The sequence below is a fragment of the Dendrobates tinctorius genome, unplaced genomic scaffold, assembly GCF_039654945.1.
Source record: "Dendrobates tinctorius isolate UK_male_01 unplaced genomic scaffold, ASM3965494v1 ptg000245l, whole genome shotgun sequence".
In the NCBI taxonomy this organism is placed as follows: Eukaryota; Metazoa; Chordata; class Amphibia; order Anura; family Dendrobatidae; genus Dendrobates; species Dendrobates tinctorius.
The window spans coordinates 5,207,978-5,459,411 of record NW_027361912.1 but is presented as its reverse complement, the minus strand read 5'-3'; the positions used below and the strand labels follow the sequence as shown (position 1 = coordinate 5,459,411).

The 251,434-nt window shown below is 45.6% G+C and overlaps 2 protein-coding genes across 3 annotated transcripts; both read left to right on the top strand.

The window, feature by feature from the left end:
- The first annotated feature begins 4,351 nt into the window (after positions 1-4,351).
- BNIP3L (BCL2 interacting protein 3 like) lies at positions 4,352-36,986 on the top strand. The gene is made up of 6 exons (XM_073557142.1): positions 4,352-4,506; positions 15,231-15,411; positions 20,287-20,353; positions 29,536-29,639; positions 30,430-30,579; positions 33,288-36,986. The coding sequence occupies exons 1-6, from the start codon at positions 4,395-4,397 to the stop codon at positions 33,334-33,336; spliced, it is 663 nt and encodes a 220-aa protein (XP_073413243.1). The 5' UTR covers positions 4,352-4,394; the 3' UTR covers positions 33,337-36,986.
- A 48,528-nt stretch (positions 36,987-85,514) lies between these two features.
- On the top strand, positions 85,515-201,393 carry DPYSL2 (dihydropyrimidinase like 2). Of its 2 annotated transcripts, none has more exons than XM_073557138.1 (14): positions 85,515-86,417; positions 135,591-135,679; positions 136,149-136,333; positions 141,114-141,278; positions 152,267-152,328; positions 157,893-157,973; positions 164,017-164,085; positions 165,694-165,814; positions 167,152-167,308; positions 179,467-179,608; positions 196,864-197,034; positions 197,115-197,294; positions 199,797-199,962; positions 201,219-201,393. In XM_073557138.1, exons 1-14 carry the CDS (start codon positions 86,124-86,126, stop codon positions 201,308-201,310), a joined length of 1,974 nt encoding a protein of 657 aa, XP_073413239.1. In that variant the 5' UTR covers positions 85,515-86,123; the 3' UTR covers positions 201,311-201,393. The 2 variants fall into 2 exon arrangements, with proteins under 2 accessions (XP_073413239.1, XP_073413240.1); XM_073557139.1 differs by lacking the exon at positions 85,515-86,417 and adding an exon at positions 119,362-119,558.
- The last annotated feature ends 50,041 nt before the right edge of the window (positions 201,394-251,434 follow it).

The window sequence follows — 251,434 nt, the reverse complement described above, 5'->3', positions numbered from 1 at the left end:
CCTCAAGAGCAGGGGCGGCTTATTTTGCTTTAATTATTGTATTGTTAATATTGTTACTTATGACTTGTGTTTTTGAAACTGTTAAACTGTAAAGCACTGCGGAATATTATTGTTGGCGCTATATAAATAAAGATTATTATTATTATTATTATTAACAGAAAGGAGAAAAAAATAAAAATGTATTCCCCTCTGCAGCCACTATTACACCGGTGTCCAGCTCAACATGAAATAGTTGGTGAAAGGTCCTCTGTAATACAGACTGTGATATGAGAAAAAGTAAAAAAAAAAACAACATACATTTAACACAAAAAACTGATGTAAATAATAAGTAATTTTCTGATGACATTTCCTTTATGTAAAACCAGTGCTCCCACCATAGACACTTTGGCAGATCCACAAGATCCATCTACTTTTGCGTTGGCTGCTCTCTCTATATGAGTCTATGGTGGGTCCCCAGGAGGACACGGTGGGTCTACCAGTCCATGATGACTCACTGTGGAGGTCACTTTGGGTCTGCCAGTCGATGGTAGCTTCCCGTGGAGGACATGGTGGGTCTACCAGTCTATGATGGGTCCACGGGGAGGACTCGGTGGGTCTAAGAGTCTATGGTGGGTCCCATGGGAGGACACAGTGAGTCTATCAGTCTATGTTGGATCCCTGGGGAGGTCATAGTGGGTATAACTGTCTTTGGTGGGTCTCCAGGAAGGGCGCAGTGAGTATAACATACAGGACATGGTGGGTGTAACGATCTTTGGTGGGTCTTTGGGGAAAGCACAGTGGGTTTAACAGTCTATGAAGGTCCCCAGGAAGGGCACAGTGGGTGTAACAGTTTATGGTGTGTCACCGGGGAGGGCACAGTGGGTGTAAGAGTCTATGGTGGGTCCCAGAGTTCACTGTGGGTGTAACGGTCTATGGTGAGTCCCCAGGGAGGGCACGGCTGGTGTAACAGTCTATGATGGGCCTCCGGGGAGGACATAGCTTTTTAAAGTCTATTTGAAATGTTGTTCACCTCTTTCTTTCTCATGTTCATCATTGTGAGCAGAGTTTGAGGTTTTCACATGTTTTCTGCTCATTTATTAATTCAGACATTTAAAAAAGTAGTAGACTGTTTGTGTTAATGTTCCCCTTTCTCAAGTTGATTTTACATATGCCTGAAATACTTGTTGGAAATTTTGCGACATTTTAGCAGAACATGCTACTTTTTGCTCTAAAAAGACAAAAAGTTTAAAGACAAAAACAAAGTCTTTTTTTTTATGTGCACGACATTCATGAACCACTTGTGCCATTTTGAAGAATTTGCAAGAGAAAAAAAATTACAAACAACTCCCCACAAATGATGGCTCAGGCCCTAAGCAATGAAATCTTGGGCTGTCCATAACAAATGGTTGGGTTGCAGTTGTGTGCCTGCACCATTCGCCATCACCCAATCCATGCGCTGATGGGTTGCCATTCAAGATGAGAGGATCAGGCAAAATTCAAATTCCCCTGGTTTTTCCTGAGATACTCAATTTGCGTATAGGTTATTCTCTGTGAACTCCCCTTATTATGCTCTGGGGTGTCTAATAAATGTAATATTTTAAAAAAATAAATACCTCGTTCCACTGACCCTCCACTCACCTCTCCGGGCCCCTCCACTACTTACCACCACCCGTCCGATCCTCGCATCTCCTAATCCCATGGAATCTTCGGTCTTCTCTCACTGACTTCCAACTGTTCTGGCGCCTGAGAGGATTCTGCACCACCCACGTCGTGATGCCATCGCCCCCACTAAGTGCCTGCGTAGAAGCCACCAGGAAGTCTGGCACCGTGCAAGAGGGTCAAAGATTCCATTATGAGGGTCGGGCAAACAGAAAATGAGGTGAGGAATGGAGAGGGCGGAGAGGTGAGTACAGGGGTGGACATACTGCATGTGCAGATGGTGCAGCTGCACCGATGCACAGAGTTGGAGGGGGGCCCCTGCAGAATGGCTAATAATGAGGGCAATTTGGCCTGTTTCTCCGGTCCCTGGCCAGATTGCCCTCATGTGCGGCAGGCAGGAAGGATCCCTGCAGCTGTGCTGCCTACGGGAAAAAATGGCAGCGGAGCTGCAAGGATCCATCCTCTACTTCCTGCCCGCGCTTTCTGTCTGACAAAGCCACGCATCTGGATGACGTCAGCATTCAGCGCGCGCCTGTGTCAGATAGAAAGCTGCCGTCGATGATGATGTTGTGTCTGAGGGGGACCGTGTGGAGAGGTGAGTGATGCTGTGTATGTGCGGGGAACGTGCAGAGGTGAGTGGTGCTGTGTGTGTGTAGGTGGTGGAGAGGGTAATGATGGTGATGGTGGAGAAGGCAATGATGGCATTGGGGGAGAAAGCAATGATGGAGGTGGTGGAAAGGGCAATGAAGGTGTTGGTGGGGGAGAAAACAATGACAGAGGTGGTGGAGAGGACAATGATGGGAGTGGTTGGGGAGAGGGTAATGATGGAGGTGGTGGAGAGGAAATCATCGAGATGGAGGAGAGGGCAATGATGGGGGTGTTGGGGGAGAACAATGATTGGGGTGGTGGATCATTTCCATGATTAAAAAAACATCCAGTATCGTTGTGTCCGTAAAAGTCCGATCTATGAAAATAAAAAAATTATTGAACCCAAACTGTAATTGACATTTTTCGGTCCTCACCCATCCCCCTCCAAAAAAAATGCAATGAAAAGTCATCAATACAGCATCTGTACTGCAAAATGGCACAGTTCCATCCACAAGACAAAAATGTGTCCCCGGAGCTCAGAGAAAGGTGACACAAGCCAAATATGTTTTTATGCAAAGTTCTGAAATTTTTATAGCCATTAACCCCTTCACGACCGATGATGTATACTTACATCATTGGCCATGTCCCCCCGCCTTTAATGCGGGCTCCAACGCTAAACCAGCATCTTTCCCCGCACTTGATGGCCTATTTAATCAGCCACCAAATGCCTCCAACAGCCGCGAGTGGATCCCAGATCCACCTAAGGCTGTAATCCAGTTAAATCCCGCTGTGAATCACTGACGGGAAGTGTGTCACAAGGGGCACTGGTCGTTTGACAGCCGGGGGTCTGCAGAAGAATCCCGTGCTTGTTACCATGGTCCTCCTGTGAACTCCGGCGTGTTAGGAGATGGTGATTTTCGCTCTACACAGCAATGCTGATGACCTGCTATGTGTAGCACAGGTGTTTGGAGGATCACAGCTTCAAGACTCCTAAGCAAACTATTAAACACAGGAAAAAGTTAAAAAAATCAAGTTGAAATCACTCCCCCCTTTTGCCCCAATATAAATAAAACAATTACAAGAAATGCAAAATACACATATTTGGTATCGCTGCGTTGAGAAACGCCCGATCTAATAAAATATATAGTAAACGGCATAACAAGAAATATAATCCAAACACCAAAATTACATTTTTTTGGCTGCTACTAAATTGCAATAAAATGCAATAAGAGGCGATCAAAAGATCTGATCTCCCCTAAAACAGTATCGATAAAAACGTCAGCTCAGGGCGCAAAACATAAGCCCGCACCCGACCCGAGATCACGAAAAATGGAGACGCTGCGGGTCTCGGGAAATGGCGACAAACGCAAAAACTGGCTTTTATACAAATTTTGGAGGTTTTTTCACCACTTAAATAAAAAAAGAACTTCTACATGTTTGGTATCTGCAAACTCTCACTGACCTGGGGAATGGGATTGCCAGCTCAGTTTTATCAGATAGCGAACATGGTAAATAAAAAAAAAATAAAATATAAATAAAAAAGCCAAAAAATAATTGTGGAATTGCAATTTTTTTTTTTTTTTTGCAATTTCACCGCACTTGGAATTTTTTTTCCTGTTTTGGTAAAATCAATGGTGTCGTTCAAAAGTACAACTCGTCCCGCAAAGAACGAGCCCTCACACGGCCATATCGACGGAAAAATATAACAGTTATGGCTCCGGGAAGAAGGGGAGGGAGAAATAACAACGCAAAACCGAAAAAAGCACAAAAATTAAAAGTTTAAAAATTGCTATATTTTCCAAATTTTCACCAAATTTCCGTTTTTTTCATAAATAAACGCGTTATATCGAATAAATGTTACCACTAACATGAAGTACAATATGTCACGAGAAAATAATGTCAGAATCACCGGGATCCATGGGAGCGTTCCAGAGTTATGACCTCATAAAGGGACAGCGGTCAGAATTGTAAAAATTGGCTCCGACACTAAGGGGTTAAAAACAGAAGCTGCAGTTTAAAAAGTAAACAAAAATAACCGTTATAGAACGCGGCTGCACACGTGACCACACAGCGGCTGCCACGTCAAGTCAGTGCCAACATAGAGTTAATGGTTTGTTAGTCATGTGATCGTTTTAGCCCCGCCTCCTTTCCTCAGGTGACGAGGCGGGATGACGTCAGACAAGGTGTGGCTACGCAGTGCGGCGGCGCCTTCTCCCGAACAGACCGAAGCTGTCGCCGTCATGTCCGACAACAACAACGGGGAAGCTCCCGCGCTGCACGGTGAGTGGCGTCCGGTCACGCCTCCCCCTTCCCCGTAGCCGGTCGCGGGATTCAGTGCTGAGGGGGAATCGAGGCGGAAACAGAAATCCAGTCCCCAGCTTGGCCTCTCTGTGCGGTAGAAACAAGGCTGAGAGACAAACATCGAAAGCGACCAATCAGGAACGAGCACAGTGACTAGTGGGCGGGGCTTAGGGACCGACTGATTGGAGTTGGCCAATCACGAGTCAGGGGGCGTGTATTGGTGGGCGGGGCCGTGCCTAGCCATTGTTGTTGTCTGGCCGCCAGGTCATGTGACATGTTCTCGATGTTCTGCGCCTGCTGGGAGTTGTAGTACCACTGTTACAGGGACACCAGCTGCGGCGCTCAGACTCTGTGTACGGAATCTCCTCCTGAAGAGACTGGACGACCGAGTCCAGAGCAGCCCCAGTGGCCAGTGTGAGAACTGCAGGATTAACCATTTCTATTTTTTTTTTTTAAAAAAGAAAAGCGAAATGTTATATAAAACCCAATGGAAGGAAAAGGGATTTGTGAGAGTTCTTCTTTAAAATAAATTAAAATCCCTGAATCCCCCCTCGTGTTTGCAGCTGTGAAGCCGCTCTGTACATAACTGATGTGCGTATTATTTATACCTGCTACCGTTATGGCTGCGGATGACCCTTATAGAATGTCAGACACTTGTTTACATGGTTTTATAAAAGATAATTGATCAACCGCATAATAATCCCAGCCCCGGTCATGGAGGTGCTGGGCCGATCAGGGAGATGCTGGGCCGGTCGTGGAGGTGCTGGGCCGGTCGTGGAGGTGCTGGGCCGGTCGTGGAGGTGCTGGGCCGATCAGGGAGGTGCTGGGCCGATCAGGGAGGTGCTGGGCCGGTCGTGGAGGTGCCGGGCCTGTCATGGAGGTGCTGGGCCGGCGCGTTTCACACCGTGAGCAGAGATGGGAGAATCCGAGCAGTGAAGTTCCACGTCCGCACAGGACACCTGCTGTTCAGGCACAGACACCGGACACGGACTTCACCAGGAAATCCGTGTTACTGATCGGGTTCAGGTGTGCAGATGGCAGCGCGGCAAACATCGCCTCTCATCAGCGGTAAAGTCATCCCCGCAAGTCTGAGAACCACGGTTCAAATGAGAGCGTGAGCGCTCAGCTGTGATCAGGGTATAAAGCTTACCCCCAGTCACTGGCGTCAGCTGATCGGACTACAGCTCCCATCATCCAACACATGCTGCCACTAATAGTGAGAGCAGGAGCGGCGCATGGGAGTATTTATTACAGATCCTGTGCTGTAAATCAATAAAAAACGGCATGGGGTCCCCTGTATTATGATAACCAGCCAGACAAAGCTGGGAGCTGCAACCCTCAGCTGTCAGCTTCAGCAAGGCTGGTTATCCAGAATAGAGCCCCCCATCCCCCCCCCCATTTGACAGCTGCAGGCTGCTATTTTTAGGCTGGGGGGAACAATATCCATGGCCTCTTACCAGCCTGAGAATACCAGCCCCCAGCTGTGAGCTTTAGCAAGGCTGGTTGTCAAAAATGGGGGGCCCCACGCCAGGGTTTTTTTTTTTAAATTTATTTACAGCGCAGGTGTCGGCTGATGGGATCAGTAGTGCCTTCAGCTGACATCAGAGACTGGAGATGAACACTATACCTCCGATCACAGCCGCGGTTCCCACGTTGTCTTTTGACAGAGCGGGACCGCGGCTCTCTCACCAGCAGTGATGATTTTACCGCCAATCAGAAGCAGTGTTTGCCGCTCATTCATGCATATGATACCGTGGCAAACACTGGATGTTCGGGCCTCTAATTCAAGGGAATGGGGTCTGGGTACTGTTCTGGTACCCAAACCCGAACTTTTTGTAATTGTTTGGCCAGACCCGAACATCCAGGGGTCTGCCCATCTGTAATCGTCAGGTCTTTAATCAGTGCAGTCTGTAGTGAGCAGTAGGTTGGTGTTATGTAGAGCGTCCTGTCAGGAACACCTGATCAGAAGAAGAGTAAAGGCCCCGTTACACTTAGCGATGCACCAGGGATCCCGACCACGATATGACGCAGTCAGGATCGCTGGTGCATCGCTAAATGGTCGCTAGTGAGCTGCCACACAGGCAGATCTCACCAGCGACGTAGCAGCGGTCGGCGGTCGCACTTTGTTCCGACGCGGCAAGGGTGTCCGTCTTCCGCCTGCGTCCATGGCTCGCTCGTTGGCGCCAGCAGGAAGCCGCCAACGGGAAATGGACCAGGCTGATCTCGCGCGATCAGCGATAGCCAGCGGGGGAGCCGGTCGGAGGTAAGTATCACATGTAGCGATATCGCTGCTGCGTCACAAAATCCGTGATGCTTTAGCGATATTGCTAGCGGTATCGCTATGTGTAAAGCCCCCTTAAGAGTTAACGCTAAAAACACTACAGGTTAATTACTTTACTTTTCTTAAAGGGAACCTGTCACCCCCCCCCCCAGGGTGTTTTTCAGTAAAACAGCCCCCTTCAGCAGCACTAAGGCTGCATTCTGTGATGGTGGCTCATATGTTTATTTTCCCTAGGAGCGCTGAAATAAAGACTTTTATAAATTGCCCGCCATACCTCCATTGCGTCATGGAGGTATGTTTTCTCCCCGCCTCGCAGCCGTCCATCATCCCTTTTTTTGTTTCCGTGCTCCGCCTCCTCTGTTCCTCGTTACGTGACCAGCACCTGCGCTCTGCAAACAGTTCTCGAGCATGCGCAGTGCACGCTGCCTGGGAACTGACATCAGGCTATCGCGCCTGCGTGTTGCGGAGGCCCCAGATTCCGCCCCGCAGTGTGAATCCATCATAACACACAGCGGTTCAGGATCTGGTGCCTCCACAACACGCAGGCGCGATAGCCTGATGTCAGTTCCCGGTCAGCGCGCACTGCGCATGCTCGAGAACTGTTGGCACAGCGCAGGCGCTGGGCATGTAACAGCAACACAGAAGGCGGCGCGCAGATGCAACAGGAGGAAGATGGACGTCTGGGAGGCGGCTGATACAGGGGGAGACACCATACCTCTGGGACTCAATACAGTGCGCAATTTATAAAAGTCTTTATTTCAGTGTTACTATGGATCAGAAACAGAAGAGCCACCTTCACACAGTGCAGCCTTAGTGCTGCTGAAGGTGGCTGTTTTACTGAAAAACACCCTGGGGGGGGGTGACAGGTTCCCTTTAAGATTCATCCTAGAAACAATCTCCTCTGGCGCCTCACTGTGGTCTATACTGACTGGTCATGTGACCGGCTGGTGATCACACATAAACAGGATGCGTCATATGGCATGAATGTGTGATGTCATGTGTTATATCAGCACTGACAGATCTCATGCGGCAGCTGTCATGTGTCATCGGCACAAAGCACAGGAATGCAGTACTTATTCAATGAAGAATTTTCCTTTAGCCTCATACACCCCCCTCCCCTCGGTATATAACATTGACCACTACCCACTATCTGGTGTATAAAATCCAGCCCCTTGCCCCCCCCTCCTGTGTATAGCATCTGGCCCCTCGCCCCCCCCCTCCTGTGTATAACATCTGGCCCCTCGCCCCCCCTCCTGTGTATAACAACTGGCCCCTCGCCCCCCCCCTCCTGTGTATAGCTTCCAACCCCTCGCCCCCCCCTTCTGTGTATAGCATCTGGCCCCTTGCCCCCTTCTGTGTATAGCATCCGGCCCCTCGCCCTCCCTCCTGTGTATAACATCTGGCCCCTCGCCCTCCCTCCTGTGTATAACATCTGGCCCCTCGCCCCCCTCCTGTGTATAACATCTGGCCCCTCGCCCCCCTCCTGTGTACAGCTTCCGGCCCCTCGCCCCCCCCTCCTGTGTATAGCTTCCGGCCCCTCGCCCCCCCTCCTGTGTATAGCTTCCAACCCCTCGCCCCCCCCTCCTGTGTATAGCATCTGGCCCCTCGCCCTCCCCCCTCCTGTGTATAGCATGCGACCCCTCGCCCCCCCCTCCTGTGTATAGCATCTGGCCCCTCGCCGCCCCTCCTGTGTATAGCATGCGGCCCCTCGCCCCCCCCTCCTGTGTATAACATCTGGCCCCTCGCCCACCCTCCTGTGTATAACATCTGGCCCCTCGGCCCCCCTCCTCTGTATAGCTTCCAACCCCTCGCCCCCCCCTTCTGTGTATAACATCCGGCCCCTTGCCCCCCCTTCTGTGTATAACATCTGGCCCCTCGTCCCCCCCTTCTGTGTATAACATCCGGCCCCTCGCCCCCCCCTTCTGTGTATAACATCCGGCCCCTCGCCCCCCCTTCTGTGTATAACATCCGGCCCCTCGCCCCCCCTTCTGTGTATAACATCCGGCCCCTCGCCCCCCCTTCTGTGTATAACATCCGGCCCCTCGCCCCCCTCCTGTGTATAGCATCTGGCCCCTCACGCCCCCTCCTGTGTATAGCTTCCAGCCCCTCGCCCCCCCCCTGTGTATAGCTTCCAACCCCTCGCCCCCCCTTCTGTGTATAATATCCGGCCCCCCCTTCTGTGTATAACATCTGGCCCCTCGCCCCCCCTCCTGTGTATAACATCTGGCCCCTTGCCCCCCCTCCTGTGTACAGCTTCCGGCTCCTCGCCCCCCCTCCTGTGTATAGCTTCCAGCCCCTCGCCCCCCCTCCTCTGTATAGCTTCCAACCCCTCGCCCCCCCTCCTGTGTATAGCTTCCAGCCCCTCGCCCCCCCTCCTGTGTATAGCTTCCAACCCCTCGCCCCCCCTTCTGTGTATAATATCCGGTCCCTCGCCCCCCCCCCTTCTGTGTATAACATCTGGCCCCTCGCCCCCCCTCCTGTGTATAACATCTGGCCCCTCGCCCCCCTCCTGTGTATAACATCTGGCCCCTTGCCCCCCCTCGTGTGTACAGCTTCCGGCTCCTCGCCCCCCCTCCTGTGTATAGCTTCCAGCCCCTCGCCCCCCCTCCTGTGTATAGCTTCCAACCCCTCGCCCCCCCTCCTGTGTATAGCTTCCAGCCCCTCGCCCCCCCTCCTGTGTATAGCTTCCAACCCCTCGCCCCCCCCTTCTGTGTATAATATCCGGTCCCTCACCCCCCCTCCCGTGTATAACATCTGGCCCCTCGCCCACCCTCCTGTGTATAACATCTGGCCCCTTGCCCCCCCTCCTGTGTACAGCTTCCGGCTCCTCGCCCCCCCTCCTGTGTATAGCTTCCAGCCCCTCGCCCCTCCTGTGTATAACATCCGGCCCCTCGCCCCCCCCTCCTGTGTATAGCTTCCAGCCCCTCGCCCCCCCCCTCCTGTGTATAGCTTCCGGCCCCTTGCCCCCCCTCCTGTGTACAGCTTCTGGCCCCTCGCCCCCCTCCTGTGTATAACATCTGGCCCCTCGCCCCCCCTCCTGTGTACAGCTTCCGGCCCCTCGCCCCCCCTCCTGTGTATAACATCTGGCCCCTTGCCCCCCCTCCTGTGTACAGCTTCCGGCCCCTTGCCCCCCCTCCTGTGTACAGCTTCCGGCCCCTCGCCCCCCTCCTGTGTATAACATCTGGCCCCTCGCCCCCCCTCCTGTGTACAGCTTCCGGCCCCTCGCCCCCCCTCCTGTGTATAACATCTGGCCCCTCGCCCCCCCTCCTGTGTACAGCTTCCAGCCCCTCGCCCCCCCTTCCTGTGTATAACATCCAGCCCCTCGCCCCCCCTCCTGTGTATAGCTTCCAACCCCTCGCCCCCCCCTTCTGTGTATAACATCCGGCCCCTCGCCTCCCCCTCCTGTGTATAACATCCGGTCCTCGCCCCCCCTCCTGTTTATAACATCTGGCCCCTCGCCCCCCCTCCTGTGTATAACATCTGGCCCCTCCCTCCTGTGTATAACATCTGGCCCCTCACGCCCCCTCCTGTGTATAGCATTCTGCCTCTCGCTCCCCCCCCAGCGCCTTTCTCCTCTCTCCCTGTCGGAAATATGTGGAGGGATAGCGGTCTTCTGAGCCAGTGTTTGGCGGGCAGTTATCTTGCCGGTCATTTCCTCCACCCATCCTGCCGTATAGATAGGTGATCCTTTTTTTGCTCCTTAGAATTGTCTCGGCTTTTGTAGCTGCTGCCTGGCATTGGGTACAATATTGGGATTTCTCAGCTCCATGCATGCTCCCTATATTTGGCTTCCATGCTCGCTCTATGAGTCCCATGGAGATGTCTCTGTGAGACGCCAGCAGGTGTAGTCGTGGGCTGACATGGTGGGCTGCAGTTGCTGCCGCATTTCATGTTGATCCTGCAGGTCAGTGTTGTGCCTGTCGCTCATTTTGCTCCATTGTGTCTGACAACAATGACCCCCGTGTCTCTATCGAGGACCCTCCGTGCCGAGTGGCAGCATATAGTGTCCAGCTCTGGGAAAGGTTTTGAGAGGATTATCAGGATTTCTGGGTGAATGTGGCAGAAACCCCGGCGTGCGTGCAGAACTGCACAGTGTCGGAGCTGTGTGCCGCTCTGCCCACACCCCGAGGTCTCCGCCGGCCGCTCTCGCCCCCTCCTCTCACAGCAGAGGAATGGCTGTCTGGGAGTATTTCAGGACAGAGACTTAAAGGGAAAAGCAGGGCAGATTATATGCAAACTGCGCCTGGGTAGAGAGGATGGCGAGTCCCCCGGCGCCCCCGCGGGGGTCTGAGCCCGGCCATTAGAAAGCATTTTCAGCATCAAATGTGTGAGAGGTTGAATCAGAGATCATTGGAAATAGGATTATTCAGAAACAGTCGGTCTATAAATATATATTTAATGGTTGTCCTTATAACGACTGGTAATCATTCATTTTATTCTCATTAATGTACACTCTGCACCCCATCTTGACTGAAAAAAACAAATGTAGAAATGTTTGCAAATTTATTAAAAAAGAAAAACTGAAATATCACATGGTCACAAGTATTCAGACCCCTTAGCAGCTGAGACACTCATATTTAAGTCACATGCTGTCCATTTCCTTGTGATCCTCCTTGGGATGGTTCTACCCCTTCATTGGAGTCCAGCTGTGTTTAATTAAACTGATAGGAGTCGATTTGTAAAGGCGCACACCTGTCTATATAAGACCTCACAGCTCACAGTGCATGTCAGACCAAATGAGAATCATGAGGTCAAAGGAACTGGCCAAGGAGCTCAGAGACAGAAGTGTGGCAAGGCACAGATCTGGCCAAGGTTACAAAAGAATTTCTGCAGTACCCAAGGTTCCTAAGAGCACAGTGGCCTCCATAATCCTTAAATGGAAGAAGTTTGGGACCACCAGAAGTCTTCCTAGACCTGGCAGTCCAGCCAAACTGAGCAATTGTGGGAGAAAAGCCTTGGTGAGAGAGGTAAAGAGGAACCTCAAGATCACTGTGGCTGAGCTCCACAGATGCAGTAGGGAGATGGAAGAAAGTACCACAAAGTCAACTATCACTGCAGCCCTCCACCAGTCAGGCCTTTATGGCAGAGTGACCCGACGGAAGCCTCTCCTCAGTGCCAGACATATGAAAGCCCGCATAGAGTTTGCTAAAAATCACATGAAGGACTCCCAGACTATGAGAAATAAGATTCTCTGGTCTGATGAGACGAAGATAGAACTTATTGGTGATAATTCTAAGCGGTATGTGTGGAGAAAACAAGGCACTGCTCATCATCTGCCCAATACAATCCCAACAGTGAAACATGGTGGTGGCAACATCATGCTATGGGGGTGTTTTTCAGCTGCAGGGACAGGACGACTGGTTGCAATTGAAGGAAACATCAATGCGGCCAAGTACAGAGATATGCTGGATGAAAACCTCTTCCAGAGTGCTCTGGACCTCAGACTTGGCCGAAGGTTCACCTTCCAACTTAACAATGACCTAAACACACAGCTAAAATAACAAAGGAGTGGCTTCAGAACAACTCTGTGACCATTCTTGACTGGCCAAGCCAGAGCCCTGACCTAAACCCAATTGAGCATCTCTGGAGAGACCTGAAAATGGCTGTCCACCAACGTTCACCATCCAACCTGACGGAACTGGAGAGGATCTGCCAGGAAGAATGGCAGAGGATCCCCAAATCCAGGTGTGAAAAACTTGTTGCATCATTCCCAAGAAGAATACAAACCAAAAAGGGTATAATAACTCGTTGGATACCAAACCTGTAAGCAACATATTGCGGTAATATAGGCACCCTAAAGGACACTCCTGAATTCAATCATGATAACCAAAGGACCATATAGGAGCAAAGCGTCCATAATAATATAAAAATATACAATTTTATTAACATATATCATATAAAAATACAAGTATTACAATACCGGATCAGGTAGTGATGGCCAAGGTCACTTAATATAAATGTGCAAAATGCTACAGTGCTGCAACAGATCATGGACATATACACAGGGTTTGTATAGAAATCCTTGTTAGCATCGTACTATCCATCAAAGGTGAATAAGGAAGACTATTTCGTAATTTAAGCAAAGTGCTTACCCATAGTCTGTCAGCCTGGACCCGAGCCCGCCGCCACCGACGCGCGTTTCGCTTTGCTTTATCAAGGTGCGGTACTAGCTCTAAAGGGGGCTTCTACTCAATACTGAGCAAAGGGGCTGAATACTTATGACCACGCGATATTTCAGTTTTTCTTTTTTAATACGTTTGCTAAAATTTCCACATTTCTGTTTTTTTCAGTCAAGATGGGGTGCAGAGTGTACATTAATGAGAAAAAAATGAACTTTTTTGAATTTACCAAATGGCTGCAATGAAACAGAGTGAACAATTTAAAGGGGCCTGAATACTTTCCGCACCCACTGTATAATGGGGTCTTCATCATGGTGTCCCACAATCTACAGCACGTGCCAGTGTTTCTGTATGAAATCTCCCGCCCCCCCTTGCGGAGCGCGCCGCTCCTGTGCCTTTTGGCTTCCGTCTTGCCGGGGTGCGGTGCCCTCCTGATGATTGACAGTTCTGGTCCTGACTGTGGGCTCTGTAGAGTGCAGCATCCAGGGGTCCGGCCGGCTCTTTAGTGGCGCTGTGTAGCTGGCCGCTCCTGTGCCTTTTGGCTTCCGTCTTGCCGGGGTGCGGTGCCCTCCTGATGATTGACAGTTCTGGTCCTGACTGTGGGCTCTGTAGAGTGCAGCATCCAGGGGTCCGGCCGGCTCTTTAGTGGCGCTGTGTAGCTGGCCGCTCCTGTGCCTTTTGGCTTCCGTCTTGCCGGGGTGCGGTGCCCTCCTGATGATTGACAGTTCTGGTCCTGACTGTGGGCTCTGTAGAGTGCAGCATCCAGGGGTCCGGCCGGCTCTTTAGTGGCGCTGTGTAGCTGGCCGCTCCTGTGCCTTTTGGCTTCCGTCTTGCCGGGGTGCGGTGCCCTCCTGATGATTGACAGTTCTGGTCCTGACTGTGGGCTCTGTAGAGTGCAGCATCCAGGGGTCCGGCCGGCTCTTTAGTGGCGCTGTGTAGCTGGCCGCTCCTGTGCCTTTTGGCTTCCGTCTTGCCGGGGTGCGGTGCCCTCCTGATGATTGACAGTTCTGGTCCTGACTGTGGGCTCTGTAGAGTGCAGCATCCAGGGGTCCGGCCGGCTCTATAGTGGCGCTGTGTCGCTGGCCGCTCCTTGCCTAGGAGGGAGTTTTTAATAAGAAGTAAATTGCAAACTTGCTTGTTTTTTCAATACTTACCATTAGTGCGCGTGAGACAACCCCTTTAACAGCACAAGGCACCATCGCTGCCATCTTTAGAGTTGCACCTTAAAGGGATGGCCTCCTTTGGAGGACTTTTAGTTACTTACATGCAGGTATTTTGAGCTGAATATCATTTTTGTTATTCAGTTTCATAAAAAATGTTCACGCTTTTCTTGTACCGGCTTTTTGTTTTCTTGCACATTCAACCATTTTGCTGTCTGTGGTCTAAGATGAGAAAAATGAGCTCAGAAAAAGACAGATAAGAGGTAGAAACTCTCCCATCAAACCGTGAACACGAGCTCCCTGACGGAATCACAGTTAACTCCTTCTGCAGCCAATGACTCGCTTCTTACTCGGCGGTGGCAGCCGGTGTATGAGGAGGGAGGAAGGGTCTGGTGGTCTCCCACCTCCTAGACCTTGTGCTCTTTCCATTCCACGTAGATGCGCCATTAAAGTGCGCGCAGTTCAGTCTGGTTTGTGGGAAACTACAACTTCCAACATGCGGAATTTGGGAGTTGTAGTTTCACAATAGCTAGAGAGATGCTGGTTGGAGACCCCTGTCGGTCCCTGCCTATGTGCTTTACATGGATGAGCCCCCTGTAGTGCCACCGTACAGGAAATGTGTGGCCCCCATCCCCCGCACAATGCAGGTTTATCTTGGGGCTTGTTCACACTGCGTCTTGTTTCCAGCAGTCGGAAACATCTGTTTTTCCTTCAGAAGGGGCTGGAGGAAACTCTCTCCTGAGATTTGCACCCCGTGGTCTGTAGCTCCGTAGTGTGATGTCAGGACCCCTGTGGTCGTACAGTGGCGGCTCAGGAGAAGTCGCCGCTCAGGAGTGCAGGAAAGTTGAGTGGTGACATTGCAGTCGTAGTCTGTACATTCTATTCTTGTGAAGGGTTAATGCCGCACGCTCGTTACATGATGTAATTAATTGCCGGTTTCCTTGGCTCTGTCATCCATTGTGGCACACGTGAGGCCGGGCTTGTACCAGACGTGTCTCAGCTCCCGTCGCTGGGCTCGGGTGTCACATAATCCGGGTGCAGCCGCTCGGGAGGGTTATCTGCGGCCCCGTCCGCCTGCGCTGCCTGATAAGACGCTTGCTGCCCTCATCATGGCCGACCAGACGAGTCCGTGTCTCCTCACAGGTTCCTGGGTGGAACTGCAGATGAACGGCAACGGGAACAACATGGACAGCAACCGGAACGGAGGCCTGGAGCACGTGCCCTCCTCATCCTCCATCCACAACGGCGACATGGAGAAGATCCTACTGGACGCGCAGCACGAGTCCGGACAGAGCAGCTCCCGGAGCAGCTCGCAGTGTGAGAGGTGAGCGGTCCGCGCCCTGCTGCCCCTCAGTACCCGGCTTCATGGGCCAACACATCCTCCTCCTCCTTTACTCTTCTACCCCTGACCTATGGGGAGGACCCCGATCTATACTTATCGAATGTTCCACCCCTGTTTTATCACCTTTGGTTTTTTCTCTTGTCCCATTAGGGAATACCCCCATCCATACTTGGGGGGGGGGGGGGGGGGGTGGTACGGGTCCATTTATGAACATCATACCCCTGCTTTTTATGGAAGCCCCCCTACTTCAGTGTTCATCTATGCTCTTCCAATGCCTTATTAGGGAAGACCCCCCCATCTATACTTTAGGGGTTCTACCCCTGTCTTAATAAAAAAGACCCACATTCATATGTAAATCAGGGTTGTTACTTTAGGAAAGACCCTCTTTAATACTTCAGGTGTCACCCATGTGTTGTTGGGAAAACCCTCCATTTACAACTGGAGTTCATTTGTGTTTTTTCCTTCACCCATTAGGGAATACCCCCATCCATACCTGGGGGCTCACTTCTGAATGTTCCCACCCCCGATCACATCAGCCCCATTTATCTAGGTTCACCTATGTTCTACCCATGACCCCTCCATCTATACTTAAGGGGGTGGGGTTCACTTATCTAGCGCTCTACCACTGTCTTACAGGTTGGGGGGGGTCACCATTTGATCGTCTAATCAGTTTCGTGGCCTTAAACGTGTTGTACCAACCAAGGTTTACAGTTAATGTCACCAAGAGCGAAACTGCCAAACCTCCTGACAAAGGGACTTCATCCCGAGCGTGGCGATAGTGTTAAAACTTAATACAACCTCTCCATTTTTAAATCATTTTTTTCATAGAATATTTCATTTGTGTATATAGAATATGTAGTATGTACAATATGTATGTAGAGTGTGTGTATACAATATGTATGTAGTGTGTGTGTATAGATATATGTATAGTGTATATACAAAATGTATGTATTGTGTATATACAGTATGTATGTAGTGTGTGTGTGTGTGTGTGTGTGTGTGTGTATACAATATGTATGTAGTGTGTGTGTGTGTGTGTGTGTGTGTGTGTGTATACAGTATGTATGTAGTGTGTGTGTGTGTGTGTGTGTATGCAATGTGTGCAGGGCCGGCGTCAGCACCCGGGCAAGTGCCGGGGCCCTGGCGAGATGGGAGGGCCCACTCACGCTGTCTGGGATACCCGCCGGCCGCCGCCACGCCCCCCATGTACTAACCCCATCCTGCGCCCTCCGCGAGGGACCCACGCAGTGACGCAGCCCCTTACAGCCAGCAATGATCATCACTTCCTTCGGCTGTAATCTTGTGTGCGGTGCCAGCACAGGACCTGTGATGAGGTCACAGGAGGGGAGGAGTCGGGTCACATGATCAGGGTGGCTGCAGGACCCTGCAGTGCTGGTCGCTTTTCATTATGGTGCTGGTCTGGATGGATGAGGTAACGTTTATGTGTGAGACAGTGGGGTCAGGGAGGGGTTTTACAAGGTGGATGTAGCAGAGCCGTGCGTGTACTTGTGTGGGTTCAGAAGGAGGGGTTTAGCAAGGTGGATGTAGCAGAGCCGCGTGTGTACTTTGTGTGGGGTCAGGGAGGGGTTTAACAAGGTGGATGTAGCAGAGCCGTGTGTGTACTTTGTGTGGGGTCAGGAGGGGTTTACAAGGTGGATGTAGCAGAGCCGTGTGTGTACTTGTATGGGGTCAGGGAGGGGTTTAACAAGGTGGATGTAGCAGAGCCGTGTGTGTACTTTGTGTGGGGTCAGGAGGGGTTTACAAGGTGGATGTAGCAGAGCCGTGTGTGTACTTGTGTGGGGTCAGGAGGGGTTTAACAAGGTGGATGTAGCAGAGCCGTGTGTGTACTTGTGTGGGGTCAGGGAGGGGTTTAACAAGGTGGATGTACCAGAGCCGTGTGTGTACTTGTGTGGGGTCAGGAGGGGTTTACAAGGTGGATGTAGCAGAGCCGTGTGTGTACTTGTGTGGGGTAAGGGAGGGGTTTTACAAGGTGGATGTAGCAGAGCCGTGTGTGTACTTGTGTGGGGTCAGGGAGGGGTTTAACAAGGAGGATGTAGCAGAGCCGTGTGTGTTCTTGGGTGGGGTCAGGAGGGGTTTACAAGTTGTACGGAGCAGAGCCGTGTGTGTACGAGGTGTACGGAGCAGAGCCGTGTGTGTACGAGGTGTACGGAGCGAAGCCGTGTGTGTGTACGAGGTGTATGGAGCAGAGCCGCGTGTGTACGAGATGTACGGAACGGAGCCCTGTGTGTACGGAGCTGAGCCGTGTGTTTATGGAGCAGAGCAGAGCCGGGGGTGTACGGAGTGAAGCTGCGTGTGTACAAGGTGTACGGAGCGGAGCCGTGTGTGTACGAGGCATACAAAGCGGAGCCGTGCGTGTACGAGGTGTATGGTGGGGAGCATTTATACCTCCCGAGTCCCAACTGTCCCGGATCCAGCGAGACAGTCCCGATTTTGAGAGAGAGACTGCCCCAGCTGGGAGCTTACTTTCCCCGCGGGACACAGGAATATACACAGCGGAGCCCCAAGGAGCAATTTAAAACTTGCACGTAACGTTCTACCGGAAGTGACGTGCTGGAAGCTGACCAGAAATTAGGTCATTTCAGTAGGAGATTGTGACGGAACCATGGAGGCACTTCAGGGAATGCTTCAGATCCATCACTGTGTCCTCCTCTGACAGCGGACAGCGAGATCGCCTTGGAATCGGGGATGTCGGCCATGTGAGCGGATCATGATATGTCCTGCACCAGGAGGCTCAGGTGGGCACTACAATGGGAGCTGGGCTGCTATAGTATCTTTATAGAATTTTTCTTTCTCTGTTTCTTTCTCTCTGTTCTTTCTCTCTAATCTTTTTTTTTCTCTCTCTCTGTTCTTTCGCTCTCTGTTCTCTTTCTTTCTTTCTGTCTCTGTTCTTTCTCTCTCTGTTCTCTCTTTCCCCTCTTCCTCTCTGTTCTTTCCCCTTTCTTTTTCTCTCTAACTCTGTTTTCTTTCCCCTCCTTCTTTTTCTCTCTCTCCCTGTTCTTTTTTTCTGTCAACTCTTTTTCTCTCTCCGTTCTTTCTTTCCCCTTTTTTCTCTCCCTCTCTGTTCTTTATTCCCCTCTTTCTTTCTTTCTTTCTTTCTTTCTTTCTTTCTTTCTTTCTTTCTTTCTTTCTTTCTTTCTTTCTTTCTTTCTTTCTTTCTTTTTCTTTCTTTCTTTCTTTCTTTTTCTTTCTCTGTTCTTTTTTTCTGTCCACTCTTTCTCTTTGTTCTTTTTCTTTCTTTCTTCTTTCTCTCTGTTCTTTCTTTCCCCTCTTTCTTTCTCTTTCTCTCTGTTCTTTTCTTTCTCTCTCTGTTCTTCCTTTCTTTCTCTCTGTTCTTTATTTTCTTTCTTTCTTTCTCTGTTCGTTCTTTCTATGTTCGTTCTTTCTTTCTCTCTCTGTATCTTTCTCTGTTCTTCCTTCCATTCTCTCTTTCTTTCTCTGTTCTTTATTTCCCCTCTCTTCTTTCTTTCATGCGTACACTACTAATCAGTAGCCTCCATCACATGAACGTGTTTTGCCACAGAGCGAGTGTCCGTGTGATCCACACAGAGAGAAGTCCGTTTTTGGCCGTCACCACGGATGTCACACGGCATGAGTCGTGGTATGTGTTAAGGGGGGGCCAACTGAGACTTTTTCGCCCGGGGCCCTCAAAAACCTGGAGCCGACCCTGAATGTGTGTGTGTGTGTATACAATATGTGTGTGTGTATACAGTATGTATGTAGTGTGTGTGTCTGTATAGTATGTAGTATGTGTATACAGTGTGTGTGTGTGTGTATATATATCTAGATCTATGAAAAATACGATAAACAATTTATATAATTATTATTTGTTTCTTTACAGGATATTTTGTCTTTGTATTTATATCTACTGAGTAAAAATATAATCTCGGCACTTTTGGTTTTTGCTCCCATTTGTCATGAGCTGAACTCCAAGCTCTCAGACTCCCTCTGTGGACACACAAGGCCTTTTTCTCTCAAATATTGTTCCCAATATTGTTGCTGCTGCGCGCCTCTTCAGTGTCTGTGCGAAGTTGCTGGATATTGGCAGGAACTTGGACACGCTGTCATATACACTGATCCAGCGCATGCTGGATGGGTGACCTGTGTGGTGACTGTGCGGCCATGTAAGAACTCCACACAACCACTGACGAGGAGCGACGATCCACAGGCCACAATCAGCAGCCGGTTCACCTCTGAGGAGATGTGCGGCACTGATGGTGGTCACACCAGATACTGACTGGAATTCTGACACCCCCCCCGGACTCTCTCAATACTGTAAAACTGCACATTGTAGAGTGGCCTTTTATTGTGGCCACCCTGAGGCTCACCTGTGTAATAATCATGTGTATAATCAGCATCTGGATCTGTCACACCGGTGAGGAGGCCGGATTATGTCAGCAGAGGAGAAGATCTCGCTAACACAGATTCAAACGCATTTGGGAACAATATTTGAGAGAAAAACGTCTTTTGTGTCCATAGACTCGTGTCCATAGACTCGTGTCCATAGACTCGTGTCCATAGACTCGTGTCCATAGACTCGTGTCCATAGACTCGTGTCCATAGACTCGTGTCCATAGACTCGTGTCTTAGACGTGTCTTAGATCTTTGATTTCAACTCATGAAAAATGGTAGAAAACCCAAAATGTTTGAAGAGCCATCTCTTCTCCTGCCTCCTGCCCAGAGTAGACCTCTCCATTACTTGAGAGATTTCCAGACTCCCGTTCCATTTTTCGGTCCCTTTACCTCCCGTTACCTTATCCCCCCCCCATGTCACCTAAGATCCCCCGCTCTGGGATGCGATTACTTACTGTATGCTTGTCTTCGTCTCTTCCCCTGCAGCCCGTCGCCTGAAGAAGGGCAGATCACCTTCGATGTGGAGATGCACACGAGTAAAGACAGCTTCCAGGTAATGATCGTACATGTGTCCCTGAGAAGCCGCGTCCGTTCCTGGGTCTCGCACTCATTGCATGTAGCATACGGAGAGGGAGCGTCCAAGTTCTTGTCACCTTCAGCTCCAGCGATGTTGAGGACTTCAGCCAATCAGTGGCATTAATGGGCTGCACTTCTCATATTTCCATTGGACATCCAAGGTCCGTCTGTAGGAAGTGTGAGCGAAGCTGCCCATCAGCGACCACCGATTGGCTGCAGTGCTCCTGTGGTTGGGGAGACCCGGCTCAGACATTGCTGGAATGGCGCCAGTGCAGGAGGTGAGGATCGGGTTTTTTATTTTTATTTTACACTGGGTAACATAGTATTTATGAAGGGGTCGGCCATTACTTTAACACCCTCAGATGCCGCTGTCCCTACCGACCGCAGCATGCAGTTAAATATAGTAGGAGGCTTCCTCTGCCCCCAACGTGGTCACAGAGTGCTGAGAGGGGATCATGGCTGCTGGAGGCCTAATGAAGATCTCAGAGTTTAGTTTGCGGTCATTGTAACCCTATAAAAGTGGAGAAACTGCTCGGACAGCGCACCGCAATCCAGAAGTCTTCTACAGCCCTTCTAACATTATCTAATCTCCTAGTGGAAACCCCAAAAATGTCACCTTTCAAAGTTTATTAAAAGGTGTAATTAAAGATCACAATTTACCACAAAGTTGGCGGAAAGATAAAGTTTTGGCTTTTCTTAGGCAGGAATAGGGAAAAAAAAGCATAAAGCGATGAACAAGGCAATCTGGCTGAGGCGGGAGGGGGTTAATAGTTGTCACTTTGTGTTTTATGAACTTTTTATGGTTATAATTATAACTTTTTTATTACTGCAGCATATACGGTAATTGCTTCCAGATCTGCTGCTCACATTTATAATGGCTGATGTTCACCCTGATTTTCTGCATTCAGTGAAATAGGTCAGGAGTGCCAGATATTGCTGCCGTTTGGCAACTATTATGGCTGCCATTGCTGACCTGTCACAGTAAAGTCCTGAAAGCCAAATTTAACTGTGGACATGGGGGGGTATGTATCCTTACATAACTGGGTGGTCTCGCAGTCCCTGCAGGAGCCAGAAGTTCTAGCTTGTACCACATTTGATAGGTACTGGACATGCTGTTCACCCCCCCCCCCAACTAGGCCCGCCATGTGCATGGAACCCCCCACCACGACGAGGCCTGCCATGTGCCCCTCTGACGAGACCCGCCATATACATGAAACCCCCCCTGATGAGCCCCGCCATGTGCATGAAACCCCCCCTGATGAGCCCCGCCATGTGCATGAACCCCCCTGATGAGGCCCGCCATGTGCATGAAACCCCCTCCCTGACGAGGCCCGCCATGTGCATGAAATCCCCCCCCCCCCGACAAGGCCCACCATGTTCATGGAACCCTGCTGACAAGGCCCGCCATGTGCATGAACCCCCCCCCCGATGAGGCCTGCCATGTGTATGGAACCCCCCCGATGAGGCCCGCCATGTGTATGGAACCCCTCAGACGAGGCCCGACATGCTGTGACCCAGATGCCTAGATACCAGAACTCACTCACATTCCTACTCTTCCCTTTTTTCCTGCTTCCAACACGTCAGGATCTGACTTTTCCCTTTCGGCCTAATTTATTGCTCCCCTGAGAGGCGCCATCATCACCAGATTATCATTGTTCTCCACTTTACCTGTGGGTGGTTTTATTCTTAGGGCTGACCTGTGCACATGGAGCTAGTAAAGGTGAGTTTATAAGTTTGGGCTTGGAGGACGCGGTGACGTCACAGGCGAGCGATCTGATGATGGATTTCCACATCTAAGCCCTTTCCTGGCCCATAAAGTACAGTCATCGAAGCAACGCTGGAAAGGGGTAATTATATGGGTGCATCCAAATATCTGCTGACTCAGTGCGGAGGCTGGAAGAACCTGCTGGGTGACATTCGCTCACCCCTGGTTTCCTGGGGCTGAATATAATGTGGCTGTGTCTCACTGGTGTAAAGGGGCCTTTACACATAGTGATATCGCTAAAACGTCACCGATTTGGTGACGCAGCAGCGATATCGCTATGTGTGATACCTCCGACTGGCTCCCCCGCTGTCTGTCGCTTATCGTGCGAGATCGTGCAGTTCCATTTCTCGACGGGCGCTTCCTGCTGGCGCCGATGAGCGACGCATGGACGTGGGCAGGAGGACGTCAGGATCGCCGCGTCTGACAGGTAAGTAACGACCGCTGCTGCATCGCTGTGAGATCTGCCTGAGTGGCAGCTCACTAGCGACCACTTGGCGATGCACCAGCGATCCTGACCAGGTCGTATCGTTGTCGGGATCGCTGGTGCATCACTAAATGTAAAGGGGCCTTAATGGTGCACGAGATCAGCCTGATTAGGGGTGCACTTTATCCCCACATCCAACTGGTAACACCTGGATGCCTTTTTTTTTCCCCATAAATTCCCAGGAGGAATAACGGAGGAACAAGACAACATAAAGTCCTAAGTAAAGATCCAGAGCAGAACTTCATGGGAAAAACTTGTCATTCACTAAAATGGACTTTTCAGGGGTCAGTAAGGTTTTCTCTAATCTAGGAACGTAGGACGTGTCGCACCGCCACCGGGATCAGGCCTTTAACAGCAGCGACTAGAGCTTGCTCCAATCACTGCTGTTTTAACCATTTAAATGGCGCGATTGCTGGCGCTTGCACGTGTTTATGGGTTGTCATTGCAGCCAGGAAACTGCTGAAGGTTCCAATTATTTCCCCAATGTCCATGCGGAAAAAAAAGTCTTGGGGAAAAAAAAAGCGAAGGCACAAAAAGGAAAATTGGCCATGACGGGAAAGGGTTAAAATCTTAGATTGTCCTCTCTAAGCCGCCAGTCCTCTCTCACACACCGAATGGAGGAGCTGCAGATATTGGGACCGCTGAGACCACTGTATACAGTGATGACCTGGGAAAACAACCCCCCCCCCCCCCCCCCCCCCGTATATCTCAACTTCCTATATGTTCAATATGAAACCATGGGAAAAAAATCTAATAGATCAATAGTGAAATGTCCAGTACAATAATAACTATAGTGTCTTAAAGAATAGTGACCCCAGAGTTTTCTAATATACACTGACGAGCAAAAGGGTAACAATGGTTTGACCTTCTGACATTCAGGCTCCACATCTCACCATCCACTACTGCCTTACGATACGATACACTTTATTGATCCCGAGGGAAATTATGGTATCACAGCAGCGTTACAAGCAAAACATTACTAACAGCATTAATACATTACATTACACACAGCATTACATAGAGTAATTACTAGACACAGATCCTGCGCATGACTGACAACAATACGTAACAAACAAAGGTACACCGGTCTCTGATCCTTTACATTAGTGCGCCGGCCCTAGGTCATAGCCATCTTTCACCCTTAGTGAATTGTCATACATCCCCATAGCAGTAGGCACAAACGATTTCCTGAATTTCTCCTTCTTGCACCTTATTAGGATTAGACGGCTGCTGAATGTGCTCTTCTGATTCAAGAACTGCCCGTATAATGGCTGTGTATTATTGTTCATTATAGCCCTGCCCTTCTTCTGAATCCTATCCTCCACTACCTCCTTAAAAGAGTCAAGATGGAGGCCAACAGCCGCACTTGCCTTCTTGATAAGTTTGTTGAGCTTAGTGGCGTCAGCTACTCGCACACTACTGCCCCAGCAAATGATAGCAGAAAAGATGGCGCTTGCTACCACGGACTGGTAGAACATTTCCAGCATTTTACTGCACACATTGAACGACCTGAGCTTCCGCAGAAAGTACAGTCTGCTCATTCCCTTCTTGTGAACCTTCTCTGTATCACACCTCCAATCAAGTTTGCTGTCAAGGTGAACCCCCAAATATTTGTAGGTCTCAACCATCTCATAGTAACATAGTTAGTAAGGCCGATAAAAGACATTAGTCCATCCAGTTCAGCCTATAAAATTCTGTCAGAATAAATCCCCAGATCTACGTCCTTCTAAAGAACCTAACAATAACTGTAAGATACAATATCGTTACGCTCCAGTAAGACATCCAGGCCTCTCTTGAACCCTTCGACTGAGTTCGCCATCACCACCTCCTCAGGCAGGGAATTCCAGATTCTCACTGCCCTAACTGTAAAGAAGCCTCTTCTATGTTGGTGGAAAAACCTTCTCTCCTCCAGACGCAGAGAATGCCCCCTTGTGACTGTCACCTTCCTTGGTATAAACAGATCCTCGGAGAGATATTTGTATTGTCCCCTTATATACTTATACATGGTCGCCCCTCGGTCGTCTTTTTTCTAGAATAAATAATCCTAATTTTGCCAATCTCTCTGGGCATTGTAGTTCCCCCATCCCCTTTATTAATTTTGTTGCCCTCCTTTGTACCCGCTCTAGTTCCATTATATCCTTCCTGAGCACCGGTGCCCAAAACTGTACACAGTCCTCCATGTGCGGTCTAACCAGAGATTTGTACAGAGGCAGTATAATGCTCTCATCATGTGTATCCAGACCTCTTTTAATGCACCCCATGATCCTGTTTGCCTTGGCAGCCGCTGCCTGGCACTGGCTGCTCCAGATAAGTTTATCATTAACTAGGATCCCCAAGTCCTTCTCCATGTCAGATTTACCCAGTGGTTTACCGTTCAGTGTGTAATGGTGATATTGATTCCTTCTTCCCATGTGTATAACCTTACATTTATCATTGTTAAACTGCATCTGCCACCTCCTGGCCAGCAATAGTGATCGGTAAGTGCTCCTCCTTTCTCCTTCTATAACTCACCACCATCTCCTTGGTTTTCTTTACATTTAGTTCTAGGCAGTTAGTCCGGCACCAATCTACAAAGTCAGAAACCACCCTTCTATATTCCTCCTCACCCTGGTCCCCCACAATTCCCCCTACAATCACTGAGTCATCTGAGAATTTTTGGAGGTGACAGAGATCGGATTTATACTGAAAGTCAGCTGTATACAATGTGAAGAGGAAGGGCGACAGCTCTGTACCCTGAGGGGCTCCCACACTGTCCGTACACTGCCAGATACCACCTCCCCCATCCTTACAAACTGCGGCCTGTCCGTCAGGTAGGCGCTTATCCAGTTCACCATCCCCTCATCCACTGCCATATCAGTCAACTTATTTCGTAGTAAGAGCGACTGTAAGGTATTGAAAGCACTAGAGAAGACAAAGAACATGGCGAACTGCAGTTCCATCATTGTCCAAGAATGAATGTATTGTAAGTAGCAGAGACACTGCAGCATCATCCACCCCCAATCTCTGCTGATACGCAAACTGCAGGGGGTCGGTGTAGGCCCTCACCCTCAGGCACAAGTAGGTAAGTACTATTCTCTCCAGCGACTTCATAGCATGCGATGTTAAGGCCACTGGAAAGGTGATCTTGGGAACCGGCACCAGGCAGGTAGTCTTCCACAGCACTGGTATTCTCTGGGATTGTAGGCTCCTGTTAAACAGGAGCTGAAAGACATTGCATAGTTGGTTTGCACACACTTTTAGGACACGTGGACTGAGGCCATCAGGCCAGCTGCTTTGCCAATGACTAGTTTACGAAACTGTTTCCTCTCATCGCTTGGGGAGACAGTGAAAGCAGACAGTTCATCACCCAAAGTCAATGCTGCCGATCGTTCCTCAGCTCCATCCCTCATTCCTGATGACGCAGCTCATGTGTTGGTAAATTTGTTGAAGAACTCATTCATTTCATTAGCCATGGGCAAATCCACTTCCCCATGGTCCGGCCTAGCTCCATATCTCACCATCCACTACTGCCTTGATTGTGAGGCTCCATATCTCACCATCCACTACTGCCTTGATTGTGAGACTACCATCATTTTATAGACAATCATCTTGGCTATCTCATACATAAAGTTGACTTGTAACTATTTAGCATATGATTAGTTATGCAGATTTTCGTCATGTCACTGTTTTGCTCCTGGTAGTAGAAAACGATTTCTCAAGAAAATAGACACAGCATCATCCAGCTCATCAATAGCGGTGTCATGGCAAAGAAAATTGCCAAACTGCATCCTGTGAGCGCCATGAGAGTTGGAAGAATATGAGATGAAATCAGTCCATTCAGAAGCCAAAAGGTGGACAGCCAGGCAAAATATCGGACTCAACAAGTCGGCTCACTCCAAGGTCTATCGGCTCTGGAGCAACAAACCTGGCAGTGGAGGAGGCTCATATGCTTCATAACAGTGAGACCACAGAAGTCGATGCAAGCAACGTGCGGCACACCTTACACAAGTCTGGAATGGTGGCCCAGTATAAGGTGAAGAAGCCTTAACTTCAGTATAGTCATAAGAAGTGTCGACTCGAGTTTGCAGAAATGTGGAAGATTGGAAAGGGTGATTTGGAGCGATGACACGAAAGTCAATAGACTAGGATCTGATGGGTGAAATTGGGTCTGGAATAAACAAGGGGGAAAAAGGAGCTAACGGATTGAGAAACGGAAGGAACTTTCAAGTTTGGTGGAGGAGGCCTGATGATATGCGGTTGTTTCACAGCCAAAGCCATTGGTTATTTTTCCAGGATCGATGGTGGTCTCGGTGCTAGGTATGAGTGTCCTACAAGATGAGTTACTTCGTACACTCCAGTACTATGGGTATAAAAAGGATGACAGTGTTCCAGCAGGACAACATCCCGAAGGCAATGAAGTAGAGGTGCTGGAAAGGCCCTCACAGTCCCCAGACCTCAACCCAATCGAACACTTGTGGGTGGAGTTGAAGAAAAATCTGTATACATACCCAAGTGAGGTGACCAGTATGTACCAATTATGGGAACGTGTAGAAGAGACCAGGGATCAGATTTTGATCAAAACCTGATCAAAAGCAGCCCAGAAGGATTCAGGCAGTGTGGAAAGCCAAAGGAGGATTTACAAAATACTGACCAAATAATATAAATGAACATATTGAGATCTGTAGGAGCAAAACAGTAACAATGCAGTGACATGAGAAGAATCTGCATAACTAATCATATGCTAAATAGCTGCAAGTCACAATTATGTATGAGATATCCAAGATGATGGTCTATAAAACGATGGTAGAGTCACGATCAAGGCAGTAGTGGATGGTGAGATGTGGAGTCTGAAAGTCAGAAGTTCAAAACCTTTTACTCATCGGTGTATGATTTTGTTTTATTTTTCTATATGGAACTTCAGGTGACCAAAAACGGCCATTATTATTATATATTTTATAGTTATATTATTGTTATTATTGTTAGTACTGATTTTATAATTATATATTTTTCATTATTTATGTAATTATTATTATTATTATGTTTGTGTGTGACAAATGGGAGATGGAGGGGATACTTTAATGGTTTTGTTGCCCTGGACATTTACTTTCTTACCTCTCCACAGGAAGGTTATTACTTGTAGATCTGTGGGGGATCCGACCTCTGGCAGCCGCTCTGATTGTCAGCACAATGCTCTTTTCTCCCTGTTAGAATGGCGTCGGCGTGCAAATACTCGAGCGCTGCGCCATTCATTCTCTATGGGGCCAGGTTCGTCTGAATGGAGCGGCAATCCGACATCTGACCTGGCGCGCCATCTTGTAACGGAGATAATAGTTTCCTGTTCAACCAAACCGTGCAATTCCCCGCAAAGGGACCCCCACAGATAAGCCAGCGATCACCTATCCTATGAATATTGGGACCCCTCGTTAATCCAGCAGCTGCTGTCTGATTGCTTAGATGCCGCCGTATCTAAGCAGTTAGAATACGGTGATCAGAGCTGGCTCCAATCTCGACAGTTGCAGGCGGCACTCGGCTGTATCACACAGCTGGCACCCGCCATGTATAGGGCAGGCTCGGCTGAGGGCACCAGGGCTTATGGAGGGCCGTGTGTACCCAGCTACACCTGGATCCATGGCCTTAACGACAGACCTGAGACCCCGCCACATACACCATGTTAGCTGGTACGTATTATTAGCCCATAATCCACTTCTCTCAGGATGATAGAATCATAGAATCGTAGAGTTGGAAGGGACCTCCTGGGCCTTCTGGTCCAACCCCCTGCTCAAAGCAGGATTCGCTAAAGCATCCCAGACAGATGTCTGTCCAGCCTCTGTTTGAAGACTTCCATTGAAGGAGAACTCACCACTTCTCGTGGCAGCCTGTTCCACTCATTGATCACTCTGTCAAAAAGTTTTTTCTAATATCTAATCTATGTCTCCTCCCATTCAGTTTCATCCCATTGCTTCTAGTCTTTCCTTGTGCAAATGAGAATAAAGTTGATCCTTCTACAATGTGACAGCCCTTTAGATATTTGTAGACAGCTATTAAGTCTCCTCTCAGTCTTCTCTTCTGCAAGCTAAACATTCCCAAATCCTGCAACCTTTCCTCATAAGACAGGGTTTGCAGACCGGTCACCATTCTGGTGGCTCTTTTCTGAACTTGCTCCAGTTTGTTGATGTCTTTTTTAAAATGTAGTGCCCAAAACTGGACACAATATTCCAGATGAGGTCTGACCAAAGAGGAGTAGAGGGGGATAATGACTTCACGTGATCTAGACTGTATGCTTCTGTTAATACATCCTAGAATTGCATTTGCCTTTTTTGCTGCTGCATCACACTGTTGACTCATATTCAGTCTGTGATCTATTAGTATACCCAAGTCTTTTTCACATGTGCTGTTGCTTAGCCCTATTCCTCCCATTCTGTATATGCTTTTTTCATTTTTATGGCCCAGATGTAGTACTTTTGCATTTTTCCCTTTTAAAAACCATTCTGTTAGTTGCTGCCCACTGCTCCAGTTTATTTATATCTTTTTGAATCCTCTCTCTCTCTCTTCTCTAGTATTAGCTATCCCTCCTAGCTTTGTGTCATCAGCAAATTTAATCAGTTTACCCTCAATTCCTTCATCTAAATCATTGATAAAGATGTTGAACAATACAGGGCCCAGGACAGAGCCCTGTGGTACCCCACTTGAGACATTCTTCCAACTGGATGTGCAGCCATTTACGACCACTCTTTGGGTCCGATCACTAAGCCAGTTATGAATCCACCTAACAGTTGCCTTGTCCATTCCATACTTAGTCATTTTTTTCAATAAGGATTGTATGAGATACTTTGTCAAATGCTTGGCTGAGGCGGCATAATAATCCTGGCATTACTATGTGCCGGACTCTGACCATCGTCACCTTTATTTTTTTATTTTTTTTTTCTTTCAGTCCGAAGAGGAAGATGGAGAATCTGAGAAAGAAGAAGAAGTGTTAAAGAAGAGCGCAGATTGGGTATCCGACTGGTCGAGTAGACCCGAAAACATCCCCCCAAAGTAAGCTGCCCGGCCGTCACGTGTACGCATGCTCGCAGCCACATTGTGGTGTACATATTTGGCGGTACTGTACCGACCTTACGTTGCCATACGGTGCTGGATTCTGGAGATATTCACTCTTAGAAGCATGGTGGCACATGGGAACAAGCTGCAGGGACCATATGTGCCACCATATGGCCGTAGGGTCTGGTCACATCTCACTTGTGTCCTGTGAATGGGCCGGGGCCTGCTCCAACTGTATCCATAGTACCCCATAAATGTAGGAACGGCTGGTACGTCTCTATATAGCTTTTGTTTAAAGAAGTTATCTAGCTGGTGGAAAATATCTGTAGAAGGACTCGGCCCTCAGTAGTAATCGCCCACGCCGGTCCCCGCAGCTCTCATTCTGGCGTGTAAGCGGTCCCTCCTGGTCCCATCTTTACACACTGAAAATGGTCAGAAATGGCAATTCTCGGCCTCAGCGGTGACTCGGTTCAGCCTGTGATATTTTGGCTGGATCCGTTGGAGCGGCAGTGGTTCGGTTAGAATAACGGCTTGTATATAGGGAGCTGAATACACTCTCGTACCCTACTGCGGGAAATCCAAAATCAAAGCAACAACGGAGGAACAAAAGTCTCTGCCATTGCCCTGCAAACCACAGGCGGACACTTACAGGAGACGATACCATAGAGCAGCAGATCCAGGCTGTCATGTAATCGGTTGTTCAATACCACCATTGTCCTAGGCCTTGTCCTGACCTCTTTGGTGATATACATACATTTATTTTTGTGTTTTGTTTTTTTTTTACCAGGGAGTTTCATTTCCGACACCCCAAGAGGTCCGTGTCTCTGAGTATGAGAAAGACAGGAGCCATGAAGAAAGGAGGAATTTTCTCTGCAGAATTCCTGAAAGTTTTCATCCCTTCTCTTTTCATCTCCCACGTCCTGGCCCTGGGGCTTGGGTATGTCTGATCGCTGGAAATGTTTTTACTGTATGATCTGCTTATTGAATACTGCATACGCCATGTTACTGCTGAGATGGTCTCTCCCATGGATATAGTAAGTGCTGGTGCTCTCGACTCCACTAGGTATATAGTTGGTGCTGGAGCTCTGATGGTCTCTCCTATGGTTGTAGATAATGCTGGCAGTCTTATGGTCTCTCTTCTGGATGTTTTTCGTGGCGGCGCTTTTATGGTCTCTCCCATGGATGTCATTAATGCTTGCACTCTGGTCTCTCCTACGATTGTAGTTAGTGCTGGTGCTCTGATGGTCTTCACTATGGATGAATTTAGTGCTGAAGCTTTGATGTTCTCCACTATGGATAGTTAAGGCACTCTGATGGTCTCACCTATGAATGTAAATAGTGCTGGAGCACTGATGGTGTCTACTATGGAAGTAGCTAGAGCTTGTCCTCTGATAATCTAATCTGTGGATGTAGTTAGTGCTGATGCTTTGACGGTCTCTACTATAAATAGTTAGTGCTAGCACTCTGATGGTCTCCCTATGAATATAGTTGGTGCTGGCGCTTTGATGGTCTCTCCTATGGATGTAGTTAGTGTTGGTGCTCTGATGGTCTTAACTTTGATTATAGGTAGTCTGATAGTCTCTTATGGATGTAGTTAGTGCTGGAGCGGTGATGGTCTCTCCTATGGATGTAGTTAGTGCTGGAACTCTGATGGTCTTTCTTTATGGATGTAGTTAGTGCTGGCGCTCTATGTATGTCGATAGTACCAGTGCTCAGGTGCAAGAGAACTGTGTCTTGAGTGCCCGATACAGGCACCATGCTCCTAATAATATGATTCTACCACGCAGTGGTGTTTTGGCATTGCTTTGCATTCGGGTTCTGGTTGGCTCTGTACCAATCTTCCCCTTACTAAATCTCCTCTATTACTTCTTTATGGAGAGCATTTCCCTGAAGACGCCTTACTAGTTTGCTCTCCCAAAGGACGTTTTAATAGGCAGTTCAAAAGAATGTTTTTTTACTGTTCTCATTCCGATTATGAACTAAATTATTCTGTTTTATTCTCCGTGGAGACAGAAAGCAAATTTTTACTTTGATTGTATGTAGATTTTCTGAAAAGTAAGAGTTCTCCTTTAAGATTATTCTTATGCCAAATGAATTTAATAAAAATGATTTTACTTCCCACATAAATATATTTAAAAAATTATAGAAATTTTGCAACATTCACACTGGCCACTAGGCCTAGTAATAGATTCACTCTGCCTTCTCTGTACGTAGGACTTTTCAGCAGTCTCATTGTGATCACAGACTGGATTACAATGACAGATCTATAAATACCCCTACATATATTTTAGATAACACAGAATCTACCACTCACAATAGGTGATGTCACAGCTCACCTCCTCCTCCTGTACAATGATTGATAACACCTCTATAAAAAGTAGATAACACAGGATCCACCATTCACACTAGGTGGTCACAGCTCACCTCCTCCACCTGTACAATGACTGATAACAACTCTATATACAGTAGATAACACAGGATCCACCATTCACATTAGGTGATATCACAGCTCACCTCCTACTGTACAATGACTGATAACACCACTATATACAGTAGATAACCTATTGTGAATGGTAGATCCTGTGTTATCTACTTTATACAGAGATGATATCAGAAGCAGTAGATGAGCTATGACATCACCTATAGTGAATGGTGGATCCTGTGTTATGTCACAGCTCACCTCCTCCTGATATCGCCTCTATATACAGTAGATAACACAGGATCCACCATTCACAATAGGTGGTCACAGCTCACCTTCTCCTCCTATACAATGACTGATAACACCTCTATATACAGTAGATAACACAGGATTCACCATTCACACTAGGTGGTCACAGCTCACCTTCTCCTCCTATACAATGACTGATAACACCTCTATATACAGTAGATAACACACGATTCACCATTCACAATAGGTGATGTCAGACCTCACTTCCTCCTCCTCATGTACAATAACTGATGACACCTCCTATATACAATAGATAACCTATTGTGAATGGTGGATCCTGTGTTATCTACTGTATACAGAGATGATATCAGAAGCGGTAAGCGAGTTATGATATCACCTATAGTGATTGGTGGATCCTGTGTTATGTCACAGCTCACCTCCTCCTGATATCGCCTCTATATACAGTAGATAACACAGGATCCACCATTCACAATAGGTTAACTACTGTATATAGGAGGCGTCATCAGTCATGGTACAGGAGGAGGTGAGCTTTGACTTGACCTATTTTGAATGGTGGATCCTGTGTTATCTACTGTATATAGAGGTGTTATCAGGAGGAGGAGGTGAGCTGTGACATAACGCAGGATCCACCATTCACAATAGGTGATGTCACAGCTCACCTCCTCCTCCGGTACAATTACTGATAGCACCTCTATACAAAGTAGATAAGACAGAATTCACAATAGGAATCTAACATTACCCTAGTGGTCAGTGTGAAAAGTGCAAGATTTCTTCTTTTTTATTTTATATAGAAAATATTTGTTTTGTTTTTTTCCGTATCAAATACATTTAATATAAAATCCTAAGTTAAAGGGAATGGGTCATCGGAACGAGACCTATGGGATAATCCCTCTGCATGCCAGTATAAGAGGGGCTGACTTTGCCGGGTGTCCGCTCATGTATTTTTGTCATTGCAGCATCTATATTGGGAAAAGACTGACCCTCCCATCCGCCAGTTCTTATTGACGGAGCATGATCCGGAATCGACCCCCTCGACCCAGTGAAGGTGTGTTCCTGTCACATTTGTGCATTTTGGACTTTGCACCATGTTAAGCATAACTCAAAGCACCCTCTTCTCGTCACCCATCTTACAAACCTGGGAGCCCTTTACTTACAACCTTTCGGGGGGATTTTCGGAGCAGTGGTCTCTTAATGTGAAGACCCCAAATCAACAGCTTGAGATCCCTCTCCCCCCATACTTGGAGAAGAAGCGTCTGACTGGCTCACGACAGACGTTTTTTCTTTGTGGACCATCCATGAAAGTGATAAAACCTTACAGTGGGCCCCAGTGCAAACATCAAGAGCCCCAGATATTTGAATTGATCACTCTTTTTTAGCCTTCTGGTGAGAGCACCCAAAAAAAAAAACCCTCACCAAGCAACAGGAGAGGTGTCCACCCATCTGTCCTCCCAGAAGCCAAACAACCCCCCAGCGTTCCGTCTCCAATTCTGTTTGGATTGCATGACTTCACTCACCTTAAGAAATGGTGAATTTGGGGAATTTAGGATTTGTCCTTTTCCGATCTCAACTCAGAACTACCACAGAATAGCACTTACACAAAATGGGGACTTAAGACTTTGGATAGAAACATTCAAATTTTTTGGGGAAAAGTTGATGTAAATTAAGCAGCCTGCTTGACTCCAAGTAGAAGGAGATCTTAAAATGAACTTTCCGGATGATCATCTCATAGATACACTGCTCTCTCTGGAGACGAAACACGCATATATACGAGTATTTAGTCTGTGACCAGGTTCGGTGGTTAGTATTTCTACGATCTAAAAACTTTCTACTGCTCTGCCCCCTATTAGTACAGTCATATCCCAGCCATGGCCCTTCGTAAAGTCATCAGTCTCACCACTGTAGCTTGTTGTGACCTGATTCTTCCCTCCTCCGGGACAGTGAATTTTTTTCTTACTCTTCTCCCTGTTTTTTATGTCTTTGTTGTTTTTCTCTTTTATCACGTAAAATGTGAATTATTACTGCTTTGGAGATATTGCTGATCCTGCGCGAATCGTATCCGTGACCCCGAATTTTGCGTCGTAGCTCCATACATGATCGCAAGATGATGTGGACATCTGTGGTGGACTGAAAGAAGGAAGACGAGATCCACAGCTGCGACAGCACGAGTCCGTCTTGTGACGTGAAGTAATCATAGGGTGGAGGACCATTGACTGCGTATTATTACAAGGCGAGCGCCGAAGCCTTCATGTCACGGATTGTACTTACTAAGGTCATTTCTGTAATACAGTGATATATGCAAGTGAAGACAAGTGGCCAATGTAGCAAATACAGGAGATGCGCCTCTGTAGCGGAGCACCGGGTCTTCTGTAAACGTTAGATGAGCGGATATCGGCCCTTTCTCCTGCGGCCCAGATGCCTTGGTTGGCAGAAGTGCTGATAATCAACGTCTAGGTTGATCGGACAAGTACATTTGTCCTGTCCAATGTTATCCAAGGCCCTTAGGGGCAGGATCCATCTGTTACACAGGTTCCCTTTAAACTGTTGTATCTGTATGATGTCCTGTCTAGACAGAAGCGGGGAAACAGTTTTTCTCATAACCCCATGATGGCCACCAATGCGCCTTTTTACTGTGGTCCTTAAGCAGCCATAGTCCATGGAGGATAAGCCCATGCCAATCTAAAGCAGGGGCTCAAGTGTCTAATCATAACCAATCCTTAAAGGGGGTTGTCCAGGATTAGAAACACATAAAAGATTGCCATTTCCACCCCTAACAATGGGTTGTGACTTAGAAGTGAATGGAGCTGAGTTGCAATACCACACATGACCCATGGTCAGTGGTGGCGCTGTTTCTGAAGGAAAGCAGCCATGTTTTTTCCTATCCCTTTAGTATCTGAGATCTGGAGCGTGACAGCAGCATGACACCATCAGGGACTAACGGACCTCTGTAGCCGGCCCTTGGTACTTAAGAAGGACCCCCCAAGGCTGTGTGTACTGTGAGTCTGCTATTAGGATATAATGTGTTGGTGTAAGGAGTTTAATAATACATTATAATCGTAATCCCTTACTAGGATTAAAAAAAACCTATAATAAAAAAGTCAGAAAAAAATGGAAAAAAAAAAATTAAGGACAATTTAATATAAAATATATTTTTTGATGAATCGGACGAAAACTTCTGGAAACCTCAAACTCATAAAATAGACTTCAAAAAGGGTGCAAAATAGAAAAAAAGGTGCAAATGACAAAAAACGGCAAAAACGAAACGCAATCATGAACGGAGCACCTTTAGAGGCCGATTTCATTAAGTTGGCGTTTTTGAGTAAGATGCGCCTAATTCATTAAGAGGCAAATGCCACTTAATCGTGCTCATCCTACAACCGACAAGATATGTTACTCCAGTCGGGGACTGGAGTAGATTTATGGCAAAATTTATGCTATACGAAAGGGGAGTTAATTTTTGGAAGAATTTGCTGGGAGGTCTTCTCTGTGCCTCGTCCCGCTCTTGTTTCACCTACTTTGTTGGGGCTGACCAGGACTGGTGTAAAAATCAGGATAAGTCGTAAAAATTTTGTGACATTTTAAGAAAACTGGTCTGAGCATCGGGCACCTAATATTTTATTCAGTGCAGTGCATGAAAATCTTGAAAGGGTAAAAAAAAATGTTTTTTCAATATTCACATTGAAAAATCAAAAATAAGATATTTAAATGGACCTCCCCCAAAAATGCCAAAAATCTAAACATACCCTCCATACAGTCACCAAAATAACAATTTAGTGCTTCATTAAGGCCCAAACAAACCTTAATTGGTGGTCGCCTTTATTTGGGGTTAGAAGAAGCGAGTTTCCCCCTTAGAGTCAGAGCTACAGAGCAGTGTCATGTGACTCATCTGGGGTTTCCTCATTGGACAAAAGGACTTGTGGAGGGGGAGGAGCATATACAGGAAGTGATTTTCCTGCCCCCTAATGAGCACTGCAGCAATTGTATTATTAGGGCGTCATACAGATGTAATTCATGTAGCGAGGGCTGTACAGTGGTCCCAGCGTCCTTCTTAACCTACATGGCAACCTGAAGACACCCGGGCCTAAAATTCTGTAAATTACATTAAAGCGTAACCCTCTTTTTCACTGTACTGGGTGTGCCCCGGCGCCCGCCCGGTGCCCAGGTCTACCATCCAGTGTTATATTTATATATACATAGATGCACACGTGTTTACAGGACAGACGGAAATGATAATGGCTGCCGCGAGTGTGCGCTCTGCAGTCAGCAGAGCCTTGGAGTGCTGTGTTTACCCCCCTCCACCTCCAATACCCCGTAATCAGGGGGCGACCGAGAGATGGTAGCGATCTGGTTTTTATATCTTCATCTAACAGAATGGCAAATTTTAGAAGTTAAATCCGAACAGCTGATGCTTACGACCTGCAGGGGGCGGCCATGTAGGAGGCCGCACTTACATGAATGAGAAGGCTTTCTGTCCACTCTGGACTCAGCGCTTCGGTGATGTCACTGACTCCTCCCACAAGATGGCCGCCTCCTCGGCGCGTGATTATCTCGTGTTTTCTCTCTAGGCGAATACTACAGAGTTCAATCTTTTAATAGTTTCCAGGGAAATGCCTAAATTGTAGCTGTACTCATTTTGTACCATTAAAGCTCTCACTATATCCTTGTGTCTGCGTCTCGTTATTTATTGCTAAAGAATAATATCCATTTTTGGGGGGGCGATAAGACACCCATGCCCACTTATCCTTTTAGAGCCATCGCTTGGGATCCTCCCGTATGTGTATGTGAGAGTGGCTCCTTGTTTGGAGGATTGTACGACACAATGATCGTTCTGTAGATTGGGCCATACGCAATACCGTATCTCTCCTGTAGTGGCCACTGCTGGAGAAATGTGCCGTTACCTCCAGCCATCCCCAATCGTGTGCGATCAGCTGCTCGATCAGACAGTTGGAGAGGACAAAACCTATAAAATTATTCTAGGTTTAGTTTTAACCCCTTCATGACCCAGCCTATTTTGACCTTAATGACCTGGCCATTTTTTGCAATTCTGACCAATGTCCCTTTATGAGGTAATAACTCAGAAACGCTTCAACGCATCTTAGCGATTCCGAGATTGTTTTTTCGTGACATATTGGGCTTCATGTTAGTGGTAAATTTAGTTCGATAATTTTTGTGTTTATTTGTGAAAAAAATGGAAATTTGGCGAAAATTTTGAAAATTTTGCAATTTTCAAATTTTGAATTTTTATTCTGTTAAACCAGAGAGTTATGTGACACAAAATAGTTAATAAATAACATTTCCCACATGTCTACTTTACATCAGCACAGTTTTGGAAACAACATTTTTTTTCGTTAGGAAGTTATAAGGGTTAAAAGTTGACCAGCGATTTCTCATTTTTACAACCAAATTTACAAAACCATTTTTTTAGGGACCACCTCACATTTGAAGTCACTTTGAGGGGTCTATAGGATAGAAAATACCCAAAAGTGACACCATTCTAAAAACTGCACCCCTCAAGCTACTCAAAGCTACATTCAAGAAGATTATCAACCCTTCAAGTGCTTCACAGGAGCTAAAGCAACATGGAATGAAAAAATGGACATTTTAATTTTTCCAACCAAAATTTTCTTTTAGCATCAGTTTTTTCATTTTCACATGGGTAACAGGATAAAATGTATCCTAGTATTTGTTGGGCAATTTCTCCTGAGTACACCGATACCTCATATGTGGTCATAAACCACTGTTTGGGTGCACGGCAGGGCTCAGAAGGCAAGGAGCGCCATTTGACTTTTTGAATGGAAAATATGCTTGAATAATTAGCGGTTGCCGTGTCGCGTTTGGAGAGCCCCTGTGTGCCTAAACATTGGAGCTCTGTTTGGGAGCACGGGAGAGCTCAGAAGGGAAGGAGCGCGATTTTGGAATGCAGACTTTGATGGAATGCTCTGCGGGCGTCATGTTGCGTTTGCAGAGCCCCTGTGTGCCTAAACAGTAGAAACCCCCACATGTGACCCCATTTTGGAAACTAGAACCCCCATGGAACTTATCTAGATGTGCACTTTGAACCCCCAAGTGCTCCACAGAAGTTTATAAATGCAGAGCCATGAAAATAAAAAAATATTTTTTTTCCCTCAAAAATGATTTTTTTAGCCCGCTATTTTTTATTTTCCCAAGGGTAACAAAAAAATTAGACCCCCAAAGTTGTGCAATTTTTCCTGAGTACGCTGATACCCCATAAGTGGGGGTACACCACTGTTTGGGCACACGTCGGGGCTCGAAATGGAGGGAGCACCGTTTGACTTTTTGAACGCAAAATTGGCTGGAATAAATGGTGGCTCCATGTCGCGTTTGGAGACCCCGTGATGTGCCTAAACAGTGGAAACCCCTCAATTCTATCTCCAACCCTAACACACCCCTAATCCCAACCCTAATCATAACCCTAACCACAACCCTAATCCCAACACACCCCTAACGAAATCCCAACTCTAAGCCTAACCACAAGCCTAACCGTAATCCCAACCCCAACCCAACCCTAATCCCAATTACAACCCTAACCCTAATCCCATCCCTAAGTCCAACCCTAACCCTAAGTCCAACCCTAACCCTAAGTCCAACCCTAACCCTAAGTCCAACCCTAGCCCTAATGGAAAAATAAAAAAAAAATATATTTTTTATTTTATTATTTGTCCCTACCTATGGGGGTGATAAGGGGGGCGGTGATTTACTTTTTTTTTTTTTATTTTGATCACTATGAAAGTTTATCATAGTGATCAAAATAAATGAATGAATCTGCAGCGTTGCAGATTCGATTCGGCGCACTGCGCATGCGCCCGCCATCTTCCAAGATGGCGGCGCCCATGACGCTGGACGGCGGGACACCGGGACGGATAGCGGGAGGTCAGAGGCACAAAGGAGGGTGAGAGGGAGTGATCGGAGGGTGAGAGGGGATGATCGGAGGGCGGGGGGGCAGATTATGACGGCGGCTGCCGATCGGTGCCGTCAGACGGTGGCGGCAGCCAATCGGTGCCGTCAGTCGGTGTGGGGGGGGGTCGGGTCTCGGTGTCCAGCCATGTCCGATGCTATTTCAGCATCGACCATGGCTGGATTGTAATATTTCACCAATTTTCATTGGTGAAATATTACAATCGCTCTGATTGGCAGTTTCACTTTTAACAGCCAATCAGAGCGATTGTAGGCACGTGGGGGCTAAGCCATGCCCCCAGGTGTTAACTCTGAAGGGTCCTTTGTGTGCGGGTCGGGTGACCTTTCAGTGACCCCGGTCACCCGACCCGCAGGGGGCAATCAATTCATGACGCCACATAGGCGTCATGGGTCGTATTGTCACGACTTTTCATGACGCCTACGTGGCGTCAAAGGTCGTGAAGGGGTTAAAGGGAACCTGTCACTAGGCATTTGCTTTCCCATCTGAGAGCATCATGACGTAGGGTCAAAGACCCTGATTCCGGTGATGTCCCTTACTGGGCTACTTGCTGCAGTTTTGATAAAATTGCTGTTTTATCTGCTGCAGATCTATCAGTTCTCCCAATGCTGAACGGTGTATAACCTTGCCCACACAACTGATTGACTTCTTCCTGCCTATGCACAGTGAACACAGAAAGTGGCCAGTCAGGGGTGGGGGTTATACAGAGCTCATGAATATTGAACATAAGGAGAAGCAAAAGGAGCATGCGATCACATACCTGTATGAAAATATCAAATTTTATTAAATACTGGTGGCAGGTTTACTAGTCCTCTAGAGATCATCTCCTGCTGATAAAACGGATATTATCAAAATTACAGCAATCGGTCCAGTAAATGACATCACTGGAATCAAGGTCTCTACATTACGCTGCTGTCAGATTAGGTGGCAAAACCCTGCTGATTCCTTTTTAAGAGTTTTTTTTTTCCATTGGGGAAACTGTTGGCACTTATGTATTCGTTATACTTTGAGTTCAGCACCGGAGCTTTAGCGGTCATTACCGGGATCAGCCGAGTCTGTGTATGGGGGTCTCCAACTGCCCCCCCGACAGAGGATGGTTGGGGAGAGGAGGATCCAACCAGATTGACTTCCAATCCTTGATTCTTTTCTTCTCCAGATAAGTCAGAGGCAGATGATTCCAGCACATCTTTTTTAGAGAACACAGGAACGCCAGGCATTCCTTTAGTATGGGATTGTCGGGGGGAGGTAGCTCTTGGCCGAACCATCATTCGACAGCTATCAAATGTGTATGGGAGACTTTTGGCTATGCCATCACTATCTTAAAGGGATTTTCCCATTTCGGAAACCACCTTCCCACCGTCTGCAGTTTGTTTTTAAAAAAAAACAAAACCTGACTTTACTCACCCTCCCCAGATCCAGCACTGAGTCTCCATCACTGCCCCCAGTATCTGTGTTTGGCTGCAGCGCTGATGTCACTTTGACAGCTCAGCGGATCTGCCTGAGTTGATGTCATTGGCATCGGAGACTCTGTGCTGGACGTGGGGAGGTCGAGTAAAGAACAGGGAGTTGTTGTTGCTCTCCTCCTGGTCCTTACTCCTCCTTTGTTCTTTCTGCTCCTCCTTCTTACTCTTTCTCCTTGTTCCACCTTTCCCCTACTTCTCCTTCCTCCTCCTCTTTCTCCTTCTTCTTCCTGCTCTTTATTTTATTTATTTTACTCATTTATATTTTTATAGCGCCATCATATTCCGCAGCGCTTTACAATTTGCACACATTATCGTCACTGTCCCCGATGGGGCTCACAGTCTAAATTCCCTATTAGTATGTCTTTGGAATGTGGGAGGAAACTGGAGAACCCAGAGGAAACCCACACAAACAGGGAGAACATTTCTCCTTCCTCCTACTCCTTCTTCAACCTTTCTCCCTCCTCCATCTTCCACCTTCCTTCTCCTTCCTTCTCCTTCCTCCTTCTCCCTCCACCTTCTCCCTCCTCCTTCCACCTTATTCCTCCTCCTTCCACCTTATTCCTCCTCCTTCCACCTTATTCCTCCTCCTTCCACCTCTTCCTCCTCCTTTTTGCACCTTCCTTCTGCATTAGGAGGGCACCCTCAGAATGTCACTGTCAGCACTTCTTTTACTGTGACCTGAGCGCGTCTTATGCAGAGTGAAAATGTACCGTAAATGTGTTATTTCTTCAGGCTAAAAATCTATCATTTGGCCCCGTTCACACATTCAGTTTTATACATCAGTATCTGTAAGCCAAAACCATGAGAGGAACCATCAGAAGAAAAGTATAATAGAAACACGTCACCACTTCTGGATTTATCACCCACTCCTGGTTTTGTATTAAAAAACTGCGGTCAAATGCTGACCAAATACTGACCGTGTGAACGTAGTGTAGACATTCTGCCAGTTTTTATGTTTTTTATTTGACATTACTTCCAGAATTTGGCCACAAGAGGGCGCATCAATGCCTTGCAGTGAGTATACAATAACCTCCATGGCTCATAGTTGCCAGATTTTCCCTTGTAGAAGTATCCGGGCCGAGAAGAGAAAATCTGCTCCTCGTGTTTGATATCCTCGATATGTTTTTCATGCCATTATAATAAAGAGCATGAATATTCTGAACAGTCCATGTCTCTTAAAGGGGTTCACCTGCAATGAGCTGATCACAGGGCAGCGTCTCCTTACTGGGACCACCTGCAACCTACAGTATGGTAGAGCCCGGCAGTAAGTGTTCATATTTTTCTTGCAGCGCCACCACAGGGAATAAAAGGCATTACACCATGCTTATTGCAATGGGTAGTTCATATAATACATGTGATGCTCTCTGCCCCGGATTATTGAGGGGGGTCCTCAGCACTACACCCCTCTGGTATGGTAAATGGGGTTTTCTATGCCGATTTCAGAGAGCCAGCGACCCTCCCTTCCCTGCCTTCCTCTTTCTACCCATTCTGCCGGCCGAGTGCTTACACTGTGTCTCATCCCCCTTACACAGCGGAGCCCACCAAGAGCCATGGCCGGGTTTAGTCACTGCATCTGGGTTTGCTGATGGCTTCACCACGATCCGCAGTCTGCTGAGTATAATTTTTCCTTTTATTCATTTTAAGCAGGATCATGGGGGGATTATTACTATTTGGGGGGCACTGAAGGCATTTTTTGGCCCTTAGGGCACAGCATTACTACTTCAGCCACTTGTGAGAATATTAATGATAAAGGGGGCAATTAAGGGGCATTATTACGTCATAAGGAGCATTATTTAGGAACGCTGCCCATATGGTATTTGCTTTCAGGGGCGCTGCTAGCGTAGCGCAATTTTTTTGGGGGGGTAATTCTAGCCATGACACCAATATTTCTGACGTATGGTGGGTAGTGCCCTTCTGCTACGCTATAGGTAATGGGGACACATACGGCAGCAGCGGCTCAGTATTGGAGTATCAGCAGGATGAGGAGTTTGTGCAGGTTGTGGATAGATATAGACGGTGCAGGAAATGTGAGACGTCAGATGTGTCTGTTGTAATCTCTGCAGATGAGTCCTGGCTGGAGAAGTCGTCATGTCGGTCTGGGCCAGATGGAAAAGATACGGGAAAAGTGAATGATTCCATCAGAAAGAACGTCAGCTGTAAGCCATTCTCTAAACATGGTCCTAGTCCAGACCGGCCACGGCTCGTGACCCGAACCCAACTGCTTAATATGTGTCTATGAGGCTGCTGAGGTCGAGTCGGAAGACATCCACGGCCTTTTCTCGGACCATGATTGATGGACGTCTGAATTCTGCCTTAAACTAAACCGTTGACCGTCTAGCTTTCCATCCATGTTGGCTGTGGTTCCACACCAAGACTGAGGCGCTCGCAGGAGACGTCTAGTTTCCATGACAACCATAAAATCACTTGTGAAACGTTCCGGCGCACTTCCAGATTTCTTGCCGAAGGACACTGAATCGGGAATTTTTTAGAAAATGCAGATCTAATTGTAAGGTTAACATTCCTCCCCCATAGCGAGGTGATTTAAGAGAGGCGGCCATGACAATGGTGTTACTGATCTTGGAAGATGTGTCGTGAAATGTGCGTTTACGGGTAGATGTATGGGTATATGAGGTGCAGGAAAAGCATGGAGAAGTGTAGGTGCGGTAGTATCAGAGCTGAACTTATATGTCAGGTGTTGTACCCCCATATGGTGTGCAGTTATACAGCATACATATAAACACGCCATACAGTGCTTCATCAGAAGCGCTATACAGTGTGATCCCCAAATAACTAAGAACTGAACACTGCCAAACTGTGCTCATGTTAATACCGCCATGCTGGACTTAGATAAAATAACGTAATAAAAGTGTCATACTAAAACCATCCTCAGTAATACTATTATATAGTTATTAACGCTTGCTGTGGTTACAAACCTTGCATACGAAAACTACCGGAAGTGCCGTTTGCTCGGGAGGAGCAGCTGAGGCTCCGCGTGTGACTGCATAGGTTGTACATCCATTGGAGCATCGCTAAGACAAGAGTGAAGTGCACAAAAAACTGCCTGAAGATCACATCAGAAGCCAATCATGAGGGTTACTAAGATATATGTGCATTATAGCGGTATGACACACTGGCAGAGAGGGGTGGTACTATTAGAGTTGGTCATCATGATGCTGACTTTGGGTGAAGGCCACATGGATCAACGGCCATCAATCAGTTAACCGTGACGCCACATAGATACACAATTTACCCGCAAAATCGTTCTGTGGATTGGTGAGGATTTGGCTATGCGTGACCACTAGTGATGAGCATGTTCAAAAAAATATGTTCGAGTCCCCGTGCCTGTATGTCTTGCGGGTGTTCAACAGCCGCAACACATACATGGTAGGCCCATTTGTTAGGCAATCCCTGCACGTGTTGCGACTGTCAAAAAGTCACGAGACATACAGGCACGGGAAGTCATACATATTATTCGAGCACGCCGAAGACACTTGGTTAGCACCCGAGCATGGAGGATAACACCTTATCCCAGCACGCTCGCTCATCACTAGTGGTTTCTGGACCACGTGAACTATTAGAGACTTTTTTATACGGGTTACTTTCCAACCATATAACCAGGATTATTTTAGGTATGGTCCTATTTTGTGGTCACTGTGTAGTGGTAGTAAATGCGCACCGTGTGGTGGTATTATCTTAGCCATTGTATAATATCCTTGCAGTCTATTGTGGTATTTTCGTAGACATGATCTGGCACCGTTCATTTAGTGTGCTATATGTATGTTGCTGGTAATGGGATCGTGTCGGTTATTTGGAAAAGTTGGCAACTGTATGGATATTTTTGTTCGTGGTGCTGTACGAGGAGGGTGCCACCACACAAGGCTTACCTTGTTACTGTGCCGGTATTGTGTGGCCCACAGGACTCTACTTTGTTCTTTTAGTTTTCATGGTCATGTACATTGTCAGACTAGTGTAAGGCATCATAGAAACGATGCATGGCGCATATGCCGATGCATTACCAGATCAACTGCTGACCCATCATCTAATACTCTGTAGAGGCTGGACAGACATCTGTCTGGGATGATTTAGCGAATCCTGCTTTGAGCAGGGGGTTGGACCAGATGGCCGAGGAGGTCCCTTCCAACTCTACCATTCTATGAGATACACCCCAACCCTCTGGGAGACTCCCTGGAAAAATAAGGTAGACCTTCATGACTCCTTCATGAGTTGGCAAATCTCCCAGACGCCCTTGTGGTTTCTTGGTAAGGGTTCATTTAGATTAATTTCGAGATCAGACAGTAATACACGGACTGGCCAGCGGCTCTCCAGACCTGATTGTGACAGCTTCATGTATGCAGTGCGGTGGCCGGTCCGAGCACTAAAGTTTGATCTCGGTCTGATCTATACCTCCATCTGACTGCGCCTGAAGAAGGTCTTCTACGTATGGCACCATCACACCCTCGGCCGGGAGGGAGGATAGGTGGGGGAGTGACATGTAATGAAAAGGAGCATGGCCTAAATATACCAAGGGGACAGGAATATATAGGGAAATCGAGCTTAGCCTTTAAAAGGGAAATTTTACCAAGGGGGATAATTTCTATATATGTGACGGTTACTATGCATATCAGGGCAGACGATGATCGGATTTCGTTTTCCTTCATGTCTTTTCTTCCGACTTGCCAAGGATCCATAATGCATTTCTCCTGGCATAGAATTTAAAAATCTGCCTTTAATATCACCACTCTACAATTAAAACCCAACCAAATATTTCCCAACATTGCAGCCTGTGACCACATCTCACATCGCGCTGATGTAGAGTATCCGGAATCAATTAGCCTCGTAGAGCTCCAAACTCAGGGGACCACAGGCAGGAAAACAGCACTAGCTCCCAGCCGACTCTCCGCCCCAGACCATATCCCGCCAATGATGGAGAGCACGAAGCCTGAGGTCTGAAGACGACACAATGGCTTCGCCTCGTATATGTGGTGTCATGTGATGCACAACTTACACATGTTGTATCAGAAATACATGGAAACGAATAACTGGAGCGTAAGTTTACAGTCAGTGTTCGACCACTTGGACCACCAACCTGTCCCGAGAACAGGGCTCTGAGATGCCCCGTCCAAAGGAGCAGAGGTCACCAGTGATGAGCGATCGTGCTGGGATAAGGTGTTATCTGAGAATGTTTGGGTGCTTGGAAAATAATGTTTGAGTCCCCGCGGCTGCATGTTAGGCAATCCCTGCATGTGTTTCGACTGTCAAACTGCCGTGAGACAAGCAGTTGCAGGGACTCCCATATTTTTCAAGCATGCTGAAGACACTCTGTTAGCTCCCGAACATGGTTGAATAACACCTTATCCATGCTCGCACGCTCCTTACTAGTGGTCACACATGCCCAACACCGCTCCATTCATTTTTGTAGGACTCCAACAGTCATGTAGAGAATGAATGGACCTATGTGCGACCATTCTGACTGGGCATTTCAGGGTATGTGGGGGCCCCAGTGGTCGAACCTCCACTGATAAGTGAAAACGTATCAGTTTCAGCCTAAATTCCCATTATGTGCGTTCTCACCGGGTTGATGGTGCTCTCCGATTCAGTTCCTCTCACACTGCGTAATGCTTCCAATATGGCAATCTGTAGATTTTCCGGCCATTGTCCTCAGCTCCCTTCTACTCGTCACCATCACTTTCCAACCCTCTTTGGCTCTCGTCGCCTGACACACCTTCACTCTTCAGGTTTTAACCGTTACTCTCACCCTACACTCTACCACAGATGTGGAACCACATTTTTTCCTCTTGGGTGGATTTCTGTGGTCCGGCACCAGGGAGAACCTGTCAAATCAAAACGTTTGACTGGGGCGAGCCGCCAATTTCACTCTAAGAAAATGTCACGTTCCGTTTGGGTGCACCCTGTCGCGGTTTGGATGGCTTTTACACTTTTTTGATCAAAATAGTGTTAACCCTCTGTCAGGCACAGCTCAATTAGTTTAATTTCTCTCTCCTCTCCAAATTATCAGAAAATCTCCCCCTTCCCAGTTATTTCTAGTCTTTACCTGCTCTTTGAAACCTGATCTCACAGAGTTAAGGCCGACCTTCTGGATCTTCTGGAGAGCAGATCTGACCTTGGAGGCGTCTCAGTCCCACTGTTCCTGAACTCGTCTCACATTTGAAGGTTAGTATTTTCTCTTTTTATTCATTACAAATATTTATTTGGCTTCTTTTCTGAATGAATAATGCAAACGTTGTGGAAATAAGTAGGGTTTTCTTAGAAAAAGGAAGGTGGCCTCAAAGGCACATTGCGCCCTAACACGTGCTCTCTCTAGCGCTTCAGATTATCTGCTGAAATGACCAGTATAATGTATGAATTATCTAACCCCCTTCATGTTAAATAAATGAAGAATCTGCTGTTAAATGATGTTGAGGGAGACCCCACACTGAAGATTTAGGGGAAGATGAGGTGGAAGAATGTAAAAGTGATTCAGGAACAGAGCAGGATGGTGAGGAGCCTGATACAGATGAACGACATACAGAGAACACCTATTATTTGGGCAAAGATAAAAAGGCCAAGTGGAGCAAGAAGATGACCAAGAGCAAATATCATCAGGAGTCACACAACATTCTCACTCACCTTCCTGGAGTTATCGGAAGCGCTAAGAATGCTAAAACTGAACGTTGTATAGTATAATACACTCCCCATAGTCCTCCATATAGTATAATGCACACCCCATAGTCATCCATATAGTATAATGCACACCCCATAGTCATCCATATAGTATAATGCACACCCCATAGTCATCCATATAGTATAATGCACACCCCATAGTCATCCATATAGTATAATGTGCAAAATAGTCCTTCATATAGTATAATGCACACCCCATAGTCATCCATATAGTATAATGTGCAACATAGTCCTTCATATAGTATAATGCACACGCCATAGTCATCCATATGATACAATGGACACCCTGTAGTTCTCCATATAGTATAATGTGCAAAATAGTCCTCCATATAGTAAAATACACTCCCTATAGTCCTCCATATAGTGTAATGTACAACATAGTTCCCCATATAGTATAATACACTCCCCATAGTTCTCCATATAGTAAAATGCTATGTTCACAAATTGCATTTTTGCAGCATAACCAGCTTTCTTGACAGTAAAAAGCTGGTTTTGCTTAGTTTTTCTGCTGTTTTTTTTGCTGCATTTTTTGTGCGCATTTTGCTCCGTCTTTGTCATGCTACATTTTTCTCTTGTGCATGCTGATAAAGTTTAGTGACAAAAAAATATTCTGCTTCATAAGTTTTTGGCACAAAAAAAAGCAGCAAACCCTGATATCTGCATTTTTCTGCACTTTTTTGTGCGAAACACTGAAAGAAGTGACATGCTGTGTGCATGAGATTTCTGAAATCTTAGAATTTGCTGGTACTTTAAAAAGCAGGTAAAAAGTTGCATAAAAACACAGCAAAAACGCCACATGTGAACATAGCCTAATGCACTCCCCATGGTCCTCCATATAATATAATGCTCCCATAGTCCTCCATATAGTACAATGCATTCCCCATAGTATAATGCACCCCACAGGCTTTCATATAGCATAATGCATTCCCCATAGTCTTCCATACAAAATAGTGTATTCATCATAGTCCTTCATACAGTATAATGCACCCCCCATAGTCCTATACAGAATAAGCAGCCCCATTTAGTATATACGGTATAATACACAGCCAGTCCTTGATAGAGTATAATGCAGCCCCCATATAGTACATATAGTATAATGCACTCTTCATAGTCCTCAACGGAGTACAATGCTGCCCCATAGAGTATAAAGCGGCCCCCATATAATATAATGCAGCCCCCATACAGTACAATGCAGCCTCCATACAGTACAATGCAGCCCCATATTGCTCCAGTCACCACAATGTAATTACTGATAAAAAAAAATACAATCCTCACCTCAGCAGCGTGACACGTGATCATGCTCTCCTCCATCATTGCTTTTAACGGCATCAGCATCTATGAGGCTGATACAGTTGGATGCGGGGGGGTGAATGGCACTGTGCCCCCCTGACTCACGGGCCCCATAGCGGTTGCATGGCATAGGTTGTGTGGCACGTCACTGGCTGTGGGGGCTCTAGACAAATGCCTAGTTTGCCTGCCTCTTACAACGGCCCTGCTTCTAGTGATTACTAGTTGCTTTTAGCGTATATTGTGTTTTTTCATATAGTTGACAGAAGCCCATCACACGCGTGGGCATTAGGTGCGTCTTTATGCAGCTTTAACTATAAGGACACTCGGGTAGCGCTAGTGAATAACCTCCAGTTGTTTTTGTTTTGTATTGCCACATCTGACCTCGTGGTGTGGGAACCTTCGTCTGAACAAAACTTCCACTGCTAAATTGTAGTCCCCTCCCCTTAACGAACACGCACTCGCCTCTTTCTTGTCAGTCATTCACCATCAACTTTACCATTTCCCAATTAACCCTTTCCGCAGCCTACGCGTGAATCCGTGCCGACATCACGTAAAAGTGGGAGCGTGAAGAAGCAAAACGCAGAGCGAAACGCGCCGTCATGCCCAAAGTAAGAACAAAACAGGTTATAAAGCAAACATTTCACTCTTGGTCGACAATAGATTTGCTCCGTGCCTTTTTTTATTTTTTTTTCTGCCCAATCCCCTTACAACTGTACACCAACATGCAGGGCCGGCCCAAGAGATTACGGCGCCCTAGACGAAACTATTTTGTTGCGCCCCTACTATTCTTGGCAGTAGATGAAAACTTGGGATATAAATTTAGGAGCAAAATAAACCACAACAACGATTAATTAACTCTCTCCTAACTCTTTAATCTTCTGAGAAGTTGTATAGGACAAATATATACAAAGTAATCAATAACACGTGCCACGTGCCACGCCAGAGAGGCAACGGGAGATTAGGGAGGTTAATAAGTGGCTCAGGAATTGGTGTAGGAAGGAGGGGTTTGGGTTCCTGCAGAACTGGGCCGACTTCTCAGTTGGCTACAGGTTCTACGCTAGGGATGGGTTGCACCTCAATGGGGAGGGTGCCGCTGTGCTGGGGGAGAAAATGGCTAGAAGGTTGGAGGAGTGTTTAAACTAGGGACGGGGAGAGGGTATTCCCTTTATAGGAGGGGAAGACAGTGCAGATAGAGACCTGGGCACAAATAATGACATTGGGGGTGGGGGTGGCATGGGGGTGGGGTTAGAACAGTTAATAATTTAAGAAAGAATAGAGGTACAGAGAGATACATAAAGTGCATGTATACTAATGCCAGAAGCCTCGCCAACAAGATGGATGAATTGGAGTTAATGTTGTTGGAGCATAATTCTGCCATGGTGGGGATATCTGAGACATGGCTGGATGAGAGCCATGACTGGGCAGTTAATTTACAGGGCTATAGTCTGTTCAGAAATGACCGTACAAATAAGCGAGGGGGAGGCGTGTGTTTATATGTAAAATCATCCTTAACCCCTTCCTGACATCCGACGTACTATCCCGTCCACGGTACCCGGGCCCGTATGACCGTGGACGGGATAGTACGTCTACCACGATCAGTGGCGCCCACGTGGTGAGCGCCGCTGATCGCGGCCGGGTGTCAGCTGATTATCACAGCTGACACCCGGCACTATGTGTCAGGGGCGGTCACGGACCGCCCCCGACATGTTAACCCCTTGCACACCGCGATCAAACATGATCGCGGTGTACCGGGAGTTAAAGGGAAGCATCGGCAGGGAGGGGGCTCCCTCCATGCTTCCCTGAGCCCCCCACGGCAGCGCAATGTGCAGCGCTGCTGCGGGGGGCTCCTGTCCTCCAGGCCCCCGAATCCAAGATGGCGACGGGGGCCTTCGGGGACCTGAGGAAGCTGGCTTCCTCAGTGCCTGCAAAGCGCAGGCAAGAGGAAGTCTGCTTCAATGCCTGTGACAGATTGCTGATCTGTCACAGTGATCTGTGATGTGACAGATCAGCGATCTGTCACAGGACAGTGATGTCCCACCTGGGACTATGTAATAAAGCAAAAAAAAAATTAAAAAAAAATGTAAAAATAAATTTAAAAAAATCGCCAAATAAATTAGTAAAAAAAAAAAAAAATATTCCCCAATAAATTCATTTTTTGAAAATTATAAAAAAAAAAAACCAATAAAAGTACACATATTAGGTATCGCCGCGTCCGTAATGACCCGCCCTATAAAACTGTCCCATTAGTTAACCCTTTTAGCGAACCCCTTAAAAAATAAAAATAAAAAACGAAGCAAAAAATAATGATTTATTATCATACCGCCAAACAAAAAGTGTAATAACGCGCGATCAAAAAGACGCATATAAATATCCATGGTACCGCTGAAAACGTCATCTTGTCCCGCAAAAAACGAGCCGCCACACAGCATCATCAGCGAAAAAATAAAAAAGTTATAGCTCACAGAATAAAGCGATGCAAAAATAATTATTTTTTATATAAAATAGTTTTCATTGCATAAAACCGACAAAAACATAAAAAAACGACCTAAATGAGGTATCGCTGTAACCGTACTGACCCGAAGAATAAAACCGCCTTATCAATTTTACCGCACGCGGAACGGTGTAAACGCACCCCCCAAAAGAAATTCATGAAACGCTGGTTTTTGTTCATTCTGCGTCCCAAAAATAGGAATAAAAAGCGATCAAAAAATGTCACGTGCCCGAAAATGGTACCAATAAAAACGTCAACTCGTCCCGCAAAAAATAAGACCTCACATGACTCGGTGGGTCAAAATACGGAAAAATTATAGCTCTCAAAATGTGGTGATGCAAAAACTATTTTTACAATAAAAAGCGTCTTTTAGCGTGTGACAGCCGCCAAAAATAAAAACCGCCATAAATAGTAAATCAACCCCCCGTTATCACCCCCTTAGTTAGGGAAAAATAATAAAACTAAAAAAAAGTATTTATCTCCATTTTCCCGTTAGGGTAAGGCTGTGTGCACACGCTGCGGATTAGGTGCGGATTCATCCGCGCGGATTTTGTAAAATCCGCAGGTGAAACCGCAGGTCAAAAGACCTGCGGTTTTACCTGCAGATTGCTCTGCGGTTTTGTCCTGCGGTTTTTCATCTCCTCAATAGAGGAGATGGCAAACCGCAGGAGAATCCGCAGAAAGAATTGACATGTCAATTCTTTCTGCGGATTGAAAACCGCAGATAATCCGCGCGGAAAATTCCGCACCGTCTGCACTGCGGTTTTTGATTCCCATAGGGAATCATGGTACTGGGGTCCGCAGCAGCCAAAACCGCTGCGGAACCGCAGCAAAATCCGCAGCGTGTGCACACAGCCTTAGGGTTAGGGCTAGGGTTAGGGCTAGGGTTAGGGCTAGGGTTAGGGTTAGGGCTAGGGCTAGGGTTAGGGCTCAGATTAGGGTTAGGGGTGTGTTGGGGTTAGGGTTGGAGTTATAATTGGGGGTTTCCACTGTTTGGGCACATCAGGGGCTCTCCAAATGCAACATGGCGTCTGATCTCAATTCCAGCCAATTCTGAGTTGAAAAAGTCAAATGGTGCGCCTTCCCTTCCAAGCTCTGCCATGCGCCCAAACAGTGTTTTACCCCCACATGTAGGGTATCAGCCTACTCAGGACAAATTGCAAAACAATTTTTGGGGTCCAATTTCTCCTGTTACCCTTAGGAAAATAAAAAATTGGGGGCAAAAATATCATTTTTGTGGAAAAAAATTATTTTTTTATTTTCACGTCCGAGTGTTATAAACTTCTGTGAAGCACTTGGGGGTTCAAAGTGCTCACCACACATCTAGATAAGTTCCGTGGGGGGTCTAGTGTCCAAAATGGGGTCACTTGTGGGGAGTTTCAATAGTTTAGGTACATCAGGGGCTCTCCAGACGCACATGACACCCGCAGACCATTCCATCAAAGTCTGCATTCCAAAACGTCACTGCTTCCCTTCCGAGCCCCGACGTGTGTCCATACAGTAGTTTTCTCCCACATATGGGGTGTCAGCGTACTCAGGCCAAATTGGACAACAACTTTTGGGGTCCAATTTCTCCTGTTACCCTTGGGAAAATGAAAAAATTGCGAACTAATTGATCATGTTTCTGGAAAAAATACGATTTTTTTATTTTCATGCCCTGGCATTATAAACTTCTGTGAAGACCTTGGGGGTTCAAAGTGCTCACCTCACATCTAGATAAGTTCCTTAGTGGGTCTAGTTTTCAAAATGGGGTCATTTGTGGGGGGTTTCCACTGTTTAGGTACATTAGGGGCTCTCCAAAGGCAACATGACACCCGCAGACCATTCCATCAAAGTCTGCATACCAAAACGTCACTACTTCCCTTCCGAGCCCTGACGTGTGCCCATACAGTAGTTTTCACCCACATATGGGGTATCAGCATACTCAGGACAAATTGGACAACAACTTTTGGGGTTCAATTTCTCCTGGTACCCTTGGGAAAATAAAAAAATGGTGACTAAAAGATCACGTTTGTGGAAAAAATACGAATTTTTTATTTTCACGCCCGAGCGTTATAAACTTCTGTGAAGCACTGGGGGGGTCAAAGTGCTCACCACACATCTAGATAAGTTCCTTGGGGGGTCTAGTTTACAAAATGGTGTCATTTGTGGGGGGTTTCCACTGTTTAGGTACATCAGGAGTTTTCCAAACGCGACATGGTGTCCGATCTCAATTCCAGCCAAAAACGTCAAATGGCGCTGCTTCCCTTCCGAGCTCTGCCATGCGCCCAAATAGTGGTTTACCCCCACATGTGGGGTATCAGCGTACTCAGAACAAATTGCACAATAACTTTTGCAGTCCTGTTACCCTTGGAAAAATAAGAATTGAGGGTGAAAAGATCATTTTTGTGGAAAAAATATGATTTTTTAACTGTATGGCTTTATGTTATAAACTTCTGTGAAGCCCATGGGGGTTCAAAGTTCTCACCACACATCTAGATAAGTTCCTTAGGGGGTCTAGTTTCCAAAATGGTGTCATTTGTGGGGGATTTCCACTGTTTTGGTACATCAGGGGTTTTCCAAATGCGACATGGTGTCCGATCTCAATTCCAGCCAAAAACGTCAAATGGCGCTGCTTCCCTTCCGAGCTCTGCCATGCGCCCAAATAGTGGTTTACCCCCACATGTGGGGTATCAGCGTACTCAGGACAAATTGCACAATAACTTTTAGGGTCCTGTTACCCTTGGAAAAATAAGAATTGAGGGTGAAAAGATCATTTTTGTGGAAAAAATATGATTTTTTAATTGTATGGCTGTATGTTATAAACTTCTGTGAAGCCCATGGGGGTTCAAAGTTCTCACCACACATCTAGATAAGTTCCTTAGGGGGTCTAGTTTCCAAAATGGTGTCATTTGTGGGGGGTTTCCACTGTTTTGGTACATCAGGGGTTTTCCAAACGCGACATGGTGTCCGATCTCAATTCCAGCCAAAAACGTCAAATGGCATTGCTTCCCTTCCGAGCTCTGCCATGCGCCCAAATAGTGGTTTACCCCCACATGTGGGGTATCAGCGTACTCAGGACAAATTGCACAATAACTTTTAGGGTCCTGTTACCCTTGGGAAAATAAAAATTGGGGTGAAAAGCAGGGCTGTGGAGTCGGAGTCGTGGAGTCGGAGTCGGTGCTCATTTTGGTGGAGTCGGAGTCGGAGTTGGAGTCGGTATAAAATGGACCGACTCCGACTCCTAAAATATATAATAAATTGGGTACAGTAATTCAATGCAGGATGTGCTGAATATTTTTTCATAGGAGTTTGGGAAAGTTATGAAATGTCCTATAAATGGCTGTTCTATTCCTGATCTAAGGCTACATTCACACACAGCGTTTTTCCTGTGTTTTTTGAGGATACGTTTTTCAGCTGCAAAAGCTGATCATCTTTTTAAAAAACCGCATCACCTGAAAGGTTTTTGAGCTCATAGATAATGTTTTCAATAGCAAAAGCAGATTAGAAATCTGCTCTATCTATATATCCATTTATCCATATCTGTCTATCCATATCGTATCTGTACCAAAAAGAATGAAAACCGGGTAGTACACCAATATATATTCTGTTCTATCTAAATATCTTGATTATTGGATCATAAAAATGATTAAATGTCTGAGGTTCACATTGTACTACAATAAATTTTTCACTTAAATATAAGCAATATGTGTGGGAGTCGGAGTCGGAGTCGTGGAGTCGGAGTTGGAGTCGGACTCGGTGTAAGGGAAATTGAGGAGTCGGAGTCGCAGGTTTGGCTTACCGACTCCACAGCCCTGGTGAAAAGATCATTTTTGTGGAAAAAATATGATTTTTTAATTGTACCGCTGTACGTTATAAACTTCTGTAAAGCCCTTGTGGGTTCAAAGTTCTCACCACATATCTAGATAAGTTCCTTGGGGGGTCTAGTTTCCAAAATGGGGTCACTTGTAGGGGGTTTCCACTGTTTAGGTACATCAGGGACTCTCCAAACGTGACATGGCGTCCGATCTGAATTCCAGCCAATTTTGCATTGAAAAAGTCAAACGGCGCTCCTTCCATTCTGAGCTCTGCCATGCGCCGAAACAGTCGTTCCCCCCCACAAATCAGGTATCAGCGTACTCAGGACAAATTGCACAATAACTTTTGCAGTCTAATTTCTCCTGTTACCCTTGGTAAAATAAAAAAAATTGAACCTGAAGTATTTTTTTTGTGAAAAAAAGTTAGATGTTCATTTCTTTTTAAATATTCAAAAAAATTCCTGTGACGCACCTAATGGGTTAATAAACTTCTTGAATGTGGTTTTGAGCACCTTAAGGGGTTCAGTTTTTAGAATGGTGTCACTTTTGGGTATTTTCTATCATATAGACCCCCTCAAAGTGGCTTCAAATGTGATGTGGTCCTAAAAATAAAATGGTGTTGTAAAAATGAGAAATCGCTGGTCAACTTTTAACCCTTATAACTTCCTAACAAAAAAAAATTTTGGTTACAAAATTGTGCTGATGTAAAGTAAACATGTGGGAAATGTTGCTTATCAAGTTTTTTGTGTGCCGTATCTCTGTGATTTAAGGGCATAAAAATTCAAAGTTGGAAAATTGCGAAATTTTCAAAATTTTTGCCAAATTTCCATTTTTTTCACAAATAAACGCAAGTTATTTGAATGAAATTTTACCACTAACATGAAGTACAATATGTCACGAGAAAACAATGTCAGAATCACTGGGATCAATGGAAGTGTTCCAGAGTTATGACCTCATAAAGGTACAGTGGTCAGAATTGTAAAAATTGGCCCGGTCATGAACGTGCAAACCACCCTTGGGGGTGAAGGGGTTAAAACCCATCCTGCGTGATAATATATATGAATCTAATGAAAATGTAGAGTCCCTGTGGGTAGAGATAAGGGGAGGGGGGAAAAATAATAAATTACTGATAGGGGTTTGTTATAAATCTCCAAAAATAATGGAAGCTACAGAGAATATCCTCATAAAGCAAATAGATGAAGCAGCGACTCAAGGAGAAGTCATTATTATGGGGGACTTCAACTACCCTAAAATACATTGGGGAACCGAAACCTGCAGTTCCAGCAAAGGTAATAGGTTTCTGACAACGATGAGAGACAATTACCTTTCACAACTGGTTCAGGACCCAACAAGAGGGGGGGCACTGCTAGACCTAATATTAACCAACAGGCCAGACCGCATATCAAATGTAAGGGTTGAGGGTCACTTGGGTAATAGTGATCACAAATTAATAAGTTTTCATGTATCCTTTAATAAGATGTGTAGTAGAGGGGTTACAAGGACACTAAACTTCAGGAAAGCAAATTTCCAACGGATGAGAGATGATCTTGGTGGAATTAACTGGGACGATATCCTGAGACATAAAAATACACAAAGAAAATGGGAGACGTTTATTAGCGTCCTGAATAGGACCTGTGCACAATATATACCGTATGGGAATAAACATGCGAGAAATAGGAGGAAACCACTATGGCTAAATAGAGCTGTAAGGGGCGCAATAAGAGATAAAAATAAAGCATTTAGAAAATTAAAGCAAGTAGGTAGTGATGAGGCATTAAATAAATACAGAAGATTAAATAAATTCTGTAAAAAGCAAATCAAGACAGCAAAGATTGAGACAGAGAGACTCATTGCCAGAGAAAGTAAAAATAATCCCAAAATATTCTTTAACTACGTAAATAGTAAGAAACTAAAAAATGATAGTGTTGGTCCCCTTAAAAATAGTCTGGGTGAAATGGTGGATGAGGATGAGGAAAAAGCCAATATGCTAAATGACTTTTTTTCAACAGTATTTACACAAGAAAATCCCATGACGGATAACATGATCAGGGATAAAAATTCTCCATTAAATGTCACCTGCTTAACCCAGCAGGAAGTACGGCGGCGTCTACAAATCACTAAAATTGACAAATCCCCGGGCCCGGATGGGATACACCCCCAAGTACTGCAGGAATTAAGCACAGTCATAGATAGACCATTATTTTTAATCTTTAAAGATTCCATAATAGCAGGGTCTGTACCACAGGACTGGCGTATAGCAAATGTGGTGCCAATATTCAAAAAGGGGACAAAAACTGAACTTGGAAATTATAGGCCAGTAAGTTTAACCTCAACTGTGGGTAAAATCCTGGAGGGTTTTCTAAGAGATACTATACTGGAGTATCTGAAGAAGAATAACCTCATGACCCAATATCAACATGGGTTTACAAGGGACCGTTCCTGTCAGACTAATCTGATAAGCTTTTATGAAGAGGTAAGTTCCGGACTGGACCAAGGGAATGCAGTGGACGTGGTGTACATGGACTTTTCAAAAGCTTTTGATACGGTGCCACACAAAAGGTTGATACATAAAATGAGAACAATGGGGATAGGGCAAAATATGTGTAGGTGGGTTAAGAGCTGGCTCAGGGATAGGAAACAAAGGGTGGTTATTAATGGAGCACACTCGGACTGGGTCACGGTTAGCAGTGGGGTACCACAGGGGTCAGTTTTGGGCCCGCTTCTTTTTAACATTTATTAATGACCTTGTAGGGGGCATAGAGAGTAGAATTTCAATATTTGCAGATGACACTAAACTCTGCAGGGTAATTAATACAGAGGAGGACAATTTTATATTACAGGAGGATTTATGTAAACTAGAAGCTTGGGCTGATAAATGGCAAATGAGCTTTAATGGGGATAAATGTAAGGTCATGCACTTGGGTAGAACGAACAAGTTGTATAATTATGTGCTTAATTGTAAAACACTGGGCAAAACAGTCACTGAAAAAGACCTGGGTGTATGGGTGGACGACAAACTCACATTTAGTGGCCAGAGTCAAGCAGCTGCTGCAAAGGCAAATAAAATAATGGGATGCATTAAAAGAGGCATAGATGCTCATGAGGAGAACATAATTTTACCTCTATATGTCACTAGTGCGACCACACTTAGAATACTGTTTAAAGTTCTGGTCTCCGGTGTATAAGAAAGGCATAGCTGAACTGGAGCGGGTGCAGAGAAGAGCGACCAAGGTTATTAGGGAACTAGGGGGTCTGCAATACCAAGACAGGTTATTACACTTGGGGTTATTTAGTTTGGAGAATCGAAGGCTTAGGGGTGATCTTATTACAATGTATAAATATATGTGGGGACAATACAAAGACCTTTCTAATGATCTTTTTACTCTTAGACCTGTGACGGGGACAAGGGGGCATCCTCTACGTCTGGAGGAAAGGAGGTTTAAGCATACTCACAGACGCGGATTCTTTACTGTAAGAGCAGTGGGACTATGGAACTCTCTGCCATATGATGTTGTAATGAGTGATTCACTACTAAAATTTAAGAAGGGACTGGATGCCTTTCTTGAAAAGTATAATATTACAGGGTATATACACTAGTTTCCTTAATATTGCGTTGATCCAGGGAGCTAGTCTGATTGCCGTATGTGGAGTCGGGAAGGAATTTTTTTCCCCAATGTGAAGCTTACTGTTGCCACATGGGTTTTTTTTGCCTTTCTCTGGATCAACATGTTAGGGCAAGTTAGGATAGGATATGGGTTGAACTAGATGGACTTAAAGTCTCCCTTCAACCTTAATAACTATGTTACTATGTTACAAAACAAAAACGACCATAGGTAATTAAAATTTTTGTTTCCTTGCCTTTTTTTTTAAAAGGATGACACTAAGTCACCGAGATTAATTTGTTTAGCAGCTTCAGATTCTATCGAAATTGTTGCCAACCCAACCAACCTCTCTTGCGTCATGTTTGACCTTAAGTATGTACGCTTTTCTTTCCATCCCTAAAACTTTTTGCCTTTTGAAAAGATTTTTTATAATTTTTTCTATTTTTTCTCTGGCGCCCCCTTTAGGTCGGCGCCCTAGGCCCTAGTTCGCCTATACGTTCGGGCCGGCCCTGCCAACATGGATCCAACCGATTAGGCCCTCCAAAGGTCCAGCTGAAGACGGCCTTGTTTTACTTGTTGTAGGGTGAATCCCTACGAGATATATTCACAAACAATGTATGATGTGACTTGTGCTCACAATGGTCACTTAGTGGAATATTTTCCTCTGTGCTCGGGGTCCTCCTTGTATAAGGCATCCTGTCTGATGGAGTGACGGTCCATCATTGCAGGGTAATACTCTCCGCCTGGTACTGAGCACGGTGTAATATACCCTGATCCATGCCACGTATTGTGCACGACAGCCGAGCCCTGTTATTGGCGGATGCTCGGTGGTCTGACAGCAGATGTCCCTACGTCTGGGCCATTAAAGCGTTTAGCAGCTTTCTTCCTGCTCTGCACTTATGCTAATGTCGGAGGGGGCATCTGCTATAGATCTCCTGTCCCCCCTGTGCGTGCCTGGGAAAGCTCCTATGGAATTAGGTTACAATACAATGAGGCAGTGACAGCTTTGTGAGGTCACACCCCATTATCCCATGTGTTTATTGGCATTACCCTGCACTTTCCAGACATTTTTTTTTCAATGGTAGCTCCTTGGATTATCAGGATGCCTCACACAGCTGAAGACCTCCACGCGTGGGGGCTGCATCGTGTAGGGAAAATATTGCGCAGCTGCACACCGGCCCTGGGGACAAAGGGGACCTGCTGGCCGGAGGGGTGACGTGAAGCTTTCGGGTCCAAATGACATGGCTCTCACTTACCATGTGCCATTTATAATACCGCAAAAAGGAAAAAATGAGGAGCAAGAACTGTACCAATAATGGCAGCAGGTAACATGACAAATACGATTTTATTAGGGCTCAAATACAAAGAGCAAATAAACAATAAAGGCACCAACTTAAACCATGAATGGTGACCAAAATCACCCCCCCCCCCTATTTCCTTTAAGCAAAGACCTCCCCTGCCCAACACAAAAATTAGGCACCAGACAGCATAAAGTGCAATTATGTAGTGTAACAAAGAATACGCATATAGTATAGCTAATAATATGCCAAAAACAGGAATGATATAAAATCCAACATCCGGGAATAAAGTGTTTTGGTACAAGAAATAAATCAAATTTCCTAGAGATTTATAGGCCTTTTTTGTCCCCACATGTATCACCACACATGGCTTCATCAGGGGTAACTGGTATTTTTGCTCCAATGTCTTAAAGGGAATCCGTCAACAGGTTTTTGCTACCCCATTTGAGAACAGCATGATGTGGTTGCAGTGACCCCCGACTGCAGTGATGTGTCAGTTACTGGGCCGCTTGCTGCAGTTTTGATAAAATCGCTGTTTAACCCCTTCACCCCCAAGGGTGGTTTGCACGTTCATGACGGGGCCAATTTTTACAATTATGACCACTGTACCTTTATGAGGTCATAACTCTGGAACGCTTCCATGGATCCTGGTGATTCTGACATTGTTTTCTCGTGACATATTGTACTTCATGTTAGTGGTTAAATTTCATTCAAATAACTTCAAATAACTTGCGTTTATTTGTGAGAAAAACGGAAATTTGGCGAAAATTTTGAAAATTTCACAATTTTCCAACTTTGAATTTTTATGCCCTTAAATCACAGAGATATGGCACCCAAAAAACTTGATAACTAACATTTCCCACATGTTTACTTTACATCAGCACAATTTTGGAACCAAAATTTTTTTTTGTTAGGAAGTTATAAGGGTTAAAAGTTGACCAGCGATTTCTCATTTTTACAACACCATTTTATTTTTATGGACCACATCACATTTGAAGCCACTTTGAGGGGTCTATATGATAGAAAATACCCAAAAGTGACACCATTCTAAAAACTGCACCCCTTAAGGCGCTCAAAACCACATTCAAGAAGTTTATTAACCCTTTAGGTGCATCACAGGAATTTTTTTGAATATTTAAAAAAAAATGAACATCTAACTTTTTTTCACAAAAAAAATACTTCAGGTTCAATTTTTCTTATTTTACCAAGGGTAACAGGAGAAATTGGACTGCAAAAGTTATTGCGCAATTTGTCCTGAGTACGCTGATACCTGATATGTGGGGGGAACGACTGTTTCGGCGCATGGCAGAGCTCAGAATGGAAGGAGCGCCGTTTGACTTTTTCAATGCAAAATTGTCTGGAATTCAGATCGGACGCCATGTCACGTTTGGAGAGTCCCTGATGTACCTAAACAGTGGAAACCCCCTACAAGTGACCCCATTTTGGAAACTAGACCCCCCAAGGAACTTATCTAGATATGTGGTGAGAACTTTGAACCCACAAGGGCTTTACAGAAGTTTATAACGTACAGCGGTACAATTAAAAAATCATTTTTTCCACAAAAATGATCTTTTCACCCCAATTTTTATATTCCCAAGGGTAACAGGACCCTAAAAGTTATTGTGCAATTTGTCCTGAGTACGCTGATACCCCACATGTGGGGGTAAACCACTATTTGGGCGCATGGCAGAGCTCGGAAGGGAAGCAGCGCCATTTGACGTTTTTGGCTGGAATTGAGATCGGACACCATGTCGCGATTGGAAAACCCCTGATGTACCAAAACAGTGGAAACCTTCCACAAATGACACCATTTTGGAAACTAGACCCCCCAAGGAACTTATCTAGATGTGTGGTGAGAACTTTGAACCCCCCAGTGCTTCACAGAAGTTTATAACGCCCTGGCGTGAAAATAAAAAATTTGTATTTTTTCCACAAACATGATCTTTTAGTCACCATTTTTTTATTTTCCCAAGGGTACCAGGAGAAATTGGACCCCAAAATTTGTTGTCCAATTTGTCCTGAGTATGCTGATACCCCATATGTGGGAGAAAACTACTGTATGGGCACACGTCGGGGCTCGGAAGGGAAGAAGTGACATTTTAGAATGCAGACTTTGATGGAATGGTCTGCGGGTGTCATGTTGCCTTTGGAGAGCCCCTAATGTACCTAAACAGTGGAAACCCCCCACAAATGACCCCATTTTGAAAATTAGACCCCCTAAGGAACTTATCTAGATGTGAGGTGAGCACTTTGAACCCCCAAGGGCTTCACAGAAGTTTATAATGCCCAGGCATGAAAATAAAAAAATCGTATTTTTTCCACAAACATGATCAATTAGTCCCCAATTTTTTTATTTTCCCAAGGGTAACAGGAGAAATTGAACCCCAAAAGTTGTTGTCCAATTTGTCTTGAGTACGCTGACGCCCCATATGTGGGAGAAAACTACTGTATGGACACACGTCAGGGCTCGGAAGGGAAGTAGTGACATTTTGGAATGCACACTTTGAGGGAATGTTCTGCGGGTGTCATGATGCCTTTGGAGAGCCCCTAATGTACCTAAACAGTGGAAACCCCCCACAAATGACCCCATTTTGGAAACGAGACCCCCTAAGGAACTTATCTAGATGTGTGGTGAGCACTTTGAACCCCCAAGGGCTTCACAGAAGTTTATAATGCCCGGGCATGAAAATAAAAAAATCGTATTTTTTCCACAAACATGATCAATTAGTCCCCAATTTTTTTATTTTCCCAAGGGTAACAGGAGAAATTGAACACCAAAAGTTGTTGTCCAATTTGTCATGAGTACGCTGACACCCCATATGTGGGAGAAAACTACTGTATGGGCACATGTCAGGGCTCGGAAGGGAAGTAGTGACGTTTTGGAATGCAGACTTTGATGGACTGGTCTGCGGGTGTCAAGTGCGTTTGGAGAGCCCCTGATGTACCTAAACTATTGAAACTCCCCACAAGTGACCCCATTTTGGACACTAGACCCCCCACGGAACTTATCTAGATGTGTGGTGAGCACTTTGAACCCCCAAGTGCTTCACAGAAGTTTATAACGCTCGGACGTGAAAATAAAAAAATCATTTTTTTCCACAAAAATGATATTTTTGCCCCCAATTTTTTATTTTCCTAAGGGTAACAGGAGAAATTGGACCCCAAAAGTTGTTTTGCAATTTGTCCTGAGTAGGCTGATACCCTATATGTGGGGGTAAACCACTGTTTGGGCGCATGGCAGAGCTTGGAAGGGAAGGAGCACCATTTGACTTTTTCAACTCAGAATTGGCTGGAATTGAAATCAGACGCCATGTTGCATTTGGAGAGCCCCTGATGTGCCCAAACAGTGGAAACCCCCAATTCTAACTCCAACCCTAACCCCAACACACCCCTAACCCTAATCTGAGCCCTAACCCTAGCCCTAACCCTAGCCCTAACCCTAGCCCTAACCTTAGCCCTAACCCTAATGGGAAAATGGAAATACATACATTTTTTTTATTTTATTATTTTTCCCTAACTAAGGGGGTGATAACGGGGGGTTTGATTTACTATTTATGGCAGTTTTTATGTTTGGCGGCTGTCGCACGCTAAAAGACGCTTTTTATTGTAAAAATAGTTTTTGCATCACCACATATTGAGAGCTATAATTTTTCCGTATTTTGACCCACCGACTCATGTGCGGTCTTATTTTTTGCGGGACGAGTTGATGTTTTTATTGGTACCATTTCCGGGCACGTGACATTTTTTGATCGCTTTTTATTCCGATTTTTGGGACGCAGAATGAACAAAAACCAGCGTTTCATGAATTTCTTTTGGGGGGGGTGCGTTTACACCGTTCCGCGTGCGGTAAAATTGATAAAGCGGTTTTATTCTTCGGGTCAGTATGGTTACAGTGATACCTCATTTAGGTCGTTTTTTATATTTTGTCGGGTTTATGCAATGAAAACAATTTTATATAAAAAATTATTTTTGCATCGCTTTATTCTGCGAGCTATAACTTTTTTATTTTTTGCGGATGATGCTGTATGGCAGCTCGTTTTTTTGCGGGACAAGATGACGTTTTCAGCGGTACCATGGATATTTATATGCGTCTTTTTGATCGCGCGTTATTACACTTTTTGTTTGGCGGTATGATAATAAATCATTATTTTTTGCTTCGTTTTTTATTTTTTAAGGGGTTCGCTAAAGGGGTTAACTAATGGGACCGTTTTATAGGGCGGGTCGTTACGGACGCGGCGATACCTAATATGTGTACTTTTATTGTTTTGTTTTTGTTTTATTTCAAAAAATGGATTTATTGGGGAATATTTTTTTTTTTTTTGTAATTTATTTGGCGATTTTTTTAAAATTATTTTAACACTTTTTTTTTAATTTTTTTTTTACTTTATTACATAGTCCCAGGTGGGACATCACTGTCCTGTGACAGATCGCTGATCTGTCACATCACAGATCACTGTGAGAGATCAGCGATCTGTCACAGGCAGTGCACAAGGCTTCCTCATGCCTGCGCTTTGCAGGCACTGAGGAAGCCAGCTTCCTGCAGGCCCCCGTCGCCATCTTGGATTCGGGGGCCTGCAGGAAAGGAGCCCCCGACAGCAGCGCTGCACATTGCGCTGCGGTGGGGGGCTCAGGGAAGCACGGAGGGAGCCCCCTCCCTGCCGATGCTTCCCTTTAACCCTCGGCACACCGCGATCATGTTTGATCACGGTGTGCAAGGGGTTAACGTGTCGGGGGCGGTCCGTGACCGCCCCTGACACATTGTGCCGGGTGTCAGCTGTGATAATCAGCTGACACCCGGCCGCAATCAGCGGCGCTCACCACGTGGGCGCCGCTGATCGCGGTAGACGTACTATCCCGTCCATGGGCATAGGGGCCCGGGTCCCATGGACGGGATAGTACGTCGGATGTCAGGAAGTGGTTAATCTGCTGCAGATCTCGCAGTTCTCTGAATGCTGACCTGTGTATAACCCCACCCACACCTCTGATTGGCAGCTTTCAGTGTACACTGTGCATAGACCAAAAGCAGCCAATAAGTGTTGGGGGCGGGGTTTTACAGAGCTCAAGGATATGGAGGACTGTAATCAAAGCTACAACAAGCAACCCAGTAAGTGATACATCACTAGAATCAGGGCTTCTATTTCTATTTTATACTGCTCTTAAACTATGTAATAAAACCTGATGACAGATTCCCTTTAACCAGTTCAAGATTAGGTCATTTTTCCCCATTCCTGAACTGGCACATTTTTATTTTTTTACATGTTTGTTGTTTAACCCCTTCATGACCAAGCCTATTTTGACCTTAATGACCAGGCCATTTTTTGCAATTCTGACCAGTGTCCCTTTATGAGGTAATAACTCTGGAACGCTTCAACACATCCCAGCAATTCTGAGAATGTTTTTTCGTGACATATTGGGCTTCATGTTAGAGGTAAATTTAGGTTGATAATTTTTGTGTTTATTTGTGCAAATAATGGAAATTTGGCAAAAATTTCACAATTTTCAAATTTTGAATTTTTATTCTGTTAAACCAGAGAGTTATGTGACACAAAATAGTTAATAATAACATTTCCCACATGTCTACTTTACATCAGCACAATTTTGGAAACAACATTTTTTTTTTGTTAGGGAGTTAATAAGGGTTAAAAGTTGACCAGCGATTTCTCATTTTTACAACAAAATTTACAAAACCATTTTTTTTAGGGACCACCTCACATTTGAAGTCACTTTGAGGGGTCTATATGGCAGAAAATACCCAAAAGTGACACCATTCTAAAAACTGCACCCCTCAAGCTACTCAAAACTACATTCAAGAAGATTATTAACCCTTCAGATGTTTCACAGGAACTAAAGCAACGTGGAAGGAAAAAATGGACGTTTTAATTTTTCCAACAAAAATTTTCTTTTAGCATTAATTTTTTCATTTTCACGCAGGTAACAGGATAAAATTGATCATAAAATTTGTTGGGCAATTTCTCCTGAGTGCACCGATACCTCATATGTGGTCATAAACCACTGTTTGGGCGCACGGCAGGGCTCAGAAGGGAAGGAGCGCCATTTGACTTTGTGACGTAAAATATGCTGGAATATTTAGCGGTTGCCATGTCGCGTTTGGAGAGCCCCTGTGTGCCTAAACATTGGAGCTCCCCCACAAGTGACCCAATTTTGGAAACTAGACCCCCCAAGGAACTTATCTAGATGCATAATGAGCAATTTGAACCCCCAGGTGCTTCACAAATTGATCCGTTAAAAAAAAGTACTTTTTTTCTCAAAAATTTTCTTTTAGCCTCAGTTTTTTCATTTTCACATGGGCAACAGGATAAAATGGATCCTAAAATTTGTTGGGCAATTTCTCCTGAGTGCACCGATACCTCATATGTGGTCATAAACCACTGTTTGGGCGCACGGCAGGGCCCGGAAGGGAAGGAGCGCCATTTGACTTTTTGAATGGAAAATTAGCTCCAATCGTTAGCAGACACCATGTCGTTGTTTGGAGAGCCCCTGTGTGCCTGAACATTGGAGCTCCCCCACAAGTGACCCCATTTTGGAAACTAGACCCCCTAAGGAGCTTATCTAGATGTGTGGTGAGCACGTTGAACCCCCAAGTGCTTCACAGAAGTTTATAACGCAGAACCGTGAAAATAAAAAATATTTTTTTCCCTCAAAAAATGATTTTTAGCCCACTATTTTTCATTTTCACAAGGGAAATAAGACAAATTGGACCCCAAAAGTTGTTGTCCAGTTTGCCCTGAGTACGCTGGTACCCCATAAGTGGGGGGACCACTGTTTGGGCACACGTTGGGGGTCGGAAGGGAAGTAGTGACGTTTTGAAATGTCGACTTGATGGAATGGTCTGCGGGCGTCATGTTACGTTTGCAGAGCCCCTGATGTGCCTAAACAGTAGAAACCCCCCACAAGTGACCCCATTTTGGAAACTAGACCCCCTAAGGAGCTTATCTAGATGTGAGGTGAGCACTTTGAACCCCCAAGTGCTTCACAGAAGTTTATAACGCAGAACTGTGAAAATAAAAAATATTTTTTTCCCTCATAAAATGATTTTTAGCCCTCTATTTTTTTTCCACAAGGGTAATAATACCTGAACATTGGAAACCCCCCACAAGTGAGCCCATTTTTGAAACTAGACCACCCAAGGAACTAACCTAGATGTGTGGTGAGCACGTTGAACCCCCAAGTGCTTCACAGAAGTTTATAACGCAGAGCCGTGAAAATAAAAAATATTTTTTTCTCCACAAAAATTATTTTTTTAGCCCCTAATTTTTAATTTTCCCAATGGTAACAGGAGGCATTAGACCCCCAAAGTTCTTGTGCAATTTTTCCTGAGTACACTGATACCCATATGTGGGGGTAAACCACTGTTTGGGCACACGTCGGGGCTCGGAATGGAGGCAGCACCGTTTGACTTTTTGAACGCAAAATTGGCTGGAATAAATGGTGGTGCCATGTAATACCAACTCTAACCCTAATCACAAACCTAAACCTAGTCCCAACCCCAACCCACCCCTAACCTAACCCTAAACCTAGCCCTATCCCTTGCCCTAACCCTAACCCTAGCCCTATTTCTAACCCTAATTGAAAAATAAAAATATTTTATTATTTGTCCCTATGGGGGGTGATAAGGGGGGCGGTGATTTACTTTTTTTTTATTTTGATCACTGTGAGCGTTTATCACAGTGATCAAAATAAAAAAATGAATCTGCCGCCGGGAAATGCCGGCGGGCGCACTGCGCATGCGCCCGCCATTTTCCAAGATGGCGGCGCCCATGGACCGGGACGGCCGGACGGCGAGACATCGGGATGGCCAGGGGGGGTTAGTGAGTATCATGGGGGGATCGGAAGGGGGAGGGGGGCAGATTGTGACAGCGGCGGCCTTATTTTGCCCCACCCCCATAAGGTCATTTCAACATTTTAAATACTTTTTTAATCTGATTTCCACTGGTACTGGTATATTAGCCCCAGTTACAGGGAAAATTCAGCCTCCTTTCTGTATAGCAGAGATTAATGGGTCTCCTAGGACCCAGCTGCTCCTGCTCCCTCCCTACAACCGGCAATGACATGATCACTGGGTCTACAGAAGGAAGCACTCTTTCAACCCCACTCAGCACTGTGTATATACTGATTGGGAAGGCAGAGATGGTAATAAACCCTCTCTGCCTTCTTTATTTGGAATCCAGCTGTGTCTGACTGCTGACTCCCTGCTCCTGCGTGATCTTTCTTAGCTGCTAAACTATACTGTGACATTTTAGAAAGTTACTGCACAGCAGAATACGTAACGCCCAGAAAAAAACATACTATCTGTATGAACAAGGTTTTAGTGTGTTGCATTCAGTAATGCTGACCAGCATGTCTCTCAACTAGAACCCTGCCGCTAAGTTCAAACAGATGATATGTATTTCAATTATTGTGATATTTCAGAAATAGTAACAACACTACCACGAACCCCTAAGCAAGCGACCTTCAGTCAGGTCCAGAAATATTTGAACAGTGACACACATTTTGCCATTTTAGCTGTTTACCAAAACATAAGACTCTCAGCTTTAATTTGAGGGTTTTCACATCCTAATTGGAGTAAGGGTTTAGGAATTACACGTCTTTAATATGTAGCTTACTATTTCTCAAGGGACAAAAGCTATTTGGACAATTATCTCAAAAGCTCTTTAATGGGCTGCATGGGCTTTTCCCTTGTTAATCCATCACCAATTAAGCAGGTAGAGGGTCTGGAGCGGATTCCAGATGTGGCATTTGCATTTGGACACTGTTGTTGTGAACCCACAACATGTTATCAAAGGAACTCTCAATGGAAGTAAAACAGACCATCATTAGACTGAAAAAAAAGAAGAAATCAAGAGAAAAGAAGAGAAAGCAGAAATGTTAGGAGTGGCCAAATCAACAGTTTTGTACATTATGCAAAATGAAGAGCGCTGGTGAGCTTGGGAACTCAAAAAGTCCACAGAAGACAACAGTGGTGGAGAAAAACCTCTTTACAACATCCACCCAAGTGAAGAACACTCTCCAGGAAGTAGGTGTTTCAGGATCTGAGTCTACCATAAAGAGAAGACTTCATGAGAGTAAATGCAGAGGGTTCACCACAAGGTGTAAACCATTAGTCAACCTTAAAAATAGGGTAGATTAGACTTTGCCAAAAAAAAATAGAGAAGACAGCACAGTTTTGGAAAAGCATTCACAGGACAGATGAAACGAAGATCAACCTTTCCTAGAACGATAGGAAGAAGAAATTATGGAGAAGGCTTGGAATGGGTCATGATCACAAGCACAGCACATCCTCTGTTACACATGGTGGAGACAGTATGATGTGTTGTGATTTCATTCTCTGGTTCACCAGTTGTGAGTTCTCCTTCCAGACTCCCTCTGGTGGTAACAGGAGGTAGTGAGGCTGATTTGATCAGTGGAGATCTGCTGCCTGAGAATGAGGATGACAATTGGACCTCAGGAGTCTCAGATTGGATTTAAGACAGCCGACACCCTAATCAGTTGCTGGTGATTCCTTCTGGCTTGTCGGCTTTTGGTTTTCAGCTCTGTTCCAGTCATCTAAAGCTAAGTTTTTCTGCTAATGTTCACACTTGATTTTGTTGGTCTGTTCAGTTTTTTGCTGTGGTCAGCCAGCCCCGGCTGGGGGCTGTGCTGAATTTCCACTCTTATTTATCAGTATTTTGCCAATTTGCTTTTTGTCCCTTACTAGTTTGGTCTCTTTTTGCTCTGTCTCAGAATATTTCAGAGTGCTGATATAGTGGGAGAAGTCTAGTGACTTCAGGGTTAATTTTGCTATCAGAAGTATTGGACATTATTTTTGTAGGGTTTTTTGCAGGTTGCAGACAGTGTCTTTCCTTTCCTTTCCTCTCTAGTTAGTTTGGGCCCCATCGTTTGCTCAGCCTATTTTCCTGCCTGTGTTTGTGCCTTCATCTTGTTTCACCGCCAATACATGTGTGGGGGCTATCTATTCCTTTGGAGTCTGTTCTGGGACAGTTGGTTTCCCCCTTTTCATGCTTCAGGCTTATTTAGACCTCCGGCTGTGATGAAGCGTCTAGGAACATCATAGGTACGCTCCACGGCTGCTGCTAGTTGTGTGGTAGGATCAGGGATCTGCAATCTGCATAGCTACCAACCTCTCTGGTTTTCTGTGACTTAGCTTGTTTTGCTTTTTTCTCCTCTGTGACCCATTCATAACAGTGATGGCATGGGTATGCGTGTTTTTTGACGATGTGACTGAAGACAGAAGGTTGCTAAACAATCGGGTTTGGAGTTTATCTCTGATCCCGGCAATTACAGCAATGTGCTGCGTAATACGGTTCCTGGTTTTCTGTGACTTAGTTTGTTTTGCTTTTTTCTCTCCTCGGTGACCCATTCATAGCAGAATCACCAGCCATACCGCAGATTCTAGGGTACTCAAAAGCAGGAAAAAGTTATTAAAAAAAAGGGTCAGAATTTTTTTTTTATATATTTTTTTCCTCTTTTTTCTCTGGGGCCGTAGGAGGATTTTTTTTTTTCTTTTTCCTAATGGAGATTAAGCAATTGTCTGATCGTGTGGAGCAGATGGCTGCTGAAGTGCAGGGAATTTCCACCTACCTCATTCAGTCACATGCTGCTGAACCTAAGATCCCTACTCCTGATGTGTTTTCTGGGGATCGGTCTAAATTTCTGAATTTTAAGAATAATTGTAAATTATTTCTGGCCTTGAAGCCTAACTCATCGGGGAGCTCTTGCTGCGCGGCGAACCTCAGGATTGGGCTTTTTCTCTGACACCTGAAAATCCTATTCTGACTAATGTGGATTCATTTTTTCAAGCCTTGGGGTTGTTGTATGATGAACCTAATGCTGTTGATCAACCAGGGTCAGGATTCTGCAGAGTTATGCTGTCAAAAATTCCAAAAGTGGGCGGTCCTTACTACATGGAATGATAGTGTATTGGCAGCTCTCTTTCGGAAGGGTTTATCAGAGACCGTAAAAGATGTTATGGTGGGATTTCCTGTTCCCTCTGGTCTGGATGGTTCTATGTCATTAGCCATTCAAGTTGATCGGCGTTTACGTGAACGTAAGACTACACGGGAGGCGCTGCCACCTTTTGAACAAACGTCTGAAGCTATGCAATGTGATGGGGTTTTGTCTAGGGCGCAACGTCGGGAGTTTAGAAGGCGTAATAAGCTGTGTTTTTTCTGTGGAGAAGCCTCTCATATTATTTCTGTCTGCCCAAAACGAAAAACGTTTTGCCCACACATTTGCTGTGGGCAGTATACAACCTAAGTTTCTTTTGGCAATTACTCTGATCTGCTCCTTATCCACGTTTTCCACGAAGACTTTTGTGGATTCAGGAGCAGCTCTGAATCTGATGGATTTGGACTTTGCTGAACGTTGTGGTTTTTCCATGACGCCTCTGCGGACGCCTGTTCCTTTGAGGGGTATTGATGCCACTCCGTTGGCGGAGGATAAACCTCAGTTTTGGACCCAGGTGACAATGCGAGTTGCCCCAGACCACCAAGAAAATTGTAAATTTTTGGTGCTGCATAATTTGCATGATACTATTGTTCTGGGTTTTCCTTGGTTGCAAACTCATAATCCAGTTTTGGATTGGAATCTGGGTCTGTGGTGAGTTGGAGTTGTCAGTTTGTTCTTAGGGACGTTCCTGTTTTCTCCACCTCTCCTCAGTCTCATGATATTCCTGATTATCTAGCCAATTTTTCTGATGTATTTAGTGAGAGCAAGTCTGCGTCTTTGCCTCCTCATAGGAGTTATGACTGTGCAATTGAGTTGATGCCTGGGTGTAAATTTCCCAAGGGTCGGCTTTTCAACTTATCAGTACCCGAACATGATGCTATGCGGTCCTATATTAAGGAGTCATTGGAGAAGGGTCATATTAGACCATCCTTGTCACCTTTAGGTGCTGTTTTTTTTGTGGCAAAGAAAGATGGTTCATTAAGACCGTGTATTGATTATCGTTCCCTTAACAAGATGACGGTTAAATATCAGTACCCGTTACCTCTGATGTCTGATTTATTCTCCAGAGTTAAGAGTGCTTGCTGGTTTACCAAGCTGGACCTCAGGGGGGCATATAATCTTATCCGCATCAAGCACGGGGATGAATGGAAGACGGCGTTTAATACTCCAGAGGGACATTTTGAGTACCTGGTGATGCCTTTTGGGCTCACTAATGCCCCTTCTGTCTTCCATTCCTTTATGAATGATATTTTTTTCGTGACTTTGTGGATAAGTTTTTGATCATCTATCTGGATGATATTTTGATCTTTTCTAGTGATTGGGATTCTCATGTGGAACATGTCCAGACTGTGTTCCGGATTTTGAGGGAGAATTCCCTGTTTGTTAAGGGATCGAAATGCCTCTTTGGTGTACAGAGGATTTCATTTTTGGGATTTATCTTGTCTCCATCGACTATTGAAATGGACCCGGCCAAGGTACAGGCCATTTATGATTGGTTCAGCCTACTTCTTTGAAGGCCCTCCAGAAGTTTTTGGGTTTTGCTAATTTCTATCGTAAATTTATAGGTAATTTTTCTGGTATTGTCAAACCACTGACTGATCTGACCAAGAAGGGCGCTGATGTGCTGAATTGGTCTCCTGAGGCTATCTCAGCATTTCAGGAGCTTAAGCAAAGATTTACTTCAACTCCAGTTTTACGGCAACCTGATGTCTCACTTCCATTTCAGGTGGAGGTAGATGCTTCTGAGATTGGTGCAGGAGCTGTTTTGTCCCAAAAAGACCCTGTGACTTCTAAGATGAATCCCTGTGCCTTCTTTTCTCGAAAGTTCTCCCCATCTGAACGCAACTATGACATGGGGAATCGGGAATTGTTGGCCTTGAAATGGGCATTTGAGGAGTGGAGACATTGGTTGGAGGGAGCTAGACATCAAGTTGTGGTCCTCACTGATCACAAGAATTTGATTTATCTGGAGTCGGCCAAATGCTTGAATCCTAGACAGGCTAGTTGGGCCTTGTTTTTCACGCGTTTTAATTTTGTGGTCTTTTTTCTTCCGGGCACTAAGAATGTTAAGGCAGACGCCCTTTCTAGGAGTTTCTTTGCCGATTCTCTTAGTGTGACCGAGCCTACTACCATCCTAGGTGAGGGGGTAGTTCTTTCTGCCATTTTGCCCGATTTGAGACGCGCCCTGGAGGAATTTCAGGAGGATAAACCTGAGCGTTGCCCTATGGGAAAATTGTATGTTCCTGACCAGTGGAGAAAGAGAGTGATGTCTGAAATTCATTGCTCCGCATTGGCTGGTCATCCAGGTATTTTTGGTACCAGAGATTTGGTGAGTCGGTCCTTTTGGTGGCCTGCCTTATCTCGTGATGTCAGGAATTTTGTACAGTCCTGTGGGTCTTGTTCTCGGTCTAAACCCTGTTCTCGTTCTAGTGGGTTGCTGATGCCCTTGCCGGTGCACAAGAGGCCATTGACCCATATCTCAATGGATTTTATTTCTGATCTTCCTGTCTCTGAGAATGACTGTTATCTGGGTGATTTGTGATAGATTTTCGAAGATGGTCCATCTTGTACCACTCCCAAAGTTGCCATCTTCCGCTGAGTTGGTGCCCTTGTTTTTACAACAGGTGGTTCGGTTACAAGGGATTCCTGAGAACATTGTGTCCGACAGAGGAGTCCAGTTTGTTTCCAGATTCTGGAAAGCCTTTTGTTCCAATCTGGGAATTCAGTTATCCTTCTATGCGTTTCATCCCCAGACCAATGGACAGACTGAGAGAACAAACCAGACCTTGGAGTCTTATTTGAGATGTTTTATATCTGCTGATCAGGATGATTGGGTCTTATTTTTGCCCTTGGCCGAATTCGCACCGAACAATAGAGCTAGTTCTGCCACTTTGATGTCACCCTTTTTCTGTAATTTTGGGTTTCATCCTCGATTCTTTTCAGGGCAAGTGGAATCTTCGTCCTGCCCAGGTGTGGACACTGTGGTTAAGAGAATGCAGCAGATATGGGACCAAGTGGTGGATAAGTTGTCACTCTCTCAGGAAAAGGCCCAGCGATTTTCCAACCGGCATAGGACCATTGGTCCCCGGTTTAAAGTGGGTGATATGGTTTGGTTGTCGTCTAAGAATATTCCTATGAAGGTTGCATCTCCTAAATTTAAGCCAAGATTTATTGGTGCTTATAAGATTTTGGAAATTCTTAATCCTGTTTCGTTTCGATTGGCTCTTCCAGTTACGTTCAAGATCCATAACGTATTTCACAAATCTCTGTTGAAGAGGTTTGTTGAGCCAGTGGTTCCTATGGCAGCACCTCCTGACCCTGTGTTGGTTGAAGGCAATGTGGAATATGAGGTAGAGAAAAGATTGGATTCTCGTTTGGTTAGATGGAGACTCCAGTATTTGGTCAAATGGAAGGGTTATAGTCAGGAGGATAATTCTTGGGTCTCTGCCTCCGATATTCATGCCAATAGATTGGTTCGTGCTTTTCACCGGGCCCATCCTGATCGGCCTGGTGGCGTGGATGAGGGTTCGGTGACCCCTCCTCAAGGGGGGTACTGTTGTGAGTTCATTCTCTGGTTCACCAGTTGTGAGTTCTCCTTCTAGACTCCTTCTGGTGGTAACAGGAGGTAGTGAGGCTGATTTGATCGGTGGAAATCTGCCACCTAAGAATGAGGATGACGATTGGACCTCAGGAGTCTCAGATTGGATTTAAGACAGCCGACGCCCTATTCAGTTGCTGGTGATTCCTTCTGGCTTGTCAGCTCTTGGTTTTCAGCTCTGTTCCAGTCATCTAAAGCTATGTTTTTCTGCTAATGTTCACACTTGATTTTATTGGTCTATTCAGTTTTTTGGTGTGGTCAGCCAGCCCCGGCTGTCGGCTGTGCTGAATTTCCACTCTTATTTATCAGTATTTTGCCAATTTGCTTTTTGTCCCTTACTAGTTTGGTCTCTTTTTGCTCTGTCTCAGAATATTTCAGAGTGCCGATATAGTGGGAGAAGTCTAGTGACTTCAGGGTTAATTTTGCTATCAGAAGAGTTAGACATTATTTTGTAGGGTTTTTTGCAGGTTGCAGACAATGTCTTTCCTTTCCTCTCTAGTTAGTTTGGGCCCCATCGTTTGCCCAGCCTATTTTCCTGCCTGTGTTTGTGCCTTCATCTTGTTTCACCGTCAATACATGTGTGGGGGCTGTCTTTCCTTTGGGGTCTGCTCTGGGGCAGTTAGTTTTCCCCTTTTCTTGCTTCAGCCTTATTTAGTCCTCCGGCTGTGACGAAGCGTCTAGGAACATCGTAGGTACGCTCCACGGCTGCTGCTAGTTGTGTGGTAGGATCAGGGATCTGCAATCTGCATAGCTACCAACCTCTCTGGTTTTCTGTGACTTAGCTTGTTTTGCATTTTTCTCCTCTGTGACCCATTCATAACAGTGATGGCATGGGTATGCGTGTTTTTTGACGATGTGACTGAAGACAGAAGGTTGCTAAACAATCGGGTTTGGAGTTTATCTCTGATCCCGGCAATTACAGCAATGTGCTGCGTAATACGGTTCCTGCAACATCTCCAGTTATAGTTTCCGCAACGTAATAGTACATCACAGGGTGGGAAAGATTTAAGGGCTTCCCGTCAGGATACAATGTGAAGTGTAATAGATTGATTTTAGTAAAATCTCTGAGATTCCACATACAGCTGAGCTGATGTTTATTGTCTCAGGGGAATACAGAATCCAATATTCATTAGCCATAAGAGGAGGGGAAAGTGGCGTCAGGGTGAGTCAAAATGCTGAGCAATGATGGCTCTGACAGCTGCATGACCCACCATATATATGGCCATCACTGATCTATGTCAGTAATACAAGTGAAAACTAAAAGATGAGTTTAATTAAGAGTGTATAGCTCATAGGGGAAGACCATGATGTAATTCCTATGGTTGCATGTCCTCCTTTAGTTGATGATAACCCCCTATGCTACTGGGTGTCAAAAACCTATGCATGACTCCATAATTCATAGAAACTGCAATCTTATGTCTCACCCAAGAGATGGATCTTTGAACTTTGAAGTCCTTGGTCTGGATGAGCAGTTTTTCTGAAGCACAGACAAGTGATGCTGGTGCAGTGACAATAGATGTAGCAAAGTTGGAGTCCTTGAAGAAGCAGAGCAGACACCTTGATGTAACAGAGTTGACACAGTGATGTCAAGTCATGCAGTGAGCCGAGCTTGTAATAATAGCAGCCCAATGTAGTGGAATTGGAACAACGATGTAGCAGAGTTGACTCATTGAATAGAAACCATTGTAGCAGAGTTGAGTTTCAATGCACAGGAGCTTCAATAGCAATGTATTAGAGCTTGATTCAGCAAAGGGGAATCATTGTAGCAGATGTGTCTTGGCGCTGAATGTTCAATATAGCAGGGCTGGCATGGTGATATAGCAGAGTTGACTTAACAAAGGAACTGGCTGTCACGAGGGTGTCACATCCACCTGGAAGACCTGGAGTTAGACGGTCACTTCGGTAATGAATCGCTGGTCTTTTTTTAGAGATGGTGTGATTTGTGTCCCTTATTAAATGTATCTAGTTTCCTCTGGTGCTGAAGAGCTTAACAACCCTTTCTATGCTGGTCAGAAACATGCAGCTCCATTACAGTTGCTTCTGATCTGGTCATTACCTCTTCCTGTAAAAACTGGCCAGACCTTCTTGTCCCTGCCTGTGAAAGATTTGTTTTCCTGTGCTGTGTGCTAAAGCTAAGTGGTTGGAGTAGACTTGTTGTAGAAGTGTTCTTTGGTTTGCTTTAGTACGTGTGTGTTTATCTCCTAGTTCCTGTTCCCATTTAGTTTATTCCTCCCTGTCCCTATCTTCCTCTCTTTTATTGGTTGGTGCTTTTGTATGATAGAGGTTTTGTGTTATCCCTGTTTTGTCTTTGCGTTTTGTTTACCTTACATTTCTGTCCCCATGCCTCATGGGGTGGAGGAGGGGACAGATGAGGGTTTAACAGGAACATAGTAAGGTCGGAGACTTGGGCCTCTTTACCTTCAAGAGTTGCCCCGGGACAGGGATAGTTAGGGTTCCAGTTTGTTTGAGGCCCCCCTTCCTTACTGAAGACCGCAGATGTAATGGTGATGTAACAGACTGGGCTCAAGGACTGAGGTAGTAGTACTGAAACAATGGAACAGCAAAGCTGAGGCATAGGGAAGGTTCCTAGCACCAAGTAGCAGCAAGATGTCAACTATCTGAATACTCAGGCAGTGTCCCACTGCTTGAGCCGGCTATGTGGCCCAGGAAGTTGACAAAACAAAGGGCAAAGCGATCTGGAAGTTGAGGACGAAGGATCCAGTGCCCGGTGCTGGAGCTAGGAGAGGTGTATAATGCTTAAAACAAGGGGTAAGGATATTGTTCCAAAGGTGATGAACAGTGTAAGGAGAGTGAAACATACCAAGCTCTTTCATCCTGCGTTGTAAAGCTATTTGGACAAGTATCCACAGAAGTCAATGTGACTTATTCACTCGAAAAAGAATGTTGTGTTCAGATACCATATAATAAAGAAAACAATGTTGTGGCAAGTGGATCTGATTTGGAAACTATATGTCATGTCCCATGCCTTGGGAATCATACAGTATTGTATTGATGTTGTTATAATGCTGTGCACTCAGGTTTGCCTGTAGAAGTTTGTCCTGTCTCCCTCCCTATAGTCAAGCTCTGATGTGTATAACCTCTCCCGTCTTCCCTAGTTAGTGTTTGTCAGCCATCTGTCTAGGTTCATCTCTGTACGTCTCTGGATCAGAATTGTCTTATTTACCTACTGCAGCAACAATTCAGCCTGAGAATAACCCTCTTCTGCAATCTTCATAAGTTGAGGTGACACTATCTGACAAAGTTTTTGGTGTGAGTACTGGTACATAGAGACATTCATAGAAATGCTAAGGAGCCCCACACTTGCAGCTTAGTTATGGAGTCAGAATAGTATGTGCTTGGCACTGTCATCTTCTATGGATTTTACTACTTAGAGAAATTTTGGCCTATCCAGACCTATCTTTACAGACACTATAGGGGTGATTACCCAATATTCCCAAATTCTGTATGAAAAATTTGCCAATCAAGTCAGTGATATCCTTGCTCTAATATGGCAGATCTGCTATGTAAATCACATAATAATGCAGATACCCATTCTTCTCGTTCTTCCACTGCCCATTTCCCTGGTAGCCCTGGGGCACTGCCAGTCGAGGACATGTCTAGACCGTGTTGCCCATTGACTTAAGATGTGCATATCAGATTGGCTGGTGGGAAAGGGTGGCTCATGAGGAAGAATTGTTGGTGACAGGATTGCCCGTCATTTGCTGCATCCTAGAAGAAGATTCAGACTCGGCCACTTTTTCAATAGCAAAAGACAAAAATGGGCAAATGTCAAATGAAATTAGAATCTAGCACAATGAATCACCCGGAGTTTGTGTATCAGCTGTTGCATTTATCCCCGTAGTCTCCTTGATCTGCCCTTTTACAAAGGCGTGAAAAATGGTGCTTTATGTGTGCTGGGTCCTGAGAGCAATACACACAGAGGCGCAGCTTGAAGCATTGGGTCCCCAATGTAAATATATAGCAGATGTGAAATATAGCGTTCTGCTGTAATGTGGCTTGCAAATGCAACAGTCTATCTCATACATACACTCACTAGGGCCGACTCCATAAGAAGCCAAGTAATAGGTTTTTGGACTGTGAAACTGGAGTACCTGGACAAAACTCACATGAATATAAGGAGAGCATACAGACGCCATGCAAATGTTACCAGAAATCAGTGCTATAAGTTTGATTTTATCATCGACCAGGCATTGACCCATTTGCCAGTAGTTTTGGTTACTCACATTGAATAGGAGCTATAGTTATATAAAATTTGCCAATTGTAAGCAGGATGCTGAGGATACACATATGCAGGTGTGAGGCACAGGAGGGGCTGCGGAACCCTGCACGTGCAGCTGCATGCATGTTACAGGCAGTTTGCAAACTCAACCCCACAAGATGCTTTTTTTTCTCCATTAATTTTCCAAAATAAGGATTCATCATCACTTTAAATCTTGAACCTCAAACATTAATTCTTGGATCTCTACCTAAATTTTTTTTTTTTTTCAGAGGGTGCGTATTTTGGCAAATTGGAGAATAGTTTGACCTGAGCCTGTGTTGTCTCTGTCCAACTGCTGATAATGCTCTTGTCTTTCTTGTGCTTTGCCGTTTTGCTTCTGTGCAGGTGTTTTCACTTCCTCATTTGGTTTGTCCTATCCCATCTTTATACTCTCCTGGCACATACCGTCTTTGCTGGCTATATTTCAGGACTGATGGAGTTTGGAGAGCCAGCCCCTCATTTAGGGATTATCTTGCCTGGTTAATCTCAGTTGCTTTTCCTATAGTTTGTGTGTCTTCCTCCCCAGTACCCTTTCCTTCTTTTACGTTTGGGGTCTGGGAGGTTTCCCACGTATTCTATTTGTTGGGTGTTTTTTCTTCTTTCCTTCCATCTTGCCTGTGTGTACACATTCTTAGGCCTGCGCCTTTTCCTCAGAACCTTGTGTATTTCACCTTATAGTTATTATTGTTTTAGTGTTGCACATTGTTTATAGATAGGGTGCAGTTAAGGATATTCAAGGTAAATCGACGTTGAGTGGGGACACCATCGCACATTCTTAGGGTGCCAACCTCTGTGGTTGGGCAGGGACACATCATTGTCAGATGATTTGTGACTTTCCTAGTCTGAACAGGGACCTGTTGGGCTCAGGTGTTTGTCTCTCCTGGTTTGTATGTTACCCATGTGAGTTTGTTTATACAGTCATAACACTTAAAGAAAAAAAATAGAATGAAGAATAGTGTGTCATGGTCCTAGTTGGTAGCATGGATTCCTACTCAGGGATGGCTGAAGGATGCAGGAATACACAGATGTCACATGAAGAACGTTACTCCCATAGAAGCAACGAGCTTGACAGTTACACTTACATGAAGTAATGGGATTAAGTGAAGACAGGCAAAACAGCTGGCACTTGCGACAATCTTCTGGCAATTCCTTCAGCAGCACCTCCATCACTCTGCAGTAGTCTGTGTATCACTATCTAAGCAACTCAACTCACGCGCTCTGTATTAATCACAATCCCACTCATGGTCACCTTTGGATAGCAGCAATATCCAGCAGTAGGGTGTCCAACATGGGTTGAAACCAGAACGAACCCCATAATCCCCCATATTTTTTAACCTCTAACCTCCATTTATTATGCTTTGGGATCTAGAGACACCTCCGCATAATAACGGCAATTGGGGCACTTTCGATTTGGACCGTATTTCTTCATGCCAAATTGAATTTACCATCAGATTTGAGAAAATCTGCCCAAAATAAATTTTGGAAGGGTTGCACATCTCTAGGTGTATATTACTGTCACGCTGTGATGGTCTTCGGTTAGGAAAATGGGTGTCAAACTGTCCCTGGAACTGGGACCCTAACTACTCCTGTCCAGGTGGTACTATTAAAGGCAGAGAGGTCTGAGTGTCCAGCCTTACTATGCTCCTGTTTAAACCCTGATCTGTATCCTCACCCAACCCATGAGGCACATGACTGAAATGTAAGGTAAACAAGATACAAAGACAAAACAGGGATAACAGAAAATCTCTATCATACAAAAGGACTCACCAACAATAGGGAGGAGGATAGGGACAGGGAGGAATAAGCTAAATGGGAACAGGGACCAGGAGATGAACACACACGTACTACAGATTCCACAGAACACTACTACAACTCTACTACAGCCAGTTAGCTTTAGCACACAGCACAGGAAGACAAATCTTTCACAGGCAGGGACAAGCAGGTATGCCTATTTATATTGGAAGAGGTAATGGCCAGATCAGAAGCAGCTGAAATGGAGCTACATGTTTCTGATGAGCATAGAAAGGGTAGTTAACCTCTTCAGCACCAGGGTAAACTAAATCCATTTAATATAGGACACAAATCACACCATCTCTAAATAAGACCTGCAATTCATTACCCGCCGTGAATAACTCCAGGTGTTCCAGGGGGATGTAACACCCTCGTGACAATTGCTCACTATCGGGGGGTGATACTGCACAGCACAATATAGCATGACATTGCAGGCTAGGTGTATAGCACTAATATAATCAGAAGGTATTTCCATTGCAAAGGGTTCAGCGATATCCCACAGAAACCATAAACGATCTGACAGCCCAGAACTTACCAGTGGGGTCAATATCATTTTTTTTTTTTAAAAGGGAGGATTATTTTTCTATTCTCACACAAGCTCCTGGGATATAAGCAGAATCATGGAACAGACTAAACCTTGGGCGTACAGCAAGACGCTCCCTGTCTCTTACATGGAGTTTTCCTGTGAACAAAGCAAAACTCAGTTTACCATGGCAACTATGAATATCAACCGTACAGATCCCACTGCAGAGAAACCCATAATGTCAGCTAAGGAGACCAAAGATATTGGAAAGTCGAACAAGACATGGTCATGTATAAAGCTGTCTTATGTCACAAACTGTTATATGGCCGCAAGCCCTAGACATCCTCTGGGTCAAAGGAATCAAAGTTAGGTCACGATGGAAGCCTATATTTTACAGAAGGTGTTATAGATCGGAGTTTGTGACCATAATACTTCTCGCTTGAGGCATGGCACAAACCACTCCGTTTAAAAGATTCCATGATGAACCCTAACCTTCTCCCTTTAACCTCTGTACCTCTGTCTTCTCTTCTGCAGGGTTACGTCCACTGAGTGGCTGCTGGCCGGTGTAGCGAGCGGAGCAGAGAGTAGAGCTGTCAAGCCCGGTCAAAACCAGAGAGGGCTGATGTAGGACAAAATAAGAAGACAGGGAAGTGGTAAGGAGGATGCCAAGATTAGTAGGAGGACAAAAGTTATAGATAGGCAAGACGTCAGTAACAGGAGTATCAAGCAGAATCAGGGAAGAGATCCAGGAGGATAAACCAGGTAAGTATAACTTATAACTGGCAGCTAGAGATAGACAGGCTAGGGTTTTAAATACTGAAGAGCCCTGCCCATGGCTCCCAATAGAGAGCGAATTACAATCTGAAAACTAGCTCTCCGAAGCAAAACACAGGTGAAATGGAGAGGGACAACTAATCTCAGCCATCCTAAAGTGTACTGAAATACACTGACGTCACCCAGCGGCATCCACAGTGTCAGTGTGGTGCCGGCTAGCGATAAAGGCACTGACAGGAGTGTGTTCTACTGCGATGACCCTTAGAACAATGGGGGTATTGCTGTTTTTGCAATCACCCATCCCACTAAAAAAAACTATGCATTTACGGTGTCACAAAAATTATTTCACGGTAAAAATGGCAGAATTTGTGCCTCTCAAATAAATTACAATTATACGTCCCCCAAAAATGTGGCGAGCGAACAATACAACTCATCCTGCGTTAACCAGGCGCTCATACAGCAAATCGAGGGGGAAACAAGTTACGGATCTTGGAATGCGACAATAAAAACAAAAAAAACTCGGTTTACTTCCAAGACCCAAAAGGATATTCCATCAGTTTTAAAAGTTTTTCTGAAAGGGCCCAAGGAGAGGGGTAATAAAAAAAAAAATTCTACTTCCTGGACTTGCTCTACACTTCTGTATTCACTGTTTTCCCTGCTGCCATGGACAGGGGTCATCGTGTGACTGCTGCAGCTTTTATAATCTGTCCAGGCCGGATGCGACTACAAAATGTGAAGGCTGCTGTCGATCAGCAGCTACTGATTGGCTACAGCGGTCCCGTAATGTTCCAGACAGATGTTGATGCCAGTAAGCCCGATGGTGGGACACACCAGAGAGTATGGAGGAGTGTCCGAAGCCAGGAAATGAGAATAGTTTCATTTTTTTAAATTAATAACCCCATCTTGGGCCCACGCAGAAAAAACTTTTACAGTAGGAGAAAACCCACTTAAACCCTTGAAGGACCAAGGCACGAATCAGCATGAAATCATGAATCAGATGCTGGCTGCAGGGAGTTTCAGAGAAAACATAACTTAAAGATCCCTATGATCTGCTCTAATTGATTGACAGGTTTCTCCCGATGTATAACTTACTGAAGTTAACATGGGCGCTACAGAGTCCAATATAAACCTATGACTCTCCTCCACAGAGCTCTCCACAGTTCTGCACCACCCTCCATCTCCTCCCTCGTCTATCGACCTACCCATGCCCTACGCTCCACAACTGATCTAACACCATCATCCTCAGTAATGTGAACTTCCCACTCCCTTCTCCAATACTTCTCTTGTGCTGCATCACTTCTATGGAATGCACTACCCAGGACAATTAGGTCAATTCAAAATACCCCCAGTTTTAAGGATGGCCTAAAAACACATTTCTTTAGACTCCCCAATTCCCGTTTTGCCCTTTCCTCTAAATCTGGACCTTCGTAGCGTCTGTTCTCACCCTCCATGCACTTAATAGCCCTCTGTGTCTGTACACATACTGGTTGGTGACTGGTTAATGCAGCATTACGTGAACACCTTATTTATTACATTGATGGCTGGACCTTACAATGCAAGCACTTTTTACCATTTACCTATCATGTCGCCCCTATTTCCTCATAGACTGTAACTTGTGAGCAGGAATCTCACTTCTTTTTGTATCTGTCAGTAATGTTTTTACTCTATAACATCTTTATTGTCTGTACAAGTCCCCTCTGTAATGTAAAGTGCCGCGGAATATGTTGGCGCTATAGAAATAAAAATGATTATATGGGCGAGACCGGTCAATCACTTAAACTCTATGCCAGTGTTTCAGAGAAAGACACACCTGGCGGCATTATTGGTTCGGGCAGCATCAGGGTAGGACTGAGGCAGGGACCCCGAAGAATCCTCCGGTGGGTCCCGTCCCAGCTCCTGCCTCCTTCTTTAGTCCCTGCCTTGCGAAGTGTGCACCGAGCGGTGCACACTCTATTCTCTCGCCGGCAGCAGTGAATAAGCTATGCAAATGATGTGGACGGTGGAGCCGCTCGGCAGCTCTTTCACCTCACCTGCTTCCTGCCCGGCGCCTCTTGTCTGAGACAGCCCAGCTGGATGACGTCATCATCCAGCGCGCTGTCTCAGAAAGCTGCCGGCGAAGAAGAGGCTGCCGGGATGTGCTGCTGCTGCGGGGAGGTGAGCAGTGCTGTGTCTGTGTGCCGGCGTGTGTGTATGTGGTGCGGTGCTTTGTGCGTGAGAGAGTGATGCGGTGCTGTGTTTGTGAGAGAGAGGGGTGGTGGGGAAGGACAATGATATTGGTGTGGGGGAGGCAATGATGGAGGTGATGGAAAATGATGGTGGTGGGGGAGGCAATGATGGAGGTGATGAAATGGGCAATGATGGTGGTGGTGGAGAGGCAATGATGGAGGTGATGGACAATGGTGGTGGGGGAGGCAATGATGGAGGTGATAAAATGGACAATGATGGTGGTGGGGGAAGGAGGCAATGATTGAGGTGGTGGAATGGGCAGTGAAGGGGTGGTGGGAGAGAAGGCAATGATGGAGGTGGTGATGAGGACAATGATGGAGGTTGAGATGGGCTGCATTATACTTTGAAGGGGCTACTCTGTGGGGGGGACTGCATTATTCTCAGGGGACTACATTATATTCTGGGGGCTACATCATACTATATGAGGGGGCTGCATTATATTCTATGGTGGGGCTGCATTATTCTCTCAGGGGACTACATTATATTCTGGTGGGCTACATCATACTATATGAGGGGGCTACAGTATACTCTATGGGGGGGCTGCATTATATTCTATGTTGGGGCTGCATTAATCTCTCAGGGGACTACATTATATTCTGGGGGCCTACATCATACTATATGAGGGGGGCAGTATTATGCCCTATGAGGGGGCTACAGTATACTTTATGGGGGGCTGCATTACATTCTGTGGTGGGGCTGCATTATACCCTATGAGGGTGCTACATTATATTCTATGGTGGGGACTGCATTATACCTTATGAGGGGGTTGCATTATATTTTGTGGGATGCTGCATTATATTCTATGAGAGGGGTCTGCATTATATTTTATGGGAGGGGGCTACATTTTATGAGGGGGTCTAAATTATATTTTTTGAGGGAGGTTACATTATATTCTATGAGGGGGCTACATTATATTCTATGAGGGGGCTACCCCTCTATGATTCTAGCCCGACCCCTGCTACATAATTGAAACATGTACTACCTTATATTATACCCTGATATTAGCGTGTTTTACCACACACTTGGTGGTCTTGTATTTATTTCTTTGTAGCTACATAGTGGGCCCCAAAAATGATTTTCTCTGGTGGGCCCAAGGTGCTCCAGTCCGACGCTGGGCAGCATGAATGCAGTGACTGATATTAGAAGACCTAAGGTGGGTGCATGTATTGGAGGACTGGCACCCAAAACGGAGGAAGCAGGTGCTGCTTTATTGTCTTTTAAGTAGATAGATACATGATAAATAGATATGGGATAGATGGATAGATAGATAGATAATTGATTCATGGATATGAGCAGGCCATAGATCATGCGCCTACAGAGGACTGGCAGGGTGGCACACATGGCCCAGCAGTGGGTGCTCTCCTCTGACAGGCCGCACACATTTCTGGAGGGCAGGGCTGGGTGGTGCTGAAAGGACAGCGCCCAGGAGAAGGCTCCTGCCGGCAGCTGAGCGCACTGACAGCCGGTCCACTCCATGTGCCTTCTTGCTTCTATTGTTCCTTACCTAGGCGATCGCGCACACAGACCCTACAAGCCGGGAAGGACCCCCCAACCATCTGATCAGATCAGTGCATTCCAGCTGCTGCCACCACAGTCCTCCCATCAGCACTGCAGCATGGGGACCCCCAGGAGTGGCCCATTGTCCCCCAGCAGCCATCAGATGCCGGTGTGAGGCTTCTCCCAGTAACTTGTAGGGTCTGCGCTTGTTAATCCATCAGCCTGGTCTCATCCCTTCCGGATGTGCAGCTTTCTGCAGCAGCACCCCCCCACCCTCCACCCCCTCTCTCCCGTCCCTCCCTGCTCCTTAATTCTGCTAAGTTGAGGAACAGGCTGTGCACTTGGGAGCTGAGGAGGATCCATCCCAGCAGATTCTCCAGCTGAACTCTCCAGTGGACTCAGCATGGTGTGAGCTGGACTCATTTCTTTTGTTTCCTCCTAACCTGCAGTGCCTTCTCCTCCCACCAACATCACAGTCCTCCTCCTGCAGACTCATTATTTTTTTTCACCCATTTTTTTAAATCTTTATTTGTCTGAAATAATTGGTCCACCATCCCTAGGGTGGAAGGGGGCAAGTAAGTTCAGGATGGCAGACAGGAGGCAACAAGGTGGCCGGCAGAATGATGGGGAGGAGGTACCAGCCTTCTTCAAGAACATGGGATCTGGAAGTCCCAAGCCAAGGCAGAAATTCTGTGGGATGTTCTGCCCTGTGGAAGGTTCCTCTGAGAACAAGACCATTAATTTTGACTCTTTATCTTCTTGTCGGGGGTCTGGGAAAGTCATTGACCAGCAGAAGGATGTGACACCTTCAGACGTAGGGCGGAAGATTGAGATCAAGTGTTCTTATGGCAAAGAAGCTCTTCAATACCTCAATGACAAGGTGGGTGATGTCTTTGATGACCTATGTCAATACAGCAGAGAAGGGCGTCAATCAAGCCGCCGTTAGGGCAGGGCATTAACCCTTCTCTTGCTGCAGCCATTAGAAAGTGGGAGTTTCCTCTGTTTAAAGTTGATCGCTTGTCATCATGTGATTTAGGAAGAGGGGCGTCAGTGCCCCCTGTGTGGCCCATACTGTACCCCAGTATTAGTGATATTCAATGCCTCCCTATTGCAATGCTGTTTTCTCCATGGACCCAGCAGTATTGATAAGGCCGTCCATGTGGACTCCACCCTATAGGTGGGCTCAGATTTTCTGCAGATCTGCTGGTGGCAAGCAACATATGCCATAGTGAATGCCACTATAGAGCCATCGGAACGTATGATATTCATGGTCAACCCCCAGAGCGTAATATACATATAAACCATACAATATCATTCAGGAATCCAATGACTGGGCCTCTGTGTGCGGAGACCTCCAAGAAAGTTTTTTTAAAAATGGTGGGAAGTACTGACTAATGTGCTATAACATGACTCATCCATTTATAAAGAGAAGTCACATTTCAGCATGGTATTTATTATTTACATTATTATTTTTTTATTATGTATTTTAACTATTACATTTATCTACATGTTTATTTTTTACATAGATTAATAGCATATTTTATGGATTTTTATTTATTTCTATACATTTTATTATATGTTTAGTGTACTAATTCCACATTTTTTTACATCTTTTAAGTATTTATTTACCTACATTCTAATTTACATATTATCTAAATTTGCATATCTATAATTATTTTCACATTTGTTTTATTTACTTGCTTATTTATTATAATTTTAGTTTTGTTTGCTATTTATCCATTTTTTGATCTTTTTTTACGCCTTTTTAGTTACCTACTTTCTAATTTATATAATTATTTATTTATTTTTCTTATTTATTATTTCCTTGTATTTATTTTCTTGCACTTATTATATTTTTATTTTTTGTTACTATTTATCCATTTATTTATATTTTTTACTTATCTTTTATTATGTTTTTACCTACTTTCAAATTTAACAATTTATTATGTTTACTTTGGAGTACTCTTTACATATTTATATTTGCTTATTTCTAATTTACATATTTATTATATTATTTATTTATATATCTATCTTTTTTACATATCTATTATCACATTTTTTTATTTATTTACTTATTATATTTTTAGTTTTGGTTACTATTTATTTTTTTAGTTATTTTTTCATATTTTTATTTGTTTTCTTTATTTAAATATATTTAACAATGTATTATTTAGTTAGATTTTTATTCATTGTATTACATATTTATTGATTTACATATTTTATTTATTTTTCCTTTTTAATTGACATGTTTATGTAAACTGGAAGCAGGTTCCAGGCATTAGTCAAGCTCTTCCTACTAATGATGATCATACATCTTCACAAGTATAGAACACCCCGTCTAATTGGGACATTCATTTTCTCTTTATCCTGAAGAGAATGCCAGAACTGCAGTTAGGACTGACACATGCAGAGAATTACAATAGTCTAAGGCAGGAGCTAATGTCTTTTGTACAGAGCTCAGATTTATAGGTAAGTAGCTGAAGAGCCTGGCGCTGCCCGGTCATAGTAATTAACTGTGGTTAGTTCTAACAAATTATAATGATTATATCTATATATAAAGCTGAGTGTAGAGCCCCGCCCACTCCGCATAGCCACATTCACTATAATATCCCACATCATCCTATCAGCCAGAGCTACCGGACTACTACCCCTAATATCCCACATCATCCCGTCAGCCAGAGCCACCGGACTACTACCCCTAATATGCCACATCATCCCGTCAGCCAGAGCCACCGGACTACTACCCCTAATATCCCACATCATCCCGTCAGCCAGAGCCACCGGACTACTACCCCTAATATCCCACATCATCCCATCAGCCAGAGCCACCGGACTACTACCCCTAATATCCCACATCATCCCGTCAGCCAGAGCCACCGGACTACTACCCCTAATATCCCACATCATCCCGTCAGCCAGAGCCACCGGACTACTACCCCTAATATCCCACATCATCCCGTCAGCCAGAGCCACCGGACTACTACCCCTAATATCCCACATCATCCCGTCAGCCAGAGCCACCGGACTACTATCCCTAATATTCCACATCATCTCATCAGCCAGAGCTGCCGGACTACTACCCCTAATATCCCACATCATCCCGTCAGCCAGAGCCACCGGACTACTACCCCTAATATTCCACATCATCCCGTCAGCCAGAGCCACCGGACTACTACCCCTAATATCCCACATCATCCCGTCAGCCAGAGCCACCGGACTACTACCCCTAATATTCCACATCATCCCGTCAGCCAGAGCCACCGGACTACTACCCCTAATATCCCACATCATCCCGTCAGCCAGAGCCACCGGACTACTACCCCTAATATCCCACATCATCCCGTCAGCCAGAGCTACCGGACTACTACCCCTAGTATCCCACATCATCCCGTCAGCCAGAGCTACCGTACTACTACCCCTAATATCCCACATCATCCCGTCAGCCAGAGCCACCGGACTACTACCCCTAATATCTCACATCATCCCATCAGCCAGAGCCACCGGACTACTACCCCTAATATCCCACATCATCCCGTCAGCCAGAGCCACCGGACTACTACCCCTAATATCCCACATCATCCCGTCAGCCAGAGCTACCGTACTACTACCCCTAATATCCCACATCATCCCGTCAGCCAGAGCTACCGGACTACTACCCCTAATATTCCACATCATCTCATCAGCCAGAGCCACCGGACTACAACCCCTAATATCCCACATCATCCCGTCAGCCAGAGCTACCGTACTACTACCCCTAATATCCCACATCATCCCGTCAGCCAGAGCTACCGGACTACTACCCCTAATATCCCACATCATCCCGTCAGCCAGAGCCACCGGACTACTACCCCTAATATTCCACATCATCTCATCAGCCAGAGCTACCGGACTACTACCCCTAGTATCCCACATCATCCCATCAGCCAGAGCTACCGTACTACTACCCCTAATATCCCACATCATTCCGTCAGCCAGAGCCACCGGACTACTACCCCTAATATCCCACATCATCCCGTCAGCCAGAGCCACCGGACTACTACCCCTAATATTCCACATCATCTCATCAGCCAGAGCTACCGGACTACAACCCCTAATATCCCACATCATCCTGTCAGCCAGAGCCACCGGACTACTACCCCTAATATTCCACATCATCCCGTCAGCCAGAGCTACCGGACTACTACCCCTAATATCCCACATCATCCCGTCAGAGCCACCGGACTACTACCACTAATATTCCACATCATCCCGTCAGCCAGAGCCACCAGACTACTACCCCTAATATCCCACATCATCCCGTCAGTCAGAGCTACCGGACTACTACCCCTAATATCCCACATCATCCTGTCAAAGCCACAGGACTACTACCCCTGATATCCCACATCATCCCGTCAGGCAGAGCTACCGGACTACTACCCCTAATATCCCACATCATCCTGTCAAAGCCACAGGACTACTACCCCTAATATCCCACATCATCCTGTCAAAGCCACCGGACTACTACCCCTAATATCCCACATCATCCTGTCAGCCAGAGCCACCGGACTACTACCCCTAATATCCCACATCATCCCGTCAGCCAGAGCCGCCGGACTACTACCACTAATATCCCACATCCCGTCAGCCAGAGTCACCGGACTACTACCCCTAATATCCCACATCATCCCATCAGCCAGAGCCGCCGGACTACTACCCATAATATTCCACATCATCCCGTCAGCCACATCTACTGGACAACAGTCACGATGCAGGCTGGATCTGACAAGTTAAATGGACAAAGTGAACTTTTTTTCCTTTGGCTTGGTGCCAAAGTGGGTTGATTGCCCCCGGTGGCCATTAGAATTATTACACGTGGTGTTGTTCATTCTAAGTTGCCCTGGTGGTGGTGAGCGGTAGTGGACTTTAGTTTCTTTGGTTTAATGTGCACTTAATTACAAATCAGGTGTTAGGCTCTATAAAAGGGAGCCAGGTGTGTTCAATGACTGTTGGTGATATTGTGTGTTAATTTGGCAAGGAAGCCTGGGTGAGGAAGGAGCTGAACATGAGTCCTGTGCAGCCCAGCCTGAGGGGACGAGTGGCAGCTAGGTGGTCTGCAAGAAGGGCTGGCATGGCGTGGTGGAGTCACAGTTTATGGTGTTGGCAGGAAGTGTTTGCATGGCTTGGTGGAGTGACGTCTATGGAGAGAGTTGCACTCAGCATGCGGGACTTGGTTGCTGAGAGCTGGACTCAAGCATGCTTGACTTCTTGGGCAGGAGCTGAACTCATCTTTGGGACTCTGTTACTGGACAGCTGCAACTGGTGGTGGACTGTGCTCCAAGGCTGCACTATGGTGAAGGATCCAGTTATGGTGATCGATCCGGGTGGAGAAGATGCACGCAGGTGGTGGGCTCTGTTGCTAGGAGCGTACGCAACAGAGCAAAGTGGTGTTTCCCCTGTTTTGTTATCTTTCCTCATGTGTGTTTAGTGCAGTGGTGGGATTAGCTTCCGCACCGACCAATTCTCTAGTGAGGGTTTAGGTCAGGACGAGCTAGGGTTTTTAGGTTCCTGTTGTGCGCCCGGAGCGGAACCGGCATAGGGAACGTTAGGAGTGCAGGGACACTGGCTCAGGGGAGTGCAGGAGGTCTCCACTTCCCAATTCCCTATCGCAGGGCCCACCATTGTTAATGTTTCCCAAGTTTCCCTTATTGTTTAAATTCGCCTTACTGGAGGCGGGGTTTCCAGACTTGTATATACGTGTAATGTCTAAATTCGCCAGTTGGAGGCGGTGTATCCAGCTGCACGTCCTATTATTTAAATTCACCCCACTGGAGGCGCTGTATCCAGGGTCACGTGTCATATGGTTTCGCCTTGCGGCGGTACTCGCTGCGTCCAGACACACGTGACCGTGACAACAACTACCCCTAACATCCCACATCGTCCCGTCAGCCAGAGCTACCAGACTACTACCCATAATATCCCACATCGTCCCGTCAGCCAGAGCCATCGCATTACTACCCCTAATATCCCACATCATCCCGTCAGAGCCACCGGACTACTACCCCTAATATCCCACATCATCCTGTCAAAGCCACCGGACTACTACCCCTAATATCCCACATCATCCCGTCACAGCCGCCGGACAACTACCCCTAATATTCCACATCATCCCGTCAGCCAGAGCCACCGGACTACTACCCCTAATATCCCACATCATCCCGTCACAGCCGCCGGACAACTACCCCTAATATTCCACATCATCCCGTCAGCCAGAGCCACCGGACTACTACCCCTAATATCCCACATCGTCCCGTCAGCCTGGGGTCAGAACCAGAGCGCTGAGTGGAACGGTGCTAACTTCCATACTGGGGATCCCTTTAAGAGAGGCCAGGTGCCAGAACCAGAGCGCAGAGTGGATTTGCCCTGACTTCCATACCGGGGATCCCTTTGAAAGAGACTGGGATCAGAATTAGAGCGCTGAGTGGATATGCAGTGACTTGCATACCAATGATCCCTTTAATAGAACCCTGGGGTCAGAATCAGAGCATTGGGGGCTTTGCCCTAACTTCCATATTGGAGATACCTTTAAGAGAGGCCTGGGGTCAGTACCAAAGCGCAGAGTGGCTTTGCCCTCACTTCTATACCAACGATCCCTTTAAGAGACCCTGGGGTCAGAACCACAGATCTGAGTGTAACGGTCCTAACTTCCACACCAGGGATCCCTTTAAGAGAGGCCTGGGGTCAAAACCAAATCCCTGGATGGATTTTCTCTGACTTCCATACCAATGAACCCTTTAAGAGGGAAGATGTGCCTATGGGATGGAGGATGTGTGATGTGTATATGGTCATGGGAGGGGGGATTCATTTCTGTCATGTGCTCTCTGCTCCTTTCTGAGGGGCAGACAATGGCTGGGAGCTTATGTTCCCGGGGATGCTAGATTTCTCCCACCATGTCAGTGTCTGCTGAGGTGTTGTCAAGTGGGAAAACTTGCTCATAGCAACCAATCACAGCTCAGCTACTTTTAACCAGCTCTGGTGAAATGAGAGATGCTTAGTGATTGGTTGCAATGAAAACTGTTGCTCATAGCAACCAATCACAGCTCAGCTTCTTTTGAACTGCTCTGGTAAAATGAAAGATGCTTCGTGATTGGTTGGTGATACACACACATACATTCACTTTTATATATAGAGATTTACTTTCTGCACAGATCTGGATGACAGTGCATATATGGGGCAGTGTGGTAGCTGCCATTGGTTGTACTCCTGCATCTGTTACATTGCTGAGTAGAATGTTTAGAACCTTCAGACATTAGCACAGATCAGGACTTCCAAATCACTGTACAGCTATCCCAGTGCACATAACAATGCTGGTACGAACAGAGCCTAAAGCTGCCCATAAAGTTTCCATAGCTGTTAGCTCAATGCTCAACCTTCTCATACATATGGATGTTCTGCTCAGCTGAGCGTGCATGCATTTTGAATGGGGAGGGTGGAGTATGTTGCTGTCGGACACCTCTAAAATTCAACATGCAATTCATTCTTTATTGGGAATGTTTACAGGCCCCGTACACAGGTCAATCAGCTAGTCCTACTGGGATCAGCGGGTTCGCGCCCAACTTGGCTTAAGTGTGAAGACAGCTAGGCAGACTGTGGTAGACTTTAGAGATCATCAATTTGATTTGTGCTGCCTCAGTCCATTGTACAGTCTGGTCCTCCATGGCAGTCGGTCTTCACTTCTTGCACTCAGCCTCTTTGGCCAAATTCCTAATGTTAATATATACTTACCTTGTAATGTCTTCACATCCTGTTCTGTCCAGATGTGTCCGGATCCCAGAATTCCAAGCGGCGGAAGTTCACCGACCGCCATATTGGGACACCCAAGTGATGGGTGTCTCAATATGGAAACTGCTGGTGGTACCAACTTCTTGTGTGGTACCACCAGCGGAACACCGTCACACCACATACACACTGTATATGCCGTACGCACCACACACACAGTGTATATGCCGTACGCTCCACACACACCACACACTGTATACGCCGTACACACCATACACACTGTATACGCCATACGCACCACACACACACACAAACACACTGTATATGCTGTACGCAGCCTCTTGTGGGGTACCACAAGCAGAATACCGTCGCAAACACGCCACCGCCGGGATCAACCGAATGATTCACTGACCGCAGCCATTTTAAAAATTGTCTGTGTCTGACCGTGTACGGAGAATACCACAGCTCCTGGGCAGGGGAGGAAGCAAAAGACAATACTGACATTACAGCAGGAGATCACAGAGGATACATTTTGTGAGGTCAAATATTTCACTGACTGTTTATAAACACTATTTTACCTCACAAAATGTATCCTCTGTGATCTCCTGCTGTAATGTCAGTATTGTCTTTTGCTTCCTCCCCTACCCAGGAGCTGTGGTATGTTCTGTACATGGTCAGACACAGACAATTTTTAAAATGAACTTTTGTTCGTGGGAAAACCCCTTTAAAAAGCAAATATCAACGCCAACCCAGTGGAATTTTAAATTCTATGATTCCCTCGGCAATGCCATCACATCGGCGCCAACTTAAAAGTGGCACCACTGTCATGCTACTGCGAAACCTCAATACCAACAAAGGTCTCAGCAATGGAACTCGGCTGATTGTCACTGCCTTACATAGACAAATAACAGATGATAGATACATAGATAGATGATAGATCAATATATAAAACATATAGATAGAAACAGAGATAGATAGATAGATAGATAGATAGATATAGACATAGATTATAGAATAAAATGTGTTTTTTTGTCCCTTCGTGGATACAATGTAAATTAGGCTAGTTTCACACTTGCTTTTTTTTGCAGCGCGTTTTTCCCGCAAAAAAACGCATTGAAAAAACGCATACATAAGCATACAACTGCTGCGTTTTTTTCAAGCATTTTTATGAGCATGCATGAAAAAAACGCAGCGTTTTTATGCGTTTGTATGCGTTTTTAGCGCGTTTTTACCGCGTTTGCGTTTTTTTCCAACATTTTTAGGTGGCCCCTCACACTACCCAAACCATGACTTTACTAACCCTAACCCTGACCCTAACCCTAACCCTGACCCTAACCCTGACCCTAACCCTTAACCAAATCATACTTAACCCTAACCCAAACCCTAAACCCTAACTAACCCTAACCCTAACCCTAACCCTGACCCTAACCCTGACCCTAACCCTAACCCTTAACAAAACCATACTTAACCCTAACCCTGACCCTAACCCTAACCCTAATCCTGACCCTAACCCTGACCCTAACCCTGACCCTAACCCTTAACAAAACCATACTTAACCCTAATCCTGACCCTAACCCTGACCCTAATCCTTAACAAAACCATACTTGACCCTAACCCTAACCCTGACCCTAACCCTGACCCTAACCCTAACCCTGACCCTAACCCTTAACAAAACCATACTTAACCCTAATCCTGACCCTAACCCTGACCCTAATCCTTAACAAAACCATACTTAACCCTAACCCTGACCCTAACCCTAACCCTGACCCTAACCCTAACCCTGACCCTAACCCTAACCCTGACCCTAACCCTTAACAAAACCATACTTAACCCTAATCCTGACCCTAACCCTGACCCTAACCCTTAACCAAACCATACTAAACCCTAACCCTGACCCAAAACCCAACCCTAACCCTGACCCTAACCCTAAACCCCCTTAACTAACCCTAACTCTAACTCAAACCCCTAAATTCCATGGTTAAAAAAAAAAAACGCATATGCAAAAAAACGCTTACATGAGCATGCCAGTGCGCACATATGCGCATCCATAGGCTATAATGGCCATTTTTAGCGCAAAACGTGCGCATATGTGCGCATGCGCTTTTTTGCAGGGCCAAAAAATGCAACATGATGCGTCTGGAAAATCCAATCGCACACCCCAAAAAAACGCAGCGCATGAAAATCGCATACATGCGCTTACAAGCGCGCAGGTATGCGCACCCATGTTAAACATAGGGGAAAAAACGCATGCGCAGGTTAGCGTTTTTTTCCAGCGCTAAAAAACGCAAATGTGAAACCAGCCTTAAAGGGAATCTGTCACCCCATTTTTGCTGTATGAGCTGTGGCCACCGCCATCAGGGGCTTATCTACAGCATTCTGTAATGCTGTAGATAAGCCCCTGATGTAACCTGAAAGATAAGAAAAACAAGTTAGATTATACTCACCCCAGGGATCTGGTCCGGTCCGATGGGTGTCACGGTCTGGACCTCTCAGACCTTTCCCGGCGCCTGCGTACTGCAGTACTCTGCTCTGCCCTCAACAGGGCAGATATAGTACACCTGCACAGGAGCCGAGGGAGAAGCAAGGAGGAGGACGGCATCTCTAGAAGATGGGAGGCGCCGGACGGGACCACGACACCCACCACCCCCGCCCCAGTATAATCTAACTTGTTTTTCTCATCTTTCAGGTTACATCGGGGGCTTATCTACAGCATTACAGAATGCTGTAGATAAGCCCCTGATGGTCGCAGCTTATAGGCCGAAAATGGGGTGACAGATTCGCTTTAAAGCACCTTTGTCAAATTTTTCCATGTTAATAAAATGTTACCTTTACCTACTTTGCTTTCATTTTCACACAGGGGGAGGGGTGAGGGCACATTGGAAAGAGGACACACAAATGAGAGAACACATGAGGGAAGAAGACAGCACAGTGGTGGAGAGAGAGCATACAAGGGGGAGAGCACATGCAGTAGACAGGTCAAAGAAGAGAGCACAGATAGGAGAAGTCAGCACATGGGGAAAGAGAGAGTGGGTAGGTGGGTGAGCACATGGGGGAGAGATTCTCAACGCTGCAAAGCCTGCCCCCATCATGACATTACCGCCCTCCCGATGAGATAGCATCGCCCCTCCATCTAGTACCTAATAAGTGTCAGCTATCCTGGTAATGCCGCATATTCTACTTTGCTCTCTCAGTTCTGTCCAAACATTTGGCTATGCTACATCTAGTGCTTCCTGTTTTGCTCATTCTTCTGCAGTTCTGCATATCTGGCTGTACTGGTCCTAGTTGTTCCATGTGCTATCCAGCAAGTCCAATTCCCCTCTATCATCACCACTGGATTGAATCATAGAATCGTAGAGTTGGAGGGGACCTCCTGGGCCATCTGGTCCAACCCCCTGCTCAAAGCAGGATTTGCTAAATCTTCCATGTCTGTCCAGCCTCTGTTTGAAGACTTCTATTGAAGGAGAACTCACCACTTCTCGTGACAGCTTGTTCCACTCATTGATCACTCTGTCAAAAAGCTTTTTCTAATATCTAATCTGTGTCTCCTCCCATTCAGTTTCATCCCATTGCTTCAAGTCTTTCCTTGTGCAAATGAGAATAAAGATGATCCTTCTACAATGTGACAGCCCTTTAGATATTTGTAGACAGCTATTAAGTCTCCTGTCAGTCTTCTCTTTTGCAAGCTAAACATTCCCAAATGCTGCAACCTTTCCTCATAAGACAGGGTTTGCAGACCGGTCACCATTCTGGTCGCTCTTTTCTGAACTTGCTTCAGTTTGTTGATGTCTTTTTTAAAATGTGGCACCCAAAACTGGACACAATATTCCAGATGAGATCTGACCAAAGAGGAGTAGAGGGAAATAATGACTTCACGTGATCTAGACTGTATTCTTCTGTTTATACATCCTAGAATTGCATTTGCCTTTTTTGCTGCTGCATCACGCTGTTGACTCATATTCAGTCTGTGATCTATTAGTATACCCAAGTCTTTTTCACATGTGCTGTTGCTTAGCCCTATTCCTCCCATTCTGTATATGCTTTTTTCATTTTTATTGCCCAGATGTAGTACTTTGCATTTTTCCCTGTTAAAAACCATTCTGTTAGTTGCTGCCCACTGCTCCAGTTTATTTATATCTTTTTGAATCCTCTCTCTCTCTTCTCTTGTATTAGCTATCCCTCCTAGCTTTGTGTCATCAGCAAATTTAATCAGTGTACCCTCAATTCCTTCATCTAAAGCCCCCGTCACACACAGCGATCTCGCTAGCGAGATCGCTGCTGAGTCACAAGAGTTTAACTTTTACCAGCGACCTGCCCCCCTACCGGGTATTGCTGATCGTCCTGGAATGGCCAGGACATTTTTTTGATTGCTAGCTGGCGCTGGTAACTAAGGTAGACGTGTACCTTGGCTACCAGCGCGCTGGTGCAGGGAGCTAGTAACCAAGGTACACATTGGGTTTCTAAGTGCCGCGCGCCGCTTAGAAACCCGATGTGTACCTTGGTTACTAGCTCCCTGCACCAGCGTGCTGGTATCTAAGGTACACAGTGGGCAACTAAGCGACGTGCATCGCTTGTTACCCGCGTGTCGCTGGTGCAGCTGCCTGTTTGGCAGCTCACCAGCGATCATGTAGCGACACACCAGTGATCCTGACAAGGTCATATCGTTGTCGGGATCGCTGGTGCGTCGCCATGTGTGACGGGGCCCTTAATCGTTGATAAAGATGTTGAACAATACAGGGCCCAGGACAGAGCCCTGTGATACCCCACTTGAGACATTCTTCCAACTGGATGAGCAGCCATTTACGACCACTCTTTGGGTCCGATCACTAAGCCAGTTATGAATCCACCTAACAGTTGCCTTGTCCATTCCATACTTAGCCATTTTTTCAATAAGGATTGTATGAGATACTTTGTCAAATGCTTTGCTGAAGTCAAGATATACTATATCTACAGCATTTCCCTGATCCACCCAATCAGTGATTCTGTCATAGAAGGAAATTAAGTTAGTCTGACATGACTTATTAGTTACAAACCCATGCTGACTCTGTTTAATCACTTCATTCTTATCCAGGTACTGACATACATGTTGTTTAATAATTTGTTCAAAGATCTTTCCTGGTATAGAAGTCAGACTCACCGGCCTATAGTTGCCTGGGTCCACCTTCTTCCCCTTTTTGAAGATAGGAACAACATTTGCTCTTCTCCAATGTTCTGGGACTTCTCCTGTTCTCCAAGAATTTTCAAAGATTATGGAGAGGGGTTCAAAAATTTCTTCTGCTATCTCCTTCAGTACTCTGGGGTGTAATTCATCTGGACCTGGAGATTTGAATTCATTTAGGTTAGCTAAGTGTTTCCTCACTATATTTCTGTTTATAGATATCCTGGATTCTTCTATTCCCTTAATAGGACAGTGAAGAACAGATGATGTTACATTTCCTTTCTGAGAGAAAACAGATGCAAAATAGGAATTTAAAAGTTCGGCCTTCTCAGCATCCTGTCTTACCATTTCATCATTTTCATCCTGTAAAAATCCTATAGCATCTTTGACTTTTCTTTTACTTTTGACATATCCCCAAAATCCTTTATTATTGCTTTTGACGTCTCTTGCAAGCCTCAATTCATTGTCAGCTTTAGATAATCTGATTTGTGCCCTGCAGGTTCTGCCGACAGCATTATATTCTTCATTAGATATGCCTCCCTCTTTCTATTTTATAAACATTTCTTTCTTCCTTTTTAGCATGTGCTTAAGTTCTGTGTTCATCCATTATGGTTTCCTTAAATGCTTCCTATTCTTCTGCTGCTCATTCTGACCTACAGCTTTGAGAATCCACCTCAACAGGTGAGCCCCTAACAGGGCGACTCAGTTGTCACACGTGACTGGGCCTAACTTGACTTCATGATGTTGTGCCGCCTAGAAAGCACCAGATGTGCCTTACATGCCTGGACAAAGGTTCCAGGCGCAGAAATGAAATGAAGACCAGCTGCCATGGAGGACTAGATTGTAGGCTGGACCAGGGCAGCGCAAATGGAATTGCTCCTCTCTAGTGGACTGATCTAATTAACAATCATATCTCAGAGTAAGGAAATTGGCCATAGGTAAGTAACCAAGTGTTTACTTTGCTTGTCCATGTTTTTACCTGGTGAAATTAGTTGGAACATTTTGGACTGTATCAACCAGGCTGTTACCAACATCTCTAAAGCCATGATACCCTGTAGCCCCAATACCAGGGGTCTTAAACTCAGCCAGGGAAATGGGCCCACAAACAAAAGTGTTGAGTAGCAATACAGGTTTACAATTAGCCCCTTATAGTAATTCTGGTCCCCAGCCTGTAATAAAGTCCCAAAACATGTAATATTGCCAGTGTCCTGTAATAATGTCCCTCATCCTGTAATAATGTCATTCACTGTGTATAGTAATGCCCCCTGTCCTGTAATAATGTCCCTCAGCTTGTAATAATGTCCTCCATCCTGTAATAATGTAGCCAATTGTGTAATAATGTCCCTCTTCCTTGAAATAATATCCCTCACTGTGTAATAATGTCCCCATCCTGTAATAATGTCCCTCAGCCTGTAATAATGTCCCTCAACTTGTAATAATGTCCCCATCCTGTAATAATGTCTCCTGTCCTGTAATAATGTCCCTCAACTTGTAATAATGTCCCCACCCTGTAATAATGTCTCCTGTCCTGTAATAATGTCCCTCAACTTGTAATAATGTCCCCATCCTGTAATAATGTCTCCTGTCCTGTAATAATGTCCCTCAACTTGTAATAATGTCCCCATCCTGTAATAATGTCTCCTGTCCTGTAATAATGTCCCTCAACTTGTAATAATGTCCCCATCCTGTAATAATGTCTCCTGTCCTGTAATAATGTCCCTCAACTTGTAATAATGTCCCCATCCTGTAATAATGTCCCTCAGCCTGTAATAATGTCCCTCAACTTGTAATAATGTCCCCATCCTGTAATAATGTCTCCTGTCCTGTAATAATGTCCCTCAACTTGTAATAATGTCCCCATCCTGTAATAATGTCTCCTGTCCTGTAATAATGTCCCTCAACTTGTAATAATGTCCCCATCCTGTAATAATGTCTCCTGTCCTGTAATAATGTCCCTCAACTTGTAATAATGTCCCCACCCTGTAATAATGTCTCCTGTCCTGTAATAATGTCCCTCAACTTGTAATAATGTCCCCATCCTGTAATAATGTCTCCTGTCCTGTAATAATGTCCCTCAACTTGTAATAATGTCCCCATCCTGTAATAATGTCTCCTGTCCTGTAATAATGTCCCTCAACTTGTAATAATGTCCCCATCCTGTAATAATGTCCCTCAGCCTGTAATAATGTCCCTCAACTTGTAATAATGTCCCCATCCTGTAATAATGTCTCCTGTCCTGTAATAATGTCCCTCAACTTGTAATAATGTCCCCATCCTGTAATAATGTCCCTCAGCCTGTAATAATGTCCCCATCCTGTAATAATGTCTCCTGTCCATGCCATAACACACTTCTACAATCATGCGTTTGGTAGGTCTGTTATTAAAAAAAAAAACAAAAAAAAAAAACAGGTCACTCACTCATACCTGACTGTCATCCCATTTATTGAAAAAAAAAAAAAAATCAGACAGCTTTTACCTTCAAATTATCTGCTAATCCTGAAGGTTCACAAACTTTTTCCACTCATTCCCATACATGTGATAATGGATCTTTTCCTTTAATAAAAAAAATGTAAAAATGTCAAAGTCCAATATTTTTGACCAATTTGTTAATTTTATTCTTATTTACTTTTAGGACTTGGGCGAAAATCTGATTTACGTCGTGTGTGCAGAAATATGGAACATGCTGAAGGGTCACTATGTGCATCTCTTCAGCTCATATGTTCCACATTTAGTAATTCCTGGACATTGTGGTTATCCATCGCAGGATCTCCCCAGTGATTACTGATTCTAGTAAACGGGATGTAATAGATCATAATAACGTCCATAATCCTATTGTGCTTGTCTTGCAATCACTAATGACTGAGGAGTAGCCTCTATTACATCACTGGTAATTGGGTCTGGGTTCACTAATGGGTATATAGATTATACTGGATCAGCGGATTCCTAATATTTTGGAGCTATATGATCGACCTGTCAGAAGACACAAAGGACAATGTCTTATGACAATTTGTCTCTGTAGTGTTATATGCAGAATATAGGCTGCTGTACACGATGTATCAGTGGGACTCTACTTATCGGTGGTCCGGTATGGACGGTTGTACACTGCTCTGACTCATCATATGTAAAAGATGCTGAAAAGCATCGGCAGTTTCAGAGAAGGAAGCTAATGATCTGAGACAGATAGCCAGCCCCCTTCATCATCACAATTCTTTAACTGCAAACATATCATGACATCGTAGTAGTATTTAGAATTAAACCATATTAGTAAATTCTAAGAAATTTGCATGTCAAGTAAATAACCAGTCTCTCTCCCCACATGGTCTACACTCGCCCCATATTAACTACACTCGCCCCATAAGAACTACACTCGCTCCACATGGACTACACTCACTCCACATGGACTACACTCACTCCACATGGACTACACTCGCCCCCCATGGTCTACACTCGCTCCCCCATGGTCTACACTCGCCCCCCATGGACTACACTCCCCCCCATGGACTACACTCCCCCCCCCCCCATGGTCTACACTCGCTCCACATGGACTACACTCACCCCCCCATGGTCTACACTCGCTCCACATGGACTACACTCACTCCACATGGACTACACTCGCCGCCCCATGGTCTACACTCGCTCCACATGGACTACACTCACCCCCCCATGGTCTACAATCGCTCCACATGGACTACACTCGTCCCCTATGGTCTATACTCGCTCCACATGGACTACACTCGCCCCCCCCATGGTCTACACTCGCTCCACATGGTCTACACACGCTCCACATGGACTACACTCGCTCCACATGGTCTACACTCGCCCCCCCATGGTCTACACTCGCCCCCCCTATGGTCTACACTCGCTCCCCGTGATCTACACTCGCCCCCCCACATTTTCTACGTTCGCCCCACATTGTCTACATTTACATTTACCCTTTATGGTCCATTCAACCCCTCCGTGGTCTACACTCAACCTTTATTGTCTATACTCACTCTACATTTATCTATACTAACCATTCCTGGTCTATATTCACCTTATATCATGTACACTCATGATCTATATTTACCTTCCGAGACCAAAAGATTTACCCTCCATGGTGTATACTCCCCCTAAATGGTCTACACTCACTCTCCATGGTCTCCATCCACCCTTTACTGTCTAAACTTACCCTCCAAGATCTATATTCACTCTCCATGGTCTGCACTCACCTGCCGTAATCTATACTCACCCTCCATAGACTATACTTTCCCTCCAAGATCTACATTCATCTTACATGGTCAACACTCACTCTTCATGGTCTATATTCATCCTCTATGGTCTACACTCATCTTCCGTAACTTATAGTCACCCTTTAAAACCTACATTCATCCTTTATATTGTATCCTATATGGGCTACACTTACCCTCCAGTCTACACTCATCTGCCATAATCTATACTCACTCCCCAGGGTCTACACTCACCTGCCGTAACGTATACTCACCCACCAAAATCTACACTCAAGAATGTTCTACAAGGATGATCCTGTAGAAGCTGCGGTGTTCTTGGTCCTTGTCTTCTCTTCTCCAGCTTCTTTTTCTTGTAGCTGTTTCTCCGGGTCCATATTAATACCTTTCTTGACTTTCTAATGAATCGTAGCGGATGACTTTAAAGAAAAACCTGATGTGAATGTCAATGGATTTGTAAAGATGACCTCCTTGAGGGCATCTTACCCTTAGCTGTTCTTTCTGGTTGCCAATATCTGCTGCTATCCCAGCATTTACTACTGCCAAACCAGTAATAGTTCTATCTGGTGCCAAAGATGACAGGCTCCAATACAGCAATGGAATACAGTGTTAAAGCTTGCAAATTACCATAAGAGGTCTTTTATAGATCCTCTTTACATGACCCATTGCTAGGAGCTTTCATCATGCAGCATGCTGCATGTTTAAATGAACGCATCATTCACTCAGAAAAACTGCTATAATCTGTCTTAGGCCGGCTTCACATTAGCGTTTGAGTCCACAGCGTGGTGCTGCGGACTGTTTTTTCCTTTAGCCCCGCCTACTTCCGCATAAGTCCTGCGTACCCATCTTTAACATTGGGTACACAGGGACATGCGTTGTATGCGGATGCATCTGCGTGCGTTGTTTTGATGTGCCAGCTGACCGCAAGAAAATGCAACATGTTGCGCTTTCTTGCGGTCGGCAGGCAAGTGTGACCAACTTTTTACTATTGAGGCTGCCTATGCGGCATCAAGAGTAAAAAGATATGTTAAAAATAATTTAAAAAAAAATAAAAAATCGTGATATTCTTACCTTCTGGCGGCCCCCACAGCGTTCCCGATCCTCGCAATGCTCCTGGCAACTCCAGTTCCCAGCGATGCCTTGCGACATTGACCCTGGATGACGCAGCATCACGCGAGACCGCTACATCATCAAGTCATTGTCGCAAAGGCATCACCTTGACCGGAAGATGTCGGCAGCGTGGTGAGAGGTGGGAAGGCCTCTGAGGGCCAACAAAAGGTGAGAATATCACAATTTTTTATTGGAATTCTTTTTTTAACAGGGATATGGTACCCAGAGCCTGAAGGAGAGTCTCGTCTCCTCCAGACCCTGGGTACCATCCGCATATGATCCGCTTACTTTGCGCATGTTGGGCACAGCCATATACGGAAAGTAAGCGGATCAATGCATTCCTATGAGTGCGGAATTGCTGCGATTCTGCACAAAGAATGAGCATGCTGTGTATTTTTCCACGATGCGATTCTGCCGTGGAAAAATACGCAGCCTTAGCACAGCATTGCGGAATGCCATTGAATACAATGGGTTGCGTTATGTGTTTTCACAGCATTTTAGCGGCGAAAAAACGCGGGAAAACCGCATACAATCCGCAACATGTGCACATAGCCTTAAGTACCAGACCAGGGGAAGAGTCTTGAGGAGATCATTTGCATATTCCCAGTGCCTTCTGGGATAAGTGAAGAGTCTCCGCGAGCTCAACGATCACTGGGTTTTGGCCGTTGCAGCTGAAAAGAGGAAATCGGAAGACCAGGGGAAGAGTCTTGAGGAGATCATTTGCATATTCCCAGTGCCTTCTGGGATAAGTGAAGAGTCTCCGCGAGCTCAACGATCACTGGGTTTTGGCCGTTGCAGCTGAAAAGAGGAAATCGGAAGACCAGGGGAAGAGTCTTGAGGAGATCATTTGCATATTCCCAGTGCCTTCTGGGATAAGTGAAGAGTCTCCGCGAGCTCAACGATCACTGGGTTTTGGCCGTTGCAGCTGAAAAGAGGAAATCGGAAGACCAGGGGAAGAGTCTTGAGGAGATCATTTGCATATTCCCAGTGCCTTCTGGGATAAGTGAAGAGTCTCCGCGAGCTCAACGATCACTGGGTTTTGGCCGTTGCAGCTGAAAAGAGGAAATCGGAAGACCAGGGGAAGAGTCTTGAGGAGATCATTTGCATATTCCCAGTGCCTTCTGGGATAAGTGAAGAGTCTCCGCGAGCTCAACGATCACTGGGTTTTGGCCGTTGCAGCTGAAAAGAGGAAATCGGAAGACCAGGGGAAGAGTCTTGAGGAGATCATTTGCATATTCCCAGTGCCTTCTGGGATAAGTGAAGAGTCTTGGGCTCATCTTTCATCGTTTTTAAGAAATCTCAAGATGGAAGAGGCCAGGAGCCATTTGGTGAGCTGCATTTCTTGCTACATGTTCACAGACTTACCAGTGGAAAAGCCAAACTTCACATGCCACAAATGCAAGCTTGTGTCCCTGTTGGAGGAAAAGTTGCAAAATCTCGAAGAGAGGTTAGCTACGTTGAAGATCATTAAGGAAGGTGAAGAGTTCTTGGACAGAGCAGAATTATCTCTTCATGTTACAGAAAGAGAAGAAATTCGAAGTGCACCTGAAGAAACAGAGGAATGGAGACATGTGACCCAGAGAAGCAGGAGGATCAGGAGGCAGTCAGCACCCATACTGCTCAGAAACCAGTACCAGGCTCTCACGCAGGAAAACAATGAAGAAATACATCAGGATAAGACTTTGCCAACAAGCAGCAACCTTGTACGCCTTCAGAGTCCTCCTGGATGGAGAAAGAAAAATGTTGTGAAGAAGAAACGGAGAGTGGTGGTCATGGGGGATTCCCTGTTGAGAGGAACTGAGGCCGCTATCTGCAGACCGGATATAACTTCAAGAGAAATGTGTTGTCTTCCAGGTGCAAAAATTAAAGATGTGTCTGACAGGATATCAGGACTCTTCAGACCTACAGATGACTACCCATTCCTGCTACTACATGTGGGGACAAATGACACTGCAAGAAACGACCTGGAAACCATCTGCAGAGACTTTGAAGACTTAGGCAAGAAAGTGAAAGAGCTGGGAGCGCAGGTGGTCTTCTCTTCCATCCTCCCAGTGGATGGCCATGGAACAAGGAGGTGGAATAAGATTCTGCAGGTGAACAACTGGCTACGTCGATGGTGCCGTCAGCAACGATTTGGATTCCTGGATCACGGAGTGAACTACTTATACGATGGACTACTTGCTAGAGATGGGGTGCACCTTACGAAGACTGGTAAGCATGTATTTGGAAGTCGCCTTGCTACACTTGTAAGGAGAGCTTTAAACTAGAACAACATGGGAAGGGAAGCAAAAGACCAGAAAAAGCAAAACACCTGACAAATGCTATTGAGAACTCTGCTATTAGAAGTGGAAAGGAAGAACAAAGACGAAAGAATCTAATTAATAAAAATATTGGAGAAAGAGAAACCAATCACAAACTAAAATGTTTCTATACTAATGCACAAAGCATGGGCAACAAACAAGGAGAATTGGAACTACTAACACAGGAAAAGAAATATGATGTCATTGGAATCACTGAAACTTGGTGGGACAATACACATGATTGGAATACAAGACTAGAAGGATACAACTTATTTGCAAGAAACAGACTTGATAAACGAGGAGGGGGTGTCGCATTGTATGTTAGAAACGCGTATATCTGCACAGAGATTGAAGCTTCAGAGACTGGGAGTTCTGTGGAAACTGTTTGGGTAAGAATACAAGGACAGAACAATGGAAAGGACACCATTGTAGGCATTTACTACAGGCCGCCTGTGCAAGCTGAAGCTATGGATGAACTCTTTATGCATCAAATGGCCAAGTTCTCCAAAAAATATGACATAGTTGTCATGGGAGATTTCAACTATCCAGACATTTGTTGGGAATCTCTCTCAGGCAAAACTAACAGGTCAAGGAAATTCTTATCCTCTCTTGCTGACAACTTTATCTTCCAAAAGGTAAGGGAGAAAACAAGGGGAACTGCTACCTTGGATCTAATCCTTATAAACAGGGAGGAAATGGTTGAGGAGGTAAAAGTGGCTGGGACCCTAGGAGGTAGCGACCATGCTATTTTAGAATTTTGGATAACTAGAGGCGGAAGACCTGTGAAGACTCAGACGTCAAGGTTAGATTTCAGAAAGGCAGATTTTAAGGGATTCAGAAAGAGAATTGGAGGGATCCAATGGCTGGATATCCTTAAAGACAAAAATGTCCAGGAAGGATGGGAAATCTTGAAAAATGAAATTCTCAAAGCACAGTTGTTAACAATTCCGAAAAGAGGGAAGAATAGGAAGCAGTTAAGGAAACCAGGATGGATGAACACAGAACTTAAGCACATGCTAAAAAGGAAGAAAAAAATGTTTATAAAATGGAAAGAGGGAGGCATATCTAAAGAAGAATATAATGCTGTCTGCAGAACCTGCAGGGCACAAATCAGATTAGCTAAAGCTGAAAATGAATTGAGGCTTGCAAGAGATGTCAAAAGCAATAATAAAGGATTTTGGGGATATGTCAAAAGTAAAAGAAAAGTCAAAGATGCTATAGGATTTTTACAGGATGAAAATGATGAAATGGTAAGACAGGATGTTGAGAAGGCTGAACTTTTAAATTCCTATTTTGCATCTGTTTTCTCTCAGAAAGGAAATGTAACACCAACTGTTATTCACTGTCCTATTAAGGGAATAGAAGAATCCAGGATATCTATAAACAGAAAGATAGTGAGGAAACACTTAGCTAGCCTAAATGAATTCAAGTCTCCAGGTCCAGATGAATTACACCCCAGAGTGCTGAAGGAGATAGCAGAAGAAATTTTTGAACCCCTCTCTATAATCTTTGAAAATTCTTGGAGAACAGGAGAAGTGCCAGAAGACTGGAGAAGAGCAAATGTTGTTCCTATCTTCAAAAAGGGGAAGAAGGTGGACCCAGGTAACTATAGGCCAGTGAGTCTGACTTCTATACCAGGAAAGATCTTTGAACAAATTATTAAACAACATGTATGTCAATACCTGGATAAGAATGAAGTGATTAAACAGAGTCAGCATGGGTTTGTAACTAATAAGTCATGTCAGACTAACTTAATTTCCTTCTATGACGGTATCACTGATTGGGTGGATCAAGGAAATGCTGTAGATATAGTATATCTTGACTTCAGCAAAGCATTTGACAAAGTCTCTCATACAATCCTTATTGAAAAAATGATTAAGTATGGAATGGACAAGGCAACTGTTAGTTGGATTCATAACTGGCTTAGTGATCGGACCCAAAGAGTGGTCGTAAATGGCTGCACATCCAGTTGGAAGAATGTCTCAAGTGGGGTACCACAGGGCTCTGTCCTGGGCCCTGTATTGTTCAACATCTTTATCAACGATTTAGATGAAGGAATTGAGGGTAAACTGATTAAATTTGCTGATGACACAAAGCTAGGAGGGATAGCTAATACTAGAGAAGAGAGAGAGAGGATTCAAAAAGATTTAAATAAACTGGAGAAGTGGGCAGCAACTAACAGAATGGTTTTTAACAGGGAGAAATGCAAAGTACTACATCTGGGCAATAAAAATGGAAAAAGCATATATAGAATGGGAGGAATAGGGCTAAGTGACAGCACATGTGAAAAAGACTTGGGTATACTAATAGATCACAGACTGAATATGAGTCAACAGTGTGATGCAGCAGCAAAAAAGGCAAATGCAATTCTAGGATGTATTAACAGAAGCATACAGTCTAGATCACGTGAAGTCATTATTTCCCTCTACTCCTCTTTGGTCAGACCTCATCTGGAATATTGTGTCCAGTTTTGGGCACCACATTTTAAAAAAGACATCAACAAACTGGAGCAAGTTCAGAAAAGAGCGACCAGAATGGTGACCGGTCTGCAAACCCTGTCTTATGAGGAAAGGTTGCAGGATTTGGGAATGTTTAGTTTGCAAAAGAGAAGACTGAGAGGAGACTTAATAGCTGTCTACAAATATCTAAAGGGCTGTCACATTGTAGAAGGATCAACTTTATTCTCATTTGCACAAGGAAAGACTAGAAGCAATGGGATGAAACTGAATGGGAGGAGACACAGATTAGATATTAGAAAAAACTTTTTGACAGTTAGAGTGATCAATGAGTGGAACAGGCTGCCACGAGAAGTGGTGAGTTCTCCTTCAATGGAAGTCTTCAAACAGAGGCTGGACAGACATCTGACTGGGATGATTTAGCGAATCCTGCTTTGAGCAGGGGGTTGGACCAGATGGCCCAGGAGGTCCCTTCCAACTCTACGATTCTATGATTCTATGATTCTAAGTACCCATTAAACACTGGATTACACTAATTTTACCCCTGATCACTGCTTTACATTGCAAATTTACCACCTGAGTCCTGGGTCAAACGGTTCATTCTCCCCTGAACAATGGATTATATTGTCATTTTTCTCCACCCTCCAGAGGATAACATTGTAATTTTTCCTTATAAGCACTGGGTTCCACTGTAATTACAACATCATTTTCCCCAGTAATAGGTTGCAGTGTAATGTTACTCCCTGAACACTGGGTTGCACTGTAATTGTCCCACCGAGTGCTGAAATACACTATTATGTTACCTCCTGGATTATACAGATTTTTTTACCCCCTGATCAGTTTATTACATTGTAATTGTATTTCTACCAATTGAATTACACTTTAAATTACCCCCTGTGAAGCATAGTGGAGACATGATTCCATGTCAATCAGCTGTATACTATTGGGCCTGGAATTATAAAAAAAAATCCTTCAGCACGTGCTGTGGTAACATAACACCTGGCCCGATCAAACAAAAGATTCACACCCTCCTAACTAGCTGGTATGCAATCTTCTACAGGAAGACCCCCTGTGGATAAAAGCAGAGCGACCTGAGTCCTTTGTTCAGCCAGCTAGGATTTCATGCAGGAGTTATGGACATATTATACGTCCTAGCGGTACATCGTATATACGTCAGAGATCCCCAGACCAGGGCAAGCGCCTGTCCGGGTCTTGAGTGATTCTAACATGCACGGGAAGGGAGATACATAGAACAGCCACTATCAGATAGGTAGCAAAATTGTGTTTAGTCTCTGAGTAGCAGGTACCCATTCAGATCCGATGGCTCCAGAACTGCCCAGAAAAGAGGTATGATCTTTTCATAGGTTTTGGGAGATTTATCTCCAAACCTACAGGGGAGGAGATTTAGGTCCAGCCCACGTTGACAGGGAGGGGTCTGTGTAAAACCATGCTAAGTTGACCTTATGTGTCCCTAGGAGGTGTGGAACGTCACGTTGGTACAAGTGGGGAGACCTTACCACGTGATCCTGCTGACGTAATATTGACGACCCCTGAGCACTGAATTAAACTGTAATTTTACCCTACCCCCTCAACACTGGATTGCAAAAGTAATTTTACCCTCTGAATTCTTGATTAAATTCAATTTATTACTCCCTGAGCACTGGATTACGCTATTTCTTTGCCTCAACTCCCAAGCAGTGGTTTTCACTGTAGCACTGTGTTACTCAATGATTTTACCCTGAGCACTGGATTACCGTATATTGTACTTTCCCAAACACTAGATTACCTCCTGAGCAACATCTTAACCTGTTTAATTTTACCCCCCGAGAACAGAACCGAGTTACACTCTAATCTTACCCCAAACACTGGACTTCACTGTACATTTACCCCCTTACCACTGGATAACATTCTAATTTTCCCTTTGAGCACTGGACTGAACTGTAATTTATACCCCCTGAACATTGGGTTAAACTAAAATTTTACCCCCTGTGCACTTACAATGCAATTTTACCCCAATCCACAAGCACTGGGTTATACTGTAGTTTTACACCATTAGTACTGTACTACACTTGAAAAACATCATCCAAGGCAGTTGGCATGGGCGCGGTACTGGGATCCTTAAAGATGGGACTCAGGATGACCGCTTCAGCAGAGAAACATGGAAAGAATTCGGAATCCGTGATGAAGGAGGCAACTTGAGTTTATAGAAGACCTCGTTGATCCGCATCAGCACTCCGAAAGGACAGAGAAAACGAGGACCAAACTTGTAAGAGGGAACCTTCAGCCAGTCGTACTGGGATCAGAGCCATACCTTCTCGCCGAGGCGGCAGCACAGAGGATCCAGGCGCCTTTTTGTCTGCATGTCTCTTCATACGGGAGGAGGATGCTACTAAAGTAGCTTTGGTGTCCTCCCTCAACTTTACAAAATCCTTGGAGAGAACATCTGCATCAGGGACATCAGAAGGAACCGTCACTGGGAGGGGAACCTTGGGTTGCCGACCGAACACAATATAGAAAGGAGAAATCTCCCAAGGCTTCACCAACATGATTGTTGTACGAGAACTCAGCCAAGGGAAGTAATTTCATCCAGTTATTGTGGTGGGCATTGACAAAGTTTCGCAAGTAGTTGCCCAGGACCTGGTTGACATGCTCCACTTGCCCATTGGACTGAGGGTGATAGGCCGAGGAGAAATCCAAGACGATATCCAGATGTTTACAGAGAGCTCACCAGAATCTGGAAGAGAACTGCAAACCTCGATCGGACAATGTGACCTGGAAATCTGTGCAGGCGGAAAATATGTTTGATAAAGCTGTCAACGAGGTAAAATGCGCCATTTAGAAGAAGCGATCCACAACGACCCAGATGACGGTACAACCTTCGGATACTGGCAAATCTGTAATGAAGTCCATTGCTATGTGCTGCCAAGGACGACATTCCACAGCAGGAGAGAACCAGTAGGAAGTCATCTGGGGATTTTAGTGCGGGCACAAATCGGACAGGCAGCCACATAAGTATAGATCTCCCTCCTTGTGGATGGCCACCAGTAGTAGCAAGAAATCAATTGTAGTGTCTTTTGTCCCGAGTGACCAGCCACCTTGGACGAGTGCCCCCATGCCAAAACCCGCTCCTTCTCGGATTCAGCCACAAGGGTTTTCCCTGGGGGAACTCATGACAGGCTGACTGGAGCGACAGTAACCATCTTAGATGGTTCGATGATAAATTGAGGATCCTCCTCTTCGTCCCCGGACAGAAATGAGTGAGAGAGGACATCAGCTCTGACATTCTTGTCACCAGACTAGAAATGCAATAAAAAGTTTGTCATGCCGCTCTCACCACATTTTCCCGGGGCCGGGACTCAGCGCCTGACGTCACCACTTCCGATGCTGCGGCCGGTCCGGGGGTCCCGTCGGGTGTGCACACGCACCTCTCGCACTTAATTCCATGGCTGCACAGCTTTGTTAAGCGCGCAAGCGCTCTCCTCTTTGCCCTGACTGCAGCAGCGCCATCTCTATGGTCCTGGAGGATCTGACCTGGAAGTCCCAGCACTCATGCCCTATATCAGGCTGCCTCTTCTTGTAGAAGGCGCCTGATTATTGTTGTGCTTCCTTGCTAGGCCTGTTACGTCCCTGCTTGGCCGCCCTCTGTACTCAGGTCCCCTGCCTTGTGCTCTGTCGTGCTTCTTAGCACACGTTCTGCTTCTGCTCTGTCGTGCTCCTTAGCACACGTTCTGCTTCTGCCTTGTGCTCTGTCCTGCTTCTTAGCACACACTCTGATTCTGCCTTTTGCTCTGCCGTGCTGCTTAGCATACGCTCTGCTTTACCTTGTACTCAGGTGTGCTTCCCAGCACGTGCTCTACCTTGCCTCTTACCTGGGCGTACTTCAGTGCACGCTATATGCACTCCTGTACCCAGCGTGCCCCGGTGTACTCGCCTTGCACTATTCAGTACCTAGCATGCCCCCATGTACTTGCCCTGTACTGTCCTGAACCCTGCATACCCCCGTGTACACGCCCTGTACTATCCTATACCCAGCATGCCCCTGTGTCCACGCTTTGCATACCTCTGTAGCCTGCGTGTTCTCTCCTGCACTTTACCCCCCTGGGTCTGCCCCTGACACTCCCTGTATAAGGGATGGCCCTCACTAGGTCAGCTCGCCCTGGGTGCATTGGTATCACGACCCAGAGGGTCCATTCCAGGAGTCGTCACAAAGTTAAAGCGGGAAAAAAACAAAGACCACCTGGTTTGGTGTGGATTTAGTCTCTGGGCGGACTGGAGGTACGCCAGGTTCTTATGGCCAGTGTAGATGACCACTGGATAGACTGCGCCCTCCAGCAGGTATTGCCACTCCTTCAAAGCCATCTTAATGGCAAGTAACTCCTGGTCACCAATGGAGTAGTTACGCTCTGAATCGGAGAAGACCTTAGAGAAGAAACCGCAGGTCACGCGGTGACCCGAGGAGGATTTCTGAGTGAGCACAGCTCCAGCTCCTAACGGTGATACGTCCACCTCTAGGAAGAACTTCTTCAGCCTCTGAGGACCAGTTCTTTGGATTGGCTCCTTTTCGTGTCATAGCAGAGATGGGAGCGGTCAGAGTGGAGAAGTGAGGAATGAATTGTCGATAATAGTTAGAAAAGCCAAGGAATCTCTGTATTGCTTTAACTCCAACAGGCAGCAGCCATTTAAGGATGGAAGAGACTTTCTCAGTGTCCATCCTGAGTCTGGTATTTGAGATAATGTAACCCAAGAAGGGCATGGTGGACTGTTCAAAAACGCACTTCTCATACTTAGAATAGACTCGATTCTCCCTAAGATGCTGAAGAACCTGCCAAACTGCAGGTCCCGGGAAGATATAATTGACAAACTCTTTAAAAACTGCCGCTGCATTACTGAGACCGAAGGGCATCACTTGGTATTCATAATGTCTGTCCCTGGTGTTGAAAGTCATCTTCCATTCGTCTCCCGGGCGAATGCGGATTAGATTGTATGCCCGTCTTAAATCTAATTTGTTGAAGATCCTGGCACCTCTTAATCGGTCAAAAACTCAAGGATCAGTGGGCTAGGGTATTTATTTTTCACAGTGATCTGGTTGAGACCCCGATAATTTATACAGGGTCGGAATGTTCCGTCTTTCTTTCTAACAAAGAAAAACCCGGCCCCGGCAGGGGAGGAGTACTTCTGAATGAATCCCCTGGCCAAATTCTCCTGACTGTAATCCGACATAGCTTGAGTTTCAGCTGGGGACAGAGAGTAAATTCGGCCTCTAGGAGGTGTAGATCCTGGAATCAAGTCGATAGGGCAATCATACGGCCTGTGGAGCAGCAAAGTCTATGCTTCCTTTTTGTCAAATACATTGGCAAAGGACCAATAGGCAGATGCCAAACCGGGTAGCGATGCTGGAGAAGAAGGGGCCTTAGCCACACGTACTGGAGCCAGACACTTCCCATGACAGTAATGTCCCCAGTGGAGCACCTCTCCAGTTCTCCAGTCCGAACCAGATTCGTGCTGTCATAGCCATGGTAGGCCTAAGAGAAAGGCATGAGACATGTGAGAAAGAAGATAGAAGACTATCCTCTCCGTATGGCGCATCCCAATATGGAAATCAATCGGCTCAGTAGCCAGACGAACTGTCTTCCAAAGAGTTCTCCCATCAACGGATGTTACTGCCAGAGGGTTTTGGAGCAGACAAACTGGGATTTGGATCTGATCCACTACAGCCTAAAGGATAAAATTTCCTGCTTCCCTGGAATACAAATATGCAGACTCGATAAACTAAGATTAACCGGTTGCCACGGCCACAGTAAGGGTCAGGGGTAGAGGGATGTCTTTTCCATCTAGGGAGGCCTTTCCTACCGACCCTAGGTGCTGGAGTTTGTCCGGCTTCACTGGACAGGCTCGAATGGAGTGACCCATGACTGGCAAGGGCAAAGAGGTCGACCTGCATGGGTTTAGGTGAGACCTCGACAGGAGAGGGCGAGGGAAAAAGCAGCCTTTGAAAAGACAGAGCCAGGCGCCGTGATCCTCTTTCATGTGCCACCTCACAGGCACGCTCTCGGAAACGAAGTCTATACAGATGGCGAGGGAGATCAGGTCGTGGAGGGTAGTTGGTAGGTCTCGACCGGCTAGCTCATCCTTAATGTCTCCGGAAAGCCCCTCCTAGAATATCACCACCAAAGCTTCGTTATTCCATCCGAGTTTGGACGCCAGAGTGCGGAAGCGTACCACATATTGTCCCATAGATTAATTGGACTGACGTATACGGAGAAGAGCTGAAGCTGAAGAGGTGGTTCACCCGGGTTCATCGAATAGTTTGCGAGAAGCCTCCAAGAATGCAGGCAAATTGGAGATGATCAGGACCTCTCTCTCCCATAATGGGTTCAACCACGCCAGGGCCTCGCCTCCCAGACATAATGAATGCCACCTTTGTTCGGTCTGACGGGAAGTGGTGTGGAAAGTTTAAAATGTAGCCAGCACAGTGATGAACCTGCGGGAGAGCTTCGGATTGTCATCAAAGTGTGGTGGAGCTGTGAGTCGGGGGCCTGGATCTTGAACTAAGCAGACAGTCTGAGAAGATACGGCTGCTTCAACATTCGGGAACTCTGGAAAGATGTTTGGCCTCCAACTTGGTAGTCAGGGACTGAAGTTGCAAGGACATCTCCTCCTGCACATCTTTCTGTCGGCATAGCTCTTTGTACATGGTCCGAACAGGCAGGATCCGGGTCCATGGCCTGAGCAAACTGTAACAGACATGGTTTGTGGAACCACTGTGCTACGGACAGCCTGGAGGGGCGTGACTAAGCAATCACCTGACTGTTCACTAGAGCCTCTGATGATGTTAGACTTGGCTCCCGATGAACGCCAGGTGCCACTCCAGGACAGACCAACGGACACGCAGCAGCTGGACACAGAGGACAGACTGGATGGAGCAGCAAGCAGAGTTTGCATCAGAGAGCAGCAGGCAGGATCTGCACCAGAGCGCAGCAGGCAGGATCTGCATCGGAGCGCAGCAGGCAGGATCTGCATCGGAGCGCAGCAGGCAGGATCTGCATCGGAGCGCAGCAGGCAGGATCTGCATCGAAGCGCAGCAGGCAGGATCTGCATCGAAGCGCAGCAGGCAGGATCTGCATCGAAGCGCAGCAGGCAGGATCTGCAGCGGAGCGCAGCAGGCAGGATCTGCAGCGGAGCGCAGCAGGCAGGATCTGCAGCGGAGCGCAGCAGGCAGGATCTGCACCGGAGCGCAGCAGGCAGGATCTGCATTTTAAACTCACATTCCAGCAACGCTGGATTACACTGTTCTATTACAGCCCATCACTGGACCAATCTGTGAGATCATTACCCAGCAACACTGGATCACACTGCTAAACCATAGCCCATCACTGGATCAAACTAAGATCAGAGCCCAACAGCACTGGATTACATTTTTTTGATCAGAGACTAGATCAGACCGTAGGATCAAAGACCAGCAGTACTGGATCACAGTGCTATACTACAGCCCATCACTGGATCAAACTGAGAGCAGAGCTCAGCAACACTGGATCACCCTGTTATATCAGACCAAAATGTAGGATTAAAGCCCATTAGCACTAGGTCACACTTCAAAACCACAGTCCACCACTGGATCAGATCATGAACGCCTAGCCCAGCAACACTGGATCACATTGTTAAGCCACTGTCCATCACTGGATCAGACAGTAAGACCAGAGACCAAACGCACTGAATAACACAATTAAATCAGAAACCATTACTGCGTTAAAATGCAGGATTAGAGGGAGGCCAGGAGCACTGGAAGACATTGTTATACTAAAGCCAATCACTGGATCACAATGCAATATCAAACACCATCAGCACTGGATAACTCTGTAGAGAGACCAGTATTGAATTAACAGTAATCACATAGCCCAGTATCAGTGGACTGCACTGTAATATCATCACCCAGTACTGCAACACATAGTGATATCAGAGGCTAGTGCCTAATTGTCACTGGGTGGTATTCTGCTCTCACTGCACCTCTCATTCTGGCACTGGGTGGTATTCTGCTCTCACTGCACCTCTCATTCCGGCACTGGGTGATATTCTGCTCTCACTGCACCTCACAGTCCGGCACTGGGCGGTATTCTGCTCTCACTGCACCTCACAGTCCGGCACTGGGTGATATTCTGCTCTCACTGCACCTCACAGTCCGGCACTGGGTGATATTCTGCTCTCAAGGCACCTTACAGTCCGGCACTGGCTGCTCTCACTGCACCTTACAGTCCGGCACTGGCTGCTCTCACTGCACCTTACAGTCCGGCACTGGCTGCTCTCACTGCACCTTACAGTCTGGCACTGGCTGCTCTCACTGCACCTCACAGTCCGGCACCGGGTGGTATGCTGCTCTCACTGCACCTCACAGTCCGGCACTGGGTGGTATTCTGCTCTCACTGCACCTCACAGTCCGGCACTGGGCGGTATTCTGCTCTCACAGTCCGGCACTGGGCGGTATTCTGCTCTCACTGCACCTCACAGTCCGGCACTGGGTGGTATTCTGCTCTCACTGCACCTCACAGTCCGGCACTGGGTGGTATTCTGCTCTCACTGCACCTCACAGTCCGGCACTGGGTGGTATTCTGCTCTCACTGCACCTCACAGTCCGGCACTGGGTGATATTCTGCTCTCACTGCACCTCACAGTCCGGCACTGGGTGGTATTCTGCTCTCACTGCACCTCACAGTCCGGCACTGGGTGATATTCTGCTCTCACTGCACCTCACAGTCCGGCACTGGGTGATATTCTGCTCTCACTGCACCTCACAGTCCGGCACTGGGTGGTATTCTGCTCTCACTGCACCTCACAGTCCGGCACTGGGTGGTATTCTGCTCTCACTGCACCTCACAGTCCGGCACTGGGCGGTATTCTGCTCTCACTGCACCTCACAGTCCGGCACTGGGCGGTATTCTGCTCTCACTGCACCTCACAGTCCGGCACCGGGTGGTATTCTGCTCTCACTGCACCTCACAGTCCGGCACTGGGCGGTATTCTGCTCTCACAGTCCGGCACTGGGTGGTATTCTGCTCTCACAGTCCGGCACCGGGTGATATTCTGCTCTCACTGCACCTCACAGTCCGGCACTGGGTGATATTCTGCTCTCACTGCACCTCACAGTCCGGCACTGGGTGGTATTCTGCTCTCACTGCACCTCACAGTCCGGCACCGGGTAATATTCTGCTCTCACTGCACCTCACAGTCCGGCACTGGGTGATATTCTGCTCTCACTGCAGCTCACAGTCCGGCACTGGGCGGTATTCTGCTCTCACTGCACCTCACAGTCCGGCACTGGGTGATATTCTGCTCTCACTGCACCTCACAGTCCGGCACTGGGTGGTATTCTGCTCTCACTGCACCTCACAGTCCGGCACTGGGTGATATTCTGCTCTCACTGCACCTCACAGTCCGGCACCGGGTGATATTCTGCTCTCACTGCACCTCACAGTCCGGCACTGGGTGGTATTCTGCTCTCACTGCACCTCACAGTCCGGCACCGGGTGATATTCTGCTCTCACTGCAGCTCACAGTCCGGCACTGGGCGGTATTCTGCTCTCACTGCACCTCACAGTCCGGCACTGGGTGATATTCTGCTCTCACTGCACCTCACAGTCCGGCACTGGGTGGTATTCTGCTCTCACTGCACCTCACAGTCCGGCACCGGGTGATATTCTGCTCTCACTGCACCTCACAGTCCGGCACTGGGTGATATTCTGCTCTCACTGCACCTCACAGTCCGGCACCGGGTGGTATTCTGCTCTCACTGCACCTCACAGTCCGGCACCGGGTGATATTCTGCTCTCACTGCACCTCACAGTCCGGCACTGGGCGATATTCTGCTCTCACTGCAGCTCACAGTCCGGCACTGGGCGGTATTCTGCTCTCACTGCACCTCACAGTCCGGCACTGGGTGGTATTCTGCTCTCACTGCACCTCACAGTCCGGCACCGGGTGATATTCTGCTCTCACTGCACCTCACAGTCCGGCACTGGGTGATATTCTGCTCTCACTGCACCTCACAGTCCGGCACTGGGTGATATTCTGCTCTCACTGCACCTCACAGTCCGGCACTGGGTGATATTCTGCTCTCACTGCACCTCACAGTCCGGCACCGGGTGATATTCTGCTCTCACTGCACCTCACAGTCCGGCACTGGGTGATATTCTGCTCTCACTGCACCTCACAGTCCGGCACTGGGTGATATTCTGCTCTCACTGCACCTCACAGTCCGGCACCGGGTGATATTCTGCTCTCACTGCACCTCACAGTCCGGCACTGGGTGATATTCTGCTCTCACTGCACCTCACAGTCCGGCACCGGGTGATATTCTGCTCTCACTGCACCTCACAGTCCGGCACCGGGTGATATTCTGCTCTCACTGCACCTCACAGTCCGGCACTGGGCGGTATTCTGCTCTCACAGTCCGGCACTGGGCGGTATTCTGCTCTCACAGTCCGGCACTGGGCGGTATTCTGCTCTCACAGTCCGGCACTGGGCGGTATTCTGCTCTCACAGTCCGGCACTGGGTGGTATTCTGCTCTCACAGTCCGGCACTGGGCGGTATTCTGCTCTCACAGTCCGGCACTGGGTGGTATTCTGCTCTCACAGTCCGGCACCGGGTGATATTCTGCTCTCACTGCACCTCACAGTCCGGCACTGGATGCAGCGCATCCCTCTCATCCCCTCTGCATTGCAGTGGTGCATCCTCCGTCGCGGCTCCGCCCATTATCCGAGCTCCTCATTTGCATAGCGGCAACTGCCTCAGCCAATCGGAAAGTCTGTAATCTGTTGCCTCGGATGAGCACAGGGAGTGGCGCGGCGCATGCGTAGTGGCGCTCGCTGCAAGTCCTTTATTGCAGCCCGGGTGTCGGGAGATCGGGGGCAGCGCAGCCTCATCCGCCGCCTCCTCCGTCCGCAGCTCCGTGTCCGTCACCCCCGCCCTGCTCCGAGGGCACCGCCGCCAACATGTCCTACCAGGGCAAGAAGAACATTCCCCGCATCACGGTGAGTGCACGGCACAGATTGGCGGCGGGATGCAGCACCAGGCTGTCTGCACACACGTCTGCCGGGGATGCCAGGCTGGAGGCTGCGCGGTGGGCAGGAGCTGATGTCACTGCAGGCTGTGTGATCGGAGAATGGGGGGAGTAATGTCACTACAGGGGCCAGAGGATGGGGGGAGTAGTGTCACTACAGGGGCCGGAGGATGGGGGGAGTAGTGTCACTACAGGGGCCGGAGGATGGGGGGAGTAGTGTCACTACAGGGGACGGAGGATGGGGGGAGTAGTGTCACTACAGGGGCCAGAGGATGGTGGGAGTAGTGTCACTACAGGGGCCGGAGGATGGTGGGAGCAGTGTCACTACAGGGGCCAGAGGATGGGGGGAGTAGTATCACTACAGGGGCCGGAGGATGGGGGGAGTAGTGTCACTACAGGGGCCGGAGGATGGTGGGAGTAGTGTCTCTACAGGGGCCGGAGGATGGGGGGAGTAGTGTCACTACAGGGGCCGGAGGATGGGGGGAGTAGTGTCTCTACAGGGGCCGGAGGATGGGGGGAGTAGTGTCACTACAGGGGCCGGAGGATGGGGGGAGTAGTGTCACTACAGGGGCCGGAGGATGGGGGGAGTAGTGTCACTACAGGGGCCGGAGGATGGGGGTGGGAGTAGTGTCACTACAGGGGCCGGAGGATGGTGGGAGTAGTGTCTCTACAGGGGCCGGAGGATGGGGGGAGTAGTGTCACTACAGGGGCCAGAGGATGGTGGGAGTAGTGTCACTACAGGGGCCGGAGGATGGTGGGAGTAGTGTCTCTACAGGGGCCGGAGGATGGTGGGAGTAGTGTCTCTACAGGGGCCGGAGGATGGGGGTGGGAGTAGTGTCACTACAGGGGCCGGAGGATGGGGGTGGGAGTAGTGTCACTACAGGGGCCGGAGGATGGGGGTGGGAGTAGTGTCACTACAGGGGCCGGAGGATGGGGGTGGGAGTAGTGTCACTACAGGGGCCGGAGGATGGGGGTGGGAGTAGTGTCACTACAGGGGCCGGAGGATGGGGGGGGGGGGTAGTGTCACTACAGGGGCCAGAGGATGGGGGGGGGGGAGTAGTGTCACTACAGGGGCCAGAGGATGGGGGGGGGGAGTAGTGTCACTACAGGGGCCAGAGGATGGGGGGACTAGTGTCACTACAGGGCTGTATACACTGGTCAGAGGATGGGAGTAGTAGAGTCACTACAGGCTGTGTGCAATGATCAGAGGATGGGGGGAGTAGTGTCACTACAGGGCTGTATACAGTGATCGGAGGATGGGAGTAGTGTCACTACAGGGCTGTATATACTGGTCAGAGGATGGGTGTAGTAGTGTCACTACAAGGGTCAGAGAATGGGAGTAGTAGTGTCATTACAGGGGCCTGGTACAGTGACCAGAGGATGGGAGTAACTGTCACTACAGGGCTGTGTGCACTGATCGGAGGATGGGAGTAGTAGAGGTGTCACTACAGTGATGTGTGCACTGATCGAAGGATGGGAGTAGTGTCACTACAGGGGTCAGGATGGGAGTAGTAGTGTCAATACAGGGCTGTATACACTGATGGGAGGATGGGGGAGTAGTGTCAGTACAGGGGTCAGAGGATGGGAGTAGTAGTGTCACTACACGGCTATGTGCACTGATTGGAGGATGGGAGTAGTAGTGCCACTACAGGGGTCAGAGGATGGGTGTAGTAGTGTCACTACAAGGGTCAGAGGATGGGAGTAGTAGTGTCATTACTGGGGCCTGGTACAGTGACCAGAGGATGGGTGTAGAAGTGTCACTACTGGGACTGTATATAATAATCACATTGTGTCAGCTGTATATACAGTATATCGGCTGTCGGGTGGTGTAGGCTGTATATCGACTGTCGGATGGGGCCGGCTGCATATGCAGTATATAGGCTGTTAGATGAGGCCGGTTGTATACACTGTATATTGGTTGTCGGATGGGGCCAGCTGTATACTCAGTATATCGGCTGTCGGATGGGGCCAGCTGTATACTCAGTATATCGGCTGTCTGATGGGGTCGGCTATATTACAGTATCGGCTGTCTGATGGGGCCAGCTGTATACACTGTATATAGGCTGTCGGATGGGGCCGGCTGTATACACGGTATATAGGCTGTCGGATGGGGCCGGCTGTATACACGGTATATCGGCTGTCGGATGGGGCCGGCTGTATACACGGTATATCGGCTGTCGGATGGGGCCGGCTGTATACACGGTATATCGGCTGTCGGATGGGGCCGGCTGTATACACGGTATATCGGCTGTCGGATGGGGCCGGCTGTATACACGGTATATCGGCTGTCGGATGGGGCCGGCTGTATACATGGTATATCGGCTGTCGGATGGGGCCGGCTGTATACATGGTATATCGGCTGTCGGATGGGGCCGGCTGTATACATGGTATATCGGCTGTCGGATGGGGCCGGCTGTATACATGGTATATCGGCTGTCGGATGGGGCCGGCTGTATACATGGTATATCGGCTGTCGGATGGGGCCGGCTGTATACATGGTATATCGGCTGTCGGATGGGGCCGGCTGTATACATGGTATATCGGCTGTCGGATGGGGCCGGCTGTATACATGGTATATCGGCTGTCGGATGGGGCCGGCTGTATACACGGTATATCGGCTGTCGGATGGGGCCGGCTGTATACACGGTATATCGGCTGTCGGATGGGGCCGGCTGTATACACGGTATATCGGCTGTCGGATGGGGCCGGCTGTATACACGGTATATCGGCTGTCGGATGGGGCCGGCTGTATACACGGTATATCGGCTGTCGGATGGGGCCGGCTGTATACACGGTATATCGGCTGTCGGATGGGGCCGGCTGTATACACGGTATATCGGCTGTCGGATGGGGCCGGCTGTATACACGGTATATCGGCCGTCGGATGGGGCCGGCTGTATACACGGTGTATCGGTTGTCGGATTGGGCCGACTGTATATACGGTATATCGGCTGTCTGGTGGTGTAGGCTGTATACACGGTATGTTGGATGGGGCCGGCTGTATACACGGTGTATCGGCTGTCGGATGGGGCCGGCTGTATACACGGTATATCGGCTGTCGGATGGGGCCGGCTGTATACACGGTGTATCGGTTGTCGGATGGGGCCGGCTGTATACACGGTGTATCGGTTGTCGGATGGGGCCGGCTGTATACACGGTGTATCGGTTGTCGGATTGGGCCGGCTGTATACACGGTGTATCGGTTGTCGGATTGGGCCGACTGTATACACGGTATATCGGCTGTCGGATGGGGCCGGCTGTATACACAGTATGTTGGATGGGGCCGGCTGTATATACGGTATATCGGCTGTCTGGTGGTGTAGGCTGTATACACGGTATGTTGGATGGGGCCGGCTGTATACACGGTGTATCGGCTGTCTGATGGGGCCGGCTGTATACACGGTGTATCGGCTGTCGGATGGGGCCGGCTGTATACACGGTGTATCGGTTGTCGGATGGGGCCGGCTGTATACACGGTATGTTGGATGGGGCCGGCTGTGTATACAGTATATCGGCTGTCTGGTGGTGTAGGCTGTATACACGGTATATCGGCTGCCGGATGGGGCCGGCTGTATATACGGTATATCGGCTGTCTGGTGGTGTAGGCTGTATACACGGTATGTTGGATGGGGCCGGCTGTATACACGGTGTATCGGCTGTCTGATGGGGCCGGCTGTATACACGGTGTATCGGCTGTCGGATGGGGCCGGCTGTATACACGGTGTATCGGTTGTCGGATGGGGCCGGCTGTATACACGGTATGTTGGATGGGGCCGGCTGTGTATACAGTATATCGGCTGTCTGGTGGTGTAGGCTGTATACACGGTATATCGGCTGCCGGATGGGGCCGGCTGTATATACGGTATATCGGCTGTCTGGTGGTGTAGGCTGTATACACGGTATGTTGGATGGGGCCGGCTGTATACACGGTATATCGGTTGTCGGATGGGGCCGGCTGTATACACGGTATATCGGCTGTCGGATGGGGCCGGCTGTATACACGGTATAACGGTTGTCGGATGGGGCCGGCTGTATACAAGGTGTATCGGCTGTCGGATGGGGCCGGCTGTATACACGGTGTATCGGCTGTCTGATGGGGCCGGCTGTATACACGGTGTATCGGCTGTCGGATGGGGCCGGCTGTATACACGGTGTATCGGCTGTCGGATGGGGCCGGCTGTATACACGGGATGTTGGATGGGGCCGGCTGTGTATACAGTATATCGGGTGTCCGGTGGTGTAGGCTGTATACACGGTATATCGGCTGCCGGATGGGGCCGGCTGTATATACGGTATATCGGCTGTCTGGTGGTGTAGGCTGTATACACGGTATGCCGGATGGGGCCGGCTGTATACACGGTGTATCGGCTGTCGGATGGGGCCGGCTGTATACACGGTGTATCGGCTGTCGGATGGGGCCGGCTGTATACACGGTATATCGGTTGTCGGATGGGGCCGGCTGTATACACGGTATATCGGCTGTCGGATGGGGCCGGCTGTATACACGGTATATCGGTTGTCGGATGGGGCCGGCTGTATACACGGTATATCGGTTGTTGGATGGGGCCGGCTGTGTATACACGGTATATCGGTTGTTGGATGGGGCCGGCTGTGTATACACGGTATATCGGTTGTTGGATGGGGCCGGCTGTGTATACACGGTATATCGGTTGTTGGATGGGGCCGGCTGTGTACACGGTATATCGGTTGTTGGATGGGGCCGGCTGTATACACGGTATATCGGTTGTTGGATGGGGCCGGCTGTGTATACACGGTATATCGGCTGTCGGATGGGGCCGGCTGTATACACGGTATATCGGTTGTCGGATGGGGCCGGCTGTGTATACACGGTATATCGGTTGTTGGATGGGGCCGGCTGTGTATACACGGTATATCGGTTGTTGGATGGGGCCGGCTGTGTATACAGTATATCGGCTGTCCGGTGGTGTAGGCTGTATACACGGTATATCGGCTGCCGGATGGGGCCGGCTGTATACACGGTATATCGGTTGTTAGGACAGTGGCGGCTTTATATACAGGTTGTAGGGAGCAGTTTTTGGTAATCTGTCGCTGCTGATGCTGCCAGTTGCTGGTAATGGCAGGAGGTTGAAGAGGGGATAGGAATTGGGAAGCGTCCCTGCTGCTGAGGTTACATAACATGGCTGGGTCTGTTATGGTGCCAGCTGTGTCCAGAGTATTTTCCAGGGCGTGTGGCAATGTACTTAGTACAGGACAGATTTGCATTTGTCTTTTGTTATGCAATGGAGTGTAGTAATAATAGTCTGATGTAAAGGTGCTGGGTATGGCTAGTAATAAACAGAGGGGGCTACTGTGACCCATATATAGGCGGCGGGTCTCCCTGCTCTCACACCCTTATACCATTATCTATCTATCTTCATCCGTTGACTCTCCTGCCTATTCTTAGGTACTCCCTCATCTATTGCCATCACACTGGCACCAGTGCCCCCTCCTACGTGTCCCGGTGTACCACCCTGCTGTCTCATTGTGTGCTTTTGTATGTGGATTAGGCCAGGGGTAGGGGGAGGAGTGGCACTCAGACCCCCTGTCACATCCCAGGTTGGGGGGGGACGACCAGCAGCTCTCCGTTGGCACAATACATTGGTGGGGTCTTGTTTCCATGGTAACCGCTGCCATCTGATGGGTGACGCCGTGCATTAATGCGTGCCGCTCTTCTTCACTGGAGCAATCTGGAGCATGTAATTTATGTGGAAACGCCCAGCGCCGGGACGGTTAACACCATTATCAGGGCAGGAGATGGGAAGAAAAGATCTGACATCACTGCTGGGGCTCAGGGGGCTTCTATCTGACAGGCGGCTCTGAATGACATGTGTCCGGATGATGGCATTGTGCAGCGGTGCTGCGTACGCCGGGCGGACTGAGGCGCTCCATACATCATCTCTTGTGCTAGAAATCAGCGGATAATTCTGTGAGGTCATGGATGAAAAAAGGGAGAAGAAAAAGATTACTGGAGGTCTTGGCGTATATCCACACCATGTTTTTTAGTAAGCACCGTCGTGTGAACCTGCCCTTATGGCGCCCATACACATTATATATAGTTCACAACACCGATCTGACATGTTGGATTTTTCGCAGCATGAAATAGGTGCTTTTTTATGATTTTTACTTGCTTTTTTGGTGCTGATTTTTTACGACACAAATAAGCAAGGTGTGCATGAAACTTAAAGGGGGTATTCCCATCTTCAGAATTCCTTCCCAATCTATAGCAGGTGTAGTAATAATAATAAATATTAGCAAATGCCTACAATTAGAAATGTAGTTTAGTTTTCCTGATTAGCTACATCTTTCCTTATGTGTAGGTATTGCAGGACCTTAAGTATCCATGGTTATGACCACTGATATAGTGACAGCTAATTGCTAGTAGTCGTAACCATGGATACCTAAGGTCCTGCAATTCCTGTACATGAGGAAAGAGACATAGCAAATCAGAAGAACTATTCTACATTTCTAATTGGAGGTATTTGCTAATATTATCACACCTACTACATATTGTGATAGGATCTTGGAAATGGATCTTATTCACTTTGACGATGTCAGGAAACCGTTCAGATTTTTGAGCAAATTTGCGTAGAAAAAAAAAAACCGCAACAAATCTGCAACGTTTTTGCACAGGCGTCTACTGGCTAGTGGATGACCTAAGTGTTAGCCGGTCGCTGCTGACTTATTCCTCACAGAATATGGATTTTGTGGCGATGTTCACATCTGTGACCTGTCAGTTTCTGATTTTTGACACAGGTTCCTCCCCCCCAAATCTGTGGTGAATCCGTATCAAAATCTGCAGTAAAATCCTCTGCAAATCCCCCACAATGTAACGGGGGGGGTTTCCCAGTGGATTTGGCGAGACGCCGTGTAGACGTAGCCTGTGATATAGTTCAGGCTTTTGGTGCGGATTTTTACAGCCTGCGGCATTCCGGCTCTCGTAGACCTGCAACGGGTCATAACAGTCTGACATTCCGTGCAGGCCAGAAAATGCTGTGCGTTGTAGTTTCAAAACAGTTGGTGATATATGGCGGTCTCCAAGTTTATTTTCCCCAAATAATGTCATTATCTTGACTGGTATTGCATCGTTAGGTAAATTCAGCAAAAAAAAATGGCGCATACATAGGACAGAACAATAAACATTTTTGGTTACGGAAAGTGTATGTTTTGCCAGCAATTCTATGTTTTCAGCGGCTGAATGAAAATAGGAATGTTTCCATTCACAGACAGCAAGCAGGGATCTGATGTGAGTGAAAACGTACCGGGCCTCATTTATCAAAACGGTCTCTGTTACCCATAGCAACCAATCGGAACTCTGCTCTCATTTTGTAATCTGCTCTAGTAAAATGGAAGCAGAGTTGCGATTGGTTGCGACAGGCAACAAGGATGGCGTCAGGAGACCCACAATTAGGACACATTCACACGTTCAGTATTTGGTCAGTTTTTTTTACCTCGGTATTTCTAAGAAAAAACCTGGAGTGGGTGATAAATCCAGAAGTGGTGACGTGTTTCTATTCTAATTTTCCTCTGATTGCTCCTCTCCTGGTTTTGGCTTACAAATACTGAGGTAAAATACTCACCAAACACTGAATGTGTGAACGTGGCCTTAATCTGGATATGGCAAATCTATCTGCGGACCATGAAATATGGCCGTCTGAACACCGACCTATGGGGATGGTGCTGTAGAAGAGCTTACAAGGATGTGACCCCGCTTTATGGTGGGCTGTGATAGAACAATACTTTTTTAGGTAAACCAAATGGATCACCGTGGGGATTTTATCAGTAAGAGCTTAAAGGGGACAAGTACCATTCAGGACCCTCGGCGAGGTGCGTGGACGGTTGTCACTCATGTGCATTGCTTTTTTTGCATTCACTTATATGTAACCTACAGGAACAGCCAAGTTGCACCCAGGGCTTAAAGGGATTGTCCTCTTTTCTAAAATTTTGGTCTCTGGTAGCAGTTTGTTAAAGGAAGAAAAGTCCTAAATCGGCCTTCACTCGTCCTCCCTGGGTCCAGCGCTGAGTCTCCGCCAGTGCTCCCTGTGTCCGGTCACGGCTGCGGCGCTGATATCAGGGCAGTGAGCAATCGGCAAGCTCGACGGCTCTGACCGGGATGGTTTTTCTACATGGAGAGAGACAATATTTGTGACCTATCCTAAGTATACGTCCTCAATCTCCAAATGGTGGACAACCCCTTTAAGTGCACCCTGATTGCCTTCATATCAACAGAATGAAAAAAATGCTGATTTTCTAAGGTTATTTGTGCCCCAATTTTTAAAGATGCCTCCCTTACCCCCGGTGGAATATAAAATAGAGCCCCCCTCCATCTTCACGCTCATATCCATTAATTAGGTCTTGGGGCCACATCCAGAACCTACATGTGCTGCTGCCGGTATAAGCGTTTTACCTTCACATGAATATTTCTTTTTCCCGTGGGTTTTCCGTCCTCCGAGAAGTTCCACAGCGCCAGTTGCTATAGTTATAGATGTTACCGGCAGACGCTTGTCCTAATAAAGGTTCTAAAAACTAACGAGAGAGCCTCAAAGGTTAAAAAAAAAAAAAAAAATCTGCACCGTTGGTCGGGTACTTGATATTGGCCACATATTCGGAGGACAATGTGAAAGAGCAGAGATTCAGTGTAAAGCATCGAAGTGGCTTAGAGGGGGGCACCCCCTTATAACATTGAAATGCCCTTTTTTACATAGGCTGATGTTTATAACACAAATATTATCTCCATATTAGCATGTTAAACTACCACATCATGGAATAACAGCTGCAGAGCATAACAAATAAATAATATTTGTTATTAGTTTGAAAATGTTAGATGATGATTTATGATAAAACCAATAAGATGTTCTTCTCAGGGGTCGTGTTTAATTCCCGCCATATGCCATGATGACCAACCCTGATCTCTGCAGGTATTGTGTAGAGTACAGAGTGATTACAAACACCTCCAGCTTGCACGTCACAGCAGTCAGCCCTGTGAGAGGAGAGCTGCATAGGTGTTTGTAAAGGCACTCAGATCAGCTCTACTCTCCCCCTTTGTCATGGTAGTATCTGACGTGTCCCTTCAGCGCCCTCCCTACAAACCATGGTCACCACGCGGTTTCTCCTCACGTCAGGCCAGCTCGCTGAGTTTTGCCTCATGCCGTGCTTCTGCACTGCTGCAACACCATGTTGCTTCCATTTAGCCTTAAGAGGATGTGGCCGGTTTCTGAGTGAATTTAATCCTGCTGTGTCCTGCAGAGATTAGGGTCCCAGGCCTATCCCATGCCAGCAGGCTCTATATTAGGAAACTCCTCCCACCACTTCTGGTCAAATTTTGGTTCCTAGTCAGTTTGCCTGCCAGTGAGTTGTTTGTGCATGTGTGTTTTTCTGTCTCCTGTTATTGACCCAGCTTGCCTATCTATCCTGTCTGACCTTGGCTACATTTTCTGATCCTTTGCTGCCTGCCCTGACCTCTGACCACCTGACCTCATCTTTGTCTTTCCCCATCTATACTTTGAATTCGTGCCTCTGACTCTCCGATCAGCTGCTGTAGTCCAAGGACTGACCTACAGTGGTACCTGGTGTCTACTTGCAGCCCAGCCAATCCTCAACACCAGAGGCTCTAGTGAAGGCCCAGTAGACACCTAGCCATGCCCCTCCAGGATAAGCCCTGCTTGTGGAGCAGTGTATCCACATCCACCAGCGTAACACCCCCCGCCCCACACTGTTATTGACCCAGCTTGCCTATCCATCCTGTCTAACCTTGGCTACATTTTCTGATCCTTTGCTGCCTGCTCTGACCACCTGATCTCATCTTTGTCTTTGCCCATCTATACTTTGAATTTGTGCCTCTGACCCTCCGATCAGCTGCTGTAGTCCAAGGACTGACCTGCAGTGGTACCTGGTGTCTACTGGCAGCCCAGCCAATCCTCAACACCAGAGGCTCTAGTGAAGGCCCAGCAGCCATGCCCCACCAGGATAAGCCCTGCCTGTGGAGCAGTGTGTCCACATCCACCAGCGTAACACCCCCCCCCCACCACCACTAATTGCCCTGGGGTGAAAGCTGGAGCTGTTTGTAATGACACTCAATTTGCTGTACTCTACACAGTAGCTGCAGAGATCTTGGGTGTTTATCGTTACATCTCATAGGAGAAAACATTTTCTTCTGACCTTCTGGGGGGGCGTGTTCTTTTTTTCCCCTGTACCTGATGCCTCCTGCTAATGATTGATTAACCTCATACAGGAGAAAAGTACACGCCCCCATAGATGAATCTCTATTAGTGCCCTGTCGGGGCTTATCATAAGTTATAAACTAAGCTTTACACCTGTTAAATTCTTTTTTTTTTTTTTTTTTTTTTTCTTTTCATTATAATTTTTTTTTGCGAATTACATTACTGTCACTGAGTTCTTTTAGATTCTTTAAAGGAGTTCTCCAATTTAGGCTCCGTTCACGTGCAGCGTTTTTTGCTGCTTTTTCCTGCAAATTAAAATCTGCTTTTTGTAGTGCCAGCGACAGCTATGAGATTTCAGAAATATTATGAAGCGCATGCTTATTTTTTTATTTCATGACTTAACTTGAGGACTAGAGCGTTATTGAAATCTGGAACATGTTAATCCTTTCAGTGTTTTTTTTTTTCTTCATAGAAGGCTACGAAAAAGTGCAAAAATGCTGTAAAAAAAAAAAAAAAAAAAAAAAAAGGTGCAGCAAAAATGCTGAAAGAACATAGCCTTAAAATAAAAAAAAATTAATTCCGCTTATTTGTAAAAGATATTTTTCTGTTTAACAAAGAACTTTCCGCTTCATATCAGCTTCCACCGGGTCAAAACAATAACCTCCCCCTCCCCAGGTCCAGTGCTAGGTCTGCGTGTAGTGCTTATCTAATGCTCGGGAGGCTTGTCTGCTTTAACAGGGAGCCTAGGAGTTCTCCCCTTGCAGGATGTTTGGCAAGTATCTGGTATGCCTGCCCTTGTATATTAGTCGCAGATATTTGGCAATCAGTATTAATAACATACACTAGGAGGGGATTTAGGTTCCATAATCGGGTGTGACATTTGGTGTAAGACTAAGGTTGTCTTTGTCAGCTAACAAGTGTTACTTTCTGATGACGCCTGACATGTGATTGTCGTCTCCTGGCAGTGCCAGCCTCATCAGCATGGCATACCCGGCCCGTAGAGAGCAGCGCTGAGGTCTGGTGGAGACGTTGTGCTCCTGGATTCTTCTGTTTGTATATTGGTTTCTGCTGGTTACCAGACATGGGGTTTGTATCCTACATGTGACTCACATTCAGACCGGAGGGCTGGGTGAGAGTGGTCTCCTCTGCGTGCCTGGCTCCACTTCTACAGGAAGCCCACACCCTGGCATCTATGGGGCTGTCTCCCCCCGCGGTGGCCGTGTGGTTACTCTGACGGAAGAATGGGCTCTGTCTCTGGATACGATGTGTCACCCTACACATGGCACAGCATCATGTCATGTGCTGAGCCATACTCTGTTACATCTCATCCAAGAGCTATCTATCTATCTATTCTTTAAATTGTTCCAGAAAATGAAGAAATACTCCAATTCCCCATGTTTTGTTATACGCATGTATATTTCCTTTGGGTGTATTGGAACAACACAAAATAAACTGAGGGAAAAAGGCAAATTAGACATAATTTCACATAAAACCCCAAAAATGTGCAGGACAAAATTGTTGGCACCCTCAACTTAATTTGGACTCTCCACCGTGTTTGTTTCCATCCATTTCTAGGTGCTTCTTGAAGTATGTTTAGGGTCATTGTTCTGCTGGAACACACATGACCTAGGACTCAAACCCAGCTTTCTGACACTCGGTGCTACATTGCGACCCAAAATTCATGGTAATGTTCAGATTTCATGATGCATTGCACACAGTTATGGCACTGCCATAAGCAGTAAAACAACCCCAAAACATCTTTGAACCTCCACCATATTTGACTGTAGGTACTGTGTTCTTTTTTTTTTTTTTGAAGGCTGCATTCTATTTTTGGAAAGCAATAGAATAATGTGCTTTAGCAAACAACTCTGTCTTGTCTCATCTGTCCACAAGACGCTTTCCCTGAAGGATTTTGGCTTGCATACATTTTGGCAAACTGCAGTCTAACTTTTTTTATATCCGTGTCAGCAGTGGGATGCTCTTGAGTCTGCTGCCTTGGTGTTTCCTTTAATTCAATTGTCGACGGATAGTTCGAGCGCGGACACTGTTGCTCCCTAAGGCTAGATTCACGTTGCGTTAGGGCATCCGTTTAACGGATCCGTTAAACGGATGCGCTAACGCTGATGTCATTTTTTACTTCTTTAGTGACCTAGCGCGAACGGTATGCGCTAACGCATGGTAGCGCTCCGGTACCATGCGCTACCATGCGTTAGCTCATACAGTTCTATGCACAGCAAACGGGTCCGTTCACTGTGCGTTACTGCCAACGCACCCAAAAACGCTGCAAGCAGCGTTCAAGGGTGCATCATGAATTAACGCATACTTGCTAACGCATGCCGATTTTGGCATGCGTTAGGATGCGTTAGTATCATTGCGGGCAATGGCGGCGTTAACGGATCCGTTAAATAACATTAGTGCTGCTATGTAACGGATCCGTCAGCGCATTGCCCCCTAACGCAATGTGAACCCAGCCGCAGCCTGCAGGACAGCTTGAGTTTCTTCAGAACCTCGTTGGGGCTGCTTATGCACCATTTGGACTATTCTGTTTTGCAACCTTTCATCAAGTTTTTTCTGCCATCCAGGGAGCTACAGTGCCATGGGTTGTATACTTCTTGATTGTGTTGCGCAGCATGCACAAAGCAACTCCAAGATCTCTGGAGATGGACTTGTAACCATGAAATTGTTGATATTGTTTCAACAGTTTTGTTTCTAAAGTCCTCAGCCAGTTCTCTTCTCCTCTAGCTGTTCTCCATGCTTAGTGTGGCCCACACAGACACACAGTGCAATGGTTGAGTCAACTTCTCCCCTTTTTATCTGGTTTCATGTGTGATTTTCATACTGTCCACACCTGTTACTTGCCACAGGTGAGTTTGAACGAGCATCACATGCTTGTAACAAGGTTATTTACCCACATTGTTAAAAGGTGGCAACAATTTTATCCAGCTCATTTTTGGTGTTTTGTGTGAAATGATGTCAAGTTTTCCTTTTTTCTCTGTTTCTTTGCGTTCTTCTAATACGCAGAAAGGAAATAAACATGTTGTGACAGAGTCACTGATGAAGTGATGGAGGGGAGATACGTGTCACTGCGCATGATGGCGTCAGTGATGTAAAACCAGAATAGTTTCCTCCAACACACTGTGTTGGGTCAGTTTATTGGGCTGGTTTTAGTGGACCTCCATAGAGCGGAAGGGAGGGGGTCCACCGTATCTCCACATGCAGAGTCCTGACAGTACCTGAGTGATATCAGGATCATGTGATCAGTCACATGATGGAGAGTCACATGGTCTGGGCTTTAAATAGCTAAACTCCAGGGTTAATCTGGGCTGTTGAGGGCCTGAAGAGGAAGGCTCAAGGAGAGTGTTTGTGCACATAGTTCTTGTGCAAGGACATTGTTAACCCTGAGTGGGCTGACCCCCCACTAGTGCAATGACTGCACGTAGTGCTGCTGTTTTGTTTTGCTGTTTTGCGCAGAGGGCTGTGTGTTCTTTACCACACCTTGGTTAATGCGGTACTAATAAACCAAGTGCATCCTTATAGGCGAAGTGTTCTATTGATTACCTCCGTGAGCAGTCGAGTGAGCCGATCTGCCACAATGTGTACCGCAAAACATTTGTAATTGCAATAATTTTCAGGGAGGGAAAACTTCATTAAAATGGATCAATTTCTGGGTTGCCAACACTTTCGGCATCCATCTATCTTACAGTGTCAACTGATTGGACAGTCTCGAACTAGGTAGATACACACAACTGGTAACACCCAGTTTTCAGTTTATTCATATATTTCCAGGCGGTATTTGTATAGGATTCGCACAATGTAGAATTGAAAAAAAATGCTTTAGAGTTTTTTTTTTTTTTTTTTCTTTTAAGGAGGTCAAAAGTAGCCAATTTTTGCTTTATTGTTATTCCCTCTGCTCCCCCGAGTATTCATTTTTTTTTTTTTTTCTTCTTTAAATCCTCCATACTGTTCTAGAGATTTGACCCTTTTATGTAAGAAGGCGTGGCTCACAGGAACCTCAGGGGCGGGTCTCTAAGGCTGCGCTGCATAATTACCGCATGCCACGCCCTCCTTAGTAAATACTGTAAAAATCAGAACAAAATAAAGAGAACAATATGTCTGGTGCCGTATGACGGATATATAATAATAATAATCTTTATTTTTATATAGCGCTAACATATTCCGCAGCACTTTACAGTTTGCACACATTTTCATCACTGTCCCCGGTGGGGCTCACAATCTAAATTCCCTATCAGTATGTCTTTGGAGTGTGGGAGGAAACCGGAGTACCCGGAGGAAACCCACGCAAACACGGGGAGAACATACAAACTCCTTGCAGATGTTGTCCTTGGTGGGATTTGAACCCAGGACTCCAGCGCTGCAAAGCTGCAGCGCTAACCACTGAGCCACCGTGCTGCCCTATATATAAACACCCACCCCCTCTGTAATCAAGGGAGCAGCGTTTTTCCAGCCGCCTTTTTTTTTTTTTTGTAGAGATTTCCCATGGTTTTTGAGAAGTATTTTTATTATTATTTTCCATTTCTTGTTTTTTTTTTTTTGTTTTTTCATTCATTGCATAATTGCATAGTTTTTGCTTTTAAAAAAAAAAAAAAAAAAAGCAAATCACTCGAAAGGATGTCTGGGCATCTATCGAGCTTTCCCTTTTACCCTTGTATTGGAAAATGGAGCATCTTCCAAGCAAAAAAAACCCTCAGAAGAATGGATCGGTCACTTCTTACTACCGCTAGACATTTTTAGAAACCTAAAGTGGTTAAAAGACTCAAAAGCCTGAGCATGTGCACAGCGAGCCACTTCTTACATAGGAAAGGGTCTGTTCATTTCTTCAAGAGTTTTCTTACGCGGAATCCGCCCCAAAAGACGTAATTTGCACATACCCTATTGACAACAGGCAGTCATCAAATTCTGCGTAGTCCGATCCTATCTTACAGTCATACTTTTTTCCCTACGTCTCCTTTTTTTTTCTGATCACCTTCAAAATGTACGTTATCCTCAAAGGAAGTTGGACTGCACAGTCAGACTACACAAGGTTTGTTTGTAGTCTGTTACCATGGAGATGCAGAGAAAGAGGACTTAAATTCTACTGCCACCTATAAGAAGTAGCAATTCTGAAAGTCAACATCGACCCTTTAACGAGCCTTTGCCAGATGACTTGGGATAAAAGCCGAGCCAGAATCTCAATTTGCAGACGCATGATTTGGCTGTATGAGAGACTGGGGTTTAAGAGGTAACGTCTTCACTTGTGGAGAGTGACATACAGGTGTAAGGAGACTTATAGGCCATTCAGTGCTACTCTGGGGAAATTAAATATGCACATTGCCTCTTAAGAGAGGAAGAAGACTTGAATTCTAGTGCCACCTATAACAAGTAGCAATCCTGAAAGTCAACATCAACCATTTAACGAGCCTTGCCATATGACTTGGGATAATAGCCAAGCCAGAATCTCTTATTTGCAGACATGTGTTTTGGGGTTTTTACCCCCTCTCAGTGCAAAGCATGATATAAAATTTTGCTGTATGAGGGCCTCTGACTGGGGTCTGAGGGGTAACGTGTCTCCTTGAGGAGAGTGACATGCCAGTGTAAGGAGACTTTTAGGCCATGCCAAGCTGCTTTAGGAAATTAAATATGCAAATTTTCTCTTCAAGTGGAGATTCTGGTTTGACTGTTATCCTAAGACATGACAAGTCTCGTTACAGGGTCTACATTGACATGTTCCTGTAAGCAAAGTAATACAAAATGCCTTGGAGTCCATAACATTTCTCTAAAATCTATCGGTTGCATCGATTTGACTCTTCCTTTGTCTTTGCTTTCAGAGCGACCGACTCCTTATAAAAGGCGGTAAAATCGTCAACGATGACCAGTCATTCCATGCCGACATTTACATGGAGGATGGGCTCATTAAGTAAGTAATAAAATTCTAGAAGTAAAAATTTTTTTTACTTTTTTTTTTTTTTTTTTCTTTTTGCTGGACCTGCCTCACCGGATTTTGCTTTGTCAGGGGCTTCAGGTCTGCGATCTCCTTATTGGTGGAGGTAAATCCCTGAAAAAAAAAAACCCCCACAAACCTTTATACCTATGGTTTCCAAGAATGTTAAGTAGAAAGAAGAGGGACGAGTGGCCTCCAGGTATTTCTGGCACCTCGTATACCTACATGGTCCATTCTTTTTTTTTTTTTTTTTTTTTTTTTTTTCTTCTCTCCTAAGAGTGGATGACTGACCGGGTGGGCCAATGTCCTTATGCCTCTATTCTTCCATATTTAGCAATGAGGAACAGCCCCTGAGATCTTATTCAGCTGGTACCCCACCAAGATATAGATATGACCATAGGTAGATGGCATCGGATGAGATTTTTCTTACGACTTTCTCTTACAGGCAGATTGGTGAAAATTTAATTGTGCCTGGTGGTGTGAAGACCATTGAGGCTCATGGCAGGATGGTCATACCTGGGGGCATTGATGTCCACACCTGCTTCCAAAAACCATGCAATGGAATGGTGTCTGCTGATGACTTCTTCCAAGGGACCAAAGCATCTTTGGCTGGTGGCACCACCATGATCAGTAAGTGGGAATATCTGACTTATCCATTCTCTTAACCGCTTTTCCTTCCAGAACGATTTGCCCGAAGAATAGTAGAATAACAAATGAAATCGCCTTCACTCCTAAAATGTGAGAGCGCGTATTCTATCTGATTATGGTAAGAGGGTGATAACAAGAAGAAAGGTTCCTGAAGTTGCTGGAAGCTGATCAAGGGAAGAGGTGATAGTAACTGGCTGTAATCTATCTTCCTCATCCCTTAGATCCTCTCTATACTGCGCCTCAAATATTGCGCCCAGAGCTTCCATCCTGGTATCTCTTGAAAGTAAAGGTTCTAAGCCTTAGATCGGTTGTCCACTATTTGGACAACCCCTTCTTAAACCCTATGGTTCCCCCCCAGTAAAATAATAAGACTTATACTCACCTCTGGTGTCGGCGCATTTTCAGCAGTATCGGCACTGGCTCTTCCACTGTCACGAAAGCCTTGCGACCAGTCAGCTGTGGTTTGACCTCGCTCCTCTTTTAGACAAATCAGACAAATGGAAGAAGTGAGAGCTGTGACTGTCTTCTCACTTCCTCCATATGTCAGTTACATCCGAAGGAGTGAAGATTGAATCCAGAGCTGATTGACCGAAGGGATCCCCGGGAGAGCCAGTGCCGCCACTGCTGAAACGGGTCCGGAGGTGAGTATAGGGTTTATTATTTTACTAGGGAGGTGACATAAGGATTTGTCCGGGTAGTGAAAAGCGCCTTCCAAGATCTTATTTCTGATCTATATATACCAGTCCTGGTAAAAAAAAAAAAAAATGTAAAAATTTGGGGGCAGTGGAATGTAAAACTTTGGACACCCCCTGATAAAAAAAAAAATTACTAATTAAATTATCTCTTACATTTTAGGCGAAAAAAGTATATCTATTTTGTTCTTTTATGTTTTAAAAATGGAAAATGGGCCGATGCAAAAAAAATTGGGCACCCTGCATGGTTAGTACCTAGTAGCCCCCTTTTGAAGTATCACAGCTTGTAAACGGTTTTGTATCCAGACAAGAGTCTTTCAATTCTTGTTTGAGGGATTTTCATTCATTCTTCCTTGGAAAATTCTTCCAGTTCTGTGAGATTCCTGGGTCGTCTTCCATCCTCTGCTATTCTGAAGTCTAGCCACTTATTTTCAATGATGGTTCAGATCAGGGGACTGTGAGGGCCATTGTAAAACCTTCAGCTTGCTCCTTTTGAGGTCGTTTATTGTGGATGTCGATGTGTGTTTGGCATCATTATCCATTTGTAAAAGCCATCCTCTTCAGCTTTTTACAGATGATGTTATGTTTGCATCAAGAATTTGCTGACATTTCATTGAATCCATTCTTCCCTCTACCATTAAAATGTTCCCCATGCCATTGCCTGCAACACAACCCCAAAGCATGATTGATTCACCCTCATGCCTAATAGTTGGTGAGATGTTCTTTTCCTGAAATTCTGTGCCTTTTTTTTCTCCACACATACTGTTGATCATTGTGGCCAAAGAGTTCTATTTTAACCTCATCAGTCCACAGGACTTGTTTTATAAATTCATCAGACTTGTTTAGATGATCTTCTGCCCGACGCCGAATTTTATGGTGAGGACGCAGGAGAGGTTTTCTTCTGATGACTCTTCCGTGAAGGCCATATTTGTGCAGGTGTCTCTGAACAGTAGAACAATGTACCACAACTCCAGAGTCTGCTAAAACTTTCTGAAGGTCTTTTGCAGTCCAGCGGGGGTTCTGATTTGCCTCTCTAGCAATCCTATTAGCAGCTCTCACTGAAATTTTGCTTGGTCTTCCAGACCTTATCTTGACCTCCACTGTTTCTGTTTCCTGACATTTCTTAATTACATTTCAAACGGAGGAAAGGGCTACTTGAAACCTCTTTGCCATCTTCTTATAGCCTTCTCCTGCTTTGTGGGTCTCCACCATTTTCATTTTCAGAGCACTAGTCAGCTGCTTAGAAGAACCCATGGCTGCAGTTTTTTGGCACAAGGTTAGAGGAGGCCGGGTTTTTGTAAAGCTGGAAAATTTGCATCATCTGGCCTTTCCGAACGATGATGGTGAACAAGCCATAACCCTAACAGGCTAATTAAGGTCTAAATCCTTAGTCAAAGTTATCTGAGCACACAAATCTCCAAGGGTGACCAAACTTTTGCATCCGCCCATTTTCCTTTTTGTAATCTTTAAAATATAAGAGATGAAAATACATACTTCACATGAACGTTATCAGCATTGAACAGACTTGGACCCGAAGTTTTGTATTGAAACATCTATTAAATGTGTGCAAATGCTGTTGTGAAGGGAAGGGGAGCTGTAACATCTCCTATTGTGATTGTGGATCTGCCTATAGAGATCTTATATGTAATTCTGCCTGTGATGATAATGAGAATACTGAAAATTCTTCCTGAAACTGCAGGAAGAATTGAGTCTAAAAAGCCCCAGTGGCCAATGTAAAAATTGCCATATTACAAATTTTGGTTTTAACCCATTAACGAAAAATGGCGTACATGTACGGTGCTTGTCGGTGGAGGGAGGATAAATGGGGAGGGCTCAGGAGCTGGACTCAACCCATTTCTGAGACATGATGGCCGTGTTATTCAGCCATCATCTGCCCCTAACAGCCTCGTGTAAAGCTGATCTCCACCCGCGGCTGTTGACCTGTTGAATGCCGTTGTAATTCTCTGACAGCGACATTTACAGCGTGCATCTTGTGAGGTGCGCTGTTCTACTTACATATCTGTGCCACTGATTTCATTGCGGGGTGCCATGACAGGCGGGGGTCTTCTGAAGACCCCTATTCCTTTCATGATGGTAGTCCTGGCTGATGTTCATAGGAGACTGTGATTTGGTATTGCTGTATATTGTACAGGTGATGAGATAATCTCAAGTTCTCCTAAGGGGACTACAAAATACAGTAAAAAGTGAGGAAAAAAGGTTTTAAAAATTCTAAAAAAATTAAAATAAAAAAAATTAAAAGCATAAAAATTTGGATCTGCCCATTTAAAACAAAGATCTTAAAGAATTAGATAAATGAATGTGTTATCCCTGCGTCCATAAAAGTCTCATCTATCAAAATATAAAATGAATGAACCTGATCGGTAAATGCTGTAAAGACAAAAAAAAGGAATTGAAATGCCAAAATTTCAGTTTTTTGTTAACTGTAGTTCTTAAAAAACAAACAAACACTAGATCCACCTCCCAAAATAGTATCCGTAAAAAAAAAATCAGATCTCACACAGCTCCAGCAACTGCAAAATGAAAATGTACGGGTCTCGGACAATTGTGACACAAGCAAGTTGTTATTATTTATTTTAATATAAATTAATATAAATTCCTTTTTTTTCACAATTCAAGTTAGGAATTGTAATCATACTGACCTGGGGAACCATATTTCCAGGTCATTTTCACTGCACAATGAATTTCAGGGCTGAGAGCTCATCTCCCTGAGATCTTGGTGGCGAGATCTCCATCTGCGCATGCGCCGCCCCGGTGGCCATTTTCCCGGAGTCCACCTCACAGGAAACCATGGAACTGCGGGGGACTCTGGCCTTTCACAAAATGTTGGCAGAGCCCCCCGCAGTACCGGAGACCCCTGCAGCAGCAGCAGCAGCACCACTGGACACCCCCTCATCCCAACCTGCGGCTTGCAGCAACGGTACCGGTAAGGTATATGCGCATTAGAAGACGCACACCCTTTTCACCCCAAATTTTGGGGAAAGAAAGTGCGTCTTATAATCCGAAAAATACCGTAGATAAATGTGGAATTGCATACATATATTGCAATTTTGTCTCACTTGGAATTTTTCTCCCATTTTCCAGTACATTATATAGTAATATGAATTTTATCATTCAAACGTACAACTTGTCAAAGTTTCCAGTGTGATTTTACAGCAATTTACATACATTTATAAAAAATTTTTTTTGTTGATGTTCCTATTTAAACAAATGCACAAAACGCTGCCGTGACACATCGGAGCATTCTGGGTATGTTGGCAAAGTGTAGATTCACCAAAAACCCCCAAATGATCACTCCACTTTAAAGGGAACGTATGATAAGAAAATTGCCAATTGCTTAACCCCTTAACGACCGATCACATACGTTTTCGTCACATGTCGCTGAAGCCTGTATGGAACTCGCTCCGACTACTGCTATTAACCATTTAGTTGTTTCACGGAGTAAATTTTCTTTATTACTGAATCGTATCAGCTAAGTGGTAAAGTTAAAAACATGTCAAGATGGCGACATTTACACAGTCTATGGCTCGGAGGTCAGAGACCAACCCGACTGTCGACATGTTTCTGGTGTTTTCACCCTTATTTGTGATGATCAACCATTTAGTTGCTGTTCATGTGATTGTGGGAAGTTTATAGGTCACCATGGCAGTCGGAAGCTGGCAAATTGTGAAGCTCACCCAGAGGCTGAAACATGTATATGCGTTATAGTATCGCAGTATACTATGTTACTGCACTATATAGTATAAACGATTGAACAATCGCAGGTTCAAGTCCACTAAGGGGAGTAAAAAGGGATCAAAATAAATACATTTCAAAAAGATTTAAAAAAAAAAAAATAAATAAATACGGTCAATGGAAAAATTAAAAAATATATATAAGCTTAATTTACCCCATTTTCCCTCATTCAAAAATGAAGAAATACTAAATATGTTTGGTTTATTTTTGTGCAAATTTTTGCATTTTAATGTCTGAAAAAGTCCAATTTGTATGTTTAATAGTGGGAACAAAACCCAAAAAACAATTGCTCAGCCTTATTTCTGTCCCTCCAACAGTCGACCATGTGGTGCCGGAGCCGGGGACCAGTCTGATCAGCGCTTTTGAGCAGTGGCGAGAGTGGGCAGACAGCAAAACTTGTTGTGACTACTCCTTGCACGTGGACATCACAGAGTGGCACAAGGGTGTCCAGGAAGAAATGGAGGCGCTGGTGAAAGATCATGGTAAGTCCTGATATGTACACTAGGTCCTTATGTAAAAAGGTACCAGAGAGATGGATGCCACCAACGCTGTGCCCTTATATACAGCATGTGTCATTTGTGGGGCCGTAAGCAGTGCAGGGCACCAGTGAGTCCGGCTTTCTCACTCCTGGCAGAGATGGCAGTGCCCATATAGTATATGGATGACTGTATATCACTACGGTGACATAACTGTTGACTGTCTGCTAATATGTGGGCGCATCGTTGGTCACTATTAGTGTACAACTGGGCCTACTAAATGGGCACTGTTGGATGTAAAGCTACTATTGGAAATGCAGTTACTGTGAGGCCTGTAGTTGATATGAGGCTGCCATATTGTCGCTGAAGAGGTTACTATAAATCTACTGTGACTCTGTGGTGTCAGGACTACTACAAAGGCACTGCTGCTGAGATCGGCACTGTTGGTGATGTGACTACTATAAGGGCACAGCTAATGACATGGATGAAGATACAATAAAAATCACTATTGATGACTAATATTGAAGGGGATGCTACTAAACAGGCACTATTGGGAGGTAGTGCCAGTATTGGGGCACTGTTGGAGATAGCAATGCTATTGGGGAACTGTTGGAGGTGCTGCTACTATTGGGGCACTGTTGGAGATGGTATAAGTATTGGGGCACTGTTGCAGGTAGTACTACTATTGTGGCACTGTTGGAGGTAGCACTATTATTTGGGCACTGTTGGAGGTAGCACTATTATTGGGGCACTGTTGGAGGTAGCACTATTACTGGGGCACTGTTGGAGGTAGCACTATTACTGGGGCACTGTTGGAGGCAGCACTATTACTGGGGCACTGTTGGAGGTAGCACTATTATTGGGGCACTGTTGGAGGTAGCACTATTACTGGGGCACTATTACTGGGGCACTGTTGGAGGTAGCACTATCACTGGTGCACTGTTGGAGGTAGCACTATTACTGGGGCACTGTTGGAGGTAGCACTATTACTGGGGCACTGTTGGAGGTAGCACTATTACTGGGGCACTGTTGGAGGTAGCACTATTACTGGGGCACTGTTGGAGGCAGCACTATTACTGGGGCACTGTTGGAGGTAGCACTATTACTGGGGCACTGTTGGAGGTAGCACTATTACTGGGGCATTGTTGGAGGTAGCACTATTATTGGGGCACTGTTGGAGGTAGCACTATTATTGGGGCACTGTTGGAGGTAGCACTATTATTGGGGCACTGTTGGAGGTAGCACTATTATTGGAGCACTGTTGGAGGTAGCACTATTATTGCGGCACTGTTGGAGGTAGCACTATTACTGGGGCACTGTTGGAGGTAGCACTATCACTGGTGCACTGTTGGAGGTAGCACTATTACTGGGGCACTGTTGGAGGTAGCACTATTATTGGGGCACTGTTGGATGTAGCACTATTATTGGGGCACTTGTTGGAGGTAGCACTATTATTGGGGCACTGTTGGAGGTAGCACTATTATTGGGGCACTGTTGGAGGTAGCACTATTACTGGTGCACTGTTGGAGGTAGCACTATTATTGGGGCACTGTTGGAGGTAGCCCTATTATTGGGGCACTGTTGGAGGTAGCCCTATTATTGGGGCACTGTTGGAGGTAGCCCTATTATTGGGGAACTGTTGGAGGTAGCACTGTTATTGGGGCACTGTTGGAGGTAGCACTGTTACTGGGGCACTGTTGGAGGTAGCACTGTTACTGGGGCACTGTTGGAGGTAGCACTGTTACTGGGGCACTGTTGGAGGTAGCTCTATTATTGGGGCACTGTTGGAGGTAGCACTATTATTGGGGCACTGTTGGAGGTAGCACTATTACTGGGGCACTGTTGGAGGTAGCACTATTACTGGGGCACTGTTGGAGGTAGCACTATTACTGGGGCACTGTTGGAGGTAGCACTATTACTGGGGCACTGTTGGAGGTAGCACTATCACTGGGGCACTGTTGGAGGTAGCACTATCACTGGGGCACTGTTGGAGGTAGCACTATTACTGGGGCACTGTTGGAGGTAGCACTATTACTGGGGCACTGTTGGAGGTAGCACTATCACTGGGGCACTGTTGGAGGTAGCCCTATTATTGGGGCACTGTTGGAGGTAGCCCTATTTTCTCCTTCGTCTCATTGGGGGACACAGAGACTGTGGGTGTGTGCTTCTGCCGTCTGGAGGCTGACACTAAGTATACAAAAAAAGAGTTAGCTCCTCCTCCGCCGCATACACCCTCGCCCCCAGACCGGGCGTAACTCAGTTTTTTGCTTAGTGTCTGATGGAGGCACACGCAGTCTGGAGCTCCAGACTAGGTTTTTTTTTTTTTTCTTTTTTCCCTCTATGAAGATAAGACAGGGGCGACGGATCCTATAGAGAGGATCCGATCTCCCCAAATCATCAACGGGCGACCACGTGTGAGTAACCCTCCACGTGTTTCTCTCCCGCACCGAGGGACACATCTGGGACTTTTCCCCAGACAACTATTTTTCTTTTTTATTTTGAAAGAGGCGGCAACGCATCCTGATAAGAGGATTGCGGTTTCCCCATCGTCCCCAACGGGCGAGCACGTGTGAGCGATCCTCCACGTTGTTCTCTCCTGCAATGTGAAAATGCCCCTACCACCCCTAGGTAGTGAGTCCAGGGGTGGAGTTGGAGGCGCAGGTAAGCCGGGGATTGAAGCGGAGAGCGGAGAGCGGTACAGTAGCCTCCCCCTCCCTGCCCAGGGATGGGGTTGAGAAGCACCTCCGTGGAGCCCCCTCGGCGGCCCGGCTCACCTTTGGTTGATCAGGCCGGGACCAGGTAGTCCGTCTCTCACCCGGCGCTGCCCCCGGTGGGTAAGCAGGAGATCCGTGAGCGCGCGCCCGCCCGCCGACTTGCGGAGAGCGGCGGGCGCGCACAGTGACCGGGGAGCTCCCGCCCCCTCCCTCCAACGCCGCACGTGGAGTGCGGCCAGAGTCCCGCGGGCGGCCACGGTCCCCGCTGTATGGGGAGGTCCGGAGTCCGCGCGCCCGCCCGCCGACTTCCGGGGATGGCCGGAAGCCCCGCCCACTAACTTCCGGGGGCGGAGAGCGGCGGGCGCGCACAGTGACCGGGGAGCTCCCGCCCCCTCCCTCCAACGCCCCACGTGGAGGGCGGCCAGAGAACCGCAGGCGGCCACGGTCCCCGCGGTATGGGGAGGTCCGGAGTCCGCGCGCCCGCCGGCTTCCGGGGATAGCCGGAAGCCCCGCCCACTAACTTCCGGGGGCGGAGAGCGGCGGGCGCGCACAGTTACCGGGGACCTCCCGCCCCCCTCCTTGCATTTCCTGCGAAGTGGGGCCGGAAGCCGCCCCCTATCTCCTGGAGTGCGAGTGCCCCGGCGGGTAACGCTGCACGGAAGAGACGCAAAGTTGGGCCATTACCGGTGGGTAAGTGCATCCCCGTTGCGAGTGCCGCACTAGTAGTCAAGGAAGGGGTTATCCTCCTCCTCCTACCCTACATTGCAATATGTCTGGCAAAGGGAAAGCTCACTCTTTCCTATACGCTGTTTGCGTTTCCTGTGGGGTCAGGCTGCCTAAAGCACAGCCGGGTAAATTTTGTGAAGCCTGCGAGTCGGAGCGAGCCCAGGAGCCCCCCATTGTTGCAGAGCCCAGAGGTCAGGACCCTCCAGAATGGGCGGTGTCTTTATCAAACTCTATGATATCCCTTACAAAGGCAATTGAGTCTCTCCAAGGCCCAGGTAGGGACAAGGATGGTGGTCTGCCAGCGGAAGACAGCTCGTCCACGTCTCAGGACCCTCCGACCTGTAGAGGCCGCTCCAGCACCAGACAAGCTCATAGCAAAAGAGCTCGTTCCCCGTCGGCCGGACCCTCTGGGGCTTCGGTGGCGGGTATTAGGGTATCTCGTTCCCCGTCGCCGAGCTCAGGAAGCGAGCAGGATGAGGGCGAGGAAGAGGAGGAGGCCTGGAATCCAGAAAGCCTCGGATACCAAGACTCGGTGGACAGCCTCATTGAGGCAGTCAACCAGACTTTAGAGATCGAGGATGATGTGTCCACGGCCTCAGGTCACAAGGTCTCCTTCAAAAAGACCAGGCGACCGCATAGAAGGTTTGCCACGCATCCTGAGTTCGAGGAGCTAGTTCAGAAACATAGGGAACACCCGGATAAGCGTTTTGCAATGCTAAAAGCGCTGCAAGCTAAGTATCCGTTTCCTCCTGAACTCCATAAGGGATGGGTGGAGTCGCCAGTAGTGGACCCACCGGTATCTCGTTTAGCGTCAAGATCGCTATTGTCGATACCCAGCGGTTCTTCTATCAAGGACCCAACTGATCGCCTTATTGAGGGGCTTGCCCGCTCGGTGTATGAGGCAGCGGGGTCGGCCCTTGCCCCCTCCTTTGCGGCTACTTGGGTGGCTAAGGCCATGGTTTCGTGGGCGGACGTTCTGCAGAATGCCCTCCAAGACAGAGACCTGCCTGCGGAGGTCTTGGAGGTGACAAATCAGATCTTAGGGGCAAGTGATTTTCTCGTCAGCGCCTCTCTGGACGCGGCCGAGTGTTCTGCGGTGGCAGCAGCAAATGCGATCGCCATTAGGCGAGCATTATGGCTGAGATTGTGGAAGGCGGATTCTATCTCCAAAAAGTCCTTGACCTCATTGCCGTTTCAGGGCAATCGGTTGTTCGGTGAGAAGCTTGATAAGCTTATCTCAGAAGCCACAGGGGGGAGGAGTAGTTTCCTCCCGCAGCAGAGGACTTGGCCAACATTCAGGCAGACACAGAGGCGTTTTCGGCCTTTTCGTAACCCCTGGAGGGGGTCTTCGGCCAGAGCATCCACCTCCGCAAATGATGGTCAGATTAGGGAAAGGCAAATCTCTTACAGAGCCAATCCGCTGGGTAGAGGCCGAGGCCGTTTGCCCAGAACAAGGGGGGCCAGATCCCAAAAGCCTCCAGCAAAATGACTCGAGGCGCTTAGTACCTTCGGACGACAGAGTGGGCGGACGCCTACTAAAGTTCAGCCACGTTTGGGTCGCAGTGGCACGCGACGCTTGGGTGGCAGAATTGATATCGTCCGGGTACAAGATAGAGTTTCTCGGGCTCCCGCCACGGCGATTCTTCCGTTCCCGGCTCTCCGGAACAGAGTCGCAGGCGAAGAGTTTGTTACAGGCCATAATGACGCTACAGCGCAACGGGGTCATTGTCCCAGTACCGAAAAGCGAAGAGACACAAGGTTTTTACTCCAACCTGTTTTCGGTCCCCAAAAAGGACGGGACAGTAAGGCCAGTATTGGATCTAAAAATCCTAAACAAATTCATCAGGGTCAGGCGGTTCCGGATGGAATCCCTCCGTTCGGTCATTGCAGCCATGGATCCAGGGGAGTTCCTGGCCTCGATCGATGTGCAGGATGCATATCTGCACATTCCGATTTTTCCTCCACACCAGAGGTTCCTGCGTTTTGCGATCGGAGGGCGACATTTTCAATTTGTTGCTCTGCCCTTCGGTCTGGCCACTGCTCCCAGAGTCTTTACGAAGATAATGGCGGTGGTTATGGCCATCCTGCATGCTCGGGGCATAACGGTACTACCTTACCTGGACGACCTTTTGGTAAAGGGGCCGTCCTTTCAGGCGTGCCAGGAGAATGTCAGTATCACGCTGGATACCCTGGCGCGTCTAGGCTGGTTGATCAATCGGAACAAATCGTCCTTGGTTCCAGCCCAGAGAATTGTATTCCTAGGCATGGTTTTCAACACCTCCCAGGGGCTGGTGATTCCCCCTCAGGACAAAGCGCGAAAGATCAAACAGGGGGTACGGAACCTTCTTCAGCCAGGCTCCAGATCCATCCGGTACGGCATGAGTGTGTTGGGCAGAATGGGGCGGCGATGGAGGCAATCCCGTTTGCCCAGTTCCATCTCCGTCCGCTTCAGCATGCGCTCTTGTCAGCATGGGACAGAAGGTTGCTATCCCTCAGTCATCGGTGCAATTTGTCTCCGCTGGTCCGACAATCACTCCGGTGGTGGACTCGCGACTCGTCTCTTGTCCAGGGGAAACCCTTTCCCCCGGAACAGTGGTTGGTGGTGACGACCGATGCAAGCCTGCAAGGTTGGGGAGCAGTTGTCCAGAGTCACACAGCCCAGGGGCGGTGGTCCATTCAGGAGATAATTCTCCCGATCAACATTCTGGAGATACGGGCAATACGATTGGCCCTGCAACATTTTCAGTGTTTCCTGAGACACCGGCCGGTGCGCATTCAGTCGGACAATGCTACAGCAGTAGCATATGTCAACCATCAGGGGGGCACGCGCAGCCAAACAGCCATGCGCGAGGTTGGACTGGTACTGCGTTGGGCCGAAAAGAACCACGTGGTAATTTCAGCGGTGCACATTCCGGGAGTCGAAAACTGGGCGGCAGATTTTCTCAGCCGACAGGGGGTCGCGGCAGGGGAATGGTCCCTGCACCCCGAGGTTTTTCAACAGATCTGCCAACGGTGGGGGACACCAGACGTGGACCTTATGGCATCCAGAGAGAACGCCAAAGTGCAAAGGTTCGTCGCTCGATCCCTCGACCCGCAGGCGATCGCAGCAGACGCTCTGGTGCTTCCATGGAGCCAGTTTCGTCTCCCATACTTGTTCCCCCCGCTACCTCTGCTTCCAAGGGTCATCAGAAAGTTAAGGAGAGAGAAGGTTCCAGCAATTCTGCTAGCGCCAGACTGGCCTCGGAGGGCCTGGTATGCAGATCTGGTTCAGCTAGTGGTGGACGTACCCTGGCGTCTACCAGATCGACCGGACTTACTGTCCCAGGGGCCGATCTGCCATCCGAACTTAGGGGCCCTGTGTTTGACGGCGTGGCCATTGAATCTTGGCTGTTAACACAGGCAGGATTCAGGCGCGATGTGGTGGCCACGATGGTGAGTGCCCGAAAACCTTCCTCGGCGAAGGTATATCATCGGACTTGGGAAGTTTTTTTCCGTTGGTGTAGGGATCGCGGAGTGGCTCCTCTGGTTTTTTCAACCCCCAACGTACTGGCTTTTTTGCAGGCAGGGCTGGACGCAGGGCTGGCTCCGAGTTCGCTCAGGACGCAAATCTCGGCCCTGTCGGTCCTTTTTCAACGAAAGGTCGCTTCGGTCTGGCAGGTTAAGACGTTTATGCAGGGGGTCGCACATTTAGTACCCCCCTATAAGGCGCCGACGGAATCATGGGACCTGAACTTGGTGCTCAGAGCCCTTCAGGAGCCCCCCTTCGAACCCTTGCAAGAAGTCTCCTTACCTTACCTGTCCAGAAAAGTCGTTTTTCTGGTAGCTATTACGTCTATTAGGCGGGTTTCGGAATTGGCGGCTTTATCTTGTAAACCGCCGTTCTTGACTTTTTATAAGGATAAGGTAGTTTTAAGGCCAGCTCCCCCCTTCTTGCCGAAGGTTGTCTCTGCATTCCATATCAACGAAGACATTGTCTTACCTTCGTTTTGCCCGGCACCGGTGCACAAGGTAGAAAAGGCTTTGCACACACTGGATCTGGTAAGAGCTCTTAGGAGGTATGTGACAAGGACAGCATCTTTCCGCCGGACAGACTCTCTATTCGTGATCCCAGAAGGGAGACGGAAGGGGCTTGCTGCGTCCAAAGCGACTTTGGCCAGATGGGTTCGCCTGACGATTCAGGAATCTTATGAAATCAGTGGCACGCCGGTTCCGGCAGGGATCAAGGCACACTCGGCTCGAGCAGTGGGTGCCTCATGGGCACTGCGACACCAAGCTTCAGCGGAACAGGTGTGCAAAGCAGCTACCTGGTCCAGTTTGCATACGTTTGTCAAACATTATAACGTACATACCCAGGCATCCTCGGATGCAAGCCTGGGAAGAAAGATTCTCCAGGCAGCAGTTGCGCACCTCTAATCAGGGGCGCAAAATAGCATGGATTGGGTGAGCTAAGATCCCGCCCAGGTACTGCTTTAGAACGTCCCACAGTCTCTGTGTCCCCTTAATGAGACGAAGGAGAAACATGGATTTTTGTGAGTACTCACCGTAAAATCCTTTTCTCCGAGACGCTCATTGGGGGACACAGCACCCACCCTATTAGCCAGTTGGCATCTGTTTATTTTAAATTATACAAATCCTTATGTAAGGATCAGGGTGGTCCCTTTTTCAGACGTATAATTTCTTGCCTGAGTTTAAGGCGCGTTCTCCTACTGCTTATGCACTAAACTGAGTTACGCCCGGTCTGGGGGCGAGGGTGTATGCGGCGGAGGAGGAGCTAACTCTTTTTTTGTATACTTAGTGTCAGCCTCCAGACGGCAGAAGCACACACCCACAGTCTGTGTCCCCCAATGAGCGTCTCGGAGAAAAGGATTTTACGGTGAGTACTCACAAAAATCCATGTTTTTGGGCACTGTTGGAGGTAGCACTATTATTGGGGCACTGTTGGAGGTAGCACTGTTATTGGGGCACTGTTGGAGGTAGCACTGTTACTGGGGCACTGTTGGAGGTAGCACTGTTACTGGGGCACTGTTGGAGGTAGCACTGTTACTGGGGCACTGTTGGAGGTAGCACTATTATTGGGGCACTGTTGGAGGTAGCACTATTATTGGGGCACTGTTGGAGGTAGCACTATTATTGGGTCACTGTTGGAGGTAGCACTATTATTGGAGCACTGTTGGAGGTAGCACTATTATTGGGGCACTGTTGGAGGTAGCACTATTGGGGCACTGTTGGAGGTAGCACTATTATTAGGGCACTGTTGGAGGTATCACTATTATTGGGGCACTGTTGGAGGTAGTACTATTATTGGGGCACTGTTGGAGGTAGCACTATTATTGGGGCACTGTTGGAGGCAGCACTTTTACTGGGGCACTGTTGGAGGTAGCGGCACTGTTGGAGGTAGCACCACTGTTGGAGGTAGCACTATTATTGGGGCACTGTTGGAGGTAGCACTATTATTGGGGCACTGTTGGAGGTAGCCCTATTATTGGGGCACTGTTGGAGGTAGCCCTATTATTGGGGCACTGTTGGAGGTAGCACTATTATTGGGGCACTGTTGGAGGTAGCACTGTTATTGGGGCACTGTTGGAGGTAGCACTGTTATTGGGGCACTGTTGGAGGTAGCACTGTTATTGGGGCACTGTTGGAGGTAGCACTGTTATTGGGGCACTGTTGGAGGTAGCACTGTTATTGGGGCACTGTTGGAGGTAGCACTGTTATTGGGGCACTGTTGGAGGTAGCACTGTTATTGGGGCACTGTTGGAGGTAGCACTGTTATTGGGGCACTGTTGGAGGTAGCACTATCACTGGGGCACTGTTGGAGGTAGCACTATTATTGGGGCACTGTTGGAGGTAGCACTATCACTGGGGCACTGTTGGAGGTAGCACTATTATTGGGGCACTGTTGGAGGTAGCACTATTACTGGTGCACTGTTGGAGGTAGCACTATTACTGGTGCACTGTTGGAGGTAGCACTATCACTGGGGCACTGTTGGAGGTAGCACTATTACTGGGGCTCTGTTGGAGGTAGCACTATTACTGGGGCACTGTTGGAGGCAGCACTATTACTGGGGCACTGTTGGAGGCAGCACTATTGCTGGGGCACTGTTGGAGGCAGCACTATTGCTGGGGCACTGTTGGAGGCAGCACTATTGCTGGGGCACTGTTGGAGGCAGCACTATTGCTGGGGCACTGTTGGAGGCAGCACTATTGCTGGGGCACTGTTGGAGGCAGCACTATTGCTGGGGCACTGTTGGAGGGAGCACTATTACTGGGGCACTGTTGGAGGTAACACTATTACTGGGGCACTGTTGGAGGCAGCACTATTACTGGGGCACTGTTGGAGGCAGCACTATTATTGGGGCACTGTTGGAGGTAGCACTATTATTGGGGCACTGTTGGAGGCAGCACTATTACTGGGGCACTGTTGGAGGCAGCACTATTATTGGGGCACTGTTGGTGGCAGCACTATTACTGGGGCACTGTTGGAGGCAGCACTATTACTGGGGCACTGTTGGAGGCAGCACTATTACTGGGGCACTGTTGGAGGCAGCACTATTACTGGGGCACTGTTGGAGGCAGCACTATTACTGGGGCACTGTTGGAGGCAGCACTATTACTGGGGCACTGTTGGAGGCAGCACTATTACTGGGGCACTGTTGGAAGGAGCACTATTACTGGGGCACTGTTGGAGGCAGCACTGTTACTGGGACACTGTTGGAGGCAGCACTATTACTGGGGCACTGTGGGAGGCAGCACTATTACTGGGGCACTGTTGGCGGTAGCACTATCACTGGGGCACTGTTGGAGGCAGCACTATTACTGGGGCACTGTTGGAGGCAGCACTATTACTGGGGCACTGTTGGAGGCAGCACTATTACTGGGGCACTGTTGGAGGCAGCACTGTTACTGGGACACTGTTGGAGGCAGCACTATTACTGGGGCACTGTTGGAGGCAGCACTATTATTGGGGCACTGTTGGAGGCAGCACTATTACTGGGGCACTGTTGGAGGCAGCACTATTGCTGGGGCACTGTTGGAGGCAGCACTATTACTGGGGCACTGTTGGAGGCAGCACTATTATTGGGGCACTGTTGGAGGCAGCACTATTACTGGGGCACTGTTGGAGGCAGCACTATTACTGGGGCACTGTTGGAGGCAGCACTATTACTGGGGCACTGTTGGAGGCAGCACTATTACTGGGGCACTGTTAAACATGGAGCTACTTCAGAAGTACTGGGGATGATATGACGCGAGCAGCAGCTCACTACGACTATTGTACCTAATTTGTCAGGACGTCTCCCATCTGATATTCAGTATTACTTTCATATTAACCTCTGACTTGTGCAGGATTATGAAAACCTTACTGCTTTTTATCCAGACACCGCGCCACACCTGTTCACAGGCCGTATGTGGTATTGCAGCTCAGTTCTATTGAAGTGAATGTGGCAGAAGTGCAATACCACACAAAAGCAATAGTCAGGATGGCGCTGTTTCTGAAAGAAGGCAGCAATATTTTTCTAACCCCTTTAATGCTGTGTCCCTTGTGTCTTTCTGCAGGTGTTAACTCCTTCCTGGTGTACATGGCGTACAAGGACCAGTACCAGCTCATGGACTCTCAGGTAAACTGGTGCCCAGATGATGGATTCCCATGGCGTAGTCGCAGCGTTGGGGCAGTGTATGTCTCGCTGTATTGTGCTCGGCCTGTCAGCTTTCCGCGTCTGGGTGTGGAATAAGAATGAGCCGGCTCCTGCCAAGAGTCCTGGCCACCTCACATTCAAAGCACATAGTCAGCATTCCTGTGACACAGCCTGCGTGCTGACCTCTGCCGCCTCTTCTCACTTGTTTATGGAAGCTTTTTACTGATGTTTCATCAATGTTCATGACATCAGGAAAAAAAAAAACCTTAAACAGCCAAATTTTTTCCCCCGAAATAGCGCCCCCATTGAGCAGAGGCCGTGTCTGGTATTGCAACTCTACCCCATGCACTCGAATGCTGTATTACCAGACACAGTTCATAAATCAAAAAACAAATAACCCCCTAGGTCAACATCCGTTATTTTGGCATTATGAAAGTATGATGTGTAAGTTAAAGGATTTGTCCAATTTATTAAACTGACTTTCACCCACCGTTTTGTACAATTTTTAGTCAATAGAGGGAGGTTCTCTGTGTATAGTTATACTGATCATCTCTCTCTGGAGGACCTTCCCTGGTTTGTGTTACATAGAAGACACATTGATTTGAATGGGCCCCGTGTAATACCTAATTTCTCCTGTGGTGGCACTGCAGAGAAACTGAACGCTTGCAGCTAATCACTGGCGATCTCAAGAGAAACTCTTTTCAACCCTTATTACACAAAGAGCCTGTAGATCCCAGACTGTGCAAAATTTGTAATGAATCCCAATAGCAAAAATTAATTTTAGCTCAATTTACACGCATTTGGGGAACTATTTTTATTTTTCCGAAGGGGCCTGCGTATTTTAAAGGGATTGTCCGTTACAAGACACAAAGTTTTGGCTGGAGCCTTATCAATGCTGTCAGAGTGCAAGGTGGAATAAGTGAAGGCTACACACGATCGGTGGTCACTGATTGGCTGCAGCAGTTACTTGAAATTGTTTGTCACATTATCAATGAGATAAGAGCTTACGTGTGGCAGCCTGTACGTTTTAAAGGGATTGTTTAAATTGGGCAGTTATGTTTAAATGTGTTTTTTTTAAAAATCTACCGTATATACTCGTGGCCTTTGTTGTCCTTTCTCATTCTCGGGTCCTCTACCAGAGGCCTGGGAGTTTGAGGGTTCTGCGCAGGATCTTAGTTGTTCCCAGTATTGCGCATTTCTGGACAGAGAGCTCAGATGTTGCTCCTGGGATCTGTTGTAGCCGTTCTTCCAAGTTAGGGGTCACTGCTCCAAGTGCTCCTATCACCACTGAAATCACTGTTGCCTTCACCTTCCACATCTTCTCCAGGTCTCCTTTGAGGCCCTGGTATTTCTCCAGATTCTCATCTTCCTTCTGATGCTGCTGTCACTTGGCACTGCCTCATCTATTAACATTGCTGTCTTCTGGTCCTTGTCTACTATGACAGTGTCTGGTTGGTTAGCCAGAACCTGCTTAACCGTCTGGATCTTGAAGTCCCACAGGAATTTTGCTTTTTCATTCTCCAATACATTTTCTGGGGTCTCCCACCTAAACTTAGGGGGACTTAGCCATATGCTGTACAGATGTTCCTGTATACAATTCCCGCTACTTGGTTGTGGCGTTCGGTATACGCTGTTCCTGCTTGTATTTTGCATCCTGCCACTATGTGTTGGACGGTTTCTGAGGTTTCTTAGCATAGTCTGCACCTTGGGTCTTGTCTTGTGTGGTAGATTCCTGCTTCTATGGATCTGGTACTTAGTGCTTGTTCTTGTTTGTGCCGCTATGATTAGTGCCTCTGTGTTGTCTCGGAGTCCAGCGTTCTCCAGCCATTGGTAGGATTTCTCCATGTCAGCCACCTCCATTATCTGTCGGCGGTACATCCTATGCAGCGGCTTGTCTTGCCATGGTGCTTCTTGTTCCTGTTCTTCCTTCCAGATCTGTTGCTGCCTTAGTCTTTCCCTCATCATCTCATCTTTTGGTGCCATTCTTCTGATGTATTCCTGATTACTCCTTGTTTCATCCGTGATGGTGGCTTGGATGGTTATCAAGCCTCGACCACCCTCCTTTCTTTTGGTATACAATCTTTGGGTGCTAGACTTAGGCTGTGTGCACACGTCCGTAATTCCCGCAGATTTTATGCGTTTTTGCCGCGTTTTTTCGCCGCAAAAACGCATAAAATAAACAACCCATTGTATTCAATGCCATTCCGAATTGCTGTGCTAAGGCTGCGTATTTTTCCGCGGCAGAATCGCATCGTGGAAAAATACGCAGCAGGCTCATTCTTTGTGCGGAATTGCAGGAATTCCGCACACATAGGAATGCATTGATCCACTTTCTGCATGTGGCTATGCCCACCATGCGCAAAGTAAGCAGAAAATGTGCGGATGGTACCCAGGGTCTGGAGGAGAGGAGACTGTCCTCCAGGCCCTGGGTACCACATCCCTGTAAAAATAGAATTAAAATAAAAATTTGTGATATTCTCACCTTCCGGCGTCCCCAGGCCTCAGCGATGCTCCCGGCAAGTCCCGTTCCCAATGACCTGTGATGACGTAGCATCTCGCGTCACCCTTGAACTATCCACAGCCAGACTTTGTAATTATCTGACTGAGGGGGTTCAAGCCTATGCAGAACAGCAATGGGGACTGTGCATCACCTTGGTATATGCCGCATTTGATGGTCACTTGTGCTAGTTGTCTTTAGTTGACTTCCAATGTTGTTCTCCATTGCCCCATTGAGTTTCTGGGGAAGGTTCTTAGTTTCCTGTTGACTTTGTAGAGAGCCAAGCTTTCACAGATCCATGTGTGTGGCATTGAGTCGTAGGCTTTCCTGTAGTCAACCAGGCTGTGCTGAGATTGGTCTGTCTGGATCTTGAGTCTTGAGCGACTGCTCTGTCTACTAGGAGCTGGTGCTTGGAGCCTCTGGTGTCGGTCCCGATGTAGCTTGGTGGCTATGATTCCTGACAGGAGTTTCCATGATGTTGGAAGGCAGGTTATTGGGCAGTATTTGGATGGAACTGTTCCTTTGTGAGGATCCTTCAAGATCAGCACTGTTCTACCTTGTGTTATCCAAGCAGGGTGGTGGCCTGCTTCTAGCAGTTGGTTCTTCTGCTTTGCCATGCGTTCTTGTACCGCTGTTACTTTCTTTAGCCAGCAGCTGTGGACCATGTCTGGGCCAGGTGCTGTCCAGCTCTTCATGTTCTTGACCCAATGTTGGGTGTCTGCTTCTGTAATAGTGACTAGTTCTAGCTCTAGGTGGTTGCTGTGTTTCATTCTCAGATCTTGCAGCCACATTGCACTGGTGTTGTGTGTTTTTCCTTCTCCCAAACGTTCAGTCTCTGCTATTGGTGGAGTTGCTGCCTTTGTGCCGTTACTCTGTAGTTGGGAGTACACCTTGGATGGTTCTTTGGAGAACAGGGCATTTATCTTCTGGGCCTCAGCTTCTCTAGTGTATCTCCCTAGTCTTGCAGCGAGGGCTGTGAGCCTTTGTTTAGCAGTCTCTAGGGCTTCAGCTGGGGTCAGGCCTTCGTACTTGTCCAGTTTGGTCTTATTCTTGATCTTTACACCCGTCTGTATTTCTGTTGGCTGACTGATTTCATTTCGTGTCACCTTGATCTTTGTTTCCAGTCTTCTTTTCCGAGGGGGGCATGTTACTTCTGTTGTTCTTGCTGGTTGTATAGACAAGCATTTCCATGATGGCTGAGGCAGTAGCATAGATCAGTTTATTAGTTTGCGTGGTGGTGGTGGTAGGTATTGAGGCAAGTGCTCTATTGGCATCTTCTAACATACAGTCTGGTGGTGTTTCTTTGCTGGGCCTTGGCAGTCGATCTCTGGTGCTGATGGTAGTTTATCTTCAATGATCTTCAGTCTCAGAAGAGCTGCAGCGCCCTCTAGTTGCAGGGTTGGATCAGGATCTTCAGGGGGTTACACATGTTCTTCTTCATGTGGGCTGGACCTGCAGTTGTTGTTGTTCCATCTCCAGCTGTGATAATAGCTTTCTCTTTATGATATTGAAATGTTGGGTGACTAGTTGTTTCTCAGTCAGTGGAGGTCTTGTATCCATCCAGAGTTTCCTCATACGCCTCATATATCCTCCTCATTTGGTCTGCTGTTATAGTAGCATTTCATCAGATCCAGGTTCTCTTGCTTTGTCCATGAATGGTTTGTTCCAGTAGCCCATTTATCATCAGATTGTCCTGGTTCCTCGACATCTGACGCAGACCTTGTTAGACCCCATTTGTTTGTGAATAAGTGTTATCTGAGCATGCTCTAGTCTGTTCAAAGGTCATTATATAGCAGGAGGAGTAGGCGAGCTGTGACATCATCTAATGTGAATGGTGGATGCTCTGTTGTCTATTGTATATAAAGGCGTTATCAGTCATTGTACAGGAGGAGGTGAGCTGTGAATCACCTGTTGTAATTTGTGGATCCTGTGTTATCTACTGTATATAGAGGGGTTATCAGTCATTGTACAGGAGGAGGAGGTGAGCTGTGACATCACCTATTGTGAATGGTGGATCCTGTGTTATCTACTGTATATAGAGGTGAAATCCGTCATTGTACAGGAGGAGGAGGTGAGCTGTGACATCACCTATTGTAAATTGTGGATCCTGGGTTATCTACTGTATATAGAGGGGTTATCAGTCATTGTACAGGAGGAGGAGGTGAGCTGTGACATCACCTATTGTAATTTGTAGATCCTGTGTTATCTACTGTATATAGAGGTGAAATCCATCATTGTACAGGAGGAGGAGGTGAGCTGTGACATCACCTATTGTAAATTGTGGATCCTGGTATCAGTCATTGTACAGGAGGAGGTGAGCTGTGACATAAGCTACTGTGAATGGTGGATCCTGTGATGTCTAGAGGTGATGGTTGACATTGTGACCTTGTCTGTGATGATAATGAGACTGCTGAAAGCTGATCTCTTTAGAAAAGGAAGAGAGAGAAAATAACCTTACCCCTTTCCTCTTCCATCCAATCCCTATACATTCTGCAAAGTTATTTTCTCTGAAGAAGCCCCCTTGAGACTGTAATATATTTAAAATAGATTTTTTTTTTCATCTTTCTTCTTAAAGACATTTATTATAAAAACCTGACTTAATCCAGGGGTCATTTCTCTGATGACACACGTCCTTTAACCAAAAGTTCTGTGAAGTACAACGAGGCACATTTCTCACTTTCCTTAGCGCGCGGCTCTCGATAAATGTGGCGCCAAGGACCAAATCTCCACCAGTTCTGCACAGAGTGAGACTTGTGTCTGTGCGGCCAATCTATATGTAAGTGATAGTAGCTCTGTCCCGTGGCCAAAGCCGAGGAGCGAACGTCTGAGGGTTACAGTTTGTGCTTGGACTCGGGGCGTTCTCGTCAGCTCCCGGACCCTTATTTTGCACTCTGATTATATATGGCAATGCATTATGTTGTGATGTATTATTTATTATTATAATAAATATATATAAATATAATAATAAAAATAAATAATATAATATATACTTTTTTTTATTTATTTTAACATTTTGCCACCTATTTCTGATCACATAACTCTTTTTCAGATCTACGAGGTGTTCAGCACCATCCGGGATATTGGAGCCATCGGACAAGTACATGCTGAGAACGGTGACGTCATCTATGAGGTGAGGCGGCTTTTTTCTTTTTTTGGGGGGGACATGTAACCTTTCATTGACCATTTTAACTCTTTTTACATTATTATTTTAAATTGTGGAGTAGTTTCTTTTTTTTTTTTTCTTTTTTTTTGCTTCAAAGTGGATCATTGTTAACCTCTTTATTGTGGGCAATTTTCTATTTTTGTTGCCCCTCCCCTTATTCCAAGAGTCATGACATTATTATGTTTCTGTCAACACAACCCTATCAGGTTCATTCTTTTTTTCTGGGTGTGGTTGTAGTTTACCCCTATAATGTACTGATTTTGTTTTTTTTAATCCCTTAACCCCCAGAGCTTTTTTCGGTTTTGCTCCCCTTCTTCCCAGAGCCATAACTATTTTTTCATTTTTCCGTCAATATGGCCATGTGAGGGCTTGTTTTTTGCGGGACGAGTTGTACTTTTGAAAGACACCATTGGGTTTACCATGTCGTGTACTAGAAAACAGGAAAAAAAATTCCAAGTGCGGTGAAATTGCAAAAAAAAAATGCAAACCCACATTTGTTTTTTGCTTGGCTTTTTTTCTAGGTTCACTAAATGCTAAAACAGTCTTGTCATTATGATTCTCCAGGTCATTACGAGTTCATAGACACCAAACATGTCTAGGTTATTTTTTATCTAAGTGGTGAAAAAAAAAAATCCTAACTTTGTTTAAAAAAAAAAAAAAAAAAAAAAAAAAAAATTTCGCCATTTTCCGATACCCGTACTGTCTTCATTTTTCGTGATCTCAGGTTGGGTGAGGGCTCATTTTTTGCGGGTCAGGCTGACATTTTTAATGATACCAATTTTGTGCAGATACGTTCTTTTGATCGCCCGTTATTCCATTTTAATGCAATGTCGCGGCGACCAAAAAAACGTAATTCTGGCGTTTTGAGTTTTTCTCTCACTACTCCGTTTAGCGATCAGGTTAATCCTTTTTTTATTGATAGATCGGGCGATTCTGAACCCGGCGATACCAAATATGTGTGTTTGTGATTTTTTTTTTTTTTTTTATCTTATTTTGAAAGGAGGGTGATTTAGATTTTATATTTTTTTAAAAACTTTTTTTTTTTTTTAAACTTTTGGCATGCTTCAATAGTCTCCATGGGAGGCTAAAAGCTGCCACAACCCAATCGGCTCTTCTATATACAGGCGATGATCAGATCGCCTCTATGTACTAGAATTACTCACTTGCTATGAGCGCAGACCACTGGGTGGCGCTCACAGCATGCCGTTACTGACAGCCATAGAGGTCTCCAGGAGACCTGTAGCTGTCATGCCAACTAACTGGTGACCCACGATCACGTTGACCTGGTCACCGCTGAGCGTATTTCCGTCGCGATTCCTGGAAGCACTTGTTAAATGCTGCAGTCAGCGTTTGACAGTGGAATTTAATGGGTTAATAGCCGCGGGTGGATCACGATTCCACCCGAAGCTATGGCGAGCACATAGCAGTTGTTCAAAACAGCTGACATGTCCCGGCAAAAGATGTGGGCTCAGCACCCGATCCCACATCAAAGGGAGGGAGTCCGACATCGGCGTATATGCACGCCCGCTGTCAGAAAGTTGCTGAGGTCTATTTTTTACAGTACAAATTGCCCACCAACCTGATTTTCCAGCTTGTTACAATGTAAAACCATACCAAACTTAACGGTGTACGCCCATCTCCAAGATCCTGTCCCAATATTTCTAGATGTAGAAATAGTATTATCTGTTAACTCCAATTAGAAATGTAGTACAGTTCTTCTGATTCGCTATTGCCTCTTTCCTCATGTGCAGGCATTGCAGGATCGTAGGTAGTCATGGTTATGAACACTAGCAACTAGCGAACTGTCACTATATCAGTGGTCGTTACCATGGATACCTAAGGTCCTGCACGCGAGGAAAGAGACAGAAAATCAGAAGAACTATACCACATTGCTAATTGGAGATATTTGTTAGTATTATTATTATACCTACTAGATATTTTGATATGATCTTGGAGATGAAAAGGCACTTTTTTAATTTTTTTTTTTTTGTTTTTGTGTTGGTGCTCTTAAAAATTCCCCCCCCCAAAAAAAAAGTGTTGTGTAACCATTTTAAAGGACCTATAACCTTTTTTGTTCTGTTAATGGACCTGTAAAATGGCTTGATTTTTGCACTGCGAGCTATAATAAATAATACCGTATGCACTCCAGTATAAGTCCCCCCCCCCCTAATTTTGCCACAAAAAGCTGGGAAAACTCATTGACTCGAGTATAAGTCTAGGGTGGAAAATGCAGCAGCTACTGGTAAATTTAAAAAATAAAAATAGATACCAATAAAAGTAAAATTAATTGAGACATCAGTAAGTTAAATGTTTTTGAATATCCAGATTGAATCAGGAACCCCATATAATGCTCCATACAGTTCGTGATGGCCCCATAAGATGCTCCATACAAAATACACCACATACAATGCTGCCCAAAGGTTAATAATGCCCCATAAGATGCTCCATAGATTATGCCCATATGCTGCTCCATAAAGGTTATGGCCCCATATGCTGCCCCCATAAAATGCTCCATACATTATACCCCTATATGCTGCCTCCATAAGATGCTCCATAGATTATGCCCCTATGTGCTGACCCCATAAGATGCTCCATAGATTATGCCCCCATATGCTGCCCCCATAAGATGCTCCATAGATTATGCCCCTATATGCTGCCCCCATAAGATGCTCCATAGATTATACCCCTATATGCTGCTCCCATAAGATGCTCCATACATTATGCCCCCATATGCTGCCCCCATAAGATGCTCCATAGATTATGCCCCTATATGCTGCCCCCATAAGATGCTCCATAGATTATACCCCTATATGCTGCTCCCATAAGATGCTCCATAGATTATACCCCTATATGCTGCTCCCATAAGATGCTCCATACATTATGCCCCTATATGCTGCTCCCATAAGATGCTCCATACATTATGCCCCCATAAGATGCTCCATTCATTTTGCCCCCACGTGCTGCCGCTGCTGCATTTAAAAATAAAAAAAAATGACATACTCACCTCTCCGTCGCTGGGGCCAGGTGCCGCTGCTTGCTGCTGTCTGGCACGTCATCTGTCAGTGACTTCAGACTGCAGGGGGCGCGGCGCGCACTGACACGTCACCGCACCCTCTGCTGTCTGAACGTCACTGACAGATGATGTGCCAGACAGCAGCAAGCAGCGATGGACCCGGACAGGTGAGTATCGCTATACTTACCGGTTCTAGCACGGTCTCTGCAGCCCGCAGCTTCTCCGCGATCTCCCTTCCTGCCTTCAGCGGTCACGTGGTACCACTCATTACACCTCATGAATATGCGCATATTCATGAGTGTAATGAGCGGTACCATGAGATCGCAGAGAAGCTGGGTGCTGCAGAGACTGTGCCAGGACCGGTATGTTTGACCTGACATTCCCACCAAATTCCCCAAAAAAAGGGCTGAAAATCTCGTCGTATATACGGTATATATTATTATTTTTTTTAATTAGTTTTTACTTATTTTATTTTTGCCTGATGATGCTGGTGTACTGAGAGTGTCTGTATAATCCTGATATTACAATAAACCTTTTCTAAGTCCGGCTCTGGGTTTTGTGTGGATTTTGCACCGGATATTGCTGGGCTCGATCCTCTTGCCTCCATTTTCTTCTCATTTCTGTTGATCCCTGGAGTGACATCTGTCATAGTTAGAGCATTGTTGCTGTGTCTAGTTTTCCTTTATTATTTTTCCCAGGGATTGTCTTCCTCAGGAGCAGGACCTACACTATCCTCCACAGTTGACACTCGGCCATATTATGAGCCTATTCTCCTCACATTTAATTCCCCTAAAAAGTAATTAAAAAAAATAACATTTGGCTCCGATGATCTCCTCTGTAGTATCTGCCTTTCCAAAGTTGACTACAATCTATATCATTGTTGCAGGTTGAATTGACTGCTGCATTAGCTTTGTGGCGCAGCCAACACCCCTGTCCTGCCCCAGCCCTGCGGATGTAGCAACAGCCCTGTGCATAACCAACGCCCCCATCCCAGCCGAACAGGCATAGAACAGCCCTGTGCATAACCAGTGCCCCCATCCCACCCCAGTTCAACAGGCATAGAACAGCCCTGTGCATAACCAGTGCCCCCATCCCACCCCAGTTCAACAGGCATAGAATAGTCCTGTGCATAACCAAGGCCCCCATCCCACCCCAGTTCAACAGGCATAGAACAGCCCTGTGCATAGCCAACGCCTCCATCCCACCCCAGTTCAACAGGCATAGAACAGCCCTGTGCATAGCCAACGCCTCCATCCCACCCCAGTTCAACAGGCATAGAACAGCCCTGTGCATAGCCAACGCCTCCATCCCACCCCAGTTCAACAGGCATAGAACAGCCCTGTGCATAACCAACGCCCCCATCCCACCCCAGTTCAACAGGCATAGAACAGCCCTGTGCATAGCCAACGCCTCCATCCCACCCCAGTTCAACAGGCATAGAACAGCCCTGTGCATAGCCAACGCCTCCATCCCACTCCAGTTCAACAGGCATAGAACAGCCCTGTGCATAGCCAACGCCTCCATCCCACCCCAGTTCAACAGGCATAGAACAGCCCTGTGCATAGCCAACGCCCCCATCCCACCCCAGTTCAACAGGCATAGAACAGCCCTGTGCATAGCCAACACCTCCATCCCACCCAAGCCCAACAGACATAGAACAGCCCTGTTTGCATAGCCAATCCCCCTCTAGCTCGCGGGAGTAACAACAACCCTGTAAGCATAGCCAACTCCCCATCCCGCCCCAGCCGTGGGGTATAGCCAACACCCCCATCCTTACTCAACCCCGCAGGTATAACAGCTGGCATAGCTAACACCCCAGCCCCGCAGGCGTTGCAACAGCTCCATATGCATAGCTTAACGCCCCCATCCTGTTCCAACTGTGCGGGCGTAGCAACAGCCCTGTAACAAGCATAGCCAAGCCCCCCCCAGCCATGCCGACGTAGCAACAGCCCCGTTGGCATAGCCAACACCCCAATCCCGCCCCAGCTGTGCAGGCATAGCAACAGCCCCGTGGGCATAGCCATCACCCCCATCCCGCCCCAGCTGTGCAGGCATAGCAACAGCCCCGTGGGCGTAGCCATCTCCCCCATCCCGCCCCAGCTGTGCAGGCATAGCAACAGCCCCGTGGGCATAGCCAACACTCCCGTCCCGTGTCAGCCGTGCAGGTGTAGCATCAGTCCCATGGGCAATGCCCCCCATCCCTCCCCAGCCCTGCAGGAATAGCAACAGTAACGTGGGCATAGCCAACATCCCCATCCCGCCTCAGCCCCGTAATAAGCATAGCCAACGCCCCCATCCACCTCAGCCCCACAGGCGTAGCATCAGCTCCTTAAGAAGCATAGCCAAGCCCCCCCCAGCCATGCTGATGTAGCAACAGCCCCGTGGGCATAGCCAACGCCCCCATCCCACCCCAGGCCCACGGGAGTAGCAATAGCCTAAGCTTCCTGCCTCATCCACGTGGGCATCGCCTACGCCCCGTCCTGTCGCAGCCCTACCCGCTTTGTCAAAGCTGGGCAAAAAAGGCATGAGAACACCAAAAGTTAAAAAATGTTATCTCCCTAAATGATCCAACTTTTGGATGCTTTTTTTACGCCACCGTAACAGCTTTGATGAATCTGGTCCTATGAGTCTAAAAGAAGCTCCAGTGGCCAATGTGAAAAGTGAAAGATGAATCGTTTTTTGATTTTTAATAAATATTTAAAAAATACATGAAATGCAAAAACCTGATTAAACAATAGCCATTTTCTGAAGATAGATTCTCATTAGGGTTTGTAAATCTACCCAGTGCATAGAGCACATACATCAACACAACGTGACACTTGTTTTTTGTATTTTTTTTTTTTTTATTTTACTTTTTAATCCTTTTCTGAAAATAAAACAATATAAAAAAATTTGGATTGTTTTCTGATTCTGTAAATTATTTAGATGGCCTATATGTAGGTTCAGCTCTGCCACATACACCTGCATTTATTTTACAGTTTTGTTTTGTTATTCCAGGAACAACTGAGGATCTTAGAACAAGGAATCACCGGCCCCGAGGGCCATGTCCTGAGCCGACCAGAAGAGGTGAGTGTATTCTTACCTGTAGGCCTCGGTGTGCTGGATGTGGTGACTTATGACATTGGGGCAGTTACACACACAACTCTCTGAAGAACTACAGGTCCATGCGTCACATTAGTCCCTGCCCATTCATAGCCTATGATCCTGTGTAATAAAGGCCTATTGCAGGACCCTTCTTTTATGATCATCTATAGATAATTAGGGTTCAATTAAGTAAATTCCTTTAAAGTAAATGTGTCATCAGAAAATGACCTATTTTTTTAACCCTTTACAATTAGATTTTATTCCTGATTTTTATTTTTTTTTTTTTTTCAAGACACATGGCCTGTTGAGAAATAGAAAGTACAACCTGCGCTACTAATAAGAACAAATGCAACATAAAACATGTCAGACGTCTTCCGACATCAGAGCAGAACAGGAAAATCATAGTGTTGAACCTGGTGCAATATTGGATAGGAAAGGGTAAAATCAGGGTTAAATCGCCAGTCGCATTGTCATCATAGGCAGGATTACAATGAAAGGTAACACATATATATAGTAGGGAACAGGGGAATGCATCATTCACAATTGGTGATATTACAGCTCGCCTCCTTCCAAAAAAATGTCTTATTTCCCTTCTATATACAGTAGATAACACAGGATCCGCCATTCACAATAGGTGATGTCACAGCTCACATCTTCCTCCTGTACAATGTCTGATAACACCTCTATATACAGTAGATAACACAGGATACCCCATTCACAATAGGTGATGTCACAGCTCACCTCCTCCTCCTGTACAATGACTGATAACACCTCTATATACAGTAAACAACACAGGATTTGCCATTTACAATAGGTGATGTCACAGCTCACCTCTTCCTCCTGTACAATGTCCGATAACACCTCTATATACAGTAGATTACACATGATCCACCATTCACAATAGGTGAGGTTACAGCTCACTTTCTCCCCCTTCCTCCAGAATGACCTTTTCCCAAATTAGAGCAGGCTCAGTTTTTTACTTTTACACAAGTAAAAAGTTCCCACAGTAAATAGTACTTTAAATTATGTGACCAGTGTGCACAATTTTTAATGTTTTATTTTTGGTGTAGAAAAAATTATGAAATTTGTAAAAGAAAAAAAACCAAACCTGATTAAAATAATCGGTAATTTCCTGATAACGCATTTCCTTTTAAAAGATATGTTCTACTTGGGATAGTCTCTTTTGACAGAAGCACCGTGATCTGATCACACCGATCCCTCATTGATCAACTGTAATCTGTAAGATAACCCAGAAGAAATGTTTAATTTTCCTACAGCGTCGCCGCTGGAGGTTTCAGGAATTACACAATTTCTATAGAAGTAAGTGATCCGCACAATTCTGTGGATATGCTGGGTCCTCCATAAGAAGCGGATGGTTCTAGCGGCAGAATATTGCAATCTGTTTATAGTCTGGGGGAAAAGGGGTTATCAGTCATTGTGAATGTGGCGTTCCCCTTTAATTGATGCATGTGAGGGTTTTTTGGTGAGGTTCAGAAATGATAATTGGTGTGATTTTTCTATTGATTGCACATCTATTAGCTGTGTATAGAAATGCTCCCAGTGTGGCTGACGGTTCCCATCCCTGTATAGGTGGAGGCAGAAGCCGTCAATCGCTCCATCACCATCGCCAACCAGACGAACTGTCCGCTCTATGTCACCAAGGTGATGAGCAAGAGCTCCGCCGAAGTGATCGCACAATCCAGGAAAAAAGGTGAGTCCCGAGTACAACTACTGCAGGTCCTACCCTTGGAAGTTATGAGAATGGGGTCTTAAAGACCCTGGGGTGAATGAAGCGGTAGTGAGCATGTGCGACCACTGCTCCATCCACTGGCTATAGAAGTGGTGGTCGCACATGCTCATTACCGCTCCATTCACACAGAGAGGGAATACATCATCAGACAATGACAAATATTGTTTTGTGTTTTTATTTTTTTTTTTAATTTTTATCATTTTTTTTTTCTTTTCATATCTCCAATCTGTATTAAAAATAAAAATGACAAATCTTGCAATTTTCACACTGTTTTTAGATTTTAACTTCCTATAAATTTCAGGAAATTCACATGTACAGTAGCCCCAATGAACAGTAGTACGTGATCCTATTTTTTTTTTGGATTTGAAGCATCTAATGAGCGTGTGCAAAAGTCATTGTGACAGGAAAAGGAGGAGGTGAGCTGTAATAGCACCTATTCTGATTGGTGGATCCTGTGTTATGAGCTGTGTAGAGGTGTGATCAGTCATTGTAAATGCCGAGTCTGATGATAAGGAGCCTGCTGAAAACTCTTCCTGAAAGGACAATGACACTGAATAATACAATAGCCCCAATGGACAGTGTAAAAATTGCAAGATTGCAAACGTATATATATATTTTTAATACAGACTGATATATAAAAACATTGACAAAATTATTTCAAAAATACATGTAACATAAGATCCTGATTTAAATAGTTGGCCATTTTCTGATAACATTCCCTTTAAAGTTTTTGCTATGTAATCTGACAATGGTATGATGCAGGGACCCTGATTCCGGCGATGTATCATTTAATTTACTGGGTACAGCAATAACAATTTTCTCTGCTGCTAATCTAGCAGAGCTCAGAATGCTGAGCTGTGTATAACCCCGCCCACACCACTGATTGGCTGCTTTCTGTCAATATATAAAAAGCAGCCAGTCAGTGGTGGGGGTGTGGTTAGACTGAGGCTCTAGACACCTAGTACTGTAGTGATAATCTCCAGCCGAGAAAATGCTGATTGTATTGAAAAAGCAAAACACAGCCTAGTAAGTGACATATCACTGGAATCAGGGTCTCTGCGCGTACATTGTGCTGCTTTCTCATTACGTAGCAACAACCCACTGACAGATTCCTTTTAAAAGTGGCATAATTAATGCAGGAAGTGATATTCTTTCATTTAGCCATATTAGAGGAAGTGCTGCATAGTGTCCATCCATTTCTATGTAGGGAGTAGCACTGCCTCACCCAGACCCTGATGTCACAGGATCACCTTAATGCCGTAATGTTCACATCAGCCCGTTTTATTCCCTGGTGACAGGCGCGGTTGTCTATGGGGAGCCAGTCACTGCAAGTTTGGGTACGGACGGCTCCCACTACTGGAGCAAAAACTGGGCAAAAGCTGCGGCCTTTGTCACATCTCCGCCTCTGAGCCCCGATCCTAGTACTCCTGATTTTCTCAACTCCCTCCTAGCCTGGTGAGTGCCGCTTTCTGCGGAAGAATAGTCCTGCCGTGTCCTATAATACAAGGAAATGTCGTATTTAACGTGTTGTCCTCTGTGGATGAGCATTTTGAGTAAGCGGTTCTCCGTGAGGCCGGGGTCGCACGTGCGAGAAAGTAGTGTCCCAATACCCGTCACTGCCGCCGGCACTCGGACCGGAGCGCACAGCTGCATAGAAATACATGTAGCCGCACATTACGGTCCTGAGTGCTGGCGGAAGTGCCAGGTATTGAGGCGCGAAACTCGTGCAAGTTTCTCGCAGTGTGACCCCGGCCTTACTTGTGGAGTTTTGATGGAGGATGGCGGTGTTGAGGTCACACAACAGTTTATGAAACATTACATCCATTGGCCAACAAATGTCAGCATTGTGAGCCTGGATCAGATGTTTATAACCCTGCCTCTGATAAGGATCCTGCTGAAAACTTCCTGAAAAGACAGCATGTATAAGTCTAAAATAATCCTGGTTTCAAAAACTGACCGTCACATCCAAGCATAAACATTGTGTGAACAGGTGCTTAACCTAGAGTCACCAACTCATATACACTCAAAAAAAAAAAAAAAGGAAGCACTCTGTAGCGCCATAACATGCAAACATGAAATATGAAAAATGAATTGCATTACTGCATTAGAAATATGAAAAATTGAGAAAGTTTAGCGCATAAAGTGGCCAATTTTATGTGTACCTGGAAGCCACGATAAGGCGTTTCTCGTTTTCCAGGACCCTATCTGGGCCAATGCTCACTTAGACTAAAGTCTCCATCTGAATGGGAACTTATGTAAATCCTCTGTTTAGACTGAAGCCTATATCTCTGTGGAGCGGTAGTGGCCCTGCTTTGATTAAAAACACCTGCGGCTATGAGGTGGAGTGCTCAGTCAGAAGGTTAATGAATACAGATTTCAAAAACTGACCGTCACATCCAAGCATAAGCATGTAATGGCGCTACAGTGTGCTTCTTTTTTTGTTTGAAGTGTATATGAGTTGGTGACTCTAGGTTAAGCACCTGTTCACACTATGCTTATACTTGGATGTGACGGTCAGTTTTTGAAATGTGTATTCATTAACCTTCTGACTGAGCACTCCACCTGTTAGCTGCAGGCGTTTTTAATTAAAGCAGGGCCACTACCGCTCCACAGAGATATAGGCTTCAGTCTAAACAGAGGGTTTGTATATAGGTTCGCATTCAGATGATGACTTCAGTCTAAGTGAGGATTGGCATAGATAGGGTCCTGGAAAACGAGAAGTGCCTTACCGTGGCTTCCAGGTACACATAAAATTGGCCACTTTTATGCGCTAAGCTTTCTCAATTTTTCATACTTCTAATGCAGTGATGCAATTCATTTTTCATATTTCATGTTTGCATGCTATGGCGCTACAGGGTGCTTCCTTTTTTGTTTGAATTTTAAAATAATCCTGGTGGCCAGTGGAAAAATTACAAGATTTCAATTTTGATTTTTAATACAGATCGTATATAACAAAAGAATCACAAAATATAATACATATTTTTTTAATGTACAGAGGGCGAAATTAAGTATTTCATACACTACTGATTTAGCTTTATCTTAGGTACACTTCAACTGTGAGAGACAAAATCTAAAAATAAAAATCCAGAAAATCACATTGTATAATTTTTCCATAATTAATTTGCATGTTATTGCATAAAATAAGTATTTGGTACAATAGAAAAACAGAACTTAATATTTGGTGCAGAAACCGTTGTTTGCAATTACAGAGGTGAGATGTTTCCTGTAGATCCTGACCACATTTTCACACACTGCAGCAAGGATTTCTGCCCACTCCTCCATACAGATCTTCTCCAGATCTTTCAGGTTTCCGGGCTGTTGCTGTTCAACATTGAGTTTCGGCTCCCTCCTATTGGGTTTAGGTCTGGAGACTGGCTAGGCCACTCCAGGACCTTGAAATGCTTCTGTCATGGTTAGGACAAGGTTAATGTCCTGTTCTCACAGGGTTAACTTTTGCCGGCCTCTCTTTGGATCTGGGAGGGGTATTTTTACTCACTCCAGACTACCATTCTCTGTCAGCTATACTGTTATTCTGGCTGTGTGTCTGACCGACCCCTCTGGTGTGAGTGTATTGCATTGCTTGTTTGATTCCCGTCTATGACCCGGTCTGTCCTCTCACTCTGAACTCCGTCTCACGTTTTAGGTACTATTGTCTTCTCCGGTTCTGACCTCCTGGCTTGGCTATTGTTACTCCGCTACAGTTTGTCCCTATTGTACCGTCTATTGCCCGTTCTGGTTTTCTGATCTATCCGCTCTGTCTAACCCTTTGGTACTCTCCTGCTATCTCGTGCATTGACCCCGGCTTGATCTGGTTTCCGCCCCTGTCTATGCCCCTTGGTAACCTGTCCCGTAGTTACCTTTCTAGGAGTTTCCCTGCAGCTCCTAGCTCTGTGGCGCTTAGGCCACACCCCCAGCAGTCACATGCTTCAGGTCCTGATACTTTGAAGCATGCATTGTCACCGCTGCTGCCCTGCTCCACAGGTATCTTTGAGCATTGTTTTTGTACTCAGGACACGCGCACTGGCTCAGTGAGCGAGTGCAGTGCGGTGTTCCTGACATTATAGCTGACCATTTCAGTTCTTTTTTTTTTTTTTTTTTTTCTTCTCTGAAAGGGAGCAAAAAAAAAAAAGTGTTATCCTCATGGATCCCATACAAGCTTTGGCTGATCAGGTCAAGCACCTGACCCAAATGTTCCACAAACTTAATGTGGAACAGCGCACGATGACCCAGGTTGTTACTGTGCAGGGGGCTGTCGATGCAGGGGCTTCGAGTTCTGGGGGTAGAGATGTGTCATTGGCATCCCCCGAATCTCCGGACAAATTGCCAGACCCTTTCTCAGAGGATAAAAAGGAGTTCAGGTCTTTCAGAGAAGGATGCAAGCTTTTTTTTTTTCTCTAAGGCCCCGCTCCTCCGGGGATGAGTTCCAGAGGGTGGGGGTCATTATTTCCCTACTTCGGGGGGGCTCCACAGGCATGGGCTTTCTCTCTCTTCTTCTGCTCCTGAATGTATGTCTGTGAATTTGTTCTTTGAGGCTCTGGGGCACATTTATGATGAGCCTAATAGTGTGTCTGGCAGAGGATATGGTGATGAGTGTGACACGGGGGAGACACTCCGCTGAATGGTTCTGCTCAGAGTTTAGACGTTGGACGTCTGAAGTATCCTGGAACGACGCTGCCCTGAGAGGGTTGTTTTGCAGGGGCCTGTCTGACCGTCTGCAGGACGCTCTGGCATTACATCTGCCTCCTGATACCCTGGAGGACGCCATGATGCAGGCGGTCCGTATGGACCGGAGACTCCGTGCTAGAGGAATGATGCAACAAGAGTCTCCCTTGTACCCCAAATTGTGTGACACTGCACCTGTATCTGAGCCCATGGAGGTTGGGTCAGTCTCGGTTAAGGAGAAAGAGAGAAGGCACCGTAGAGACAACCTACTATGCTTTTACTGTGGAGCCTCTGGACATTGGAAAAGGAATTGCCCCTCCTGCCCTTCTTCAGAGAAACCATCAGAGAAACGACTGAGTCTGGGCAACAATCGAGGAGGTTGTCCAGACTCCCAGGTACATTTTTTCTCACGTATCAAAATGGTGCTCCAGGTTGAATTGGAAATTGCTGGCGGTCCTGTTATGACCACCGCCTTTGTCGACTGTGGGTTCCTCCAATAATCTGATTGATGCCCAAGTTGTGACTCTTAATAAGATATGGACAGTCAGGTTAAAAGACCCTGTTAAAATTGTGGCTGTGGATTCATCCCCTCTTACCCGGGATGGAATTTGTTTTATGTCTGAAGTTTTTTCTATGAAAGTGGGTTCCACTCATGTGGAGAATTTAAGTTGTTTCATTATGAATAATCTGCCTGCAGGACTGGTATTGGGAATGCCCTGGTTGCAACGCCACAATCCTCTTATTGATTGGGTGAAGGGGGAGATCACCCGATGGGGATGTAATGATGTTGATCTGTGTTGTAACCCGGTTCCTTTTGTCAATCCGATAAAATCTGTATCTGTGTCATCTGTCGGTCTGGAGGGTATTCCCGAGTACCTGAGAGACTTTAAAGATGTGTTTTCCGAAAACGAGGCTGAGGCGCTCCCACCACATAGACCATATGATTGTGCTATCGATTTAGTACCTGGAGCCAAATTACCCAAGGCTCGTTTGTTTAATTTGTCCGGGCCTGAGCGGCAAGCTATGAAAGAGTACATTAAAGAAAGCCTTCGCAAGGAGCATATTCGGCCCTCGGTCTCACCCGTGGCAGCAGGGTTTTTCTTTGTAAAGAAAAAAGATAGTGGGTTGCGACCGTGCCTCGACTTTCGAGAACTGAACAAAATTACTGTTAAGAACACGTACCCTCTCCCGTTGATTCCTGATCAATGCAATCGACTCACGGGGGCCAAATGGTTTTCTAAGCCCGATCTACGAGGGGCTTATAACCTTATAAGGATCCGGGAGGGGGACGAATGGAAAACAGCGTTCCTGACAACTGAGGGGCTGTTTGAAAACCTGGTTATGCCCTTCGGCCTCACTAATGCTCCTGCGGTTTTTCAGAACTTTATTAATGTTGTTTTTTCTGACTTGATTGGACGTTACGTAGTCATTTACCTGGATGACATCTTGATTTACTCTGAGGACAGTCAGTCACACTTGCATCATCTGCGTTCGGTGCTTATGAGACTCCGGGAGAACCATTTATATGCTAAGCTGGAGAAGTGCTCATTTTTTATGCAAGAGCTATCTTTTCTGGGTGTAATTGTATCCGGGGAGGGATTCCGCATGGATCCAGGGAAGGTTCAGGCCATTACAGATTGGGTGCAGCCTCATGACCTGAAGGGGTTGCAGCGATTTCTGGGCTTCGCTAATTATTATTGGAAGTTCATTAAAGGGTTCTCGCAGGTGGTGAAACCCTTGACGGACCTCACTGTTAAAGGGGCAGATGTAAAAAATTGGTCCGTGGTCACAAAAAATTCCTTCCTGGCATTAAAGAAGTGTTTTACTACAGCCCCTGTGTTGGTACAACCCGATTCGTCAAGACCTTTTATCGTCGAGGTCGACGCTTCGGAGGTGGGGGCAGTATTGTCACAGGGCCCCTCTACCCTGACTAACCTCAAACCCTGTGCCTTTTTCTCTAAGAAGTTCTCTTCGGCTGAGAGAAACTATGATGTCGGTAACAGGGAATTGTTAGCAGTTAAATTGGCCTTCGAAGAATGGAGGCATTTTTTGGAGGGGGCCGCTCATCCCATTACGGTCATCACTGATCATAAAAACCTGGCCTATATCGAGTCTGCTAAGAGATTGACCCCCAGACAGGCTCGGTGGGCACTTTTTTTTTTTTTTTTCTCGATTTCATTTTACCATCATGTTCCGACCAGGGTCTAAAAATGTAAAGGTGGATGCCTTATCCCGAAGTTTTGATTCTGTGTCCCCTCCAGAACCTCCTTCCTCTATTCTTCAACCGGGAGTGGTTGTAGCCGAAATCTTCTCTGAGTTACAGAGAAAGATTCTGGAAGCACAAGCTCCCAGGAATAAACCCCCAGGTAAATTGTTTGTACCCGAACAATTCCGTCCCACTCTCCTTCAAGAATTTCATGACTCTATGTTAAGTGCACACCCTGGTATTGCAGCTACCCGGGGGGCAGTAGCTTAGGGGTTTTTGGTGGCCCTCTATGGGTACTGATATAAAAAGGTTTTTGAATACTTGTGGGGTGTGCGCGCGCTCTAAAAGCTCTCAGGTCCGGCTGGCCGGGGAATTGGTGCCTTTGCCAATTCCGGATAAACCATGGACACACCTGTCCATGGACTTTATCACTAATCTTCCAGCTTCCAAGGGCAACTCAGTGGTATGGGTAGTGGTTGATAGATTTTCTAAGCAAGCCCACTTTGTGCCATTACCTGCATTACCATCTGCTGAAACCTTGACCCGCTTGTTTATACAGCACATTGTTCGACTGCATGGAGTGCCTGTGAATGTGGTGTCGGACAGGGGTGTGCAATTTGTGGCCAGGTTTTGGAGAGCGTTTTGTATGAAGTTGGGGGTCACGTTGTCATTCTCCTCTGCCTATCACCCGGAATCCAACGGACAAACTGAACGCACCAACCAGTCATTGGAGAAAATAGAGTCTATGCTAATTTACAAAAATATCAAATTTTATTAGTCATAGAAAAATGACAAGATGTACATACATGCAAAAAGATAACACTAATTGAATGAGCAGACTGTGTAAAAAGAGGGTACATACACAATAGAAGTGACCCAAATATCAGGAAATGTAGCTAAAGTGGGCTGCTATCACAATGGGCACATGCGGGACAAAGTAATAATGCCTCTGTACTCAAAAAATCTCACATGAACTTGGATAGTCCCAAAAGTAACAATCATGATGTTATATCTAAGTGTTCAGGGCTCTCTCAAATGTAATCCAGATGAAAAAAATAAGAGTACATCAGCCAAAAATTATCACATGTGTTAAGAGAGCACCGGACACCGAGACACCTCATGAAACTAGGACATCACAATTGACTGTGAAAAAGATTGGCAGCACAGTTGAAATAGTTCAATCAGCAATAGCTTCCTGAGGAAGGTTAATACATCGAAACGTACGTCGGGGTTTGTTTCTCCTGCGCTCACATTTGGAAGCATGACGGGTAATTATTCATTTATGATGTACTATTGCTGATTGAACTATTCCAACTGTGCTGCCAATCTTTTTCACAGTCAATTGTGATGTCCTAGTTTCATGAGGTGTCTCGGTGTCCGGTGCTCTCTTAACACATGTGATAATTTTTGGCTGATGTACTCTTATTATTTTCATCTGGATTACATTTGAGAGAGCCCTGAACACTTACGGTAGATATAACATCATGATTGTTACTTTTGGGACTATCCAAGTTCATGTGAGATTTTTTGAGTACAGAGGCATTATTACTTTGTCCCGCATGTGCCCATTGTGATAGCAGCCCACTTTAGCTACATTTCAGGATATTTGGGTCACTTCTGTTGTGTATGTACCCTCTTTTTACACAGTCTGCTCATTCAATTAGTGTTATCTTTTTGCATGTATGTACATTTTGTCATTTTTCTATGACTAATAAAATTTGATATTTTTGTAATTTAGCATAGACTCTATTTTCTCCGTTTTTGCTAGCATTTATTTGGGAGTCGCTGCTGTTATGCAGTCTTGCTCTTTTTATGAAGCATGGTAATTACCCATTAGTAAGTTATTTATTATGTTTTGGAGATTTGTTATATAACCAGTCATTGGAGCAGATTCTGAGATGCCTGGCCTCCTCCAGACAGGAAGACTGGTGTGAGGTATTACCCATGGCAGAATTTGCATTCAACTGTCGGATTAATCAGTCTACCGGAAAGTCTCCCTTTCAGGTCAATTATGGGTTTGTTCCGCAGTTTGGGGAATTTTCCCGTATGGATTCGGATTGCCCTGGTGCCGAGGGGATGGTACAACAATTAAAAACCCTCTGGAAGGAGGTGCAGGGGAACATCTCCAAAATCCAGAAGAAGTTCAAACATTTTGCAGACAGGAGGAGGGGGGTGGTTCCTGCGTTGACAGTGGGGGAAAAAGTCTGGTTGTCCACCCGTAACATCAAACTTAAAATACCCTCTATGAAGTTGGGCCCCAAATTTATTGGCCCATACAAAATTGTAGAGGTGATCAACCCGGTGGCATACAGATTACAGTTGCCCGCCTCCTTCAAAATCTCTAATGTCTTCCACAGGTCCCTATTAAAACCTGTGGGGACAGTTAGAGAAGATCCCTCATCTGTGGCTCCACCAGTGTTGGTAGAGGGTCAACTGGAGTACGAGGTAGGGCGCATCGTTGATTCGCGGTGGGTGCGCTGGAGACTTCAGTACCTTATCCATTGGAAGGGATATTCCGTTGAGGATCGGTCGTGGGTTCCGGCCAGTTCGGTGCACGCTGATCGACTGGTGCGAGCTTTTCATGCCAGATACCCTGAGAAACCTGGGGGTCCAGTGGCCCCCCATTAAGAGGGGGGTACTGTCATGGTTAGGACATGGTTAATGTTCTGTTCTCACAGGGTTAACTTTTGCCGGCCTCTCTTTGGATCTGGGAGGGGTATTTATACTCACTCCAGACTAGCATTCTCTGTCAGCTATACTGTTATTCTGGCTGTGTGTCTGACCGACCCCCCTGGTGTGCGTGTACTGCATTGCTTGTTTGATTCCCGTATATGACCCAGCCTGTCCCCTCACTCTGAACTCTGTCTCACGTTTTAGGTACTATTGTCTTCTCTGGTTCTGACCTCCTGGCTTGGCTATTGTTACTCCGTTACAGTTTGTCCCTATTGTACCGTCTATTGCCCGTTCTGGTTTTCTGACCTATTGCTACGTCCTGACTATCCGCTCTGTCTAACCCTTTGGTACTGTCCTGCTATCTCGTGCATTGACCCCAGCTTGATCTGGTTTCCGCCCCTGTCTATGCCCCTTGGTAACATGTCCCGTTGTTACCTTTCTAGGAGTTTCCCTGCAGCTCCTAGCTCTGTGGAGCTTAGGCCACGCCCCCAGCAGTCATGTCCTTCAGGTCCTGATAGTTTGAAGCACGCATCGTCACCGCTGCTGCCCTGCTCCACAGGTATCTTTGAGCACGTTTTTTTGTACTCAGGACATGCGCTCTGGCTCAGTGAGCGAGTGTAGTGCGGTGTTCCTGACAGCTTCTTACGGAGCCACTCCTTAGTTTCCCTGGCTGTGTGTTTCGAGTCATTATCTTGCTGGAAGACCCAGCCACGACCCATCTTCAATGCTCTTACCGAGGGAAGGAGGTTGTTGGCCAAAATATCGCGATACATGACCCCATTCATCCTCCCTTCAATATGGTGCAGTCGTCCTGTGCCCTTTGCAGGAAAGCACCCCTAAAGTATGTTTCCCCCGCCATGATTCACAGGAGGGACAGTGTTCTTGGGTCTGTACTCATCCTTCTTTTTCCTCCAAACACAGCGAGTGGAGTTGATACCAAAAATTTCTATTTTGGTCTCATCTGACCACAGGACCTTCTCCCATGCCTCCTCTGGATCATCCAGTTGGTCATTTGCGAACTTCAAACGGGGCTGGACATGTTCTGTTGTGTTCCCTGCAGGAAGTTAATCCATATCAGTGTAGTTTGAAACTAATGGTAATGTTTGAGACTGTGGTCCTAGCGCTTTTCAGGTCATTGACCAGGTCCTCCCGTGTAGTTCTGAGTGGATTCCTGATGTTTCTCAGAATCATCCTTACCCCATGATGCGGGATCCTGCATGGAGCCCCAGACCGAGGAAGATTGACAGTAATCTTGTGTTTCTTCTATTTTCTAATAATTTTGCCAACAGTTGTCTTCTCACTAAGCTGCTTACCCATTGTCCTGTAGTCTATCCCAGCTTTGTGCAAGTCTACAATTTTTTTCCCCTGGTGTCCTTAGACAGCTCTTTTGTCTTGGCCATGGTGGAGAGGTTGGAGTGTGATTGAGTGTGTGGACAGGTGTCTTTTATACAGGTAACGAGTTCAAACAGGTGCAATTAATACAGGTAATGAGTGCAGAGTAGGAGGCTTCTTACAGAAAAACTAACAGGTCTGTGAGAGCCAGTAGGAGGCTTCTTACAGAAAAACTAACAGGTCTGTGAGAGCCAGAATTCTTGCTGGCTGGTAAGTGATCAAATACTTATTTCAATGCAATAAAATTCAAATTAATTATGTAAAAATCATACAGTGTGATTTTCTGGTTTTTATTTTTAGATTCGGTCTCACAGTTGCAGTGTACCTACGATAAAAATTACAGACCTCTCCATTCTTTGCAGCTGGGAAAACTTGCAAAATCGGCAGTGTATCAAATACTTATTGTCCCTGCTGTACATACAACACAAAAACTTGATTTAAACAATAGGTAATTTTCTGACAACACATTCCCTTTAAATGTGCTTTTTTTTTATTTTATACTCTATTGCTGTAAACCATTTAAAAAAAAAAAAAAAATCTTGCAATTTTCTCGCTAACCACTAAGGCTAATGTTAGACTTCTGGAAGAAGCCTATAGTCCATAAAGTAATCTACTATATAATCGTCTTATTCTGTCTGTAACCGAAATCCCGCCTTTATGACTGGTCGCGGCCGCTAGGCCACGAGCAATCAGCGACAGGCGCAGCTGTTTGTAACGGTAAGCCTCGCCTGTCGCTGATTGGTCGCGGCCAATCAGCGACAGGCGCAGTCGGGCGCAGCGCTCAATGTGCGGATGCTACCAAGGGTCCGGAGGAGAGGAGACTGTCCTCCAGGCCCTGGGTAGCATAATATCTTTAACAAACCTATCTGTTTCATATGTAAATTTAAAACAGAAACAAGCACAATGTACAAACAGCGTATGAAATTATTTTATTCCACATGGAAAATTTCTTTAAAAATATCATAAATTACAAAGATGAATTATACAAGCCAAAATAACCTCTATGGGGGGACAAAAAGACTATGAAATACTTAAAAATATGTGATTATGCATATGCAAAAACAAACTGGTACTGGCCCTTTAATTGTAGCCATTATGAATTAATAATAGCATCATGAACAATTGCATTAAAGCCTAGCAAGCCATAGCCAATGCATATGAATAATGAAAAACACTCTCAATGTGTTTCCTCACTACCAGTGCTCAGTCACCGCATTATAATTATATTAGTAACTCACATATAAAGTTTCCTGTGCCACGTCCCTCACCCCGATGCGCGTTTCGTCCTCTTCATCAGGGGTAGCATAAACCTGTAAAAAATAGAATTAAAATAAAAAATAGTGATATACTCACCTTCCGACGGCCCCCGATCTCCGCTCCACGTGCCCGGCACCTTCCGGTCCCAGTAATGCTTTGCGCGAAGGGCTGGAGATGACGCGAGAGCATGACGTCATCAGCAGTATTTCGCGCAAAGCATTACTGGGACCGGAAGATGCCGGGGCGTGTGGAGTGGAGATCGGGGGCTATTGGAAGGTGAGTATATCACTATTTTTTATTTTAAGAGACTCTAGAATACCCGATGCGATAGAATAGGGCCACCATCTAGTTGCAATATAAGTGAGAGTGCACAGAACGAGCCTAAAACATCTTAAGTGTTACTCCAATTTAGTCAAAAATATTTATATAAATTTAGTGCAGTGGAATTCACAAAATTAGAACAATAATAAAGAGATTAAGATGTATTATAATTAAAAATACCATACTTCAACTGGAACCCCCAGATGAAGTAGGGTTGAAACGCGCGTCGTGGTGTGAGGTGGTAACATATCTCTTCTAATTGTAATTAACTTTGTGGATATACATATGTGCCTATAACATACCTGGTATAATTACTCCTTCATAGTATTAGGCCACGATCACATGTTCAATATTTTGAATCAAGTATTTGTAAGCTAAAACCCGGAGTGGGTAATAAATCCAGAAGTGGTGACGTGTTTCTATTATACTTTTCCTCTGATTGCTCCTCTTCTGGTTTTGGCTTACAAAAACTGAAGTAAAATACTGACTGTGTGAACGTGGCCTTATGATATCCGGTGGCTACCCGTAATATTGTTTTCTTGTCTTATTTTGTGTCTCCCGTCGTCCTCCCCTTGCTTTCAGTGTTTCCTGATTTTTAACTATTAACTTATAGTTTTCATTTTTATTGCATCATTTTGTATCTCAATAAAACATGTACTGTTTGCATACATTTGTCTGATTAAATTGGAGTAATCCTTATGTGAAATTTTAATATTAGACTTCTACTACATTTTCTCCACGTGGATATTAGTAGCAATAGACTGACTCAGACCCTATTTGTTTGTATCCGAGTACTGGGCCTGCTCTAATCTGGACGTTGTGAAGGGAGGGAACGTGCGTGAGCTGTAACTTCACCTGTTGGTGGATTTAGTGTTAAAAAAAAAAAATATATATATATATATATATATATATATATATATATATATATATATATATATATATATATATTATCTGTAATTTTTACTATGGTCTGTGATGGTAATGAGTCTCCTGAAAAGTCTTCTGTACATAACAGAGAAGTATAAGGGTCTGTTGACTTAGATTACTCTTCTTTAAAGAGGTTTAGTTCAAATGAGTACTAATTGTTTTTTTTGTTTCCCAGCGGTGACCTGCAGGTTTGCGGGAGCGCACATTGCACTTTTAACACGGCTCAGAAAGCTGTTGGAAAAGACAATTTTACAATAATTCCAGAAGGGACCAATGGAGCTGAAGAGAGGATGAGCATCGTGTGGGATCGAGCTGTGGTGGGTATTCATATATGCCAAAGGTTTGACTGTCATAATAATAAAGCAAAGAGAGCAGAAGGTGACATTGGGTGATTTTCTGTAGTAAAAATGGGGGACCTTTCCTCTTTCTTGTACTCCTCCAGATTCCGTTCCTAAATTTTGTCTCATCCTAATGTGCTCCACTTTTAATATACAAATTGCCCAAAAAATGCACCCACAAGCTGAGACTTTCAACCCTTTTTTGCCTTTTCTGCTTGAATGTGAGTTCTAAGCAGAAAATAAGAATATTGGTGCAAAATAGACCAGCTAGCAGGTTTAGTTAACTAGGACTATACAGTCTAAAAATGATCCAAATATATTAACAGCTTGAGACTGTTAAATAAATGTGCCTCATTTTTAGACTGCCTGGTCAATATTTGCCGTCTCTAAGAGTAAATGTTCATCATTACTTATTGAAAGGTTGACCAAAATAACATTTAAAAGGGGTTGTCCCAACTTCTTAAATGGCTTTGCAACTTGCGTATAAAAACAAAAAACTTTCATATTTACCTATTATTAAAAATCCTATACCTTAAAGGGAATCTGTCACCCCGTTTTCGGCCTATAAGCTGCGGCCGCCGCCATCAGGGGCTTATCTACAGCATTCTGTAATGCTGTAGATAAGCCCCTATGTAACCTGACAGATAAAAACGAGTTAGATTATACTCACCCCGGGGTCCGGTCCGGCGCCTCCCATCATCTAGCGATGACGTCCTCCTTCTTACTTCTGCCGCGGCTCCTGCGCAGGCGTACTTTATCTGTCCTGTTGAGGGCAGAGTAAATTACTGCAGGCGCAGGGAAAGGTCAGAGAGGTTTGGCGCCTGCGCACTGCAGTACTCTGCTCTGCCCTCATCAGGGCAGAGAAAGTACGCCTGCGCAGGAGCCGCGGCAGAAGAAAGAAGGAGGGAGGCATCGCTAGAAGATGGGAGGCGCCGGACCGGACCGCGACACCCATCAGACAGGACCCCCGGGTGAGTATAATCTAACGTTTTTCTTCTCTTTCAGGTTACATCAGGGGCTTTTCTACAGCATTACAGAATGCTGTAGATAAGCCCAATGGCGGTGGCCGCAGCTTATAGACCGAAGATGGGGTGACAGATTCCCTTTAATGCTCTTTGCCTAAGCTAATGGCCACCTCTACATTCTATCGGCGGTGACCAGTCTCCTTGGCCGTGAAGGCAGACTGTCAATCAGAACAACGTTGGCAGTCAAGCTTAGTCGACAGATCAGCTTGGAAGAGTAAGAGCTGTTCTGTTCACGTGGAGCAGCTGTATCGCCGACAGGAGCAGTCACTGACCTCTCTGAACCGGTGCTGGGTAAAACAGGCAGGTAGCTGCCTCTGTTACCAACTACCTGCCTGTTAATTTTTAGGCTCAGAGTAAAAAAAATATAATGGTCCTGGACAACCCCTTTAGGAAAATAGTTGGCCCTGATCCATCATTACCTTTGCGCCTGTTTTTAGTTAGTTCATGATACAGTTTGCGCCTTTTTTGAAGTCTATTATATATGCGCTCCTCTGTTTTTTTTTTTTTTTTATTTTATTTTTAGGGTGAGTTTTTAATGTTTTGATATGTTTTCAGCTGATTGATCAACTGCGACTTTTTAAAAAGTCGCAAAATTTGGCGCAACTCTACACCGGCCGGCCCCTGGTATAGTTTTATGCATGTCTCTTCAAAAAAAAATTGACATTTTGAAAAAAAAAAAAAAAAAGACTTTTTTGCTCTTGAGCAATGTGGGCCATTTTGATAAATTTAGTGCAATAAACGTCAGTGAATACCACGATAGAAAAAGAAAAATTACCTAAGAAAAACCCCACAAATGATGAATTGGGGGCCCTTGAGTTCCACTATCTTGTCATTCATCTTGAAAGTGCAAAGAATGATGAAAAGAGACAGACAAGTGTACTTAAAAGAAAAAAATGTGAGAATTGCCATTAATGCTTAAAGGGTTGTCCTGCCTTGGGGCTCGAGTCTGCAGTCACTCTGTGATTCCTCGCATCGTGCATACCTGTGCACTGTGAGAATTCTCCATGGCCGGGAGCTGGTGGTCATGTGACCACAAGAATGCGATTTTCATACTTCTGGCCACATTCCGACTAGACTTGTTCGGCCTTGTTCGATTCAATTGCATTAAGAGAGGCCATGCACGTCTAGTCGGAATGTGACTGTATGTATGTATGCAAATCGAGATTGTGGTTACGTTCCCGCTCTGTTTCCGGTGCTGGAGAATTGTATGGTGCACGCTGTGAGGAGTCACAAGTCTTGACCCCCCCCCCCCAAACCTGAACAACCCCTTTAATAATTGTATGCTGTGTTATGAGCACCTCCCTAAATACCCCCCCACCCCCAAGATTTCTTATTATCGATTCACTGTTACTCTTGTTCCAACCAGGGCTGTGGAGTCGGTAAGCCACAGTTGCGACTCTGACTCCGACTCCTGGATTTTATCAGGCTCTGACTCCGACTCCGGCTCCGACTCCGACTCCTTCATAAATGGCCAATTCATAACAACAAATTTACTGTTGTAAAATATTAAACATCGTGCTAATTCAGTTTCTCACCATCATATAAGTAATCAGACCACTTAGAGCAAAAACTACATTTATTAGAATACAATTAGAATATAGCAAATAACTTATAAACTTTCTCTCTCACCCATGACAGCACCACGGAGAGGGGATCCGCCCTTCAGGGACAGGAACCTACAGATAAAAAGGGCGGTACCTCTCCTCCGCCTTCAGTTGGGTTCCTGTCCCTGACGGAGGGACCCACAGTACGGCGTACCTGTTTGGAGCCGGGGCCGGCCTGTCCGGGGATCGGCAGTGGGGAGGCCCCTGTCGCGGCAGGTGCGGTGCCCGAAGCCGCCACCGCCGGGGCCAATGCGGGCTGCCGAGTGAGCGGGGGGAGGCGCCGGAGTCGCCGCTCCGGAGAGGAGATCGGGGTTCTGCGGGGCCCGATGGAAGGGGGCAGCGCCATGGTACGGAGAGTACCAAGATGGCCGCTGCCCCGGAAGTAGAGAAGACGACTTCCGGGTCCCGGGACCAGGCGCATGCGCAGGAGCGCGATCCCCGTCCAGCGCGTGCAGGGGAGAGCGGTGACGTCACGGGGCGGTAAATTTAAAAGTGGTGAGGCGCAGAAGCTCCTGGCTGGAAGCGATCCTGATCATGGAGGATAGCGACCAGCAACAGGAGCAGCATGCCAGGCAGCAGCTGAAGCAGCAGCACCACCAACACCACCACCGACAGAAGGAACGAAGCATGGAGGGCCGTTCCAGCAGTCACTCCACGCGGCGTAGTACGTCAGCAGCAAGGAGCAAGACGCCACCAGGAGATCAGCCTATACAGGACCTGACTCCGTCTCCCGAACCGGTACCTGCAGCCGCGCGCCTTTTTGGGGTAAGTGATCTTCGTGAATGTTCACCTGTTGTAATACAATCCCTCTCCCTTATTAGGGAAAAAAGAAGGCAAAAAAGAACAGGGAATGTCCCACTTGCACTAAACCCCTACCGGTATCATGGGAGAAAAAACTATGCGAGTCCTGTACAAAAGAAATTGTTAGGAGATTTCGCATCTGACCTAAGGGCTGCAATTAAATCAGAGGATCAGAGTGCCCTCGAATCCCTTAAACATAAGGATAAAACGAGGAAAAAAGACGCGGTAGAAACCTCCTAGTCAGATTCTTCCACATCGGGAGAAATCTCGTCTAAATCCTCAGAATTCGGCTCCTCATCCTCAGACGAGGAAACAGGAGGACGCCATTGTTTTCCCCTAGAAGAGGTAGACAAACTAGTGAAAGCTGTAAGGTCTACCATGGGGGTATTGGACCCGAGGCCGGATAAAACAGTCCAGGACATAATGTTCGGGGGACTAGGCCAGAAAAAACAGAGTTTTTCCGCTAAACGAGATTGTCAAGCGTCTAATCAAAAAAGAATGGGATAAGCCAGACAGAAAAAATACTACTGTCCCTTCCCTTAAAAGGAAATATCCCTTTGAGGAGGACGCATCTACGTCTTGGGATAAAGCCCCGAAACTTGATGTAGCAGTCGCTAAGGCATCCAAGAAATTCGCCCTTCCCTTTGAGGACATGGGTACCCTCAGGGACCCCCTAGATAAAAAGGCGGATACCTTTCTAAAGGGGGCTTGGGAGTCGGCAGGGGGTAACCTCAGACCAGCGATAGCGGCGACACGTACCTCAAGAGCCCTAATGGTATGGGTAGACCAACTTGAGAAACAACTGAGGGAAGGGACACCTAGAGATAAGATCCTAGATTCTATCCCAGTAATAAGGGGAGCGGCTGCATTCTTAGCGGACTCATCGGCGGATTCAATCAGGCTATCATCCAAAACGGCAGCACTTTCAAATGCGGCCCGAAGAACTCTATGGCTTAAAAGTTGGCCAGGGGACCTACAGACCAAGATGAAACTGTGCTCAATCCCCTGTGAAGGGAAATTCCTTTTTCGGGAAACGTTAGACGACATCCTCCAGAAAGCAGGGGGTAAGAAAAAAGGATTCCCAAATTTAGGGCCAGCGGCATTTAAGAGGCCCTTTCGAAATAAGAGGTTTTTTCAGAGAAGACCACCAAGGGAACAAAAGTGGGATGACAAAAGAAGAGATAGAGGCTTCTTCTTTAATAACTCTCCCCGGGACAAAAAGCCCTCCAAGTGACAGTACGCCCAGGGTGGGGGGAAGGTTGTCCTTTTTCCTTCCAGCCTGGAGGAGAATTTCAACAAACCCCTGGATAATAAACCTAATCCAGGAGGGCCTAAGGATAGACTTCCTCTCTCTCCCGCCTCAAAAATATGTAACAACGCCACTGAGATCCAGTATGCGAGAACAGGAAGCGCTAAAAAGCGAGGTCCTAGGCCTAGTGAAAAAAGGAGTCCTCCAGGAGGTTCCCCGGCAGGATATGGGCAAAGGGTTCTACTCCTCCCTCTTTCTAGTGACCAAACCAGACGGCACCTTTCGTACTATTATAAATCTGAAAAAACTAAACAAATATGTCAGGAATCAGAGCTTCAAAATGGAGTCGATCAAATCTACCACCAAAGTCCTGTTCCCAAACTGCTACATGACGGTGTTGGACCTCAGCGACACTTATTATCACGTCCCTATCCATCAAGACTCCAGGAAATATCTAAGGTTAGCCGTCTCAATAAAAGGCAAAATGAAAGAATTCCAGTACAGGGCCCTGCCGTTCGGGATATCGATAGCTCCGCGAGTATTCACCAAAATAGTAGCGGAAATGATGGCTCATATAAGAGAACAAGACATAATAATAATCCCGTATTTAGACGATTTCCTAATAACGGGCAGCTCGTCTCAAAAATGCAGGGAACAGAGAGACAGGGTGATGAACACTCTACAAGACCTGGGCTGGCTTCTAAATCTAAAAAAATCAAGATTGGAGCCCAGCAGGGTACAGGAGTTCTTGGGCCTAACATTAGACTCAAACATTCAGGAGTGTCGCCTCCCAGACCGCAAAAAAGAGAAGATCGCTCAAATTACAGCAAGAGCAATCCAAAATCCCTCCATGACACTAAGGAAGGCTATGTCACTGTTGGGTTCCCTATCCGCCTGCCTGCCAGCAGTTCAATGGGCTCAGTTACACACAAGAGATCTCCAGTGGGACGTATTGGCCAACCAGGCATCAATAGGTGGACACCTAGAGGGTCGTATTACCCTAAATTCAAGCACTATTCATTCCCTAGCTTGGTGGCAAAGCCAGGAGAATCTGTCCAAAGGGATCCCCTGGACAACAAAGATAACACACATAGTGACAATGGATGCCAGTCCCTCAGGATGGGGAGCACACATGAACAACGAGGTGGCTCAGAGCGTATGGGGAAATCAAGAACTAAAAGCCTCCTCAAATCAAAAGGAGCTTCTAGCAGTAGGCTATGCGTTAACACACTTCCTACCCCTACTCCGGAATCACCATGTCCGCATCCTTTCGGACAATCGAGTCACAGTAGCCTATATAAATCATCAGGGGGGAACCAGGTCCCAAGCCCTAATGGACACATCCACCAAAATCCTCAAACTGGCGGAGGCAAACCTGCTATCTCTGACAGCCATACACATCCGCGGTACAGAGAATCAGAGGGCACACTTTCTGAGCCGCACCCAGTTACGACAGGGGGAATGGGTACTAAAGCAGTCCATTTTTCGGCAGATTGTAAAAATGTGGGGGACCCCAGACATAGATCTGTTCGCCGATTTCAAAAACAAAAAAGTAGACACCTTCTGCTCCCTAGATCCCAGGGGGAATCCTCTATCTCTGGACGCATTTATGCTCCCATGGACACAGAGTCTATCATATGCCTTTCCCCCAATCATGCTCATCCCAGCGGTCCTAAAGAAGGTCAGGGAGGACAGGGCAAGAATGATACTGATAGCCCCCTTCTGGCCCAAAAGAACCTGGTTTTCCTGGCTAAGAATGCTCTCAGTAACCGACCCTTGGATCCTACCGGATCTCCCGGACCTGCTATCGCAGGGCCCAGTGCTACATCCTCAGGCACCAAACCTCCATTTAACAGCATGGAATTTGAGAGGGCACTGATGAGGGCACTGATGAGGGCTAGCGATATTCAAGCCTTGTCAGCAGGGCCTCCTTTTACAAAAATTTTAGATGATAGAGTCATTTTAAAACCTGACCCAGCCTATTTACCTAAAGTGTCATCACATTTCCACAGGTCCCAGGAGGTAGTCCTTCCTTCCTTCTGCCCAAATCCAAAAAATAAAGGGGAAGAAAAATTCCATACTTTAGATGTTAAAAGGTGCCTAGTACAATACTTAGAGGCCACCAAAAAGTGTAGGAAGGAAGGGTCTCTCTTTGTGTGTTTCCAGGGTTCTCGGAAGGGGCTCAAAGCATCCAAGAGTACCCTGGCAAGGTGGATAAGGGATGCGATCGCCCTAGCATATTCATCCAGCGGAAATACCATCCCAGAGGGGCTGAGAGCTCATTCCACAAGGGCAATGGCGACCTCATGGGCTGAAAGATCTGAGGTATCAATAGAACAAATCTGTAAGGCGGCCACCTGGTCAACACCTTCTACCTTTTTCAAGCACTACCGCCTAGATCTAGCCTCTACGTCTGACCTGACCTTCAGGAGAAGGGTCCTTCAGGCGGTGGTCCCTCCCTAAGCTACCAATCTCTGAAATTCTCTCCGTGGTGCTGTCATGGGTGAGAGAGAATAGCTTAGTTACTCACCGATAACGGTGTTTCTCGGAACCCATGACAGCACCCGCATATTCCCCTCCCCTTCACGAGTATGGTGAGCACGTTTTACTGTTAGTAGAGTGTTTCCGTTTAGGCACGGTGCTTTGATAAGTAAGCAGTATTATAATGTTGTGTATATATTTCTGTTGTCTAACTAACCTGGAGACCCTCTGATGCTCTGTAACCAACTGAAGGCGGAGGAGAGGTACCGCCCTTTTTATCTGTAGGTTCCTGTCCCTGAAGGGCGGATCCCCTCTCCGTGGTGCTGTCATGGGTTCCGAGAAACACCGTTATCGGTGAGTAACTAAGCTATTTCTAAACTGTAAGTAAATATGCAATAAACACTTTTATGCAGTTAATAAGAAGAAATCTATAAATTTGTCCTCAGAAAAAGTATTGCCTCTGTCAGATCCTCCTTCATGGATGCCCTCAAATCTGATCTAATTATTTTGAGAGCAGAGAACAACCTCTCTACACTAACTTGTGTTGGTGGCAAAGCAGTAACCAGTCGGGCAACATCTCTGACAATGTCAGGATACAGAGGAATCGCTTGTTGCACTGTTATTTTTGATGAACGGTCAAATTTCTCAATTTCTTTTAGTGCACATGAAAAATTCTGCTGAAATGTACTGGCTGTGTTCCTTGATGGGGATGACTCTTCTATGCGGGAACGCTTTGCACGGTCCTTGTGATCCAAATATTTTTCGAAATTAAATTCTTCATCAGTTATGATGAGGGTGAAGATGTGGCAGGACGACCAAATTCTTCTTGTTCCTCCTGACTGTTCTGCAACCCTTTCATCCTTACTGCTATTTCAAACAGAGTTTCTTTTCCTTTACTTAGCTGTTGATCATCTAGAAGAATCCGATGCATTGGGTCTACAAAAACAGCTGCCAAAAGAATGTTATTTTGTAATAGTAGCTCCTCTCTCCGTTTCATTGATGTAGCAATGCCACTTGCAATTAACCCTCCTCTTTGGGATAGGCGAAACATCAGATTCTTCCACTCCTTTAAGAAAATACCTGGAGTTAAGTCCTCCGCTTGTAATTTTTTAGTCACTGTAAATGGGTGCTCTAGCAATTTTTTTAGCTCAGTCACCTGATTCCACTGACTTTCATTTAGCGTCAGTTGAGGGTTAGCCATGTCTACAAGAAAGGTTTTCAGTTCAACCAAGCGCTGAATCATTAAGTAAGTACTGCCCCATCGTGTGGCTTGATCAATAATTGCCCCTTTTCCAGCACGTCTCTTCAAAATTGAGTGAACTTTAGGGGTTCTGGCAACAGTAGCCAATTTTCTCACCTTGCCAATCAGTGCAGCAGCATGTCCTTCTTGCAGACTGTCTCTTATAGCCAGCTGTAGCGTATGCACAACACAGCGCATGTGAAGAATGAAAGAACAGAACATATTGACACAGTTTCAACAAGATCATCTAAACTATCATGTTGCTGTTCATCTGAAGCAACTTCAGTTTGCTCCTCAGTTACAATACTGTGTTCCTCTATTTCAAACATTTCTGTGTCTGTGGACCCAGAATGTTCTTCTAGCTGCTGGTCACCATCATTACTCTCATTCATTAGCTTAATAGTACTTATCATATTTGAAGCATTGTCAGTTACGACAGAAAGAACTTGCTCTTTTTTAAGTTCATAGTCTTGCAGAACCTTTTCCACCAAGACCTGGAGAAACTCACTGGTGTGATGAGCTTTGGTGTCTTTTACTGCCAATGTCTTGGTAACTGTTTCATTTTTGTCACAAACAAATCGGACATTGATGGCAAAATAGTTCACTCTGTGACGTGTGCAGGCATCCATTTTAAGAAACAGAAAGCGTCCCTTGAGAGTTTTTTTAAGTTCTTCCTTTTGTTTAAAAGCTTCTTCAATTACTAATTTTCTAATACTCTCTCTCTCCAGAGAAACACCAAGCTTGCGGGCCATTTCCCCATTCAGACACACAAAAGCTGGTCGTGAAAAAAAAATGAAATAGGCACACTATCCTTTACAACAAGCTCTATGATCTGTTTTTTAAATGTATCTACTGTCATTGTCACAGTAACTTTGTCACTGACAAAATATCTTGCAACTGATGGCTGCAAAGTTCTCTGCTCCTTTGTTTGGCTGGAAGAGCTGGGCACTGGTTCATTGGTTTGGATGCAGTCTTTCTCATCCACTGCTTTCAGTACTTCTGGATGAAAGCGCTGTAAATGTCTCTTTAGATTAGAAGCTCTGGTAGGAGCATTTTTATCTTTGCCTGAATATGCACTCATCTTGGCTTCACAGCATTTGTTTTCGTCTGGATCATTTGTCATACACTGACAGACATAATGTTTTCTATCTTGAGTGATGGTGAAATGTTCAAATACAGCTGATTTAATGTGATGCTTCTTTGACATTCTCAGGTTTTTAATTCTGCATTCCCAATCCAAATGACAATTGTTTTTCCTAAAAACAATTGTACAAAATTATTGCCAGGTCGTATAACTGATATAGTGGTCAGTAATACTGTTATTATTCCTCATGTACTCACAGTTAACTGATGCAAAGTTTGTTGAAAGGATAATACTTCTTACAGTCTTCCTCTTCTGAGTAGCAGGCAGCTGTGAGATGCTTGGAAGACGCACACCTAGTATGATCTAGTCTAGAGGAGGAGCTTTACTACTAAGAATTTGCAACACATTTTCACTTTCAGTTTCATACATTGTAAGTAGGGGGGTTGGGGCAGCATGAGGTTAACCAAGTATAAAATTAGATAAGGGCAGTGGAGAACAGTGACACACAAGAAGTAAGAAATGTCTCTATCTCCAGCAGAACTGCTTATCACTGTTGTTCATAGTTTGATAGAACATATATATTTGAGTAACATTTATAAAATTCATATGATAGTTCAATTATGAAATATTAATACATTTTTTTTAAAGCTGGAGTCGGTACATTTCTACCGACTCCGACTCCAACCAAAACTAACTCCGACTCCGACTCCACGACTCCGACTCCACAGCCCTGGTTCCAACACTGCCCTAATCCCTTTCATACTTCCTGGTAGGTGCAGACAGCCATGTAACCTCTGCAGCCAACCACTGGCTATTCTAGTAACCACTGCGGCCAGTGATTGGCTGCAGTGGTCACATATCTGCCTGAATCACCTGCCTGCCTCTTTACTTCCTGTTCCGCCTGGCCTGACGTGTGCTGTGGATACATGCCCATAGAAAGTACAGAGGCTGGCAGGGATTCTAGGTGCCGTTCACTTTGGTGTTTTGGATCCACTCATAGACTCCATGATATAAAGGTACATCCATCCCTATAGTACAGTCATGGCCAAAAGTTTTGAGAATGACACAAATATTATATTTTCACATGATCTGCTGCCCTCTGGTTTTTATGTGTGTTTGTCAGATGTTTTTATCACATACAGAAATATGATTGCAATCATATTATGAGTAACAAAAGGTTATATTGACAGTTAGAATGAGTTAATGCAGCAAGTCAATATTTGCAGTGTTGACCCTTCTTCTTCAGGACCTCAGCAATTCTCCCTGGCATGCTCTCAATCAACTTCTGGATCAAATCCTGACTGATAGCAGTCCATTCTTGCAAAATCAATGCTTTTATTTTGTCTGAATTTGAAGGTTTTTGTTTGTCCACCCGTCTCTTGATGATTGACCACAAGTTCTCAATGGGATTAAGATCTGGGGAGTTTCCAGGCCATGGTCCCAAAATCTCTATGTTTTGTTCCCTGAGCCATTTAGTTATCACCTTTGCTTTATGGCAAGGTGCTCCATCATGTTGAAAAAGGCATTGTTGATCGCCAAACTGCTCTTGGACGGTTGGGAGAAGTTGCTCTCGGAGGACATTCTGGTACCATTCTTTATTCATGGCTGTGTTTTTAGGCAAGACCGAGAGAGAGCCCATTCCCTTGGCTGAGAAGCAACCCCACATATGAATGGTTTCAGGATGCTTGACAGTTGGCATGAGACAAGACTGGTGGTAGCGCTCACCTGGTCTTCTCCGAATAAGCAGTTTTCCAGATGTCCCAAACAATCGAAAAGGGGATTCATCAGAGAAAATGACTTTACCCCAGTCCTCAGCAGTCCACTCCCTGTACCTCTTGCAGAATATCAGTCTGTCCATGATGTTTTTTCTGGAGAGAAGTGGCTTCTTTGCTGCCCTCCTTGAGACCAGGCCTTGCTCCAAGAGTCTCCGCCTCACAGTGCGTGCAGATGCACTCACACCTGCCTGCTGCAATTCCTGAGCAAGCTCTGCACTGCTGGTAGCCCGATCCCGCAGCTGAAACACTTTTAAGAGACGGTCCTGGCGCTTGCTGGTCTTTCTTGGGCGCCCTGGAGCCTTTTTGGCAACAAGGGAACCTGTCTCCTTGAAGTTCTTGATGATGCGATAGATTGTTGACTGAGGTGCAATCTTTCTAGCTGCGATACTCTTCCCTGTTAGGCCATTTTTGTGCAGTGCAATGATGACTGCACGTGTTTCTTTAGAGATAACCATGGTTAACAGAAGAGAAACAATGATGCCAAGCACCAGCCTCCTTTTAAAGTGTCCAGTGGTGTCATTCTTACTTAATCATGACAGATTGATCTCCAGCCCTGTCCTCATCAACACCCACACCTGTGTTAACCCCTTCATGACCCAGCCTATTTTGACCTTAACGACCTGGCCATTTTTTGCAATTCTGACCAGTGTCCCTTTATGAGGTAATAACTCAGGAACGCTTCAACGCATCCTAGCGATTCCGAGATTGTTTTTTCGTGACATATTGGGCTTCATGTTAGTGGTAAATTTAGGTCGATAATTTTTGCGTTTATTTGTGAAAAAAATGGAAATTTTTTGAAAATTTTGCAATTTTCAAATTTTGAATTTTTATTCTGTTAAACCAGAGAGTTATGTGACACAAAATAGTTAATAAATAACATTTCCCACATGTTTACTTTACTTCAGCACAATTTTGGAAACATTTTTTTTCGTTAGGAAGTTATAAGGGTTAAAAGTTGACCAGCAATTTCTCATTTTTACAACAAAATTTACAAAACCATTTTTTTTAGGGACCACCTCACATTTGAAGTCATTTTGAGGGGTCTATATAGCAGAAAATACCCAAAAGTGACACCATTCTAAAAACTGCACCCCTCAAGCTACTCAAAACTACATAGAAGATTATTAACCCTTCAGGTGCTTCACAGGAACTAAAGCAGCATGGAATGAAAAAATGGACATTTTAATTTTTCCAACCAAAATTTTCTTTTAGCATCAGTTTTTTCATTTTCACATGGGTAACAGGATAAAATGAGAAAATAGAGGGGGAAGCCAGCACTGCTTAAGGTTAGAACGCATAAATTGGAGTGCATATGCACATAATGTCTAGCTGTATTCAAAAATGAGATATTTAGCAAAAAAATTGATCAATTCAATTGAGCCACCCCGCCGCGCCAAGGCAATCTCATATGGGGGGTCCTACTCTATATAACTTTAATAAATGCTGTGCCATTACGGCCTCCTAAATACATTTAGAGCATGACCACATCAAGTGCAATCTGTACCTGAACATTACTGGATCGCTCCCATGAAGCCAGATGAAGCAAGTGCAGATGAAGGCCAACCAGGTCTGAACACAGACATATCAGGAATGGCCTCCACACATTGCCTGACCAGCAAACATAGATGAAGGGCGATGTTGGTCCAGACACAGGTGCACAATTAAATAAAGCTTGGGGCAGGACCCCCCATATGAGATTGCCTTGGCGCGGCGGGGTGGCTCAATTGAATTGATCAATTTTTTTGCTAAATATCTCATTTTTGAATACAGCTAGACATTATGTGCATATGCACTCCAATTTATGCGTTCTAACCTTAAGCAGTGCTGGCTTCCCCCTCTATTTTCTAACAGGATAAAATGTATCCTAAAATTTGTTGGGCAATTTCTTCTGAGTACACCGATACCTCATATGTGGTCATAAACCACTGTTTGGGCGCACGGCAGAGCTCAGAAGGCAAGGAGCGCCATTTTACTTTTTGAATGGAAAATATGCTTGAATATTTAGCGGTTGCCATGTCGCGTTTGGAGAGCCCCTGTGTGCCTAAACATTGGAGCTCCCCCACAAGTGACACCATTTTGGAAACTAGACCCTCCAAGGAACTTATCTAGATGCATAATGAGCACTTTGAACCCCCAGGTGCTTCACAAATTGATCCATAAAAAAAAAAAAGTACTTTTTTTTTGCACAAAAATTTTATTTAGCCTCAGTTTTTTCATTTTCACATGGGCAACAGGATAAAATGGATCCTAAAATTTGTTGGGCAATTTCTGCTGAGTACATTGATACCTCATATGTGGTCATAAACCACTGTTTGGGCGCACGGCAGGGCCCGGAAGGGAAAGAGCGCCATGTGACTTTTTGATTGGAAAATTAGCTCCAATCGTTAGCGGACACCATGTCGCATTTGGAGAGCCCCTGTGTGCCTAAACATTGGAGCTCCCCCACAAGTGACCCCATTTTGGGAACTAGACCCTCGAAGGAACTTATCTAGATGTGTGGTGAGCACTTTGAACCCCCAAGTGCTTCACAGAAGTTTATAACGCAGAGCAGTGAAAATTAAAAATCATTTTTTTTTGCTCAAAAATGATTTTTTAGCCCGCTATTTTTTATTTTCACAAGGCTAACAGGAGAAATTGAACCACAAAAGTTGTTGTGCAATTTGTCCTGAGTACACCGATACCCCATATGTGGGGGGGAACCACTGTTTGGGAGCACGGGAGAGCTCAGAAGGGAAGGAGCGCCATTTTGGAATGCAGACTTTGATGGAATGTTCTGCGGGTGTCATGTTGCGTTTGCAGAGCCCCTGTGTGCCTAAACAGTAGAAACCCACACAAGTGACCCCATTTTGGAAACTAGAACCCCCAAGGAGCTTATCTAGATGTGTAGTGAGCACTCTGAATCCCCAAGTGCTTCTCAGAAGTTTATAAATGCAGAGCCATGAAAATAAAAAAAAAATTTTTTTTCCTCAAAAATGATTTTTTTAGCCCGCTATTTTTTATTTTCCCAAGGGTAACAGGATAAATTGGACCCCAAAAGTTGTTGTCCAGTTTGTCCTGAGTACACTGGTACCCCATATGTGGGGAGAAACCACTGTTTGAGCGCACGGCATGGCTCAGAAGGGAAGGAGCGTCATTTGACTTTTTGAATGGAAAATTAGCTCCAATCGTTAGCGGACACCATGTCGTGTTTGCAGAGCCCCTGTGTGCGTAAACTTCGGAGCTCCCCCACAAATGACCCCATTTTGGAAACTAGACTCCCTAAGGAACTTATCTAGATGCATAGTGAGCATTTTGAACCCCCAGGTGCTACACAGAAGTTTATAACGCAGAGCCGTTAAAATAAAAATATTTTTTTTTCCTCAAAAAATAAATTTTTAGCCTGCTATTTTTTATTTTCACAAGGGTAACAGGATAAATTGGACCCCAAAAGTTGTTGTCCAGCTTGTCCTGAGTACGCTGGTACCCCATATGTGGGGGGACCACTGTTTGGGCACACTTTGGGGCTCGGAAGGGAAGTAGTGACGCTTTGAAATGAAGACTTGATGGAATGGTCTGTGGGCGTCATGTTACGTTTGCAGAGCCCCTGATGTACCTAAACAGTGGAAACCCCCCACAAATGACCCCATTTTGGAAACTAGATCACCCAAGGAACTAATCTAGATGTGAGGTGAGCACTTTGAACCCCCAAGTGCTTCACAGAAGTTTATAACGCAGAGCCTTGAAAATAAAAAATATTTTTTTTTTCCTCAAAAAATGATTTTTTGTCCACTATTTTTTTATTTTCACAAGGGTAACAGGATAAATTGGACCCCAAAAGTTGTTGTCCAGTTTGTCCTGAGTACACTGGTACCCCATATGTAAGGGGGGGGCACTGTTCAGGGACACGTTGGGGCTTGGAATGGAAGTAGTGACGTTTTGAAATGCAGACTTGATGGAATGGTCTGTGGGCGTCATGTTACATTTGCAGAGCCCCTGATGTACCTAAACAGTGGAAACCCCCCACAAGTGACCCCATTTTGAAAACTACACCCCCCAAGCAACTTATCTAGATGTGTGGTGAGCACGTTGAACCCCCAAGTGCTTCACAGAAGTTTATAGCGCAGAACCGTGAAAATAAAAAATCATTTTTTTTCCACAAAAATAATTATTTTAGCCCCCATGTTTTTATTTTCCCAAGGGTAACAGGAGAAATTAGACCCCCAAAGTTGTTGTGAAATTTTTCCTGAGTACCCTGATACCCCATAAGTGGGGGTACACCACTGTTTGGGCACATGTTGGGGCTCCAAATGGAGGGAGCACCGTTTGACTTTTTGAACGCAAAATTGGCTGGAATAAATGGTGGCTCCATGTCGCGTTTGGAGACCCCGTGATGTGCCTAAACAGTGGAAACCCCTCAATTCTATCTCCAACCCTAACCCCAACACACCCCTAACCCTAATCCCAACCCTAATCATAACCCTAACCACAACACTAATCCCAACACACCCCTAACGAAATCCCAACTCTAACCCTAACCACAAGCCTAACCGTAATCCCAACCCTTATCCCAATTCTAACCCTTAGTCCAACCCTAACCCTTAGTCCAACCCTAACCCTTAGTCCAACCCTAACCCTTAGTCCAACCCTAACCCTTAGTCCAACCCTAACCCTTAGTCCAACCCTAACCCTTAGTCCAACCCTAACCCTTAGTCCAACCCTAACCCTTAGTCCAACCCTAGCCCTAACCCTAGCCTTAGCCCTAACCCTAGCCCTAATGGAAAAATAAAAAAAAAATATTTTGCTTTTTTTATTATTTGTCCCTACCTATGGGGGTGATAAGGGGGCGGTGATTTACTTTTTTTTTTATTTTGATCACTATGAAAGTTCATTATAGTGATCAAAATAAATGAATGAATCTGCAGCATTGCAGATTCGATTCGGCGCACTGCGCATGCGCCCGCCATCTTCTAAGATGGCGGCGCCCATGACGCTGGACGGCGGGACACCGGGACGGATAGCGGGAGATCGGAGGCACAAAGGAGGGTGAGAGGGGGTGATCGGAGGGTGAGAGGGGATGATCGGAGGGCTGGGGGGGCGGAGGGAAGGCGGGGGGGCAGATTATGACGGCGGCTGCCGATCGGTGCCGTCAGACGGTGGCGGCAGCCGATCGGTGCCGTCAGTCAGTGTGGGGGGGGTCGGGTCTCGGTGTCCAGCCATGTCCGATGCAATTTCGGCATCGGCCATGGCTGGATTGTAATATTTCACCAATTTTCATTGGTGAAATATTACAATCGCTCTGATTGGCAGTTTCACTTTTAACAGCCAATCAGAGCGATCTTAGGCACGTGGGGGCTAAGCCACACCCCCAGGTGTTAACTCTGAAGGGTCCTTTGTGTGCGGGTCGGGTGACCTTTCAGTGACCCCGGTCACCCGACCCGCAGGGGGGCAATCAATTCATGACGCCACATAGGCGTCATGGGTCGTATTGTCACGACTTTTCATGACGCCTACGTGGCGTCAAAGGTCGTGAAGGGGTGAATGGAGCAATCACTGAAATGATGTTAGCTGGTCCTTTTAAGGCAGGGCTGCAATGATGTTGAAATGTGTTTTGGGGGATAAAGTTCATTTTCTAGGCAAATATTGACTTTGCAAGTAATTGCTGTTAAGCTGATCACTCTTTATAACATTCTGGAGTATATGCAAAATGCCATTAGAAAAAATGAAGCAGTAGACTTTGCAAAAATTAATATTTGTGTCATTCTCAAAACTTTTGGCCATGACTGTAGTGCAGTCTCAGGCTTTGGGCCTGTAACTTCAAATGAGCTTGTTTCTGGATAGACGTAAGATATTAGCAAACTGATTTCACATTTTGTGTTCACTGAAAATACTTTTGTATTCATTTTCCTCTGGTACGTCGGCAGTAAGAGACCTGGAGGTCTTGTTGAAGGTGTGGGCTTATTAGTATCCCGGCATTAAAGTCTTGTTTTTGACTTTAGGTGACTGGAAAAATGGATGAAAACCAGTTTGTTGCCGTCACCAGTACCAATGCTGCCAAAATCTTCAACCTGTACCCTCGAAAAGGCCGCATCGCGGTGGGATCTGACGCCGATCTGGTGATCTGGGATCCAGATAGCGTAAGAACGATCTCGGCCAAAACTCACAACAGTGTAAGTAGATTTCCGGTCATCTGTAGAGGAAAGTCCTGGTAGATTTCACAGTGCCGGACTTCCGCTATATGTCATTGCAGTCGGTGGAGTACAATATCTTCGAAGGGATGGAGTGCCGCGGAGGTCCTCTGGTGGTCATCAGCCAAGGAAAGATCGTTCTCGAGGATGGCAACCTCCATGCCACCGAGGGATCTGGACGCTACATTCCCAGGAAACCATTCCCAGACTACGTGTACAAGAGGATCAAGGCCCGAAGCCGGGTGAGTGCGTCACCGATGAAAGGAGAAATCCACCTGTGGTCGAGATCGGAGACAGTGCGGAGGCCGCTGATCAGTGTAGAAGTATTTCATATGCTTTTTTAAGCACTACACCCATTATATTTTGGTAATTTTTGGGGTCCCCAAGATTGGACGGGAAGTGAAATCATGGCTTTTTTTTCTCCTTTTAGAGAGAGAAAATATGATCTCTAATATGGAAGTAAATTAATTTGTAAAGTGACAACTTACCAGGGTTTCACAATAAGGGCTTGCTTACACTAGCGCATGAAAAATCAGTCCTATTGTCCTGGAGAGTGGGCCGATTTTTTTTTTTTTTTTTTTTTTTTTTTTTCACTTGTCATTCGTGTACAGTCTGTTTTTTTTTACTCAGCAGATATTAATCGTTTACAGGATCAGTTACAATTTCCCATCTTACAAAATTGCAATGTACGGTATCTCTAAAAATCGGATGCCATACTGATAGTCTAAGGAGGGTACAGTCACACTTAGCGATGCACCAGCAATCCCGACCAGCGATATGATGTGGTCAGGATCGCTGGTGCTTCGCTAAGTGATCGCTACTGAGCTGCCACACAGGCAGATCTCACCAGCGACATCGCTGGGGACGGGGGTCGCTACTTACCTGTCACACTAGGCGATCCTTACGTCCTCCCGCCCGCGTCCACGCTCGTCGCTCCACAGGAAGCCCAGCAGGAAGCTGACGACGAGAAACAGTCCAGGACGTTTATCAGCGATAACCAGCGTGGGGAGCCGGTCGGAGGTAAGTATCAGACACAGCGATATCGCTAGCAATATCGCTATAACGTCACAAGTTATAGCGATATTGCTAGCGATATCGCTAAGGCCGGTTTCACATTTGCGCTTCAGGGCGCAGCGACGGCCTGCGCACGGCCGCCGCTAAGCCCCCCCCCCCTTCCGCACCTCCGCCGGTAGCTCCGCCTCCGGGCGCATGACGATGCATGCGTCATGCGTCCCCTATCTTTATCACTGGGGACGCAGGCCGTGCGCAGTATGCGTTTGGCGGCGCCTGCGTCCTTTTGACAGTGCACCGAGCGCAACCAAATTGCAACAGGTTGCGTTTGGCGCCGGTCGGCACACCGTCAAAAGGACGCAGGCGCCGCCAAACGCATACTGCGCACGGCCTGCGTCCTCAGTGATAAAGATAGGGGACGCATGCAGCGTCATGCGCCCGGAGGCGGAGCTACCGGCGGGGGCGGGGCTTAGCGGCGGCCATGCGCAGGCCGTCGCTGCGCCCTGAAGCGCAAATGTGAAACCGGCCTAAGTGTGACAGTACCTTAAGGGTCTGAAATCTAGGAGGATTTAGGGCCCACAGCACTATCTTTATTTGTCCGGGCACAGTCATGTACACAGAGCGCGCGACTGTGGTCTTGCATGGGACTGCAACTAAACCAATTCACTTGGTCAGGATATTCAGCATTCATGTATTGATAATAGAAGCCATTTATTAATAAGTCTGAAAAAAAATGCTTTCATAAAATAGGGGCGTGATAGAATATAGTACAAGGATGACTTGTGATCATTTCGATTTATAATCATTAGGAAAAGAGAAAGATTTAGCTCTCATCTTAATATGGTTCCAGCGTTAGAGAGGTATTCCCATCTCCAAGATTCTATAATGTGTAGTATGTGTAATAATAATATTATTATTAATAATAATAATAATAATAATAATAATAATATTCACAAATACCTCCAATTAGAAATGTAATATAGTTCTTCTGATTAGCTGTCTCTTTCCCCATATGCAGGGCATTGCATTAGCTTAGGTATGCATAGTTACGGCCATTGATTATAGCAACAGTTAGTTGTTAGTGGTCGTAACCATGGATACCTAAGCAACCGTAATGCCCTGTACATTGGTTAAACGACATAGCAAATCTGAAAAACTATACTGCATTTCTAATTGTAGGTATTTGCTAATATTATTATTATTACACCTATTGTGATAGGATCTGGGAGATGGGAAAACCTCTTTAACTTAGAATCTGTCATCAAGTTTTTGCTACCCCATCTGAGGGCATCTTGATGTAGGGGCAGAGACCCTGATTCCAGTGATGTCACTTACTGGGCTGCTTACTGCAGTTTTTAATACAATCACTGTTTTATCTGCCGCAGATCTAGCAGTTCTCTGAATGCTGAGCCCTGTATTACCCTGCCCACACCACTGACTGGCAACTTTTTGTCTACACTGTGCATAGGTAGGAAGCTCCCATTCAGTAGTGGGGGCATAGTTGTACTACTTGCCAACAGTCCTCTACTGATAATGTCATTCTGACAAAACACTGATTTTATATAAAAAAAAAAAAAAAAAAAAAAGCACTACATCAAGCAGCCTAGTAAGTGACACATTGCTGGAATGGTCTGACAGTTTCCTTTTAATATGAATGGCCTGTAGGAGTGGAAGGTAGACGGATAAGTTGTAGGATAATCGGAGAGAACCTTGTGATATTGTAATGTCCCTAGCTTGCCGAGCTGCGAGGAGTGCCGCGTGGCCTGTATGATGGACCTGTCTGTGAAGTCTCCGTGACTCCAAAAGCCGTAACACCTGCTTCTTCTGCCAAGACATCACCTGCCAAACAACCAGCGCAGCCCATAAGGAACCTCCACCAGTCTGGATTCAGCCTGTCAGGTGACTGCTTGCATTTCACTTTTTTGCATTAAGGTGTCTTTATTTTTTATTTGCTTCCTAAATGCAAAATTTAAGGAACACTCGTAATATGATAAATGAGTAAAAACACAAAAAGTTTGCAATTCACATGTTATTATAATCCATTCTGTTGTCTCAGAACGGAGGGATTTTTCATTTCATAGTTCACTACTCATTGCCTAGGTTACCGGCCGCCGCTTCAGTTTTATGGTCTCCTGTGTCAGAAGCAGCGGCAAAATCTTTCTATAGCGACTCTCCCTCTGCACTTCTCTTAATCTTGGAAAACTAGTGAGCTTCAGGAGATTGTGTAGGGAAGATCAGATAGTGGAGAGGGAGGAAAGCATCCAAGTGTGCAGGAGGGGCAGATCACACAAACATTCCTGTATTAGAGTTTAGAGAGGGAGGAAAACACATATTGCAGAACGTGCAGGGAGGGAGAGGAAGATCACCACAAGAGTGCAAAGGGAGGAAAGCATCCAAGTGTTCAGGAAGGGGAGATCACACAAACATTCCTGTATTAGAGTTTAGAGAGGGAGGAAAGAACATATTCCAGACTGCATGGAGGGAGAGGAAGATCACAAGAGTGGAGAGGGAGGAAAGCATCCAAGTGTTCAGGAAAGGCAGATCACACAAACATTCCTGTATTAGAGTTTAGAGAGGGAGGAAAGCACATATTGCAGAACGTGCAGGGAGGGAGAGGAAGATCACCACAAGAGTGCAAAGGGAGGAAAGCATCCAAGTGTTCAGGAAGGGGAGATCACACAAACATTCCTGTATTAGAGTTTAGAGAGGGAGGAAAGCACATATTCCAGACTGCATGGAGGGAGAGGAAGATCACAAGAGTGGAGAGGGAGGAATGCATCCAAGTGTTCAGGAAAGGCAGATCACACAAACATTCCTGTATTAGAGTTTAAAGAGGGAGGAAAGCACATATTGCAGACTGTGCATGGAGGGAGAGGAAGATCAGACACTTCTTTGCATCTACTGATCCAACTCTCTCTCAAAGAAAAATGTCTTCTCTGTCCTCTTTTACAAATATTAGAGGTGTCTGGTGTCCTCACTTTTGCCCAAGTAGGGGAGCAGTGCCGCCAAGTATCATGCACTTTGTCTCATCCCGCTACTGGCAAGTAGGTATAGATGTGACATGTGCACCGCTCACCTTCCGAATCAGAACTGGCGCCAGACGATCCTTTTTAATCACAGTTCGTCTAATACCTTATCTTGCTTTCTTCTTGCAGGAGCACAGGTCGATGACAACATTCCCCGTCGCACTACTCAGCGCATAGTGGCGCCTCCTGGTGGCCGTGCCAACATCACCAGCTTAGGCTAGACCCAAACTAATTCTCCTGCCCCAAGAATTCCAGTTCCTTTTTTCCCCCCAAGATTTACCGATTCCTGGCAATTTTTTTTTTTTAATAAATCTTGGGGGCAGTGACTTTTCTAGGAGCAGATCTAGGAGACACCGGAGTGTGACACCGCTCATACACACCTATATGTATGTGCATATATGTGCCCGAATACATATACACGTATGTAAAATGGCGCCCGCAGCGTGTCCATTGCGGGAATCGGTCGGTATGTTTGCATGTGTGTGGGCAGAATCGGGATGAATTAGGGAGCCCCCTCAAGACCTGTCCTTCCTAGTGACCATTCCTCCCCCCTCTTTTAAACCCGTCGACCCCCCACACACCCACGCGGTCGTTCTTTTGTACGTAAGTGAACGGTCACCCTTACAGAAAACATCTCGGTCTTGCTACAGTCAGGATTTAGGATTATACATCTCTGTGAGAAAATAAATCGGTGCGTAGAAGATACGGTATGTCCGTCTCCTACTAAAAAAAAAAAAAAAAATTATACTTCTGCTATGATTTTAATTGATTTTATCGGGCGAGGTCGAGGCGCGTAGATCATGTCGCCGACACTTAATTCAAGGCTGATACGACTCAGACCCTGACGCAAGACTTAAAGGGGTATTCCCATCACCAAGATCCCATCCCCATATGTAGTAGGTGCAATAATAATAGCAATTACCTCCAATTAGAAATGTAGTATAGTTCTTCTGATTCACTATGTCACTTACCCCATGTGCAGGGCGTGGCAGTAACTTGGGTATCACAATGGTTACGACCACTCATATAGCGACATTTGTTAGTGGTCGTAATCATGGATATCTAAGCTACTGCTAATGCCCTGTACATGGGGTAAGTGACATAACGAATCAGAAGAACTGTACTACATTGCTAATTGGAGGTATTTGCTATTATTATTACATCTACTACATATTGTGATGGGATTTCACCTTTAAGGCTGAATGACAGCGGAAACCTCCTAGGTGTGCGGGTGTAGGGATACAGAGGGACCCTCCGGGGCTGACATTGCAGGGTAGATGTTCCATACAAGCAGTTTTAACCCATTGTGGGATTTGTGGTCGTGTTCCTGAGTGCAGGAGATGTCGTGCTTATGCTAATAAATGTGTCTAGAATGAAAAATGTGCTCTCTCCGATGTCTTAAATAGCAAAGAGATAAGTCTTGTGTCTTCCCCTCTCCCCTGTAAACACTGTGTTCTTATTTCTTATCACAGGATCCACTAATAAAATGTCGTGCTTTCACCAATGCTTCTGGCGTGTTACTCCTGACCGGCGGTGTTCACACTAGCGTGCACGACTGGGCATCAGAAATTACTAGGCCTCATCCCTGTGTGTGTTTCCCATAGCAACCAATCGGAATTCAGCTTTCATTTCTTAAACGGCTTTGGTGGAATGAAAGATGCGCCGTGATTGGTTGTCTATGGGCACCAAAGACAGACTTTAATCAAAAACAGGGACATTTATCAAATCTGTCGAAAAGTAAAACTTGTCTTTGTTACCCGAGGCAACCAATAAAAGCACAGCTATAATTTCTTAAACTGCTCTGGTAAAATGTGCTTGGTTACCATGGGAACAAAGAATGAAGCTAAAACTCTTTGTTCATGTAGCAACCAATCATTTTACCAGAGCAGTTTAACCCCTTCACCCCCAAGGGTGGTTTGCACGTTCATGAGCGGGCCAATTTTTACAATTCTGACCACTGTCCCTTTATGAGGTCATAACTCTGGAACGCTTCCATGGATCCCGGTGATTCTGACATTGTTTTTCTTGTGACATATTGTACTTCATGATAGTGCTAAAATTTCATTCATATAACTTGCGTTTATTTGTGAGAAAAACGGAAATTTGGCAAAAACTTAGAAAATTTCGCAATTTTCCAACTTTGAATTTTGATGCCCTTAAATCACAGAGATAAGGCACACAAAAAACTTGATAACTAACATTTCCCACATGTTTACTTTACATCAGCACAATTTTGGAACCAAAATTTTTTTTTGTTAGGAAGTTATAAGGGTTAAAAGTTGACCAGCGATTTCTCATTTTTACAACACCATTTTATTTTTAGGACCACATCACATTTGAAGCCACTTTGAGGGGTCTATATGATAGAAAACACCCAAAAGTGACACAATTCTAAAAACTGCACCCCTTAAGGTGCTCAAAACCACATTCAAGAAGTTTATTAACCCTTTAGGTGCGTCACAGGAATTTTTTTGAATATTTAAAAAAAAAATGAACATCTAACTTTTTTCACAAAAAAAATACTTCAGGTTCAATTTTTTTTATTTTACCAAGGGTAACAGGAGAAATTGGACTGCAAAAGTTATTGTGCAATTTGTCCTGAGTACGCTGATACCTGATATGTGGGGGGAACCACTGTTTCTGCGCATGGCAGAGCTAAGAAGGGAAGGAGCGCCGTTTGACTTTTTCAATGCAAAATTGGCTGGAATTCAGATCGGACGCCATGTCACGTTTGGAGAGCCCCTGATGTACCTAAACAGTGGAAACCCCCCACAAGTGACACCATTTTGGAAACTAGACCCCCCAAGGAACTTATCTAGATATGTGGTGAGAACTTTGAAACTACACAAGGGCTTCACAGAAGTTTATAACATACAGCGGTACAATTAAAAAAATCATATTTTTTCCACAAAAATGATCTTTTCACCCTCAATTCTTATTTTTCCAAGGGTAACAAGACCCTAAAAGTTATTGTGCAATTTGTCCTGAGTACGCTGATACCCCACATGTGGGGGTAAACCACTATTTGGGCGCATGGCAGAGCTCGGAAGGGAAGCAGCGCCATTTGACGTTTTTGGCTGGAATTGAGATCGGACACCATGTCGCGATTGGAAAACCCCTGATGTACCAAAACAGTGGAAACCCCACACAAATGACACCATTTTGGACACTAGACCCCCCACGGAACTTATCTAGATGTGTGGTGAGCACTTTGAACCCCCAAGTGCTTCACAGAAGTTTATAACGCTCGGACTTGAAAATAAAAAATATCATTTTTTTCCACAAAAATGATATTTTGCCCCCAATTTTTTATTTTCCTAAGGGTAACAGGAGAAATTGGACCCCAAAAGTTGTTTTGCAATTTGTCCTGAGTATGCTGATACCCTATATGTGGGGGTAAACCACTGTTTGGGCGCATGGCAGAGCTTGGAAGGTAAGGAGCACCATTTGACTTTTTCAACTCAGAATTAGCTGGAATTGAGATCAGACGCCATGTTGCATTTGGAGAGCACCTGATGTGCCCAAACAGTGGAAACCCCCAATTCTAACTCCAACCCTAACCCCCACACACCCCTAACCCTAATCTCAGCCCTAGCCTTAACCCTAACGGGAAAATGGAAATAAATACAATTTTTTATTTTATTATTTTTCCCTAACTAAGGGGGTGATAATGAGGGGTTTGATTTACTATTTATGGCGGTTTTTATGTTTGGCAGCTGTCACACGCTAAAAGATGCTTTTGATTGTAAAAATAGTTTTTGCATCACCACATATTGAGAGCTATAATTTTTCCATATTTTGACCCACTGACTCATGTGAGGTCTTATTTTTTGCGGGACGAGTTGATGTTTTTATTGGTACCATTTTCGGGCACGTGACATTTTTTGATCGCTTTTTATTCCGATTTTTGGGACGCAGAATGAACAAAAACCAGCGTTTCATGAATATCTTTTGGGGGGGTGCGTTTACACCGTTCCGCTTGCGGTAAAATTGATAAAGCGGTTTTATTCTTTGGGTCAGTACGGTTACAGCGATAACTCATTTAGGTCGTTTTTTTATGTTTTGTCGGTTTTATGCAATGAAAACTATTTTATATAAAAAATATTTTTGCATCGCTTTATTCTGCGAGCTATAACTTTTTTATTTTTTCGCTGATGATGCTGTATGGCGGCTCGTTTTTTGCGGGACAAGATGACGTTTTCAGCGGTACCATGGATATTTATATTTGTCTTTTTGATCGCACGTTATTACACTTTTTGATTGGTATGATAAATCATTTTTTTGCTTCGTTTTTTATTTTTTAAGGGGTTCGCTAAAGGGGTTAACTAATGGGGCTGTTTTATAGGGCGGGTCGTTACGGACGCGGCGATACCTAATATGTGTACTTTTATTTTGTTTATTTCTAAAAAATGGATTTATTGGGGGAATATTTTTTTTTTTTTCTAATTTATTTGGCGATTTTTTTTTTTTTTTTTTTTAATTATTTTAACACTTTTTTTTATTAACTTTTTTACATAGTCCCAGGTAATAGAAGAAAACAAGAATTACAAGCAAAAAACGAGTTATATCCCAGAGGCCGCCGTACAGGAGACCCAGGCTGAGATTCCTTAGCATACCAGTAGATGGCAGCCTGTCATTAAGAGAAGAGGAGAACAGGAAAAGAGGTGCCACAAAGGGTCTACAGTGAAAAGAAAAAATGGTTTGGTACCGGGTCAGCCTGTTGAAAAAAGATTGTTCTCAGTGGGAAAAACAAATAATCTTGGTACTTATGATGCCTTTTAATGCTTAGCAAATAAAAATAAGTGATGTCCCAAAGCAAGCTTTCCAGACTCCTTAGGGATCTTCCTCAGGCATGTTATAACAAAGTATCTGAAAAAATACAAAAAAACAGGCATTACGTAATGAATAAAAAGAAAACCAGGTCACCAGACAAGGCGACTTGGACATCGGAGCACGGAGACACCGTGGCATGGCGCTTTGAAATATCGAATGCAGTATAGGGTATCCAGGTCCACGATGTAGTGAAAACACATTCTTTTATTCACTTCAATCAGTTACAAAATAGAGGTTAAAATGCCAGCATAGATAGTGCAGATAGTTGCGTTAACATTAATGCAACTATCTATGCTGGCATTTTAACCTCTATTTTGTAACTGATTGAAGTGAATAAAAGAATGTTCTCACTACATCGTGGACCTGGATAACCTTTTCTGCATTCAATATGGCGTAATGAATGGACATTTAAATAAACAGCTTAGAAAATGAACCCTTAATTGTATTAATTAGTGTGAAAGTTTTATAGTGCTAATTTCAATGTAAGATCAGAGGCCTGGTGCCCTCACTGTCTCTGGAGCAGATTCCTGGGGCCCTCACTGTCTCTGGAGCAGATTCCTGGGGCCCTCACTGTCTCTGCAGCAGATTCCTGGGGTCCTCACTGTCTGGTCCAGATTTCTGGTGCCTTCACTGTCTCTGGAGTAGATTCCTAGTGCCCTCACTGTTTCTGGCCTGGTGCCCTAACTGTCTCTGGTCCAGATTCCTAGTGCCCTCACTGTCTCTGGTCCAGATTCCTGGTGCACTCACTGTCTCTGGAGCAGATTCCTGGTGCCCTCGCTGTCTCTGGTCCAGATTCCTAGTGCTCTCGCTGTCTCTGGTCCAGATTCCTGGTGCCCTCACTGTCTCTGGAGCAGATTCCTGGTGCCCTCGCTGTCTCTGGTCCAGATTCCTGGTGCCCTCGCTGTCTCTGGTCCAGATTCCTAGTGCCCTCGCTGTCTCTGGTCCAGATTCCTGGTGCCCTCGCTGTCTCTGGTCCAGATTCCTCGTGCCCTCCCTGTCTTTGGAGCAGATTCCTCGTGCCCTCCCTGTCTCTGGAGCAGATTCCTCGTGCCCTCCCTGTCTCTGGAGCAGATTCCTGGTGCCCTCACTGTCTCTGGAGCAGATTCCTGGTGCCCTCACTGTCTCTGGAGCAGATTCCTGGTGCCCTCACTGTCTCTGGAGCAGATTCCTGGTGCCCTCACTGTCTCTGGAGCAGATTCCTGGTGCCCTCGCTGTCTCTGGAGCAGATTCCTAGTGCTCTCGCTGTCTCTGGTCCAGATTCCTGGTGCCCTCACTGTCTCTGGAGCAGATTCCTAGTGCCCTCGCTGTCTCTGGTCCAGATTCCTGGTGCCCTCGCTGTCTCTGGTCCAGATTCCTAGTGCCCTCGCTGTCTCTGGTCCAGATTCCTGGTGCCCTCGCTGTCTCTGGTCCAGATTCCTGGTGCCCTCGCTGTCTCTGGAGCAGATTCCTGGTGCCCTCGCTGTGTCGAGCAGATTCCTGGTGCCCTCGCTGTCTCTGGAGCAGATTCCTGGTGCCCTCGCTGTCTCTGGAGCAGATTGCTGGTGCCCTCGCTGTCTCTGGAGCAGATTGCTGGTGCCCTTGCTGTCTCTGGAGCAGATTGCTGGTGCCCTCGCTGTCTCTGGAGCAGATTGCTGGTGCCCTCGCTGTCTCTGGAGCAGATTCCTGGTGCCCTCGCTGTCTCTGGAGCAGATTCCTGGTGCCCTCGCTGTCTCTGGAGCAGATTCCTGGTGCCCTCGCTGTCTCTGGAGCAGATTCCTGGTGCCCTCGCTGTCTCTGGAGCAGATTCCTGGTGCCCTCACTGTCTCGAGCAGATTCCTCTTGCCCTCACTGTGTCTGGTCCAGATTCCTGGTGCCCTCACTGTCTCTGGTCCAGATTCCTGGTGCCCTCACTGTCTATGTTCCAGATTCCTGGTGCCCTCACTGTCTCTGGTCAAGATTCCTGGTGCCCTCACTGTCTCTGGAGCAGATTCCTCTTGCCCTCACTGTGTCTGGTCCAGATTCCTGGTGCCCTCACTGTCTCTGGTCCAGATTCCTGGTGCCCTCACTGTCTCTGGTCCAGATTCCTGGTGCCCTCACTGTCTATGGAGCAGATTCCTGGTGCCCTCACTGTCTCTGGTCCAGATTCCTGGTGCCCTCACTGTCTCGAGCAGATTCCTCTTGCCCTCACTGTGTCTGGTCCAGATTCCTGGTGCCCTCACTGTGGTCCAGATTCCTGGTGCCCTCACTGTGTCTGGTCCAGATTCCTGGTGCCCTCACTGTGTCTGGTCCAGATTCCTGGTGCCCTCACTGTCTCTGGTCCAGATTCCTGGTGTCCTCACTGTCTCTGGTACAGATTCCTCAGATTTTGTAGTCTCATAAATCTTGACAGATTTGGTCCTGTGTGGAAGGAATCAAATAATGTAATATAGTTGTATTCCCAAACCCTTCAATATTTTTGTGATTTTAAAGTTGCCTTTTAATATGACAACTTTCATAGTGTTGTTTATGTTGTGTCCTGGACCACAGACATGTTTGGCCACCGATGAATGTTTTTCTTTTTGTCTGTAATCGTGTGGTTAGGAGACCTCATCCTTACTCTTAGCTTCTGTCTTGTTTCTCCCACATAGAGACCCCAATAGGACATATAGTACACCACATTGGAAGAGGAACATGCGAATGTCCCAGGAATCTTAGGGTACGTGCACACGCTGCGGATTGGGGTGCGGATTTGGGCCTGCGGTTTTTCATCTCAATGGAGGAGATGGCAAACCGCAGCGGAATCCGCAGAAAGAATTGACATGTCAATTCTAAAACCACGTGGAAAAAGCCGCACCGTCTGCACTGCGGTTTTTCATTCCCCTAGGGAATAATGGTACTGTACACTGCAGCAAAAACTGCTGCGGACCCGCAGCGGCCAAATCCGCTGCGGAACCGCAGCAGAATCCGCAGCGTGTGCACGTACCCTTACCGTCCTGCTGTGTGTTGGGAATCGAGATCCTGTCTTTGGTCTCTGCATTAGTGCAGGTTTTGCAGCTCTTCACATTGCATGGATAGGTTCCTCTTGGTGTATCCAAGGGCACTGAACATTGGATCATGATGTTTCTTAAATTGGAAGGTTGTCTGTAGCACAACAAAGGAAGGTCTCTCTCTCTCTATGGCTCGATAAAGGCCCGTGCAGCCCAAACCTTGTGATTTTTCTGCACTACTGAAGTTACCAAAAGGAGGACGTCTGATGCCCTGGATCATGGATTTCTATAAAAAATAATAATAAAAAAAAAAAAAAAGTCTTGTCACCATAATCATAAAAATAAAAAACTTGCCTGGACTTGAAGTGGTTAAGGAGGACCATCCGGTTCTTAGAGCAATGTGTTACGCCGTTCCTCTGTTAGAAATGAATGAATACATGTAAAAGTGTCTGTTACCATTGTAATTGGGATGTGATCCTACACAAGTCCAATCAGGCCTTCTTCACACGTCCGTTTTTTAAGGGTTGCATCTATGGCCATAAGCGCACCCATTGTATTCAACGGTGGTGTCCATGTGAAAAACCCGGGAAATGTGTTTTTTTTTTTTTTTGCACAGCAAAGAGAAAACGCGCGCCGCACTCTGAGGATTATTTGTACATTTCCAGGAGGAGTAACAGAGTCCACCTAATGGAATCAGAATTCCAGCAGATTTTCTCCAGATTTCAATATCTGGATTACAGACTTCAACAACCAGGGGGAGTGCTTTGTTAATTTTTTGCAGTTGCTATTAAAGGGAACCTGTCACCAGGAAAAAAAATCCTATTAGCCTGCAGATATGGGGTTAATCTGCAGGTTAACCCCTTCACGACCTTCGACGTCCAAAGCCGCCTCCCCCGGTTTGCTGCAGGCTCTGGCGATGAGCCCGCAACTTTTCCGGTACATGTTAGCTGAAATCGCCATCCAACCATGGCTGTTAACATATTAAGTGCTGGTTCAGTCAACGATCTTGGGGGTTAATTTGTTCCCCCTGGCCCTGACAGCCGGCCCTAATGCAGAGTGAGTGTCAGTCAGGGCCGGGGATGCGGCTACAGCCGCCAGAGTGATGACTGAACACTGCCGGGAGAATAACGTTCATTTTGTCCCCGCAGCGTTAGGATAAATTCATAATAACGATATTAACCTGCAGATTAACCCCATATCTGCAGGCTAATAGCATTTTTTTCTGGTGAGAGATTCACTTTATAGGATGAATCTGTTTGCTCCCCCTAGAGGCAACTGCAGGCAACTATTAGTAAAATGTTCTACACTTCCAGGTACCTAGTGTTTGGTGACATCTAGTGGCCGTATTCAGATACTGCACATGGAAAGCCGTTTCCCAATGTTATTACACATGCAGAGCAACTTCAATAACTTCTTTTTTAGCTTCCACCACAGTCATTACTTGTGTTGCACTAGAAGTCATAATGAGCGGTTTTGCAGGATTAGAATATGATGGCCGTTCTCTTCCAAATGCAGTGTCCCACCCGGCCTCAGCTTGTTTGTGGTCATCCCTATTCACTTCAAGTGTAATGTCAGACAGAACCACTTGTGGCGCTGCTTTTGCAAAAAACAGCCATGTTTTTCTAACCCTGTACGATCCCCTGTAGTGCTGCTCCCAACTCCATTATGCCCCATAGTCAGGGGCCGGTAATGCCCACAGTGGAAGAAGCCAAAACTGATGGTGGGAAGTGTTCTTCATTTCTTATTTTTAAAACAAATTGATAAATTCTTGCTGTCTTCAATGTGATAAATTGCAATAAATTCTCATTTGCCCCCTCACCTGCCTCAATCTTTTGCACGGAGCTATATATTAAAATAAAGAAAACAGGTGAAACTCAAACATTGAAAACTATCAAAAGTCCAGTGAAACTTTCAATAAGCCGTGTGTGCACCAGGCGATGTCTCGTTAGGCTTTTCCCTATCCCCCTCATGATCGATAATGTGACATTTATTAACCCTTTTCTATTGGCGAGCTGTTTCTTTTACCATATTTCTAACAGACGTCACTACCAAACAGAAATCAGGTGTGTACATGTGCTTACCAAGGGTAAGAAAAGTGGAAGTGATGTCAGTCTTTTGATATTTGTATACATTGGCTCTTTGACTGAGCACTCCACCTCTCAGCCTATGGTGGTTTTAATTACAGCAGGTTCCTACCTTCCCATATACTGTAAATGTAGGCTATCAGACCAGGAAAGGATTTACATTAGGCAGGTTCCCAGCAACGAGAATCGCATTATCGTGGCTGCCGGGTATACATGAATTGGACAATTTACAGTTGTGGCCAAAAGTATTGACACCCCTTCAATTCTGTCAGATAATACTCAGTTTCTTCCTGAAAATGATTGCAAACACAAATTCTTTAGTATTATTCTCTTCATTTAATTTGTCTTAAATTAAAAAACACAAAAAGAATTGTCCTAAAGCCAAATTAGATATAATTCCACACCAAACATAAAAAAGAGGGTGGACAAAAGTATTGGCACTCTTCGAAAAATCATGTGATGCTTCTCTAATTTGTGTAATTAACAGCACCTGTAACTTACCTGTGGCACCTAACAGGTGTTGGCAATAACTAAATCACACTTGCAGCCAGTTGACATGGATTAAAGTTGACTCAACCTCTGTCCTGTGTCCTTGTGTGTACCACACTGAGTATGGAGAAAAGAAAGAAGACCAAAGAACTGTCTGAGGACTTGAGAAACCAAATTGTGAGGAAGCATGAGCAATCTCAAGGCTACAAGTCCATCTCCAAAGAGCTGAATGTTCCTGTGTCTACCGTGCGCAGTGTCATCAAGAAGTTTAAAGCCCATGGCACTGTGGCTAACCTCCCTAGATGTGGCCGGAAAAGAAAAATTGACAAGAGATTTCAACGCAAGATTGTGCGGATGTTGGATAAAGAACCTCGACTAACATCCAAACAAGTTCAAGCTGCCCTGCAGTCCGAGGGTACAACAGTGTCAACCCGTACTATCCGTCGGCATCTGAATGAAAAGGGACTGTATGGTAGGAGACCCAGGAAGACCCCACTTCTTACCCCGAGACATAAAAAAGCCAGGCTGGAGTTTGCCAAAACTTACCTGAAAAAGCCTAAAACATGCTGGAAGAATGTTCTCTGGTCAGATGAGACTAAAGTAGAGCTTTTTGGGCAAAGGCATCAACATAGAGTTTACAGGAGAAAAAAGAGGCATTCAAAGAAAAGAACACGGTCCCTACAGTCAAACATGGCGGAGGTTCCCTGATGTTTTGGGGTTGCTTTGCTGCCTCTGGCACTGGACTGCTTGACCGTGTGCATGGCATTATGAAGTCAGAAGACTACCAACAAATTTTGCAGCATAATGTAGGGCCCAGTGTGAGAAAGCTGGGTCTCCCTGAGAGGTCATGGGTCTTCCAGCAGGACAATGACCCAAAACACACTTCAAAAAGCAAAAATGGTTTGAGAGAAAGCACTGGAGATTTCTAAGGTGGCCAGCAATGAGTCCAGACCTGAATCCCATAGAACACCTGTGGGGAGATCTAAAAATGGCAGTTTGGAGAAGACACCCTTCATATATCAGGGACCTGGAGCAGTTTGCCAAAGAAGAATGGTCTAAAATTCCAGCAGAGCATTGTAAGAAACTCATTGATGGTTACCGGAAGCGGTTGGTCGCAGTTATTTTGGCTAAAGGTTGTGCAACCAAGTATTAGGCTGAGGGTGCCAATACTTTTGTGTGGCCCATTTTTGGAGTTTTGTGTGAAATGATCAATGTTTTGCTTTTTGCTTCATTCTCTTTTGTGTTTTTTCATTTAAGACATTAAATGAAGATCATAATACCAAAGAATTTGTGTTTGCAATCATTTTCACTTTAACCCCTGTAAAACTGTGATCGAACCCGATCGCAGCATTCCGGGAGCAGGCGGGGGCCTGACAGTCCCTCTGCCTTTGGATCAGAGACCCCGCGGCGTGATGCGGTGACCCAATCGATGCCATGGTAACCTGATGTCGTCACTACGACATCGGGTTACCAGAGCTGAGAAACTTCCCGATCATGCGCAGTGCATGTCAGGAAGTCTCTCAGGTTAGTGTGCAGAAAGTGCAGCGCTGACAGCTTCTATAGCATGCAGATGCAAATAATAATAGAATATATATATGGATTTTTTTTATCACTAAATATTTGAATGAAAAATAAAAATCTAAAAAATAAAAGTACACATATTTGGTATCGCCGCGTCCGTAATGACCCGACCTATAAAACTGTCCCACTAGTTAACCCCTTTATTGAACACCATAAAAAAACAAGGCAAAAACCAATGCTTTATCATCATACCGCTGAACAAAAAGTGAAATAACGCGATCAGAAAGATGGATATAAATAAACATGGTACCGCTGAAAACATAATTTTATCCCGCAAAAAGCAAGCTGCCATACAACGTCTTGACCGGAAAAATAAAAAAGTTATAGCTGTTAGAGTAAAGCAATGCAAAAATAATTTTTTTATATAAAATCGTTTTTATTGTATAAAAGCGCCAAAACATAAAAAATTACATAAATGAGGTATCGCTGTAATCGTAGTGACACAAAGAATAAAACCGCTTTGTCAATTTTACCACACACGGAACGGTATAATTGCCCCCCCCCCCAAAAAAAGAAAATCATGAATTGCTGGTTTTTGTTCATTCTGCCTCCCAAAAATCAAGATAGAAGGCTATAAAAAAAATGTCATGTGCCCGAAAATGGTACCAATAAAAACGTCAACTCGTCCCACAAAAAACAATGACTCTGAGGGCCAAAATATGGAAAAATTATAGCTCTCAAAATGTAGTGATGCAAAAACTATTTTTTGCAATAAAAAGCGTCTTTTAGTGTGTGACAGGAGCCCAACATAAAAACCCTGTATAACGCCTTTTTCACACGTCCTGATATTTCCGGTATCGGAGATGTCAGTGTCCGTGTGTGTAATACTCTGTGGCACACGTGCGCCACATCAGTACCACAAGGACGGGTGCCAGGAAAGAAGCGTTACAGTAAGCGATGTTCCCGGCACTGGGTGCTGAACACTGCTCTCATCATTCTCCCCTGCTCTGCCGGCGATCAGCACAAGCAGAGAGAATGATGAAAGCCGTGTTCAGCATCCGGCATCGGGGAACAGCGCTTACTGTAACGCTTCTTCCCCAGCGCCAATGCGTGTCACCTGGATGACATCCATGTGTGTTATGCGTATGCACGTGTGCTGGATTTTTTGCGGCCCGTGCTGACACTAAAAAACAGACATGTCAGCGTGTTTTGCCCACGGACACACAGCCCATAGAAACACACTGACATGTGCACAGACCCATTCACTTGAATAGGCAAATAGCGCTCCATTCCTCCCGAGTCTCTCCTCATGGCTGCCCAATGATATAAAATTCTGTGACACACCCATGGTGTTAATATGATCACTTCACCCCTAGATGAATTCATTGAGAGGTGTAGTTCATAAAATAGGGTCACTTATGGGGGTTTCTGCTGTTTTGGCACCTCATGGGCTCTCCCAGTGGGTCATGGCACCTGCAAACCATAACAGGAAAATCTGGTACTCCTTCCCTTCTGAGCTCTGCCATGTGCCCAAACAGTGGTTTACCCCCACATATGGGGTATCAGCATACTCAGGACAAATTGCACAATAACTGTTGGGGTCCAATTTCTTATGTTAGCCTTGGGAAAATAAAATTTGCTTGCAAAAAGATCATTTTTTGTGGAAAAAATGTTTTTTATTTTTACGGCTCTATGTTATATACTTCTGTGAAGCACTTGGGGGTTCAAAGTGCTCACCACACATCTAGATAAGTTCCTTGGGGGGTCTAGTTTCCAAAATGGTGTTACATGTGGGGGTTTTCCACTGTTTAGGCACATCAGGGGCTCTCCAAACGCGACATGGCGTCCGATCTCAATTCCAGCAAATTTTGCATTGAAAAGTCAAACGGCTCTCCTTCCCTTCTGAGCTCTGCCATGCGCCCAAACAGTGGTTTACCCCCAGATATAGGGTATGGGCATACTCAGGACAAATTGCACAACTTTGGGGGTCCAATTTCTCCTGTTATCCTTGGTAAAATAAAAAAAATTGGATCTGAAGTAATATTTTTGTGAAAAAAAGCTGAATGTTCATTTCTTTTAAACATTCCAAAAATTCCTGTGAAGCACCTGAAGGGCTAATAAACTTCTTGAATGTGGTTTTGAGTACCTTGAGGGGTGCAGTTTTTAGAATGGTGTCACTTTTGGGTATTTTCTATCATATAGACCCCTCAAAGTGTCTTCAAATGTGATGTGGTCGCTAAAAATAAATGGTGTTGTAAAAATGAGAAATTGCTGGTCAGCTTTTAACCCTTATAGCTTCCTAACAAAAAAAATATTTTGGTTCCAAAATTGGGCTGATGTAAAGTAGACATGTGGGAATTGTTACTTGTTAATTATTGTGATGCAGTGACCCCTGTTACAGCGCCTCCTAGCTGTATGTGCTCCTCAGGATATGCATGGCGTTTCCTTGTTTGTGATTGTGAAACAGTGACCGGCATGATTGTAAATGGCCGGTATGTGTCGCAGAGGTCCTCTGCACTGTAAGCCCAAAAATTATGTTGTGGTGGGACTCGTAGTTCCATGAGTTTCTTTACATATAAGGGGGGCTTATAGGGCTAGTTGAAGAGCTGGGCAGGATCGGCTAGCCACACATACACTGCCCACATATAGGGGTGGTTTCGGATATATAATGTGACTGAGGTCTGGTCACATGGTGGAGTGTGTGAACCTGAGTGCAAGGTCCTGGAAGGCCTGTGTGTTGGAAGTTGCTAACTTCCTGAAGAGCACATGGTGAGGCCTTGGACCTAAAGACCTGTGCGTTGGACGGTCCCGGGGGGACGGACATCCTGAATAGCACCCAGAGAGGCCATGTGTGAGCAGAGTCTGTGAAAAATGAGGATGAATGAACTCATGGAGATCAACATCCAACACTGCGGAGACACCATCACATGTTTCTCAACGCAGTGATGCTAGAGCATTGCCCCCATCCCTTATAGGAAATATGCAAAAACATGTAAATCAAGAGCTGCGGAGACACCATCACATGTTTCTCAACGCAAGCAATGACTAGCCAGGTCTTTCACCGGGAAGGAACAACCACGGGAAGGGCAGTCTCCAATGAAGGAAACCACCTATGCCAAAACATGGTATCCATCCACAGACAGCTACACTGATGAGGGGCAATACCCCGAAACAGCTGTCTGTGGATGGATACCATGTTTTGGCATAGGTGGTTTCCTTCATTGGAGACTGCCCTTCCCGTGGTTGTTCCTTCCCGGTGAAAGACCTGGCTAGTCATTGCTTGTGTTGAGAAACATGTGATGGTGTCTCCGCAGCTCTTGATTTACATGTTTTTGCATATTTCCCATAAGGGATGGGGGCAATGCTCTAGCATCACTGCGTTGAGAAACATGTGATGGTGTCTCCGCAGTGTTGGATGTTGATCTCCATGAGTTCATTCATCCTCCTTATTCACAGTCTTTTACTAGGCATTGCTCCTACTAGCCAGTTTCCTACTCCACACTGATGAGGGGCATTACCCCGAAACAGCTGTCTGTGGATGGATACCATGTTTTGGCATAGGTGGTTTCCTTCATTGGAGACTTTCCTTCCCGGTGAGCAGAGTCTGTGACTGCTCTGCGTTGGGGGAGCAGCCGACCTTCTGAGGGTCGGACTGTCAGGAGTGACCTGGTCTCAAGGACGGTGATCCCAGCAAGGCAGTTTCCCCGGGAGAGAGGACTGACAAGGAGTTGGCATCTGGAGCAGGAGCTCCAGTAAGGTACCTCCACAGACTGTTGGTGCTTGTTAGGTTCCATGAACGTTAAGGAACTGTTTGGCGTGCGGTCGCCTCCAGTAACTGAGAGGTCCGGTGGGTTTAGGGACTGTGAATTAAAGCCATATCCTGTAAGATACTATGGACCATGTATAACATATTCCTCAGCAGTTTATGATGGCATAATAAACTACATTGTACTGTTTAAGTAGGAAAGCATTCCTATGTGCCTGAATATTGCAGCCAAGTGAGTGTCCCCCATACCCGTGCAGTGAGCGCTGCACTACAGTATTTTATGTGACATATCTCTGTGATTTAAAGGCATGAAGATTCAACGTCGGAAAATTGCGAAATATTTTAACTTTTTGCCAAATTTCTGTTTTTTTCCACAAATAAACGCAAGTAATATCAAAGAAATTTTACCCCTATCATGAAGTACAATATGTCATGAGAAAACAATGTCAGAATCACCGGGATCCATGGAAGCGTTCCAGAGTTACTACCTCAAAAAGGGACCATAGTGAGAATTTTAAAAATTGGCCTAGTAATTAACATGCAAACCACCCTTGGGGAGTAAAGGGGTTAGCATAATAAATTCTTCAAATTCATCATGTCTAGTGAATTTTCTAAAATTATTCACACAATCACAGCTCTTCTTATTATGGCTCCGTACAAAATTGTGCTGTTAAGGAACCCTTAATGGAGTCTGTCATCCCCAAACTGCAAATTCAGCTACTTAAACGTTTATATAAGGGAATTAGCCTGTATAAAATTCTTACAAGTGACATATATTTCAGAGTTGTAGTTGTGTGGTGCCCCTGAGGCTCAGTCGCCACAGAAGTACTGCTCCTCCTCCTGAGGTGTGGTGCCCCACCATCCAGGTAAGGTGGAGACTCCTGACCACACTCCAACACCTGCACCCCACACCACAAAGTAGGGAAGCAAAGCACCTTCGGCGGCTCCCTGCTTGGAGTGTAGCAAAGCACCCATTGGTGGGTCCCTGCTTGGAACACGAAACGTGGTGGGTGGAGTTTAGTTTACATTCAAGAGAGCGGGAAAAGTCAGTCAGTAAGGAGAGGGAGAAGAAGATCCCCATAGAGAGGGATAGATGTATGGAAGTGCTGCAGCAGATCCCAGTGACCTGGGTCTGCTGGCACGGGAAAGGAAGAGAGAGAGAGAGCAACATAGACTGAAAGCCTGATTCTCCATAGAAAGAAAGATTAGTACGGTACGTGAGGAGTAAAAGAGAACAGAGGATGTGGGTTAGAAGAGAACCCTTCCTAGAAGTTCTAAGCGCAAGGCCGGGGCCCGGTCCCCGAGGTTGTATGGATACTAATGGTCCTGCAGCAGACACCGGACGAATAGAAGTAGTGACCACTTTATTCCCACACAATACTTGGGGGCACAACAGCAACTGGATAGTGAGCCGGGACTTAGTAGCAAGGAGTCCCCGAAGCAGGCTACAGGTGTCTGCCATGCAAGTAGAGTTCATAAGAACATCGGACAGGAGGAACTCCAGTGTAACTCAGTACTAGGAGTTCTTCATTAAAAGGCGCTATAAGAGGAGACGTTCAGAAAGGCACATGTTGGCGGAATGTTGGAAAGGAGCATTCCATCTGGCCTGGAGGTTGACTGAGTCCCTGACCCGGAGGACACTGCACGGAGGCAGGCACCTGTTTGTACAACAGACTGTCAGTAAAGCTTTGGAACTACATGCCCTGGTGTCCTCCACTCATTCCTGCGCCACACACCTGGCACCGCTACATCCCTGTGCCTACACTGCACCATTCCTGCAACGCTTATCTACATTGCCCTGGGACTACAGCTTCACCTGTGGGGAGCTACAACATCTTTGCTGCGCCAGACCATCATTCCCAGAGGAACTGAATGCAGCATCGGCTTAACATCTCCCTTGCCGAACACCACAGGTGGCGTCACAAATCATTCATTAACTTTATTCCATCATTCAATTCCCCTTTTACATGGGCGCCCAGGGCCACGGACCGGGTCACCGCTGCTGTGACATTCCCCTCTGAAGGACCGGTCCGGTACCGAGTACCCCAACTTTAGCGTCACGAACAGGATGATGAGACCCGATGCCATCAGGTTCTGTGTGCCTAAGACTCAAAACTTTTGAAAATGTGCAGAAGACCCAATTTAATAGACTGTAACATGAATGCTAAAAATGGCCGCCAATGTGGAGAAGAAGGGCGTGACAACATGGGTGGTCCTAAGAAAAGACCGCAAACTGTCCTGGGCCTCCCCTGTCTGAACTTCTATGCGACATCAACATGGTCCACCTCCTGAGGGGTTCGTAGACTGGCTTGGTATGGAGGAGTAGGAAGAAGACGCCGCCCTCAGAAGGAGGGGCGAGAGCCAGTGGCGGGAAAAGAGCCCAGACAGGAAGAGAAAGGAGAGAACGCCATGATGGAAGGAGGGAAGAGTCCAGAAGAATGTGGGGACGAAAGGCAACTCGCCCCCAGGCCGCCCCTGCGGAACATACGACCGCTGAGACACCCTCTGCAGTGCCCGTCATCACCTCAAAGCAGATATTGCCACTGGAAGAGACCTGCCCGGAGGAGGTATATGAGGGTCCCGGAGCAGAATGGAGGACAGGGGCTGCGTCACCGTTCAGACCTGGCGCTGCCGCGCAGGCCCCTACCGATGGCCTTAGCTGAAACCAACCTTACCCCTGCTGTACCTCAGGCAGCAGCTGTTCTGGACACCAAGAGCATCTCCCCTGGAAGCAGCCCAAGCAACCAGCTTCCAGAACCCCAGGAGGGGATAACAAGCCATATTGTTGATGTAAACTAACTTTTGTTACCCAGGAGGGTATTTGCACTTTTGTGCTTGTTTTCTATTTTGGTTATCACGTTTTTGTTTTTTCTTGTTTTTCCAATTGTTGCCCAGTTTGATTGACAGCCTTACACTTGAACTGTGGAGATCATGGATGCTGAGTGATCTAGAACTGCTAATGTACATAGTTTGCACATCTTTAGGTGCTTACTCTTGGTTTTACATAGGAACATGCCCTTGGAACAAGGACTACCTCGTTATAAGGACATTTCCAGACATGATGGCCGGTCCAATGTCTACTCTGCACTTATTAAAAATGCTTAGTATTTTTGAACAAGAAACTAGAAAGTGATAGTGTGTAGTGAAAGTATTAATGACAGATTTCATAGGGTTTAATTGAGAAAGAAATATAGTGACTGTTTTACAATGTTTGAATAAAGATGTGGGAATTGAATAAAAATATGCAGATGATGAACCAGGCAATGGTGGTTGTCACTCCTAAGACAAAAGATAACAGAAAAGAAATGTGTTGCTAGAAAATGTGAAAGATAACAGAAAAGAAATGTGTTGCTAGAAAATGTGTTACTCAAGCTGATAGTGAATTTGCTTCCATAGCACTTTAAATTAGGTAGCATAACTTTAAATATAGATAGACAGTTAAATTGGTTGTAACGTTCAAGAAACCGTGCCTCCCACATTGGGAAGTTTAGTATAAGACATGTTCATTATGCAATATAAAAATTTGTATGTTCTTGTATTATCAATTTCGCTTTCCTTGCAGCCCGCGGACGTGCTGTGTTTAACGGGGGGGTATGTGGTGCCCCTGAGGCTCAGTCGCCAAAGAGGTACTGCACCTCCTCCTGAGGTGTGGTGCCCCACCATCCAGGTAAGGTGGAGACTCCTGACCACACTCCAACACCTGCACCCCACACCACAAAGTAGTGTAGCAGGCTCCCTGCTTGGAGTGTAGCAAAGCACACATTGGTGGCTCCCTGCTTGGAACACGAAACGTGCTGGGTGGTGGGTGGAGTTTAGTTTACATACAAGAGAGCGGGAAAAGTCAGTCAGTCAGTAAGGAGAGGGAGAAGAAGATCCCCAGAGAGAGGGATGGATGGATGGAAGTGCTGCAGCAGATCAAAGTGACCTGGGTCTGCTGGCACCGGAAAGGAAGAGAGAGAGAGCGACATAGACTGAAAGCCTGATTCTCCATAGAAAGAAAGATTAGTACGGAATGTGAGGAGTAAAAGAGAACAGAGGACGTGGGTTAGAAGAGAACCCTTCCTAGAAGTTCTAAGTGCAAGGCCGGGGCCCGGTCCCCGAGGTTGTATGGATACTAATGGTCCTGCAGCAGACACCGGACGAATAGGAGTAGTGACCACTTTATTCCCACACAAGACTTGGGGGCACAGCAGCAACTGGATAGTGAGCCGGGACTTAGTAGCAAGGAGTCCCCGAAGCAGGCTACAGCTGTCTGCCGTACAAGTAGACTTCATAAGAACATCGGACAGGAGGAACTCCAGTGTATCTCAGTACTAGGAGTTCTTCATTAAAAGGCGCTATAAGAGGAGACGTTCAGAAAGGCACATGATGACGGAATGTTGGAAAGGAGTATTCCATCTGGCCTGGAGGTTGACTGAGTCCCTGACCCGGAGGACACGGCACGGAGGCAGGCACCTGTTTGTACAACAGACTGTGAGTAAAGACCCAGTTGCCTAATAAAATCGTTGTTAATCCATATTGGTGCTTCAATGATACCTTGGCATGGTCAAAGTCTCAGTTCACCCTTGTAGGGGTATTCTCATCTCAAAGATCCTATCCCGATACGTACTGCAGTAGGTTCAACCAGTGGACTAAAATATGTGTCAAACCTGTGCTGCTGAAAGATCCAGATGTCAGATTTATTCTTTTATTCAGTTGATTGAATGAGGCATTTAGTTCCTCAGTCCCGGTGATTAGTGATGAGCGAGTATACTCATTGCTCGGGTTTTCCCGAGCATGCTCGGGTGTCTTCCGAGAATTCTGGTGTGCTCAGAGATTTAGTTTGTGTCGATGCAGCTGCATGATTTATGGCTACTAGACAGCCTGAATACATGTGGGGATTTCCTAACAAACAGGCAACCCTCACATGTGTTCAGGCTGTCTAGGAGCCGCAAATCATTCAGCTGCGTTGACACAAACGAAATCTACGAGCATGCCAAAATACTCAGAGGACACCCGAGCATGCTCAGGAAAACCCGAGCAACAAGTATACTCGCTCATCACTACTGGTGAACAATTGACTCTTTCTTGGCTGGTGTGCAGAATGACCTCAATAGTACAGGCCCCAACCATGGAGCTTCGAGCTGACGATCTGGCCAATTACTTCAAAGAAAAAACTGACCAGATCCGACAGGAGATTATCTCCCAATCACCTCATACCATGCACTGTCCTCCCTCCCCCACTGCATCTAGCTCACTCTCTGATTTTGAACCAGTCACAGAAGAAGTAGTAAGCAGGCTCCTTGCATCTTCTCGCCCCACCACTTGCACCAGTGACCCATTACTGTCACATCTCCTCCAGTCCCTTTCCCCTGCTGTCACCCCTCACCTAACTAAAATATTTAACCTCTCTCTCTCTTCTGGTATCTTTCCTTCCTCATTTAAGCATGCCATCATACATCCACTAATAAAAAACCATCCCTCGACCAAAACTGTGCCGCTAATTATAGACCTGTCTCTAATCTTCCCTTCATCTCTAAACTCCTGGAATGCCTGGTCCACTCCCGTCTTATCCGCTATCTCTTTGATAACTCTCTTCTTGACCCTCTCCAATCTGGTTTCCGCTCTTTACACTATACTGAAACTGCCCTCACTAAAGTCTCTAATGATCTACTAACAGCTAAATCAAATGGTCATTAATCCATGCTAATTCTCTTGGATCTCTCTGCAGCCTTCGACACTATGGATCATCAGCTCCTCCTCACTATGCTCCGTTCCATTGGCCTCAAGGTCACCATTCTCTCCTAGTTCTCATCCTATCTCTCTGACCGCTGTATCTTTTGCTGGTTCCTCCTCCTCTCATCTTCCCCTTACTGTTGGGGTTCCTCAAGGATCAGTCCTAGGCCCCCTCCTCTTCTCTTTGTACACTGCCCCTATTGGTCAAACAATCAGTAGATTTGGTTTCCAGTACCATCTCTATGCTGATGACACCCAATTATCCGTTCTGCTGATGACCTGAGGTTAGCATCCGCAATAATCAGAACCTCCCACTCCCGTCTCCAGGACTATACACATGCTGCGCCAATTCTTTGGAATGCACTACCCAGGTCAATACGATTAGTCCCCAATCCCTACAATTTTAAGCGTGCCCTTAAAACGCATTTATTCAGACTGGTCTACCACTTCAACATATTAACCTAATCTATCCCTGTGTGGCACAGTCAAAAGTTTTTACCATAACCAGGTTCCCCGCATCATGTTCCCACATGCTTTATGCATCCATTAGCCCTCCGTGTCTGTACTGTTACACACGTAACATTATGGCTGGTCCATACAATCAGGGCAATTGTTACCACCCACCTTTCATGTCTACTTTTTTCCTCATAGATTGTAAGCTTGCGAGCAGGGCCCTCATTCCTCTTGGTATCTGTTATGATCTATGTGATTATTGTTATGTTGTAATGTCTATTGTCTGTACAAGTCCCCTATGAAATGTAAAGTGCTGCGGAATATGTCGGCGCTATAGAAATAAAATTTATTATTATTACCTCTCATCGGCTCCTTCAGGGGTGCAGTCATCTGGGTGAAATTTTTGAGTAAGCGGTGATAGTATCTTGCAAATCCCAATTTTGATACAGGAAAGATGTATATATTTGTACCATGTTAGCCAGTAGATTGAAAAATATTCAGGATTGAGAGTCCTCAGTGGTTGAGGACTCTCAATCCTGAATATTTTGCAAATCCCAAGGAACTTCTGACCTCTCAGAAAGTAGTCAGCATAGGCCACTTCTGGAAAACAGTGACCTTTTCATGGTCTGTAACCACTCCTTCACCACTCACTAAGGCCTGTTTCACACTTGCTTTTTTTTGCAGCGCGTTTTTCCCGCAAAAAAACGCATTGAAAAACGCATACAAAAGCATACAACTGCTGCATTTTTTTCAAGCATTTTTATGAGCATGCATGAAAAAAACGCAGCGTTTTTAAGCGTTTGTATGCGTTTTTAGTGCGTTTTTACCGCGTTTGCGTTTTTTTCCAACATTAGGTGGCCACTCACACTAACCCAAACCATGACTTTACTAACCCTGACCCTAACCCTAACCCTGACCCTAACCCTTAACCAAACCATACTTAACCCTAACCCTGACCCTAACCCTTAACCAAACCATACTTAACCCTAACCCTGACCCTAACCCTTAACCAAACCATACTTAACCCTGACCCTAACCCTAACCCTAACCCTGACCGTAACCCTTAACCAAACCATACTTAACCCTAACCCTGACCCTAACCCTGACCCTAACCCTTAACCAAACCATACTTAACCTTAACCCTAACCCTGACCCTAACCCTTAACCAAACCATACTTAACCCTAACCCTGACCCTAACCCTTAACCAAACCATACTTAACCCTAACCCTAACCCTGACCCTAACCCTTAACCAAACCATACTTAACCCTAACCCTGACCCTAACCCTGACCCTAACCCTAACCCTGACCCTAACCCTTAACCAAACCATACTTAACCCTAACCCTGACCCTAACCCTGACCCTAACCCTAACCCTAAACCCCCTTAACTAACCCTAACTTTACCCAAACCCCTAAATTCCATTGTCTAAACTAATGGTAAAAAAAAAAACGCATGTGCAAAAAAAGCATACATAAGCATGCCAATGCGCACATATGCTCACCATAGACTTATAATGGGTGTCTTGCTGTAAAAAAAACGCATTGCGCGCGCATGCGTTTTTTTGAGGCAAATCGGACGCACAAAAAATGCAACAAGTTGCATTTTGTGCGCCCGAGCGCATACCGCAAAAAAACGCATGCGCGGTAAAACGCGTACAAACACATGTGTATGCGCACATAAGCGCATCCCATGCAAAGTATAGGAAAAAAAAACGCATGCGCTATTTAGCGCTAAATTACCGCGAAAAAAAACGCAAATGTGAAACCAGCCTAAGTGGGCTAGATACTGCATTCTGAGTTTCAACAGGTGGCACTTGGAGGACTTGACTTTCAGTCCATAGCTGATGAGTGTCTTGAAGATATCTGCCAGGTACTTGAGGTGTTCTTTATTGTTTCTGAAAAACACAATCACATCATCCAGATACATCAAGACTGTCTTAAAGTTCTAGTGACCTAAGTAGTATTCCATTAGCCTTTGGAAAGTTTCTGAAGCATTGCGCAGCCCAAATGGCATACAACTGAATTCAAACAGGTTCATCAGTGTTTTAGAAGAAGGCTTTTTTCTTTCTGTCTTCTGGGGCTACAGGTAGTTGCCAATAGCCGCTGGTCAGGTTCAATGTTGATAAAAATGCAGCTGACTTTAAGGATGTGAAGGATTCCTCAATACAAGGCATGGGGTAGACATCTTTGTGGGTGACATCATTCAGCTGTCTATAGTCCACACAGAAGCGGATGTTCTTGTCTTTCTTTCTCATAAGGTGAAGTGGTGCCGCCCAGGGACTATGACTGTCTCTGATAACATCAGTGCTCTTCATATCCTAGATTAGCTTTTCACTGGCTGGTACATTGATGGAGGGATGGGTCGGTGCCTTTGTCAGATAGGTAAGTGTGAACCAGTAGAGATGTGGTGCTGGATGACTCCCACTTTCCCAAAGTCAAAGCAATTCTCAATAAGGCTCGATGGTGTTCTTTCACACCCTTCAGAACGCCACTCCTGCACTTGGTTGGGGTGTTCTGATCTCCCATATGAATCTCTTCTCTCTATGGGTTTTCAGGAGTTTTTACAGGACTTATCACTGTCTGGGCACCTTGTTGGCAGTTGAACACCTCTTTAATTAAGATATCCTGGAAGGACGCTCCTGTTGTTCCTATCTTCAAAAAGGGGAAGAAGGTGGACCCAGGCAACTATAGGCCAGTGAGTCTGACTTCTATACCAGGAAGATCTTAGAACAAATTATTAAACAACATGTATGTAAATACCTGGATAAGAAAGAAGTGATTCACCAGAGTCAGCATGGGTTTATAACTAATAAGTCATGTCAGACTAACTTAATTTCCTTCTATGACATAATCACTGACTGGGTGGATCAGGGAAATGCTGTAGATATAGTATATCTTGACTTCAGCAAACGTTTGACAAAGTATCTCACACAATCCTTATTGAAAAAATGGGTAAGTATGGAATGGACAAGGCAACTGTTAGGTGGATTCATAACTAGCTTAGTGATCGGACCCAAAGAGTGGTCGTAAATGTCTGCACATTCAATTGGAAGAATGTCTCAAGTGGGGTACCACAGTGCTCTGTCCTGGGCCCTGTATTTTTCAACATCTTTATCAACTATTTAGATGAAGGAATTGAGGGTAAACTGATAAAATTTGCTGATGACACAAAGCTAGGAGGGATAGCTAATACTAGAGAAGAGAGAGAGGATTCAAAAAGATATAAACTGGAGCAGTGGGCAGCAACTAACGGAATGGGTTTTAACAAGGAAAAATGCAAAGTACTACATCTGGGCAATAAAAATGAAAATAGCATATACAGAAAGGGAGGAATAGGTGTTGTGAGTTCATTCTCTGGTTCACCAGTTGTGAGTTCTCCTTCCAGACTCCCTCTGGTGGTGACAGGAGGTAGTGAGGCTGATTTGATCGGTGGAGATCTGCCACCTGAAAATGAGGATGACGATTGGACCTCAGGAATCTCAGATTGAATTTAAGACAGCCGACGCCCTATTCAGTTTCTCGTGATTCCTTCTGGCTTGTCAGCTCTTGGTTTTCAGCTCTGTTCCACTCATCTAAAGCTGTTTTTCTGCTAATGTTCACACTTGATTTTGTTGGTCTATTCAGTTTTTTGTGTGGTCAGCCAGCCCCAGCTGGGGGCTGTGCTGAATTTCCACTCTTATTTATCAGTATTTTGCCAATTTGCTTTTTGTCCCTTACTAGTTTGGTCTCTTTTTGCTCTGTCTCAGAATATTTCAGAGTGCTGATATAGTGGGAGAAGTCTAGTGACTTCAGGGTTAATTTTGCTATCAGAAGTGTTGGACCTTATTTTTGTAGGGTTTTTTGCAGGTTGCAGACAGTGTCTTTCCTTTCCTTTCCTCTCTAGGTAGTTTGGGCCCCATCGTTTGCTCGGCCTATTTTCCTGCCTGTGTTTGTGCCTTCATCTTGTTTCACCGTCAATACATGTGTGGGGGCTATCTATTCCTTTGGGGTCTGCTCTGGGGCAGTTGGTTTTCCCCTTTTCATGCTTCAGGCTTATTTAGTCCTCCGGCCATGACGAGGTGTCTAGGATCATCGTAGGTACGCTCCACGGCTGCTGCTAGTTGTGTGTTAGGATCAGGGATCTGCAATCTGCATAGTTACCAACCTCTCTGGTTTTCTGTGACTTAGCTTGTTTTGCTTTTTTCTCCTCGGTGACCCATTCATAACAAATAGGGCTAAGCAACAGCACATGTGAAAAAGACTTGGGTATACTAATAGATCACAGACTGAACATGAGTCAACAGTGTGATTCAGCAGCAAAAAGGCAAATGCAATTCTAGGATGTATTAACAGAAGCATACAGTCTAGATCACGTGAAGTCATTATTTCCCTCTACTCCTCTTTGGTCAGACCTCATCTGGAATACTGTGTCCAGTTTTGGGCACCACATTTTAAAAAAGACATCAACAAACTGGAGCAAGTTCAGAAAAGAGCGACCAGAATGGTGACCGGTCTGCAAACCCTGTCTAATGAGGAAAGGTTGCAGGATTTGGGAATGTTTAGCTTGCAGAAGAGAAGACTGAGAGGAGACTTAATAGCTGTCTACAAATATCTCAAGGGCTGTCACATTGCAGAAGGATCATCTGTATTCTCATTTGCACAAGGAAAGACTATAGAAGCAATGGGATGAAACTGAATGGGAGGAGACACAGATTAGATATTAGAAAAAACTTTTCGACAGAGTGATCAATGAGTGGAACAAGCTGCCACGAGAGGTGGTGATTTCTCCTTCAATAGAAGTCTTCAAACAGAGGCTGGACAGACATCTGTCTGGGATGATTTAGTGAATCCTGCTTTGAGCAGGGGGTTGTACCAGATGGCCCAGGAGGTCCCTTCCAACTCTACGATAGCTTGGCAGCAGCGTGCTACTATCTCAACTTCACCAGTTCATCACTGTTATTCCGCAAATAAATAGGGACTTTCCATTCAGTTACCTTAGCTATACTCTGCGCAAACAGTATGGACACTTCACCATTCAGCGGGATTGGTTCCACCAGGTCATCATAGTTTTGACCTCGTGGTCCTATTCGTGCTTTGCACCAGATCGCAGTCACAGTTCTTGTGGGTACAAGATACGACGTCTACTTACTTCCTGCCATACCGTTTGTTCCATCTGGCCAGCAAACCTTTGTTGTCCATGCAGTAGGCAGACTGTTCTCTGTATCACTTCTTTCTTTGGATGAAGCCCAGGTCTATTTATGCTTCAGGGCATCCAGCATCTCTTGTAGGCTGTTTTGCAAAACATTCATACCCAGTACAAAAAATCCTGGATGTCAACAACACTAGGCTCTATCTTGGGGGTTCTTCTTGGCTGATTTTTACAGGTTCCCAATAACCTTGCTGAGAAACAGCTTGTCTGTTGGTGGCAATAACATTTATTGAGGCTTCTGAAGGTGCAGTTACTGTTCAGGATTTTAGTAGCGCTAATAGTAGAAGGCTTGAATGATGGTGACTTGTGAGCCTTTGTTGATTAAAGCTGAAAAAAAGCATTCCTTTAATTTTAATGGTGATTACAGGACACCTGCCAATGTATCTAGGGGCCCATTTAGCTTGGTCTGGCCTAGGCGTTCTTCAGTTTAACTGTTGGCTAGAGATGGGTCAACCCGAACAGTAAAGTTCTTCGTCTGTACTGAACACCTACTGTTCGGGAACGGACACCGAACACGGACTTTACCAGGAAGTCCGTGTTACTGTTTGGGTTCAGCTGCCTGATCACCGGGTGTTTGTTGCGCTGTCATGTGCATGGCAACGCGGCAAACACCGCTTCTGATCGGCGGTGAAATCATCCCCGGCAGTCAGAGAGCCGTGGTAAAAACGCTGTCAAAAGACAGTGTGAGCGCTCAGCTGTGATCGGAGGTATAAAGCTTTACCTCTGGTCACTGGTGTCAGCTGATGGGATAACTGCTCCCATCATCTGACACCTGCTACCACTAATTACAATGAAAGCAGGAGCAGCGGATGGGGGTATTCATCAGCCGTTCCTGAGCTGTAAATAAATAATTTAAAAAAACGACGTGGGTTCCCCTGTATTTTCGCTAACCACCCAGACAAAACTCAAAGCTGGGGGCTGCAACCCTCAGCTGTCAGCTTTAGCAAGGCTGGTTATCAAGAATAGAGGGGAACTCATGCTGTATTTTTTAATTATTTAAATAAATAATTTAAAAAAAAAAAACGGTGTGGGGTCCCCCCATTTTTGACAACTAGCCTTGCTAAAGCAGACAACTGGGTGCTGGTATGCTCAGGCTGGTAAGGGGCCGTGGATATTGCCCGCCATCCTAAAAATAGCAGCCCGAAGCTGCCTAGAAAAGGCACATCTATTAGATGCGCCAATTCTGGCGCTTTGCCTGGCTCTTCCCACTTGCACTGTAGTTTTGGCAAGTGGGATTCATATTTGTGGGGTTGATGTCACCTTTGTATTGTCAAGTGACATCAAGCCCATGGCTTAGTAATGGAGAAGCGTCTATGAGGCTACTTTCACACTTGCGTTTTCTTGCGCTGCGTGCACAGTGCAAACGCGCATAAAAAATGCATCATGCGTTTTTAATGCGTTTTTTGTTTTTTTTGCGCATGGTTTTTAGCCGCTGACATGCGCACGCCAGCGCTCCCATAGACTTTAACCCCTTTCTGCCATCCGACGTACTATCCCGTCCACGGTACCCGGGCGCGTATGACCGGGGACGGGATAGTACGTCGGAGCGATCAGCGGCGCCCACGTGGTGAGCGCCGCTGATCGCGGCCGGGTGTCAGCTGATTATCACAGCTGACACCCGGCACAATGTGTCAGGGGCGGTCACGGACTGCCCCGACACGTTAACCCCTTGCACACCGCGATCAAACACGCAAAGTGCAGGCATGAGGAAGCCTTCTGCTGCTTCGCTGATCTGTCACAGTGATCTGTGATGTGTCACAGGACAGTGATGTCCCACCTGGGACTATTTAATAAAGTAAAAAAAAAAAATAAAAAAAGTGTAAAAATAATTAAAAAAAAATCGCCAAATAAATTAGAAAAAAAAAAAATATTCCCCCAATAAATCCATTTTTTGGAAATAATAATAAAAAAAAAACAATAAAAGTACACATATTAGGTATCGCCGCGTCCGTAACGACCCGCCCTATAAAACTGTCCCATTAGTTAACCCCTTTAGCGAACTCCTTAAAAAATAAAAATAAAAAACGAAGCAAAAAATAATGATTTATTATCATACCGCCAAACAAAAAGTGTAATAACGTGCGATAAAAAAGACGCATATAAATAGCCATGGTACCGCTGAAAACGTCATCTTGTCCCGCAAAAAACGAGCCGCCACACAGCATCATCAGCAAAAAAATAAAAAAGTTATAGCTCACTGAATAAAGCGATGCAAAAATAATTATTTTTTATATAAAATAGTTTTCATTGCATAAAACCGACAAAAACATAAAAAACGACCTAAATGAGGTATCGCTGTAACCGTACTGACCCGAAGAATAAAACCGCTTTATCAATTTTACCGCACGCGGAACGGTGTAAACGCACCCCCCCCAAAAGAAATTCATGAAACGCTGGTTTTTGTTCATTCTGCGTCCCAAAAATCGGAATAAAAAGCGATCAAAAAATTTCACGTGCCCGAAAATGGTACCAATAAAAACGTCAACTTGTCCCGCAAAAAATAAGACCTCACATGACTCGATGGGTCAAAATACGGAAAAATTATAGCTCTCAATATGTGGTGATGCAAAAACTATTTTTACAATAAAAAGCGTCTTTTAGCGTGCGACAGCTGCCAAACATAAAAACCGCCATAAATAGTAAATCAAACCCCCCGTTATCACCCCCTTAGTTAGGGAAAAATAATAAAATTAAAAAAATGTATTTATTTCCATTTTTCCATTAGGGTTAGGGCTAGGGGTGTGTTAGGGCTAGGGCTAGGGTTAGGGCTAGGTCTAGGGTTAGGGTTAGGGGCGTGTTGGGGTTCGGGTTGGAGTTAGAATTGGGGGTTTCCACTGTTTGGGCACATCAGGGGCTCTCCAAATGCAACATGGCGTCTGATCTCAATTCCAGCCAATTCTGAGTTGAAAAAGTCAAATGGTGCTCCTTCCCTTCCAAGCTCTGCTATGCGCCCAAACAGTGTTTTACCCCCACATGTAGGGTATCAGCCTACTCAGGACAAATTGCAAAACAATTTTTGGGGTCCAATTTCTCCTGTTACCCTTAGGAAAATAAAAAATTGGGGGCAAAAATATCATTTTTGTGGAAAAAAATGATTTTTTTATTTTCACGTCCGAGTGTTATAAACTTCTGTGAAGCACTTGGGGGTTCAAAGTGCTCACCACACATCTAGATAAGTTCCGTGGGGGGTCTAGTGTCCAAAATGGGGTCACTTGTGGGGAGTTTCAATAGTTTAGGTACATCAGGGGCTCTCCAGACGCACATGACACCCGCAGACCATTCCATCAAAGTCTGCATTCCAAAACGTCACTGCTTCCCTTCCGAGCCCCGACGTGTGTCCATACAGTAGTTTTCTCCCACATATGGGGTGTCAGCGTACTCAGGACAAATTGGACAACAACTTTTGGGGTCCAATTTCTCCTGTTACCCTTGGGAAAATGAAAAAATTGGGGACTAATTGATCATGTTTGTGGAAAAAATACGATTTTTTTATTTTCATGCCCTGGCATTATAAACTTCTGTGAAGCCCTTGGGGGTTCAAAGTGCTCACCTCACATTTAGATACGTTCCTTAGTGGGTCTAGTTTTCAAAATGGTGTCATTTGTGGGGGGTTTCCACTGTTTAGGTACATTAGGGGCTCTCCAAAGGCAACATGACACCCGCAGACCATTCCATCAAAGTCTGCATTCCAAAACGTTACTACTTCCCTTCCGAGCCCCGACGTGTGCCCATACAGTAGTTTTCTCCCACATATGGGGTATCAGCATACTCAGGACAAATTGGACAACAACTTTTGGGGTCCAATTTCTCCTGGTACTCTTGGGAAAATAAAAAAATGGTGATTAAAAGATCATGTTTGTGGAAAAAATACGAATTTTTTATTTTCACGCCCAGGTGTTATAAACTTCTGTGAAGCACTGGGGGGGTCAAAGTGCTCACCACACATCTAGATAAGTTCCTTAGGGGGTCTAGTTTCCAAAATGGTGTCATTTGTGGGGGGTTCCACTGTTTTGGTACATCAGGAGTTTTCCAAACGCGACATGGTGTCCGATCTCAATTCCAGCCCAAAACGTCAAATGGTGCTGCTTCCCTTCCGAGCTCTGCCATGCGCCCAAATAGTGGTTTACCCCCACATGTGGGGTATCAGCGTACTCAGGACAAATTGCACAATAACTTTTAGGGTCCTGTTACCCTTGGAAAAATAAGAATTGAGGGTGAAAAGATCATTTTTGTGGAAAAAATGATTTTTTTAATTGTATGGCTTTATGTTATAAACTTCTGTGAAGCCCATGGGGGTTCAAAGTTCTCACCACACATCTAGATAAGTTCCTTAGGGGGTCTAGTTTCCAAAATGGTGTCATATGTGGGGGGTTTCCACTGTTTTGGTACATCAGGGGTTTTCCAAACGCGACATCGTGTCCGATCTCAATTCCAGCCAAAAACGTCAAATGGAGCTGCTTCCCTTCCGAGCTCTGCCATGCGCCCAAATAGTGGTTTACCCCCACATGTGGGGTATCAGCGTACTCAGGACAAATTGCACAATAACTTTTAGGGTCCTGTTACCCTTGGGAAAATAAAAATTGGGGTGAAAAGATCATTTTTGTGGAAAAAATATGATTTTTTAATTGTACCGCTGTACGTTATAAACTTCTGTAAAGCCCTTGTGGGTTCAAAGTTCTCACCACATATCTAGATAAGTTCCTTGGGGGGTCTAGTTTCCAAAATGGGGTCACTTGTAGGGGGTTTCCACTGTTTAGGTACATCAGGGACTCTCCAAACGTGACATGGCGTCCAATCTGAATTCCAGCCAATTTTGCATTGAAAAAGTCAAACCGCGCTCCTTCCATTCTGAGCTCTGCCATGCGCCGAAACAGTCGTTCCCCCCCACATATCAGGTATCTGCGTACTCAGGACAAATTGCACAATAACTTTTGCAGTTCAATTTCTCCTGTTACCCTTGGTAAAATAAAAAAAATTGAACCTGAAGTATTTTTTTTATGAAAAAAAGTTAGATGTTCATTTTTTTTTAAATATTCAAAAAATTCCTGTGACGCACCTAAAGGGTTAATAAACTTCTTGAATGTGGTTTTGAGCACCTTAAGGGGTGCAGTTTTTAGAATGGTGTCACTTTTGGGTATTTTCTATCATATAGACCCCTCAAAGTGGCTTCAAATGTGATGTGGTCCTAAAAATAAAATGGTGTTGTAAAAATGAGAAATCGCTGGTCAACTTTTAACCCTTATAACTTCCTAACAAAAAAAAATTTTGGTTCCAAAATTGTGCTGATGTAAAGTAAACATGTGGGAAATGTTAGTTATCAAGTTTTTTGTGTGCCATATCTCTGTGATTTAAGGGCATAAAAATTCAAAGTTGGAAAATCGCGAAATTTTCAAATTTTTTGCCAAATTTCCGTTTTTCTCACAAATAAACGCAAGTTATTTGAATGAAATTTTACCACTAACATGAAGTACAATATGTCACGAGAAAACAATGTCAGAATCACCGGGATCCATGGAAGCGTTCCAGAGTTATGACCTCATAAAGGTACAGTGGTCAGAATTGTAAAAATTGGCCCGGTCATGAACGTGCAAACCACCCTTGGGGGTGAAGGGGTTAATGTGTTTTGGGGTGAATTCCATGCGAATTGTGTGCTCATGCGTTTTTTTGAGACAGGACGGACGCACCAAAAATGCAGCAGGTTGCATTTTGTGCGCCTGGGCGCACACTACAAAAAAAGCATGCACATACAAACGCATGACAATGCGCACCCATGTTAAATATAGGGGGAAAAAACGCATGTGCATGTATGCGCAAAAACGCAGCGCAGAAAAGCGCAAGTGTGAAACCAGCCTGAGACACCCATCCATTACTGATCCTATAGTTGTATGGTAAATAAAGACACATGCAGAATAAAGTCCTTTATTTTAAATAAGACTAAAAACAGTTTTTAATTTTTATTTAAACGCCTAATTCCAGTGAAGCCCTCATTCTCCTGTAATAAAAGTAAAATAAAAAACAACAATATACCATACCTGTCCGTCGTTCTGTCCCATGCTCTATCCATGTCGGGGGGATATACAGTTTTCAACCTGGACAGTGCCAAGATGCATCCATCCAGGCAGAGAACCACTGGTGACTGAGTGGCTGCGAGTGCGGCCTCAGTGACCTGGGGTGACGTCATAGAGGTTACGTCCGGTAACTGAGGCTCCGTTCCCAGCGGGGCTGAACTGCCGTGACCTTGGTGAGATCCCCGCTAACACTGTGAGAGTTTTTCTAATAAAGGCATTACCTTATATTATTATTACACCTACTACACATTGGGATAGGATCTTGGAGATGGGAATATCCCTTTTAAGTGCTCTGATTTGCATATCATAGTAACATAGTAACATAGTTTTGAAGGCTGAAGGAAGACCTTATGTCCATCTAGTTCAGCCTATTTTTAGTGCAGCTGTTCTGCATTGTTGATCCTGGGGAAAGCAAAAAACCCACAGAGTAGAAGCCAATTTTCTCCATAGGGAAAAAAAATCCTTCCCCTAAGCTGGGTCAACCATCTACCTATAATATTATGTTAGTCGTAACCTTCTATACTGTTACTCACAAGAAAAGCATCCATTCCTTTCTTAAATTCATTCAGAGAGTTGGCCATCACCACTTCCTCAGGAAGAGAATTCCAGAGCCTCACTGCTCTTACCGTGAAGAACCCTCTTCTATGCTGGTGCAGAAATTGTCTTTCCTCCAAACGAAGAGATTGCCCCCTTGTTCTTGTCACAGTCCTTGGTACAAACAGTTCATTGGAGAGATCTCTGTATTGCCCTCTGATATACTTGTACATATATATTAAGTCTCCCCTAAGTCTTCTCTTTTCTAGAGTAAGTAGACCTAATTTTGATAACCTTTCTGGGTATTGTAGTGAACCAACTCCATTTATCATTTTAGTAGCCCGCCTTTGAACCCTTTCAAGTTCAGTAATGTCTTTCTTGAGCACCGGCGTCCAAAATTGCACACAATACTCCAAGTGTGGTCTGACGAGTGATTTGTGCAGAGGGAGAATTATGTTTTCATCTCGTGTCCCCGGACCTTGTCTAATGCATCCCATGACCCTATTTGCTTTGGTGGCAGCTGCCTGACACTGGGCACTCCAATTTAGCTTCTTATTGACTAAGATGCCTAAGTCTTTTTCCATGTCTGATTTCCCCAGCAGTTTCCCATTTAGTAAGTAATTGTAGCATCTGTTTCTCCTTCCCATGTGCATAACCTTACACTTATCTGTGTTAAACCTCATTTGCCATTTTCAACCCAATTCTCCAATTTACTCAAATCTGTCTGTAGTTGCAATCTGTCCTCCTTTGTGTTAACTACCTTACATAGTTTTGTATCATTTGCAAATACTGATATTTTACTGTGTAAGCCATCCACTAGATCATTAATAAATATATTAAATAGCAGGGGGCCCAATACACAACCCTGTGGTACCCCACTAGTAACCCTGGCCCAATCTGAGTATGCCCCATTAATAACCACTCTTTGTTTTCAATCACTAAGCCAGCTACCTACCCATCTACACACATTTTCCCCTAGCCCAAGCTTTCTCATCTTACTTACCAATCTTTTATGTGGGACAGTGTCAAATGCTTTAGAGAAGTTGAGATAAATGACATCCAATGATTCTCCTTGGTCCATTTGAGAGCTTACATCCTCATAGAAGCTGATCAGGTTAGTGTGACAGGAGCGATCCTTCATAAATCCATGTTGATATGGAGTTAAACATTTATTAACATTGAGATATTCCATAATGGTATCCCTTAGAAACCCATCCAAAATTTTACCCACAACAGATGTTAAGCTTACCGGCCTATAGTTTCCAGGTTCCCTTTTACACCCCTTTTTGAATATTGGTACCACATTTGCTTGCTGCCAATCAAAAGGAACAGACCCGGTTTCTATAGAGTCTTTAAATATAAGGAATAGAGGCCTGTCTATCACATTACTTAACTCCCTTAATACCCGAGGGTGAATGCCATCAGGGCCTGGTGATTTGTCAGTTTTAATCTTGCTAAGGCGGTTCTGCACTTCTTCCTGGGTTAGGCAGGTAATACTTAATGGGGAGTTTACATTATCACTCTGCATTTCCCCTGGCAAATCCTTTTCCTGTGTGAACACTGTTGAGGAAAAAGTATTTAAAACATTTGCTTTTCCCACCTCGCTCTCTATGATTTCACCCTCATTGTTCTTTAAAGGGCCGACACCATCAATTTTAATCTTTTTACTGTTTATATAATTAAAGAATAGTTTGGTTTTTGCTTATTACACATCCTTATTTATCCACATTGGTGTTCTCCTGTTCCTAGCCCTTTTATTTCTGCACGGTATGGCAGAAGAGAGAAGACTGAGAGGAGACTTAATAGCTGTCTACAAATATCTAAAGGGCTGTCACATTGTAGAAGGATCAACTTTATTCTCATTTGCACAAGGAAAGACTAGAAGCAATGGGATGAAACTGAATGGGAAGAGACACAGATTAGATATTAGAAAAAACTTTTTGACAGTTAGAGTGATCAATGAGTGGAACAGGCTGCCACGAGAAGTGGTGAGTTCTCCTTCAATGGAAGTCTTCAAACAGAGGCTGGACAGACATCTGACTGGGATGATTTAGCGAATCCTGCTTTGAGCAGGGGGTTGGACCAGATGGCCCAGGAGGTCCCTTCCAACTGTACGATTCTATGATTCTATGATTCTATGATTCTAGCTCACAGTGGGTGTGTAAAACTGATTTAAATATTTCCCATTTATTTTCTGTGCTCCTATTTTTGAGGACATTGTCCCAATCAATTCGGCGAAGGTCCTCTCTAAGCTGATCAAACTTTGCTTTCCTGAAATTCAGCGTTTTTGTAACCCCCTTCCAGGGCACCTTACTGAAGGACAAGTGGAATTGTATTATATTGTGGTCACTGTTCCCTCGGTGCCCATCGACTCGGACTTCTGTTATTCTATCTGGCCTGTTGCTTAAAATTAAGTCCAGAAGGGCTGTCCCTCTAGTTGGGCCCTGCACAAGTTGTGACAGATAATTATCCTTGGTCACTGACAGAAATTGGTTTCCTTCCTGAGATACGCAGGTTTCAGTTTCCCAGTCTATGTCGGGGTAGTTGAAGTCCCCCATAATAATCACCTCATTGTGATTTGCTGCTTTGTCTATTTGTTTCAATAATACATTCTCAGTGGTTTCTGTTATATTTGGTGGCTTATAACAAACCCCTATGAGGATTTTATTACTTTTCCCTCCTTGTATCTCCACCCATAGAGACTCCACTTCTTCATTTCCCTCTTGTATATCTTCTCTTAGTGTGGGCTTTAAAGTGGACTTTATATATAGACAGACTCCACCCCCTTTCCTTTTTTTTAGGATCCCTCCTAAACAAATCATATCCTTGCAAGTTAGCCGCCCCGTCATAGCTGTCGTCTAACCATGTCTCAGTTATTCCAACCATGTCTCAGTTATTCCTACCATGTCGTATTTTTCCTCATACATTACCAACTCCTGATCTTCAATCTTATTGGTCAGGCTTCTTGCATTGGTCAGCATGCAGGAAAGAAGTTTTGCTTCATTTTTCTTAGCTTCCTTCTGAGCACCCTGTCTTGGGTCCTCTTTACCAAATCTAGTATCCTTGATTAGTTTGTCCTTCTGCTGCATGTTCTTGTCTGCTGTTTTTCCTCCCATCCCCTCTTCTTCTAGTTTAAAGCCCTCCTGATGAGTGTGGCAAGTCTTCTGGTGAATGTGTGTTTCCCAGGTTTTGTGAGGTGTATCCCATCTATTGCGAGAAGTCCATCGTAGAGGTAATTCACGCCATGGTCCAAGAATCCAAATCCTTGCTGCCTGCACCACCATCGTAGCCAGTTGTTCACCTCTAGTATCCTATTCCATCTTCTGATGTCATGGCCATCGACTGGGAGGATTGATGAGAAAACAACCTGTACGTTCCGTTCCTTTATTTTCTTCCCCAGAATTTCAATGTCTTAGAAGATAGTTGGTATGTCATTTCTTGCCGTGTCGTTTGTGCCTACATGTATCAGTAGGAAAGGGTAGCCGTCCTTGGATTTGAGGATAGTTGGTATCCTGTTGGCCACATCCTTGATTTTTGCTCCTGGGAGGCAGCATACTTCTCGTGCGGTTATGTCCGGCCTGCAGATAGTTGCCTCCGTGCCTCTTAGTAGTGAGTCGCCCACAACTACCACTCTTCTTTTCTTTCCGGACGCACTGCTTGTTGCTCGTGAGTGTTTTTGAGTGTCATTTGTTTCCGCCTTTGTTGACACAGTAACTTCTTTTGTTGATAGTGAGTCTTCTCTTGTAGATACGGTATCATGCTGAGCTGTGCCATTTTCGTTCTCCAGCATGAGGGCTTCATATTGGTTGCTAAGCTGTGTGGGTGGTGATGACCACTTGATCCGTTTGCTTCTTTTCGTCACATGGCTCCACTTCATCCAAGAATCAATCAATCAATCTCTCTCTCTCTTTCCTCCCCCCCCCCGGCAAGTCCCAGCGATCCATCAGCTTAAGGCGACTCTTCTCCTCTTCCCAGAATGCAACGGGGATATGCAGATGAGCTTCCTGCTTCTCTAATCCCTCCAATATCTAGCATTGTTCCTGAGCTTTCTGGTTGCTGTTCACTACACCTGGAATATAGCAAGTGAGCGGCATCAGTGAGTAACCGGAGATGAGATCGTATCCACACCCCACTGAGTGCGCTCTGCACTGACACTGTGAGTGGGTTGCTGGACTCCTCTAGTGTCAGTGCACAAGAGCAGGAACAGGGAATTGAGTTTATGGACCACTTCCTGTGAGAAAGGGAGTGCTGTCAATCATGCTTAGAGGCCGTGCTAGATATGCAAATCAGAGGGCGTAACGGTGCACAGCGACATTAGCCACCCCAAGGGTGCACTGAATTCAACTCATCTGCAAATGTATATTATCTTACTAGTATGATTTTTATAGGGGCTGAGTCCTCTATACAGTAGAAATGTTTTAAAAGTAATTGTCCTTAAATTTTTTTTCTTCCTAAATAAATAGTAGTCGTGAAGATAAGAAACTTTTTGTAATATATCCTATCAGATAAATCTGATTCTTTCTCCTCCTGGACTGATGTTTCAGATTCAGAATTTCCCATTATAGAGTTAGATGACAGTTGGTGCTCGTGAAGGTCTATGGAGAACTGTAGCTGTCGTTTCAGGAGAACCTGCCGCAGAATTTTTGTGTTTGGCTCTAGCTACTCTCTGTTCTTCCCAACCCCTTCTACATAGAATTTTAAAAGTACCAACTATCGTCTCGTATATCAGTAATATGAATTCTCTGTCTTCACTGGATACAGGCTTTACAGATTTTACCCATGAATTGAGAGGGAATGATCAGTCCAAGAGGAAAAAGAAGCAGATTTCTGTTATAATATTTTACAAAGTTTTTTTTATTTTTGTGTGTACTATTCATCTATAAAATGAAAATTAAAACGATGGTTAAGTTTTTAGTAGCTGAATTTTAAATTTGCAAGTGACCGACTTTCTTTAACCCCCTTAACCCCCTGAGCTTTTTTCGATTTTGTGTTTTCGTTTTTCGCTCCCTCCCCTTCTTCCCAGAGGCATAACTTTTTTATTTTTCTGTCAATATGGCCGTGTGAGGGCTTGTTTTTTTTGCAGGACAAGTTGTACTTTTGAACGACACCATTGGTTTTACCATGTTGTGTACTATAAAATGGGAAAAAAAAATTCCAAGTGCGGTGAAATTGCAAAAATAGTGCAATCCCACACTTGCTTTTGCTTGGCTTTTTACTAGATTCACTAAATGCTAAAACTGACCTGCCATTATGATTCTCCAGGTCATTGTGAGCTCATAGATACCAAACATGTCTAGGTTCTTTTTTATCTAAGTGGTGAAAATTCCAAACTTTGTTAAAAAAACAAACAAAAAAAAAGCGCCATTTTCCGATACCTTTAACGTCTCCATTTTCCGTGATCTCGGGTTGGGTGAGGGCTTATTTTTTGCATACCGAGCTGACGATTTTAATGATACCATTTTGGTTTAGATATTGCAGAGGCCAAAAAGGTAATTCTGGAGTTTTTACTTTTTTCTCGCTACGCCGTTTAACGATCAGGTTAATCCTTTTTTTATTGATAGATCTGTTGATTCTGAGCGCGGCGATACCAAATATGTGTATGTTTGATTTTTTTTCTTTTTGATTGGGGCGAAAGGAGGGTGATTTGATCTTTTATATTTTTTTATATTTTTAAAAACACTTTTTTTCTTTTTTTTTACTTTTGGCATGATTCAATAGTCTCCATGGGAGACTAGAAGCTGCCACAACACGACCGGCTCTGCCTCATACAGGCGATGATCACCTGTGGGCGGATTTCTGGCACTATTGACGGAAGTACTTGATAAATGGCGCTGTCAGCGTTTGACAGCATCATTTAACGGGTAAATAGCCACGGGTAGATTGCGATTCCACCCGCAGCTATTCTGGGCACAGGTCAACTATTCAGAATAGCTGATATGTGTCGGGAAAGATGTGGGCTCACCACAGGAGCCAACATCAAAGGGAGGCAGTCCATCATCGGTGTACTATTACGCCCGATGTCGGAAAGGGGTTTAATGTCATGGAGACATAGGAATACATTATCTTGCAAGAGTTTCAGTACCAGAGACAGTGGCATTAACGTGTATGGTGAAGTGTTAAAGGGGATTTTCAATTTACCAAAACTGATCCCCAAACTCTTTTTCTCATGAAAAAGTATAAATAAACATAGTACTCCCCATCGCCAGGTCTAGCTGACATGTCCCACTATTTGGGAGTATTGTATTATCATTATATTTTGCTGTTATACAGCTATGCAATCAGGTTTACATTTTTAAGTTTGTCCCGTCTCTCTCCCTGTAGTCCAGCTCAGATGTACCGTGTTTTTTGAACTATAAGAAACCCTCCCCTCAAAAAAATTTTGGTGAAAAATGGGGTTACCTCTTATAGTCTGAATGTAACTTATATTCGGAGGGGAGGGGCTGCAGTGGAGCGATGCTGCAGGAGTGGGGAGGCAGGGTCACTGCTGCAGGAATCCAGCAGTGGCAGTAGTAGGTGTATGCTGTGGGCTCTGAGCTGGGAGGAGGAGGCAGTGCAAGGCAGGAGCCATTGATCTCCCAGCGGTGAGTTTCAGGAAAATGGTGTCAATGCATGCGCTGATTCTGATCTTTGCTCAGTGATCAGCCGAGATCTCAATCTGCTCATGCGTCAACTGCGGACCCATTTTCTTGAAGCCCACTGCCAGGAGATCAATTTATGCAACTGGAACTATACTCCTACCTTGTACCGCCAACATTTTCCTGAAGCCCACCACTGAGAGATTAATGGCTCTTGCCTCGCATTGCAGGAACACCCCCTATTCCCAGCGTAGGGCCCCCAGCATCGACCTACTCCTGCCGCTGCCAACTTCTTGCGGTGGTGACCCTGCTTCTGCCTCCTGTAACCCCTCTCCACCATCACCGCCCCCCGGTAAGCTAAATTTGCACTATAAGTTGGACCCCCATTTTCACATTAAAATTCTTTTTTTTTCTTCAAATTTTCCTCCTCTAAATTTGGGGTACACCTTTTGGTATGGTGAGTCATATAGTCCGAAAAATACGGTATGTAACCCCTCTCTTCTTCCCCAGTTAGTGTATGTTTGCCATCATTCAAGGTTCATCTTCATATTTCCCTTATTCAGAATTGTCTTTTTACCTACTGCAGCTGTTACTATTCAGCCTGAGAATAAACCTCTTCTGGAATCTCCATACATGCCTTTGCAGTTGAGTAAAGCCATCTGATGGAGTTCGTGGTGTGAGAACTGGTTCAATACAGACATCCATAGAAACGCTGTCTAAGGAGCACCACACTTGCAGCTAAGTTATGAAGTCAGAATACCGATTCTACAGATAGGTTCAGAAATATTTGGACAGTGACCTTATCTCCGTTATTTCTGCTCTGCGGGCCACTATTTTGGATTTAAAATGAAACACCTGAGATGAAATTGGAGACTTTCAGGTTTAATTACAACGGCTGAACAAAAATATCCTGTGAAACGTTTAGGAATTGCATCCATTTTTCTATAAAGCTACCTCATTTCAGGGGCTCAAAAGTAATTTGATAAATTAACTTTGACATGTTTACCAGTACACTGCTTTTTTTGCAAAATGTACAAAACTGTTGTTTTGACCACTACTAGTATTTCTGCTATCTCTCTGAGGTATTTCCTCTTTGTTTCAGCCTAATGATGGTCTGTTTCTTTTCCATTGAGAGCTCCTTTGAATGCATGTTGTGGGTTCACAGCAACAGTGTAAATGTCACACCTGGAATCAGCTCCAGAACATCTGCTTATTTAATGATGGATTATTGAAGGAAAAGCCCATGCAGTTCATTAAAGATAATTTTCCAGTAGCCTTTGATTCCTTGAAAAAGGGGCAGTTACATATTACAGAGCTGTAATTTTCTCTAAAAATTATTAATAAAAAAGTATAATAGTGACAGGCTCAACTCCTTTTGGAAGTGCATTGAGCAGCAAGGTGGTGTGCTGGTAAAAGGGAAAAAAAAAAAAAAAAAACTCTTTTAAATCTTCTTCCTGAGCGAGTGTGAACGAGCTGAGTGTGACCTGAGCGTAAGTGCGAACTGTGGTAAGTGTGTGACTTGAAATTCAGTGACTTGAGATTCAGGGAGTTTCCAAGGGAGGTCTTACTGAATTGCTGTTATATTAATACTTTTTTTTTTTTATTTATTTTTGCTTATCTTATTGTCTGGTGCAATCCCCATTAGGATGTGCTCCACTATTGCCAATGCCATCCAGTGCACGTCTTGCCGCATGTATGAAATCCTTGAACAGCCGGTCGAGGGTGCATACTGCTGTGCGAGATGTGAGCACGTTGTGCATTTGGAAGCCCAGATACTGGATCTAAATGTGCAGCTGGCAACACTGAGATCCATAGACAATATGGAAAGGAGTCCTCTGCTCACTGAGCAGACGCTCAATGGGATAGATGAGGGGGGGGATGCTAGGTTGGAGCTGCAGGACAATGAAGCAGCTAGCTGGGTGACAGTTAGAAGGTGGGGTAGAGGGAAGAGCACCAGGGAGGCTAGTCCTGATCTGGCACACCCCAATAAGTTTGCTAAGTTGGCAGATGAGGGGAGTGTTAGTGCAGGAGTAGCACTGCTGCAGCAAGGCATGTCCTCTGAAAGCCGGAGGAGTGTCTGCTCCAGTAAGGGGGGAAATAGGAGAGCAGGGCAGGCCAGACAGGTTCTGGTAGTGGGAGACTCAATTATTAGGGGAACAGATAGGGCAATCTGTCACAAAGACAGGGAACGTCGAACGGTGTGCTGCCTACCTGGCGCTCGAGTCCGACACATCGCTGATCGGGTTGACAGATTACTGGGAGGGGCTGGAGAGGATCCAGCGGTCATGGTGCACATTGGCACAAATGACAAAGTTAGAGGTAGATGGAAGGTCCTTAAAGATGATTTCAGGGAATTAGGCTGTAAGCTTAAAGCAAGGACCTCCAAGGTGGTATTTTCGGAAATACTTCCTGTACCACGTGCCACGCCAGAGAGGCAACGGGAGATTAGGGAGGTTAATAAGTGGCTCAGGAATTGGTGTAGGAAGGAGGGGTTTGGGTTCCTGCAGAACTGGGCCGACTTCTCAGTTGGCTACAGGTTCTACGCTAGGGACGGGCTGCACCTCAATGGGGAGGGTGCAGCTGTGCTGGGGGAGAAAATGGCTAGAAGGTTGGAGGAGTGTTTAAACTAGGGACGGGGGGGAGAGTATTCCTTTTATAGGAGGGGAAGACAGTGCAGATAGAGACCTGGGCACAAATAATGACATTGGGGGTGGGGGTGGCATGGGGGGAGGGGTTAGAACAGTTAATAATTTAAGAAAGAATAGAGGTACAGAGAGATACATAAAGTGCATGTATACTAATGCCAGAAGCCTCGCCAACAAGATGGAGGAATTGGAGTTAATGTTGTTGGAGCATAATTATGACATGGTGGGGATATCTGAGACATGGCTGGATGAGAGCCATGACTGGGCTGTTAATTTACAGAAATGACCGTACAAATAAACGAGGAGGAGACGTGTGTTTAGATGTAAAATCATCCTTAAAACCCATCCTTCGTGATAATATATATGAATCTAATGAAAATGTAGAGTCCCTGTGGGTAGAGATAAGGGGAGGGGGGAAAAATAATAAATTACTGATAGGGGTTTGTTATAAATCTCCAAAAATAATGGAAGCTACAGAGAATATCCTCATAAAGCAAATAGATGAAGCAGCGACTAAAGGAGAAGTCATTATTATGGGGGACTTCAACTACCCTGAAATACATTGGGGAACCGAAACCTGCAGTTCCAGCAAAGGTAATAGGTTTCTGACAACAATGAGAGACAATTACCTTTCACAACTGGCTCAGGACCCAACAAGAGGGGGGGCACTGCTAGACCTAATATTAACCAACAGGCCAGACCGCATATCAAATGTAAGGGTTGGGGGTCACTTGGGTAATAGTGATCACAAATTAATAAGTTTTCATGTATCCTTTAATAAGATGTGTAGTAGAGGGGTTACAAGGACACTAAACTTCAGGAAGGCAAATTTCCAACGGATGAGAGATGATCTTGGTGCAATTATCTGGGACGATATCCTGAGACATAAAAATACACAAAGAAAATGGGAGACGTTTATTAGCATTCTGAATAGGACCTGTGCACAATATACAGTATACCGTATGGGAATAAACATGCGAGAAATAGGAGGAAACCACTATGGCTAAATAGAGCTGTAAGGGGCGCAATAAGAGATAAAAATAAAGCATTTAGAGAATTAAAGCAAGTAGGTAGTGATGAGGCATTAAATAAATACAGAAGATTAAATAAATTCTGTAAAAAGCAAATCAAGACAGCAAAGATTGAGACAGAGAGACTCATTGCCAGAGAAAGTAAAAATAATCCCAAAATATTCTTTAACTACATAATAGTAAGAAGCTAAAAAATGATAGTGTTGGTCCCCTTAAAAATAGTCTGGGTGAAATGGTGGAGGAGGATGAGGAAACAGCCAATATGCTAAATGACTTTTTTTCAACAGTATTTACACAAGAAAATCCCATGACGGATAACATGATCAGGGATAAAAATTCTCCATTAAATGTCACCTGCTTAACCCAGCAGGAAGTACGGCGGCGTCTACAAATCACTAAAATTGACAAATCCCCGGGCCCGGATGGGATACACCCACGAGTACTGCAGGAATTAAGCACAGTCATAGATAGACCACTATTTTTAATCTTTAAAGATTCCATAATAGCAGGGTCTGTACCACAGGACTGGCGTATAGCAAATGTGGTGCCAATATTCAAAAAGGGGACAAAAACTGAACTTGGAAATTATAGGCCAGTAAGTTTAACCTCAACTGTGGGTAAAATCCTGGAGGGTTTTCTAAGAGATACTATACTGGAGTATCTGGAGAAGAATAACCTTATTACCCAATATCAACATGGGTTTACAAGAGACCGTTCCTGTCAGACTAATCTGATAAGCTTTTATGAAGAGGTAAGTTCCGGACTGGACCAAGGGAATGCAGTGGACGTGGTGTACATGGACTTTTCAAAAGCTTTTGATACGGTGCCACACAAAAGGTTGATGCATAAAATGAGAACAATGGGGATAGGGGAAAATATGTGTAGGTGGGTTAAGAGCTGGCTCAGGGATAGGAAACAAAGGGTGGTTATTAATGGAGCACACTCGGACTGGGTCACGGTTAGCAGTGGGGTACCACAGGGGTCAGTTTTGGGCCCGCTTCTTTTTAACATATTTATTAATGACCTTGTAGGGGGCATAGAGAGTAGAATTTCAATATTTGCAGATGACACTAAACTCTGCAGGGTAATTAATACAGAGGAGGACAATTTTATATTACAGGAGGATTTATGTAAACTAGAAGCTTGGGCTGATAAATGGCAAATGAGCTTTAATGGGGATAAATGTAAGGTCATGCACTTGGGTAGAACGAACAAGATGTATAATTATGTGCTTAATTGTAAAACACTGGGCAAAACAGTCACTGAAAAAGACCTGGGTGTATGGGTGGACGACAAACTCACATTTAGTGGCCAGAGTCAAGCAGCTGCTGCAAAGGCAAATAAAATAATGGGATGCATTAAAAGAGGCATAGATGCTCATGAGGAGAACATAATTTTACCTCTATCTAAGTCACTAGTGCGACCACACTTAGAATACTGTGTACAGTTCTGGTCTCCGGTGTATAAGAAAGAAATAGCTGAACTGGAGCGGGTGCAGAGAAGAGCGACCAAGGTTATTAGGGAACTAGGGGGTCTGCAATACCAAGACAGGTTATTACACTTGGGGTTATTTAGTTTGGAGAATCGAAGGCTTAGGGGTGATCTTATTACAATGTATAAATATATGTGGGGACAATACAAAGACCTTTCTAATGATCTTTTTACTCTTAGACCTGTGACGGGGACAAGGGGGCATCCTCTACGTCTGGAGGAAAGAAGGTTTAAGCATACTCACAGATGCGGATTCTTTACTGTAAGAGCAGTGAGACTATGGAACTCTCTGCCATATGATGTTGTAATGAGTGATTCACTACTAAAATTTAAGAAGGGACTGGATGCCTTTCTTGAAAAGTATAATATTACAGGGTATATACACTAGTCTCCTTAATATTGCGTTGATCCAGGGAGCTAGTCTGATTGCCGTATGTGGAGTCGGGAAGGAATTTTTTTCCCCAATGTGAAGCTTACTGTTGCCACATGGGGTTTTTTTTTGCCTTCCTCTGGATCAACATGTTAGGGCAAGTTAGGATAGGATATGGGTTGAACTAGATGGACTCAAAGTCTCCCTTCAACCTTAATAACTATGTTACTATGTTACTATGTTACTATTAATAATAATAACAACATATTTTGCAGGTCACATGCACAGTAAGTATATCACCTGATTTCTTGCAGGAATCAGGTCTGAACTTTCTAGTAATGGCATCCTCTCGTGCCCTGCTGTGGCATTCTATCTCAAGAACATGGCATCTCATGGCTCTGCATAATAAGGCACTCAAGACATCTGTCTTTCCATAGTTCTCTAGATAGATAGTAAGATTTATAGGAAACCGCCAGGCACAAGGGGATCTCTGTACAAGGAGGTGCAGATCCAACTCTTGCTCTGAGCCTGTCTTTCATTCTTAGGATCATGATCTGCTTTCTATCAACACTCTCACAGGAAATCTGATGATCAATCCAAAGTGGCAGATTGGTTTTAGAAATTTCAGATGAATGGGATAAACGAAGAAATGTCTTCAACTGTACACAAGACCTTATAAGTATTGTAATGACTAGATCACTGGCAGTGTTCTGCCCATTTATGTGCAGCATTTTCATAAGTGCTGTACCAGTTATGACCATTTGATGTCATTAGTTCCCCTTTTTTCCTGTTCCTCGATTTAGGAACCTCTCGCTTTAAGAGCTTGTTCTGTTTAGAACCGCCCCTTCAGTTTCCCCAGGCCAGAGAACTTGTAGCCATTTTCACCCCGGATCTCTTAGTTACACACACGTGTTCCTGCTCTCACTACAAATCACTGCTTCTGGCAAGAGGATTCCGGTGAGGGTTTAATACAGTTATGTGCTTGTGCAATGCATCTGTGCTAATGTGGTGCCCCCAGGAGTATGGCCGCCACAGTGGCTTTGCCTTCCTCCAGGGAGGGTAATGCCAGGCTTGGAGGCAATGAAGGGTCTCTCTCGCAGTTTATCTATGCATGCAGCACAGTTCCACTCCAGGCCAGCAGGGGGAGCTCTGAACCGGAATTCAGGGGAGGAGTGCCCTCTGAGGGCCAAGAGGAAGGAGTGGGTAGTTAGTCTGCGGAGGGTGAAGTGTGCAGACATGAGGAAGGAGCGCTGAGATAGAGCTGAGAGGAAGAGCTCGTCTCCCGCATGAGCGCATGAACTGGAGCCTGGTCTCCATGGCTGTATGGATACTTATGGTCCTGCAGCAGATACAAGAGGAGTAGAAGGCTGTAAATGCAATACTCCCATCTAAGACTTGGGGGCACAACAGCAACACTGATAGTGAGCCGGGACTTAGGAGCGAGGAGTCCCTGGAACAGGCTACAGCTGTCTGCCGTACAAGTAGAGTTCTTGGGAACATCTGTCAGGAGGAACTTCAGTGTAACTCGGTACTGGAGATCCCTCAAATAAGCGCTAGGAAGGAGACTGCACAGTCCATCTGCTGAGAGAGAATCCCTGAGCTGCTTCCAGGCTAGCCTGCTCCGGTACCATCTGTAATCAGGACCCTGGACTGCATTTACCAAATAAAGGTACTGAAACTGCACCCCGCTGTGTCTTTGTCTGTTTCCTACCCTTCCGGCACCACTACATCCCCGTGCCAACCACATCTACACTGCCCTGGGACCACAGCTTCACCTGTGGGGAGCTTTTACATCTTTGCTGCACCATACCACCAGTCCCAGTGGATCTGCACTCAGGGTCGGCTTAACACCTCCCTTGCCGAACACCACAGGTGGCGTCACGAACTATTCATTTAATTCATCACAATCCACCATTGCAAATCCCCTTTTTTACTTGGGTGCCCAGGGCCACGGACCGGGTCACCGCTGCTGTGACACATCCCGCTGATACCGGCCCGGTACCGAGTACCCCACAGCCCTGGGAGGGCGACCCACTAGCTAGCCATTATGCAGCCACCGTGCAGAGTCTTATTAGTGAGGTATATGGTGCAATGTATTTTTCAGCTATTTGTATTGCCCTTTGCACTGCATGTAGATAGATGCATTTCTGCTTAGGGTAGTGCAATGCTGGCAGCCTAAGTTTGTTATAGATATCCCTCTTAACTGCATCTATGTTTTATTGCGCAACATCTGTAATACTCCTGTTACTGATGTAATAGCACCCTGTATTATTGCTGTTGTTCTGTTATCTGCCAGTACTGATATACTGTCTATTTCTTTGTAGTTTTTACCAGTTACCATCCACCATTGTTGTTCACTGTTACCAAGTTCACATCATTATTTCAATAAACATAGACTTAAGCACCCATACAGTCTTTTTACTGGGAAGTGGATGACGGGTTTAGCCGTATGCTGGAATTCACACAGCATCACACGTGAAGGAAGGCAGAACAGGCAGTTAGGTAGCTAATAACTGAAGAATGGTGATGGCCCCACCTTTCCATGCCGCTGTGACCTTGCACCTCGTGCTCGCTCTTCTGTTTGAGAACACAGGACTTACTTGCAGGTTTATATTCACAAAAAAAACCACGAACAGAACTAAAGTCCATCTCCACACCACAAACTGGGATGACTAATCTTGGTCTTGCACCTGTTATTTACATAGATCCTTCATGGCAGATCATCTCAATATCTGACTGTGGCAGATGTAGTGACAAAAGCGGAGTGTAGATAAAAGCAATGAATGAGTGCTGAGCTCACATATCTAGACAACACCTTATCATTGGCAGATCAAAGATTAGTGAAGAATCAGGGATCTCTCGATGAAAGTTAAAGTGGTTGTCCACTACTTGGCAACTCCTTCTTGTTCTAAATGTTTGGTCCCGATAAAACAATAAAACCTATACTCACCTCCCATGCTGGTGCCGTTAGAGGTGTCAGCACACGTAATTCCGGGGCTCTCGTGTGGTTGAGACAAGTGACCCCGGCACCCAATCAGTGCAAGCGTCACTGTCTCCGCCTTTGCATAAATTGAACATGAAGTCTGGGATGCAACTGCTTTCTTACTTCCACTTCATGTTCAATTCGACAGGAGGCGGGAACAGTGACTTCACGTCACAGCAATAGCACGGGAGCCCCGGAGAGAGCAAGTGCCGACACAGGAAGCAAGTATAAGATTTTTTATTTTATTGGGGCCAAGTGTGGGATATGAGAAGTTGTCTAAGTAGTGGACAACATCTTTAGGTACAACCTTTGTTGCTACATTTAAAAAAATGCACTTCTCTAAAAATTTAAGTAACACAAGCACAGCACAATACTTCGGTGATATCAATTTGTCCTGGTAGGAAGCAGAAGCGATTGTGAATCAATGTCACCTTTTTTGTTGTAAAGGAAAGTGACAGCAGAATCACTATAGAGGAACAGCAAGACCGACCCCCAGAAAAGGAATGGTTTTGCTGGTGATGACTTCAGACAGTTACTCTCTCATCATTTCTCTTTACTAGAGATGAACGAATCATTTAGATGCTAATCAAATCCATGTTCAATTTTCGGAAGTTCACTGGACCTGGTGAATTCTAATAATTTGCAATTTGACTGATTCACATTGCTAATAAAATGCTCACTGACATTTGTCACAAAGCTGAAGATTGCATGAACCAGAGAAGGCACACAGGACCTCATGTGTGGCCAATTACTCCTTCCTGAGACCTCTGGATAAAGCTGCCTGCTATGTAAACCACTGAATCATTGATTTCCATTGCCAGTCAATAATTTTAGCTTGCCTGGTCTATAACCCCTAGTCTTTACTATTGTTGTTTTTCCTGAAGTATCCTAATTTTTGAGCTCTGCTTGTACTTTGAGCACCTCTTGCTTTATGATTTTGTCTCTGACAAGAACTCTTGGCTTTGATTCTGCTAGATGACTCTTCTCTCTGCCAGCTTGCTCCATCGGTCAGCAGTCAGCTGACTTTGTGTCCCTAGTCCCAAGGTCCTTATGTAAATCCAAATTCCTAGTGATTATTTTGAAACTGAAAATAGCAGAATTTTCATCAAAATCTGCGTTGGATGTATTTCTGTAGTTTGACAAAATGTAAGGAATATTTTACATAAATCTACATTACCTATTTTAAAATAACATCCAAAAAGATCACGGAAGTATATAGCCGTAAAACACATTATTTTATTGGAATCAATACAAAAAACACGGACATATACAGGGTTAAAAGGAGATGAAATAGCCATTATAACATCTCAAAGTACATGTGCAGAAATAAAAGTAATGCACACAGTGCTGACAAAGTACAAATCTCATGGGAGAAATTATAGATATGGGAAAAAGAAGGCAGCTAGACACATCAATGCAGAGCCTACATAATTAGACAGAATATGTCACCACCCAGAGAGGAAGACTGAATAAGTGCTATCCAAGCTAGGGGGGGCAATAATGAACCACTGAAATGATAAAAATTGATACCCTCTGTGTATATACCTAGGTGTAAATGTCTTAGTGACATATTAGAATTCCATAATCAGAGTGTCCAATGCATAGGTTTTACAAGTCAGCGACATATGATGATAAATGATTCACGAAATGAGTC

Excerpts from the sequence above, each read along its gene's own strand:
- BNIP3L (XM_073557142.1), top strand. The coding sequence starts at position 4,395 with ATGACGTCAGACAAGGTGTGGCTACGCAGTGCGGCGGCGCCTTCTCCC. Across the intron at positions 4,507-15,230 it reads GGAAGCTCCCGCGCTGCACG|GTTCCTGGGTGGAACTGCAG; the intron begins GTGAGTGGCGTC and ends GTCTCCTCACAG. Across the intron at positions 29,640-30,429 it reads CCCGAAAACATCCCCCCAAA|GGAGTTTCATTTCCGACACC; the intron begins GTAAGCTGCCCG and ends TTTTTTTACCAG.
- DPYSL2 (XM_073557138.1), top strand. The coding sequence starts at position 86,124 with ATGGCAGACAGGAGGCAACAAGGTGGCCGGCAGAATGATGGGGAGGAG. Across the intron at positions 141,279-152,266 it reads GGCGCTGGTGAAAGATCATG|GTGTTAACTCCTTCCTGGTG; the intron begins GTAAGTCCTGAT and ends GTCTTTCTGCAG. Across the intron at positions 197,295-199,796 it reads GGATCAAGGCCCGAAGCCGG|CTTGCCGAGCTGCGAGGAGT; the intron begins GTGAGTGCGTCA and ends TAATGTCCCTAG.